Below are 288,358 nucleotides of genomic sequence, written 5' to 3' on the forward strand. Positions count from 1 at the left end.
TGCGAGCAATGCAATAATGCAAAAAAACAACTTAAACACCACCTTGTAGGAGTCTGGAAGATTACTCAAACAGTCGAGCAAAAAGGAATGTTGGCTTTTAATTCTAAATTTCTTTTTAACTCTGACCACCATGAAGTCCAAGCCTCCCACAAAAACACATCCAAGACACCCGGACCTACAGGTAACTTTTTGAGAAGCTTTCAGCTTGTGAAGGATTTAGTCAGTTCGTCACAGGATGATAGTCAAAGTAAATCCATCCTGTGCAACCACTGATAAAGAATGCGTGACTCGATGGAGAGTTCAGACGACCAGGAGAAGCTGAGGTGTCGGGCCCTTCCTCGCGGGGCGCTTCCCGAAATGACAAAATCTGAGAGTGTGAGTCTAATCCGATTTGGGCGTTTTTGCCACGACTGCAGCCAGTCTCCTGACTGCGTCCGTCACCTGACCCGTAACCACATGCGTCCTCTGCGTCCACCCCCCGACAATGGCAGTCATTTTTTATGCCTCGCCAGTTCTCTCCGTCATAATCTTCTTCATATCTGCTGGAAAATCATAACCCCTGCTACTGTCTTTATCTTCCACTGCTGTTATTTAGGAAATCTCATCTAGCGCACACTGCTGAGAGAACAAATTGAGTTGCAATAATACAAAACCGTGCTTCTTTTTTTCCCCCCTCATTTCCCACAGAGGCTACGCCAACACTCATTTATCCCAAACATTAAATGGGGAACGATGCGCCTCATATTCATGTTTGTCGTCTTTCCAAAACACAATCGCGTCTGATCAAACGAGCGTATCGTCTCCACCATCTTCATTAGACATACAGGCGGGGTGGCTCTTATTTGCACCTGACGGTAGAGGCTCAACTTTTTCTGCAATCAGCCAAAGCATCAGACGAGTCCTTCATGGTGGGAGAATCACACCAGCAGTCATCTCATTTGGCCCCCACCTAGCTGGGTTAATAGCCCCTAAACAATATTACTCAAGCGCAGAGCAAGATCTCAGACAGAGCGGCTGTGTTTGGGCTGATAAACCCTCAACACAGGCGGAAGCCGATGCTTGGTTTAGATATGAGAGTCTGCAGGAGATAGCAGGGTCACTGTGCTGCGGAGTGAATTTCGATGCTTCGTCCTGCTCTAAACCTGCAGAGAAAGACAATGTTCATTTGTTTGGCTTTCATAGTTCGGCATAATAAGAACGGAGCGGCAAACACCGGGACCATCAAGGATGCCACTCCGAAATAAAAGTTAGATGACAACGTCAGAAAATATGTCAGCCGTCAGAGCAGAATGACTGCCCAACGGGTGGGAAAAGTGGAAAGCTTTTTAAATTCTGCAGAGTTAGGCGGCTGACGCTGTGTGTCATCATTGATCTGGTTGCTGTTAAGACAGCGTTGACACCTGCACGAATCCATTGGGCACGGAGTCCGAGGGAAGGCAATCTCACTCGGCCAAGACGAGCTCCTCGGTTTTGCCGAGGTGACGACAGTGAGGCCAGGGGGGAGGATGGGTGGTGGAGGGGGGGGTGTAGAAATACAGAATACAGGAGGGAGGGAGGCGCTGGCAGAGGGGTCAAACAGATGATAGATTATCTGGAGGTTGGGATCTGTTTGGGCTCAGGTCGCAGAAATCCCAAAGACGGTGGGCGTCATCCAACACGAGGCTAAATGCGATGACCTTGAGCAAAAGATAAAATGTTTTCCCTTTATGAAAATGGAAATTTCAAACAAAACAAATGATCTAATCACTTTTATTTCAGCAGAAAGCAACAGTTCTGTTATCATTCTTATTGCTGCTAACAGAAAGTATCGATATGAGATGTTATAGTTCCAGTTCAGTTCATAGGTGCTTTATTGATCCCAAACGGAAAATAAATGAGTACGTTTAATCTCTAACATTAATTTATTATTTATATTTTGATACGTAGAATTCGTAAAAATATTTTTTTAAAAAGCACCCGCAGAATTTTGTAGTATTTTTATGCAAAGAATTTTGTATCTTTTCAACATTCTTTTCTGTATACAGTAATACTGAGCATATTAGTCAGGCCACCTGCTCCGGTATCAAGCCTTCAGCAGGATTAGGGTGACTAGCCAACATGCTGCTTGTGGAAACTGTAGCTTTAAAACTGTTACCTCAGGAAGAGTTAACGGCAGCACCCTTTATTTTCCACCTCATTACAGTTCGTGTTTTCCTTAATTGAAACCAAATTTTGTTTCAAGTGTGGGAAAGTGTAGAAAAAATATTTTCTGAAAGCTAAAACAGCAACAGGTTGGGCAGGGACGCACAGTAAAGTCTACTTTCCATGCAACTGAGGAAAACTTTGACTCAATAAACGAACCGTAGACAGTCGTGATGTAGTTTGTTTGTTTTTTTAACATACTGGTGATCATTTGATCAGCGCACAACTACAAAACAGTTTTAATAGATCAAACTGAAGGCAACTTCAATTCAGACCTTCCTTTTTGAAGTTTTAAATCAAAAAATTTGATTTCTGGGTAAACTTTTTTTAATAGGCTACTCAAGGGTATTTTTGAAAACAAACTGTCGGCAACCTAAAAAGGAGCGTTTTCTATGGAAGTACTGAACAGAAAGCGAAAGAAACAAATCATTTCAGTCAATCAAATTTACTTCCAAAACACTACATTTGTTGCTGTCCTGTAAACATTTCAGTCTTCAAAATCCATTCCCCTAATGTGGAGTCGTTTATCCCAGAATGGCACATTAGGCACCCATTTTCTCCCGGTCTGCGTCTTTTTTTTCCTTTCCTCTCTGATAATGGGAAGAGATTATGCACATTCATTACCATTATCATTACAACCATCATCATTATTATGTGTTTAGCATAATAACAGAAGATCCACTTCGGAAGCCTTTCTTCCCTTTCTCTATTCCCGGACCACAGGTTGACACCGGAGCTGCTCCGGGGAGCATCGAGCGGGCTTTTGTTGAAGAGTCTTTGTGTGGTTTAATCTGACGCGCGATAATCCGACAACAGGCTATGAATAAATTGATTCAGGAGTGGCATGGTGATTAGCTCATTGACCTCTGCCGGGGCTGTTTCGGTTAATCCACCCGTCCGTTCAGGAAAATAGGAAAATTCCTAACAGTTTCAAAATTCCCTCTGATCTTATTTGCGTATTTTCTGCGTGTGTGTGCCTAGTATCGGGTGCCTCTCTGTACTTTTCTCATCATGACTTTGTCCCCTGTTAATGAAGTAGTAATCAGGTGCAACGTGCGTACTGTTGATGGTGCCTTTGTTGCCACAGGGACATAAACACACAGTAATGGAAAAAAAAAATCTTCCTCTAGGTAAGAAGGGTTGTTTACAGAACCGCCTCAGAGGTCAGATATCAAAACCATCAAACTGGTGGGAGATAAGGGGGAGAAGAAAAAAATAATCCTGAAGAGACATCTTTAAAGCGATTCTTTCATAAACCCAGGCAAACACCTGTATCTATCCGCACAGGTGAGCTCACCCTCACATGATAGAAAGTTCCCTCCTTACCTGTGGCGGTGACGTAAGGATGTCTCGGAGTCCTCCCTTCTGCAGGCTCTGAGGGGTTTGGTGTCTCGGCTCGTATCCTTAGGCTGAGGGTTTCAACAACTAAACGCGTGCCTCCTCTGAGGCTCCTTATAATGGCACACCCCTTCCCTCCTGGCTCAACCCTCCAGTTCCCTCGCCACCCTCCCCTCTCCTGTACATCACCATTCATATCACAGGAGCACAGAGGGGATGGGGCGGGAAAGAGGTGGATTCCCCCGTTCTGTTACGCAGGAGCACGAGCCAGCGGGCTGCGGTGACGTAAAGAGGCTTTGCCTACGCCACCGGTTTCATCCTCAAGTGAGCCAACTAATGGAGGTGGGGGCTCTAAAAATACACAGCACACACTTGGATTGATCTAGAACATCTCTGTTCAAGCCAAAACCAAACGCCGACCTACTGTTAAGGTCAGGGAGACAATGGCGTTTCCAATCAGTTGCTTGGAAGGTGAGCCGCCGGAGTGAAAGCCAGTGGCCGTGGTCGATTGGGTTGTTTGTGTTGGAAAAGGTTAAAGTATCAAGGTTTTTTTTTGTTGCTTGTAATGATGTCCCACCTTGATGGGAGACAGTATTATCTCTCTAATTGAAACAACGAGTTCTGTAGAGCAGAGAAGTCGATGGAAGGAGGTGGACTGATGACAGGTTAGTCATGCAAGACATTTCAGATCTTAATCATGCTGGATGCTTAATTACTGACTTTACTTAAATAATTATCGTGAAACACAAAGTCTTCAATCATTATTGACCCAAAAGGTCTCCTGTTAACCTGTGACTAGAGGAAAGTGATTGCAAAACACTACATAAGGTGGAGGTTTAATGAAAAATTTCTATTTAAGTGGGGAGTTTTTCTTCTTCTTTTTTTAGGGCTGTGAAAAAGTATTAAAGATTTCTGGGGTTTTTTTTTCTTTTTTGTGTCACATGGATGTTTCAGACCATCAAACTGGTTTCATCATCAGACAATGAGAACCTGATTAAACACGAAACACAATTTTCAACAATGATTTCAAGTTTTCAGGAAAAAAAGGTTATTTACACCAGCATGGCCCTACGTGAAAAAGAATTGACTACCTACCTAAAGCTAGCAAGGCTAAAGCTAACAGCTCTTCACAGGAACACCTGGCACTAAGCATTCTCGCCCGCCCAATCATTTTGGCAGAATTGTCGGCTGCTTTGAAAGGTTTTTGAACACTAACAGAAGGTTAAAGGTCATGCCACGGTACCTCAATCAGATTTAAGCCCAAATTTTGTAAAACACCAGTCCAAAATCTTCAAATGATCTTTTCTTCACACACCTTCTAAAAAGGCATGAGTCACATGACATTTGAGGGGAAAATGTGAAACCTTTGTGTTCCTCTTGGTCAGAGGGCTTCCATGGAGGACATTTTTGCCCGGTCCCCTTCGTGTTGAATCAATACATCTGGTCTTAACTCAATCAAGTGACGCCTGCAGTGCTTCAGACGTCCTTTTCTCTTCTGTGTCCAACGGATGAGCTATCAATGCCCCTCTTGAGGCAATTTTGATAGGCTAGCCTCTGCTAGAAAAGCAGGCCACTAATCTAATTAATCGCAACATATTTTTCTTTCTTAGCCACAATTTGCAAATTACAGACTGAATGCAACCTGTAACTCGTGAAAAACATTTGAGTACGTTGGGGAACTTTTTGGGACAGCTGAGTGTTGCCAAGGAGATGGATACCTGGATGTCCCTCCGCCCTCCATCAATTGAAGTTTATTTCATTAAGGACAGCATAGCAAACAATGCTACATGATAAAAATCAAAGCAGCTGTTGTTTTGTATGAAGGTTTCAGTCTTTAAGCCAAGATGACATATGGTTTAACGAATGTTTAACACAATTGAACCTGATCCTGATAAGTGTTTTGCGACCAAACTTCTGATTCTGGGTTACTGCTATCTGTCCATCTGTTGATGAGAGCATCCTGAAAAAATGAACACCAACCACTTTTACACATTAAATAATAATAATTCAAAGATGTAGGAATCAACCTGTTGATTGCGCTCTCATGGAAACCTTCTCATCTGGGCTGATGCGTTGGGTATGAAGCTATGTTTCCTATCTGCGGCCCGCTTTCACAGATCAGCAGCCAATAGGTGTTACAACAATTACGTCCTCGATAACAACAAAAGCCCTCGCCAAAACCTACTTTCACGGTGTCGAAGTTCAACGCTTCAACTGTTTTCTCATCTTGAGCTGCTGATAGCCTCGGCCCCCTGTGAAGGTGTGAAAGCCCCGCCATGGGAACCTGCGTGAGGTCTGATAGTGATGGATGAATTGGGCCCATGGTGAAGCGGAGATAAGCAGCCCTGAGGCACAAGCGGCCCCAGCTAGGCCTGTCTGTCGTTGATATCGCCGCCGTCCACCAGCTGTCTAGTGTACATAAACGCTCCTCTGGCGGGTCAGCGGCAGTGATTGCCTTGATGAAAGGGACGGTTATGCTTAACTTCACAAAACCTTGACACTGAAGCGTCTGGTGTTAGCATTTGTGCGACTGTTCGATGCAGCTTTTTTTTGAGCATGAAGGAAACACAAATTGAATCAGGAATAGAAACCGGACCGTTGAGTATTTCGTCAAAAAGATTATGGAAATCCCTTTGGAACTTTAGCGCAAATCTGTTACTAGGCGTACAAAAAGTACATTGCAAAAGCATAAGTTTTTTTTCAAGATTTTGTCATTTTACCACCACAAAGATTTGACACTATGATGATGCCAGCACCATGTCTCACGATAACAATGGGAAGTGCCACACTCGGGGTGCTGCTGGTTGGCAAAACACTGAGAGAACCCTTTTGCACGTTTGGCTGAGTCTCCTACTTGGCTTGTGTCAGATGACAATAACAACTTCTAATGGCTTTCTTTCAACTATGTCTTTCTCTTTGCCTCTCAGATTTTTGCAGTTGCCTTTATACTGAGATTAAAGGGGCAGTAATATGTTTTCCAGGCACATAGTGCAAATATATTACCTAATTTATCTTCAGTTGTCATAACACTTCTTTCTCTCTCCTCTTCTCTCCACAAACAGAAATTTTACTTTGCAATTTAACGCCTTGAAATTGGGCCTCTGTCTCTTTAAAAACTCCTGCTCTTTCTGAAACTCCGCCTTCAGGAAGTCATCACAACACGGCTCCTCTATTAACCCTTTCACAACGTTTCACTACCGTTTCATTGATAAGCAGCTCCTATAATGAGGTGAGCAGATTCACAATTCCACCAGCTGTTTGCTAATTACTGCTGGCTAGTCTGAAGGAGCCGAGTGGTGGAGCCGAGGAAGAGGGCTGCTCTATGAGGCGGAAGTTTGGAAGGTGGTGGAAGGTGACGCTAGGTCCACCCAGGCATTTTGCACGTATGAATGGTTGCCACGGGAGATAAGAAATTTCTCAAACAAGCATGAATGAATCAAGGCAACAATCCAGGTATGTTTTTGATGAGGGAATAACTTTATAGCATCACATAAAACTCAGACTAGTTAATTTTACATGATACTGCCCCTTTAAGTAATACAGGTGGATTATTTGACAGCTACACTAGATTTTATTTAGAGGTATCAAAGCAAATTCAGGCTGAATACAACATAACTGAGATTATTTATTTAAAGTGTTTAGTTTGTGTCGATCTGAAAAGCGAAATCCCCATGAAATACATCAACGTGACAAGATGTGGAAAAAGCTGATGGGGTTTGAATATTTTTTCGCAAGCAAACTGTGCGCTTTGCAAATTATTTGCTTCGTGGAGATGAGCTCAGCCCCTTCCAGTAGCAAGGAAAATGACTTTTTGTCATTTAATAACACGAGAGGATTAGAAGCATAAATAGCCCCCAATAGAAATGTGTAATTGCTGCGAGAAGCAGCCTCGTTAAAGCTATGGGAAACAATAAGCATTTGTCGATTTCTAGGAATAAAACGGCACAATTTATCTCTTTCGTGCACAAAAAGGGAAGTCACAATGTTTGCTTTTTTTTTGGTTTTTATTCTCTCTTTTTAAGCATGAAATGACGCATTTCAACATGCTCTTTTACAAAAACACAATAAAAAAAACGATGGGAAAATTTGAGCTTTCACTTCTAAGAAAGAATATAGATTTTTTTTAAAAAACCCTTCTGTTTCATCTGCCCCGAGAGATTTCCCTGTAATGAATTATGTTTTCAATAATGACACATCATCACCTACAAATACTTAAATCAGAACTTAATTGTTCCTATAATTGATGAAGAAACTGAGAAAAAAAAAAAACCCAACTGAATCCTCCCACTGACATTAATGACTTTATGAAAATAAAGAGCAAAGTGAACCAGGGAGTAAGCTTTCTCTGTTGTTGTTTTTCGCGGTGTTGATGGAGGAGCGGGTTAAAAAACGGTCGGCTGACGACTCGTGAGCTTCCTGCCGGCTATTCCTGCAACTCTTAACAGACAGCCGCCTCCGAACGCCCTGCGTTCCCCTCTCCTTTCTCATCCGGCTGATGTGTATTACAGCCCTGCCGCACAATCAAATCCACTGATGTGAAACTCAGCGAGCGATCCATAGTGTGGTTTATGGACCGCCCGGGCTTTCATCTGTCAAGATAAAGCCGATTGTTATTAACAACGGGACAGAAAATGATTTTTTTTTTTTTCTTCTTCCAAGGAAAGGAGGGCCACATTTCCATCCAAGGAAGCCAATTCCACAGAAAAGAAGAATTGCTTCTCGGTTCGGGAAAACTGCAGCGTCAACCAGTCGGCACTTTTATTTCAGAGTGTAAGCAAGACATACTGCAGCGCATCATGTCTGTGTATATGGAGCCTGTTACGTAACCTGCCTTTTAATCCCACCTTTCCACTGGCACCTGTGAAACATTTGAAAACCGGACATTTGGACACTCTGTGTCATAAAATCTTTTTTTTTTCTCCTCGCTGTCTGAACTTTTCCTGTTCAGTCACTTACAGTGATCCTAACTCTAAGTTAGTTAGGATCACCAACTCTTGTCATGTCATTTTACATTTTTATTCTACACTAATGTCTCGTTTTCACAGTTTTTACAATAAAACGGCCCATATGACCCACTCATGGTCCAGATGGTACGGTTATGGTGGAACAACTGGCTTCAGTTCGCACAAAAATAGCTACGTTTCCATCGACCATGTAATTGAGCAATTTGACACTTTGAAAATACATTTGCTTAATAGAAAACATGCACATTTAAAAAAAAAATGTAAATAAATAATTGTTTTTCAGTCAGAAGTTTTGCCGCAAGGTGGTGTTTTTTTTTTTTTTTAGCCGTATCAAAATTGGTGTATTTTTCAAAACTGCAATGGATACACTTTTTTTGTCATAACACGAGTCACGTGATCAACAACCGGATGTTACCCAATGGTGCAAAACACAAAGAAGACGACAGGAAGTGGTTGGAGGATAGTGGCGGCGGCGCCTGAACAAACTTATTCGCATGTGATTTTAATTCTTATTTAATAGAAACATTGTAGCTGCGACATTTTTTTAAAAATTATTTTATTTGAGTGGATTATTGACAAAGTTTTGCAAACATTTGTAATGGAAACCCAACTGCAGTCAGTGCGTCACGTTTGTTGTCGCCATGAAGTTGAATGTAATGGAAAATCTGGTTTGCGTCACATGATCAACAACCAGATGCTGCCACTGGTGCAAACCACGAAGAAGACGACGACAGGAAGTAATTGGAGGACCGTGGGGCGGCAAGTTTTTTAATGACTCATTGCGGGAACAAACGTATTCAAGTATGATTTTAATTGTGTTTCTTATTAAATTGTAATTTGCAATGGAAACACAGCTACAGTCCTGTTTGTTGCGGCGCTAGCATGAAGCTAGTTCACTCTATCTGGTTAATGTTAGGTTGGGTTTTAGCCAAGTTGGATGTGTCTCTATTGGCTGTGTATTCCTCACTACGTGGGCGTGAATATGGACAAGAATGTGGGTGGAGAGGCTGTTGATGTTGACCAAAATGTGTACTTAGACTTCTGACCTTGTGTAGATTAGAGGAAATACACAATTAACCAACAATAATTTACCAGTAATTGGAAGTTTATGCTTTATATCCACCCTAAAAAATATATTAAAAATTTAAGGGCCCAAACTTAATACGAGTATGGAAAGCTTGTCTGTCTAATGGAAATGTGTCTTTCTGAGGAAAACAGTCCCTGTTTTTAAGAGTGTCTGCTGTGGAAGGGAGTGTTTTCACGTCGTTCTGTGAAAAATATTTACTGCCGTTTGCTGTTCGCGTGCCGGGAAGCTCGGGATAGACCTGGGGATTAAACGCGAGGGTTCTGACCTCAATCACGAAAATAATTACTCTTGCCCCTTCCTATTGGCGCGCTACTTGATTAGCATGCAGAGCCCCCACAGAAAGCGCCATTAGTCTGAAAACAGAGATGATTACAACTATAATTCTCATTGAGCTCATCCACAGCTTTTTTTCCCCCAGCACCTGTGAAATCTCTTTTCAGCTAGTTAAATCAAATTTTGACTCTCCTTCCTCATCTCAGTAGCTTTCTGAGCCTTCACCGTAAATCTGCCACCAAAACATAAAGAGAGAGAACGCTTTCAAAGCGAGTGAGATATGATGATAGAGTAAAGCGCATCTGCTTTGAGATAAAAATGCAAAGTGAAGTGTGACTGATTCCATCATCCTCAAGTAATGAAGAGTATTCCTAACCGGCAGTGCTGATAAAAGCCGCGGGTCCCATCAGCGCACTCATCAAAGCTGCTCGCTGAATCACGACGTTTCCTGTTAGGCTCGCGCACGACGCTACGCTACGCTACGTGCTGGTAACTGTCATCGCCCTTGTTGTTCCTTCACCAAATAACAGTCAGTGCCCCAAACAGCAGCTACGTAATGTCTGTGTGTGTGTGTGTGTGTTTTGTTTTGTGACAAAAAAAACTCCAAACAGAACTGAGTCAGAGAGAGTTTTATCCTCCTGGCTGTGTTAGCGAGATATAGCCTACTCTAATCTCCTCAGGTGTTTTTTTTTTTGTATTTCAAAGAAATGGCATCACGCCATGAAAAAGTATCCACAGCCTTTGACTTTTCTTTATGTGTCTTATCATGTTCCAATCATGAATTTAAATGTGTTTTACTGGTATTTTATGGGAAATAATCGACAAATAGGAAGACTTGTGGAAATCCTTTCAATGGTAGGAAAAGCACAAGCTCTAATAATGTGACTTAAAGAAGAAGTATAGTGTTTTCCAGGCACTAGCGATCAACTATGTTACCTGCAGTTGTTAAAGTAACAGAGATGACTTAACATAAATTTGACTTTGTAATTTAATGCTTTGAAATTGGGCCTCTGTCTCTTTAAGAAATGTTAGCTCTTTCTGAAACTCCGCCTCCAGGAAGTCACAACAGCGCTTTGACAACGTTTCAAACAAACATTTCACGGAGAAGAGGTTCCAAAACGGCACAGAAAATCGAAGTCATCGTTCATAACTTCTGCTTCTGTTCGCTGATTGGCCCCTTTGAGATTCTATCAGAAAAATTCACCTTAATGGGAGAAATTTCAGACGGAGAAGTGAAGGGAGATGAGAACTGAGCAGCACTGCATAGAAAGGCAATGGCCAAGCTAGTTAAAAGTAAAATAAATAAATAAAATGTGCAAGTTTGTTAGTTTGGGCCCTCAAAAAATGTCAAATAGACAGAGTATCTGGTGTTTTAACAGGGACATCAAACATGGAAACTTTAATAAAAAGTAAGGAATTTACAGCATATTCTTAAAGTACAAAAAGCAAACAGAAAGGAGAAAAGTGCTAAACGATAAATGTAAAAAGAAAAAACAAATATATCGTAAAACATCAGGAGTTCCTGGTTGAAGTGGGTTTACTACAGTTAGGCAACATGGTACGGATGCTTTTCAGCTCCAGAAGAAAGTTCAACAAAAGAAATCTTGAATTTTACCAAATGATTCATTTGCATCTAAATTCAAAATCAAAGCAAGTGTTTTATATTAATTAAAGCTAGACTTAAATAGGAAATTCTCCATACGTTACTATTCCGAACTGTGATGTGGGACTGTTGTCGCTGTGCTTTGTCGCAGCTTCTCTGGCGTCCCGACTGGCTGAGTTCTTGTGATGCACAGACGTTGCAAATGAAAACCAACTTCCTTCATCAATCAGGCCCCAACGCTCTCGTTGAACAGCCGAGGGGCCCGCTCTGCAGGACGGAGTCTTGTCTGGGCCAATTTTTATTTCAGTTCCCGCCATAAATTCTCAGCTGGATTAAGATCTGGACTCGTTGCCGGTCTCGTTATGAAGTTGATGGAAATGTTTCAGTGCCTTGTTGGTGGCAAAGTCAAAGTGTTGAGAAACAACTTCCTCCCCAATGTTTTCTTCAGGCTGACATCTTTCTTTGTTTCATCTCATTGAAACTATCTCTTTTTTTTCCCAGGGGGTCACAAATTACATTTCCTTCAGCCGATTTCTTACACTTTGACCCAGATCTGTCCATTTGCGTCCCGGTTCTTGTGTTGCATGTCCTGCTTTGTGCTTCCCAGACTTTGTTTCTCGTGATCTACTTGGAAGTTTCCGTGTTCCATTTTGTTTGTACATTCTTCAAACTTTTGGCCACAGCTGAGTCGACTGGAAACAACAAATATCTCTGGCACACTTGAAGGTTGATTTGCCATTTAATAATTTCTTCCATTGTTCTATTGCTCTCATGTTAGGGCATTGCCCCCCTGCCAATCAGCCATGCAGGTGCAGCAGCTCGTTAGGGTTTGCAGGCACCCTCTTCATCAAGCAAAAAGAAAAAAAAGAAGAGAAAAGGATCCATAATCAAAAGTTTTCTGGTCTGCTAGACTTTCGTTTTGCAGTGTAAAATGACTAAACGTCAAACATCTGTCTCCCGATACAGCAAAGTTATAAATCACAGTTCTGTTGGATTTTAAAAGCCAGCGCACTACCCAGAGTCAGGCAACAACATTCTACTTAAAAAAAATGTTCAGTTGGCTTAAGGTTGTATTATGTAAGGAAATGTCAGCAGAGAGCTACGCTGATGGTCTAAGCAACACCAAAGGCTATGAAACACTTTGATTTCAGAATATAGATCTTCTGATGAGGCTTCGGTGTGTGCCATCAAACTGGCACGCCGTAAAAAAAAAGAAATAGAATATTGTTAAAATGTTTCATTTTTTTTGTCATTTATTTCTGAAATGAAACTCGAGTATAATGAAATCTATTAATGTATCGGAACCGCAGCAATCTCTCCGGAAACGGTTGAGTTTATTTGAGGACGCGCCGGAAGTGAACATTTAAAGGTAAACGGGTCTTTGTGCTTGAAACCTGCGTTACATTCAACCGTATTCATTCTATGTATCACCACTTCATAACTACGTAATGTGTTTGAATATGTTTTTGTAATGTACTAATAGACATATCTGAGACTGCAAAGTCTTTTATTGTGTTGCATCTTCATGTGTTTACAGACAGAAGCAGCCTGTGACCAATAGGATCGCGGTGTATATGCGATCTGCAGAATTCGAATGATAGCCAATCAGAACTCACGAGCTGAGTTAAGCAGCCAATCACAGTAGGCGTTGAAGCAAGGCGGGACGTTCTGAATGAGAACTCGGAAGTTTTTCTTGTTTGTTTCTTCAGTTTGTTTTTTCCAGCTTCATTTCGGTTGATTATTGAGGATTAAAGCCAAACTAACGCGGATTAATGTTACTTTGGACGCCCTGTAACTTTTCTCGGCTACGTTTTTGGAGTTTCTAAGACCAACTGCGGCCGTGTGGGTAAGTCGGAAATGATAAAAAAAAAAAAAAGAAGGTAGAAACGCTTCCCGTTTTGACAGCTGCTGTGTCAAAACACGTCAGAAAGTTGAACTTAAGTGTTTAAATCAGTGTTTGTACTTTCAAAAAACTTTTTAAAAAAAGTTTAAAGAGATTTGTTTTAGTTTTCACCTTAGCGTAATGTCATAGTTTGAGGTTATTTTAGATGTTTGGTCGCTCTTTATGTCGTTTCAGGTGTGCTTTCACAGCTAAATAAAGTTTCACAAAAAAGGTGGTTAAGTCGTTTCTTGTCATTCTAACATGTTGTTCTGTTTCTTCTTGATGTCAGGCTGCTTGATGAAACATGGAGGAGTTGTACACCTTGGACAGGGAGGTGGGTAGGGGCAGCTATGGTGTTGTGTTTGAGGGCCACATGGCCAAAACGGGACACAGGGTGGCTATTAAACGGCTGCCCTGCAGCAACCCAGAATGCATTGAGCTCTACCTGCAGGAGCTGTGGGCCATGAGAGCCACCGCCAAGAACCACGTCAACGTTATCGCTCTGCACAGCTGCCTCCTTCAGACCGGATCCAGGAGCCTGAAGCCCCTCAAGCCTGGAAAACTCCCCCTGCGGCTTGTGGAGACCGTGCTCAAGGGGAGCGTGGTGAACCCGCAGAAAGGTCGAAGAAGCAAGAGCTCGTCGAACACCCCGAGGAGGACCAACTCTGCTTTCAGACTTCAGGACAAGACCAACACGGCGCTAGGTAGAACCAAATCTGAGGAGGGGAGGAAATCGACTGGTTCTGATTCCTTGACCCCGCAGCGACCTCCAAGCCGAGCCATGAAGAGGTCAGCCCAGAGGGAGTTGGAGGAGGAGGAAGCGGAGCAGGCTGGATCTCTGCGCTGCCTGGCCCTGTGGCTGGTCATGGAGTACTGTGATGGAGGAGACCTGACCCAGTACCTGCTCTCTAGAGCCCCGGACACCGACCGCAACCACAGCGTGGTGCTGCAGCTCTGCAGCGCCGTGGCCTTCCTGCACGCCTTGGGCATCACCCACCGAGACCTGAAGCCGGACAATGTCCTGGTCTGCGTGACGCCCAAAGGCCCCATTATCAAGGTAAGGCCAATCAATTTGGGGTCCATTGTGATCATACATTTCCAGAAATTACTGCGATGCACGAAAATATGTTTGTTCTTTTAATTCAAAAGTACTTTATTGATCCCAAGGGGAAAATTAATTGTTGCTGTAACTCAAATTATTCAATGTTCTTCAAAGAGTTTTAGATGGTGATGGCTGTGGGCAGGAAGCATCTCCTGTAGAGGTCTGTGTTACAGCAACTTTGAAGAAGCTTCTGACTGGATGAGTTTGAGACAATTTTCTAGTAATAGTGATAATGGTATGACAATACCAGTTTGTACTCCAGTTTGAGATCATTAAACTTTAATTTTGTAAGAAACACTTAACACTGGAACTGGAAGATATTTAAATATCTAAGATAAGTAAATAAAACGACCACAAACAATAAATAAAACCAGGTTGTCCGCTCATCCTTAAAAAGTCTTAATTTCATGTATATAAAATTAAGGCCTAGACTGAATTAAAAAGCATGAAGGTGGGCCTTAAATACATGTGAGTCACCGGCCAAAATAATAATAAGTAAAACCAAAATGTTCAGACGTCCTTAAAGTCTTGAATTCATCCATCTAAAATTAAAGCCTTAAAATATCTTAAATTAATTTTAAAAAAAGAAAAAAATTAATAAAAAAAATGTTTTAAGGCCAAAATGTTTGGCCTTAAATACATTAATCACAGGTCTTAAATTTAATCCAGGCAGGACTATTTAGCTTTAAAGCTAACTGTTAATTGTATTTTAACTGCTAGCTTTAAAGCCTTAAAACTAGCTTTTTTTTTTGCTAGCAAAAATGTCAGTTAGCAAAAAAGAAAGGCTAGCTTTTTGGTGTCAATCACGGGTCTAGTGCAAATCTATTGCCTGTTGACTGGACAACGTTCGTAAGCAAATTTGCTTAGGATAATCCTCATCCTAATTGTAAATTATGGAGCTCATTTTATTCTATCATGCAATTAATTCAGTTATTATATATTATATACAGACTTAGTCATTACAATGTCTTCTCAAAATCTAGTAGGTTTTATAAAATGCAACACTGTTCAAATTTGATGTTTAACTCAGGTTATGTTAATGTGATGGAGTGTCTTTAAACATCAACTCTGCTACAGATTCTCAGTTTTGAGTCGGGACTTTGACTGGTCCATGTTAGCACGTTGATATGTTTTGATGTGAGGCGTTCCCCTGCAGCCCACAGATTACCGTGGGGATTGTTCAGGTTGATGTGGCGGATTAGTTTTCCACCACGTACAGCTTGAGGTCGGGGGGGTTTGAGCAGTTCTCAACCCCCCCACAGTTCTCTGAGCTGCTTCTCAGATTAAAGCATTAAAATGAAATGTGAAAAGGTTCTATAGGTAAAGATACACAATTGGTCCAATTGCTTGAAATGAATAGGAAGTACTGAAAAAAATACTGAGCCTAACGCTCAGAAAGATAATAATAATAATAATAAAAGAAAACTCCTTAATTAATCAGCTACAAAAACATTCTTTCTTGAGCAAACCATCGTCTCAGACATCCGTCTTGAAAAGGCCACTCTGTGTGTTCTTGTCGGGTTTAGCACTCTGGGTAAGAGCCGCCATTAACAGGTTGTCTTGATTATGATTATCCTGCCACTCCTCGACTAATCGCTTGATCTGTAAACCATCAGGGCCAGAGAAAAATGTCCTTCAGTGTTTCCCCGAGGCGAGGCTCCATCATCAGTCATCAAAGCCAGAGATACTCAATAAAACCTATTAAGAGTAATGAAGCATTTGAGTTGAAACGTCGGCACGTTTGGCGTTGAGTGAGAAAAACGGACGAGCAAACTCCTGGAGAATCGACGCATTGATTCTCCAGGAGGAATGACGATGTTAAAAAAAAAAAAAAAAAGTTGAAGTAAAACTGTTATCCACATTTAACCACACCACTTTGTAAAAGTGAAAAAAGTTCATGCCCCTTACTTTTTTTTATTTTTATCACATTACAAACACAAATTTGAACTTTTTTTTTTTTCTTTTTTCTCCGAAGAGTTTTTGCGGTGCTAGTGGCTCGTATTTTTTCGACAGTAGGCAGACAGGAAAGAGGGTGAGGAGAGGGGGGGAAGACATGCGGCAAAGGTCGTCGGGACCGGGAGTCGAACCCACGACCTCCGCGTCGAGGACCAAGGCCTCCAAACGTGGGGCGTGCTAACCCCCTGCACCACCACAGCACGCCCCCAAATTTGAACTTTTGTGGAAGAACTTTTTTTTTCCCCCTCTACATTTAAGTCAGCGTGGTAGAAAACTCACACCGTATTTCACCCTGAACACACCATCCAAACTGTAACACATGGTGGTGGCAGCAGCATGCTGTGGGGATGCTTTTCTTTAGCAGAGACCAAAGTTGGTCATGGAGGCAGAATCCAATTTCAGACGCATCATTTTCTATCGCATAATATGACCTGTAGTTGCAGTTAGGGATTTTTAATGGTAGATAATTAAGAAAGTTTAGGAAATATGTACACTTTTTTGGTAAGGATATTATAGAGTATTCAAATGTTTTCAATCCCTCCTAAATACTTAATTTTATCATGTAGACTTGTCTCATTTTCTCTCCAATCCTTTGCATTTCTACACCACCTGCTCTAAAATAAGTAAACAAATAAAAGCCAGACTCTTTAGGAGCAAACTGTAAGAGATGAACTCAATCTTAAAGTGTGTTTTCTGTGTTAATCAGAGAAAAACAAAACCACATAACTGATGCAGGATATGAGAAATCCATCACCCTTGAGTTCATAATCACGACTTTAACAGCTGAATAATTAATAGATTTAGACGGAAGAGCAAACAAATCGTAGAATTAGTTTGTTAGGAGGGGAGAATCTGTGTCAGACCTACAGAAAGCTTGATGTTAGACATTTACTCCAAGCAACTTTGAAAATGTCTCGACTCAGTGAAGCAGAAAGAAATGGAGTCTTGAATGAAGAGTTTTGCGGGTTTTTTTGGCTCAGTGATTTGCTGAACTGAATTAATTGAACCCAGAGAACTTTTGGGGGGGGGGGGTTAGTCTGAAATATTGACCAGCGATTACCAGCAGGCTTCACAGGTGGTTTGCTGTGACTTGTCGTTTATGTTTTGATTGTTGGTATTGATCGTGCCCCCTCCCATGGGCGTCACTGCATGTACCGCTCTCCTCCAGTCACACACAAATCCCAGCTTTAAAGGGGCAGTACCATGTAAAATCCACTTTTTGGAGCTTTACATCACGTTATAAAGTTGTTCCTTCATTAAAAACATACCTGGAGATTTGCTTTGATTCTTTTCATGCATGTTAAAGGAATCCTTTAATCTCCCATGGCAACCATTAAGCTGTGCAAAACATTTGGGTGGACCTAGTTCCACCTTTCAGGTGTAGCTCCTCCTCTTAGCTGCAGTTTCCAAGCCTCTGCCTCACAGAGCAGCCCTCCCCCGTGACTCCCCCACGCAGCTCCTTCAGACTAGCCAGCTGCAATTAGTAAACACCTGGTGGAACTGAGCTGAGCTCATTATGCAAGATACTTCTCAGTGCAACGCTGGTAAGAAAAAAAGAAAAACTTTGTTAAAGAGTTAATAGAGCAGCCATATTGTGATGACTTCCTGAAGGTGGAGCTTCAGAAAGAGCAGGAGCTTCTTAAAGAGACAGAGACCCAATTTCTAGGCTTTAAATCAGGAAGTAAAATTGATTTTAAATCATATTTTATATATATACATGTATAGCATTTTTATAACAACTGAAGTTGACATAGTTAATTGATAGTGCCATTTTTATAACACACGTTGCCTGGAAAATACATGATAGTGCCCCTTTAAACTTTACTGTTTCTGTGGCAACCAATGTGGCAGAAAACAAGGCATCAGTTCAAACATGACTCCTCTCATTGCACTTCCTGCAGAACTCATCTCAAATGTCAACGCATGTTTCCCCCCCCCCCCCCCCCCCCCTTTTCTTTATTTTTTTTTTCTTTTTTCACATCTGTCTGCATCAAATCTCATCAAGGTGGCGGATTTCGGCCTGAGCAAAATGAGCGGCGCCGTGGCGAACGGCGAGCGGCGCCGGCAGCACTTCTCGTCCACGTGCGGCTCCGACTTCTACATGGCCCCCGAGGTGTGGGGCGGGCTGAGCTACACGGCGCAGGCGGACATCTTCTCCCTGGGTGTGATGTTCTGGGCCGTCCTGGAGAGGATCACCTTCGTGGAGGAGGGGACGACGCAGGAGCAGCTGGGTGAGTGTCTGGGGTCGGTGACGCATTACCCCGAATCAGGTTTGATTAAACAAACTGCCGCATATTAAAAATGTCAGGCGCTATACATCAGACCTTCATCATCCGTGGAAAGGTGCAGTCCCATCTAAATGGCAAAGAGATGAATGATGATTTCTACTATCTACTTGTTGATATGGATTATAGCAGCCGGAGTTCATAACACAAGCCGGCAGCTCCTGCTCCAGCCGTCCGTCCTACAGACTGCATGTACGGGGCGGTGCCATGTGTTTTCCAGGCACATAGTGCCATTTCATAACACAATCAAGGAACTGTTTTAACTTCAGTTGTAAAAATATACATATATTAAATATGAGTTTTGAAATTTTACTTTGTAATTTAACGCCTTGACATTGGGCTTCTGTTTCTTTAAGAAACTCTGCTTTCAGGGGGTCATCTCTACATTGCTCCTTTATTAATGTAGACGACAGTGTCAGCCTACATTAGTGAGCTAAATCTTTTTCATTTTTAGTTCAGTTGTTCCCCATGTAGACAATTCTGTTGTTAGAGGCATGAAAAGTCTTAGAATCAGGGCTTGGCGATTATTTTATTTTTAACCTTCCCGCGGTCTTAATAGACAGGGTTCATTTGACTCCGCGAGCTTGAACACTGTACTCAGTTTGGCGGGGTCACACTGAACCCGTGTGTGCTTTTTTGTTATGTGTGTGTGTGTGTGTGTGTGTGGGCGTGTGCGTGTGTGTGTGTGTGTTTGTGTGTTGTCCGACAGGACATCCCATATCCCCCGCGCTTTCCCCTTCCCCCGCTGTGCGACCGTGACATCTGCTGCACGCTCCTCCTGAGCGCCGCACTAAGACCGCGGAACAAGCAGCTACAAAGTACAGTGGCCAAACATGAAACTACTGCTGTGCAAGTTACTCACCAAATTGTTGCCAGGTTACCAATGAGTGAGTTAAAGTGATGCACCTAGAACTCGCTGTAAAGAGATTTCATCTCAAGTGATTTCCTCTTCATTTTTATTTTATAATTTTTATTTTTTTGTGAGAAAATTTCTTTGAAATATCAGTTTTGTCTAAAATTAAGTTGATGATTCAACAAAAGGAAAATGCCCTCATTGGGTCCTTCAGCACAATAATGACTCAAAAGAAATGGCGACGGCGCTAGGCTACACGCTTCTTTCAATTATGTTCTGAGAAACTGGAGTGCAAGTCTCTTTTTTTATTTTTTGTACACTCCTGGTTTATTTATTTCTTGTCAAAATGATTAAAAGTTCCCGCTCTTGAAAACGACGCACTACTTTCATGGTATTACCATCATAAAACTGTCACAAAGTCACATTAGCTGTCAGTTATTTGGATGTTATATCTTACAAACAAAACTTTTCATGGCTTTTCTCAGCCGCCGCATTCTGCTCCCCAAATCTCAGACAGGTTCCTCATGAGCGAAATCTCCTCCGTATATCTTCTGTGTGCCGCTGAGATTTCAAACCGCCTCCCTCGGTCCCGTCGTGCTGTCGGAACCCGGCGCGGGCGCGATGCGCCTCGGCGCCCCAGCGCGCCGGGCTCGGCTCTGCCTCCGCTCTCCACTGTCACGTTGTAATGAAATGGCCGTAATACGAATGTCTCATTTTATTTTCAAAAAACGACTACAGCCGGGGAGGGCGGGGGGGGAATGTGGAACCATTACGCCGGAGTTTAGTGCCTGCGGACCTCCTTGAGTCACTGATACTTCATTTAGCTGAGTGAAAAGGGGTTGGTGTCGCAGGAAGAAACGGATCTCAATAGACGCTTTAAAACGGCCAAGTGGAATTATCCCCTGGAGCCATACTGTCAGTGAGGCGATGCAGAGAAGCAGCATGACAGAGATGTGACTGCTTTTTTAAAATTTCTGGATCAGACATTTGACATTCTTTGGTCATAGTAAATCTTAAATTAGTTTGGTATTGGTAACCCTGATTCCCTCAACCCGAAGCCCGTCACTGTAAGCAATAAATAAATTGAATGATAAATTAAAATGATTGCAATCCTTTTCATTAAAGTGATGCTGTAAAAATAGTTTAAAATCTGGCTGCAAACGTTTGACACGAGTCAGTTTTTCCTGTCTAAGCTACCGAGACTTTATATTCCTTTTTAATTATTGTGGTTTCCTTTGTTTTATTTATTTTGGCTTCTAAAAATGTTTCCCAGTTCCAGTGTTAAATATTCTTTAGAGATTCAAATTTATTTATTTTTTTGAGTGAGTATACTTGCATTAATAAGCCATTTGTATGACTATATTAATTGAATATGGTCTCAAAATGAATGATCATTTATCGCAATAATTTCTGGGACAATTTACCATCCAGCGAAATTTGTTGTTGCGACAGACGACCCAACATGGACACAACTTCAGCCTTCAAAATAAAAGCAAACATGACTGGATAAACATTCACAAGTTCTTATGAGCTTAAGTTAGATTCAAAAGAAGAAAATCAAAGTTTTCCTCTTCAATCCCTAAACGGCACAAAAGTCCAAAGACAAAGTTTTATTTTTAGCCTCAGTAGAAACACTAATACAGGCTTTCGAGCACAGAAAGAGTGGCCATTTTTATGGCCTTTGTTTCTTTTTTTTTTTTTTTAAGGACCCTAATGGTCACATAAAAGGGTCCATTAACGTCGCTTAATTCTTTCTCTAAATGCACAATTTATTTGACGACACACTAGTGGGGGGAACCTGCTTAAGTTCAAAACAACCTCAGGTTTTTTTCTTCCCTTAAACTTCAATTAATTAAATAACTGTAACTTTACACAGAGAACCAGAACACTTCACACCCGCCGTCTGGCTTTGGATTCATTTTTTGGTGATTAAAAACCAGTTGAACGACTGGAACCAACTGTACAGCTCAGGAGTGCTGACCCTGTGATGAAGCACCAGTTGATGCCTTCTTAATTACCCTCATGGATAATCTACCTTCATTTTCAAAACGGGTATGTTTTGGCGATGTAAATAGCGCTTGTTTTAATCTTCATTAATCTACAGATTTTTGTCATTTAATCAACGTTGTCCAGACAAACTCCATGACAAATGAGCAATTCAAGTTATTAGTCTTATCTTATCTACTGCTAAGAGCAAGAAGTCTGTTTTGCTTTATACAGGGAAAAAATTAAAAAGAGGGAGTTTGCTCAAGTTCTTCTAGCGGATTAACAAAAGTAGAGTATTTCTTCCCTTCAAGTTCTATTTTATGGGTTTTGTCTCTTGGCCTCTGGCTGTGCTTCCAATACAAAAAGTGCGCGAAACTTTGTCGAGATTCCGCTACTGTTGAAAAAACACAATTTTGCGATTGTTGCGTTTCCATTCAATCCGAAACGTAACTGCAGTCACACGCGAATACGTTTGGTCACGCCATAAATCGTTAAAACGCATCGCGCCATCATCCTCTGACCACTTCCTGTCATCGACTTCTTCGTCTTTTCCGCTTGCAGCAACGTCTGGTTGTTGATCATGTGACTCGTGCGATGCGAACAAAGTGTTTCCGTGGCAGCTGTCTAATTTCCATACGACCGAAAGAACCCGTCTCATCCTAGTGCAAAAAACTTTTTATCAAAGAAACTTGGAATTTCAAAAACATATTTGCTCAATGGAAACGCGTCAAATTCTTAAAAAATGATTTGTAAATGGAAAAGCAGCTATTTTCTTGTTCCATTGGGGGGAAAAAGCAACAACAACAAAAAAACAACTTAAAGAACAAATCTTAAAATGAAAAACAAAGCAAGGTTTATCGTTCTCTAACTTAACTGCATTAAACTTCTCCACATCTTCAACTTTACGATGCTGAGCTGTTTGGCTATAATGGGACAAAATGGGAAAAACTTCAGTGTGAGTTCCAGTGACCCAGATCTCAGACACCCGCTGTGTAAAGTCACATGTGATCACAGTAAAGTATGATTGAGTCATATTGACATAACTGTGAAATGAATCCTATTGATTTTTGTAAGTACAAGACCAAATATGATTGGATATTGACAAAGAACTGCCTTCCTGCTGCCAGAAACATTTCTTTTTTTTGGTGTTATTTATAATGAAACACCTTTTGGCTCTTTGGTAAATGCTTCTCTGCTCTGTTTGAACATGAAAATATTACAATTAAAAAAAAAACCAAAAAGTCTTTTCTTGTTACACTTCAGTCTTTTTCTATGTTACTATGGCTGTAGTCTTGGGAAATCTAAAATGGACCGCCTGGATTTTGGTGTTTTCATCAGTTTATCAGGTCTGTCTGGAAACGACACAATCCGATGTAAAGACAGCATTTCTGCTTAAAGTCTTTGAAATCTTAACTTTAGACTTGAAATTTAAATTGGTTAAGTCTTCAGTGCTAATGATGGCTCATTTGAGGGCTTTTTATTTGTTTTGTTTTGCTTTAACAATGCATTGGCAGCATCTGTTTATTTGGGAATTTTGGCTAAGACATTGGGTGTATTTAAACTGTCAAAAAAAAGAAAGTAGACTCCTCATAATGCAGGGCAGCAGTTTTCTGAAAAAGGCATGTCTATAGAGGCTTTGCCTTGAAAACAGACTTCAGCTGGTGGCTAAAAGAATATATATATATATATATATATATATATATATATATATATAAAACAAATGCTTTGATCACCATTCATTCATGATAAACAAAAAGTGTCAAATATCTAAGGGGGTGAATACTTTGTAAAGTCACTACTTACAAGAAATGAAGGGGGGGAAACAGCAAACACAGCAGAGTTGAGACTTAGTGAGTTGTTTTTTTTTTGGGACCAGTGATGATTATGAATTCTTCCAGCTTTGAAAGGAAGGATCTACGATAAACGCTCCTTTGTGCACTAAGGAGGCAGCAGTCTGTCATTTAAGGAGACATTCCTTGTATTTATCAGAATTCCTTTATTGTCATTGTGCAAGAAAGCACAACAAAATAATATATATATATATATATAATTAGCCACTGCTAGCTCTCTCTAGCGTCTAAGCTGACTTTCCTGAATGTGTTGTCATGCAGGTGCCTACGTGTGTAAGGGCCGGTGGCTCATGCCCCTGGGGGAGGCTCTGTGGGAGAACGCCGACCTCCAGCTGTGCATCCCTATGAAGTTTAAGAGGGCGCCGCCGCTGCCACCCCCGCCCGGCCCAGCCGTGTGTGCCCTGCTTTTGGACATGCTGGCCTTGAACCCGGACGCTCGGCCCTCGGCGGACCAGCTGGAGGCCAGGGTGTGCTCCGCTCTGAGAGACGACTCCCACTGACGGACCCTAGAGACTGGAACGGCTCGGCGAAACCAAATGTGGCGCGTTCCGACTGCAGCTGTTCCTGTACTAGAACCAGAACTTTTGAGGACTATGCTAAGGGAACGTGATACTAAAACACTCTGTGGTGTGTTGGTCCTCTGCTTCATTTAAGGTCTTAGTGAGTTTTCATGTTGGGTGACGATAAAACAAATGTTTCACCTATTAAAAAAAAAAAAAAAGTAGCTGAATTTTTTTTTTTCTTAATGTTTTTGCTGTCATATTTCCATTGCACTTCAATGTAGCATTCCTTGTTAAATATGCTAATGAAATTTGTATTTTTAACTTGTAAAAGGGTATATATGTAAATAAGCTGGGCATGTTTTGCTGATTATTTTCTTTAGTTTTAAAAGTTAAGAAAAGTTAGAGACTAGAGAAGCACCGTTGTCAGTCCGGAACAGATGTAAACCAGACAACTTTTTAAATAATAAAAAAACTTTCTTCCCTCACTGCCTCTGTTGAACCAGAAGTGCAACACTACTATGAATAAATTTGTAATTAAATAAATGCATATTTGTGCTACGATTTAGAATAAAACAATTCAGATCCACCTTGAAGCAGATTATAAATTGTTTAACCTCTAACGTATTCCTGGGTGGTGAGGTCTGATTTACCTAAACTTACTGTTAGTACGAGTCCAGCTCTAAAAACCAAAGTGAGCCGTTATTAATCAGACTTCATCTCTACAGCAGTTTGATTTAGCGGTGCATGTTGCTGGGTGACTCTGTTTCAGAGCGATATCGCCCGTCAGCACAGCAGCTGAACTGCAGACCAATCGGTTGGTCGCTTAATTTCAAATAAACGTTCAAAATAAATTTGACATATTTAAGATAATCAATTCATCTGATTAACTTATTCACCATATAATTTAAATAGTCACATGTAATATACTTAAAAATGTACTAGATTGTGGCACTTCTGGTCTTCCGTAGGCAGGTGAAACACTTACATTTTTGTAACTTCCCCTCCCCCCCATGTTTAAAAAAGAAAAACATGCATCACATTCTGAACTACCACCATTTCTGCTGTCTTAAGAGATTTGAAGTAATTTTAATAAAAAAAACAATTTGAAGTTCTTGATCATTTTTGTTTTGTTATACAAAAGTTAAATTGTCACACTCCAAGGCCTGACTGGTGCGTCCCTATTTAATAAAAAATAATAATTTTAAGGTGTTCACAGAGTAAATGGCTAAGATACATATTTAAGCGTTTTGCTATTTAAAATATTGCTTGAATGGTTTTAACGTGTTTGTGTGACGGGGAGGATTTTTAAAAGTGGTCTCCTTCTTGTACAGTGTGAGTATTTTTGTGTATGTGATTAAAAAGTCAAAGAGCAAGTAGCATGAGGCTCAGTGATGTCACTGATAAACTGTCCTGCTGCAAACAGGAAATTAAAACCCGGGTCCAGGATTGGTCCTGATCCGATCGGCCCGACACCCACAGCATTTATTACGGGTCATCAGTCTCAGTCCTTCAATGTAAACCTTTATTTTCTTTCTTCAAAGCCTGAAACGACTTGTGTTTTTAAATGAAATGTAATTTAAATAAAGATTAATATTATCTTTGCTAGTATTATTTACAGTGCACACCCCCATTTTTTTTGTTTTTTATTTTTTATAGCTCAACATTCCAGCATTACAAACTCCTCAAACTGAAAGATTTTCTCAAATCTTCACTGAGCTGCGTGGAGGGATTCCATTAGAGGGGAACGCAGAGCTGAAAAGAACGTCTGTAGGACGCGCCAACTTAATTTGACTAATCTGTGCTTGCCAAAGGCTCTTATGCCCCATTACTCAAAATTGAAATTGCATTAGGAAGGCATCAATTTACAGCTGGCCAGTCTGGACAGCGAGAGAGATTACAGCCAGAAACTCGTCCGGTGCACCATCAGTGTAGAAACTTCCCCCCGGTGAAGAAACTCAGCAAAGTTTAATCTTTTTTTTTTTTTTTCTTCTTCTTTAAGCGGGTTTCTGTTGAGACATTATGACCGGTCAGTATCTTACATGTGTTGTTTCAGCAACATAATAGTCATCCATATTTATTTAATCTTTTAAACGCATAATTTAAAGTCAAATTTGTGAAAATCTTCAATGATTGATGCTGGTCACTGAATTATTCCATGTTTTTACTGCTGCGGTACATTGTTAAATAATTTAAACCTTCACAAAACACTTTAGCTCGTAACGTAGATGCTAAGACCTGATTGGCTGACGTCCAGAGCAAGTCTATTTCTGCCCAATGTTGTTGAAGAGCAAAGTGAAGCCCCACCCTCTGACTTTGGCAGGTAAAGTTATTCCTGATGCACGGCAGCAAGGGAGCATTAACATCTCATTAAAACAGTAAAATAATTGTTTAGTAAATTATTCATGTCCACGGTAATTTGACGTAGTTACTGACTCATGAATTGTGGCAGTTTTTTTGTGACGGGGATAAATGGGACCAGGAGGAATCAGCTCTGACTTTAACGCAGAGTGGAAAATGATAAATGGTTTTCATTTCTGTTTTTTTTTTTTTTTTTTTTATGCCAAAACGTGTACGCTGCGTTTGTACTTTCCTCCATCCACATTTTGAACGGCCATTTTTAACAGCAGTCAGAGCTGCAGGCCTGTTGGCGTCGGTCTCAACTGCAGTCCATCCCTCTCTGCAAAACAACAAGTTCAGTCAGGTTGGATGGATCTATTTTTGTATCTTTCCCACAGATTCTCTGTTGGATTAAAGCTGCAGTATGTAATATTAATAAGTTGTTTTTACAAATTTGTTAAAACGGAAACAATCAGTCGGGACAAGTTATTGTACTCGCTGCTCAATGTGCTAATGACGGAGAAACGACTCGTCCTCACAGGAAAACTGTTTATGTGCAATAATCTGAGGCCATGCTAACTAGCCTTAGCATCGACGACATGTTCCGCTGTGGAGCACTCGCTATAGCGTTAGCAGAGAGCAAGGGTGAAGATGTGAGCAGCACATACACAAGCATGATTAGCAGCACAAAGACCCTCCTCCTAGCTCTGATTGGTTGTTTCTGGCCGGGGGCCGTGTGTTTCTGCAGATGGCACTAGGACCACATGTAGGCGGCAGAGGAACTTTTTTTTTAATAGATCATTTGTCTCATGCTGTCTTGACATAGTGATGGGTTAGCAAATATATCAAAAACATGGATTGCAAAAGTTACATACTGCAGCTTTAAGATGTGAAGTTGGCTGGACGAGCAACACACAAACTCTAACCCAAACCCTCCTGCTACACCTCTGGCTGCTGTCGGATTATTTGCAGCCTATACACTGTTTGGCCAGGGGCGGTGTCAGAACATTCAAAAGGTTACATTCTGACCAGAGCACCCTGTTTCACATAATTGCTGTATCCCCTTTATGGTTTGTGGGGGAAAAAAGCAGCTACTTTTTCCTCCAACTATTTATGTCTTTTTGCCACCTTTTCTGTGACGTCCCATTGGCTCAGAGCGCAACTGCCACAGATTGTCCTGAGCGTTATTCAGTACAGGTGGACATCAAAGGTGGGGGAAGTTTAGAAATTCTAATCTAATTTTAACGCAATGCGACTGTTGACGCAGGGAGATATTTTTTCTGATTGCATAACTTTGTCCACTGGAGATTTCTGACAGCCGCACTAAACAATTGAGCAGAATTTCACACCGGCAGAATGTGAGCTCCTAACTACCCAACCAGGCTGGAGGAACAATTACATAGATAGAATCTATCTGCAGTGAGCTGCTAATATTAAAGGGGAATCTATTTAGTGCAAACAGAGCCGGATGCTTTTCCTCCTGGTACCTCTGCAATCTCTGCAGATAAATCCTGCAACCTTCAGCTCGGCGGAGTTTTAGGAGCCACACCGCACACACACACACACACATTTGTGCTCCCGTTGCAATGACGATTAAAGCAAACTCTGGCCAAAGCAGCTCCGCACAGAGCCGGAGCGGGGAGTCCTTTCAGATTTCACAGCTGGTAGCGGAGGGGAGAGGAGAGCAGAGGAGAGGAAGCCCGAATGCGGCCTGTTCCTCAACGCCGACAGCGGCAATGAGAGCGCGGTCCCGGTGTGATAGATTAACTGGTGGCGGCATCTGGGAGAGACAGATGTTTCTGTGGGCGTGGCTTTATTTTTTAGAACCCCTTTACCGAACCAGGAAGTAAACATTGCAATAAGCTTAAAGAACTTTTCTTCTTTATTGTTGATATTTTTTCTCGTAATTTAACTAAACATCTTTATTCTTTTCATCAAGTGACCCTAATACTCGACCATAAGAGACAACGCTGAAAAAAACAATTGTCTTGTATACTTTTACATCAGAAACGGGTTAAAATCTTCACTCAAACCAGTGAGTCCAGGTTTGCTTCTTAAAGCGCGAAGAGTCCGTTAGATCAGAATCAATAACAGGTTGGATTATTGCACTTCTGTCGGCCGATATAGTTTAGTGGATAAAACGGCGCTCTCAGAACTCAAGTTCAGTTAGAGATGTCGTCTAATTAACATTTTGGACCCGTTTATTTTATTGTCTAAAGAAATCTTTTTCACTTGCTGCCAACGTTTCGGTTTAAATATGTTTAACAGGTTTGCCAGGCAAACTTTTAGCTGTAAGGATATTGTGAAATGACTAAATTGCACAGCTTTGCGTCCGGAGCCCAGTTAAGGTGCAAACGAAATAATGTGGCTTCCATCAAATGAGCAAGAAATTAGTTTGCGTGATATCAGAACTGATTACATTTATTGACATGTTTGCAGAACATGTCAGCCAATATAAGGCCGAGAAGATGTGAAATAATCGTCATTACTCTAACAATGCTGGGTACAAATTCTAACAGTTTAGCACAGTCTCCTCCTGAAGTGTGGTATATTTTGGTTATATTTCAATATATTCTTGAATATTCCTTCACATACAAAGAATTATTATTGTTTTGAAGGGATCATAGAGAAAGAGACATTTTCTAATCAGTTACCTTACCCATGACGGAGGCAAAAAAGCTACGAAGCTACGTAGTTTTAACCCTGTCGTTATTGGTAGCTCTTTATATACTTAAAAAAATATATATAAGCAGCTACTTACTGATAGCTGCAACTGCCTAACGTCTCAAAACACAATGAACACGACAAAAGCTTTTGCCTGACAGAAAAGTTCCGCGAGAATTTTTTAAAAACTATATAGAATATTCGAGATTAAATAGTTCTGCCACGACGAAATTCAAGACCTGTGTCAATTTAAAGAATTTAAAGAAGGAAATAGCATATTTTGAGATGCTCTCTTAACCACCGTAATGCCAAGCTTTTTCAGGCAGAATGCTCCCAGCCTCATACCTAAAAGTATGAAGTGAGCTAATGGCAAAGACGACGGTTGTCCAGCCTATCGGCAATCAATTTTCACTTACTCATCACAGATGCAAAAAATGCTAGCCAGGTTTGTACCCTTGCTATGTAGCAAGAGCATGTTAGCATAGTTACTGGTAGCCACATCTGCACACGACTCAAAACTTTTAACTGACAGAAAAGTTTTGAGGATTTCTTTAAACTATATAGAATATTCTGGATTAAATAGGTCTGCCACAACAACATTTAAGATATGTGAATAAAATATTTAAAGCCAATTATATTTTAAAAAGAATTTAAGATATTTTAGTCAAGTTTACCTGTAAAAGACTTTATTCCTTAAAGTGTTTCCCTACGATGTTTCCAGAATGCATGACGAAACAAAAAAAAACCCCACAAAAACAAAACAGGATTATGGAGAGGGCTTTAAAAAGCAATTTATGTAACGCTAAGACTTATTTCCTGCCCCATAATTTGAAATTGTTCAATTACACAACCGCTGGCCGGTGAGGATTTCCCAGCCATCCCCCGGCAGCCAACCGTTTCTCTTTCACACGATTGCAACAGAAACACGATTAACTCGAACCGTGACGTTAATCCCAGACAAACACGTAACAGAAATCAGAACTCCCCTCTGTAGGTTTGTTGTTTTACATTAAAGGCATGTCAGGGCCTTCAAACAGTTGAAACGCCAGGCGTTAGCGCCACCATCTGGAGTGAAGAGTCTCCAACCAAACGAGGCTGGCTTCGTCCTCCCCACCCCCACAAATAGCTGTACTTTCTCCCCCCCGTGTCTACTCACACGTCTCCTTATCTAAATAAAGCAGAGCGAATGCAGCAGCTTCAGATAATGGGAGATGAATGGCCTGTGGAAACAACCTCAGCATTATCTCCTTTCTGTGCTGCTGGAAGAGTTTCTCTGCAAACATTGCAGGAATTGTTTCCCAGGACTATTGTTTTGATTTAAAAAACAAAAGAAAAATCATAATAATTTGTATGCGTCTGTGGTTCTGTTTGCACCATCCAGATAAGGGAAACCATCAGGTCAGTCCAGTCGTGCACCGTAGAGCTGCTTCACCATGTACGGCCCCTGCAGCTCGTAGCCCATCTTCCTGTAGTAGTTTCTGGTTCCTACACCTGCAGAAGAAGACGGTGAAAGCAAGGTGATGTTCTCACAGCGAAAAACAAAACAAAAAAAAATAACCAGGATAACTACGGACATTTAGTCAATTTCACCAACCCGTTCATTCCTCCAGCCACCGGGGGGCGCTGTTATAACAGTGCTCACTCTGCATGGCTGGAACGGAGCTGTTTAGATCAGCTTTTAGTATCCCAAAACTCAATGAAAACTTTACAGCTACCAAATTCGGCGGAGCTGCTTGACATTCGGGTTGTTTGGATTATTTTGTCGAGGGTCGTTAATTTTAGCTGGCATCTGCTTTTAGGCCTCGTTTTGCATGTTTTACCACTTCAGCCTTACAAGAACAGAACTCCACTGTGGAGTTTTGTTATTTTTGAGCCGGTGTATATTGTGACTGGTGTTCCATCCTGAAATGGACGACTGATTATATTTGGTTAATGTCTTCAGGGTCCTGACCAATTCAGCTAAACTACCGTCGACCCAATTATTTATTTTTCGGGGGTTTTTGACATCTTTACAAATGCTAATGCTTATGGCATTGTTGGTGAAAGCCCGGGTTTATTTTTGATTTATTCTAACAGAGTATTAAATATATTTTTAATAAATGACTTGATGTCATTTATTACATCAAGTAATAAATGATTACTTGATTACCGAACACCGAATGAATGTTCGGTTATTCATTGGCTAATGAATAACCGAACATGCCAATTTGTGATTAATGTAAAACTTGATTATTAATAGGATGTCCGGGTGGAATTTTGAAATGTTACAAGTAACTATGTATTTAATTTGTTAACTGCTGATTGCTAATTGCACTTTTTGTTGACTTTATTTATAGGTCAAGTTTTTTTTTTAACCCCACAACATGTTAAGGGTGGTGAGTTGGTAGGACAGTTTTATCTCTGGACCTCGGACGTTCCCATTTTGGATAAATATTTTATAAAAGAATTTTTTTAACTACTCCCATTTAGTGGTGGAGGACTTTTCTCTGGCTCGCCAACCGTAATATAAAACAACACATTCAGACAATCACAGCATGAACACTTTATGCATAAAATAGAGATATGTAAGCCTCCATATGAATACATTTTGTGCTACTTCTCGTACTTCTCGTTGTTAAAAATGATTTTGTTTCAGGTATGAAAAATGAAAAGGCTCAATCATTATAAATCCAAAATAAATGTGACATTCATGCCGATTCTGACTGCATGAGAGCTCGTAAACGTTCAGCTTGTTACTACCTGAGATGACAGCCAGTTTGTGCGAGCCGTGTTCCCCTCTGGCTATTCTCTCAGCCTCCTCCATCAGCATCATGCCGAAGCCCTGCAGGATCATTAAAACACCACGAGGAGGCTCGTCTTAATTGTAATTGGCTTTGCAGACGGGCTCCGCAGAGAGCTGAGGACGTGATGTAGCTCTTTCACCTGGTGCTGGAACTTGCTGGGGTCGCGGCTGCTCACTGGGACCACGCTGCCGTAGACGTGCAGCTCGCGGACGATGGACACGCCTCCTTTCAGCTCGGGTCGGAAGGACTGGGGCGAGCAGCGGCGCAGGCGCAGGAGACCAATCAGGATGTCCTGCTCCGGGTCCTCGTAGGACAGGAAGGTCTCCCAGCCGCCGTTGGCCACGTAGTCCCTCCTGACCAGCTCCACCTGCGCTCAGAGCGGAGTGAGGAAACGGCTGGTCGTGATGTTTCGATGAATGTTTTCGGTCTGTGGGAGGTTTACCTGGTAAGGCCTGACTTTGTGGTGGATTTCCTGAATGCCAACTTCTCGGGTCCGTACGTCTCGGCACTGAAAAGAGCATCACATCTCCGGGTAACAAAATGGATTGTTTTGGTTTATTCCATTTTTTTTTTCTTTCAAATACATCATTATGCTGTCCTGGAACTGGATCACCCTGAGCCAGTGGTGGACACAATTCTGCTAATGTGCTAACGGCAGAGCTAATTTCTGGTTCAGCTCTTTAGCGTTTTTGCTAGCTTTAAAACATTTAGCGTCCTCTAGAATTTATCTGGAAAAATAAATTCAAAGTGCTAATTTATTTGTCTGTTTTGTAAACTTTCAGTTGAATAGAGTTCAACTGAGGGCAATGTAACACGCTGACACTCGGTGGGTGTCATGTATCAACCATGTTGATTTAGCGTTAGCTTCCGCTAAATACTGTGTTGGTGTAGCGCGTTAGCGGAATGAATGTTTATGATTAGTGCTTCATGGTTAGCAAGCTAAGTTTTTAGCTAGCTGTATCCTGAACTCTGGATTTTTTTTGGTGCCATTTGCTGTTAGCGTAGCAGTTTATCTACTGTTAAGAAACTTAAGTAGCTAGATGTTTATATTCATGCTCTTATTTTGAAAAAGACTGCTTACACAGCAGTTCTGTTTTGTCTTCTCACGTTCTCCATCTCTGTGTCCACCTTTGTGTATTTTTACACAATTAGTCATTAAAACCAAAACTTTAGTGTCTCAGACGGAAGTCATAGGCTTATGGCTCTTGCTGTATTGATAAAGGAGTATTATGGGTTAAACTAACAAGTGCCTGTCAATGTTTGCTGTTGCCATGACAACCCCTCATGTCCATCCAGGTCAGTACTCTTACACGCCATAACATTAAAGGCGTCTTGATTCATGGTCACTTTCTAGAGAGCCTAGACTTCACAGGAAAGAAGAAACCTTGTAGATTTATTTTTAAGTCGGAGAGGAGAACTTTCCTCGCTGCCTGGATGGCAACAGATACGCTCACATAAAAGCTCCGAAGCAAGGCGGAAACCGCTAAAACGTAAGGAAAGAGGCAGACGGAAATTAGGTCAGACTCGGGGATAATTTCCGCTCCGCATCACAACAGGTTTGTGGAGATACGCGGCGCAGGGACGTCAAACGCAACACGCCTCCTGCCACTCCGTATTCAAATGAAGCCTGGGCAGAAAAAAGACAAGTAGGGGATAGATGCTGAAGTACAAAGTGAAGAAAGAAGAGAACTTGCAGTTTTTTTTTGTTTCTTTTAAAACTCTTCTTGTTTTTAACAGAAGCGTTCCCAGCCCCGTGGCTTTTATCTAAGGGTGGATTTTGCCGAGCGCATCTGATGAAAGCTGAGGGGTTTCCTGCCTCCCGTCACCGCAGCTGTAATCTACTTCCCACTTAGACATGAAGGAGGGATGGAGGGAGGGGAGTCTTCCTGCGCTCAGCTGTACCAGAGAGGCTTTCTGGGTCTATCATCTCGGCCTGCCATGAATGAAAGTGACTCCTGTTATCTGCCGGTGGCCGCTGCCGGCCCCTTTAATGGTTCGCCGCCGGACTGGAAAAGCCCGTTAGCTCAAAAATAAGCCGACGCGTGATCTTTAAGGCTCCTACTGTCTCACCTCAGTGCCCATGTCCTTCATCCGAGCCAGAGCCAGCTCCCTCAGGTTGCCGTGCTCCACGCCAGAGCTCACCAGTGGCATGGGGATGTCCCTGATGGGGCAGAGCAGAAACCATTAGCAGTAACCACATCTGTTACTGGTTCAGTGCCGTACTAAGCTAGAACTTTCCCCCCTACTTTAACCACCAAATTTAAAGTATTTCAAATGATTGACCAACATTAGCACATGATTGGCAAAACAAAAACAATACACTCTGAAAGTGTGTATTGTGTATTGTACCTTGATTAGAAGGGCCGTACTTTGACTAGACCATTCCAGCACATTACTTTAATAGCTACCAAGGGTGTAAGAATCTTTCACTTTGGGCCAGATAAAGATCATGAATGTGAGCCAGGTGTGGCAGAATGTATTAAAAAAACCCAGCTAAATAAAATTAAGAACAATAACAAATAATCATTGTGTATTTGAAAAGTACTAATTTTAAAATTAAATACTGAACGTCTTTTCACATTGATGTAATTTGGAATGTACAGATGAAAAATTGCTTTGATTTGATTGATAAAATATTTAAAACACACAACTGTTATTGGAAAATTCTCTCTAGAGTCTAATGGGCTACAGAAAAAGTCACGGCACCCTGGATTTTATTGATTAGGTTGTCTTAAATAGTCTTAGATTCATGCATGTAAATTTAAGTGCTTAAAATGTCTTAAATTAATTTCTTTTAGAAAAAGGAAGCTGGCCTCCAAGATGTTAATCACAGATCTGGAATTTTGCCTTCAAAAGACAATTCAATCTGGTCCGTTCTATTTACTTTCTCGCTGCCGATATACCCTGGCTGGTTTGCTAGCTTTTTTGCATCCATCATGGGTAAGTGCAAACTTATCAACGTTCGTACATTTCTGTCATGATACAGGTCTTAAATTTCATTCGTCGTGGTATTAAAAAGTCTTAAATTTGATTTGGTGAAACTTGTAGAAACTTTGTAATAGGACGGTACAAATGAAAATGTCTTGACACATTTGCAATTGTGTCACACTAAACTTCCTCCCTGACCTGCCAGTTATGTTTCTTTTTCAATAGATTACATTCAAGTGGGCTTTTGGGGTTTACTGATAACATGACTTTGAAGTCATATATGTGTGAGTCCGATTGCTCCGACCTTCCAGTTCGCTCACCTCTGGACGCGGTACACCCGTGTCCAGGGCGGCACCAGGGCCAGAATGCGGGCCACCAGGTCCACCAGGGCGCTGGGCGTGTAGCTCTTGTAGCGGCCCGTCTTCCACAGCTCGTACAGACCCGTGCCTCGGATCACCAGCGTCGGGTAGAGCTTCAGACCATCGGGCCTGAACGCCGGATTCTCAAAAAACTCCTGCGACAAACATGGACACCTCATTTCAGAACAGGATGTGGGACATGTCAGCAGCTACAGCAGGTTTCCATCCAATTGTCATGTGAATTTTGCCGCGTTTCCTGATTTGGAGGGAATCAACCAGGCTACGCAAAAGCATACTGCCTAATAAATGATTGCTGTAACAAACACTATAATGTTCGTTATGTCTGGACTTATTTAGCAAATGTGTTTTCATCTCCCCTTTGTGCATTAACACTTTTTCGGAAAAACCAAAAACCCCTTCAAGTGTAGTTGCGTTTCCATTGACCTTCAATTTTCGCAAATTGGAATTACATACCTACATGTGCTTAATAGAAATATGCTAATTTCGAAGCAACATTGTTTGTGATAGGATGAGGTGATTTTTCAGATGAACTGAAACTAGTGCATTTTGCAAAACTGTGATTAAAACAATTTTTTCGCATCACAAAAGTGATTCCCAAGCCGATGTTACTACTGGCAAAAACAACAAAGAGCAAGTGGAAGGAGGATGACGGCGCAGCATGATTTTGAATGATGATAGCTTGAATAAATTTATTTATCCTGGTGTGATTTTGGCATTTGTTATGCGATTTTTCAATTATCTTTTTTACATTAGCGGCATATCAACAACGGTTTGCAGACATTTATAATATATATATAATATATAATGGAAACATAGCTATAGGGGAGAATATTTAAAATTTTGCTGTTTCCGTTAACCTTTTCCAAAGCAATACTTCAAAATGTGCATTAAAAAAAAGTTGATGGAAAAAATGCTTCTGTTTTATCAGCTAAATCGGAAATAACCTCAGCTCTGTAACGAACCATGAACAATGACCTAGTTAACTTTAGATGCAAAGCTAGTTTAAGCAGAGGAAGGGCGGACAAGATGATTTTATCTGTTTTCTAGATGGAACGGATCAATTAAGTTCATTGACATGAAAGCAGCTAACAACTGCAGCTCTTCAGCTCACTGGAAGAGGGGGCGAGGGGATCCGTTGTAATTTCCAGTCATCCTCCTCCCCTCTGCACCAGCTATCACGACCGTGAAGATCTGGATTCTGGAATCGAGGAAAGTTACCAGAAATAAGCCGCGTTATCGTCTCCTTATCGTCTCTGCTGCTAATCACACGAAGACGTGTTCCACACGGGCCTGCGGTGAACCCACAGGGAGGAGAGGCGGCTAATCAGACGAATAACAACCCGTCTATAGGGACTGTCCTCAAGATCCTGCACCTGCTGCCGTTTTCAATTGTGCCTCCTGTCTGCCAGGAGAGAGGAGCGGCGTTGCGAAGGCCGGACCTGGGCGCCGTGATAAGAGAGCGAGAGAGAGACAAAGAGAGAGGAGGGCCTCGGGTTGGCAGGGGGAAATCGAAAGCCATTACAGGGACACGAGGAGGATGCGGGATTCTCCTGCTGCTGCCGTCCGCAGGACGTGGTGGACACCTGTCTGTCCGAGCCGGTGTTGCATCATATTAGGTGACCACCACTGTGGCCGGTGTTACACCAAGTTCTGTGACCACTGTATATTGTGACCAAAGGAGGCTTTAGAACGAGGTTGGGATGCAAAATGAAAAGTAAATGAAAATCTGAAGCATGAAAAGCAAAATACTAAACTCTACTACTCAAGAATTTAATATTTTTCTGTAAGTTACAGTTTGGTCACAGTATCTGATAAGACCTATTATATTCTGTGACTGTTTATATTCCCTTAATAGTCATATTATTAGTGGTCAGATGCTACTTTTTATTCTTTCCTCTGCTTTTTATTTATTTTTCCGTTTGCGTTTGTTCCTCCGCCCTCCGAAAACCGTTGGGTTTTTGGTGTAGGCGTAGCAAAGTGTTAAAATGCAACAGCGCCTCCTACGGCCACAATAACCAGTGGTCACAGAATATGGTGCAAAGGCCAAAACCGTCCGAGCGAATCTGGTCCAAAAAGACAAGAAACGCTAAGTTGGAAGCAAACAAACAGCTCTCTGGTAATCTCAGCTGCTGTTTACATCATGAAGGCAACATTTACTTCCCATTAAAATCAAATTAGACACTGCTAACAAACAGCGGCTTTGATGGGTTTTCTTTTTTTAAAAGAATACGTGCATGCATTATTTGTTTCTGCCTAATCCTTTTAATATAAGCTGCGGTTCTACATGGTGCAGGACGGCGGGGGGAAGATCTGACGAAAATTAACGGCCCCGATCTTCCTCAATGTCGAGGGAACACATATCGACTCTATGTCGTCTGCAGCATTTTAAGTGGATTTCGATGCTGTTGGTTATGGTTGGGTGGTTTCAAGGAACGGCTTGTTGAGAGACCTAGAGGAGAAAACGAGGAGGTGATACAATATTCTGAAATGTATATTCAACCATGTGGAAGAGCTCACGTGTTTATCAAGAAGATAAAATTAAGTAGGAGAGTTAAATAAGTGGAAAAAATTCTCGAAACTGTCTAAAAGAAAATAGATGAAAGCAAGAAAACTTGAAGGTTTTGGGGAAGTTTAAAGTTCTATTCAGGGTTGGAACTTTACCATGCTAATTTAAATTAATTAGATTTATTTTAATGCCTGAATACAAAAGGTTCCCAGCGGAATCTTTGTATTTTGTGTGTTTCCGGTATACCCGTAAATCCAATGCACAAGCAACATCCAAATAACCGCAACGGAAGACAAAGTCACTTCTCTTGGTTAATATTTGCTTCAAAAAACAATCTGATGGGAGGATTGTTGTGTTTAAGTTGTGCTAAAAGACGTTAGCCCATCAGTGAAGCTGATAGCATCTTAATGCTAAACACGTTAGCAACGCTAACGCCCCCAACGCTAATGTCAGCATCCAGAGTTCACATTTCTAAAGAAGGATTTGTTCAAAGAAGCTCCATGAATGATTTTCTGAAACACTGGAAAGATGAATGGGTAGAAAAGCACACTGCACCAATCTGATGGTAGAATAATGGAAATAAGAGATTAAAAACAATACATATTTTTGGAAGCAGAAAAGGGTTTTGAATTGAAAATGTTGCTTTTCTTGAGTCTGTAGGCAGTTTTAGATTAAAATATGATTAACTACAACAAATTAATTACATTTAAAATTTTAATCAAGTTCCACCACTAATTTTATTACATTATGGCAAAAAAAAAAAGGGTTTGTATATTTAGCGCGTATGTTTCGAGACTGTCTATGCTTAGCCACAACTGACGAAATGTAGCAACGTTGGTTTGTTGATCTGAGAAGTCTTTTAAATGCAAAGATTTATAGGAGTTGCCAGAATGTGTTACCTGTAAAGAATTTGTGGCGTTTTCCAGAAGAAAACCCTTCATTTAGCTCTGGAATTTGAATAAGTACACGTCTTAATTGTATCAAATACCTTGTTCTAAAAAGCAAGGTATCAGTTCCAAATGCTAAAATTTGCTAAAATTAACCACGAAAAAACCCATCTGTTTGACCAGATGTTATCTTTTCATAACGACTTCTACCAACCTTCCTTCCATAAGATGTCTGACTACAACAGGAAAGGAAACTATTTCTGATGACGTTACGGAGCATCACCTTAAAATAACCAAACTGTCTATTAAAGTTGCAGAAACAAAAGAAAATCTAACTTTCTAAATTCCTACTATTTGAACTCAATGTTTTGACATTGTGTGTGTGTGCGTGTGTTTAAATTTGCCCTGTGTGTAATTTATCACCTAAATATAGTCATTATTCTACATCATTATTTCCCCTTTCCTCTGCATCATTTTGACATCAGTGGCAAGAACCTGGAAATCTTAGCGCATGGGCTAATTTGGTTCCCCTGACAACCTGTCAGCTACCCCTGTTTCCCTCCCCCCCACCTCCCCGTGTGTAATGGCGGGGAGCGAAATTTTACGACACGGACTCAAAAATCCCACGTCGCTTCGCTTCGGAGCCGTGAATTTCTCCTCATTCCTGATGGCAGACAGCGTGCCACGGAGGATTAGATATGGCGAAGGGGAGAAAAGTGGGAGTCACACACACACAACTTGTATAATCTAAGTGTCATTGTGATAAGAAAAGAGAGGGGAAGAGCCGCAGAGAGGAAGGCAATGCGATCAGAGGAGGAGGACAAAGGGACGAGAGCGGGGAGATTGATGAAACGGGGTGGAAGGGAAAACTTACAACTGGAAGGGAGGGGGAGAGAGGAGGATAAAAAAACTCTACAAACAGACAGGAGACAGGAAATACAGAGAGTTGGAGGAGGAAGATAAGTCCAGAGGACGAGTGGTGGAGGAAATGCTGCAGGAGAGGAAAGGAAGAGGGTCAAGAAGAGATTTAATCTGCTTCCCTGCAACACGCCGACCCGCAGCTGCCCTTCATATTACTATTACACACACACTGACTGACGCAAGAGGTTCACACAACACACACACATATACTTCCAAACACAGGTAATCCAAGAAATATGCGAGAAGGCACAAACTTTCAAGTAGCCTCATTAAGGAAGTGGACTGGTGACGCCACAATAAGCTGATATTCATCCTGCATGAACAAGTCTGGAATTCACAAACTAATTTGTTTGTTTTTGCTATAGGCTCCTGGTGTTTGTCTTCAAATGCATCAGGAGGCAGTGTGGGAGGATTATTGTCCTATAGCATTGAGATGAAAGGCTGATATGCACCAATGTGGGGGATGACGGGGAGTAATTACTGATTAATTACTTAATTAATTGCCATTAATGGCAATCAGTCGGCTAATTAGATTGATAAAAATGATTCCAGATTAAGTTAGCCAACTGCTCCTTATTAGAGACACTGAAAATGTTTTCCGAGTCAGTAAAACTTTTATGCAAACTAATGAAATAATTCACGAGATCAATCTGAATAACATGCCAAACACATAGGCTTTAGCTCAGCCTTTACCTCGCTAAAGGCTGAGCTAGAATCGTGTTTTTACAGGTTCACGTTGACCACGCGAGCCGAGCTAGAGGTGTGGTGTTTATATTTGGCATGGAAGGCGCAGATAAATACTTTCCAAGTTGTGTGCAGATGCATTCTAGCAACCCTAGTGGATTTTTAATGCACAAACAACTAGAGATAATTATTCTGCCATCGTTTTGGCGCCCCCGTTAGCATGGAGCCCCTATACGTTGCCTATGGTGCATACCCACTGTTTGCACCACTTCTTGGGACGTGCGTTGGTGTAGTCTGGTAAAAACCAGGCACTTGTTCTATGGTTTGCTTCGTACAGAGTTTCTGGACCCTGGGCGACAGGAATGCGCAATGTTTTAACTATAAACCTAGCGTTAGCCCTAGAAATACCACGAGAATTATTGGTAGTCTAGCTCCAATGCGGGAGAAAAGAGGACCCTGATTTTGTTGACCTGCCACTGTAAAAAATATTTTCTCAATATGCAATCTTTGACATTTCCCTGCTGGAACTGAGACTGTATGTGAGAACTGAACTAATTAATGCTCAAATAAATTGGCAACAGAGAAGAAAACACATCATCCTTACTTAAACTAAGTATTTTTTTCATATAAATATATTTAAACTGCTGCATTAAGTACAACACATTCAAGGTCTCTATGTTAGTGATACATTTGTTGATGCTTTCTGTCCATACCATTAAAAGGTCATCCAAAAACTAAAATGAAACTGTATCTTTGCCAAAACAGCAGGGCTAATCCATTATACAACTTTTTCAATAAAACCTTATCGTTGTTGTCGACATGCAGATTTTTTGTGGGAAGTTTTTCTTTTTTCCTGCAGCCGGACAGACTACTCAATATCTGGGATCATCAGAGATCTCCTTTCAAATACTCTGTGAACTTTCTGACCTGCTGCCATCAAAAGCAGAATCACCAGGTAATAAAATACTGAACATCTGGAAAGCATACTGCACTTATCTCAGGTTTTTAAATCCATTTAAACGCTGTTTAAGATCTACAGTGGCTTTTGATGTAAGCCATTAGACCAGTGGTTCTTAACCTGGGTTCGATCGAACCAGGTTCGATCGAACCTGGTTCGAACCCCCCTGAGTCCCCAGGGGGGTTCGGTGAGTCGGTCTCAGGGGTTCGGCGGAGCCTCTGCCGCGGAGGTAAAGACACACTTGTGTAAAGTCGTGATGACACGCCCCGCTTGGCCATCGCTTGCTGCAGAGGATCATGTTACATTGCTCGGCCAATCAGTGCTGCGGGGAATTTAGTGCACGCAGTGTCAGCGGCTGTCGTAGTTGTACGTCGCGTGGTTTCTTTCTTAATATTTTAATCCATACTAAATATGTCGAGCAAAAAAAGAAGAAAATGAACAGACTTTGGCTCTGAAGATGCACTTGCCAAGGTGAAGCCACGCCTCTCTGAACTGGTCTCCCAAAAACAACAGCAGAAGTCACACTGATTTGCAGGTATGTCATTTGTGCAATACTTTATTCTGGCCCCCCAAAAAAGTATTTTGTGGATTCAAAACGACAAAAAACAAACTAAATTTAAAATAAAAAAAATTAAGTTATTAAAAAATTTGTCATTCTTTGAAAAAATCCAAATTTATTTTTAAATTAGTAAAAAAAATATTTTGGGGGCTGAAATTCTTTTATGGGGCCAAAATATTTTTGGGGGGCCAGAATAAAGTAACACTGTAACTTGCTGTGAGTTCATACCTATGTCTTGAATTTGAAAAAAAAAAAATAAATTATTTATCACTAAAGAAGGGTTCGGTGAATGCGCATATGAAACTAATGGGTTCGGTACCTCAAAAAAGGTTATGAACCACAGCATTAGACGTACAATAAATAACAAAAAATAAATAAATAAAAATAATCTGATGTGTGTTACTAACATCATTTTTGACCATGGTTGTTCAAGAAACAACAGAGATTCAAACAAATCAACAAAGTCATGTTTCTAGACTGAAATTGAGTTTTCTTTTAATGTTTCTTAAATCAGTCGTTAATTAAACATGAAAGTCTCAACTTTTAAACTTCAGGAATCTGTTACCTCCTGATTTCTACCAGTTGGAATCACAACTATTTATATTTTGAAAAATTGTTTAATTAACATAAAACCTATTCAAATGAGAAAATGACTGACATTTTCAGTCTAAAATCTCACCAGTACCATTTACAAAAAACAAAACAAAACTATTTCCCACTCATTCTACTTTTAATTACTTGATTTTATTAGTAAAAACAAACCCCCAAATGAGGCGGAAGCGCCTGCGGCTGGAAAGCCAGCCTTCATTTACATCCTACAGTCAGGCGTTCTGCCTGACTCTGCACATTCACGTCGAAGCTGCCTCTAATCAGAGCAGGGAAAGCCAGCCTGCTGGTGAGAGACATCTGACGGGATGCTGCGTCGCGTCGCAGTTCGGCCCGTGATGCCGCTCTCGCAGCTTTTGGCTCTGCTATTTTCAGATGCCACATGTAGCACTCACTTGTTGCCATGTCGCTGTGAGCCGAGTGACGGTGACACACTCGGATGCCGACTAAAGGAACGAGGTACGATTACGGATGTCACAAACAATAAACTTAATTATCTACTTGATGCGGAGCTTTCCTGCTATTGTTCTGTAATTTTGTTGTGTGCAAGTTGTGCCAAAAAAAAAAAAAAGGAGTCAACGTAAAATAGCACCTCAAAGATAAACATGCTGCTGCAGCATCGCTAATGTCGGCGTCCGCAAAACATATTTCTAAAGATTAAAAACAAGAAATAAATTTGTTGTTGAGCTCGTGTGTCTATATTTTTCAATAATTTAGCAGCAAAAAGCATTTCTAAATAGAGAATGTTGCACATTTTGTCAATATGTTTCTCGATTAAAAATGCAATTAATTGAGACAGATACTGCAATTAAGTTGATTAAAAATTTGAATCAAGTCCCAAAACTAATCTAAACAAATTAAAATCAACACAAAGTTTCTTCACAAGGCTCAAAATCAATCTTCCTCCACAGTGGCACCCACAACAAACAGTGGGTTTGTTTGTGCCCTTACATAAATCTACAAGGTTTCTACAAACCCACTGTTTGTAAGGGCACATAACAGTTATATATAATAATATAGATATATCTCATATCTATCTATCTATCTATCTATCTATCTATATATATATATATATACAGTAGATATATATGATATATATATATATATAGATAGATATCTATGTACATGTCTACATATCTACGTTGATATCTACCTTTATATAGATATGTAGATTGAAACATATAGATATCTATATATAGATTTATATATATATTTAGAGAGACATATATATATATATATATGTATATGTATTAGATAAATATATCTATATCTCTATAGATATCTATGTACATGTCTACATATCTACATCTATATATCAATATCTATCTTTATAGATAGATATATAGCTATATATATAGATATCTATATATAGATTTATATATATGTATAGAGAGACAGATATATATGTGTATATATATATCACATACATATATATGTATGTGATATATATATATCTTTTTTATATAGATTTATATATATATAAATATGTGTGTGTATATATATCACATATATATATACAGTATATATATATATTCATATGTGTGTGTGTATATATCATATATATATGTATGTGTATATATATATATATATATGTATGTATATGTATTAGATAAATATATCTATATCTCTATAGATATCTATGTACATGTCTACATATCTACATCTATATATCAATATCTATCTTTATAGATAGATATATAGATATATATAGATATCTATATATAGATTTATATATATGTATAGAGAGAGACAGATATATATGTGTATATATATATCACATACATATATATGTATGTGATATATATACATATATATGTGATATATATATGTATATATCACATACATATATATGTATGTGATATATATATATATATCTTTTTTATATAGATTTATATATATATAAATATGTGTGTGTATATATATCACATATATATATACAGTATATATATATATTCATATGTGTGTGTGTATATATCATATATATATGTATGTGTATATATATATATATGTATGTATATGTATTAGATAAATATATCTATATCTCTATAGATATCTATGTACATGTCTACATATCTACATCTATATATCAATATCTATCTTTATAGATAGATATATAGATATATATAGATATCTATATATAGATTTATATATATGTATAGAGAGAGACAGATATATATGTGTATATATATATCACATACATATATATGTATGTGATATATATACATATATATGTGATATATATATGTATATATCACATACATATATATGTATGTGATATATATATATAATTATCTGTTTTATATAGATTTATATATATATAAATATGTGTGTGTATATATATCACATATATATATACAGTATATATATATATTCATATGTGTGTGTGTATATATCATATATATATATATATATATATATATATATATATATATAAATACAGTACAGACTAAAAGTTTGGACACACAGTTGTGTCCAAACTTTTGGTCTGTACTGTATGTGTGTGTGTATATATCACATATATATATATATATATATGTGTGTGTGTGTGTGTGTATATATAGATCTAGAGATAGATCCATAGATAGATAGAGATAAATTTAGATAAAGATATATCTTGCCCAGAAAGAATAATAGCTTTCAAAAATTTCCCCAATTTGTATAGGTTTAAACTTCTAAAAGCCTCTTTTTGTTCCACGTTGTTTACATTTTCTTTTTCTAAATCTCCCTCTAATTAATAAATGTGGTTTTCTTATTTTCTCTTTAGAATTAGAAATAAAAATTTTACAATGGATGAACATGAGTACTGATGTCCCTCTTTTTAATATTATCTAAAATGTCCAATTAACAACAGTAGCTCTTTTTCCAATTCCCACCAATCACTCAACCCACCCGTGGCCCCACCCCGTCGACTTCCTGTCTTGTCTTTGCTCAGACAGTACTTTCCTCAACAGATCGTTCTGGTATTTAAGTTTAGCACTTAGTTTACGATTTATGTCAAACATCTCATCCAGCTGTCTCATTAAGTATTTCTGTAGTTCGATATTTCCCAATTCAGGTTCCTTAGATTTGGCCTGACACGTACACTTTGCTTGACTTGTGGAAATCACAGTGTCCTTGGAATAACACTGCTTTTCCAAGTAAGCTACCTGTTCACCGTCTTTTGCTGGAACTGAAACAGCTTGCCCTTCGATATGTTCAGCAAAGAAATTTAGTTCAATGAGAGGTTCTGATTCAGGGAACACTTTCCAAAATGTCTTCTTTCCGCTGCTGGGCAAAGCTGCCTGATAGCTTGGTTTCTTTGGCAGAGGACCGTTATTGATGTCACTATTTTCTGTCAAAAACGTTAGATCTATGCAAGCATCTGAATCGGGGAAAGATTTCCATAATAGTGGCGTCTTCTTGATGCGCTTCGTCTTTGATGTCTGTTTCTCCCCTTTTTGATCATTCTTCTGTGATTTGGAGATGGATTTCTTTTTGGTGACCAGCTGTGTTTTAGAAGGTTCTTCTGTGAAAGACTCCTTTTTCAAGGAATCTTTCTGATCACCTTCTTCTTCAGGCCGAGAAGTGTCCTGCTTATTTTCAGTGCAAGACTTAAAGGACTGTTCCTTCTCTGGTGTCTCCTGCAGTACGGAGATCGATTCCTCTTTGGTAACAATTGAAGTGTCTTGTGATCCAGTACTTTCAGCTGGAATTCTTAGATCAGCAGGGGCATGTTTCTCCAACCAGATTTCAAATGGTATCTTTTTCTTCTTATTGTGCCTGGTCTTTGTCGGCTGTTCCTCCTTTTGCTGATCCAGTGTCTCCTGTGTTTTGGAGATGAAATCCTGATCAGTGACCAGTGGTGTTTCCTCGGCGCAAATCTCCTTTTTGAAGGAATCTGCCTGATCACCTTCTTCTTCAGGCAGAGAAGTGTCTTGCTCATTAACATTTTCAGCACAAGACTTAAAGGAATCTGCCTTCTCTGCTAGATCAATTGTCTCCTGCAGTACGGAGATCAATGCTGTTTCGGTAACTGGTGAAACGTCTTCTGTTCCAGTTCTTTCAGCTGAAATCCTTAGATCAGCAGGGGCATGTTTCTCCAACCAGATTTGAAATGGTATCTTTTTCTTCTTGTTGTGCCTGGTCTTTGTTGGCTGTTCCTCCTTTTGCTGATCCAGTGTCTCCTGTGTTTTGGAGATGAAATCCTGATCAGTGACCCGTGGTGTTTCCTCGGCGCAAATGTCCTTTTTGAAGGAATCTGCTTGATCACCTTTTTCTTCAGGCTGAGAAGTGTCCTGCTTATTAACATTTTCAGTGCAAGACTTAAAGGACTGTTCCTTCTCTGGTGTCTCCTGCAGTACAGAGATCGATTCCTCTTTGGTAACAATTGAAGTGTCTTGCGGTCCAGTAGTTTCAGCTGGAATTCTTAGATCAGCAGGGGCATGTTTCTCCAACCAGATTTCAAATGGTATCTTTTTCTTCTTGTTGTGCCTGGTCTTTGTGGGCTGTTCCTCCTTTTGCTGATCCAGTGTCTCCTGTGTTTTGGAGATAAAATCCTGATCAGTGACCAGTGGTGTTTCCTCGGCGCAAATCTCCTTTTTGAAGGAATCTGCTTGATCACCTTCTTCATCAGGCAGAAAAGTGTCTTGCTCGTTAACATTTTCAGCACAAGACTTAAAGGAATCTGCCTTCTCTGCTAGATCAATTGTCTCCTGCAGTACGGAGATCAATGCTGTTTCGGTAACTGGTGAAACGTCTTCTGTTCCAGTACTTTCAGCTGAAATCCTTAGATCAGCAGGGGCATGTTTCTCCAACCAGATATGAAATGGTATCTTTTTCTTCTTGTTGCGCCTGGTCGTTGGTGGCTGTTCCTTCTCTGCTATATCGACTGTCTCCTGCACTCCAGCGATGGACTCTTCTTCACTGACCTGTGAATCGTTCTGCTTATCAATATTTCCTGCAGAAACTTGGTCAACGGGGACGTGTTCCTCCGACCAGGTTTTGAATGGTACCTGGTTCTTCTCATTGGACTCACTCTCAGGTGTCGGTCTGTCCCCTTTTTGATCCACTGTCTCCTGTGCTTTGGCAATCGATTTATCTTCAATCACCAGAGAAGCGTCCTGCTGTTCAATATTTTGAGCAGAAATCTTTTGCTCCTCAGGTGCGTGCAGCTCCCACCAGACTGCAAATGACACCTTCTTCTTCTTGTGCTTGGGTGGCTTGGGTGGCTGGAATTCCCTTTCAACAATGTTGTCGGAATAAACCTCTTCGACTCTAGGCTGGTTGGACTGCATTGTAACCTTTGCTTGTCTCAGGTTCTAAGATAAATCAGTTCTCTAGAAACTCAGTAAAGATTTCAAGTTAAGTTTGATGTCAATCTCCAAAAGAAATGTTCACCAAACAAAGTTGAAAATGTTACTGTAAACTGCTAAATAAATTCTCAAGAGAAAGTATCAACAACGGCTGCTAAAGGGTTGTGATGAAAGTAGATCGATGTGAGGAACTTATATAATCGCTGGTGATGTCAGAATTCTGCTTTTGGAGTTATATTGTGATGCCACATTGTGATGTCACAGTTTTGTTTAATATTCAGAGAGGGCTTGTCTGATGGATTTTTTATTAACATGGCGGATATGCGTGCGCAACCTGACTGCAGAAAGCATCAGTGGGCTTTTAAACTGTCACTGGTTGCCATAGTTACCCACCATTAACTTGTTGTTTTGATGTTGGTTAGCATGTTGTCAGCGTAGCTAGCCTAGGCTACTATAACTGTTCAAAACTGAGTGATAAAATAAGTTATGCTACCCCGGGACGCCTGGGGCAGGGGGGCAAGTTATGACAATTCCAAGGGCCACTGACCAACAGGGGGCCCTCCACAATTTTTTATTTTTTTTTCATAGAAATTAAATAAAATATGGCTCTGTCAATTACAAAATTAATCATATTGTTTTCTAAAATTGTTCAGTAAAAATTAAATGTTACCACTCCCAGACCAAAAAGCACACCCATATTTCCACTGTACCCTCCCCCTGGATCTGTGAGTTTTAGTGCTGTCAATCACAATCTCATGTGGCTGCTCATCCTCCCTCCCCTTGCTCTGTGCTATGCTGTAGCTAGCGCAGCCTGTTGTGATGCTCTGTCTGGTTAGCATAGCTATCAATGATGGCAGATAAACGGTTTTCCTGTAACAATAAGTTGTTTCTCCCCCCATAAGCATATTTAGCAGTGAGTGAATGAGGTTGACTGACAGCGCTACTGGTTCTGATTGGTAGATTTGAGTGGAAAGTTGCATTACTTTAGCTAGCAATAATAGTTCAGGGAAGAGGTAGAGGAGATTGATTGTTTTCACAGATTGTCTGTCTCATAACAAACTGGCACAACATGGTGACAGCTTTAACAAAAGTGGAGAAAACCTACTTTTTATTAAAGTTATATACTGCAGCTTGAATAAAGAGCAACTACATAGCACTTTTTGAGAAGTCTGGATTGCTTCATGTTTATTTTGCACGTTGCCTATGACTGTTGCTTGTGAGGAGAGACATTTCAGTAATAGAAAAAATGTAAGCAACCTACTTGCATAATGTATGTGAACTGTTGTATGTAAATTCATGAGCAGTAAATATTGTCCTAGTATCAGTATTGGACCAAAGAAAGCAAGGCAGTTGCAAGCCTTCAAAATTGTGACGCTTTTCGTGGGTCAAATAGACAAAAAAAAATTGTAACAGCAGCTGTGCGGAGGGGGCCCAATCTAATTTTTTGTCATGGCGCCCAAGATTCCTGGCGGCACCCCTGCCCAGACATAAACCCTTCTGCAAACCTGGATCATCAGACGTTGTTTAAAGAGGAATTATGTACACTAAGTTATAGGAAGCTGAAAGCATGGGAGCCAACGAGCGTGGGAACTGACAAAGTCGTCAAAAATTGTGTTTTTACATCAATTTGTTCTCCAGCTAAATAAAAACATGCCTATTTTTTTTTTTACCAGAGGTGGGAGTAACAGTGATCCCAGCAGCGGACGAACAGCCTGTCCTCAGCTTCTCACCGCCACATATCATCATATTCACAACCTTTATTGGTTTCAATAGAAAAGCACTAGAAAAAAAAACTAACTATTCACAACCTTCTTAGAACATATTAGTCATTGCTGGATATAAGGTGCATTAAGACCAGTAAGCCAGAGTTCATTAGTGGATTTTAGTCCAACATGCAGTAAGGTATATACTGTCAGACAGTTTATACCTGTCTGCTCTCCTTTATGTCCTTGTTACTGCCAGAACGGTTCCATCACTAAATCTGACTTCTGTAGTTTGAAAGGACGTCCAACACATTCATTTATGAAAAAGCAACCAAGCTCTATACAGAATTGCTTGAGTAGTCTCCAGTGGCAACATGATATTAACCGGGATCGTAAAAACAACTACAACAAAAGAAATTTAGATTTTCTTTGTGTGTAATACTGCCACAAAAATACAGCCCTATTCTTCTTCTTCTTTACACATTTCAGTGTTTGGAACTTATCAGCACTAAGATTTATAAGGATAATTATCTCATTCTCTAACCCTCAATAACATCTTTTTCTGTTTATTGTTGTCAAATAAAATTTTTTGCTCTCACTGACCAAGTTGAATCAAGAACACAATTCTCACCCACTGCTTTGATTGACGGTTTTGAATTTTAACCATTAAAGCCAACTCCAGTCAACTCCTGAATACACCATCTCTCCATGAAACACAGTAGTGGTAGCTTCATGCTGTGGGGTGTGTATCTTGAAAAAGAGTTAATGGGAAGATGCATGGAGCTAAACATAGGGCCATCCGAAAAACTCTTTTTTGGGGGATAAAAAGCCTGGAGCATGGAAACTGCAGCTCTGAGGAGGAGCGTTGTCCTCGAAGGCGGAGCTAGGTTCATCCAGGCATTTTGCACAGCTGAATGGTTGCCATGGAGTAAAGGATTTCTCAAACATGCATTACATAATCAAAGCAACACTCCAGGTATGTTTTTGATGAGGGAATACTATTATAACATGATGTGCAGCTCAAAAAATGCTGTTGCATAAAACTGCCCCTTTAAAATGAATAGGTGCTTACTATAAACTGCTCCACGTCCCTCTCCATGCCAATATTGGGCAGGTCTGGCATCATGTGTGCAACGACCTTAAACCCAGCATCCTTTGACAGCTGGAAAGACTCACACACAGCTCGCACTGTGTGGCCTCTGGAAAAAAAAATATGGAAAAGGTCAAATGTAGAGACGGGACTGGGATAATTTTACCAAAATAAAAACAAATGTTCTGACGTGTTTTCCCTGGCAGACATACTAACCTGTTGGTGTCTCTGGCCACATCTTCGTAAACACTCTGCACGCCGATCTCCAGCCGGGTGCAGCCGTAGCTCAGCATGTCGCTGAGGTGGCGCTTCAGGCAGTAGTCCGGCCGCGTCTCTATGGTGATTCCCACGCACTTGGTGTTGCTGCGCTCCGAGTACCTGCAGCGAGAGAGGGGCCGCCGTGGGAGTCAACCCGGGTTGGGTTCGGTTCTCCCGCGGTGCGTCTTGGGATTATTTTGCTAAACGTCTCTCTTCCTGTAATGACTTTTTAATTTGTCCATTTGGTGCCAATGAGAATAAATATTTGAGGGTCGGAAGAGAGCAGAGGATATATTGGAGGCATCATTTAGCAACATCAATTTGCGTGCTGTAAATTGAAACGGCTCATCACCCAGATAGTTAACACTAACCTCACATTAAAGACACATTAATGCTAGAAAGATGAAAGACCCAACTTTAAAAGCTACACAGGACATCGTTTCCAGTGTTGTTACTAAAAAACTTTACTGTGTGCGGATATTTTTGACAAATACCGCAAGTTGTTAATCAATTTATAGTCGAAAAACCAATGGTATTTTCAATGAACCATGATGCCGACAGTTTTACACAGTTTGCCCTGTAGTCCAAGGCCCCTTCTCCATTGTCTAGTCTCACTCCAGCCAGTTAATGTTTTTGCTTGGTTCTAGCAAAGTTTTCCACCAATGTGTTCTTCACTCTGCCGGCGCACAAGAGTTATGGCTGATGCTAAAATGATGTCATTTTGAACGTGGACTCCTTGGTGGCCAGTTTCATGGAAATCCTTTAGTGTATTTCTTCACTATGGATTGCCCCTTTCAGATGAAGATGTACGCACTCTTCCACCCAAGTGTGGCGCACTACAACTGCACACAATGGATCTTTTTATCTTCAATAAGATAAAAACCTCAAGATTTAACCACAAAATTATCCATTTCCAGTTCGCAATCTTCTATGGTCTGGTAGCAGATTGAAAATTGTGGTTGAGATGTTGTTAGAGGAGTTTGAAAGTACCGCCTTCACTCAGATTGTAAGGTAAATCCAAGGCACAATCAATCTGTTGCTAATAAAATCACTTGCACAAAAGACCCGGTTTTTACCACTCCTGAGGTAGTTCCAAAAAATTTGAAGGAACTGCGCAGGATTTGCAAACAAAAACGAACATGGGCGGGGCTGACTGAGGAAGAACCAGTTAAAGCCACGCCCTTTTTCACGGGATTCCCAATGGAGTACTAGGCACAAGTTATCTTCTGTCTGATGCTGGTTCTCTCCAATTGAATTTGGGATTGTCTCGTCTTTGGGTTCCTGAGCGTCTTCTACTGAATCAATAAAAAGTCTATTATCTCGGGCGATTATCTCCAGTTTCCTCTGTGTTTCCAGTTTGCCCGATAAAAACTTGTGTGTACACACCATCGCTGAACATAAATCTTTTGCTGATGAATAAAATCAGAACTTTTCAGACACCGGGTGGAAATGAAAATGAAACGGCTTGTTTCGCTGTCCTTTTTAAAATGTAATCTGAAGACCCATGTCGTCTCAGCTTCATTTAGCCTGAATCTGACTGGTGTTCCACTTTCGGAGTTATTACACTCACTGATCAAAATCACCAAAACAACAAGAGCTGCGTCAATTCAGCACACGAGCCAGATGTCATTTTCTCCACTTCAGCTGCTTCAATGACCATTAGCTCCCCTCACACAGCGCCTATTCTCCCGGATTTTGGATCTACTGGCAGTAAATGTCCATCTTCTACAGTCTGCTGGCTGATTTACTCTAATTACAAGAGTTTATGCTCCACAGAGGATGATCAGATTGTGGGAGATGAATCAATAAAAAGTCTATTATCTCGGGCGATTATCTCCAGGTACCTCACCGCTTCTATCAGCTCAAGAGGCGGCGTGCCCGCGGCACAAGTGTGAGTGGCGGCCACGCGGTTCTTCGATACACAAACATTGCAATTATCACACATCAGCAGCCGAAAGCGCGAGCGATTTTCAGCCGAGCCCAGTCTTATCCAAACCTAGCAAGCGCTCTCCACAATTACGGCAATCATAGTGTCTTAACAAAGCGTGACGACAGTGGACTGGGGCGAATTAAGGCACACACCTGTGAGATTGCTCACACACTCGATGACAGACGCAACGAAAGACGCTCGTGTAAACCAGGCTTCTTAGTCTTATTAGGCTTTAGGAAAGGAAACGTCTCCTTTTGACAAACCAGTTAGTAAAAGGCCAGTCACTTGAATTAAACACCACTTGAAAGTTGCAGTCCGTCCATACTGAGCAGAAGCGTGTCTGATTTCACTCGAAGCTCTCCCCTGACTCAGCTAGAGAGGAATCGATTGAACAAAGGGAAGAGTGGCTTCACTTATCTCCCCCTACTGTATTCTCAATGGCTTCATTCAAGAGGTAGACTCCTTTTGGGCTCTTCCAGGATCAACCATGGTGCGTTGAATCAAACAGAGGTATGATTCAATGGTATACGGTGCAACTGCCAGAAGTTACACTATAAAGTTATGCGCCCAAACAAAACAAATGATACAATGAGGTCCAACTCATTTTGGTTCTCATACATTGTCATAAACAAATTCTGCTTTTATTGTCTTTACAAAATTGTGACCAGATGTAGCCCACACTTCAGCTGTTAGCCAGACGGCCTGATGTTTGACACCAAAATATGTCGGCTCAATTACTGGAAGGTAGCGGTGGGCATTTATCATATCGTTTATCATTTATCGTGATACACTTCTTATGATAATAATTGGAGTTTATTGTTCTCAAAATAAATTTTATTTAACGATGTTTAAAATCCCCCCCCGAAACTATCTGTATTGTTGGGATTGCTAAGTTTATAATTTGCTCCACTGTTTTTTCAGCGAGAGTATCAATAAGTAGCTATAAATGTGAAAATATGATTAAATGCAGATACTGCGAGCAGTTTAGTGATTCTTTATGTGCCTGGTGTCCAAATAAAGCGTATTACAACTTTTTTCAGAGCAGTATTTGTATTTGTGAAGCTATGAGATTACTGAGTCATTCAATCATAGGTATCGGTCCGATAAGTGAAACTAGGGTGGTAAATATCTGGAATAGCAGCCAGAACAGCAGCGATCAGGTATGGATATCGGCCCAAATTTTCAAACTGGGACCTGCCTAATTTCAAGCCTTTATTTCTTGTCATTTTGATAATTGTGGCTTGCAGAAAATGAAAAGCCAAAAAAGAACCTTCTGATTTTTCCTCCCCAAATTCTTCATGTTAAAGCATGGGACGCTTTAACTTAGGGATGAATAGATCTTCAAAGCCACTATTTTGAAGATTGGCGTACATATTCAATGTTTTCCGCTTGTGCACATCTTCTCTCTATGTAAAGCAAGATAATGCATTTGTACACAGATGTCTAAACTCATTGCTGATTTCTTTCATTCTTGATATTGTGTACCAGCAGAAAAATTATTATATTCAGATTACATGCAAGTTATTTTCTATATTTTTTTGTAAAATCAAAATTAAGCTGTAACACCCAGCCAGACGAGGTGCTTCTACGTTGTAGAGAATAATGTGTAGTAAAACAGCACCCTCTAGTGGCCCAGTTGTTACATACAGACACTCTTCATAAACTGTCAAGAAAATAGTGACTGAATAATTCACCCTATACTTAAAGTAGAAAAGAAAGAACTCTAAAAGGAGAATTTAAGGCACCCCTGTATTTTACTGTAAGATATTTATGCAGGTTATTATCACACATTTTAAAAAGCTGCATTTGTAAGCATAAGATGAGAGACAAATGCACACAGTAGGGAACATTTGTGTTCTATGTAGTACTACATGTTGCCATAAAGCTAATGGTTGGTTAATAAGTGTTAGTAGATCTATCTCAATTGGATCTTTGTGAAACAGTTGTGCACATCCTCAGATATTAATAAAACATATGTATGAAGAGGCTGATTTTTTTTCAGTAATGCTAAACTCTAATTGCTAATATACATGTTAAAGGGAGCTTACAATGTCCACTATGTGATAACTTTGTTCTAAATTAGAACAACCTTGTTTTACAGTTATTCCTCCTCAGAAGGAAAAACCCACATTGTTTTTTATTCATATATTTCTTGTATTAAAGACCTTTAGAAGAACAGTACTAATCATTTTCCACAAGCAAAGTGCCATTTTATAGCACAATCAACTAACTATGCTAACCACAGTTGTTATAAAAATGCTGTATATATCAAATATGACTTAAAGGAAATTTTACTTTGTAATTTAAATGTCATGAAATTGGGCCTTTGTCTCTTTCTGAAACTCTGCCTTCAGGAAGTCATCACAACATGGCTCCTCTATTAAGCCTTTAACAACGTTTTTACCAGCGTTGCACTAAGAAGTATCTCCTATAAAGAGCTCAGCAGATGCTCAGTTCTAGTAGGTGTTGTCTAATTGCTGCTGGCTAGTCTGAAGGAGCAGAGCGGGTGAGTTGCAGGGGAGAACTGCTCTGTGAGGCGGAAGCTCAGGAACTGGAGGCTCCGCCTTCGAGACGCAGCTCAGAGGAGGAGCTGCGTCTCGAAGGCGGAGCTAGGTCCAACGAGGCGTTTTGCTCAGCTGAATGGTTTCCATGGAGACTAAAGGATTTCTCAAACATATGTGATAGAATCAAGGCAACACTCCAGGCATATTTTTAATGAGAGTATAACATTACGACATGACGTAAAGCTCAAAAAACTCTATTTGACATCGTCCTGCCCCCTTTATAGAGAAGTCTAGAAGACAGATAAAATGCTGAGGCGCTGAGGAGCAGTTTGTACCTGACGGCCTCCGCCACGTTGTTGGAGGTGTGACCTGACAGGGCGTCATGGAGGTTCCTGATGAAGTAGTCTCTGTACTCCTCAGGCAGGGCCATGAAGGTGCCACCCATCACGATGAACTCCACCTTGTCCACACTGTGGCCCAGCTGCTTCAGCTGCAGACAGCAAGCAATGAAATCAGTTGCAGCAAGGGTGAGAAATAAAATAAACTTTAACCCAAAAAAACTGTTGTCCTTCAAGTTTTCAAAAGGCAGTTACAGCAATGAACCGATTCATATTAATTTAATATTTTTTCTGCTATGTTTGTTTTAGAAGATCAACATAATTTCATAATTTTCCCGCTTTGTGAGTTTCAAAAATCATTTTACTCTGTTTTAAACTGATCATTTGTTTGTGTGATGATGACTCAGCTGAAAGCCCTAAATCTGACTGAATATTTTAGATTTGGTAAAAACTGTGGACTTAGCCATCAGATTAGCTGGATTATACAAGTTTTGAGCATTATAAAGTTAAAGCAGTCATTTGTGTAATAGGTTTGTAATATGTGAAAATCAAATAAATATGTGCTTTCTAAAGCATTTGTTAAAAACAATCAAGTTTTAACAAAAGAAAATGTATATATTTTGCCCTCAACAGTGACAGTTGGTAAACAGTAGGGTGCACTGATTGCAGTTTTCCGGCTGGTCACCAATTTTTAAATTACAATTTTTTTTATCTGAAAAATTGCTAAATATAGCAACAGTCGCTAAACTGGCAACAAGTGGATGACTGTTAACTGCGCTAGACGCGACCTGCGTGATCCCACAGGATTGCTGGAAAAGATTGGTTTTACATTCAAGCTTCATCCGATCTTCCAAAATTAAGGAAATGTTCACATCAGAAAAGACGTGAAATCAAAACTTGAAACCCAGCCCACATGGAGTTAAAAGCCGTACAAGCGATTTGAGTTCACATAAGAGCAGCATCAGTAGATCATCAGCAAAAAACGAATCGTTCTGCTCTGATGCACAAGAGAAATTGGGACCATTCGTTTATACATTCCCGTGATTGAGGTCTTGCAGGGGCGACAGAAGTTGTGACCCTCAATTACCGTCTGCAAAATCTATCATCAATGACCAGATGTGTTAATGTCCCTGCTGAGGTGGATTTGTTCCAGCTGCTGGTTCTACAGTTCAGTTATTTAGGGATATCAGAAGAAAGAAAACCATCTTTCATCCCCTCTGTTTTCCTTCTACTTTACTACTTTGTGTGTAAAAACCCAATAAGATACATTAAAATTCGTAGTTATGACATGAGGAATTCAAAGGGCGTAAATATTTATGAAATACTATTTGTATAGAGAGCTGGGAGTCTCTGACCTGCTCCACTCGATGTCTGGTCTGTAGAAAGGGGTCATAGCGAGCTCGGATCGCCCTCATGGACGTTGGCTTTTAAAAGAGAAAGACATTTAAATATTTGGTTTTTTTTTCACTTATTAAATCATAGAATCAGTGGGAAAACAGATGGACTATAAGAGCCTCACCTCGTAGCCGGTGTACGATTGTGTGGAGTATTCGAAATCAGAGTCCGGTCCACCTGGACAGTAGCTGCCGAAGATAAAAAAAAAAAACATAAAATAGGAGGAAATGTAACATTAGGACACTGAATAACAGGCAAAAAGCCCTTCAAGACACCTGAAGCTTTCTAAAAGTCTGTTTTATTGTTTTACAATAACATGAATTCTAAAACAGAGAATTTATTCTGTAAAAATTAAGAGTAATACTTACACACAGATGTTTCCTGTAAAGCTGATGTGAGGACATCTATGTGGTTTGCACATCACAGCCACAACCGCAATCTGCGACAGAGACAGAAGTGCTGAAGATTTAGCTTCTTTTTTGTTTTTCAATTAACAAAGAAGCTTTAGATGCTAATATTAGCCCACAGTTTCTGTGCACAAGTCTTCTGGTGAGGTTCTGGGTTTTTGCTGAGGTCAATGTAACTTTTCTCTGGGGTTCTTCATGTTGTAATAGTATGGTAGTTATCTGAATGACACCATCTGACCTCTTTTATTGCATTCAGAAAGCTAATTCTATGTATTTAGTTGGAATTCATGAGGACACTTAGAGAAATCTACCCGGAGCTAAAGGGAGAGATGAGGAGAAAGTTGGGGTTACTCACCCCGCTGGCGGTTCGGATGGGTTTGGCTTTCAGCTTGGGCACCAGAACCCGGCGGTACTGTGGCGGAACAGCCGCGATGATGTCAACCAGCCGTGGCTGGGCTTCGAGTCCGTACTTCGCTGAGGTCTTCGTCTTCACTCTGAGAGAGAAAGAGGTGAGTAGGTACATCTTAAAATAAGGTAATGGCCAATGCATTCCAAAAAATTCAGCCTAATTTATAATAGTTTTTTTTATGACACTTTTAAAAAAAAGTTTTTATTAATACTTTTCTTACGCACCAACTATGGATGCTTTAAACTGTTATATTATAGAGTAGAGTCACTGATTAATTTTGGAAAAAAAACCCAACAGTTTTTCTTTTCTTTTTTGAATCCACAAATGTTGGGTTTGGACCCGAACCGGATGCAGCCGCTTCTCATTCATTTCGTGTTTCTCGAAAAAAACATTCGTGTCGTGTCGTTTTAAGAATCCTCACTTGTTGAGGTTGATGTCTTTGCCCTGCTCGTGCGCTTCAACCAGCTGCTTGATGACGTCGGCGATGGTCATCATCATCAGCTCAGCTCGGCTGATGTCACCTGGAAACCAGCAAAGATGCTTTAATTTACATTAACTAATGTATTATTTTTCTTATAATAACTCGGTGTTTACATAAGAGTTGTTGACGGAGAAAGTCCCATTTACTACATAAAGTAGAGATGAGTGTCGTTTTGTGTTATTTAGTTTACTACGAAGGCAACCCTTTGGAGAACGTTGGATAATATAAGTTAAAGCAACATTTAATCTCCCATTGGAGTCAATAAAGAATTCCTAAATTGAATGGTATTGGTTAGCATTAGCAACAAGCTACAACTATTCTGGCTAATTTAAAAGTAATTTAAAATATTTAACACATTTCACAGCAAACTCACTCTTTTTCTTTGGTTTCCCCATATCCTTCCGCGGACACTCTGTCAAATTTTAAACAAGTTGCTGTCTGTTAAAGGGTAAAACGTTGGTCTGTCAACTCGAGAGAATAGTAATAAACAACTCCACGTTACGAGCATACTGAAAATGCCGCACCGTAACAGAAACTGTCGCAAAATGACGTAAACTACTGTATGGAATTGAAATGCCGAATAAACTGCTTTTCTACTGTTTTTGAATTATTATTATTATTATTATTGTTATTATTAAATCATTAGGATGGAGTTACAGGTGTGTCTTAGTTAAATAAAAAGCCCTGACAGGGGTTCATATTTTAAAGAAAATGTCTTAATCTCACTTGCACACAGGAGTGCGGTGGGAAAGGCTTGTATATTCGATGAACATCCACGGGGTGGCGTTAAATCCCATCTTAAGCCGTGTTTGTGAATGTGTCCAGAGTGCAGCTGAAGGCTCACTGACTTAAATCTCACAGCAAATCCCTTTAGTCGCGAGTTGACATGGCCCGACTGATCTCTGCGGGAAGTTTCAGGAAATGCAACAGGTGGACGAGCTGCAGGGAATGAAGCGTGGACTACCGTGAGTGTTTCCAGACTCTGGAGCAGACAGCAAAACTTCCCCACTGTGAGCGGATTTTCTGGGGTGGGCAAGACAGGCAGGTAGAGCAAGTCAGCGGTGGCTGTCATACAGTGTTTGACCCTGTGTGTGTGTTTGCTGCTCATATCCAGACCTCTTTAGCGTCCCAGGCTAGTAGCTGCTGCTGCTGCTGTTCCTCCTGGGTGTCGGACTCGGGGGGGAAAAACTGCGCACTCCTTCACTCGGTTAGTTCCCTTCTCCGTCATTTTTTTTTTTCGTCACTCCTTGCCTCGTTCTGCGCTATTCCGAAGTTATTTGAACAAAGTTGCAAATGTCAATTCGAAACGAAGCTTTAATTCTGGGAAAATGTATATTTTCGGACCGTGCTTTGTGTGTGTGTGTGTGTGTGTGTACAAAGTCCAAACAGAGTCTAACTGGTTTTACTGGTGTCCACTGATTAAATTGCCGCAGGTCAGGTGCCACAATGGATGACAACAGCCTGAGTGACTCCAACGTAAAGGTCGCTGTGCGCGTGCGACCCATGAACAGGAGAGGTGAGCCATGTAACACTTTTTAAAGCCAAACTTTAAAAAATGTTCGGTTGAAACAAAGAAAATGAGTTAACATGTAGTTTAATAGAACATCATAAGTTTTTTATTTTTTTTTTTGTATGTTATAAATCATTTTTAATTAAGATGAGATCTACCCTCCCCGAAACAAACTTCTGCTCACGCGTGCCTCTGGTGACGTCACAAAAGGCACAACTGATCAGGGTCAGGGAACCTCTAGAAAATACTGTAGGGCCCACATCAAAACCATTTAGTTAGAGACTTTGCTGGGGTGGAACTTTTAATTTACAGTGAATCATGGTCAACAAAATTTGGCTTTTTTTTTTTTTTTTGCCAACAACCCTCCCCCTCCACCCACCCACCCAAAAACTCTTAAATGATAAGCTGAAAATAGATTTCTACAAAAGGATGACAATGAATAGGTCAAAACATCAAAAGGCTTGTATACTGTTTATAGACACTGTATACCAAATCATAGTCCTTATTATGGTACCAACCTGTGCAAAATCCCAATTACAAAGGGTTTCTTGGATACAATATATTTGGTAATATACTGGAATTCAAGTCTTATTCATTCACCAGCTGTATATTAGGAATAATAATAGAAATATGTAATAATAATATTAATAATATGCCCTAACTACTATTGATAATACCCACATATGTGAATTTTTGGTAATTTTTGGTGAATTTTCAACATTCATGTTGCCTTGGTTGGACATTTAATTTTCTTAACCCCTTAAAAATTGTTGTGCATGATTTTTGAGATACTTTTAATTCTGATATGTAAATTAAACATGATATAATTAGAGGGCAGAGCTAGGGGTCGATGACAGGTAAAGGCACACAATAAAGGGGGACAAAATTAATGAATGAATCGATGAATTAGTAGCTCATCGAAGTTTTTCTTCTTTTTTTCTTCAGTTCTTGAATAAAAAGTTTTAGGGGTGTTATTAATTTAAATTGGCTTCACACTGTAGAAATAGGAAGAGTTTGCTTCAACGTTGAAGCCACTCACCTGCCGTAATACCTCCAAACCTCATCTGATGAGCCAATTTCACGTGCTTCTTGTGATGTCATCAACCCAAATCCGAACAAAACAGATTCTTTTTTCCCCTTCAGTAGTTTTTTTTTAAAATGTGTTTTGTGAAAATCCAGATTTCATTGCCTACGTCTGCTTGACCTGTCAGTGAACGTTGGTGTGGGGGGGACACACCACTGGATTGTATCTTTAACATAAATATGTCTGACTTCCATTTTCTTCCCTCCTTTTCTTATCATTGGCCTGTGAGACATTTTCAGGAAATCCCACACCCACTCCCAAGTGAGAATAACCAACCGTGTGGACCTTCATGTGTGTGTTACGCTAGTTTCTTTAGATCAGTCAGGGTTGGAGCATTTATTTCTGACCATTTTGTGTTTTGGAAAGGTTCCCCCCCCCCCCCCCCCCCCCCCTCTGGAAAGCAACAACAAGATGTAGTTCTGCTGATGTTTTGAAGCGGGCTGGCAGGAAGCCTGCAGTCTGAAAGCAATAAAAATATAATGACGTGCTGCATGTTTAATGCACTTTTAATAAATTCCCAGAACAACAGCGTAGCAGAACTTTTATGTTTGGACCCGAGAACACAAAGGTTTGTGTTTCTGTTTCCAGTCATGTTCCAGTTGTTGTCCACTTCATGAAATCTAACACAATGTGTGGCCTAAATTGCGCGGGGACAGGATGTCCAAACGCTGACTCCGCCCCCTGGTTCAGGTGGGAATGAGGAAGAGAAGGTGTGACTTGGCTCTTCTTTACTGGCTGCCTGGCTAGTAGTGAACTCGCCGTAATGTTTGCACAGGCAGGTCCTGGATGATGAATCATCAGCAATGCAGCCATTTCCTGTTAGTCCTCGTCAACCTGTTTGTGTTGTGATTACGAGGAACTGGCACACGCCCTCACCCACCTGTCACTCTGCAGTGACAACCAGCCGGTAGCTGCCTTTAGTGGTGGGCAGGATGAACGTCGGATCATGTGGACGACTTCTCGAAGCACAGTGAACGGAGGTAGAAATGGGATAAAACCCATAATAGAGGAAACCTGTTGGAGGTTTACCCGAAGCTCCAGTGGCACATTGGGGGGCCAGTGTAGTCAGACGTGGACATTTCTGAGTTTTAAGTCGAAAATGTGGCACAAAAAAATGAAACTTTTGAGGGAGAAAATCTTCAGGAAATGTTCTGAATTTCAAAAGTTGAGCGCTCTCAATTTCTCAAAGTCAGAAATTTCCCAATTTTTATTTCTAGAAAATTTCAGATTATTTTATTCTAGTAAATTTGTCACTTTTCAAGCTCAGAATTCTGCGCGTTTTTATAGAAGCTTTCTGAGTTTCCTTTTTAGCAAATTTAAAATTTCTGAAGTTGAAAGACTGCAGAGGAACAAAAAAAGTGGCAATTTCAGAGTGTCAGAAGTCAAAGATTTTCGACTTTTCAGATTCAGGAATATCCAAGTTTTTTTTCTTTTTTTCTAGAAAATTTCAGATTTTTTTGTCTAGCAAATTTGTGACTTTTTGCGGGGGGAGTTTTCTAGAAAAATTTAGATTTGTTTGGAGGAAAATTGTTGCTATAATTAACTTTTTGCATCTACAATGACCCTAATACGCTGCTGTGTGAAACATACAGAAAGAAGTTATAATAGAATCCTTTAATACTCCAGAACCAATAATTACAAAAAAAAAAAACTAACTTTAAAAAGTGTGTTCACACACAGCCAGTTTTTACCCAGGTTTTTCATTTTCAAGGAATCCACATCATATTGTTTTTGGGTAAATATATATATTGTTATTTTTTCTAAATCTAGAAAAAGACCTGAAAACCAGATGTGTGGTGGAGATGGAGGGAAGCCAGACCTTCCTGCATCCAGCCATCACTAACGTAAACAAAGGAGACCCCAGGTAAGATGTGAGATGTAAATATGTAAACACTTTAGTTTATATAGTTTATACCATCAGTACAATAGAATGAGTCAAGATAAACAGCCTGGATGATTACTTCCTCTTAATAATGTGGAAACGTCTGTGTGAGTACAGAAAAATATTACTTTTTTTTTTTTTAAATCAAATTTTTAACAGCGTTTTATCATAAATTCCACGAAAGAACAGAACATTTTCTGGCCCCTAACAAACTTTTTTTTTTTTCTTTTTCTTCGGCCTGAGTGTCTGGTGTGATCCTAGTGCCAGAGCCTCCGGGTCAGAGCAGATCTGAGGCTGTTTTCTGCATCAGTGTTGTGAATGTTGCACAGGCGGCTAATGTTCCACATTTCAACATGGATATTGATTCCCACCTAAAAGCTTCTGTGTGTGTGTGAGACGGGTCTATATTCATTGGCTGGTCCTCTTCCTCTATTGCATTGCCGCTATGGGAGCTGTTGACTTTTATTTTTTAATGGAAAAAAAAAAACAGAGTAGGTTTACACTAATTTAATGAACAAAAAGAAACAAGTGATTTCATTTAAAAATGTTATTTGCTTTTATTAACATACCTAATTACAGCAGTTGGAATCTCAACAGTGGTAATCATTTTGATGGAGAAGATGATGACAAAACCATTGGCATGGTGGTGAAACACAGTTCTCGCATGTACGTGTTAATAAAAATGACACATTTTTGAGCTTAGAGAAGTCTCGCATCACATGATATGACATCACTGTTCGTTAACGACACACTCATCAGTTTCTTAAGACAAGGCGTGCTTTTTGTAACAAAATCCTAAACAACACAACAGCTGTTGGCTTAGAGGAGAAACTCTGTTTTCTTAATGCCCTGAGAAAATATCCACACCCACCTTCACATCACGGCCACAAAATGTGTTTTATCATGACTGTCTGACAGACAAACATGCAGTAAGTATTGTAATTGGTGTGACAGGGACAAAAAATGACAAGCTGTGGTACGTATTTTTACTGATCATATCCCAGACAACAATCTGCTTTTGTCAAATCTGGCATTTTTAGTGGAAAACCTGAATGCCGAAGGCCGTTTATTACGGTAATTAAAAAAAGTCATGAGAAGTCCTGTTTTCATTTTTGCTGTGGCTCAGAGATGGATTGTAGCAAAACACCAAACATCCAGCCACAGCTGCAATGGGATGAATTCGATCAAAGCTTACTCGTGAGCTGGAACGGTCCAGTCAAAGTAAAGACCTAAACCCAACTAAGTATTTTCAGCTATACTTCAAAATTGATGTTCAAACACGCTCGTCATCCCATTTGAGTTTGAGTTCTTTGCAAAGACAAATGAACTTGAATTCATTTACTGGAGCTGCACCGATCCGATATTAATATCTGTATCGGTGCAGATATTAAAAACACTTCTAGATCGGTCATCGGAGACAATGTGCCCAACCCATAAGAACACATCTATTCAATCTAGTACTATGCTTTGCGTTCTGAGCGCCGTCTTGCTTTATTTATTTTACATGTTTACCAACCTGTTCTGTTTATTTTACATTGGCTGTTCTACTCCCAGTTGGACCGACTGAACAGATGAAAGTTATGTTGTTCTTACACGTATGACCAAGCTTGTGAAGTCACTGGTGTATTTAAGTGTGCTGTACTGGTGCAGAGATAGCAAATATATAATTCGGTTCATTTTGTTTCAAAAAAATAAAAAGAAACAAGTCAGTTCAACTGTTTATCTGTATCGGATCGGTATCGGCCCGATGCTAAATCTCAGGTATCGGTATCAACAGTGATAAAAGTTGACCGATGCGTTCCTCTGGACGTGTAAAGCTGGTGGAGACGTAACCCAAAAAAACCCTGCAGTCACACTTTTTTTCAGACTTTTATTAGCACAAAAAATGGCTTTCACTTCAGTTTCACTAGTTTGTGTTTATCTATCACATAAAACACATTGAGGTTCATCGTGAAGTAACGAAACATGTCAAATTTAAGAAGGCGTGAATACTTTTGTAAGACTTTTTCTTTTTTTTATTTTAAAGGGGAACTGGTTCATGTTTATAGTTCCTTTTTTTTGCAAATCACAACAAAAAGTGAGTGATTTAATCCATCTGTTCACTTAAACAGGGCAGCTGTTTGTAGAGTGAGGAATCCTCTAATCCTGCTGCTGATTGGTGGATCTGAGCTATAGCACATGTATGTAGCTGAAGCTTTTTTTTTTTTTTTTTACCCCCACCCAGTCGTTTGGAAGACGTTCGGATTGAATCATCACTCCACCTCTCCTGCTTGGATATCTCCTTTTTTCCTCCTCCCTTCTTTTGCATTCTCTTTACAGAAGGTGTGTCTGTTACTCAGCCACTTAACCCTGCGGTAAAGGAGTAGACGATGGTGCAGGAAGCCAGATTTATGTCGGATGACCGTGCTTAATAGTTATCCGAGTCGATAATGTGCATAAATTGTGCTGATCTTAATATATAAGCCCATAAAACGTGCTCTTCCTGAAGCTTGGGGTCTTTAGGTAGATATGTCCCTGAAGGCTTTCAGCCGGTTTCGGTCTTCCTTACTTACTCGGTATTTCCCTTGGGGCTATCCCCACTGCAAACACGAGGGCGTGAATCTGTTTTTGTCCTGAGATAAAAGCCTTTGATTTCATAATTACCTTCTGCATTTTTTTTTCTTTGTTTTTTTTTTTTTTGCTCTGCGAGTGTCAGTGCGTTTTTATCTGCCTCGACATGCTCCAGCGGCGGCATGCTTCCCCTTCGGAGGTTTGACGTGAACAAGTTCTGCAGGCTCAGCGCAACACCAGCAGCTACTTTTGCGCTTGTAGTTTTAAAGCTCAAAGGTCGAAGGGAATGAAAAACCGAGGGAGGCGAGATTAGATTCGTCGTCACCTGATAAATATTCAGGAAACTGGCTGAGCAGCCAGATGTGAACAGTTTGTGCTGAGTCAGCTCGCTGCTGGTTGACGTTGGGGTGAATTAGTGTTTTCTGTTGGGGGTGTTAATATGTTACAGAACCTCTGGAGGACAGCAGGGGGCTGCCAGGCTCTAGAGGCAGCAGGGATTAATGCGGGCAAATATTCACTTCTTGCTGCAGTCTCCTTTAACAGATTAGCTTTAAACAGAAAATCTTTCTACGCATCCATAAGCTAGTATGTACACAGGGTCTGCGCATCCAGTGTTTTAAATTTGTGTGTCTGATATTAAGACTTTAGGATGTCTTAATTTGCTTTATTAAAAAATGTAAGTTGCATTAGGGTGCATTCACACCAGCCCTGTGTGTCCTCTTCCTTCGAGGATGTCTCCAGCTGGCACTCACTGAAAGCGTCTGTAATCAGAACTGTGACTGTAATAATAATAATAGTAATAATAATAGTAAAAATAATGGAGGAAGTGGGTTGTGGACTAAGAGAGAAATTCAAATGATTGACTCAATTTTGTTTGTCTACAAGATCCAGTTTGATTCTGGAGGTGTGAACGCGCAATTGAACTCTGATGAGGGTCAAAAAAGTGAGCTCTGGTCCACTTAAAAACCTCGTTCTCTGCTTGGTTCAGATCTATATGAGAACGCCAAGCGGGCCGGAGACCGCTCCAAAAGCAGGAAGTGGACTATTTTGCAGGGCACTGTGGGTAAATACAACCAAAACAAATGCGCTAGTCTAATGCTAGTGCGAGAAATGACTTGTAGTCTCTTACCAATGATGGAAGAGAAATCCTACAGCTGCTAAAATCTGATGCCACTCCATCTTTAGAGGTTTTTATGTTGTTTCCATCAGTGGTTCTTGGTGCAGCGCCACCATAGACGTGGTGGTGAAGAAGATTTTCAGTGAGAGAAAGCTGAAAATGTAACAAACGCTGGAATTTTGGTCCAAAATTAAACAGTCTACCAGACTATCAGTGTGATTAAAGGGGGTTGAGGCTACTGCTAACTAGCTGCTAATATACCCTTGCTAACTAGCTAGCTAGCTTTTTTAGGTCTATCATGGGTTAGTGCAACTTTACCACTGGTGATGACTTTTGTTTTTGCCACTGGCTGACTAATTTTGCCAACCAATAGGATTCTAGGTACAACAACACATTTAAGCTAGGCACTATGAGGGTTAACAGGCCATATGCAGAGTGAGAAGCACAAAGCCGGCTTCAGAGTTTCCCTATATTATTCATCTTCAATCTTAAATTTCATTCAAGATGGCTTTTTAAAAACAGGTCTTAAGAAGTCTCAAATTTGACTTGCTGAAACATGCGAATACCCTGATGTAGATTATTTAGAATGGGATCCAGATTAGCCGCTTGGGCCTGCATGCTGGTGGTCAGGGACTTGGTGACCTGCTCTGCTCTTCCTCCTCCTCCTCCTCCTCCTCCTGAAGTGACTCCTCGGTGATCCGAGGCCCTGCCAGTTATCTCAGGAATGTCCTCACAAACCCAGGAGAAGGGAGACTTAATGTTGCTCTTTCATGGAGCAGCCAGCACTCACATAGAGGCCTTGTTTCAGTACAGCTCCTCCATTTGTGCGGCCAGAACAAAATTTGCAGCTTTTTTTTCTTTTCTTTTTTTTAAGGCCCCATAATTTCTGCCTGAGTGAAGGTAATGTTCTGATTCCTGCTTTGCACTTCTACTAAAGCGAGGCTCCACACATATAGCTACAAAAATGTGTTGTTTTTCTGCACTCAAACTTGTGGTTGTTGGTCAGTGTTTCCATATTAACTATATAGGTTGGTTTTGCTCTGTAGATAATGGAGCACAGATAACTCCAAACTCAGCCTCTCTCTCATAAACTCTTGTAAATTTTGCCAACTATGGAATACAAGTTTTTTTTGTTTTTATTTTTTTCACAACTGGATATGTAAGCAAAAACTAGAGGAACACATCCATCCATCCATCCATCCATCCATCCATCCATCCATCCATCCATCCATCCATCCATCCATCCATCCATCCATCCATCCATCCATCCATCCATCCATCCATCCATCCATCCATCCATCCATCTCCCCATCCCGTATCCAGCCGCCGTCCCTCTATCGTTCAATCTCTTCTCATTTCATGTATCCTTTATCCATACATTTTTGCTTATTAACTCACCAGCATATTTCTCCATTCATTTATATTCATACTTTCAAAATGAGCTGAAAAAAACACTAAGACCTTTAAAATGCTGAGTCTAAAAAAGGTGGAAGCCTGTGAACCTTTAAGAACCGATAAAGGAATGTTCTCCAACCATCCATCCTACGGGGAGAAACAGAGAAAAGATGTAACCAGCAGTATTGACCACAGCTCATTTATGGCCTTCCTGTTTCTCAGCTATGGGTGATGTAATTAATGCCCAGAGCTGCACTGGTGACAGGAGTGATATCATGACAGGAGCTCAGGGTATGTTGGATAATTGAATTTGACATAAACTTGCTGGAATGCAGCTAGGTGTGGGCTCTAGGCAGCCGCGGCATGTCGGGAAAACCAGCAGCAGAGTACTGTTCAACATTCCTCCAGTGGGTCACCAGCAACATAAGAGGATTAGTAACCTGGGCAGATTTTGGAGCTCTGCTCTGATTAAAACACCTTTGACTCCATATCTCTGAAGGCCTGCTATATTTCTGCTCATGTCTGGGTCGTTTACAGTCCCTGCCTCTCATGTGCTGACAAACATAGGCAGAGGTGGATCATTCTACATCCACCAGAGTCCGTTTTTGTTGCAACGGATTTGATCGTCGTTTTATTAGGAAGTTTTTAAACTTCCCAACTCTGAAGCTGCTTCTTTAAAAAAAAACAAAATGTAAAAAATCTTAGACAAAGTTGAAATCAACCAGTTACATCAAAACTGAACTTTATTATTTACTTACATTTAATCTCTGATATTAAAGGGTCCGTATTGTGTAGACTCATTTTTTTTTTTTTACCTTTACATCATGTTATAATCTTACGTCCTCATCAAAAACTTACCTGGAGTGTTGCCTTGATTCTTTCATGCATGTTTAAGAAATCCTTTAATCTCCATGGCAACCATTCAGCTGGTCAAAATGCCTGGGTGGACATGGCTCCGCCTTCGAAACTCCTCCCCTGAGCTGCAGTTTCCAAGCTTCCCAGCGTCCGCCTCACATAGCAGCCTTCCCCCACTCGGCTCTTTCAGACTAGCCAGCAGCAATTAGCAAATACCTGGTTGAACTGCTCATCTGCTGACCTCATTATAGGAGCTGCTTCTGAGAGCAACACTGGAAAAAACTTTGTTAAAGGGTTAATGGACATTTTTGTGATGACTTCCTGCATGCGGAGTTTCGGAAAGAGCAGGAGCTTAAGGGACAGAGGCCCAATTTCAAAGTGCTAGTGAAATAAAATGTCCTTTAAGCCATTTTTGTGTAACAACTGAAGGTGACATAATTACTTTTGTATAGTATAAAATTGAAGTAAATATAAGTTTGTTGGGGAACAAATACTTTTTCATTATTTTGTAACTAAGTAAATTTTTACACTAGTACATTCTCCATTCAATTCAGTAGACCATAAAGGACAAATGTATTTAGTTTTATTAATCTCTAAATGCCAATAATTAATCACTCTTTCATTTTTATTTTCCCTCTAATCCCAGGAACCAGCCTAAGGTAACTATTAAAATAAACTTTGCTTTAAGTATTTTATCGTGGCCCTTGCATTTCAAATTCCTCTAATATCTCCAATGTTTTCCCTCAGGCGTTTGCCTATGACTACTGCTTCTGGTCCATGGACGAATCCCAACAGGACAAGTTTGCAGGTTGGTTGGTGGGTTTTCCTCTGTCCATGTGATTTCTGCGCCGCTGGCTGGTGAGTCATCCCTTCAGCCTGTCTTCCTGACACAATGTTTCCTGATATACGGGTCTATTTCTGGAGCTGAGGAACGGGCACCGTTAGGGGAGCGGATGGAAGACGGTAGCACTCTGCTCGTCTGTAGTATTAATATTGTAAAAGAGCAGGCGTGCAGGCCTCGATTTCTTCATACCAGTGCGGTCAGACGCATTGATTCTGCACGTAATACTCACCCCGTCTAGCGTCTGCTCGGGAGCTTTCCAACAACTGTCCATATCTGCTCCTGCTGTCCGTATCATTTACCTTAGACTCTGAATTTAAAATTTGATTTCAGTTTGTCGCAGTGAGACTACTGCTATATTTTATTTTTTTTATTCCTGCAGGTCAGGATGTGGTGTTCCAGTGCCTTGGGGAAAGCCTGCTGGACAACGCTTTCATGGGCTACAACGCCTGCATCTTTGCTTATGGACAGACAGGTAACATGATCATCATTGTTGCTTGCTTACATTCGAACTGTGAAGTGGCAGCGTCATGTTGTGCAGCTTTTCTTTTTTTTTTTGCTGCAGGAGGGACTGGTGCGCTATACTAAATATGAGAAATACATCACAAGAAAAGAACATTATCTGGAATTATTGAGGCAATATTGCCATAAAGTTAAAGTTTGGGCAGAAATTGGTCTTCGAAATGATTGTAGCTATGCTGCTATGTCATTAACAAAAGACTATAAAGTCAATGTTTCAAGGTGGCACCAAAACCAAGAAATTGTAGGAAGAGTTTAAACAGTGTGTGTTGGGGGGGGGGGTTGTGTGTGTGGGTGTGAGAGAGAGCATAGCAGTCTATAAACCCAGCCCAGTTGCACTATTTCTGTTTGGAATGGGCTTCAAGAAATTCCAGCAAACTGCTGTTGTGAGAAGCAATTCCACCAAATATTAAAGGGAGGTAAAGGTCAAAATGTGAAAAAAAAAACAGTTTATCAAAATAGATTATTTAGCTTTTTGCAAACAGAAGGAATTTGAATAACCCTAACTGACCTGAAATGTGATATGTTTAGTTTGAAAGTCAGACACTGAGGCAATAATTAGTTGTTTCTTTGTACTGTGACTACAAATATCTGGTTCAAACTGTATTTAGATCATTGGATACTTGTGTTTTTGTTGTTTGTCCTGCGTCATGTTTTTCGGGGGTTTATAAACTGTCTCCAGGTTCTGGGAAGTCGTACACCATGATGGGCTCAGCGGAGCAGCCTGGTCTGATTCCTCGTCTCTGCAGCTCGCTCTTCAGCAGGACGGTGCAGGAGGCCCGAGAGGGAGAGACCTTCACCGTGGAGGTCTCCTACATGGAGATTTATAACGAGAAGGTCCGAGACCTGCTCGACCCCAAAGGGTGAGAGGTCCACGTTTCACCGTTAGCTGTTATGACGTTGTTTAGATTTGTCTTGGCTTGTCATTCGTCATTCAAACCTACAGGAACGCTGAAAGAGTCAGGATTGTTTTTTTTCTTGCTTCTGCAGGAGTCGCCAAGCGCTGAGAGTGAGGGAGCACAATGTTTTTGGTCCCTATGTTGACGGACTGTCCCGCCTGGCCGTGGCCAGCTACAAGGTAGCACAGCCATGCCAAAATGAGCTCTGTGTTCCTCCATAAAGGAAAAACCGTAACATGTTAGTGACATATGTTTTCATCAGGACATCGAGTCTCTGATGTCAGAGGGGAATAAATCTCGCACCGTGGCGGCCACAAATATGAACGAAGAGAGCAGCAGGTCCCACGCTGTGTTCAACATCATCCTTACACACACACTCATGGACCTGCAGTCTGGGGTAAGAAATACACTGCTGGATGAAAACCTGAACACCGTTTATGTAAATGAAAGCAGGGTGTTCACACATCCTTAAAGTCTTAAACTCATTGGCCAAAAATTAAGGCCTTAAAATGTCTCAAGTTAATAAAAGATCCTGATTTTAGTCCTGGCAGGAATATTTAAGATGGACTTTTTTTTCCTTTCTGGCCTTTTCAGTCAGGCAAATGTTTGAGTCAAGCGCAAACATCTTCATTTTGTTCTGTCACTCAAGGCAGTGCCGACTTCCGGCAACTATAGCCAGCTTCTTGCGTCTATCGTGGATAAGTGCAAATTTCTCAGCAGTTGTCTGGACAACATTCATTTTCACCACTGGCTGACTTCTACTGAAAACTCAGAGAAGATCAGGTGCAAAAAAAAATGTTGCTAATAAACATTTGCTAGCTAGCTAGCTTTTTTGTGCCTATCATAGGGTTAGTGCAAATTTGTCAGCAGTCCGTTTATTTTTGCCGCTGGCTGATTTCTGCTGTCAGCCCATACCAGGCTAGGAACAAAAAATCTTTTGCTAATTTACTCTTGCTAGCTAGGTAGCTAGTTTTTTCACAGTTTTTGCTGTGCTTGATTGTAGTGCAGCAAGTTTCCCCAACCATCATCTATATTTATACTTCTTTCAGTCTCAAATTTCATTCAAGCTGGCATAAAGGTCTTACATTTGACTTGCTGATGCAGAAGTTGTTCTAGTGTTTAGAGTTTCAGCTTTTTAAGAAGGAAAGTACCTGAACTAATACTGTGTGTGCGTGTGTGTGTGTTTGGTTCAGACGAGTGGAGAGAAGGTGAGCAAGCTCAGCCTGGTGGACCTCGCTGGAAGTGAGCGAGCAGCCAAAACTGGAGCAGCCGGCGAACGGCTGAAAGAAGGCAGCAACATCAACAAGTATGCAAACAGATGAAAAGGAGTCCCACTCAGCAATCTGAATAGTTTAAATAAGCTGATAATCACTTGTGCAAATAATGAACTTTGTGCAGTTGAGCAAATTCTGATGATTTGTTAACGTTCCTCTCCCCTGAAACACCGCCTCCCCTCAGGTCTCTCAGCACTTTGGGTTTAGTTATCTCGGCCTTGGCTGATCACGGAGCCGGAAAGAACAAGAGCAAGTTTGTTCCCTACAGAGACTCTGTGCTCACCTGGCTGCTCAAGGTACAAACACAAAGATCCCCGCACCCCAACAGGCCCGCCTGTGTTTCCCCCACCCCCACCCACCATGCTGGACAGGCACAATAAGCCTATTTTTAATCCAAAGAAAGTCTCTAAGTAATTAACTTTCTGTTACTTGCTGTGCTTTGGAGAGTTTCAAAGCTCTGCTGAATCGAGAAAAGGTATGTTTCCTCCACTGTAAGTCTTCAATGTTAGCATTTTGAATTGGCTTTAATTTGGTCATAGATTGTATTAAAATTGCTTACCTTTAAAAACTCAACTCTTACTCTGGCCAAGTTAGTTAGCACCCCTTGTAAAGTTGCGTAAAATCTATAAACTATCTTGATTTTTCTTTTTTCCATCTGAAAATGAAATGATATTAAGCATTTCTCTGTAATGTGTTTAGTGGAGAGAAGCCTTGCTTAAAAAAAAGCCTTAACTTAATGACCACAGGGAAACGAATGACCTTTTTTTCTGCTTGATTTTGTCAAGTTACTTAGTTTCTAGGAACGTTTAATTAAAAATCCTTTACTTTTTGTTCACCTATGAATTTGGTGTAACAAACTGAGACAGCTTTTCATCAACAAACACTCAATGTTGTTATGGTCATTTGTAGTACAGTGGAGGGTCTGTTATGCTGTGGGTTTGATTTTCCTCCAAAAGGCCTCGGATTCCTTGTCAACATAGTCCTTTCTGAAGTATATTGATACATTGGAAACCAACAATTGTACCTGAGGTGATATTTTAACAAAATACTTCAGAAACAAATGAAGCCCATATGTGTAACTTAAACCTTTTCCACAACAAAATGATGTTTCTTTTTTCCAAGTTGTCATGTCCTTCTGCCTCTAAACCAGGGACGTCCAACATTTTCGTCATATGGGCCAAAAAAAAGTTCTTTGGTAAAAAAAATTATAATAATAAAAAAAAATTAAGATTACCAAAAATGTTGTTTTTTTCTTTTCATCTGCTCAACAATAGACGAAGCGCAAACTATTTTATTTTAAAAAATTATCCTTTTTATTGTAGTTTGGGGATTGTTGATCCAAAACTTCAAATGGTTTTTGCTTTTTTTCTCCCTGTTAGATGAAAGGCATCCAGGTGAATTGTTAATTTGGGCTCAGTTGAAGAAAATGTGTTCACTCCCGTTTTTTCTCAGCAACAAAAACAAGATCTGGGTCAGTGTTCATTTGAAAACACTTGCTGTATTTAGCCAAGTTTTAATACATGAATTAAAAACAGATTTGGGTGCACGAAGGTGTCCTTTAGAGTAGATGTGCTCCTCGTCACCATGACAATAGAAGGACAGCAGAAAGGTTGGAAAAGATAATCGCTTTGTGTTGCATCAAACATTTTTGTAAGTAGATTTTAATTTAAAAGTTGCAGTTAATTTACAGGCTGCCGCAAATGAACACCAGACTCTGGACACCCTCGCTGTAAACGCTGAGATGTGTTTTGACTCTGCGCCTGCAGGACAGCCTCGGAGGGAACAGCCGGACCGCCATGGTGGCCACAGTCAGCCCGGCGGCGGACAACTACGACGAGACGCTGTCCACCTTGCGCTACGCCGACAGGGCCAAGAGCATCGTCAACCACGCCGTGGTGAACGAAGACCCCAACGCCAGGATCATCCGCGAGCTCCGAGAGGAAGTGGACAAGCTGAGGGAGCAGCTGACTGAGGCGGAGGTGCGTCTCAATGCGGAAATCATAAGCACTGCAAAAACAAAAAAGGCACTTCTTAAAATAAGAATATAGATAACGAGACGTTTGGAAGTGAAAGTGAAGAAATCTGCCAATGGAAGCAGAACTTTTCATCAATATTCATGAATAATGGATTTAATACAAGGTCCTGTATCGTGTAAGTTAGTTTTGTCTTATTTCAAGTGCACTAAGATGTTTGCACTAGAAATAAGACTGTAAGTACTTGATAGGATTTGTGTTTTTGCAGTGTTAATATGTGGAACTTTTCCTTCCAGTCTATGAAGGCTCCAGAGCTGAAGGAGCGACTGGAAGAGTCCGAGAAGTTGATCCAAGAGATGACCGTCAGCTGGGAAGAGAAACTCCGCAAGACCGAAGCAATCGCACAGGTACAACGCTCACTAATCTGACAATCTTCAAAATGTAGAAATTGTTGGGAATTTTTTCTTAACCTCACTACAAACGACCTTTTTTTCCCCTCTGAAACTATCAGTGTGCGAATGACCTGTCCAGTACTAACCAGATCATTAGCACCAAAATACATTAAAGGTTTCTTATCATTTCAGCCTCCCAACCACTCAGGTCTTCTGGTTCTGCTCTACTCTCCGTCACCAGAATCAGAACCAAACGTGGAGAAGCAGCATTCAGTTTTTATGCTCATCTAATCTGGAAGAAACATTCAGAAAACTGCAAAATTGCTAAAACGCTGGTTTCCTTTAAATCGAGGCTAAGAATTGCCTTTGATTTATAATAACTGGAACATTAATCAACATATTTTATGTGTGTTTGCTTGATGATGGCATTTGACAAAATGTAATGTTCATTGGTTGTTTCATAATAGTTTGACGGTTTTACAACGTGAAGCACTTTGAGCTGCCTTGTTGCTGAAATATGCCATACAAACAAACAAACGTATAAAATGTGTGTTTCCTGTAGGAGCGTCAGAAGCAGTTGGAAAGCCTGGGTATCTCCCTTCAGTCCTCCGGCATCAGAGTGGTGGATGACAAGTGTTTCCTGGTCAACCTCAATGCTGACCCCGCCCTCAACGAGCTGCTGGTCTACTACCTCAAAGTACTGCACACAAACATACAACTCAGCTGCTTGTATATAAAGACTTAGAGTGTTAATTCCCTCCAACTGTTTTATTTTTTCTCTTTGCGTTTGCTCAGGACCACACGCGCGTCGGCTCGGCCGACTCGCAGGATATCCAGCTGTGTGGGATGGCCATCCAGGCGGAGCATTGCGTCATCAACAGAACGGAGAGCAGCGGCGTGGTGCTGACTCCTCACCGCGGGGCCCGGTACAGAATTCACATCCTCCACTTTTATTTCCAAATCCACCATGTTCCACAACAGAGAGACGGAAGCTGAAAGGGGCAGTATTATGTAAAATTAGCTTTTTTCTTAGCTATACCTCATGTTATAATGTTATTAAGCTACACTCCTCCTCTTGGCTCTTTCAGACTAGCCAGCTTCAATTAGGAAACACCTGGCAGAACTGCACATCAGCTGAGCTCGTTAGAGGAGCTACTTCTCAGAGCAACGTTGGTAAAGGGTTAACAGAGGAGCCATGTTGTGATGACTTCTTGGAGGCGGAGTTTCAGAAAGAGCAGGAGTTTCTTAAAGAGACAGAGGCCCAATTTCAAGGCATCATATTCAAGTCATTTTTGATATGTACAGCATTTTTACAACTGAAGTTAACGTAATTAATTAATTGTGCTTTAAAATGGCATCGTATGCCTGGAAAATACATAATACTGCCCCTTTAAAGGACCAAAACAAAGCAACTGTGCTGTAACAAGTCTGCCTTCCTGTTATCTCTTCAAAGTTTCATTCTCTTGCAGTGTGAATGCATCAATCATGATTTAATATGAATTTAGTTCCTTATATCTCCGACTTTAAATAGCTAAATAGCTCCCTTTTCACTCTCCATCTCTCAGTATCCGCATCCACTCCAAAAACCGTGATGGCGGAGGCGTCATCAGATTGATCATTTTATGACCGGCTGATCACCAATCAGTGCTGAAAAAGCCGACAGTCGTCCGATGTGACTTTTCTACATGCGTAACTGTAAAACGTTTGCTCCTCTCCATGCAGAACGTGTGTGAACGGCGCCGCAGTCACCAGTCCAGTGCCGCTGCATCACGGTGACAGAATCCTGTGGGGAAACAACCACTACTTCAGGTCTGGTTTGGCAGGCATCTGATTTTCTCGTGTCTTTGGAAAACAGTCCTGTTTCGATAGTAGAAGTCCAGTCAGGTTTATTTGTATCGCACATCTGCAGTTAAAAGTGCCTCTCATCATGAAAAAAATGAGTCTGAGGTTTGGTTTCAGACCGCTGCATTTAGTATTTCTGTTTTATTTTTGTAAATTTCCTTTCAGTGATCCAGACGGGTGTTGTCCCGTTTCATACTGCCGGGGAATCAGACGTATTCAGAAGGAAGACGGGTGTAAATCTAATGTCAGACCGCGGAGTCATATAGTGATGATAGCTCTGGGGATTCAGAGCCAGGTGGTTTTGGATTTGGAGCACTAGGAAGTGAAGTCATTTTATACGTGAAACGCGCCAATTTCTCACTAAAGTTCAGAAACACCAGTTCAGGCGACGAGGCCGCTGATCCAGGAGGTGCAGAAGGAGTAGGGAGGGGTGTGGACACTGAGCTCTCCAGTTGGTGTGCCGGGAGGCCAGGGCTACAATAAGCAGTCTTGTCTCCCACTAGTATGGGGAATGGAACCCTCACCTTCTTAGTTCCCGTCTGAAACGTCTGTTTCAGTCTATATGAGTCCAGTCTGCGCCTGCTGGCTCTGTGCTTGTCCTTCTACAATTCTTGCTGGGACAGGGATCTCGTTCTTTACATTGTCCTGTGTTGGAGGCATTGCTTTAACAGCGTTGAAGAGATTAGCAGTGAAAAAGGGTTTCCCAGCTTGATGAAGAGCGACTCCGTGCCTGTCCGAAAAGATGATAGCACTCCCAGAAAATGTTGTGGTTGTAAATGCAGGTCACTGACCTGGCAGAGCGTTCTTTGATTTGTTGATCATTTGTTGATCTTGAGCTGTCTGCTGTAGTTCTCATCTCCATGTCCAGCTCTCCGATCAACATTCTTGTTTTCAATTATCCTTATAATATACCAAAAGTCATTTCTCTGAATTTTTGATTTCTGCTTGGCCGGATCATTAGCACCAATGTGTACAATTTGATCCTCAATGTTTGAATGGTCAGTGGTTAATGGGAGTATTTCCAGGCAACCTTTGTTTTCGCGCTGCAAAATCTGTCACCTGCAATAGGAACTTTTTTCATAAATATTGTTTTTTGTGTCACGTTGGGAGGCTGTTTGGGTAAATTTCGTCTCTTACCTCTTGTTGATGTTTGTGGACGACGTGACGGTTGTAGGCGCCTGCTGAAGAGCAACAAACCTGTTTTAGAACAGACCAACTCTTCCCATTTTAAAACTTCCTCTTTCTGTCACTCGCACTGTGTCTCTCAACCAACCTGCACGCAGGATCAACCTGCCCAGACACAGAGGGCGAGCGGCGGGCGAGGACGAGGGCGGTGGAGCCGCCATGAAGAAGTGTCTGAGCGCCGACCACCTGGAGGTGGACACGGACGCGCTCAGTGACGTCTCCAGCGAGCTGAGCTTCGGATACGAGTTTGCTCAGACGGAGGTCATGATGAAGGGGATGGGCACAAACGGTGAGTAACGCCAATCAACAAAGGCCCTGCAGCAGGAAACGTCTTTTCTCTGTCCTTTCTGGCTCGTTTAAATGATATCTGTCCTGGAATGAGGCACTGAAAATCCTCAAGGAAGCGAGAGAGTAAATATTTAGAGCCCAAACAGTTCCAGAATGGACGGCAGATTCAACACAATACCGACCCATACCTGTTTTAAGCTTCCGGTAGCTGTGTTGTGTGTGAAGAACGCTGTGAAATATTAGACCTGGAGCCTTTTAGGATGATCGCCCAGCTGAGAGTAGGGTCACTGTTAGATAAATGAGCAGGTGATCCTGGTGGATCACCAGGCTTTACTGCATTCACTTGGATAAATAACAACAAATCACAGCCAGCAAAACAAAACATGTTACTAAAGAAAACGGATGGCTTTAGGAAAACACAAGGAAACTTGGTACAGAGTTTCTAAAGGGGCGATAGTGCATCCCAGCCCAGGTTCTTGTGTTAAATGTTAAAAGTTACAAAAAATCTGAGGCGCATGAGCAGGCATCATAATTTAGAAATAATGGTACGTGAGGCCGACAGGCAGGTATGGCGCAACTAGCGTGCACCCTTTCATGTCCAGTTCAATGCGTCAACTATCAACCTAGCTTAATCCGTCTTTACAGGCACTGGTGTATAAAAATCCTACTTAAAATAAACAAATGACACCTAGTCTGGTGGGGCTGGCTAGTAAAGCCTGGTAGCCCGCCAGGCTTATAATATACTGGGGAAAACCCTGAAATACATCCCAGAATTTTTTTTACCTAAGAATATTTAGTAAAACATACAAAGATGTTTACTCATCATTGTTCATTAAGTCATATTTTGTTTTTCATTTTTAAATGTGACTGGCATTACGTAACTTGTTTTAGGATCCACTGGCTGATGACTCAAAATGTAACTGAAGTGCAAAAATTTATACTTGTATTTTTTTTATTTAAGTATTGTCAATAATGTCTTCCATTAGCATATAATTATCTAGTCATATTTTTACGTTTCCCGTCAACTTAAAAAAAATGTTTTTAACATAAAACCACAGTGGGCACACTGTGGTGGTCTACTAGAGCGCCCCCTACCACCAGGATTAGTTTTCTTGAGGAATTGAAACTGCATCAATTCAGTTTCTGCATCTGAATTGATGCAGAAAGTTTTTGCTTTTGCTGTCAGTCTTTCTCATTTTTCTTCTGATCTGGCTGATGCGACTCGTCCTGCTCCTTCTGCTCCTCCTCTCCAGACCCCTTGCAGTCGGTGCTGCAGACCCTGGAGAGGCAGCACGAGGAGGAGAAGCGCTGCGCTCTGGAGCGCCAGAGGCTGATGTACGAGCAGGAGCTGCAACAGCTCCGCCAGCGGCTCACGCCGGAGAGACCCTCCCACTTCTCGGACGCGTCGTCCCTCACGGTCGGCGTCACCGCCACCGGGACGTCATCGGGACCTCACAAACGAATGCGGCGATGGAGCGAGGACAGGTGACACGCGAGTCAAATCGTAGCTCGGACGGATGGACTGCCCGGACGATCCGTTGAACTCGTTGGTGTTTGTGGTGCAGAGAAGCGATGATGACCCGCAGCCTGCGGCGCCTCAGGGAGCAGATAGTTCGGGCCAAGCTGTTGGCTCAGGAGGCCAGCTTCATCGCTGAAGAGCTCAACAAGAGGACAGAGTACCTGGTGACTCTGCAGATCCCTGCCGCCAACCTGGACGCTAACAGGAAGGTAACCTGTTTGTTTCTGAGAGCGACAACCAGCAGGTTTCTGGTTATCTGGGTTAGATTAGTGGGAAAAAAAAATCTCCTGGTCATCATTTCTGGTCAGATTTAATGCAAAACGGCTAGCGGAAACGACCAACCGCTTGCTAGGGCTGCCACGTGTTACCATGGAAACCGAACTCAGGGTGGTGGACATCCTTTGCCGAGTTTTTTAGTAGCTCCATCTGCTGGTTGAGTCCAGATTAATCCTCCATCTGAACAAAGATGCAGGATCACATCCAAACAGGAAAAACTTGGGTTGAAATGATCAATCAGATTAATTGCAATGAATCGATTATTGAATAATTGTTAACTGGTTTAGTAATTAAATACTCATTAATGGAAATATACAGACTCAAAAAAAGGCCACTTGCTGAAAGAAAAACTTACCCAGACCAATAATTAAACCAAAACTGGACTAAAAATGTATGCATTTTGCATTTAAGATATAAAAATACACTTTGTCTGTAAATCTGTTTTACACAGAATTACTGAAGTGACATTTTGCTTCACCTGGTCCAAATTCTGTTTAAAACAAAGCAACTTCTGCTATCCAGTTATTAACTAAATTGAAAAAATAATCAACACATCGGCCCTACACTGAATTGATAAGTCGAGCAGAAAGGCCTGAGAGTTTCACGTTGTTAGGATGATTTTTTTTTTAGCTGAAGATGAATTGTGATGACCTAGCGTTCACTAAAGGAATGCTTTTACTGCATTGAGGCGAGTAAATGTTTCTTATTTTAAAAAGTAACTGAATTATTTGTTTATTTGCATCCTTTGATGTATTTCTAGCATTGTGTAAGAAAAGCTTAAATGAAAAATTGTCAGAATGTGGCAATTTTCTTCTCTGATTAACAGTTCGAATAATCGATAGATTAATCGATACCTAAAATAATCGTTAATTGCAGCCATCGGAGAAACACGATTATTTTTCAGATATTTTTTCCAACATATATAAATGAGAATAAATATTCCATCAGTGAGTGTGGTTCCTGTCCCTGTGCAGCGGGACGCGGTGCTGAGCGAGCCGGCCATCCAGGTCCGCAGGAAGGCCAAAGGGAAGCAGATCTGGGCTCTGGAGAAGCTGGAGAACCGGCTGGTGGACATGAGGGACCTCTACCAGGAGTGGAAGGGACTCGACGAGGACAGTCCTGTGAGTACAGGACGGAGGAATGAAAACATTAGCGCGTGTCCTCATCATGTCCTAACCTCGTCTCTCTGGTTCAGATGATGCACTACTTTAAGCGCACCGACCCGTTCTTTGACGAGCAGGAGAACCACAGTCTGATCGGGGTGGCCAACGTTTTTCTGGCCTGCTTGTTCCATGACGTCAAGCTGCAGTACGCAGTGCCCATCATCAACCAGAAAGGAGAGGTATTCAAGGTTCATGGTCTTTCAAAATGAGGCTCTACAAACTCAAATACTTCATGCTGTTGGTTTTTGTTCCTTTTAACTTTTTCAAAATTGGTATCAGACAGTTGATTACTCTGGGTTTATCACAATGAGGAATGTTTGTAAATGAAGACATTCTGCTGTTTCCACAAAATTTTGCGGTTCAAGTTTTACTCAGTAAATGCAGATAGTTTTGCATTGTATCAAATGGTAAAAGCAGATAATATGTACAGGATATCGTACCACTGGGGTTAACACCAAAACAGAACAGGTCTATACTATGCTCTCTGAACAGAGTAATCATAGGAATTAACTAAACAAGATGGAAAAGGTCTATTTGTGTCACTCATTCCTGAGACTGCCTCCTAGTGGTAAAAATATGGTAGTGCACCTGTGCAAGGAGAATAAAGAACAAAGACTAAGCTGCTTGGAAACAACTTTAGTATCAACCAACTGGATTTTCCTCAGTTTTTTTCTTCTTCTGGTGAACTTAAAAACAACCCTCCTACAATATCGACAGGATTCCACCTCCCAATACAGATGGTCGTGTTGAATTTTCTTGTTAAAAAATAAAGTATTTATCGAAAAACTTCATATGTAAATGTACTAATGGAGATGTAAGATGAACTATAGTCAGCTGCTATGTGTGCATCTGTGTTTGTGAGGTGGCTGGGCGTCTGCATGTGGAAGTGAGGCGAGGTACAGAGAGCTCTGAGGACAGCAGCGCGGGACATCCTGACACCGAGCAGAACGGGGAGCTTCAGGAGCGCAAACTGGACTGTGTGGTGAGACGAAGGCAAATTTACACCTCGTACTGTGTCACTTTGACCGGCGGAGGCTCTGCGTTTCAAGAAGGAAGTGAGGCAACAAATGTCTTTGAGGTGGATTTATTTGGGAGCTCCAAATCTTCATTACACCAGCACCCTTTTTTCTAGTGAAACGAAGAAGCTGACATTTATACCTGAGGCAAGTTCCAACACTTACACCAGGTAAAGGGGTGATCCAAAAAGAAAAGACAAACAAACACTACTTACACAAACCTAACAATAAATGATCCAACAAATATTTACATGCATGCAAATTATTAAAATTAAACTAATCTAAAGTCAATCAAAAGTAAATATAACTAAATATAAATCCTCAGAGTATTCCCCCTCTTAATGGAAGTTGGTATGCTCCAGGAGCATTCGTCTCCCTCTCTGATCCACCTTGCTGAGACCCAGAAAGGCAAATACTCAATTAACTCAAATTGAACTAATCTAAATCAAAACGAACTGACATCCCCCCCCCCCCCCCCCCCCCATTCTCCGAACAGGAAAGATGGCCAGTCTCCCCACCCACAAAGAATGTTCACCAAATGTCACAATATAACTAAACAAAGAACTAATACAAACACATTTGAACTGAAAACAACATAATATCAATAATCCACATGGGATGGAACCCGTGGTCTCCATCACATACTGGCTTCCTGTTTATTCACTTCTATACTAACAGATTAGTACAATCCATTATTGTTAGGACTGTAACACATATTAATGTTAAATTCATCCATCCATCCATTTTCTTACTCCCTTGTCCATAGATTTTTAACCTATTAAGAATTGTAACAGAATCCCTTTTTTTTCACATACAAAGATTCTGGCTGGAACCTTTATATTCACTTGTTTCCGGTACACCCATAAATCTGGGGCACAAGCAACATTTGCTCACAGCAATGGATGACGAAGTCGCTTCTTTTGGCCCACTGGGGGTAACTGTTAGTTTCAAAGACCGATCTGATTGGATGCCGGAAAAGGCTATTGTTGTGTTCAAGCTGTGCTAGAAGGCCTTAGCCTAGCAGAGAAGCTAATCAAGCCTAAAATAGCATCTCAAGGCTAAATATGTATCAGTCATCAATGTCATCTTGCCGCATTGGGGACAGCAAAATACTTTAGTTTTTGAGCTCAGAACTTATTCAATAATTTAGCAGCAAAAAAGGGGATTTTAATTGAAAATGTAGCTTATTCTGTCTATTTGTTTTCTTTGTTAAATGCAATTAATTGATAACAGACCCTGCATTTAACTTAATTTAAGGTTTTAATTGCGTCCCATCACTCGTTAGTTCATACATCCGTATATGAAGCTCTGTCAGACTGATGTGTTGTGTCTTCCTCTACGTAATGAGTCGTGTCTCTCTCAGGTGAAAATCCTCCAGGCCACCGGTCTCCCTCGCCACCTGTCCAACTTCGTCTTTTGCCACTATCACTTCTGGGGGCTGGAGGAGCCGGTGTTCACCGCTCCAGAGGTGGGGTCATCCGGCTCGTTGTCCGCTTCCAAAGACCCGCAGTGCACCGTGGTCTTTGACAGCACCAAGGTGATGAACGATGCAGAAAATGGAGAAATTGAGACGGAGAGAGCAGTAGCTAAGAGGAAAAAACACGGCGACCGTTTTGTTGTTCTGCGTTCAGGAGTTATCTGTTCCAGCGTCTGAGGACTTGCTGGAGTTCCTGGCTGACGGCGCGGTGGCCATTGAGGTTTATGGCCACAAGCAGGCCAACCACCGCAGGAACCTGGCGCTGTGGGACCTGGGAGTGATTCAAGCCAAGACCAGATCCCTCAGAGAGAGGTTGTAACACACAAACTGCCTACACACCCCACCCTAAAATGGCAGAAATGGAGAATATACTTGTTTGAGCTATGTACCAAACCTCAAGTTCCAGTAGAGTGTTTCCCCTAATATCTCCTCACATCTGTCAGAATCAGAACAATGTCAAGCAGTGCCCTGATGACCTGCTGTACCGTAGGTGGAGCGAGGTGACCCGGCGGCTGGAGCTGTGGGTGCAGCTGATGGAGCTGAACGAGGCGGGAGACTTCACCGCCGTAGAGGTTCTTCCTGCCAAGGACGTCCGCACCGGCGGAGTCTTCCAGCTCAAACAGGTGATGCAGTGTAGCAGTTCAATGTTAGATTAGACAGTTTGTTCTCTTTGCATTAACTGTGGAGTTTAGAGTAGCTGTCTTGTTGACTCTCCCCTACTACGTATCAATTTGTTTGAATCCAAACTCGTCCACCAATTGGTGAATGAGTGTGTTTTTTTTTGTGAGCACAATTGTTCATGGTGGCGTCATGTTGCCGTAGCTTTGTTACATTAGCTCTTATTGGTTCACACCAGCCCAGTTTAGTGCGCTTTAATCCGTCTCCAGTCCGTTTGCCTAGAAAGTCTGGTTCGTTTGGGGAGGTGTGAATCAGTCGAACGCTGATGCCGACCAAAAATAAAGTCTGGTCCGCCCATAAACCTCGGTCTCTGTTCAGTTGTAGTGAACTCCTGTGTAGTTTGAATCCTTATGTGAATGCCAAACGGATCAGAGACCGCTCTAAAAGCAGGAAGTGGACTATAGCACAGGGCATTTTGGGTAAAAACAACCAAAACAAACCTGTGAGTCTAGCACTATTTACCAAAGACAAAAGAGAAATCCTCCATCCACTAAAATCTGACGCCATTCCAATTTTGCTTACATTTCTTGAAGAAGGAAGTTGTGCTCAGTGTCTTCTTCACAGGTTTTCATGTTGTTTTCTTCAGTGATTCTTGGTGCAGCGCCCCCACAGGCAAAGAAGGGAACATAATTTTCAAAGGCTTTGGTTCGTTTGACACAGTGTAGTGTGAAAACAAACCACACCAGCTGAAAATAGAACAAATGTTCAATTTTGGTCTATTGGATGTGAAAACACACTTAGTGGAATTTTGTTCATCATTCTTTCGGTTGAGGCGTTAGAAGTTTGGACAATTATCCGCTCTGGTTTTGGATGCTGCTAAGCTGGAAGGATGTCTGCTGCTACTGCTTTTATTTTCAACCAGTTGTTAGGATGCATGACCATGTCAACAAGGCATGGTTTTCACAACTGAAATCAGCTGATTAGCATCTGCAAAGCTCAAATAATCCCCGAACCACGACCTCAAACCCAAGGGAAGTTGAAAAGGAAGCTTCATGGATGAAGAGGAGGACAAAATCGCAGAAAGAGAAGGAGGAAGTTCAAACCATCATATCCCCGTCTTCAACCTCTTTCTGTGTGGCTTTCTAACAATGCAGCAAGACAGAAATTTAAAGAGGAGCAAAAAGCAAATGAGGCGATTTAGCAGTGCTTGCCAGCAACTGAGTCTATCATCCAGGACGTGTTGATGTGGGATATAATCCATAATGACTGTTTGAAGATACTTGAATGATGTGAGTTACATCAACCTTTAATCACGTTCTCACTGTAGTCTGTAAACGTTCTCCGCCTTCAGGGTCAGTCTCACCGGGTCCGGGTGGAGGTGCGGCCGGTGCCGGACTCGGGCACCATGCCTCTCATCGTGGCCTCCATCGTTTCTGTGTCACTCGGGGACGTCAAAGTTCGCCAGATCTCCAAGAACAACCCCCATCCGGTGAGAACCCCACCCTAAACCCTCACTAGTTACCTCTGAACAGTAATATTTACACCCCGGTTTGTCGCTAACATTTCTCTTTAAACACCATTAAATCTTCAGGACGGAGGCGAAGACATGGACAGCTATCACGTGAGTGCTTATCTGTCAGAACAGGTGGAAAACGTGTTTCCTTCCGGCTGATGCGTGTGTCCGTGTGTGCAGGAGGTGGACCTGGAGAGGATGAGGGAGCAGTGGCTGATCACACTCACCGAGAGGCAGGAGTGCCTGGACCAGCAGCTGCAGAAGATCGTCACTAAACCAGGTAGAAGCAGCCGCAGGCGACCGCAGACTGACGAGACGATCAGAATTTTTCTCTCGACTTGACTCCATTTTGATCAAAACTTGTGGTGGGACTCCGTTAAAATGTTTACATGAGTTCATTTCTGGGTCTGTAATTTATTAGTCGCATTTTTAATCAAATTATACATTGACAAAATGAGCACGACTTTCAATTTAAAAATCCTTTTTGCTGCTAAATTGTAAAGTAAATAGACCTGAGCTCAACGGCAAAGATATTTATTGTTTTGAATCTGTTGTTCAACCATCAGTTTGGGTATAATAGCACTTTGCATCATTCAGGTTTCCAGTGCTTCATGGACTTTGGATGCTGATGTTAGCTTTCAGGACATCTGTGCTGTTGCTATGTATTTAGCATTCAGATGCTATTTGAATAGCTTCACCATTTTTACCAAAGGGTCAGTTTTAATGAATCTTGTTTTTCTATTTCTTTCATAAAATATGGTATGAAACACTGCCCCCTAGTGGCCTGGAAGGTGCCTCATTCACCAGTTTCTCAGCTTGTGAGATCAGGAAGCGGCGTCCTCTGTTTGTCTATAAGTGTCTCCTTCTGCCTCTGTCTGTCCCTGCAGACAAGTCAGAGGACGACGTGGAGAGGGAGTCCCAGCTGCTGGAGTGTCGTCTGACCCTCACAGAGGAACGCAACGCCGTGCTGGTCCCATCGGCTGGCAGCGGCATCCCAGGAGCGCCGGTGGAGAGGTAGCTGCTCTGTCGCTCACATGACTTTATTTTCACAACAGAAGAAAACAACACAAAATGTGGATGTGCTCCTCAGGGTTCCTGTCCCCGGGATGGAAACCCACATTCCCGTTCTGTTCCTGGACCTCAGCGGTAACGTTGTTCTGTCAAATATTTCAGACCAATCCGTTACCTCTAGGGACAATAAAACCCACTCATTTCCTGTTGTTCCTCCTTCCAGCTGATGACTTCCAGTCCAGTCTGTCGGCCCCCCTGGCCGGGGGTCTCGACGCGCTGCTGAGCGGTGAAGACGAGGACGACTTCTTTGAACTTCAAATTGTTAAAAACTTCGAACCGGAGGTAAAGACACCCCCTCCTCTTTTGTTTTTTTATTTTATTTTTATTTTAAATTTGACATCTTCCCTCCCGTTTCCGACTAACTTGTCCTCCTGACTGGTCCAGGTGAAGCTGGAGGCGTCCTGGGACTCCACCGTCCACGAGTGTCCCCAGCTCAGCCGAGCGGCGTCCCCGGAGCAGAGGGTCTACCTGACGCTGCGCTCCGTGGTGCAGCTGAGCCACCCGGCCCACATGCAGCTGGTCCTCAGGAAGCGCATATGCGTCAACGTCACGGGGAAGCAGGTGGGGGAACTGACCCGCCGACATGCTGGGTAGTGCTGCTTCAGCCGAGAGATGAATGATGAGAGACGTGTTTTTTATGGCAGGGCTTCGCTCAAAGCTTCCTGAAGAGAATGTCTCAGCGCAGCACCATTCCTGGCTGCGGAGTCACCTTCGAAATAGTCTCCAACATCCCAGGAGTGAGTAACGAAAACTGCAAAAATCCAGCGGAAACTAGCTGAAACGCGCTAACTTTACTGTAGATTCAATAAATGAAAGTGTAATAGTTCAGCTTTCTGCTGATGATACACAGAACTCAGGTCTACATAAAATAATGATGATGAAAAAGATGAGGAAACGGGTACAACATGGCCAGAGTTCCTTTAGATCTGACTGAACAAGCCCCTCACAACTAGGGCTGAAATGATTAATTGTGATTAATCGATTAATGAAATAATCAACTAATTTAGTAATCCATTAATCTTTAACTGGAGCATGGGGACCCCAAAGAAAGGCAGTCAGCTGAAACAAAAACAGCAATCATAGCAGTAGGGGAGCCTGTAATCTATATAGGATATGTACAGTATATGTACATTTTGCAGTTAAGATAAAAACCATAATTAGATTTTTCTGTAAATATGTTTTACCCAAAACTCCTCAAGTGACCTAGCGTTAGCCTCACTTGGTTCAAATGAACTGAAGGAATTTATGGGATTTTTTCATGTGAAAAATATCTTGTCATAAGTGAAATAATCTGCCAGTTATTTTTCATCAATATTAATGAATTGTTGACTGAAAAGTTACTTGTAGTTTTGTCTAATTTCAAATGTTCCAAGATATTTGCACGGGAGACTAGAGCAAAAATACTTGGTTAGATTTAGTGTTTTCGCAGCGTGGTGGTTTTAGACAGTAGTGACTGAATGCTGATGACGGTCCGGTCCCGGTTCTGTCAGGACATCCACGGTCCGGAGGACAGGGAGATGCTGGCCCGGCTGGCCACCAGCGGCGAGGACGAGACGTCCGCCGACAGCGAGGCAGCCATAGAGAAGTACCTGCGCAGCGTTCTGGCCGTGGAGAACATCCTGACTCTGGATCGCCTCAGACAGGTCCGGCAGAACCGCTTCAGAGCCAATGCTTAGTCTGTGTTCTGGAATGAACCAGAACTCCCTGTGTCTGTGTGCGTGTGACTGTGAGCAGGAGGTCGCTGTGAAGGAACAGCTGGCGGTCAGAGGGAAAGCCGCCAGACGCTGCCTGAGCTCGCCAAACGTAAACCGGGTAAGACGGACCCGACTCACTCTGCCTGCGTTTACACCGACAGAAACTGTGTTAGCAGAGAAATACGCTGTTTCACCAACAGTCTGGCTTTGGTTCTGTTCTGCTCTTAAAAAAAAAAACAAACAAAAAAAAAACACGAGGAGCTCTATGGAAGAATATCAGTGCCACTGGGAAAAAAAAAAATTCTGACTTTAACCTCAATTCTTTCTTTTTTTTCTGACATTTTTCAAAAAGTTCTGAATTTTTTTTCAGTATTCTGATTTTTGTGTAAATATTCTCACTTGCCAGAATTCTGACAGTGTTAGAATTGTCACTCTTCTTCTCTTCTCAGAATTCAGACATTTTTTTCTCAGAATTTGGACTCTTTTTTTTTTTTTTTTTTTTCCTTAGAATTCTGACTGGAAAAAGTCCGAATTCAAATTCCAAGAGGAAAACAAAGTCAGAAATGTTATTATTTTTCAGTGGCCGTAACCGTCCTCAGCTCAGCTCTGTTGTCTCGGTCCAGATCTGCTCACCAACATTAAACATAAACTGACCTTTGGGCTCTTTTACTTCCCGTATCTCTGTTGTTTCTCTGGAACCTCCTCGTCACTAACTCCTAACGTCCATCATTCTAACCGTCTGACCAGCTGTCCGCCAGCAGTCTGGACCTCTCCTCCTCCACTCAGAGGCTCACTTACTTCAAGGTGAGATTCTCATTTCTACTAACGCCGTCGGTTATTTCCTTCATTAAGTTAAAAGTCTGAAAAGAAAAGAAAAACGTCATATGATCCCAATCTGAAAACATGGGGATGTACAGAAAGTGACTCTGGCTGACCGGTTCAGAGCGCATGAGTGTTGCCAACTCTTAAAAGTCACAAACACACAGATGCAGCAGAAAAACGCTGCAAACTAAAAAAATGCTGCAATCACAGAAACTGGAGGCAAAAATCTACAAACAACCAAACAGAATCAAAAGTTTTACCTTGTGATTGTGTTTATTTGATCTGAGCTGAGTTAAAATGTGAAATTAAAGCTCATCGCAAAATATAGATGGCTAAATATTAAGATATTCTTGACTTCAGTTTTTTATCTTTTTTTGTTTAATTTCAAACTTCATTATTTTCATATTTTATGTGACATTATTCATAAATTAATGTCCAAATCTTTTTTTTTTAACTAAAGGTGATTTTTTTTTAAAATCACTACCTCTTTCTGTTTTTTAAAAATGTTTTGGCCGAAAAAAAAAAACACAACAAAAACAACTTTTGTCCTTGACAAAGGCCATTATTTTAGGAATCTGATACAATACTATACTGTGTGTTTGGCTGAGTTCCTGTCACTGGTAAAGAAAAGCTGCAAAGTGTTGTCTGCAAGTGGTAGCACTCCATTTTATTTCCGGGTATCAGAATGTAAGAGGCTGACTACAAATGTACGTCAAACTTTACATGAAAATGGAATAAAAATCATGGAACTTTTCTTTAATTTTCAGGTCAGTGGTAATAATCTTTTTATGCGTCTGCTGGCTGTAAGAGACTGTTCTAAGATCTGGGCAGCTGAACCTTCCTTCTCATGACCTTTGTTTGACCTTTGTTTGACCCCCTGCAGGGCTGGGAGAGCCACCAGGACCTCTCAGTGGACCCCCCTCCGTCCAGACGCTCTCTGGCTGACGCCGTGTCCCAGAACCTGAACGCAGAGTCGGGTACGTCTGCTAAGCGCTTCTTCATCTCAAACCGCTCCGTCTGCAGCTCTGAGGCGTCTCCTCCTGCTTCGCTGCCTCTGTGTGTCGGTGGCGACTTCATTTTTTGTCCGTAGCTCAGGATCTCAGCTTGGCTCTGCATCAAAAAGCTTATCTCTTTCACTCTCGCTCCTCTCTCCCCTCCCACCTCCCTTCTTCTTCTTCTTCTCCTCCTCTCCACGTCTGCTCCTGCGACCTCTCCATCCTCACCCTCAGCGCATTCAGGCTTCGCTGCGTCTTATCTCTCTCCAGTGAAGGCCGTCCCCAAGCTGCTGAAGTCCCTGCTGCCTGCGGGGAGGGAGGAGCGGGAGCCGGCGGCCGGCCCGCAGCAGGTACTCTCCTCAGATTACGGCCCAGACCCTACACATCTCCCCGTCTAATCAGCAGCCAGTTTCATTTGTTCGGTTGCTATGGAAACAGTACTTATGTAGATGAAAGCATAATTGTTTCAACAAAAATTGTATTGATGCCTCAAAGTCTCTGGAGCCTGAGGTGGATCTGTGTCAGACTCCCTGCCTGTATTAGGGCTGTAACAGACGATTATTCTGACGATTAATCAGTTATTCTGACGATTAATCGGTTATTCTGACGATTAATCGGTTATTCTGACGATCGGATAAAAAATTGCCCCTTTCTGCAGATTTCCCATTTAACTACTTAAGCCTTTTTGTACAATATATAAAAAATGCAGATAAAGAATTTGATTCTCTTTTTTAAAAGACTTTATGGCCTAAATTGCAATAACGCAGCATTCTTTTTGTAAACGCTCGATCATTTGTAGCAAGGGAAGCATCTTCAGCTGAAAATATACTTTTAACGTCAACATGTGAAAATCTCAGGCCTTTCTGTTTACCTTTAATAAAGTGTAGGGATGAGCAGTTTATTTTTATTTTTTTAATGAACTAATAATCGGATAACAAAAGGTTCTTAATAGGATTTTTTTATTTTTACAGAATTTGACCCAGGTGACGCTGAAGCTATTCCACCTGGGAATTCTGAGTTGAACAGATTTACAGACAAACAAGGTTTTTCATCTGAAATACAAAATGCATTTATTGTTTGCATAGTTTTGGATTAATTACTGCTCTGGATATTTAGTTCTTTCAGTAAATCAATTAATAAATGAGTTAACCACCATTTAAATAATCAATTAATCACATTTAACCCAAATAATCATGTCCTACCTTACATATAGCAGTCACAGAACGACAGCGTCTAATTGGGTCAACGTTTCAGCTTCCTGATCTATGCTGGACAATACACAGGTCATCACCGAGTTATGGCTGGACTGATGGTCTCAACCTGACTCCGCCTTTATTGACCAAATATTCCAACCAATCAGGAGGATCCATCAGAGACATTACAGCTGTCTTCTGCTTGTCCTTCCTGCAGAATCCCAGTCTGTCCCTGATGCCGTCTTCTCATAAATCTCTTTAGTCCAGTAGAGCATCCAAAACCAGAGGGAATGACTGTTCCAAAAATAATAATAATAACAACGAACAAAAGTCTACAAAAATAATAATAAATCAGAACTAACATAACAGAGCTGCTCCAGCATGCTGTTCCAGAGCATCCAACCGTCCCGGTGAGCCTGACCTCTGCGTTGCGTTGCAGGTTTCTCGTCCCGAGTCGCCGACGGGCAGGATAGACGTTTTTGACCTGCTGTCTGACGTAAACGCCGGCTATCGGCTCCGAACAAAAAAAAAAACAAAACAGCTTTTAATCTGAATCAAACCGCGGACGGAGCATGCGGCGCGGCGACCAGGGCGGACCAATCCGCCTTACTCTGATTCTCTACCTGTCTGCTGAACTCCCAGTTGGGCCTCTGATTTATTAGCCTGAAATTACAACCAGATATTAAAAAATATATATAATTATGGTTTTTATTCTAGGGGGGAAACAGTTGGAGAGCAAAGCAGCGGAGATTTAATCAGTGCACAAATGATAAGAGTTGCATGTAGCATGAATGCTAAAATGAGACAAATGAACACAAACACAATTATCATTAGGAGGCAATTATCTCGACTGATTCTCCAGTTTATCGTGATTATCAGTGATTTACGGAGCAAATATCCTAATTGCACTTTGAATATCTTACATCAACATCCCACCTGCTGATCACTGGAACAAATGAAATATTCAACCACTTATTTTTCTGTTGATGTAGGAGGGCTATTAGATTGGAGAACATGACGGTGTGTTCGCTCGTCTCTTAGCAGATAATCACTTTTATTTGATGGGTAACAAAAAAAAAACAATGCAGCAGATTTTCTGTGGACAGACATGAACATGTTGACGTTGTTTCGGCCGCAGAGTCTTCCCCGCATCGTGGTTCAGTCGGCCAGCGTCGAAGAGGACATGTGCAAACATCAACAGCCGGTGAGTCGGCCAGGAAGGCACTTCCTGGATTCCTGCATTCCATAGGTGGTTTATGGGAAGCCATGTGGCGTCCAGTTGACCGTTTCTGTCTAATCGCTCAAATTTAATTGAACAGGACTTTTTACTTTTTGTGTGTTAAAACATTTATGCTGCATTTGCCCCCCTCTGGACTTTGTTTTTTCTTGTTGTTGCTCTTAAGCGGTTCAGATAAGCTGAGTAAAAAATAACAAGCGGTTTTCAAATTATGATTTCCATTGTTATGGGGGGGAAAAAAGTCATCAGGCGTTGGTGATAACTGGCAGTGGGCTTTGTACAACACTCTGGTGTTTTGGGCCTCTATTCTCTGACGGATCATTTTAATTTAGGCGTGTGTGAGGCTTTTCAATCTTAAAGCCGCAGTATGCAACTTTTATTTATATATTTTGTTGTTTGTTTCTTGCTTACATTTGTTAAAAACTCTCACCGTCTTTTGACGGCACACCACGCGACAAATAACGTGATAAAAATCGAGCTCCTCTGCCTCCTCTTTGTGGGCTTACTGCCATCCGCAGAAGCGCACCGCTCGGTCAGAAACAACCAATCAGAGCCCGGAGGAGGGTCTTGGTGCTGTCAATCAGGCGCGGGTACGTGCAGCTCACACCCTCCCTCTTGCCGTTAATGCTCAGGTTAGTTAGAATAGTCTTTTCCTGAAATGCTTTTAGTTTTTGGCCAGGAGTAAATCTCCCTAATGGTTCCATTTTTGTTTCTACAGAATATTTGGTAACACTTTATTTGTCGGGATGTGCATAAGACTGACACGACACCGTCATCAACATAACACCTGTCATGAAGAAGGAGTCTTCGTGAATGTTTACGACTTTTGTCATGAACTGTCATTTGGTAAATAATGACACTTTTAATGCAAAGTTGACTCTTTTAATGGACTTTTAATACGAGCTTAATGCGACTTTGTCATTATTTATGGTATGACAACAGTCGTAAACGTTCATGAAGAGACTCCATGTCATAAACGTGACAGGTGTCATGTCATGTTCATGACAGCGTCATGTCAGTCTTGTGCACACCCCTTCAAATAAAGTTTTACAGAATATTTTTCTAAAATCCTTGGGAATTATCACGAGGTCCTTTTGGTGAAGGCGAGACTATCGTTTTTGGACAGCTGTGTTATTTTTTTCTTCTCTCGTTTTTGAGTCATGGATCCTGACCTTAACAGAGGAGAGGGAGTCCTGCGGAGCTTTAGAGGTTGCTGTTCTGTGACTTCTTTGTCTCGTTGTTTGGTTCTTGGAGTCATTTAGTTGATTCCTTGGAGAAGACATCAAGGTCGAGACAGAGTTTAACCATCACCAACGGAAGGGGGGAGTGTTGACCTGGGTGACACGGAAGAGAGGTCTAAGTCTTGACCAATAACTTCTCATGCCTTTTATTGATGACCGGTGACAGTTTTGAGTTTAAGTGCAACAAAATTTGAAAGATGCCTGATTTCCAAATGCACATTACACTGTGCCTGAAACTATCATGAGGTTGTGTTTTCATTCAGGTTCCCGCTGAGGAAACGCCTCCCGCTGATGTCCAAACGGCGGTCCCCAGATCAGTCCCCCTCCCACCTCCAATCATCCCAAGGAGCGACGACTTCAGCTCTGGCTCAGCTAGCGACATGTCCAGCGGGTACGTGTTGTCCAACATGTCCTCCTCGAGGCTTTCAGACGTCTACACGCTGAGCTGGGACCTGCCCAGTTTGTTAGCAGACGAAGGGGAGGAAGATGACGAGGCGAGGGAGGAGTTCTCGCCTGAAAAGCTGGGTTTAACCAAAGAGCCGGCCGCCTCGAGTACTGGCCAAACTCAGCCAGAGTCAGATCTCTGTGAACAAGAGACAAATCCATCTCTGTCCATTGATTCAAAGAGTCTGGAAGAAGCTGCTGCAAGTACAGAAACACGATCAGAAAACCAGGCTGAACAAAACCAAGTTCCGACTACTGAACTAGAGCAATCAAAAAGTTCAGAGAATCACACTGATTCGCTGGGAGAACGACACGACGAACAGGAAGAATCGCAACTAACGGATCCTTCTGAAGGTTCTCCAACAAAACATCCAGACATCGTTTCTATAAATGAGGATAACCGCGATCAGTTACTCGCGAGTAAAACGCAAGCAGATGAAAATCTGGTAGAATCGATCGCTACACAGCACCAGGAACAAGACCAGGCAGCTTCTGACGGTGTTCAAGATCCAGCTCCAGATGTAAACCAGACTCCTGCTGCTCAGCCTATGGAAGACTCTAACCCTAAAGATTCACCCCAACAAGAATTACCGCCTGAACCCTCCGGTACAAACGGCACCCCCATCCAACCCTCAGACACAGTTAAGGGCAGTCCAAAACCACTTTCTGAGTCTTCCACCAAAGCTGCTACCGGTGCCGCCCAACCCTCCAAGTCCAATTCGTCGGCAGTCAACCCCTTCAAGATTCAGAAAGTCAAGTCTTCAGACCTCAAGTCTTTCCAGCAGATTGTGGGTGAAGAAGGCGGTAAACCGGCACATATGGGGCGGGGAGGCAGCCTAGGGGCAGGACTCAACCTCTCAGTGCCGGCAGAGAGCCTGGAAAGCATCTCGGACTTAGAGGAGGGAGACGAAGTCGCTTCGGACGTTCTTCCTGACTGGTTGAAGGAAGGGGAGTTTGTGTCTGTGGGGACCAATAAGAGTGGGACGGTGCGGTACGTTGGGCCCACGGATTTTGCCGAGGGGACCTGGGTCGGAGTTGAACTGGAGGTCCCGGCAGGTGAGAAACGCAACTCTCGTTACTGTTCAGATTTTTCTCATCACCCCTTACGGATCTCTGTTGGTCCGTCTGCAGGAAAGAACGACGGCTCTGTAGGCGGGAAGCACTACTTCCACTGTAACCCGGGCTACGGAGTGCTTGTGAGGCCTGACAGGATTACCCGGGGGGGTGCCAAACGCCGGCGCCAGCAGCAAAAGCGTCGTAGTGCCAACCTGTCCGGGTCCAGTCCAAACTTGGCAGCTCTTACCGCCCTGGCGAAAGGTGAGACGGGATCGGCCGGCCGCAGCAAAGGGGAGAACCGTAAATCGTGGAACACTTGAAATGTGGCGTACTTGTGGAAGTTTAATCTAGGATTCAGAATCTGGCCCTTCACTGTGAGAGTTGCTGTGTGAACGGCTGGTATCACTTCACTGACAAATGCATCAATATTAAATGTTTTAAGTAGAGATTTGCAGAAAAGTATTTATTTTAGAGACATTGAAAACCACAGAAGCACATTCTGCAGTGTTGTGCAGAAGTCCAGCAGCCTTCGAAAGCCTACATGAATCATGACTCAGCTGTTTAGAAGCTTCACATAAAAAAGGTTTCCTGCGTTAACAAGTACTGTAGATGAGAACTGTATAACAACTTCTCTGAATTTTTAATAATGCGGAATGAGCTCACTAGATGACACTAATTCCAACTTGAATGCAATTTTTTTTTAAAACATATTTCCTTTTCTTGTCTTTTAACATTATTACGCTGTTTGCGGATGATATTTGTGTATTTGGAGCATGTGAGCGGACTACTGTGCCTTAACTACTGCTCAACACGAGTGCCTTGATCATGTCCAGCCAAAATGTTTCCTGCTGGAACTCTGAGAAGTGTTGATCAATGAGATCGAACTGGTTCTAGAATGAATGTTTCTACTTTTACACAAACTTGCACTCTTGATTACTACAGTAATAATAATATCTACTCTAAATAGGTTGTCTTCCTGCCGAGCATGTGTGTCGATTGTTTTAGGAATTTTTTTGTGTGTGAAAATACTTGGAGAGGGAAAATTAAGAGTAATTTCTGATTCATAAAGTTTTTTATATATATATATTTACACACATGTGCATTTAGGCAGATCAATTTGACTGCTTTGGTTGCTTATTTATTTGAAAATAAAGACAAGATATTGATTATTTGATGTTTCTCTTCTCTTCGGACTGGATGAAAGACAAGATGGGTAACGTCATTGATATAGCTTTATTCTCTTGTACATTTTATATATATATATATATATATCATACTAAAATAAACACAAGTTAAAAAATGGACAAAGAAACTGTACAAAAAATGCTTATATACTACATCTTAATTACAGAACAGTCTACTGTCCAAAAAAGGCACTAAATTCTGAAATGGGCAATACAGTAATTTTGAACTTAACTATATTTGAGATTGATAAAACAGCATTCAGTCCTTGTTCCTAAGTGATGGTGGGATGAACCGGGTGGCATTTCACTTGAAGACATTGACCGACACGTAGCCACACCGTAAGAGGACGGCTCCGTTCTGGTAAGCGTCCACCACGCATGCACACACACCCACGCACACACACACACTCACAAACCAGTAGTTTGACAGATCATGGCATGTCAAAGTTAAAGGCAGACATCTGAATACGAGTTATTGAGAGAAAAATCTCTGAACGCACTTCTGCAGCGTTCCACCCTTCATTAACCTGAACCGATCTGGTTGGTGTGTAGACACACTGACATCCATCACAGATGGGACACGATGTGTGACGTGTTAATGCTACACCAGCCCCACCGTGTGTATAACTGTATTGTAGTACACTGGTGGAGGTTACAGTTCAAGCTTACTCATCAATACTTTTCATAAGGTGCATCTTTGTTGGCCTATTCATGAAACTGTTGCTCAGTCGGACAATGGAGGACAGCCAAATGCTAAAACGATAATAGAAAAATAAGTTTGGTAAAATGAAAAAAAAAGCATTAATTTAACTATAAAGCATGTTTCATTTCAAAGCATATCATTCGTCTTTGTACATTACCATAAAAAAAAATTAGCATAAATACATACTTTTTTTTTTTTTTTTTTTTTTTAACCACTTCCTTTAAAAACCAGTTTTGTTTTTTTAAGCTTCTTACAAGCGGAAGCTGTTGATTAGCTTTTCTAGACCAGAACCCAGCATGGGGAGTTATGAGCATGGAAAAAAAAAAAAAAAAACTCAAGTTAAACACTTTCAGTGTTGTAACATGTAACCTGGTTCATCACAAACATCAAATCATTTTAGATATGAAGAATCACAAGATATGTTTTCCTGCCATGAGGTGTGGTTTTTTTTTTCTCAGTTCTCCAAAACCATTGGACAGTCTTGCATGTACCCGGTGGCCTAAAAATTTTATTCACTTATTTATTTATGTTTTTTGGTAAAAAAGTATTAGCATGAGTATGCTTAACATGAAGGTAGAATGGTAGCATAAAGGCAGGGGGAAACGCACAGCTAGCCTGACTTTGTCCAAAAATAGCTCCTCACTTTGCATCTTGAATCTTGAGTGAGCTCATTTTTTTCATACAGAAAATATTAGCTGTATAATAGCCATACAAAAAATAAACAAGATTTTTAGATCACAAACATATCCAAAGCAATATAAACTAACAGAAAACACTGAGTTTTTAAATCTTTTGATGTTTGATCTAGCCTAGCATAGCCTCACCTTTCTCAAGATCTCTAACTGTGTTCTGCTAAATTCAGTGCCATCAGCCATAGTTGATGGCACTAAAGGAGTGCCATAGTTGCCACTCTTAAGTTAACAGTTTAACACCTATAATTGTCAACTGGCCTAGCTACCTCAGCAGATAGCCCAACTAATTACCCAGCTAATGTTAGGTTGTTAGTCTTTTGTAAATCTAAAGAGCAAAACAGCAAAAAGCTAGAATATTCTGAATACGAAATTTTAAATAAAAACTAAATTTAGTTTTAGTTGCGTTTGTATATTTTTACTTAGGTTTCTGTATCAAAGTCATAAATGTTAAACATTAGAAAACAGTTTAAAGCAGCTGTATGTGCTTCTCTGTATTGAATAAAAGCAATTAGCTCATCTCTACAAGTTAATTAAAATGTTGTTGTATATGCCATCATACAATATGGTCCCACATCAGAAACGCAGACTACTTAAAACTGCTATCAGGAATAGTGAGCGTCTTTTTTTTCCTGAAAAATATTCCATCCTCTTCATCTCCAGTATTAAAGTCTGAGAACAAGATGACTACAAAAACAAGAGCGGCGAATATTAGCTTAGCAGCGGTTAGCAAGTGGTTTTAGTTTAGAGCCCATTACAGGCTTAGATCTGCTGCTTCAACTATTTCAATACTGGATCAAATGTCGCCATTAAGACATTATCTTGTGTTTCCTTTAGCGTTGCAGCTCATGGGAAACGGTGGATGCCGCCACAGCCCCTACATGCCTGAGGCTATCAGAGCAATTACAAGTTTTCAATGAGCCATGGCTGACCAACCTGGATGAGAAGCTGGATAGTTCCAATGATGCGTTGAAGTCTAATGTAATCCTACAAATGGAGCTACTGACACCAGTTTGATTCTATGGGAGGATTCTGAATGGGTCCTCTATTTAAAAACGTGTTCACTTTTCCTTGACCCAACTAAAAAAATAAAAAATAAAATACATATACTGAACAAAAATATAAACACCCCATGTCAAATATTGTTGCCATGTAGAGTTAAGCACTATAAATGAGCATTATCTGACATTTTATTGCACAAATGTAATATTTTTCTCTTGATTTGTGTATAATTTTTACTCCAACTTGCTGTCAGTGAGCATTACTCTGCGAGTTGTTTTTTTTTTACCCAGGCCAATGGGTAAATGTAGGAAAAACAAAAGGAGAGAGTTGGCAACCAACACTAGAATAAGGGAACTATTTAGGGTTACATTGGCTTAACTTATTACCAGATTACTGGGTTCAGCTTTACATACAATCCATAGTTTCGCTGTATTCCAGTTACCGCAGACGTAACCGAGTCGGTTTTGACGTCAGACCTGAAATTTCTAAGCTTTACTTTCCATAAGCAAACACTGCTTTTCATTCGTTCAGATTATAGTCATGGGCGCCACACGTGGCAGCAATATTTCAATTCACAGTCAACCTTATAAGTGGTAACTTTGGGTAGCTGGAGTTGCTCCCACTTTCCCAGTGGAAAATCTGACTTCAGAGGAGAGTTGCAGTCGCCCCTCTGGCCCCCCAACCAGGAAATAGGAATTTAACCAACTCCATTTGAACCCCAAGATGGCGCTGTGGTGCAGTGAATGATGCAGGCTAAACCCTAGTATAGAGACTCAAACCGTCAATCATGGGAACTTTTGCACCACTTCCTGTCCTTTGGACAACCCAACCATTTATCAACACTAAAAGCAATTTTTGGGCAATGCTAGGCTAGCGGTTTTCCCTGACTTCTTGCCACAATATAATGCAGTAGAGAGGAAGCTAGGCTCATCTACACCCAGGGTTTTGGAGAACTTTCATCGAGGACGACAAGAATCCAAGACACTTGAAGTGACTGGTTCCCTTCAACGCTTCCCTTTGAGGTTATTTATAGGTGAAATAGAAAAAATAAAATAAACAGAAGTTTGTAGAGTTCTTTGATATTTATCTCCAGTGTGGATTCAGTCTAATTCAATATTTGCTGTATAAAAAGAAAAGCACATAGCTTACATTATTATCATTATAAAGAGGCAGCGTCACAGAAGTAGTAAATAGCTTAGGGGTATAATGTAAGTGCCCGCCAATACCTACCAGTCCAGACACGGGCCTGCTGTAGTGTCCAGCCTACTGCAGCTGGAGAGGCTTCACTGAACACTGAGGAGGAATCGACACCAAAGGAGTTAGAGGTCACTTTGGGTTCACTCAGTACAGAGCCACTTCCTTTGGCATGGATGGCATGGAAAACAAAAGCAACTGTCCCCTTACTGGACATCTTGGGGAAGTTGATTCATCCTCAGCGACTCCGAGGGGAGTTTAACATAAGAGATTAGAAATAAAAAAATAAATAAAAACCCTGCTGCAGCTGCTGTTGGGTAGAAACTCGAACTGTGGAGATTTTGTTTGTGCGCTTTGGAACTGTGGGATGTGAACAACCAGCTGTGGGGAGGTAAGGCTACTTCTTAACAGACATTTTGCAAAGTTGGTTTGGTGTCAATCGAATGTAGCAGCGCGACTGTGAGGGAAAGGAAAGCAGAACTTCGGTAGAGGCTGACCGGACCCGCGCCGGGGTCAAACGATCCCCGCCGGAGAAGAAGAGGAGGAAGAGCTCTTCATCAGCGGATGGCTCCTCTTCTGATACACTGCACTGCGAAGAGGTGAATCTGAGGGTGTAGGTAGTATGTCATGAGGTGAGGGTGACTGAGAACCTTTAGAAGTCCGTTATATATACACAGTGCGTCGTTTGTTTGTTTTTTCTGAGGTTGAGGTGAGACTGAGGTTCGGCTCAGTTGACCAGGCTGCTGAGGGAAGGAAGAGGAGAGAAAAACTGAAGAAGAGGTATCCTGTTTTGGGAAGGGAGAGGAGTTCCTGGGAGACCCGGTCCCAGAGAGGAGCCACCGTTAGGCGGCAGGTTCACAACTGGCGGCTGCTTCTTCTGTCACAAAGCCTACAGTAGCAATGTCCGCCAGCTGGGTCAGTATAGTGAGTAAAATAGGTTGCGGAGGGGGGAGGAGAGTTGGGGGTAATCACTGTTTTACATGGAAGTTCTGGGAGGAGCGGAGACAATTTTACTAAGTAGGATTATTGTGGTCTTTTTTTTTTTTTTTCTTTTTGCCTTTTTAAACGCTCCCTGTCGTCCCCCGTCTCGACTGGGCTTTGTTCCCTCGCTCCGTCCCGTTTCCTGAGCGCTTCATTCATCCTCCAGGGACTCGGTCTTGATGTCGTTGGGCACGCCTCCGGTTCTGGACAGCGCCAAGATGGTGTGGTTGACGGCGGCCATCTCCACGGCCAGAGAGATGGGGTCCTGATGCTCGTTGTGAGCTGCACCGTCGTCCTAACGGGGGAAAATTAAAAACAGGATGTCTGATGATCAACTCTTCATAAGCTGCAGCTGAAGACCTGAGTCAATCCTTTATCAGCTTTATCAGCTTTCTTTCTACAGTTTGTCACATAATAATGCATCTTTTTGGAATTTAAGGCGATGGAAAACAAATCAGAGCATATTTCTGAGGTAGAAGGAAAAGATACATTGTGTATTAAATGTTTCTTTTAAATAATTCAAAAACTGTAGCTTAAGGTATTTTCATGTAAAAACTAAAAAATTCACCCCATGTCTCAAACTCAGTCAGTAGAACTGTGTTTATCCCCATAATCCACTTGTGTGTTATAATATAATTAGGTGATTTGTGCAGGTAATCAATGGTACATGGTTTAATTTAGGGATATCAGATTTAATGATAAATTAATAGTGACAACGCTCCTCAGTGTCACTTTGGGTAGACTTTTCCAAAATTTGTTTGGGACGGGTTTATGCTTTCTCATAGTGGGTTTAGTTAAAGCTTAAATAAGCAAAGTTTTTTTTCCCCCCTTTTCTTTTTCAAAGCAGTCTTCAAAACTCAAACTGCATACTATTGCAACCCTGATGTAGATTAGAGCGTTTTAGGCCCATTTTATTCCAAATTTTACCTTAAAAATCAGTGTGTTTCATGTACATTTCTCTTTGAGCCAATCAGGTTTCAGCATTCGTTCCCCCCGCCCCCTTCAAGCCCCTGTCATGAGGGCACCAGTGAATCCAGCCCTCATTACATTCTCCTCCCAGTTACCTGTGTAGGTGAGGTGGGCTCCAGGCGGTAAAGGCCAAACGGTCGGCTGAGAGGTCTCTTGTCGAAGTAGGGCAGGTCGCAGGCCTGAGAGGGGGGAACAAGCAGAGACGGCTCACTGCCTTACTTCTGCTTCCATTTGTTCCAACAACAGGAAGGCTTGTTAATGAGGGCAATGCATCAGAGTGAAGCAAGTGTACTTTTTCTATATTTAGTGAAAGCTGACTACAGAGTTTCGTGAGGTAAGCAGCAGTTGAAACGCCGCAGCTCGTCTTTTTATGTTCAGGTTTTATGCCAAGCACACAGGCTGCTGCGTAGTTCTGTGTGTGTGTGCGTGGGGGTGTGTGTGTGTGTGTGTGGCCGTGTGTGTGTGTGCATGCCACTCTACCTGCTCTGCAAAGTCATTCCCATCGATGTCGTCGCTGTTGGAGTGTCCACCTGGACTCTGAACGTCTATCCCATGACTCTCCAGGATTGTTGCTTCTTGGAGGAAGAGGATGGATTATCGGTTTTACGGCGAACAGTCAGTTCATCAACTATTAAATATTAAATGTTCGTTAGAACACAAAGTGCTCTGCTAAGCAAGTGGCGCCCTCGTTACCAATATTAGCTCGTCTCTTGATCTCCTTGCGCCGGTTAGCGAACCAGTTGTAGACTTTCAGGGAGGTCACCCTCTCCAGATCAGACAGCTTCTTCCCTATGGAGTAAACACACAAAGCAGTCTTGCTTTAACACGCCTCTTAATTAATGGAAATAGTTTTCAGAATGTTTAGATTCACAGAAACGTCGCTGGCGGCATTTGAGATTCCTTCAGTCACGATTTCTGACGCACTGAAGTCTGAAAACAAAACGCTGCAGTACATTTTACGCCCTTTACCTCTGTGTGACCCACAGAAACAGCTACATTCCTTGGCACTACAGGTAGAGACAGACGTTCACACAGTGTTCAAGCCAGTTAAAGCTGAAACATTGAGAGAAAAAAAAATCTCCAATTAATGTTAAGGAATCAATTTGGGTACCAAGAAACAGAGTACCTCTTGTTTCTTCCCTTAGAAACAAGAAAAGGAAGTAAAGCATTTTAAGTTGAACTTCACTTCAAATAGAACATAGTTTCTGGGTGTTTATGATTCGCAATCTTTTAGCCACTTTTTAAGACCATTATGAATAGAATTTAGGAACTGTATTGTGACAAATGTAAAAAAAAAAAAAAAAAAATACAAATAAAGTTTTCCGGTTGGCAACAAGAGCGAACCAAAGGAGAAGACAAACCAACCATCCAGCCAACCAGTGATAAATTTGCTCTTATCCATGATGGAGGTTAAAAAAAAAAAAAAAAAAGCTAGTATGCTAGCTAGCACCTAGTTACCGCTAGCTGCTACCTTAAGTTACAGAATGCAGTGAAGACATTTGTATACGACTCAAACTTTGAGTAAAGTCCTGTGAGAAAACGGAAAACTGAACAGAATATGCAAAATTAAATAGTCCTGATATGACAAAACTTAAAACATGTGATTAATATATTTAAGGGCAAATTAGTTTCACTTCTGATTGAATTGAAGACTTCTTAAGGATGTGAAGACACGCCCCGTTTTCAGTCAATTGCTAACCTTTCAAAATGAAAGGAAATAGTAAAGTGCTAGCATAACTTTGCAGGTTAGGACAAGTTTAGTACAGGACAAACGTCACCACCAAGGCTGAACTGGAGCACAGCCAAAAACAGAATATGACTTATGGGAAATAAAAGTTGATTTACTCTTTAGTGAGGAGTTGTTAGTGTCGCTTACCTGGTTTCTGAATAACAGCATTGCAGGCGTTGGCTATCTCCTCTCTTTTGGCTTCATCTGGGTACTGGTTGTCATTGAAGTAGCTGGAAATAATAATCACACAGATTCATTTAATTTCACAACAACGAAGGACAATATCAACAATATTGTTGGGCTGATGTTTGATATTGCAGACACTGGAAGTCATTTCATTGTCCAGACTGCCTTTTACTCCTATAGGAAATAACCGCGGCGTTATGAAGCCGTCTCCTCCACCCTCACCTCTCCATCACAGCCAGGCACTCCTTCCTCCAGGTGAAGCGGCTTCCCCGACGCAGCCGGAAGGTTCCGGGGGCGGTGGCGAGGGGCGGCGGGGTTTGCCTCCACTCCATCTCCTCCAGAGGCAGCGGCGCTGGCCGCATGTTCAGAGTGGCACCTGGAGCAGCAGCAGAACCGGCGATCGGTTACAACGGGACGCGCTGCACAGAGAGCGAAGCCGCTCGTCTGGGTGCAGGTGGGTTCGTGGTCAGGAGACGCAAACTGAAATACAGTGGTTTGGGTAACCAGAGTGGTAAATGGGGAGCACATGTTCTCCCACGGGAAAGAACCAGAACTGCAGAGCCACTAGTAGAAACACAGTGCGTTGCTGTATCAGTAGTCCCATAATGTCTTCTTTTATTCCTTATTATGGAATAAAAGAAGATCTATACGGGTCAATACACTACCAGCGCCTCCAAGTGGTCAATAATAGAATGGTAGAATTATTCAAGTTAATATTCTCTGCCGCTGGAGCTTCCTCAAGCATTCGGCATCTGGAAGTGAGTCAGACTTCATCAATGCAGATAGAACACCGGCATAGCATAGCATGACATTAAAATACGCAAGTAGCTGCGTTTCCATTCAACACAAAACTTTGCAATTTGAAATTCTGAAAATTAATATGGAAATACCAATTTTGAAAAAAGTGACGTTTTCTGATAAAACGTTTTCGCGCTACGATAAGGTGTTTTTTCAGCCGCATCGAACTTTGTGTATTTCGCAAAACCGCAATGGAAACACCGTTTTCACATCACACCACTTCGTATACCTCCTTGGATTATGTAAACATGCACAGCTGACTCCAGAACTGGTCATTTTGAAGTGTTGAATATGGAGCTCTTATGTAAAAATCGCCAACAACAATTTCCCAAAAATGCTGCACATGCAGCCGCTCCCAGGTATTTTTGGTTCCATTAAATATTTCTAAATGATATTGTATAGTTTATCCTAAACTGCAGCCATCATGATATCCCCTCATGTTCTCTTTGGGGAGAATATGAGGGGATATCATATTGTAAATATTTTGATCTTGACATGTATGGGCTGTTGTTTTCTAAAATTGTAAAAACGTGTTCAGGTGTGTGCGCTAACATTTAAGATGTCTCATCTTGTAGAGGTGAGATCAGCGTTCATCTCCGCATTGCTGACTCCTCCAGCTCATCTTATTACACACTGTAATGAGAAACTGCATCCGCTCAGGAGACTAACATTTCCACGCTAATGCTTCCTAAGAAAAGACTGAGAAGAGCTCCACTTCCACCATGACGTCACATTTCCTCGTCTAAAAATCTGAAAATCTGCCCCGGGGTTCTTTTGAACCCTCCGCGTTACCTGGCGTGGTTTTCTCCAGGATGTACCAGCGGTAGAAAGCCCTCTTCTTCTGCTCGCTCAGGTCGGAGCCGTGCTGCAGCAGCCAATGGGAGATCCTGCTCTGGCTGATGCCTGGAAAGCAAAAGGCAGCCGTGTGTCCAATCACAGCGCCGGAACAACGCGCAGATAATTAGAAAGCAGAGACCAAAGGAGCATAGAGGAGAAGATGAGTGAGGGTGAAGTGTTTTTCTCCCATCTTGGCTTTGATTTCACCTCCTCCTCCAATCACAGCTGGCAATCACTGAAATGCACCTCGACGTCTTCGGTAATTTACAAACAATGCCTCTTATTTAGCTTCCACGTCTGATTCTGCTCTTGGTTTAATTATAGATGAACGCTATATGAGCCGTAGATGGGAGTTTTAGATAAGGCTTTAGAGTAATGCGTGACGGATGAGACCGTTTTCCTTTAGGCAAAGTCAAAGAATGCATTTTTTCCCCCTTTGGTTGATAACATCTTTGTTCATTACTGCAACTCAAATCCTGACATGCAACAATCTGACAGTTAAACAGCAACTAGTAGGTCTTAACCAAACCAGGGCGCCATGTGGGGTCTGCATGCGTTCTACACACATGGTGCTCTGGTCTCCTCAGATACAGAGATACTGTTGGAAGCATTTTATTTCTATTTTTAGGTGTTAAAATGAAATTTTTTTTTAAAAAGGCAAAAAACTGAGGACTCAGCAGGTTTAGAGTGCAGATGGACGGAAAGTCACATTTTATACTTTCGTGAACTATTGGGACAATATAAAAGCGATGAGGGAAGATTATTTGGATTTTAGTTATATTATCAAGGTTTTCTCCTCTTCAGTTTAATTCAACCTTTACAATCCAAAGAGCCATTTTGTCCTCAGTCCAGAAACAAATAAGCTGCTTAGAGCCAGAAAACAACTTAATATTTTTAGTAAATAGCTACCAAATAAAATTTGCCAACTTTTTTTTTTTTTCCCCCCAAAGAACCAGCATTTTATTTCTATTTTCGGTGTTAAAATGAAAGGAACAAAAATCAAACTTTAACAAATATGGGTGCAAAATTAAGTAGAAAATATTAGCTTTTTAGTTGTTGTTTTTAATTAATCAAAACAATTATTACTGGGGCTTTTGTTGAAGAAATTAAACAAAAATTATTCTATATAAAATAAATAAATAAAAACATTTATTACTACACCTGTATTTAACGTAGTGGTGCACAGATTGCAGAGCTTTAAAAAGACTGACCTGGCGATTACGATTTTGGCCGTTACAGATTTTCTTTTTGTCGGAAATGTTGCCAAATATAGTAAGAAAGTCGCTGAGTTGGCAGCAGAGTGGATTCATGTGCTACTAACCGGTCACTTGAGCCACGACAGCCTGAGAAATCCTCCGGTTCCCCAGGAAAGCTTTGATCTCTTCTTTGACCAGACTGCTGTCCCGTCTGCAAACAGAAACACAGCAGCACTATTAAAAAGTAGACCGGGATACAAGCAGCAGGAACGGAAAACGGCAATAACAGCCTGAGGTGGAATAAGTGTCTGAAGCTTATGCTAAATTAAAGATGTCGTTTTTGCACTTTTAAAGTTTAGAGCGGAGTTTGGTTCTAAAACAACATCCTGAGATTCGATCATCTCCCAGAGCTCGGTTCAATCCATCGTCTGAACAGAGAGGGTAAGAAACCAACATCTGCTGCAATCAATCGGCATGGCAACCAGAGCATTAATTAGATAAGCAACCAAGGTAACACTGAAGGAGCTGCAGAAATGAAAGAATCTGTTAGACAGAGCAGTTTTGTTTTCACACCTGATACTCCATTAGGCTGGGTTTGATCGAGGATCAAAATTGCAACATTTTTATGTTTTCATACATTGTGTCAAACGAACCAAACACTTTGAAAAGCCTGTTTCCCTCCTCGCCTGTGGTGGCGCTGCACAAAGAACCACTGAAGGAAACGACATGAAAATCTCTGAAGACGACACTGAGCTCAAACTCCTGAAATGTAATCAAAAATGTAACGGCGTCAGATTTCAGCAGTTGTAGGATTTCTTTTTTCTTCGGTATGAGAGCCAGACACATTTCTCCCGCTAGCGATAGGCTAGTGCATTTGTTTTGGTTGCACTTACCCAGAGTGCCCTGCGCTGTAGTCCGTTTCCTGTTTGTGGAGCTGTCTCCAGTCCTCTTGGCGTTCACATATGCATTCAAACTGCACCGAAGTTCACTTCAACCAAATAGAGAACCAGGTTTGTCTGCAAACCAGAGTTCGATTTTTTTTTAGTCTACCCACCATTTCTACAGTGAAACCCAGTTCAGGCTTTCAGAGTGTTGGAGGTTCACATTCCAGTCGGATCTACAGTCAGAGCTCTAATTGAACAGCTCAGATCAAAGTCCAGACCCGAATCCAAATGAAAATGAGGAACAGACGTCCACAGATCCATCCTGTCTGAGCTTGGGTCTACTACATAAAACCACTCAAACATGATTATAGTTTCAAAATCCTCCAAGGGTATGAATACTTTTCCCCAGACGTCACAGCTGTCATTCACGAGCCAATAATTAAGTCCTCCCGTTTTATTCGGGCCTCCATTTTGACAGCTTCGCCGCGTTTTTGTTCCTTTATGCATAATGAGCGCCGCGTTCCACGGGAACACAAAGGCAGCCGCTCTATAAATGGAGACGCAATCAACGTGTTTTCAAAATGTCTTCAAGGCGACATTTCCACCGACTTAATAGGGAGGAGGGGGAAAAACATAAAATAAAATAAAAACATGCAGAGACTTGCAGGAGAGTGCAGTCACACAGTGTACCCACCCTGCCTTCTGGCATCCAGTCAGCCCCTCTCCTCCACTTTTCCTTCTACATATATACATTTACACATTCGCAGGCGTAGGACCGCCGTGGCCCCCCGACTCGCCTCAGGGGACGGAATGTGTTCAACGTTTGCTGCGTTTATCCATAACAACACATAGAAAAGTTGATGTCTCCCACAGGAAGGCCCCGACCCCCCCCCCCGCCCCGCCCAGCTCCAGGCGGGCTCAGTCGCAACGCAGCGCGCCCAAGAATCCTCGACCCGAGAGCGCGTCACGACTCTCGACGTCGATATATACATCCTCCACGTTGTGCTCTTGTGGCGCGGCTAAAATTAGAGCCTGGAGAAGAAGAAGAAGAAAAAAAAAAAAAGCTGCTTGTATTGACACCAGCGAATCAATGTAGCAAGAGCTGCTGTACAAGACAGAGGAGGAGGAGGAGGATGGGGGTGCCAACATAAAGGCCCGACCTCTGCAGAGGAGGAAATATGCAGTTTAAAAGAGGAATGAGAAGGGCAGCCGGGTTTTGTTGACAAGTTAACAAAAATCAAACTGAATCGGCGTCAAAGCAAAGGTGTTTGATGTAGACTTATCTTTTAAAAATTAGTGTCCATCTTCTTTAGTTCTGTTTTAATTTAAAAAAAGGAAACTTTTTGTATTTAATTAGGGCAAAATGAACAAAGTAAAATCTTCATGAATTAGGCCATTCATGATGAATTTTACTTGGTGACAAAACGACAATATTGTTTTGTCATTTAAGTGATATAAAGCTAACGGCATGACGGTATGAATTCACCTTCTTTCAATTCTGATGAACACTGAAACCAGAAGACATTTTAAAAATCCAGAACAAACAAAAGCAACAGAAACGACAAAATCAATTGGAAAGTCTAAAAATGTATAACATTTTAAAATAGGGTTAATAGACCAATTCACCAGACTGGAGACCAGTTTTGATAGAAACGAGAAAAAGAAAAATGGATAATGAAAATTGAAATTTAAGTTTTAATTTATCACACAATCAATTGATTTATTGTTTACTGCAACAAGTAGAACAAGATATTTAATACAATACCAATTATTGTCGCTTTGCATTCCATGTCTATCCAGGAACTTTTACTCAAAAACAAGCTGACTTGCCTTCACCTAAATGTGCTTTTAATTAACTTATTAAATGTGTCTAATTACAGCAAGCATCTTCAAAGGAAAAGGTTACTATATTTTGATTTTATTGGTCAGAAATGACTACATTGGTTCCAGTTTTTTTCCTAATGGATACCAAGAGAATGTGCAAGATTTCTCACTTTGATTTCTGCAAAACTCTTTTAAAGTTTTGTATAATTTACACATCCCTTTCCAACAACAACAGCAGCAGCAACAAAAAGCCTACCTTGAGTATTGTTGAGTAGGTATAACAAAGCCGTCTCCTGCTCTACATAATGTGCAGTCTAAAGCAGAATGAGTGACGGGCCGGGCGGAGCGGCGCCCAGGACCCGATCGTACGGCCGTGTGATAATCAGGATGTAGTGTGAAGCGCTCTGAAGGAAGCAGGAAATGACTAACACGTGTACCGTGATAGATGAGGAACACTGAACCTTTCAGGGCTAATGGGCCTAATTAACTCCTCGCCATGTCATATGATAAGTGGAGTTTCGTTCTCTGTTCCCAGCTAGGTGCGGGGCAGAATCCTGCCTTATCCAAAACCAAACAGCTGCGTTTGTTTTATTTGTTTTGGGTTTTTTTTTGTGTGTCTTAAATCATCTCCTCTCTGAAGTTGAAACCGTTTCAAAATGCGTCCCAACTTGCTTCACTAATATTTAATCAGCGCTCGTGCTTCAAGGCTGTACTTGCACCCAGCAGAGCTTTCTCATTTGTCAAAATGTAACTACGTGACCTACATAGGCCTCGCAGGAACTACGGATGATCTGCGTGATCCGTTTTAATGACGCTCGCACATTAACCCCCCCCCCCCCCCCCCCCCCCACCCCCCCACCCCCCACGAACGGCTGCGGCTACTGGAACCGTTTCTGCTGACAGAAATCGTCTCCAGAGAAGATGGATTCCATAATGCAGCCGGACTGGCGTGGCTTAAAGAGCAGCACCTCTTCACACGCCTAAAGGTTCAACTCACTACACTGGATCCACCGCAAACGTTTACATGCTTTTTAACATGCTGTCATCTTTAACAGTTTACACTGGAAGGGTTTATATCGAAGCATATTCTTGTGTTCTGGGCTGTTCAAACAAATTTAGTTAAATAACAGCAAACAATATATACTTTGTTCTCAAATAACAAGGTTGGGTTTAAAATTAGTGGAGAGATTGTGTAGCTGCAAATTCAATTTAAGAGAGCTTTAACAGGGCCAATAATTTTATAAGTGGTAGTATGTCTGCCATCATCAAGTGGATATAATTAAAGCAAGGGAGAAGAAGAAGAAAAAAAGGGCCTCTAGAATGGGAAGTTATTACAAAAACTAAAGTGACTTTTTACATCTTAAATGGGGCGGTACTATGTGTTTTCCAGACACAATGACATTTTATGATAATAATTTAACCATGTCACCTTCAGTTATTATAAAATATGACTTACAGAAATATTACTTAATGATTTAGCACCTTGAAATTGGGTCTCTGTCTCTTTAAAAACTCCTGCTCTTTCTGAAACTCCGCTTTCTGGAAGTCATGACAACATGGCTCCTCCATTAACCCTTCAACAATGTTTTTACCAGCGAAGCACTGAGAAGTTAGCCGACATGAGCTCAGCAGATGTGCTGTTCCACCAGGTGTTTGCTAATTGCTGCTGGCTAGTCTGAAGGAGCTGAGTTGGTGCTGCCCTGTGAGGCAGAAGCTCAGAAACGGCAGCTAATAGGAGGAGCTTAGTCCTCCAAGGCAGAACTCGCTCCACCTGGGCGTTTAGCACAGCTGAGTGGTTGCCATGGAGATTTAAAACATTCATGAAAGAATCAAGGCAACACTGCATGTGTCTTTTTAATTATGTGGAGCTCAAACAAGGTTTACTTTACATAATACTGCCCCTTTTAACTCAGAGGAGCAGTAAGAAGGTCTGGCAGATGTTCATTTAAGCTCTGAGAACCGACAGAATGTCATTTCACATTTTTGCTGTTTTGTTATATAATCAACTTCTTCCATTTATGAGAAGAAAAAAGGCATGATTCATAATGATATCGCATAGTCAAATAACATACTCAAAGTAAAAAAAAAAAAAAAATTAATAATAATCATATTGGGACATACCTAATAAGAAGGCCTCTCTTTCAGAGACTGTGCCGTCTGATGCACAGCGTCTCTTGTAGGAAGGACAAAAATAAATGCTTCTATAATTCTAGAAAAAAAAAACTGAGCTAAGCCTCTGATTGCAGCGTCTCTATGCCTCTCCTCCAGACAGAACTGGTGTGATGCTGAAGCGACGTTTTACTGAACACGTTGTCTTGGCTTTGAAAAGAAATAATGGTGCTCCAACACCAGCTGCACTTCAGCAACCCTGAAAGAAAATGTGCTTCTCTCGTTTTTCATCATGAACCTTCGAGCTTAGAAAAAAAAAGAGCCATCAATTCCACGCTATTCATGATGAAAATGCACCGAGAGTAAAAGCAAAAATAATGAAAAAAACAACAAAAAGGCCTTTAAAGCTGCTCTCAGAAGCACTTTATGTGTTCATCTGGCTTATTCTGTCAAGGAGTGAGAGAGAAAGTAAACAGAGACCAAATCCCACCACCCCCACATCCAGCTGCCACTACCACTCACCTCAGCAGCTCCTCCACCTTGTCGTCCACGTCCAGGTCTTCTTCTGCGGCTTCGAAGCCAAACGCCCTGGACGCCGCCGCGCTGTTCACAGGGTAGCGAGGCGGGGACAGCTTCCCGTTGGGCGTGGCGGCCAGGCTGTCCCGTCCGTTCTGCGACAGCACCACCAGCGCCACGGGCGATGGCAGCACAGCCGAGGGCGGTGGCGGCCCGGGGGGCGGGGACGTGTCGTAGCTGTTGCTGGGCGACGGGGACAGCCCTCCGCCGCTGTTGTTGAACTGCGTTTGCGTGGCCGTGGAGATCTTGGAGGTGGTGGACGAGGCGACGGCGGCGGCCACGACGACGAGGGAGGAGGAGGAGTGGTCGCCGCCTTCGCCGCCGTTGCACGTCGCCGAAGAGGAAGAGGTGGTGGTGGTTGTTGTTGCCGAGGCAGTGGCGTTATTGTTGAAGGATGTGGCGGTTGTTTTGGCAGCGGAGCTGTTGGCCCCGCCTACGAGGTAGGTGGACGAGGAGGAAGAGGAGGAAGAGGTGCGGCGGCCGAACTTGTCGCCGTGCTCCCGGTCCAGCCGGTCCAGAGTGTCGAGCGCGTGCAGGATCTCCTGCTTCGTCATGCCGGTGCGACGCAGCCTCTGCAGCAGGTCTATCTGCTCGATGGTGAAGCGCGGCTCCTCGCTGAAGTCGGACATCCTGCTGCTGCTGCTGGGCAGGAAGAGACAAACAGGAAGCACAGGCGGGAAGTTCAGGAAACTCACAGGCCGACAACGTGGGAGCGCACAGGATGTCGGAGGACAAGAAACAGTCGCATCAGGGGGAGAAAAAAATGAAAAATGATGGGAGGAGTTTAAGGAATGATATGTAAAAAGGAAAAACACAAGGAGGAAAAAAAACAAAAAACAGCAGGAGTTGATAAGAAGAGAAGAGAGCAAGATAAAGAAGTGTGAAAGAAAGAGAAAAGGGAGGGGCAAGGCAGAGGAAAAAAAATAATAAATCAGCTATTTTTGGGAAGCGGCAGGCAACACGCGCAGCCTGCCAGAGTCACCTTGACAGCTGATGCTATCTTAACATTCAGACTGTCGTTCTTTAAGAGCTGCTCCATAATCCCCGCGCTGCACCGCCACCCACGCTGGATGCTTTTCATAAGCAATTTGCTGGACTCCAAATCAATGTCTCTGGAAACAGACTGCGGCAGATTTTTTTTTTATGTTTTTTTTTTTTTTTGCCGTTTTCGGCTGCGGCCCAGCCTGCGTTGACATGACGACTGCTTTAAAAAATAAAAAATGGGGGTGACCGGCTCCTCGCTACAGTTCTGTTACTGTTCAGAGTGGGAAAGCGACGGGAATATGTTGTTAGTCATCTTGGAGGTCACAAATAAAAGAAGGGTGCAGTTAAAGTATTCACACCCGTTTTTTTGTTGGAATTGGATGTTACAAACCAGAACCAAGTTCTGCACACTTAGAAAGTGGAAGGAAAAGAAATCCATTGTTCCTTATTCTTTACTTCTTAAATCCGGATATGATTTAAGGGTTTCAATTCCACCCCCTTTACTCTGATACCTTAGAAAAAGGTTCCCACCAAGACAACCTAAACCAACAAGCCTAGAGAGTAGAGCATCAATCCTAAATCTGATTTTTTTTTTTTTTTGGCTAATATTCGACCCACAGCAAACTTTTTGACAGCAATTTGAACAGCCCAACTCCAAACTTTTCACCCAACAAAAAAGACCAGATAAATAAAATCAGATTGTTGCCATTTTATACAGCGCTTACAGTCTTTAATATTCCTTTATTTAATCAGGTAAACCCCGTTGAGATCTAGATCTCACTTTCAAGAGGGACCTGAAACAAACTTCACTCCCCGTCGGGGAATCGAACCCCGGTCTCCCGCGTGACAGGCGGGGATACTCACCACTGTACTAACGAGGAGACTCTTTAACAATTATGTTGCATTTATTCTCACGTAAACGACTTTGGCGTCATTTTAGGTGGATGCGCGTCCTAATCCTGCACCAGAAGAAACCAGACGCGGCAAATCGGGATGCAAACCACAGATGAAAAGAATAACTGTGTCTAGGCCTGTCACAATGAGCAGCAACATTAATCACATAATAAATTAAAAATAAGCTCAATCATTTTTATTGGCATGTTTTATCATTTTTCTCTTTTTACCAAAAACCGGTTGACAAAAGTCTTCACTCTGGTTCTTTGGTCTCGACTCGTCATTTTTGTTTACATAAACTTCATAATTTTAGTTGTTTAATCCGTTTTGTTTATTTTTGGATATTTAAATTGTCTTCCTATTCCAGTGTTAAATGTTTATTAGAATGTCAAATTGATTGATTTTTGAGAATATGTTCTTGCTTTATTACTCCATTAGCATCACGTGATTAGAAAATGGTCTCAAAACAGCAATATTATCGTTTATAACATTAACTTCTGGCACATTTCATCATCCAACAAAATTTGCTATTGTGACAGGCCTAACTCTGAACTTATGAAGTCCGTCAGTGAAGTGCATCACATCACAATCCCACCACCAATCAGATTTCCCTACTATAGTTGCAGTCAAAGCTCCATAAAAGGCCCGTTGCTATTGGTTGTGCTTTCTTGTTTTGTCTCTTGATCTTGTGCCAATCCTGTCAACTCGGATTGCTGAATAAACTCTAAAATGGATCCCATATGTGTCGCTGCGTGACGTCAACGTTCTTCTGCGCATGCAAGTCGGTTGGGCTGCAGAGCGCCACGGCTCAGGTGGAATAACATGTCGACGGGACCACAAGGTGCTTCCTCTTTCAACTTGAAGTTTCAGAATTCCCGGATGGAAAAAACAACAAAAAATAATTGATAAAAATAAACACCTCTTCCAACTGTGAAACTAGCCTCAAAGTTGTTCACTGCATAAATGATAAGCAGTGAACGTCTCGGGGATAAATCATGAATGGAGGACTCCTTACAGTATATAGCTCATTAAACTGATTTCCCATATAGTTCTCTGTTGAGTATTATATGGAAAATCACCTTTTAGTGAAAGTTCATTTAATGCTTGAATGAAGAATATGAACAGAAATTGATTTTCTGGTGGGTTTGCATTGCAAACACTGGTTAGCAAGAGCTTCCATGCAAACACAGAACACAATGGAATGGTCTAGATCAAGGCATAAAACATCCTTTTCTTTAGCTGAGAAATCAAGCGCTTTGTTGTTTGAGGGATTCGGTTCTGCTAAATAAATTCACAAAGGTGTCCCACAAACAAACCTGAGGATTTTGAATAAATGTGCGCTCTGATTAAGCATTACCCAAGTTAAGCATTCACTGGTTTTGCTAGTCAAAAAGATGTCCTGTAGAAGAAAAAAAAAAAAAAACAAGAAAGGAAAGTCAGATTGGACCCTGTTAAGAATGCAAGGTTCAATCTTTTTTCTTTTAAAATAAATCGTCCACTTCTGTTCCACTGTAGGAGATTTAAATGTATGACTCTGATAAATAACATCTGCAAACAGGAGATCCCTCAGAGTATTTGGTTTGATCATGAGTCAGGTCACTGAAACACGGATCAAGACATCAATCAATAGAACCAGGCAGCAATTTGAGTCTTCATTAACTGATCAATAATGAAATTATAGGAGTGATTCATGCATTTTTATGATTAGCCATCTTCAGAATTCAATAATAATGCCAAGCAATCTCGATAAATAAATTGGTACAAACTGAGTACATGGGTACAAAAATGGCTCTTTTGGAAAATCCTAAATCTCAAACACGCATTGGAGAGCTGAAAAAGTTATTTTTAATTTTCATTTAGTTTTCCCAGACATTTATTTTTACACGTTTTTCTGTCAATGATGAGTGGACATCTCCACTGCATAAAAATATGTCTAAAGATAATATTTCTATTAATATATACATTATATTGAAGTTATAATTATATCTTCATGTTATTATATGATAATATAAGCTCCTTAGACATTTCTTTTTAGCAAAAATGTTGGTTCACTTTGAGATATTTCTTTTAAGCTCTCATTTATTCATTTAATTGTTTTTATCCATTGTAAATGCTCATTTTGTTTTGGCATCCCTTAGATAAGCATATAAAAAGGGCATTATAAATAAAATCCATTATTATTCTAAATATGTTAAGCTGCTTTCCGACTTGTAAACTTCTGATTCGGTGCTCTCACAGTTAAGAAAACATGGCCGCATTTCCTAATTTTAACTCAAAAATCCAAAAACTGGTAAACGTCAGCTGGTTTCCGCTGAATGATTCCACAGTGGGATTTTTTTTTTATTTTATTTGTGGAAGGACAAAAAAATAACTTCTGGTGTTTTTCCAAGAATTGGGATCACTTTAAATTGTTAAGTAGCATTTATTATTATTAATTATTATTATTATTATTTTTAAATTAACAACTGGTCACATAAGATTTTCTTTTTTATAATGTTCCACTTTTGAGTATCTGTACCTACACTGAACAGCAACATAAAGGAAAAAGTAAAGTAGTTCCAATTATGGCTTTTGGATCATCAACCCAAAACCAGTGGGCACCATTTGAACTCCTTACCCCTCTTCCTAAACTTCCTACATACGCCCCTGTTAGTGGTGGATAATAATGCCAACTTCAGCGAAAAATAAATCAGAGGTTCAGGTTTCTGACACATAACATACACGCTCAGTTATACGCTCCTCGTCTCCCTCCGGTTCTGTCCGAACCGACCTCCTCGGTTCGTGGTGCCTGTTCCATCCATGTGTTTTTGTTTTGCTGACTATGTGGCCCGCAGTGACAGCGCCAATGTGTCGCTCTGAACGGCGGGGCTGCAGGCACGCCGCCCCGGGCGTTGATGCCAGTTTTCACGCCCTTTGCCCAAAAAGCCAACGACGAGGGAATGTTTTCGCACCAAAATGAGCCACGAGCAGCACAAACATCATATCACACACATTGCGACACGTTTTGCACGTCCGACTTTACTTCATTAATGCGGTCCCGTTTCTGAATTGGTCCTGACAAACAGTCCGCTGGCACCACAGAAGCCGCCAGCCAGCCAACTCAACCCGGGTTATTTCGGTCGCAGCGAGCCTTTGAAGTGATTAGCATAATGTGCTAGCCGTGCCAAAGCCGCTCCTAGCTGCCTTTAGTTAGCCGCCGTTGCTGGCTAGCGAGCGTTTCATATTAATAACATCACTTTCAGTGTTGGAGACAGTAAAGTACATGACTTACCTCGGTTCAAATAGTCCACTTCACCATTTAACTTCAAAAGTAAACCACAAGCCAAGCGGTGTCTTTGACTGCTGCCGAATTATAACGCAGTTTGATGGCAGTGCCCTGCACGACCCTTTTCCAAGGATTTCTAATCAGAGGCGAATTATTTGCCTCTCCGCTTTGTCTGTCTGACAACAGCCATATTGACAACTAACACCTTCGAGGAGCGCAGAGGGAACTGTAGTTTTACTCCCACAAAGGCCTTTACGACGCGCGGCGGCGTTCTCCAGGCGAAAGACTACAAATCCCGGGAAGGAGAGCGAGGTGGAGCTGAGCTACAGCTGTCACATCAGAAACAGACCAGCAGCAGGGCACCGAGCAGCGCCAGGCAGCCAGGAGGAAAGCTTCATATGCTCCACAAAAAATGTAGGAATGTCTTCCTGTCAGTACATTAAAAAAAAAAAGGTAAATTACACTTAATATTTTAGTGAAGTGGTATGAAATTAAAGTTTGCTATAAAAAGAGAAGACATAGTAACACAAACTAATTAGAGATGAGGTGAAAGCATACAACCACTGAGCACCCCTGTAATGTCAGAGTTTGATACAGGCCTTATGAAAGCGTATTAGTGATTTTATTCAGAAAACAAATCACTGCTTTTATGCACTAAACCGCCACCGGGAGCTAAAATAAATAGCTATAAAATATGTTTTTATATTTGATCCAAAAGAATGTTTCATTATTTGATTATGTTCTGGTCACTCCCTCTGCTATTTTATATGGAAAAATGTGGAAGAGGATTACTGTGATTAGGGGTGATTTTTTTGTTTTTTTTATCTCAGAACTCTGACTAATATTTTTCTAATTCTAGATTTAATTTTGAAATTGAAAAGAAAAGGTGTGGCCTTAACCTCTTCTATAGTTTTATGAGAACTGATAGAGCAACATAAAGTGGAGACCATGTTTTCATAACATTCTGGACAAGACAGATAATGATGACGACTGCAAAACGTACTTGTATAATATTTCAGAATGCTAATTTGTTGTTTTCTAAGGTGTTTGCATTGTAAATAAACCAGAAAGGGAGTAGAAGGTTTCAGAGAAAGCAGGAACACAAAAGAAAGCTCTGAGGCGGAGCTGCATCTCGAAGGCGGGGCTAGGTCCACCAAGGTGTTTTACACAGCTGAATGGTTGCCATGGAGGCTAGAGGATTTCTCAGACATGCATGAAAGAATCAAAGAAACTCTCCAGATGTGTTTGCTATGAGGAAATAATATTATAACGTTATGTAAAAATTAAAAAAAAATCTTTTTTCATAATACTGCCTTTAAATAATCTAATGTTTAGGGGATTGCCTTACATCTGGGGGACAATCGTCTAAACTTTAAACAGATCTGAACTAAATGGAGAATTTTCAAACCAATAAAGAAACTGAATCCAAAACTAGCTTAAATGAAAGTAATGGTAATGATGCCATGAATGTTTGTCACCATGGGTTCTTTACCCATGGGGACTCGATAACTAATATCTACCAATCAGAGATTAGTTATTGATTGTTAGCGATTGTTGGACTCTAACAATCAAAATGCCTCAAAATGCCTTAAGTGCCATTTTGAGGCATTTTGCTTAATGCCTCAAAATGGCATTAAGAAAGTTTCAGTTCTGAATTATTTTTTATTTACAAGCAGTCCTATTGAAGTTCAGGTTAGCTAAAAGCTATGCAATTTGGATGTTTTGAAACATATATTTTAGTTTTGTTATGGATGTGCAAACACCAGGTTGTTGACCCAGCTGTCCAGCAGTTAAAGGGATGAAATTAAATGAGGTTTAATCGTACAGAAACCAGGTGGCTAACTTAGTATGCAAATAAGTCGGACGCTTCAGCTGAAAAACAGAGGTCACTCGTGTTAACCATTAATATTTTTCAGTCTGCACCCGTTTTGCATTTGCAGAGCTGGTGCAGTTGCATTTTATTGTTCAGTTTTCTGCCCTGCGGACACGCAAGCTTTAACTCCATTTGGCTTTCTCATTTAGCTCTCAGTTACCAAGTTCTATCAAAGATCATCAGAAACATTTGATTTGAAAACAGGCATCTACTTAACCACAAGAACACATGCATGGAAATCTAAAGAAATGTAATGTCCCTGCTTGATGTAAACATATAGCTAGTTATCACTAACACTTAAAGAAAGTTTATAAGGTCAAATACTTTCTCCACATGGAGCCAGGGTGGTTTGAATAGCTTTTCCCCTTTCGTAATAAAACATTTTTTTGAAAGCTGTTTTTGTTTTTATTTATTTACTTTGTGTATTGACCTTAAAATGTGCTTGATCGTGTTTTGTAAATGTGAGGTATGACAAAAAAACAAAGAATAAATCTTCCCCCATAACAACTCTCGACACTGAATTTTGTTCATGTTAATAATTTGGAATAAAAATCCGAGCAGTCTTGTGGTTATACCGCCCCCATGTGTCCACAAACAGAAATACACTGCTCTGCCACCAGGCTTGTACGCTATCTTCTATGTGACCTCTTAAATTACTAGTTTACAGACTTTACATGAAACATGGTCATTCAAAACAGTAACAGACATTTACATCAAAATGCGAATTGAAAAATAAAGCAATTTGTCTTTGAGCTAAGACATATTTACCTCTAAAGTAAAAGTACGCTCTCTAAAATCTGGCTAAAATAAATTGCTCAAAACTAGACAGACAGGGTTATTTTTTCAAAATTAAATTAGTCATTTTTATTCACTTCCATCCATTTACAGTTATTTATTTATTTATTTATTTTCTGGTTTTCAGTGAATACGGCGTGAAAGATTGGCTCGAGATCTATTCCAGGACAACCACGTCTTGCGCGTGCTCTATCAACTAACCGTTTCCATTTTTAAATGAATAATTACATCGCCAAAAATGAAATACTGCTACAAATTGATCACTTTTCTGATCTCCAGGAAGCAATAAGGTAAACTACCCCCTTTTTAGTGCCCTTCCCAGTTCCCTACAGCCCTCCCTGGGCTGCACAGACCTCAGTGCGCAGCTGCCCACCCAACATGGTTTGATGATTGAACTTAGGCATCCGGCATTAACTCCATCTGGACGACCAGGAATACTTTTCCCTAACCCAGTCCTGGCACCGTCCCTGCGTTCGGCTTTCGGAGCCCGTGGCAACCCTTGTGAGTAAGTAGCTCGACGGTGAAAGGAGCCGCTGTTGTTCAGCCAGCAGCCAGCTGTTTTGGTCAGCGGTTAGCTGGCTAGCAGCGTCACTCAGCTAACATAACCGTAGCTAGCGAGCCGGGGGGTGAACTCCAGCTCCATGTTGTTGTTGTTGTTGCTTTTTTTTAAGCTGAAATGGCACTAATATTCAGAGCTGGGTGATAGGAATGCTTCTGAATGTTGTTCCAGGTTCCTGTGAGCTTCAGAGGAAACGAGCCAGGCTAGCTTCGACTGGGTCAGCTGTGATTTGACATAAGGCCGAAGCTACTTTGATAAAATCATAACTGGCTCAAATGGATGGAAAACAATACTGCAGGCTAAAAAAAATAGCCAACTTCCTGAACCTAAAACCTACATATGTACTTTTTAATTTTTTTTTTTTATCAGGTACTGAGTTAACTTTTAATTTTAAGAATGATACTCGTTCACAAGGCGTATTAAATGTTCACTTTAAGGCTAAAGCCACATATAAACGATACTGTATGAGGCTCATTGTGTGTTCAAACATCTGGCTGTGGCAGCAGGTTATTTCCTAAAAAAAACCAACTAAGTTTATCACCTGGATTTACCACAACTCTTTTAATTTATGTTCACTTTCTGAATCTTAACTATTTTAACTGGATTTTTTTAAAATCATTTAGTTTTTGTGATAAGTTTGTAGTGAACTTATCCTCATCATATAGCTCTCCAGCCACAATTAAGAAAACTTGGAAGTGAAAAACAAAGTAAGTTGTTTATATGTCCTAATATTTTTTTGGTGGGTTATTCAAACTGAGTTAGATGGTCTTATTATAAGAATCTGGAGACATTTCCAAGTTTAGTTGAGCCTGTGAGAAGGGATGTTCGAATCAGAGTTTCTGGGTTATTTCCCAACTTTCTGATTTTTCTTTGTAACCTGATATGCTAACTCTAATTTTCAGAAGAAGCAAAATGCTTGAAATGGTAACATACGAGGATACGTGCTGCAGGTTCTTTTACTCCTGTCGCAATAATTAATCGCACGATCAATTAAAATGCGCTCAATCATTTCCATTTTGATGATTAATATTTCTTGATGGGAGATTTTGTTTACAGAGACTTCATAATCCATTTTGTTTATTGTTTCGACTGTGTGTGGGTTTTTATTTTCGTTCTATTTACTGTTTTTGCTCGCTGTGTTTTATTTTGGACATTTAAAACAGTTCTTTATAAAAATTAAAGTTTATTGGTCTCTGACAGGGTGGATTTGCTTTGTTAGGCCTTTTATCAATGCTTGAAAATAGTCTCTAAACAACAGTATTATTGTTTATTGCAACAATTACTGGGGCAACTTATTGTACAGCAAAATTTTTAATAATGACATAGAAATATATTCATGCGTCAAAGCATAGACTCCCTTAATTTTGTAATAAATCAAAGTAGGTGCTTGCATTTATAGATCTAAACTGTTGGAATGCTAAGTGTTTATTATTTAATAAATAGAGGAAATGCATTCCTGTTTTTCCAGTATCTGATCAAAAGAAAACTGTCTAGACGATTGATTGGTACATGTCTAACTCAACCTTTTGTTTTTGCGTTTGCTTTTCTCTCATCAGGATTCCTCAGAAGCTGCCAGGTGAACTCATCCTATTGCCACAGGACCAAAAAAAACAAACAACCCCCCCACAGATCCTTCCAAGAATTCACAGTAAGTAAACAAAAACACGCCCCGATTGTTAATTTCACACTTATACTCACAGTGTGAACATGCAATGAACGAGAAGGAGAAGAGACTCTCCAACAATAGCCTGGAGGTACGCTTTTACTCCGTCTCACGCTTGTGCGTTTCAGAAGAGAAGCCACTAGAGGCCGCTCTCACGCCTGGTATTCCCTCGGCTCAACTGGGTATTCCTTGTGTTGCTTTTAAACCAAACAATGCCCATCAACAAGTACACATCATCTACAGGGCTGGAAATCATTTACTGATGATGTCAGTAAAGAGACTTCTGTTTCAACACTAGAATTATGCGGTTGTGCGTGCGTGTGTGTGTCTGTGTGTGTGTGGTCTTTAAGTTGTTGTGGAAGTGTTCTGTCTCCCAAAACAGTACATCTGCAGTATGTTTAGCCTAATTTCTTTCTGCGGTGATTGTTCAAAAGCGGTTTTGTTTTGAGCGGTCTGTGATTTAGAAAAGGAAGCGTTATCTTGAAGAGAGCCAGGTCTGTCCCGTTCTGAGATGCAGTTCCCTCCCTCCCCCCTCAAACAACTGGCCGGGACAGCTGCCTGTAACAGCTGCTTGATTTCTGGTTCTGGCTCCTGTCCACATCTGGCCAACGTTCCTCTGTGACCCCCTGTTCATCTGCAGGGCAAATCTTTCTGCTCCTAAAATTGGTCTCGATGCTATTTTTGATGCCATTTCGGATTGTGCACCTAATCTAGCGTGTGCATGCATGCGTGCGTGCTTTTCTTTCTCTTTTTTTTTTATTTTTGATGTTCGGGATAAAACCCTGCCGTTAGCTTTTAGCTCACAACTCTGGTATTTGTCCTCATTGTCACAAAATTCATCCCACATGTCTTCTGAATTTTAATAGCCTGGTCTGAGCGCGTATTTATCTGCTGCTCTGATAATACGCAGCATTTTTTCCAGATGCTTCATCCTGGCTTGTAGTTTGAAGGAAGATGATGCCTTCTCGTTTGTGACGGAAACGGAAAGTTGGGGAAGAGGTTGGAAAAAGTTAGTAAATTGCGCGCCGATCTCTAAAGAGTAATGCGTCAAATCAAATGTAGCTTTTCGTCATTTTCTTTGAACAGCAAAACAGTGCTTCTTTTCTGAGATTTGTTACCGATTAGTGTGAACAATCCTGCAAATTAGAGATTCTACATATAACGTCAAAATAAATAGTAAAGCATGACGTCGCTGCTGTATAATTATAGCACGTTTTAAGCAACAAGGCAATCAAGAGTGCTTCACATGAATTAGAAGGAAATGCAAACAAATCAATAAACCAAAAGAAAAAACTGAAAAAGAACCAAAAAAAAAGTAGGCATAAAACTAAATGTTGGTTCTCCATGTTTGGTTCTATGAAGTACATGGTGCTAAATGTTGATCTAAAGTATATAAACTAAATGCTCAGAATTAGACAGAGGAGATCTGCCCTTATGGACTGGGGACCCAATCTATAATTTTTTTCAACATTGGGACCGATACAGATATTAATATCGGATCGGTGCATCTCTACGTAAGAAGCTGAAAGTTCGTCATTGACAAAACGGCCAATGGCTAGAAGCAACTTTGTAAATGCAACCTTGAACTTGACCTGGAAATAACGAGTAATCATTTTTTAGGGTCTATTTTTGCATCATGTCCATCATTTTCTGGTTGTGCCATGCTGTTTGACTGTAACATGGTTGAAGGAAGGTTCATTTTCACGTGCACACCAGCAATCTGGCAGGGGTTAACCCCGTCGCGTTTTTTTTTTTTTTTTTTCTTTACTGTACGTTTCCACACTCCGGAGTCACGGTGGACGGATTGAGCTGTCGAAAAGCAGCCCACCTCTCTTTCCGTCGTTGACGTCTTGGTTGTTGGTTTTGTAATTTATCCTGGCCCGCTCTTGGCGGCACAGGGGTTAATCGTGTTGGGATTCGGGTGCCACAAGGAGCATGACCGCACACTTGGTGTCTATAATTCAAACGTTCTTTGATGTGGAGCCAAAGGACGGAGACACCGGTGGATCCCGCGGACCCCTGTGGCACCAGCATTACTAATCTCTGTCTGTCTTTGTGGAGACAAGAAACTGCTACAAAGCGTGGATTTGTGTCGTCCGGTGCTGACAGCTTGGCTGGACGGATCGCCGAACTGGGAAGGGGTGGGGGGAGACTGTCTCTGGACCTCGGGAGACAAAGCCCCTCGCTATCAAGCCTGTCGAGTGCTGGGATTTAGACTTATAGGAGACAAATATTTTTGCTTTCATTAAGGATGAAACGCTATCCAGGATTTAAATTTCAAAGTTTCAGTCTTAACCTGAGAATAGCAGACTGGCCTCTTTGTCAAGAGCATAACAATCTGTATCAGCTAGAAAAATATGCAATATATTTCTTCTTAGAGATCAGAAATGTAAGAATGCCAATAAGTAGAAAGTGTACCAAACGACAATGAAGAAAATCCTCCCACTGCCATGTCGCTAATTTCTTCTTAACTAGCCTCCCTTTGTGCCCTGTGTGATGTTATGGCAATATTATTGTTATGGATTCAAAAGAGATTTGTTTTAAGTAATTTTGCTTTTTTTTGTTCTCCCAAATAACCTTCCCTGATTTATTTTTACACCTATTTCAGTAAACAAAATAGGTATTTACTGAAATCAAGCATAACTAGCTAAAGTTAGCTGGTTATTTGTAAAGTTAGCAAAGCTAGCTAACTTTGCCCTCTTTTTTTATAGTTTAAACTGCCTGTTGCTGAATTGTGTCATACAAATAAACTTGATTTGACTTTTTCGTCCTGTTTTTACCAGAAAATTCTGATTTTGTTTTGGTCTGGGCTCCTTTTTTATAGACTGTACCTTTCTGACTGCGTCTTGACTAATCCTAGATGACACCAGACTCACCTAAGCAGACAGAGTCATGGATCCTACCACGGAGCATCCGTCAGATCAGCCCCTAACTCAGCGTTTTTATGGCGCTCGTAATGGAAAAGCAGGCAGACTGATAGGCTCTTTTTTTCCATCCAGTCCCTGGGCTTGAGATTAAAGAAATCGATTGGTGCTCCCAGAATACCAGATGTGAAATATTACTGGCTCTGGACACTGTGCCTTTTTTTTTTTTTTTTTTTTTTGACTTCCAGAGGGCCCCATGAGGGAAGAAGTGCTCTGAAAAATGCACCACCACTTATCTGCGTTTTACATCGGCCCCGGCGAAGAACTGTGCCGTATCACTGCTGGCACCGCAGCTGTCACTGTTCATATGTGAGATATACTGACGGAAACCAAAAAGGAACAGGTGTTGCGTATTAGTGCCACTGCTTTCCTCTGACCCCCTCTGGCATAGGGGAGGTGTAAAAAAATAAAAAAGAGTTGTGGTCAATAGAGTTGTCAGAATGGATCATTGTAATGTATGTCTTTTTTTCTTCTTTTTTTTGCCCTGAAGAGAAATAATGGGCACAGAAAGGGAAGCGGGATTGTGTGGTGGGGGCGGATAATGTGGTTCAGGTGGAATAAGCCAAGAGGCAGATCAGAAACATGGGAATCTCTTTAAACGTTGACATTTTCTGCCCTGTTGTCTCTTCTCTGCAAGTTCTGCTGGACTTTAGTGTTTCTGTGAATATCAACCACAGATGGAAACTTGGAACTGATTTTGTCATTCTCGTTTTCTTGACGCAAAAAGATGAGCCGCAGTCATTGTTTTGAGTTTTTCCTTGACATAGACAGTCTTTTGTCTTTATTGCAACGCTCAACATTTCAATATGAAACTGAAACTATAATTGAAGCAACATTGCTTTTGGGGTCTGCTTGCGGTTTTCAATCTTCTCTGCCAGTAGCTTAACCAGACATGCAACCCTGTTAATGAGTTAATCTTTAAAGTTGATTGATCTTATCTATTCATTCATGAGCAACTGTGGTTGCTGTTAAAGGAATATTAAAACTTGGCTCCAAGGTTGTTGATTGTTTATATTTCAAAACAAAACCGGATACGGTGTATTTTGCATCCCACACTGGACTTTGTTTGTATCGTTCCACTTTTCAGTTCTGGTATGGTTCCGCCATCTTTATTTCTGTATCAACTAATTCTGCTTAAGGATGATCAGCAGCGCCTGCTGCTGGATGGCAACCAAACTACTTGGGACTCATTATAAATGACGTCTTTTGCACCATAAAATGCTGACTTCAGATTTTTAAATTGGGCTGATTTTATTTATTTATTTTACAACCCTAAAACACGGTCTAAGTAGTTTTTTATTTAGAATGGTTATCTTAATTCTTTAATATGATCCCCCTAAATCAAGCCAGATGTAGCTATGATGATCAATAAAGAAGAAGAATTAAAGGATGAATCAGATTAATTGTGATGAATCAATTATTGAAATAATCAACTTCTTTAGTAATCGGTTAATTAACTGGAGTTTTCAGACTTCAAAAAGGGCATTTTCTGATGAAACACCATATTCACTGCAGTAAGTAAACCTAAATTTTACTATATATATATACATATATATATATATATATATATATATATATATATGTATATATATATATATTAGTGACATTTTCTTATATTCCCCTTATATTCTCTTAGTGATTCAAATTCACTAAAAGAATGCTACGTTATTGCAAATAGGCAACAAAATGTTTCTTTTCTTGTTTAAGGGGATTTAATTGATTTGGTTATTTGCATTTTTTTAATGTATTTACAATATTGTATAAAAAGTCATAAGTGGTTAATTGAAAAACCTACAAAATGTGACAAATCTTTTATCCGATTAATCATCAGAATACTCGGTAAGTAAAATAATCTTAAATTGCTGCCCTAACTACAACAGACTTTTCAGATTATTAAATGTGTAATTTTGCTTTCCATTCACAAGTCTACACTGCTTTGTGTTGCTCTTTCTATTTTTACCAACTAAAACACATTAAAGTTCACGTCAGTGCTGTATGCTGCTATAACCGTGTCCTTGCATTGTTTTTTGCTGTTTTTTTTTTTGGTACATTAGCGTAGTTAAAAAGGTGCGTTGCATCACTGCATCTGTCCTTAGTTGTGCGGCTCTTCAAAACAAATCCCCAGAGACGGCGCTGGTTCTCCCCCGCGGAGCGCAGCCTCATTAGGGTTTGTTGCCCAAACTGGAGAATTCATTCTGGCTGAAGGAACAGCTCAGCCCTCTCTCCCAGAGACACATGTTTCTAACTGAGGCCTGACCCTGCAGCTTTGGGCCTTGTCAAATCAGATTTGGCTCAAGTGACTTCCAGTCATGGGCTCAGTTACCTCTGAACTAGACTCACTGAGGCAGCCATGCAAAAGAAATAAAAATAAAAATGGACTCACGGTTATGATAAATCAAGAGCTTATTGAAATGTTGCCATCACAAGGATTCCTGATAAATGTGAGGCCAATGCTTGGAGAGCTGAGGTTGTTTTTTTTTCTTTTGCTACAGGGTAACAATCTTGAACACATCTCCATTAAAATGGATCTAAAAGAAAGAGAATCTGCATGTTGCAATGGTCCAGACCTCAGCTTGATTGAGTTTCAGCAGTGGAACCTGAAGAGAAAACGGTGGATGAACTACTGCCAGCAAATCCTCAGTGAACTTAAGACGTGCTGTGAAGAAGAGCAGGCCAAAATTCCTTCACATTCCTCCGCCGGAGATTGATGAGGTCAAACAGAAGATGATTACTTTAAGTTATCTCTGTTGACGGTGCTTCTGGAGGCTCTGCAAATACGACCTGGTCTTCCTTTTTCACTTGCTGACATGAAATGGGATTTGGCTTTACTCTATGTTTACAGGTTAACTCAGGTATTCTCTCCAAATCCAGTAACTCTTTGGTAATGAAACTCAAGATATTCTAGTGGCTCAGTCGGTTACTGGAATCCACTTTTCTTGAGTAGCGTGTCCACAAGTCAAATGTGGATGGAGAAATTAGATGTTTTATTATAAAGGCAGTGATGAATTTCAGTCATGCATATGAAAAATATTGGACTACTGTAATTGCTTAATTTCAGTTTTTTGTCCCTAGAGTGCTTTTGCATTGATGATTTTGGCCCACTTGACAAAAAATTTGGACACATATGCTGATGAGGATGCTGGTCTCTCCTCTCTTTTTTTTCAACAGAGACCGAAACTTAAATTTTTTTGTCTTTGTCCTTGTTTTGCCCAATATCTCTTGTCTCTCTATCACAGCTGATGTGAACAGAAGCACGCCGTGCAACCGCAATAACAGTCCACTTTGAACCACACGACCGTTGAACAGTATAAAGTAATATTTAATTACACAAAGAATTGGGGCAAAAGCTTTTGCCTAGAGGATTTTCTTTTTTTTACTTTTATTGAAGCTTACAAGAAGTCGCTCCACCCCTAGTCAGAATCATCCAAATCAGCATCTTGACGCATCGAGAAATAGATTTTATCTCCCCTTCCTAACATACACATTAGTTATGGCATGGTTGTGTTGTTTTGAGGCATACGTTGACATAAAACTGTAACGGTTTCAAAACCACACCATTGGCACAGGTCAAACCCAGGTAAATATGTCAGAGAACCAAATTTCCTTCAGATATGTAGAGAAGTCACTTAACACTAACTCCCTGACCTTGTCCCTCCCTCTGTTTTCCTTTAAATTTTGAGGAAAAAGACGCAGCATTGAGTTAATTCAATCCGTCAGATAAACCAGCTCAGCCTGCCTCACTGAGGGCGTTCTGCCATTGTCAACTGGATGCCATGGCATCATCATTCATGTATGGGATTGCTTTTCATTAAAAGAAGGGTTGGTAAGTGCAATGTCTGACCAGACTATCAATGTCACCTTGAATATTGTTATTGTAAGCTAGCTTAAAGAAAATGCTCACATCCCTCTCAATAGACGACAGCCGTACATCGGGAATGTGAGTTTTTTTTTCCAGGAATACACAGTGGTAATAGATGGCCTGTATGTTGCTTTCACTCACCCATGAATACAGTGATTACCCTGAGTACAAAGAGTCCTCAGAAAGCCTCGTACCCTTACAGAACTGCTGTTATTGCTGAAAAGTCTTTGCTTTGTTCCCTCTGTGTAGAAGGTGCTCCATTAAGAAGTCCACTCCCTTCTGATTTTCAGCTTTGAAATCCCAACTCCACTCTGTGCATGTATGAACTACAGCAACACCAGATCCAGTCCAAACAGAAAGATCTGTCTGTTCTTTTCTAGGTTTGAATTTATTTTGGCACGTGACGCGGATTGTGACGCAGCTCCCGGTTGCGGGGATCTTTTAACGGAAGCAGGGAGGCAATGTAAGTGGTGTGGTCTTTTTATCATGCTGTCCACAGGGTAGGGAAATATTGTATTCCATCCAAAAATATCACTTATCAGCTATGAGACCAATAGAATTGTGGTAAAAAATAGATTCTGTAAAGAATCGCAGTTCCAAGTCCTGGGACTTCTGAATAGATTCAAAATGCTCCAAAATTGATTTTAAAATAATAAGGTTGTATGTCTTCGCTTGCTCCAATTTTGAAGTATACTTGAATATGGTCGACTCACTGAATATATTTTAAATAATTCTTTGATATTTTGTTATTTAAGAAAAAGCCAGGCAGCTATGCTAACCTAGTACTGGTAATTTAAGTTACAGAAGTTTATGCACAAACCTATTTTGTAAATATTTGCCACTCAAGCCAAAACTCATTTCATTCCATGTAACCAGGTTATTCAAACTGGTCTTCATTGCTGTTTTTAATCACGTGGTTCCAGACAACAAGATTTGTTGCGTAATGTCATGGTCTCCGCTGTTTTCGAGTTACAAAATGTTTGAAGTTGGCGGTAAGTTTGAAAATATCACTGGGTAATTTTGTTATTGGAAGACGTTATTAATACCTAAACAAGAGGTCTGGCACGTCAAAATCCACGCTTGACATTTTTCAACATTAAAAGCTTTTCTTTCCTAAAAATAAATGTGGGATCTCTATCGGCTGTCGCGAAACTGCCGGTTAGTCATCGTTTTCTCACACAATGTCTGCATTTAGTGCCCGGACCTTTTGCACAGCCTCCATAGAGATCCATAATGCCTCAGTGTGCGCCGCCTGAGAAAGAGGAAAGTGGCAGCATTGTTGGAAATGTGGACCGTAATGATCGCAGCTGGAAAGCCGGTTTATTCTGATGATCTTTTTCCTCCTCTGCATCACTGCCAGGAGGAAAGAGACGTGTGCAGTTTGCCTGAGTCTGGAGGCCTTTGGGGGCGGGAGGAGTGTGAGCTGAGCAGGAAGTAGGAAGGACATGCAGGAAGAGAGGCTGCACGCTCTGATAAGAACATCAATACGCTCCCTTATCGCCACACATCAGCTCCTTGTTTGCTGCTCTCTTAAAGGAGCTGCTTAAAACACAATACGTCTCTGCTTTCAATTGTTTCTGGTGTCCGTTCCAAAAAATACCGATTGTTATATTATTTTTCTTAGATTCTTAGATTCAGATGTTTGTCAGATACACTTGCAGTTGGGCTGCAGTTGCCACTAAATACTTCCTGTACTACCTCATACTGTGCACTTTTCAATAATGATATGCATATGACAAGTAGACCAGTCACAATAAATCAATAAATCGCATGATAAATTAAAAAGAGCTAAAAAAAAAATCCATTTGCATAATTTATAGTTTTTTCTCTTTCTGTCTTTCTACCAATAATTGGATGACAGAGGTTTTCAGTCTGGTGCCTTGCTCTCAACTAGCCCTTTTATTAAGGACAGTTTTGTTTACGGAGACTTCAGTTTCCATTTTATTTGTTGTTTCTGTTGCTTTGTTTATTTATTTTGGATATTAAAAATGTCTTCCAGTTCCAGAGTTAAATATTCATCAGAATTTAAAGTTTAATGTGCTCTTGCGTTATTATGCCATTACCATTATATTATTTGAAAATGGCCTCGAAACAACAATATCATCATTTATTGCATTGACTTCTTGGACAGTTAATCGTCCAGCAAAGGTTGTCGTGGTGACAGCCCTAATGCGTATGTTTGTTGTTGTGGTTTCTCTGTTTTCTTTTCTGTCTTTCTGCAGGTTTGGAGGCAGATTTCAACAGTGTTCTCTCTGTGCTTTTTTTTTCTTTCCTCTCCTACCTCCTTTACCTTTAAACCTTTCCTCATCTTTCTCTCTTTATTTTCTCATTTCTTTTTCATCTTTGTGTCCATTACATTTGAAATAATCCCAAAGAAATGTCTAACAAAGTTTTACACCTATACTAAGTATATCATCAGTGAAAGCTGTAGCGCTCCGCTTCTAAATTAAATTTGTTGGGCCTCGCCTCGAAACTCGGAGAGCAATTTTCAGTGCCACACTGCCGGACAGAACACTTAAAAAAAAACAACAAACAAGTAATAAAAAAAACCCACTTTATTCTTCTCTGCTTTTGAATGTTTCTGTTGTCCGGACTCTTTGCTTGGGAGATTAAGTACTGACCACTTTTATCTTTCTGATGCATCAAAATGTAACTTTTTAATGCAAGTAAATAATACACGCAAGTCATAGAAAATTCTCCTGAACAACAAATGTGAATTCTAACTCGGAATACTTTTCCTACTGGAATAGATAAAGCTGCGGAGCAAAAAAAAAGCAACTTTCTGTGAGCCAATCAAACAACAGTTTTCTCTTTCTTCTCAAAAATGTCTTCCTCCCTCTGCCAGGACCGATGTGTGCCAAAAGGGATCCAAGTGTGGTCAGGGCAAAGTTTATATTATGAAGAAGTTAGGACTCGATTATCTACACAGAAAATCTGAAAGCCTCAGTGGAAGTTGCACTAAAATCGGAGGAGATGCTCCCAACAGAGTGTAAACATCTGAAATAATGCTAAGGTTGACGAGGTCGGCGTGTTGAAAACCTTATCGTTTGGCTAAGTGTTTTTGATCAAATGCAACAAACCTTTTTCGCTATATTCAGTTTAGGAATGAATTGATTAAGCATTTTGTTGATATTTTCTCCACTTTATCCCCCCCCCCCCCCCCCTCCCCTCCCCGAATGGCGTCTACGAGACTGAAGCCTCAATAAAATACAAGGGGGAAAAAAAGTGCAAATGTAAGGCATATTTAAGATTCTCTGGACTGAAACGTATTTCACAGATATATTTAAACTGCCTTCTCTCTCTCCCCCCTCACAATCCATAGACTGTAAATACTTATGGATTTTAGCTAGGTATACTTTTAATTACCAGTTAGGTCATTAGAATGACAGAAAACAAACATAATCTCTGAGGACGGCAAGGTGTTCCTAGTAGTGCTTAAAAAAATGCAATTTTACAACATTCACATCTTAACCACGTATTCATTTCATTTGAACTTTTTCATATATTTTCACATTATAACCACAATTTCAATGTTTTATTGTTTTTTTCTGATGGACCAAAACAAAATGATGCATGGTTGTGAAGTGGAAGGAAAGTTTCAACTATTTCAGTGCTGACCAGTCAATACTAGCAATTACAGCTGGAAGATGTTTGTTTTGGAGGCGATGTCTCTGCCAGTTTTCAACATCATTTTTGCTTATTCAGTGCAGCAAAGCTCAAGCTCATCCAGATTGGATGTAGAGACATTTGGGCATTTATTTTTAACCCTTGCCACAGATTATCATTTAGATTGAGGTCTGGACTTTGACTGGGCCATTAGGTGTTGCTGGAAGGTGGATCATTCTCGACAGTGTTGAACAGGCTTCCTTCCAGAAACATCCTGTCTTTAGTTCCAACTTGTTTTCCATCAGCTCTGACCAGCTTCCCTTCCCTTTTTTTTGCATTATAGGAGCTACAGTACTTCTCAGTGCAAAACATTTTTAAAGTGTTAATAGAGGAGATATGTTGTGGTGATGTCCTGAGGGCAGAGTTTCAGAAAGAGCAGGAGTTTCTTAAAGTGGCAGAGCCCAATTTCAAGGTGTTAAATTACATAGACAAATTTCTTTTAAGCCATATCTGACATATATACATGCAACATTTTCATAACAACTGAAGTTAACATAGTAACTTCTTTGTGCTATAAGATGGCAATGTGTTTAAACTTCTTCGCAAACTCATCCCTGACCCACCGGCAGTGTTCCTTGGTCTTCATGTTGCTCTGCACACTTCCAAAGCTGATTGGTTGCTTTTGATTTTGATTATTTTCCTTCAACTGCATAACTCTGCTACTTTGTGTTGGTCTATTAATTCAAACACAGTTCATTGAGCTTTGTGGATGTATTAAGATAAAACATGAAAACGTTCTAGGAGTGAGAACTTCTGGTTTTCATCTTGCTCCTCTGTGTCTGACCCCTTTTCTCAGTGGCCCCTGTCGTCTCTTCAGGCAGACTCCTTACAAGACGTGACAGTATGTCATTTCTTCCTTCGTCCGGAGCGGTCTTGTATCGTAATCTCTTTGTCCGTCTATCGTTTCTTATTCCGAGCTCTAAATCAGTTCCGTGTAACAGTTTGACAGACATTTTTGTCGCACAATTAGTTTTAATCACGCTCTAATCCTATCTAATCTCATTAGCATGAAGTTTTCTCTCAGTGTTTGCTTAGCTCTCCGCTGAAGTTCTGGATTCTCCTTTCTCTCTCTCTGTGCTGGGGAGTTTCCTGTCCTCCATGGGGGATTAAAGTTGACAAAAAGCACGTTCGGGTTGATGAAGTTGTTCAGACACACCTGTGTTCGAACAATCCCATATGGTGCAGCTATGCATGTAGGCGCAGGCATGGCCGTACATAACAGCACGAGTGAACTACAGCAACATTTGGCTTGCATTTCCGCAGCAGCTTCTTCTGTAGACGGTAGGGAGGGGATGAAATTGCGACGGAGCACATTAAAGTTCTTTGTCTCAAGTAGTTTTTCCTTAATACTTTATTTTGTTTTTGATTCCTGTTGGACCTTGACATTTAGAAGCCCAGGGTACTAACAGTTCCCTGCCTCCTTTCTTTGCTCAACTTGCTGGTTGTTGGCACCTCGTTGGTCCCTGCTGGATGGTTTCGTTGGTCCCTGCTGGATAACAACGTTGAGTAAAAGCAGGATGTACTAGCTGCTTTAGATACAAGCCCTTGCTTTTTGTTGCAGTTTTATTGCACAATCCACTTCTCCACACTATTTCTGTCCTTTTAGTATTTCACTGAAGGATTTTAGCTTATGTTGCACGTTTACTGCCCACAATGGTAAGTACATCCTGTTAAATCTGCGTCTAAACTGCCTTAATTGTTAATGGCATAGATTCATCATTGTTTAAGAAACATTCCTCAGATATTTTGGTCTATTTTAACAGGCTATCTGTGAGGCCATTGGAGGTAGAGTGAACTCATGTTCAAGAAACCAGTTTGAGATGGTCTGAACTTTTCAGATACAATTCTCTGTCCTGTATGGGGGCTGCCATCTTAAGGGTGTTTTTACAGATTATAGTCCGGTAGATTCAGCTCGATTGGGGACCAAAATGGCAATACTTGTTACATTTTCAGGTGGTGGGGTTCACTTTCACAGTGTGCCATGTCAAACAATTCAAACACTTTGAAAAACCAGTTTACCACCCTCACCTGTGGTGGCGCTGCACCAAGAAACACTGAAGGAAATGGCACAAAAACCTCTCAAGAAGACACTGAGCCAGCCCAACTGTAGGAACCCATATGAACTGATTAGATCCCAGTTGTTGCCCTTTGGTGGTTGTTATAGAAATGCCAGGTTTTGCTCTTAAAGAGGCAGTATTATGTAAAACTTTTTCAGCATTATTTGTTATTCCCTCATTAGAAACATACCTGGAGTTTTGCCTTGATTCTTTCTCATTCTCATGCATGTTTGAGAAATCTTTTAATCTCCCATGTCAACCACTCATCCGTGCAAACGACTGGGTGGAACCTCGCAGTGGCTTCCAGGTGCAGCTCATCCTCAGAGCTGCAGTTTACAACCTTCACAGCTTCCACCTCTCACACCAGCCCTTCCCCAACAACCGCCCTCTCAGCTCCTTCAGACTAGCCAGCAACAATTAGCAAACACCTGATAGAACAGCGCATCTACTGTGCTCATTATAAGAGGTCCTTCTCAGTGCAACACTGGTAAAAATGTTGCACAGGAGCCATGCTGTGATGACTTTCTGATGGCGGAGTTTGTTAAAGAACAGGAGTTTCTTAAAGAGACAGTGGCCCAACTTCAAGATGTTAAATTACAAAGTCAAATTTCTTATATAGTGATTTTTGATATATGTTGCATTTTTTTATAACAACTGAAGTCAACATAGTTACTTGATTGTGCTATAAAATAGCACTATGTGCCTGGAAAACACATAATTCTGTCCCTTTAAATATTCTCTTTCTCAACACATTGTACTGTGATTGCTAAAATATAATAGTTTTCTCCCATGTCAGAATTTACTTTTGTAAGCTGTTCAGATGTTACGTAATCAGGATATTGTGACAATGCTGTGAATTATGGTTGCACATTGTTAGGAAAACATGTTGTGCATCCATTGTGCAGGCTGATTTTTAATATTGCTTTATTACTTTTAAAAAATGTTTTAAATCTGCAATAAAACTTTCAATAATATACGAAGGAAGCAGGAAAGGCTTCTCCGATGCCAATGTGAACAATAAAGTCTGGAAGACGCACGTCTCAGTAGAAAATCCTACAAAGCAAACAATGTGACATCATGGGGTCTGAACGCTAAACAAAAGCAAACAGACAGACTTGTCAACCGTCTGACTGAGCAGCAGGATAAAACGGAGAGCTGTCCCAGAAATAGAGGCTACAAGCGTCCCACAGTCTACTAGACCCAAAATAACAGTAAACAAGCCCTACCTCGAGCAGAACATGACGCATGGAAAGTAATTAAGCGAATCCTCAAAGTCCACACTCCCTCGCCTGGTTTAGACTTCTCTTTTTATGGATAGAGTAATGCTCGTAGGGCAACAAACAGGTGATTGAAACGTGTAAAATGACTTGTTTATAACACTGTACAATGTAGACTTTTGGAGGAAACGCATAAACAGAGCTTTAGCTGTTTACTGCATAAGGCGGGTAAACATGTCAGTCTTGTTCCTTGTGGAGAAAATAAGTCACTTTACTGAACAACCTAACTACGACGGCGCATCAGGGCCACGCAAAGAAAAAAAAAAAAACGGTCATAAAATTCCGAGAAAAGTCATTTTATTACGACTATCCTCGTAATATGACTTTTTTGTTTTATTTTGACTTTAACCTCACAGAACTTTATTCTCATAATATTGTTACTCTTGCAATATTGCAACTTTTTTCTCGGGATATTATGACTATTCTTGTTTGATTTCGACTTCACGTAGTTTTACTTTATTCTCAAAATGTTACAATTTTATTCTCATTATTTTGACTTTATTCTCGTACGACCTTACTCTTGTAATATTATGTCTTTATTCTCATTTTATTTTGACTTCTCATAATTTTATGACTTTATTCATATAATTTTAACTTCCATCTCATATGACTACTCGTAATATTAGGACTTTATTCTTATTTTATTTTGCCCTTATTCTGATTTTATTTTGACTTTATATTGACTTTATTCTCTTAATTGCGACTTTATTATGCTTCAACTTTATTATTGTATGCCTTTATTCTCATAATTTTACACTTTTGCTTTTTTAGTGTGGCTCTAATACTCCGCTATAAAAAACTACTTTTTCTTGAGTGCATGTTATGTTTTGGTAGTACTGGTACATTCAGCTGCATTTCCTGCATTCTGACTTAGCAGTCCCCATGGTTTCAGTAGGTGGCGCACAAATAATGACCTCTCCTGCTGATGTGAGCTCTTTCGACCTTCTTAGGACCGGATAGCTTCCTCTCTGAAAACATCAGCACTTGCGTATAGATGCAGACAAGCCTCGGTGAGCTCGTCCAAGTCTTACATCAGCCCGTTGGACCGGACTCATGATTGCCCCCGGCTGCCAAGCGCAGACGTGAGCCTTCTCACACAACGTGTCCGCAGCTGTCAAGATCAGCGTGAAAGCTCTTTCCTGCACAATCTTTGACTAGAGAAATGTGTGTGTCCATATAATTGTGGGCTTTGGTTTGTTGGAGGGAAAGCAGCTTGCTTTGATAGTACAGCACCTGCTTCTTTATTCCTTAAAGGGGCAGTACTACGTAAAGTCGGGTTTTTTACTACTCATCAAATGCATACCTAGAGTGCTGCCTCAATTCTTTCATGCATATTTGATAAATTCTTAAGTCTCCATGGCAACCATTCAGCTGTGCAAGATGCCTGGGTGGACCTAGCTCCACCTTCGAGATGCAGCTTATCCTCTTAGTTGCAGTTTCCAAGCTTCAAATCTTCCACCTCACAGGGAGCTGCCCTCCCCTGTGACTCTCTTAATAAGCTCCTTCAGACTAGCTAGCAGCAATTAGCAAACACCTGGTGAACTCATCATGCAAACTACTATTACATAATTCACAGTTCGAAACGGGATCATGGAAATTCATTGTTATGAAGGCGTGCTGGAGGCGGGTGTCGGAAAGGGTAGGAGGTTCTTAAAGAGACAGCGACACAATTTCTAAACGTCAGATGATGCATGGTCATATTATGTAAGTTATTTTTTATATATTCAGCATTTTCATTAGAACTGAAGGTAACATAGTTACTTAATTTGCAATAAAATGATGCAGTTTGTGGAAAATGCACAATACTTCTACTTTCCACGATCAAACGCTACTTTGAATCTGTTCAGTTTAGAACTGCAGGAGCTACATGTAACATTGACTGTAGACACACTCTTATAAGTGTAAAAAATAAGCATTTCACATCACAAGTTACTATTGATGCAAGAAGCTGCCATATCTGGTCTCAAAGTCAGTGATTAAAAAACCCTCAGGCTTTTCAAACAGGAAGTCCAACTTTGCGTTCCAGTTGATTTCTCCAACTCTGAAGTCGGATTTTCTGAGTTCCGACAACAAATGCAACACAGCATAAAAAGAGAAGCAAAGAGCTTCACAGAAAAGAGGAGCTGCAGAGCTGTACAAGTCAGGTGGGAGATTCTTTTGACAGGACAATGGTGAGTAGGACTCCTCAAATCTGGCCTTTATGAAACATGTGGAAGAATGTGCTCTGGTCAGATGAGACCACGGAGTCAGAGCTGCAATAGAATGATTCAAATCAGGAGTGTCAAATTCCTCTCCTCTTTGGTTGGGCCTCTGCTGCTTTTAGATTTGTCTCCACTTCAACACACCTACAGCAAATAGCTAGCAGGACTCCGAAGAATCTCACTGCCTGCTGAGGAGGAGATTCAGCCATTTGATTCAGGTGTATGGTTTAGGAGAGTATAACAGTTTTGCATCAAAAACTGGAGTATGCACAGCTGACAGAAGAATAACCCAACGGACTTGCATCTTAAAGGGGCAGTATGTGTTTTCCAGGCACATAGTGACATTTTATGGCATAACAATGTTAATTTAACTTGGTATGAAAATGCAAGTTAAGTCAAATATGATAAAATACAGTTTACTAACTAAATTGGACTTCTGTCTCTTTAAACAAACTGCTGCTCTTTCTGAAACTCCGCCTTCGGGAAGTCATCACAACGCTCCTCTATTTACTCTTTAACACCATTTTTACCTGTTTTCCACTGAGAATTAGCTCCTGCAATGAGCTCAGCAGATGTGCAGTTGGACCAGGTGTTTGCTAATTGCTACTGAAGGAGCTGAGTGGGAGAGGTGTGGTGGAGTGCTACTCTCTGAGGCGGAAGCTTGGAAGCTTAGAAATTGCAGTTTTGGGGAGGAGCTTTGTCATCGAAGGCGGAGCTAGGTCCACCCAGGTGTTTTTCACAGCTAATGGTTGCCATGGGAGGCTAAAGAATTTCTCAGACATGCAGGAAAGAATTAAAGCAACACTTCAAGTATGTTTTTGATGAGGGAATAACATTATAACATGATGCAAATCCCAAAAAAGTCGATTGTACATAAGACTTAATAACCATGTTCCATCTACTTCACAACTGTACATTACTTTTTCTCTCATCACATGGAATCCAAATAAAAAAGTTGCAGTTTGTGGTTTTAACATGACAAAATGTCAAAACAACTTAAAAAGATCCAGAGATACTAATACCAGGCATGGCACTGTTGGTGGAAATGTCTACTGTAAAAGGTTTAAAGACACCTGCTGCTTTACTACTCCCCCCTGCTTTTAAATGTGTAATCATAAGGAAAGAATAATTGCCGCAAAATGTTCTTCACCAAGCTCTTTGAGTAGCAGTAATAGTTGTCATTAATAACGAAGTGTAATTTAATAGACAGACTGTATGCAGGAATCCCGTACAGTTTACTCCAACATGAGTTCCTGTTGGAGAGCACCGCAGCCTGGTCTCTGTCAGCTGTCAGCGGTCCTCGTACAGACCCGGCCTGCGCTGTGCCATCGGCTCTCTCACCGCAATCACAGCATGTTTATGGACCTCTGGAGACTCCGCTCTACAGCCTGGACTGCTGTATTATTTTGTGGACCTAATTATGATTTGTGTACTTGATGCTTTTGGGGTCAGCCGCATTCTTTTTTTCTTTTTTTCTTTATTGACCAGCTCTTGGTGGGGTTAATGCCGTCGTTATTCTGGCTACGGTGGATGTTTCCGTGACGTTGTCTTGAGCTGTTTGAGACCTTCTCCCGTCGTCCCCGTCACCTTTGGAAGACGGTGTCCGGTGGAAGACAATTTATAAATCGATAAACAGTTCAGTGCTCCTTTTGATTTAAGAGTAAAGTTGGATGAGATGAGCTAGAAGTTTGAAAATGATCTCTATAAAAACATTGGCCTTGCTCCTATAATAACATCTGGATCTGGTTTTGGTCAGTACCCTTCCCAGAATACTAAAGCACAGTGGACTACCTCTTAGCTGAAGGTTGCCTAACGACTTAATAATTGAGTTATTCCTCCTGACTCCCACAAATTCTTCAAAAGAATGGATTACTATTAGAAAACTACTGATTTCTGCTTCCCTTACCCGTCTCTTGTGCCCATCCTCCCAACATCCTCTCTTGTTAGGGAAACAGAGAGCGCTTTGTTTTTCCAATTATCACTTGGGCCAAAACCATGTTTCTGAAGACCAAAGGTCGCAACAACTTACCCTTTGGGGTTCTGTTTAAGTGCCACTTAAGACCGCTACTGTAGCTAATCACAAGGATTTATGAAGTGTATCACCAAGAGACCAGCGGACCGGAGAGCGGTTGCTGGCACCCTGCTAAGGTGTTACAAACCCTCTTTTCTTTTGTCTCGACTTTCTTTTCCATCTTCTGTTAAAGCTTCCGATTGATGGCAGCTGGTGAAACGTTCTTTGTTCTCCATTTGTTGACTCTGAAAGAAGGTCCGTTCCACTGCCGGCACAAGCCTTTTCTTCCTCCTGCCGGTGCCAGTCATTCCTTAAACAGTCCTGCACAGAAAGCTTTAGATTGATCTTGAGGGGGCCCTTTACGACTCCCTGATGCATCCAATCACATTCCAGTGTGTTTCTTGTGAAGGCTTGGTGTGTTTTGCATAATTCCAGGTTCATGTCCAACCATTAGCGCATCCAATGTTTCCGATAATTGGGAGTTTTCACCAGTTCTTACTGGTGAGAGGTGTAGATTGGGGTTTGGAGAATAAAGAAAAAAAAAACTGAGTAGAAGAATGCAAGTGAACAGTGTTCTTGGTGAACTTCAGAGGCATGTACTACAAGATCCAGATGTTACCCCCCCCCTACTCAACACAGACACATTCACACACACCCAACCATCTTCACAGTTACCATCACAAACCTGAATGTATTTTTAGGAGGAACTTTATGTGATTTTCAATAACCTCTACAAGTAACATTTTGAAACACGTTACAGAGCATTCTCACAGCATGTTATTGCCAACACCAATGTTTCACTTTGGGTATTTTGCAGAACCACTGAATAAATTAGAGTATTATTGAAAAGTCAAATTATTTCACGTCTACACAATGTGAAACACATTGTACAGATGTGTTTCATTGTACAGATGTGAAACACATCGTATAGATTAATGCACACAAACGGATGATTGAAAACCTTTAAAACCTTAATGAAAAATATGTTTAATACCTGTTTGAATGTTGTCCATTTTCAAGTGCTTTTAATGTGACAAATGAACCTCATTCGAACATACAGTCTAATTCATTGAATAACCACCTTTTTATGTTAAGGTGTAAAATATCAATGTCATTTTGAAGTCCATATCACCCATCCTCATTTTTTTCTGTTTTAGGCTGTAGTGGCCTTTATTGAACAGATAGTTTATTTAGCCATAAACACACTCAAAAATATTACGTTTTAAATTTTATTTTCTTAATATTCCCCTTTTTAAAGATGAAAACAGGAACTCCTCATTAGCTCCTTGCCTAATACATCCGTCCCTTTGCTCCTCCTTCTTTTGTTAGCCTCTTTAAATCTCTACCCGATAATGCCTTTGGTCTGGTTTGAGTGAACACAACAACAGGTCAGAGCTAATGAGCTCTCTGTGAGGAATGCAATGTACAGGCACCCCTCCACACACACACACACACACACTCTTCCCCCTCCACCCTGTGGCAAATGCCATACGCTTGGATACCTACAGCTGGGGGGTAGAGGGGACACACTTCCCATTAGATTCCTTAAAGAGGCCTGATTGGTTGGGAAAATGCCAAAGAGAAGTAAAAATCGCTTCAGATTCTGCCTCGCACAGCTGTGTGAATGCAGAAAGCAACGGTACCGACACTGATGAAGAGGTTAAGTCAGATTGGGGGACTGCGGTGGGGGGGTGGAATCAAGACTGCAATTAGTTTTACCATTTGTTCACCTTCCTCACTACTTTTCTCCTAATAATCTCCCACCGTCCCCCTTATCCATAAGTGACCTTTGCCATGGGAGGTCGATATTGCGTTCCTGCAGGATGACCTTCGGTAATGAGAAGGTAGGTTAATGGGCGACCTGGAAGCACTTTGTCCCCATCTCCTGGGAACTCAAACAGTGAGCATACAAAGGCACACAGCAACAGCTGCTCCATCCCTTGCTCTTGTCTGGAAATAACAGGAACATAAACACCAACCACATCCCCATGAGTGATTCGCTTGAGGTGTCATGGACGTCTACAGCAAAGAAGAGCTTCCCCACAGCACTAAACATTTCGCGTGTGGGATAGAAAGTTCAAAGGTGGTCTCATCTGATTGTAGCCCCTGCTTCCATGTGTGTGCTCTGTCCTTTACATGACTCCAACATGATAAAATGACTGCAACCGAGACATTTTATCTCTTTGATTCTGAACAGTTTACCACATGGGTCACATTTAGGGGTGAGCAATATGGACTTCAAGTTTTATCATGATATTTTGTAGTACTATGGTGATAACAATAAAAGTGACAATGAAAACTATTTTCATACAGCCATACAGTTGCCTTATTTTTTAGGCAACTGTATGGCTGTTTGACTACATGACACAAAAACAAAGATGCAGTTCACACACTCTTTTGTAATATGCTTCTTTTGGACGCCAATCACGTGTAGGCGTGCTGCACCAATCCACTTTTTTCGCTTCTGACACTAAATCTCAGATATGATAGAAATATGACATCTGTATCATATCGACTGACACCGATCCGATAAAGAAAAACAGTGCTGAATTGACTTCAAGCGTTTCTATTTTTAAACTCAAACATACATGTATTCAATTACAAATTTATTTTATAACTCTGCACCAGTACAGCACACTTAAATACATCAATAACGTGACAACCTTGGTCAAACTTGTAAAAACAACTCGAAATTATTTTGTCAGTGCCTTTATGAGTCTAGCAGCTAATGTAAAATAAGCAAATAAAACAATAGGTTGACTACCTTGGTCAAATGTGTAAAAAAACAAGCTGCAAACAAATAAACCTCCTTTTAGATGGTTAAAGTGCAATTCTAAATATGATGTAAAATAAATAAAGTATAATATTCCTCAGAGCGTAAAGAATAGAATTAATTTGAATAGATCTGCCCTATAGGCATATTGATTCAATACCCAATGTAGAATTTTTCTTCAGCATCAGGACCGATACAGATATTGATATCGGATTGGTGCATCTCCAGTCACATGACAGTGTGATTTATATCACTAAATTGCTCATAGTAACTGCTTTTAATCATATTTTCAAATGTATTGATATTTATTGAAATTCTCATTTAACAAACAGTGGAGAAAATATCAAAACTAACAGTCCCACAACAGTACAATACATTTTTATAAGTGCCCACCCCAGTCACATTTGTTGAGTTCACAGCTAGCGGAGACAGGTCATATTCTCCCAGCATTTTGGTCAGGATTGTCTGTATTTTTCAGAAGAATCCTTCTTTGCACAATCATCTCCAGAGTAGACCTTTTAGCAGAGCCTGCCTTCTTTATCAGCCTGTCGAGCGTTTCATCAGAGTCTCTGGCTCTGATGAAACTGCTAGCCCAACACATGATGGCAGAACAGATTACACTCTCCACAACAGGCTTATAGAAGATCTGTAACATAGTACTCCAAGAACGTCATAATCTCCCCAAAATGTACAGTCTGTTCTGCCCCTGCTTTTAACTTCTCCACAGGGTAAACGGGGCAGCACAGAAATGCACAGCACACCTCAGAGACACAGCTTCTTTTTTTCCAAATGCATCTTCTGAAACTCTTGGCTGCAGATAAAGCATGGATAAAATATTTTTGTTGACCATGACCTCTTGCATTTTCCATGCTTACTCCTTGGTTTATCGGCGTAACATATTGGAGTAAGTCAGCAGACCGGTGTATTGGGTTGATGTATGTATGTCCTTTATCCTGAGCAAGAAAGTTTGTTAGAAAGTAGGTTAAATCAGGCAGCTCCAACATTTAAAATTATTATCAAAACTAAATTGTGATATGATTCTAAACCAACCTCTCCTCTCATCATGAACCTATTTAGTTTAGTCACCATGGCCTGTTTTGGTTTGCCCTTGCCTTTTTGGAGTCTCTCCCTGCACTGCTGCTTTCATCGCTGTAGATCTTTCATGCCGATATGCACATGTAATTTGATACAGGCTTAATCTCCCCACCCCTCTTCTTTTAAAATCCGACTTGTCCCATTGCAATTCACGTGTCTAGCAAGAAATCACACAGCTGAAAAAAGACACAAGTGGAGACAGGAGTGGGTAGAGGTTTCTTGGCTGACATTCATGTTTTACAAAGACGGCTAATCTACCTCTGTAGCGGGCCCTGCAATTCTTTTCTTTAACTTGAGAACACGAGGAAAAAAAGACTCCCTGCCCTTTTTACACGCAAATTTATCACATATTGTATACCAGGGCAAAATATCACGACGGGCCAAGTGCACACCAAAATATCTCCTCAAAAGTATTGATGTCATCTGTGGGTCCAAAAATTGTATAGTGAAAGCGGACTAGTTGAAGTGCAATATCAACATTGTTGTCCCAATGCACTAAGGCATAAAACACACCCACAAACTTCTGACCAGTCACACAACTCATCGCACAAAGTTGTGTGATGAGTAAAAACAGCCTCCCTGCTAACAAGATGTAGCTATTTTAGTGTATCGAGAGACAATTTTTGTCGCTATGGATGAAGCATGGGGGAGCCTTGGCCTGGTTAAAAACCAGCCCCTTGTTTTATGCTTTGCTTCTTACAGAGAGTCTGGACCCTTGGCTATTGACGAATGATTCCTGAGGAAGTCCAGCTCAATGGGAGAAATCCCAGATGGAACACTGAAGAGAGATCAGAATTGAGTGGAATTGCAAAGAAGGCAACGGCCAGGCCAAGAGAGCCTTAGCTCATTATAGAAAGTTCTCTGTTCTCTAATCATACTTTTTTTTTATTGGTATGTATATATAAAAAATCACTCATAGAGCCAGAAGTAGGGCTTGTTCAGACTCCTTTGCTCCAAAACAATTTTTATTATCTCATCTGCTAATAATTGCAAAGCATTTGAGACAACAAATTATTAGCTCCTTATTAATCTAATGGCATGTACAAGTTACTTATACCCTTAAAGGTCCCACTCCTTTTTCGGGGCGTAAAATATACAGCACTAACAAAATACACACACAGAGTGGTGAAAATGAAAGCAAGCGGGGCGTGTTGAAAATTCATGTGACTAAAATATCAGATCTAATGGATAGTGGAGTGATGGAAACCACTGATGGTTTCACGTCTTTAGGATGTAGCTCCCCTTAGGGCCTGGATACAAGCAGCTGTTGTGTTCCCTCCTACGGCAGGATGGCCCACAGCTGTTATTACTGGTCCTCAAGATCCGGCAGATCGACACTGGGGTGGATTTCAACACCAACCTGATTCCACTCATGCTGAGTTGGGAAAAGACAGCGGGGTTTATTTGGCTATGGGTGGACCTCAAACCGATGCAGGAAGTTCAAAAACCCACATTGTAACATATCACTTCTATGCATGGGTGTGATGCTCACCTTTGGGAATGCAGAAAAGAGATATCTTGCGAAAAATTATACAAGGGTGAGTGTCTGAGGCTGACGACCTGAGCCTAACTTTACAACATCAATGCAGGTTCTCTGTTACACTGCGTAACCTGCGAACGGGGCAGGAATAAACCAGATTTCAGAGCTGTCTTGCCTGTCTAGAAGTGGCTTTCACTCAGAGGAAATGAGTCTACAATACACAGGCATTGCTCAAATTCCTCCCCTTGTCATCGCTGCTAAAGCAAATAATGGCTTAGGGGGAAGATTCCGCCACTGAATCAACAGATTGTTTGTATCTTCACAGGCTCAAAGGGAACATTTTCAGAGTTTTGAAAAGGTTAGAGCTTTTTTCTCTTCAAATGAGGTAATTGCTTGCCTCACATCTCAGTTTGAGGAGAAGTAAGGATTTCACCTCTCGGGATTGGAGCGACTCATTTAAAAGACACTGGACATTGGATAATTTGCTGCAAACCTGCCTGCCTAGGACTACCAGCAATGTGACTTCCACTCAGACTGAATATCAGCATGGGAGCATTATTGTTTGTTTTTTTTACAGTGACATGGTTACATGTTCATTGTAAGCCACTCCAATTTGAGACAGGAGGTCAACAGGAGTAGAACATTATTTAGAACATTAGGGTTTCATTTTTTAAAGGAAACCATTTTTGGACAATTATGGGTTCAAGATTTAAAACCAGACCACCATGCTTTAGAGTGAACTCTAACACACTAGCTTAACAAAATAGGTTCCTTGAGACTGGTTCTATGTTTCCAATGTTACATATCAACATATTTTTAAATTATTTTCTCTTAAAGCATCTATCTGAATCTGTCTCTAGATTTCCAGCCTTTTGTCTTTTCTGGTTTGGATAACCTTTCCTCAGACTGGGAGGACTGGTTGAAATTTAAGCCCTGTTTCTTGGTAAAGAAACTACCTTTGACCTGAGGTCATTCCTCTGAATTGGGTAAAAGTTCCGCTTTTTTCCCCCTCCTGTCCATATTGAATTCTTAAACTGTGGCTAGCTCTCTCTTCTCCACATCGACACACCTCAGTAATTGGTGATGTGGACCATATGTTTGGCTTGAATGGCCTTCTGTTCTGTAAAGCCATTAGACATAGTCAAAGATATATTATAAGCTTGTTATTGGGCTACCTGTCGCTGGCTTGGTAGCCATCACGGTTAGAGGGATTAAGCCGTCCAGTCCTGTTTCCGTTTTTCTGGCCTTCTCATATGGTGGATCTGTCAAATCAAACATATTACTTCAAGACACAATGGATATAGATTTGTCATTGTGGGTAATCTTCATAGTTAAATGACCTGCTTGGAACTTTTTAGCAAAGCAGGGGTATGAGGTGGGTGTATGACCTTTCAGCTGGATGGGGTTGGGTGCAAAACGCTTGCATTTTTTGGGAACTTGTGTTTTATGGGGTCAGAGTTTAGGTTGTTGACTTGCCATCCGGCGCTGGTCTTTTCGCTCCTTTACCATTGGGTGCCTTGGTGGTCTCGGTCATGTCACACGGTGTAAAATTGAGAAGTTCACTATTTAAGTTCAGCAATTTTATTTTGCTCCTAGTAATGGTCTTTCATGTTTTGTTGGACTAAGTTGACCCAAATGGGGTTCAAACATCATGGTAGGGAGGCATGATGTAAAGACTTTGAAATAGATTTATAAAGTCAAATTATAATGAGACTTTAGCATTTGAGTTATCTCTATAGTTAATGCTAACTGACTATTTTGAAAAACCAACTCAAACAGTCCCTCCAGTTTTTCGCAGTTCCACGATCGTAGAAATTCACAAAGCTAATATAGCTGTGAGTTGCTATTGCTGATTTCCCACAAAAATGTTCAAAAACATTGGGTTTTTGTGACAAGTCACTCTCACCTGCTGGTTGCAGTATTTTTTATTCTACTACACTGCTGCCTCAACCTTACTTGATGTCAAGTTATAGACTGTGATGGATATGGTGAGAAACAAAAGTCACATTTACCGTCATACATTTGTGCAAAAGTTGGAGCATGGTTATGGGTTATGTCCAAGTCTGCTGATATTGATGTATTTAAGTTTTTTTATGGTTTTATTGGCTCTGGTAGCCTTTGTTTGAGAGTGGTTAGACAGCAAAGTAGGTCATGAGAGAGGGGGAAGACATGTGGCAAAGGTCATGAGGTGAGGAATCAAACCTGTGACGGCTGCGTCAAGGACTAAGGCCTCCTTATGTGTGTTGTGCTTTACGCCTGTGCCACCACAGCAGCCCGGATTCAAGTTTTATAAAGAATTAAAATGTTTGTGTGTCCAATCTGACTGATCTTTATTGGTGCTTATTTTCTCCGCTTATGTAGTGGATGCATTTTCCTCTTGGTAAGACCCAGGCTCTCTGCTTTTTAACTACTATGGATTGACGTTATAACCTGCAGAGTATAAATAGTAACACTTCAGCCTTGATCAAATTATGAATACCTGTATTAAAAAAAAGAAAAGAGACAGAATATTCTCTTTGTTTTTCCACAGTTCCAGATGTGAAAGCCTCAGCTGGTCTGAACACATGAATGGATGCAGAGCACGTTCCAGTGTCATGTTGCAGGTAAGACACGCTGATCCAAAACAAAATCCCTTTCACCAGACATGTACCAGATAGGTCAATAAATATATGCAGTTATTACATTTTTTGATCACAATCTGGAGAATGGCCTTCATTTTTTCCCTTGATTTCAGAACATTATCACAATAATAAACATCTTTATATTGATCTGAATCAATTCATCTGTTCTATGTAAACAGTATTAGCTAAGTGAATATTTGTATGCAGTGTGTGAAAAGGGGTTGTTTATGACTCTTTTCTATCAAAAACTCTCTTGCTTCAGGAAATTGACCATATCTCTTGGGCATGCGGCAACATTTTCCATTTCCTATCTAAAAATATCAACAGTCTTGATGTTCTTATTGCTCATAGTTTTGCCTCTCTACAAAGTCTGGGCGTCTGCGAGTCACAGTTTGAGATTACGATGGTGGCAATTAATCTTTGGCTATTATTGTCGGCATTGCAGCATCCTTAGCAACAATAATATTGAAAACTGTGGCGCACGCTCGTTATGATAACTGCCTGCCTAAATGGTTGCCACATGACCAAAAAATAAATCAGTGGCTCCTGAGCAATACTCGGCTGTTTCTTGTATTTTTTGCTGGCAGTCTCTGTTTAAAATGAGAGTCAGCAGTTTCATGTACTGATGCAGATGACTGACATACATTTTTTTAAAGCCAAATTTATTTTGACAAATTCAGTAAGTAAATACAGTCGTTGTGTGGAGTATTGTAATATCTTGTTTCTTTGTTCTTTATAGGGTAAAACTTTGAGTCTGTTACGTTAACATTAGCAGGTTAATTAGCCAGCCTGCAGTCTGCTGCTTAACAGACATGCCACTCATAATACTATTATGACTAAATTACTTAAAAATGTTCACAAAAACAAACCACTGCTGTTACTGGTCTCTAGTAACAGTAATTACTAGAGACTGAACATTCAGCTCTACTGCTGAATGTATAGCAGTAGAGCTGAACATTCCAATTTTTAGGTTCAGTGAAACGACCTAAAAATGTTTTCGTAAGGCAAATGACAGAAAACCAAATGCATAAAAACAAGGCCATCGATTGTTATCATCATAACAACCTTTCATGCACCGTTGCCAACATAAAACCAAGAAGAGAACAAATAGTATTTTTGATTTATTTTGTTCAATTAAAAGAAACCAAAAAAATATATTAGAGTGGAAGGTCACACCACTGAAGAAGGAGCAGAAGCAGAGCTGACTGGATATTGTAGTACAAACGCTGTCTTTGAACTAGATCCACAATCAATTTGAAAAACACATATTTTAATAGGCTTTCGCATTCACCGCATATTCATTCTGACAGGCTTGTCTTGACTTCATATTGTGAATAGCCCTTTAAAAGCCCGTTATTATGAACCTGACGTAAAATCCGCCCACCTCCTCTTTATGTGCTGGAAAAGTCAGACCCCTTTCATCAATGCCCCTTAATCACAAGCAGCCTAATAAAGAAAACATGCAAGGAGTCAAGAGTCGCTGCAGGCCTTCCCCCTTTCACCATGCCTTTGTCTGGCAAGTCCAGACAAGCATGCTGTAACCAAAAAAAAAAAGCTGAAGATGTTTATTCTTCACCTGGCAACAGCTGGGTCACTGAGCCAGGTAGCGATATTTACCTCCAGCTCTGTCTGAACAGACTATCCAAAGCTGGAAGAAAAAAATCATTTTTCAGTTAGCTTCTGGCAGCACTGATGTGTAAATTGTGGGCAATCCTCCTCTGAAAACATGTTAGATGATGTGTGATTACAGCGGCGTCAGGGTTGTGTGGTCATTCACAAATTTTCTGTAGCAAGGAAAATAATACAGAATCCAGGGTGATCTGGATCTTATTGCTTTTGTTTTTAACATTTGATTTCATTATGTGGCAGAAGTCTGACGTTCAGGAAGCAATAGAGAATTGGACGCTCAGGGAAACACCAGCACAAACGCACACAGATATACACTTTTCTCCCAAAATCTTTCTTCCTTAGCTTTTTGTGACACACAAACAAAATGGTTACTTGTATCTAACTGACAACTTTGTGTTCCATTCATTTTAGTAAGTGTATTTATGCCTAACCCACACATTTTCCCTAACCCATACCAGCATATTCTTAGTACCTCTAAACTGAACAACTGTGTACTGTATCTCTAAACCTAACTAGTGGAGCTTATGAAATCCAATTCTTTTTCTTGTGTGTGTTGTCGATCACATTTCCAAATATATGTGATATGTATGTGATCTCCTGTGTAAGAAATGCAAGCAACCTAAAAATGCCCCGCATTCGCAGTAGAGGGCGCAATGACATCGCATGTAGCGAGTGTGCTCAGCGTTTGCGGAAGTAAACATGGATGATAAAGGTGGAGAGATTTTAAAATTATTATCCAACAAGCACATGGACATTAACAGTTTAATCTGTATTACTGGTTGCTGTTTTCTTCACGCTTCCACGTATCAGGACGCAGAATAGTGACGTCTGTTGAGTAGGCACTACATATCCAAGTGGCCCGGGTCGCGTTTGTGAAAATCCGATCTGTGCTGTTCAAACTGACATGAAAAGATCAGACACAGATCGCATAAGGCCAAAAATTTTTTATTCGGGTCACTTCAGCCTGCAATGTGAACATAGTCCAAATCTCGGACTTAAATTTGGTCGGATTTCAAGATAGCCAGTAAAGTAACTCTCACACAAAGTGAAATTTGTTTTAAAAAAAAAATAAAAATCACGAGAAATGAGAACATGTAGCAACTCAAGGCATCCAGGGTAGGGGTTTAACCATTATTACTGATGACACTCGGTCTCGCTGAAACATTTGGGTCTGTAACTAATGGCTGATTCACCCTCCCCGCTCCTCCCTGGCAGCTGTGTTGACCGTCTCGTGCATGGGAACCCTTGATTACGTGGCTGACTGTACTTTTTGGGCCGAGTCTGGCAGCCAGTTCACTGCTCTTCCCGCCATCGGCACGCACGCAGCACCCAGTCCTCTGCTTTGATCATGGCTCGCTGTAAACGACCGCTGCTCCATCGCCCCATGCCTCAGGTCATCCACCGGGCTTTATTGGCCTAATGAATGCCTCGGCGATGTTTATCTGTGCTGTAACGGGTCTGACTGAAAACGCCTCCGGCAGCCAGTTCGTGTCCAACAAGCTCACACTTTGGCAGACAGTTGTGCGGCGTGCGCTTCATTAGAAGCCTCAGCTGCGATGGCCGCAGATCATTTCTTCATTAAAGTTTATGATTTGTTGATTTTAATAATCTGTTGTGTGATTGTTTGGAGAGCATTAGAAAACCAGCGCTCCTTCGGTTAATAGGATACAGGTGTTCTAAAATGACATCAGTGTTTGAGCTCAGTTGGAAGTGGTTGTATTGCTGAAATATAATTATATATATACTTTTTTTACTTTTGAAAAAACATCCAGATGTGATTTATAATTAACCTTTCTCTGAGTAATGAATAAAATATATTAACATATGATGAAAAACTGCAAATGTTTTGGACTATGTAAATAATATGTCTTTGAGTGATCAATAACAGATGCTTGAATTGGATGCATTATGGGCATCAGAGTTTAATAAATACTGGAGTTGGCATTGAGCCTCTCAGCCTGTTTAAATATTGACAAGATGTTTGGCTGTGTTTTGCATTAGGTCTTTGTCTGTGATCAGCAGGTTAGCTGTAAGAATTGGAAATTGTGTAGCTTCAGGAGTTGCGTGTTGTTTCCCCAAAAGAAAATGACCAAACCCTCATCATCAGCGCTCTATTACAGGCATATCTGAGCATTTCCTGACTGTTTTATAATAAAGCAAAATATGTCAAGAGTAATCCTCCAGACTTTAGCCTCATAATAGTACAAGAGGAAAATTATGCAGTGTGCATGTTGACCGGTTCCTTTTTAATGAAGCAGAGGAAGTCATTGTGCTTGTGCCAGATGTGGTGTCAGGTTAAGTTTGGGAGACATATCATGGAAAGTAAAAAAAAAAAAAAAAAAAAATTCTTCCTATGTCAGTTGGCGCAAGGTATTAAAACAAACTTAAGACCAAATGTCTTCTTTCCAATTGTGGCCCGGCAATAGACGAGGCGTCTTGATGGAGAACAAGACTTGTAACATGAACAAAATAAGGCGGAGGAAGAAGAATGAGAATGTAAGAAAAGGGACAGGAAGGATCACAGACTTTTCTTTCCCTTCTGATTCTTCTTCATCCTTCATTGTCACCTCTTCTTCTTCTTCTACTCTTTGAATCCACATCACACCAATTCCCACACTGGCTGTCACTGGTGTTTCAATGGCACATCTTTGTAGGCCATTAAAACACAAGGCTGATGTAATAGTTTAATACTGTTATAAGCGATATAGCGCCACTGGTTAAAACCAATGGCGCTATGAAATATTAAAACCCAACATTTCAGACTGTTATTGGTATATGCACTTCCTGGCCAAAAACACCACCACAATCTGGATTTAACTTAGTAAATAGGTACGAGCCTCCTATTGGATAATTACTGCATCCATTGTCTTTCAGCTGACAACAAGTTCTTTAGCCCCAAGAAGCTTCTCATGTTTGACAGACGCACCTGGTGTATCTTGGAAATGAGGTTAGTTTGTTTAGCAATGATCAAATCATTTGCATTAAGCACAGAAACATCTAAGGAGATTGTAGAAACTATGTAAAAAATTGGATAAAGAATTGTCCAAGACATTATCAAAAACTGGAAGAAAAGTGGGAATATGTGGTGGATTGTGACTGGTGATCACTTACACGTTTGGTAAAATCAAATTGAAGAATAAACACAGTAGAGCTCAGGGCTATGTTTTACAGTGAAAGTAGGAGCATTTCCACACGCACAATGTGAAGGGAACTCAAGGGGTTGGGACTGAACAGCTGTGGAACCATAAGAAAACCACTAATCAGCGAGGCTAACCAGAGAAAATAAGCTACAATTTGCAAGGGAGCATAAAGATTGGTCTCTAGAGCAATGGAAGAGGTCATGTGGACTCAGGAGTCCAGAGTGATGAGTGCTTGAGAGTAAGAAGAGAGGCAGATGAAGTGATGCACCCATCATTCCTAATGTCTACTGTGGAAGCCTGTGGGGGCAGCTGTATGATCTGGGGACGCTGCAGTTGTTCAGGTCTAGGCTCAGCAACATTATAAGCTGACCAACGGCTGAATGGCCAGGTTATTTCATCAATGGACTTTTTTGTACAGTTATGGCATAGTCATATATTAAGATGACAAGGCCAGGATTCATCAAGATCAGATTGTCAAAGAGTAGTTCACACATGGATCGGTCTCCACTCTGACAGACCTTAAAAAACACAATTTCGCAATTGGGGTGTTTCCATGAAATAAAAATCTCAATGAAAATTCCACTAAAGGAAAATCCCATCACATGAACAAGGAAGTTTGTTCGTACGGTGGATTCATTAAAAAAAACACGCTGCACCAATATCCTCCCACCACTTCCTGTTGACTTCGCCTTTTTCACCAGAAGTACAAATGTAACAAACATCCATTTTCTTGGGAGACATTTTCGGTACACCCTTGTCCCTAGTGGGGTTGGGAGGGGTGCTGGTGCCTATCTCCAGCGAGACATTTCGAGAGAGAGAGGCAGGGTTCACCCGGTACAGGTCGCCAGTCCATTGCAGGGCAACTCAGAGACAGACAGGACAAACAACCATGCACACAAACACTCAAACCTAGGGAGAATTTTTTATATTTTTTTTACCCCTCCAGGGGGTCTTTTGTGGGCTCTAGTGTCCCTTATATGACAGTAGGCTGACAGGAAACGGGGGAGGAGACGGGGGAAGACATGCGGCAAATATCGTCGAACCCGCGACGGCCGCGTCGTGGACTCAAGGCCTCCAAATATGGGTCGCGGCTAACCCCTACTCCACCACGGCACACCCAAACCTAGGGAGAATTTACCGAACAGTCTTGACTGCTGGAGGAAGCCGGAGTACCCCGAGAGAACCCACGTATGCACGGGGAACATGCACACTCTATGCAGAAAAACCGTAGGCCGGGAATCGAACCCAGGACCTTCTTGCTGCAAGGCAACAGTGCTACCAACTGCACCATTGTGCAGCCTTATCGATAAACGTGTCTTTTCAAAATTGCAGTGTTTTTGTTAAGCAAATGTATTTTTCGGAATTCCAATTTGTGCAAATTTGAGGCCAGACAGTGTGTTTAACTTCCGGTTGGTTTAGGTTGAGGTGACTGATTTGGGGCTTGGTTTCTGATTTTGCACTTGGCTCTTCTAAGTCTTTGATAATTTGCATGAGACTTTTGTATCTACATGGATTCACTCAGTCGCCTGCTACGTGTTTTCTGTCAAAATGTCAAAATCTGGTATTTTGACATGTCAGTACCTGGCACTATCTGTTGGCACAGTCAAAATTTCCCTCATCATAAAAACACTGTTGAAGTTCATAATATTTAAAATAAACCCTAAGAGAAAGATGAATTGAAACATCACAGTTCTAACTTGTGACATTTAATATTCTTTTGAGTTCAATCTTCAGTTTGCAGAGCATGCAGACTCTTATCATGGCTCCGTTTGATCTTGTTTGACCAAGTTCTTTGGCTCGTAGATCAATGAGGTGTAGTTTCACCAGTGTCATGTAGTATTCAGCCCGTAGTCTGAGAAATGTTTGCTTTGAATTCGCGACAGGTTAAGTTCCGATCCTCTTTTTTTTTTTTGAGAGAGAGAGAGAAAGCGTATCCCACACACTGAAAGGGGGGGGGGCTGCAAATGAAGGAATGGCACAGTTGTTGTTTTAGCAACTGAGATTTTTTTTTTCATACAATTTGCTTTGATCCCTCTGGTTGGAAGCTTGACCCATACGTCTGTGTCTGACACTTGGCCGACCTGCCTCGTGTGTGTGCGTACGTGGATGCTTATTTTCACTGTAACGCGTATCCAGGCTGTTTCTCCTTCTGAGAAGTTACAGAGAGAGAGAGGTCGTGTGTGGATGGAGCAGCTGAAGGATGAAGCTTTTAACCCGGCGGTTCAGATGGTCGCATTTTAATGATTTGGATTTCCTGCTCACATCTCTCAATATGAATTTTATTTTCTTATTTTCTAACCTTTTTATGTATTTTATTGGGCTTTTATGTGATGAGACCAACACAAAGCACGACGTGGCTCTGAATCTGAACAAAGATGCCAAAGGCTTTTCAAATTATGGAATAAAGAAGTCTGAAAAGTTAGCATTTCTAATTTCTCCCCTTTGATGTTACTCCTAAAAGAAAATATTTCCTACAAACCAATAAATTACTAAACAGAATCCACCTATGTGTAAATTAACCGCAGTATAAAAGCAGATGTTCAAGGCCTCAGAGGTTTTTAGAGAGCAATGGCAATATTGCAATTTCTTACTATTCTAATATAGTACATCCCCACAACAGTCTTACAGACAAGGCCCTTCTGTTCTTCTGAACTAGCCAGAGAGAGCGAGCATTTATCAGAGATGAAGTCAAGAGGTTCATGGCAACTCTGGAGGAGCTACAGAGATCCACCGCTCAAGTGGGAGGACGATGACTAGCAGTGCACTCTACAAATCTGGCCTTTGTGGCAAGAAGAAAGATAGATAGACCAATAGAAGTCTGATTTAAAATTTGCTACATGTCATGTTAACAAGGACAGAAAATTTGAGTCTGAGATGGAAGTTCACCTTCTATCAGGACAAGAACTCTAAACATACAAGGGGTACAAGGAAATGGTTTTCTTTTTCTAAGAATCTGTTGAGAAAAAATTTAAATTGATGTTCACAGTGTTCTATGATGTTAAGAGCTTAAGGTAATTTATCAAAGAAGTATAGGCAAATATGCGAGTCTCTAGCTATGCAAAGTGTATGAATACTTTGGCAAGGCAATTCGGTTAATTTCGGCTTCTTTGGTTGCGTCTAGAAACTAATGTCTTATGTGTGCTTAGAAAATGCCTATTGGGTTCCTTTTGTGTTGAATTGGATTAGTTGGGAGATGTAGCCCAAAGGGACGTGTATTTGTGACACCAGTGCGTCTTTCTTTTAGGCGGCATTGTCTGATGTAGAGGATGGTCTTTGGACCATTGTCCTGCTAGTTCCGCTGGTGGTCCCCAGCGTAAACGGCTCTCGAGGAGAAATCCTTTTCTAACATGCTCTCTCCTTCCTCCAGGCCTGCGTCTTTCTGCGGTCGACCTCTTGACTGTCTGCGCGTTTCTCCGCCTTTCATGCTGCCCCTCTTTGTCACACGCCCACATTCGCGCACACAGGCTGAGCTCTGTCCCAGTGCAGAGCTAATCGCATATTGGGATTTTTAGGTGTCTGTGGGGAAAGGAAGGACCCTGCTGGCTTGTCAGCGTCTCTGACCTCTCTGTCACAATGGGTTGCTCGCTCTCCTCCCACTCGTTTCCCTGCCAAGCTGGGAAGAGTAAATATTTATCAGCCCCCCATGACAATGAGGCAGCTTGGGAGAGAGAACCTCTGACTGGAGCTCAAGTAGGAGTCCCTAACTCCTGTGAATAACGTGAGCTATTGGCACAAGACCTCGCAATACTAAAAGACCACAATATTTCTTGTCAAAAGAAAATCACCATCACAAACCCTCATATTGTTTCTGTCAGTATGACAAAATGTCTATACTGTTTTGAAGAGCCCTGGATGCAAAAGTCATTTTGAGACTCTGATTTTCAATTCAAATCCAAAAATACTTTATTAATCCCAAAGGAATTTTTGAAATATGAAGGGAAAAGACTTTGATTTGTAGATTTATAGGCACTGTAAGAATTGCACAATGGGTAACTACAATTGATGCTAATGTTAGAATTAGCCTCGGAACCTTCCAGTTGGCATTAAGCTAAAGGGCTAGTTCACTATTATGTATACTTATAATTTCACTCATCACATCCTCCCCTTTAACTGAAAACCAACAGGCTGCTGCTCAGCATTCTGCCTCATGTTATTCACTGGGCTGCCCTCAAGATTATACTGTACACTCCTTTTATGCTTTTATCCAGTGCATACTTTTTCACATTCACGATCCCAGAGAAATGCTAGCTCGTTTTCTTGTGCACAATGAAATGTCAATCTGATTTGAGGAAGGAAAACTGCCTAGAACCAAACGTCCAATAATATGTCAAGTAGGCCTGATAAGCTTTTTGCATGTACTTACAGTGCAACGGGGAAGCAGCATTGCTGCAGCTTTACTGTGATGAAGCACAGACACAGAGTGCGCTAAACGATAAAGGAAGCACCTGTCCCAATGATTGAAACACGGCGAATTACAAGCAGGTGCTTCCATGCAGGTTCATTTGGTAGGATTTCTCAGCAGTTAAGCACTTCCTGTACTTTCACTTAGAAGTGCTGGATTTGCAGGAGGCAGCTGAAGTAAGAATACTTTGAAGCCAAAAAACAGACAAACAAAAAAGTCCAAACAGATTTAAGAACGTATTAAAATTGTTTTGTTTAGCTTAGCCCTGCACTTTGAACACAGATTAGGAAAAAAAAAATAAAAAAAGTTCACGTTTTTGGACTTGTCTATCTCCCGGCCTTTTTTTTTTCTTTGCTGAGAAGAGCACACAGCCACTGAGTCAGCACATATTCCTGAGGCAGCAACCAAATCAAATCATTGTCAATTTGCTTGCTGCTGCGCTGTTGTTCTCCGCAGGCATGTTAATTGGCCCAATAAGATTTGTTTTGGCGGAGCTCCACAGTGAAGTTCTAATATGTCAGATATGGTGTGAAAAAGCAGGGGGTAAAGGCCTGGCAGGGATAGGATCCATGTGTGCCAGAGAACTCAGAGTTTATGAGACACTTGACTAACAGACTCATAATTTTAAGATCTCTTTGGTTCTTGTTTGTTTGAGCACATTGTGAATATAAATGGACTCATTCCAGTAAAAGCAAACTAATACTTTTCTCCTTAGATAGTTCTTGCCAGAAGTTGCGCAGACTTACCATTCTCACAAATCTTGTGTGAATTTTTGGCTTTTATTGGTGAACTTCTATTGTTTCCTCTTCCAAGGATAACGCAACGTCCAACTTCGCTGTTTTGTGTTTTTGTAAAGACAAGAATGACCCGCCAAATTGTAAACTATCCACACAAAACGATACATAAAAGCCCAAATACATCGTTGGTTAACTGTTCCGTAGCAAGTAGATTTCAATAATCTCCTGCCATACTTCTATGTATAGCTGAGGCCACAGCTTTGTGTTTCGTTGGGCGTTTGTGAACATTGTCCAGTTGGAATCCTCAATTGAACCCAAGTTTCAACCATCTTCATGTTAATTTTGATTTATTATTCCAAATATTAAGTACAACTCACCAAAACCTCTAGCAATGAGACATAACCGCCACATGACGCTGCCAACACCGAGCTTGACTGTTACTGCAGTGTTGTTTGCCCTTAAAGCCCCTCCTTGACTGAAAAAGATAAATCTTTGTGTAGTTTGACTTAAAATTGTCTTTCCGGACATATCAAGCATCAGGCTTAAGTCGATCAAAAGACCAACTTGTGTATTTTTTTATGCTCATTATTATCCAGGAAGTAATTACTGGAAAAAATATATGGTACAATCTGGGTCAGAATCAGCCAAACTTAAGCATCCCATCAAAACATATATGACTAGTGTTATGTCTGTGTCTGAATTATTATGTAATATTGATTGTAATTCTGCTCTAGGACAGTCCACCAGCAGACCAACGCGTTTTTGTGAAAAATAGACTTGTATATAAAAAAGATGAAAGGAAATTTTAAAAAAGGACTTGGTAATTATTGGAAGACATTGTTGACAAAACTTAAACACCTAACTACAGAGTCCTAAATATGTCAAATACAACAAAAACAAAAAACGAATACAATTAAAATAAATATACATTTTTTTGTACTTCAGTTAAATTTTTTGAACAAGCTAATTAATGCTGGTCACGTTCAGAGCTGACCCAAGACATAAATGAACCAAGCAGCTGCTTGGCATTTGGGGGCCCCATAAATGCATATATTTTTTTTTTTAATAAGAATGACATTGCTATTAAATTGCTCCTTCTAAAGGGTACAGCATAGATAAATAAAAATAAATGATACATTATCATTTAAATTTAAGACTTTTTAGGAGCTGTCTAGGTTACTTTGTAAAAGTGCAAAAAACATCATGTTATATACTGGTAGTTTGTTGTGTTACCATAGCTACAATCTGATGCTATGAGTTTAATTTTTGTGATTGAGCTCTGGGGGGCTGCTTAGCTCCACATGCACACTCTGTTGTACCCTCCCCTTGTGCCTGTTCTCTGTCTCCCCCAGTCAGATAGCAATATAAGCCTGTCTGTCTGTTTTAAACGCACCAAAACAATGGAGTAGAAACCAATACATTTTCAAAGAACTCTACCAGGGTAGAGTTGTACAGCAAGTCAAACCCCTTAGAACTAGCATCTGCTCATTAAAATGACGTGTTTGGGAGTGACTAATTATCACATTCCCACATAACTTTAATCGGCTTTTCCCTTTTGTTATTTGATTTATCTTTGAATATGACCAAAGTGCAGCTTTCACTTTCTTGCTAGAGTTAGAGGGGGTAAACAGCAGACAGTAGAAATCCAGCCAAATCTTCTAGTATTTATGTTTTCTGTTAGCTTGGTTTGTAAGGGACAGGATTATACATGTTAAGCGCAATCTTAACCAAACGTGGCATACATTAGTGTAATGTTCTTGGCCTGCGTTAACAATATGTGCAGGTAAATGTGGAAATCATTAAGCGAAGCAGCCTGAGCAGATGAGTCAGATTCAGCGGTTGTGTTTCAGTCCAAGGGTCCTGGAAGTGTTATAATAGCTCTGTGTATTCAGTGTGGAAATCTTTTATTCAGCGTTAAACCTGCGTATGAGCATCCTGTTGTGACACTATGTGCAGAAGGAGCATCTCTGGAACATTACATTTTTTGTCCAGTGGCCTGATTCCAATACATTAGCTTAAGTCCCAAACCCTTCCCCTTGTATTTTGTACGTTTGGTTTCGCCATACGCCCAACTGTGAGACTTATTGCATAGCTCCACAGCAATCCCAACACTTACAGACATGACTGTGGTACCTCTTGTCCTCCCATTATTATGACTTTTGGGGCCCGTTGACCCAACGCATGATGTAATTCCATAAGCCTGTCACCACTAATTTCCTCTTCATTTTTAATGACTCTAAGATTAATACCAGACCAACGCTGAGCCTCCGACATTTACAGGGCGTGGATTTTTTTTATTTTTTTTTACTCCTCCCTCCCCCCACTAATTTGCTGTTAGAACAATTTTTCACTGTTTATAACTATTTATGGACATACAGAGACTGTTAATAAAGTCCACACAGGTGGAAGGAAACTGTACGAGTTTTTTCCCCTTCTTTTCACCATTATTGGTTCTGTGTGGAGCCAAAAAAGCTGAACCCACCATTAAACATGCTATAATAACGACTTGTTTTCACACATAAGGGAGAAAGGATGGGGGAGGGGGAAAGACTCACAGGTAAACGTACCCTGATTTGTCTGTGGATCATTTCTGCTCTGCATGTGCGGACAAACACACACCTGCACACGCCCACAACTGTATACACACACACACACACACACACACACCCCGACACGCAAAGAACCACCTGTTGGCCCTTTCTTTCCCCCTATGATACTGTATCAGTTTGTTTTTGGTCGTCAAGGCTTAGAGGCTGCAGAGGGGGGTCAGATGTTGTGTAAAGTGGATGAGCTGTCAAAAGGAGAAAGGGGCACCTCTATTGTTTCAGTAGTCTGCTCCCCCCCCATCTTAAAGCTGGCACCTTTGATCAGAAGAATTTCCCCCAGCAGAGCAGAGGGATGGAGAAAACTCCCGCTACCTTCGTACCTTCTTCACTCGCCCTCATTTTGCAGTCTCGCAGTCCGTCCGCTGCGCTGGACCAAACACAATGTGCGTCTTTGTGTGTCCGGAAGAGGCAGCGGCGCATTCATGGGGAGTATTTCTGGGATCCATTTATCAGAGCCTGCATTCATCATGGAGCCCCACTGTTGTCAGACCTGCTGCTTTCCCACCACGTCTCTATTACAGGCTGCTGGTACTCTAACAGACACTCAACACCAGGCCTGACACAAACAGTCTGACGTACGCACTCTTGTCAGGAACGTGCACGCGCACAATTCTGAGCGCTACTGTATGCCGTATGTTACACGTCTCAGCTGTATTGAAACAGTTGTAACAATTGATGTTTGTTTATTTTTGTCTCTGCTTCTCCTTTCTTCCGAGTGGGAAGCCTGTAAACAAGAACAGCTTTAGCGAACGAAGAACGACCGCCGTCTTCTTCCCCAAACTCTGTCTCTTTTATTACAAATAGTCAAAATCATGAAATCATGCAATCATACATTGAACATTCCTTTGTGCATTCATGTCCATGTGTCCTTCCGTTGCTCCAAAACAACCATATTCCATCTACTTCAATAAACAACATCAGCCCCCACCAGCTGTGACAGCATCCATGGGCCAAATCAAAACAATTCAACAATCAATTTAAATCTTACAGATTTACATAAAAAGAAAACTATTTCTCAAGTGCAGTGAAATTTTAAGGCTACTAATTTCTTTGAATTGTAATAACTCTGAAAAATGTAATCATATTATTAGTTCTATAATTTAATATGGACATATTTAGATGACTAGATCTAGCTTAAGCTACTACAGTAGAATCAATTACAGGGTAGTAGGGGAAAAGTGGTAATGTCTATATGTGGTAATTTCATGATGTTCTCATCATGAAACTGATGAGAACTGATTTCCGGTACATGTAACAGAGTAACTTTAACACTTCCTATCAAAAGATAACGCAACACGTCAGGATACCACTGTAACCTTAATAAGGTTGGGTCGGGGAGTGGATCGAAGTTTAGATCCATGTAGCAAACTCTCTATAACGGCTGTTTTACGACCGTTATAGCTAAAAACCGTAATTATGAAACAAAATCACTCTTTTTCCCTTGAACGTCTAAGCACGTCTAGCATGCAATTACGAAATCAGCACCAAATGAACTTGTAAATTTACATTTTAGTGGGGACAGTTTCCACCAGCTTCACACTACTAACCTGTAAACAAGAACAGCTTTAGCGAACGAAGAACGACCGCCGTCTTCTTCCCCAAACTCTGTCTGAGGCGCGAGGGGCCGGGGCTCCTCACTCTAGGTCTCCTGGTGAAACGCTGTCTATAATTTGGTTCCTTTTTTTTTTCTTTAATTTGACGTGGTATTTTGGTCAATTTCACCCTAAAAAAACATATATAGTGCATCGTAATACTAATAATTTATGTGGTGGCTTATACCCTTAAATTTTCTTGACTATATAAACAAATGATTATTACAATCTCCCACTTTATGGTGTATCACACGTACACTGACACAAAAGATGAATGAATACAAGAAAGTGATCCTGAGAGAGGCAGGAAGCCCAGCTCTACCTAGAGATGTTGGATTTAGGTAGCTGCTTGAATGTATTGGGGCACCGATACATCGGTCACGTTTTGTTTTGATTTGGGAGCTCAGCTATCGGCCGACACTTGCGTGACAAACCGATCTTGTCCACAGATCTTGTCTACAAGGTGTAGGCAATTATCGTGGCATTTTTCATTCATCTTGATAAGTTTCATATCATAAGATTTTTGATTTATTGTTGCCACAATAAGTTCCAGTTCATGATTTTTAAAAAAGGGACTAGAATATAACTTTTCTATTTTCTTCACTGTTTTTTTCCACAAGAGCATCAGTAAATATCAGTAAATTCGAATAATTTAAATGAAGTGTCCATATGCGGCTTAGTGATATAAATTACTCGTCTTAAAGTGTATGATGTCCTGAAGAAGCGTATTTCAAACGGGGAGAGTTTTTCCAAGAGCAACATTGGGTTTGTGGAGCTATGAATTCTGTGTTGTGCCGTCACCTAAAAAAAAAACACAGTTTCTTTCTAAGTCTATATTGCCCACCCCTATTATCCAGCTTGACAAAGGTCTGAAAATCAGTCCTTTCTGATTTCTCTATACCAGGAGAGAGAGTTGACTGACAGGTCATGTCTGCACATGCGCGGTTACCAATAGTCACCCCACTGGTTCCAACTTAGGGACATTGTCACTATATTTAGTGACTTTTCAGATGAAAAAAAAAAATCTCTACCAGCCAAATTTGGAGTCGGCAGATAGGTGCTGACTCTTGATTGTTCTCTTCAGGTCCAAAGATTAAAACTTCAGTTATGTTTCTGTTTAGCTGGAGAAAGTTATAGCTCACTCACACTTTTTTTGTTGTTGTTCTATGCGTCTGTTTAGCACATGGATGGATAACCTGGTGACATCATAATGTAGAGCTATGTTTTATCTGCGTAGTTATGGTGGATAATTTAATATTGAAATGCTTGCGGGAGCTTGTTAATATTAAATAGGAGGGGTTCCAGGTGTGAACCTTGGGGTACTCCACATGTGACTTCTGTCAGACAGAAGTACTAGACCTCCTGTATCCCCGAACGTTGCCACCTTAGAAACACCAACTTCCATGGATTTTATTGAGATTTTACACGATAGAACACAAAGTAGTGCACAATCGTGTAAAATCAATCCATATTTTCAACGTGTCTTTCTGTGTCGTGACTTGCGTTGTAAACTTGCACATCTTAAGTCTGTGACTGCTCACACATTATTTTTATGATTTGATTTGATTTTTTTCTTGGGGTCGTCTCATTAGCTCGGACCATGAAAATTCAAGACGCAAGACGGGATACTCTCCGAGAGAGACTTGAAACGAGTACCGTGATAAACTGTCAAGTGTGCATGTGTGTTGGAGGGCGAGACACGGAGAGAAGAAAGCAGCTGCAGAGGCCCTGGCTCTCGTCCCTCTGGCGCAGACCTCTCCACGGGGAGCAGGAAGGGCTCCAAGTGCCCTGAGCTCAACGCTCCCCGGAAACAGAGACATCCCATCTCCTGCACACAGGCACGCACATGCATAACCCAGATTTCATGGATTAATGCATTATACGCAATTGATCATATTAGAAGCTTATCTCCTATTTTCTTTTAACTTTATTTAGACCAATTAGGTCATTTAGTTTATCAGTACTAACTGCGTAGTGGCTATGCTATAGATAAATTGTAAAGCATGTTTTCTGAGAACTTTTTTGTTTCTTCTTCTTTTTTCACCCTTCTTGTACCCGTCATATTGATGGGAACCAGGACAACTCTTTTAGTTTTACCCAGGCCTGCCACCCTCTCAGCCCCCCCACAGGGACCCTCCAAAGAGCCCACTTGTCCTTCAGTGAGATGACACAGGATGAAGTCACTGTGTTTGCCTTGGCGCCAGCAGCTTTATCTTCCAGCGGCGCGCCAGTTTGCCAAGGCCCTTGTTCTCACAGCGGAGCGCTGTGCCCACTGCTCAGTGAGAGGAACCAGGCTGTAAAACAAAGAGGTTCAACAACGTAGGCAAGCTGAAAGAGCAGATCGGTTTTTCATTATTATTGTTTTTGCCATTATTTATTAGCTACAAGTCTTCTGCTTTGCATAGTGTTACTAAATCAATTTAGTTTTCTTTTTTTTGAAATTTTGACAGAAATCTTCATCTTCTTTAGCTGAACATGCATCTGACTAGAGAGCCGTATTCAGATGTATCTTTAGTACATTGAAAAGAATTCAATTCACTTCATAAATTAAGCTCAAAACATCCAAGTATCTTCAAAGAGTCATAGGGGATGATTATGGTGTAGGCGTCTCATGATTGTCATGACATGTTAACAGCTCAATTTCCGAGTAGCACTGACAAAATAGTGACCAAATGGAACTTTGCGCCTATAACGTTGAACTGTTTTGTGAAATGAGATATAGTCTTTAAAAGATTGCTAAGTGACCCTGTAATTAACCAGAAACCTGTGCTGTTCTGCAGATATCTAGCCTGACCATTGTCTTCCTGTGCAATTCTACTTGATACTAATCTCACTTCACAGCTCTGTCTGGGCTTTTTGTCCCATTGATTTTTCCAGTAGAGTTCCTACGAACAATAACGTCAACTTTCTGCAAAGTTTTAGAATTGTAGTCAGTCAGTCCGTAGTTTTAGCAGTGGCAGCAGAGGAAGCAAACAAAACTGTTCAGTCCATGTTGGCCATGCTTCCAAATATTGAATTAACATTGACAGCCACTTTTCTCTTCACAGTACGAGATGGTTATTTACAGCACAGATCTGGTAAGCTGCGAATCGTTGGACTGGTGCATTACTTATGTCACGGCCAAATGTTAGCGATTGGGTAAAACCCCAACATTGCCCAATCCTCCAAGAAGCAATCGTTTCTCAACAGCCGAGGGTCCAGGCGCTCTGTACGAAGCAAAGCGTAGTCTGGTTGCTACCAGGTTAGCAGACATCTGAAATTAGCATTATTATATACTATTACTATTTATATACTATTGCATGTTAACAGATAATAAATCAGCCAATTAGTAGCCATGAATTCAGCTTGCAAAGCGTGTCGAATTCATAGCGTATAGCTGAAATGACGATTGCAGAGGTGTGCGCGTTTATCCCACATAATCGTCTTTAGTTTTTGGTGTGCTTGCATCTGGGCCAAATAAGACACCAGCAGGAATGAAAGCAGATGGTTGATATTAGAAATGTGTGTTGCAGTGCAGTTCTGTGATGCTTTAGGGATGAGACAAAGCTAATAACCACGCTGAAGTCCCTCCTGTTGACAAAAAATGAGGGTTTGATGGAAAACAGAGAAATGAACACATTGGAGCATTGTATTTAGTCAAAATGAGTTTCATCTGTGGATTTAAGTCTGGATCGTGACGATCCTCTGAGACGGCGTTAAGTACTACAGAGGGGCCTGAGTGTGAAGGAAGTTTGTTGATGGGCTGCTTACTTTGGCGACACTTAAGTGACACTTCCATCTACAGAGCCCTGAGTTTGCATTTCTAGAATCACAGAGGTTTTTCTTTTCTTTTTTTCCCTCCCTCCTCCTCCCCATACCCTCATCCATCCTTCTTTCTGTCACCGTCACCCCATCTTTCCCCCTCCACATCTGTACTTTTGACAGCCAAAACGTTTTAGGCACAGAGATGTTATCTCACACCTCCACTAATTTCAGCCACGGAAAAGAGAGGAGAAAAAAAAGTCCAGATTTCCCTCCGAGACTCCTCCTGGAGAAATTTGACACACGGTTGCTATCTTCCAGGTTTGATCACAGTTTTCGTTCAGCATCATGTTAACCTGTATTTGCATTAGCTCTCTCCTGTTAGGTGTTCAACATTAAACTTTGCTTTCCTGCCTGTAAAGTTGAAAGCACCCTCACTTTAGATGACTGCACAGCTCACTAGTATTCTGCGAGTAACTGAAAGATTTTAAGCTGCATCCCGATCTTTGGAGGAAGATGTTTGCAAACACTTTCATGTACATGGTGTGTTAGGAACGGCCTTTGAAGGGGAGCCATTCCTTAAAGGCTGCTCTCTTCCTGAAGAGCAAATGTTAACTTTGCTCCTCTCTCTTCAGATATTTCACACGCACAAAACATCTGTCTGTGAAATTCCTCCTACAGCGACCTTCAAGTCAATTCTCGGCCCCGCTTTTTTTCCCTCTTTCAGATCAAACCAAGAGTCTTTTGTAGCACCTTAAGATGTCCTTGTTCCGTTCTGAAGACCCTCCTCATTTACAGGCCTCTGCTTCCCTTCTACCACAGAAGAACTCTGTTCACTTCACTTAAATTGTTACTTTCTCGGTCCCCACCCCAGTCCTTGCCTTCAGACTTAAGAGTTTCGATCGAACTTTGTCGTTTTCCAGGCAAGGAAGTTCCTCTGCTTTTGGAAATGAGAGAAGAGTGAGAGATGGAGAGGATTTGGGGGATAAAGGCAGAGGGTGTCCTACGTTAAAGGAGGACAAACGAGCCTCTAAATCTTCTAACATCATGTGGAAACCTGAAGAAAAACAGACGTAATTAAAAGACTAAACCGAGCCATGAGTGTACATATTTTAATGCGCTAAAGCAACACTAGTGAAACAGCTGGCCGGTGTTTCTAATTTCCAAATGCTGGTTTGTTCATGTGCCAAGAAGGTTTTTTTTTTTTCTTTTTTCTTTTTTTTTGCAAGTATTGATTCTGCATGCATTTGCAAAACCCTGTGGGGCTCTCAGTCTGGCTATAAAATAAGGTTTACAGTTTTTTTTAATTACTATATGCCTTGAATTATAAATCACAGATGGTCAATTTTAAACAAAGCGTTAGTGGGTTGTTCTGGCCAGTGGAGTTGTCTACAGTGGGGGTTCTTGGATGAATGCTGGCCTTGGTGGGGCCCCTCTTTCTGTGCCTGGTCTGTAGTACACAAAATTGGGCTAATAGCAAGGAGAAAGGATGAGAAGTGACGGAAAAGGATTAATTATTTTTCTTTAAAAAGTAAAAGTCTCCTCTTTGTTACAAATAGATTAACTGCTCAGTAGGAAACCGTGTCCACATGGAACTGTTTTGTGTTCGACACCAAACTAATACGGTTGAGAGTTTGCGCCATCTTGTGAACAAAATGGACTCAAATTTTGAAGAGCATCTGAGACGGGACTTGATAATATTGAAACTTGTATAATATATCAATGAGGGAAAATAAGAACTTTAAAAAAAATGGCTAAGGTACTGTGTTGAGCTATGTGAAAATACGGATTTGTCAAGGCAAGGAAGAAAAAGATGATGAGAGATGTCCTTGACTATGAAATCTCGACAGTACACGGAGTCTCACAAAATACACTCAGTACATCCAGATGTCTGGGAGCCTTCAGTCTTCTTGAAATGCCACACTATGGCAGTCTTTCAGCAACACAGTGCCTATAACAGACACTGTTGGTACTGCTGTGGACTACCGGTGTTGTGTTCAAGTCCTCACTAGGCTAGCCTCGGGTTTTTCCCCAAATAAATGTGTTTGACTCGAATGTCAGCCGTAGCTCAGTTGATCTGCCAGATCCGGAGGTCCATTTACAGAACATGTGGGCTGAATGGTGGTAGGAGGGGTATAACAGCTGTATAACTGCATCGCTAGTGATAAGCAGGAACCAAATCTGTTTGACGTTGAACCAGCGTCGATCCCTGGTACCATTAACTCTGTTACCAACAGTCCAGCACCACCGGTTTCATTTAATTTCCGCCTCTTCATCTGGGTACAGTAAGAGGAAGAGAAAATTAAGCGAGATACAGGAAGCAGGGGAAATTTCTCTTCAACATACAGTGCTGTACTTTAAGCTCATTGCTTTGTGTTTTTCCAGTGTTTGCATGGGTATCTTCATTGAGCTGGCGAGCTTCTATGTCATCTGTAACAGTCACAGAGCTTCGGAGCATTTCGAGACATAGCACTGACGAATAAAAACAGAAGATACATGAAACAAGTGAAAGTAACTGACCTGAACTAAAACAGATCGTCAGGGAATCTTAGCGTCACCCTCCTCTCGACATTCTTCTTCCAGGTGTTGACTGACAGCTCAGAACATGCGTGTTTGGTTGACAGGTGAAAACCTTAGGCAAGAATGTGTGGAATTGCACATGGCTTTATTTTTGGCTAGCGTAATAAAACGAAGAAAAGCAAAACCCAGGGGAAATGGGGATAAACCAATAGAGTTAAAAACACCTTTTAAACTGGTCTGCTCTGGCTGAGACATAGATGTCTCCTCGGATTAGGTTCGAGAGGTTGCTAAGACAAGTTTTGCAGTCATTTAGTAAAGCACAACACACATGTATGGACATCTATCACAGCTCTTGACACCCAAGCACCAGAGGCAACTTCCTACAGGGGGTCATACATCAGCAGCACCAAATATGCATCAAAACCTATGCCCCTATTATTTCCTGTCAAACAACCCACTGCCAGATTCTGGCTGCCATTGGAGCCAACAAAGGATGCCCCCCCAGTGATCCTGTTCGAACCTTTACTGTTCAGAAACATGATGTTCCTGATTTAAAAACTCCCTTTAGCCTAATGTCTCTAATGTGTGATTAAAAATAGGTGTCGATTGGGGAAGGGAATTACTTTTAGGAATATTTTTACTATACTACATTTTTTGTTTATGTTTTTTTGGAGCGAAAGTCTAGAGGGAGTTTGTTCAAGAGTCGAGTTGCTCCCACTGAAAAGGTCCAGTCACCCAAATGCTTCAGTCTTGTCCTTGGGACATCTAATAAATCAATAGATAAACAAATAAACTTATATCAAGATGTCAAGTTCACAGCTCCAACTTGAACTTATCCTCATGCATACATGGTCTACATTGGGGTTACATCTCTATGTATTTCTATCTTATAAGTTCTAATCTGTTTTATTCTTTTATTTCAGAGGCACGCCATCAGTAGCAGCAAAAGCTAAAGCCAAAATGACTGAACTGAGAGTTACACATGGAGGTAAAATCTAAATAACTTGTTCTTAAAGGGGCGGTATTATGTAAAATCAACTTTTTTGAACTTTACATCTTGTTATGATGTTATTCCCTCATCAAACTCTTACCTGGATTTATTCATGCATGTTTCAGAAATGCTTTAATCTCCCTGGCAACCAGTCAGCTGTGCAAAACACCTGGGTGGACATAGCCCCGCCTTTGAGGACGAAGCAACTCCTTGGAACTACAGTTTCCAAGCTTCCAAACCTCACAGAGGCCATGTTACTGACATGTTGTGGTGACTTTCTCAAGACAGAGTTTCAGAAAGAGCAGGAGTTTTTTTTAAAGAGACAGAGGCCCAATTTCAGGAAGTTAAATTGCAAAGTCAAATTTGTTTTAAGTCATATTTGATAGAACATAGTTACTTGATTGTGCTCTAAAATGGCACTGTGGGCTTTGAAAATACATAATACTGCCCCTTTAAGATCTTCGTTTTGTGTCTTCTTATTTGATCATAACAAATAATTAAAGCATGTATTTTATCAGAGGAATGATGAAAGCTGAGAGGAAACCAGACGTCGGACTGAGGTCAGACTGGACTCCAGCGCGACTCTGAAGGTACAAACCAAGATAAGACTTTAAACTAAAACACCTGCATGTAGCCACTTTAAAGGGCAACACAGATAACCTTCAAAGAACGTCTTTATCTAAAGAGGCAGACTATACTCGCATGCATGTCGAACCGGAGCGCCGGGCGTCATTTGGACGCATTCCAAAGAAAATTCAAGCTTCCCAGGAAGATCACCTGTCAGCTAACCCAGAACATGTACAGATGTATGAGCCAGATGGTTGTGGTGCTAAATTAGGGCTTCCCCTCTGCATTTTATATGCAGTGAAACATTAACCTCGGCAGCATATAGGAAAGAGGAGAGGATTAAATGAAGCAGAGCCTAATGTCGCGGCTGGTAGCGAGAGTTTAGCAGGCATCAGCTCCCGCTCGGCTTTCAGTCACTCCTCGGGCTCTTTGGCTCCTTCCGGACATGGTCAGGGGCCCGCAGCGCTAATCAGGTGAGAGATATCCATCCTCACAGCCGAGGTGTCGACGGGATTGGGTTTCAGAAACTCAGACACTCGGAAGCCAGTGCGAAGTGAGACATTCATGCTTGGTCTCTTTTTTTTCTTCCTCACTTAAACGCCTTCTTTTTTTATCGATACACCACTTTAACCTTTTCAATATTCCTTCCATTACTTTCATTCTTATAATAACCAGATATTATTGCATTAGGGGTAGCTGCAATGCTCAAGGGGCTTCCAGGATTACCCACCCCCTTTCTTCATATACTGTATGCCTGTGCACATTAAGGCCCAGCATCTTAATGCTCTATTAGCTCTTTGCTCATGTTTTTGCAAATCACACAAGTCAGATCATGTCTAACCTAACAGAACAAAACCTTCCAGAGGGTTTTACATTTTTTTCATTATTACTATTCCTCTCCCATTTTTCTTTCTTCTCGCAGCTGTTTGAGGTTTTACGGCCTTTTCTTTTCTCCTCTTTCCTCATTGAAAACAACAAGTTATCAGTTTTGGGGGTGCAAGCCTGCTCCGCGTTCTTCAGTTCAAAGACCGACAGTGAAAAGGAATTGATTGTTATTGTGAGGCGGAGCGGGGGTGAAATGATCTGAAAGCAAAATTGGAAAGCCGTTAGATTATTTCTGACATCTCCTGCCAGAGCCTTAAACGGTTCAGAGGCATTCTGTCCTCCTCTGCCCTCTCTCCCTCCCTTAAACCCTTGTCTTTTGCTCCTTTTTTTTCTTCTTCTTTTCTGTCCACTAAACCTGTCACTTTGATGAGTTGTGTGCAATCTTTTCGGGGGGCCGTTCTGCTTTCACCAGGGCCTCCATCCTTCCTGGTACAGTGCGCGTCCTTTGATGTAGTCCCTCCTTTAGTTCCATGTGGGTAACCCTCGGCCCTGCTCCACTGAAGTTGAGCTTCTGTAGTACTTTTTTTTTTTTTTTTTAACGCCGTGTTTAACCGTAGAGGATAAATAGCTAGACGCTGGCGTTGCAGCTTAAATGCGTTTGTGTTTTATCTGCCGTCAGATGAAATGGAGGCGCAGTCCAACACCCTGAACCCTGTACAACCTATTACTACCAGGTTATTATTACTCCAGTCAACTACAAAGCGCTGCGTGGCTTAGGCTTTAACTGGCCTCGGGGCCAGCTGTGAACAAGCGCTTCACTACTGCAGATGATTACACTTGCTATATGAACTGTGTCCTAATCGTGGCGGACAGCTAAAATTAAAGCCAGGTACTGGCCTCCCGTCTTCCCAGCATTCCCTGAGATAAACCCAACTCCCCCGCTGAGCACAACCTGAATGCATTTTTAAACTTTGGCTCAACTGTTTTTTTGTTGTTGTTGGTTTGTTTTGTTTTTTTGGTATCGGAAGCCTTTGATGAACTGTAAAGATTATAATCCTGCGATTCTATGTGATAAGACACAAAGCAGTGGACGGATGTGAGGTAAAATGACACATTAAAGGGGCAGCATTATGGAAAACCGACTTACTTTTTTGAGCTTTTCATCATGTTTCTGGCGACCTGTCCAGGAATGTACCCAGCCACTCGCCCGGAAATGTCTCGCTGGACAAATGGGACATACATTTGTATTCAGCCTCCTTGAGTCTGTACTTTGTTGAGCCACGTCTTACTGCAGTTGCAGCAGCAAGTATTTTGTCTTTTACAAGCTCTGCACATGTGGAGAATACAGCTGATGCTAAATTTACTAAGACTTGGGTCCATTAGGGTTTGGGAACAAGCAGGTTTTCGTCCTGGATCGTCGTTCATGTGGCTTCATCCGTCATCCAGTCAACTCTGATCATCTTTCCTTTTCCTCCTGAAGATATGCGGTAGAGAGCATTAAAGTAGCTATTAAACTGAACTGAGAAGAAGCCAACATATCCAGTCAGTCATGTGTAATTACAGTAAGCTGATGTGTCAAGCCTGGGTGCGTCCCTTTCAAAGAGTTATGTGGTTGAGTGTCAGATAATTAAAGGCTGTTAACTGTCTCTTCAAGAAAGGTTAATGAAAGCCATTATTTGTCTTTTAAAAGTACTATATATAGCTGATGTTATTCTTGCTACTTAATATTTAGCAATGTAATCACTAATGGTCCTTAGTCTTAAATGTGCCTCAAATGTAGTTAGTATACTTTTTGTAATACAGTGGGCACCCAGAATTCGACGAATAACTAAATTCCATGAATACTTAACACCCTCTCTAAAAACATTTATAACTGAATATTTTAATAGTTCACATACCGAATATGCGTTAGAAACCATCTTAGCATGCCCTACCATGGGAGGTAACATCTACAGCAGGGGTGCCCAAACTTTTTGAGACCAAGATCTACTTTTTCTCTCACCAGTTGGCTGAGATCCACCACATGACACGAAGACATAAAAATTGTAAATTAAACTGTATTGACTTATTTTATATGCGAATATACATCAGTTATAGCAGAAATAATAAAGTGATAGAAAACCTAATGCAGTTTCTTCCTCAGTGAGATTCTGACACTCGGAGGAGGTTACTGGTTTCTCAGTCACAAGCTGGTTGCAAACCTGAGGCCAGCAGGTGTCAGTCAGTTATGGTAGATCTGAACTTTGGTTTGATGACGTCAATATGAGAAGCTACAGACTGACAGGAGGAACCAAAGAGCTCTGTAAAGGTAAAGGCAGAAGTTGGGATATTATTAATTTAATTTCACATAATTATCGCGGTAGAAGCCATTTGTTTGTTAAAACTTAATGAAATACATTTGTCCTACTTGATGTTTGTTGTGAATGACGTATACTCACAAACAGACGAGAGAATCAGTCCAAGTTTGTCGTTTATTGAACGTTCAGAAACTACAGCGGCTGTAATGAGCCACAGCAAAGGTAAACAAAGGTAAAATAACCTGAACAGGTGATCAACTCAAAACCACTCTTATCTTTTTACTCTCTCTCTCTGTTGTTTAAGTACACCCGTTGCCGTGGCAACCGCCTGCGCCCCTCAAACCGAGCAGAGATTACGTTAAAAACATAACATTCAGTCCGTTACGATACCAGGTTTCCAGGCTTGATATTTATTTCTCGATTATTAATCAGCCTCTCATGAACACAGCGGTGGTTGAGTAGGTAATTTAAATCCTTGCTCTGCTAGTCAGTCGGTCTTTGACTCGCCTTTTTTTTGTTAATGGAGCCGAAACGCGCTGAATTGCGCAACACCTAGTTGAACAATAATTACTGAGATTATTAATTGTAACACGTTTTGTTGCGCAGTACTCCGATGTTGTTTTGTTACTCATTCTGCTGTAAATTGGCTCAATTTTGACGCGCAAGACGTAACCGGTAAAATCCGGTTTAGGATTTTCAAAATAAAACATCCAGAAGTAGTTCGTTATTTCTTGCGCGGCCCGGTACCAATTGGTCCGCGAACCGGCCCGGTGGTTGGGGACCACTGATTTAGTGTGTGCGTGTGTATCTTATTTAGCAAAGATGCTGTCAGTAACTGGGAGTTCTTGAATCCAAGACCAGGTTTTTGCAACGTTTGTCATGCCTGTCAGATTTGGCTAAGCAGGTCTAATTTTTGGCGTATAAGTAATGTAAAGGTATAAAAGCAAGTTGGGAAAAGTTAAGTTGTAATAAATCTTTGGCCAGACTTCTGCAGGCCGTTTGGACGTAATTTCATAAAAAAAAAAAAAAAAAGATATTTACTTAAATGTTAGCATTTTTAATTATTAATCTGTTCCTCGTTAGCTATATGGCGATTAATCCTTGTACTCTACTAGAGTTGCTTATATTCCGGTATTTTCGGTGACGCTACCGCTGGTTCAAGTCACATCCAAGTTGTCTTGAATGTGTGTGACGAGGCGCGTGAGCGTTTTGTATGTCGGCTCGTGCCGCCGCCGTGGCATTGAGCGGGTTAAAACAGACGGTGCGACCGTCCTATCAGTGCTGCTCGGAGCAGTCCCAGCCTCCGCCTTCTCCTCTTCTCCCCTTCTTCCCCTCCGCACGGAGGGGAGAAGCAGAGCACAGAGCCGGGGTCTGCGTGTGTGTGGCTGTTTGTCATTCTGGCAGGACACACTTCAATGAGAAACAGCCCCTCTCTGCTCGGGACTTGTTGCTGCCGTGTCGGGTTGTGTTGTTTGTTTAACTGCGCTCGCGGACATTTTAAATCAACCGGGCGTCTTTTTCCCCCCCCTTCCTCTTCTTCTTGTTTTTATTTCTGGTGTTTGCGAAGCGACGCCTGCTACGGAGCCCACAGGAGATAAGCAACGCAACGCCCCGGGAGGCACGAAAACACGGTAGGATACGAGAAACCCTGGCCACTCATTACTATTTGCATTCGGTTTCTTCAGACTTCTGTGTTTCCTCCAGAGGAACACTGAACCAAAAATGTGCTCAGTTTGGTCCCTTTTGGGACCTTGGGTCTCCCTCATTGAGCGTCACTAGCAGTACATAAAAAAATAGCTAAACGTCTCACTATATTTTCTTTTCACACCATACTGCTAGATTTCCTTTAGCTCTCACGAGTTATTGAAATTGCCCTTGATCTCTGATCTTATCCATCGGAGAATAATCCAACCTTACTGTAAATTTAGTTTGACTTACTTTGCACAAACTTAACAAACTATACTCACTCGACCATACACAGACACTCCTATTAATGACTTGCGCGGATTTTGAGCTTGTCAGCTAAAATAAAAATATCAGTAATTGGGCAAAAAACTAAGCTAAATCCGAACATTTTACATTGATTTGTAATCAGCTAATCGCTTTAAACATTTGCCTTTGTTAAATTCATAAAAACCGGCTGTTTAACTCTGAGACTCAGCTCGTAGCCTTGAGCCAGCCGCTCCACTTGGTATGTTTAACAACCCAGCTGTGAGTAAGGGCCCTGAGGGGATCATATATGACTAAAAACCACTCCTGACAAACAGAAAGCTGTCAGAGAAAGCTGTATCTGAAAGCCATGCACAGCGGCTGTTCATGGAGGTGAGGGGGGCAAGTGCCTCCTGTTGATGTTATTATTGTGAGGAGCAATGTTGTTATTAACAGTCTCTTGACTGATACCTGGTAATTGCTGCCTATTAGTTTTAATTAAAGGGAAGTGGGATGCTTTGCTTTGCCTTTATGCTGCTGCCCTAGGTCTCAGCATCTCTCTCACACACCCCGTAATCATAAAGTTGACATGAAAGACGGCAGAAGGAGCACTTTATCACCTTCGTTGTTCCAAACCAACTTGCACCGGGAATAATGTTACAAATTGGTGTTTTGGGCTTGTTTAATGTAGTGAAATAATTCCTCTGACTGTGTGTTTTTATTCAAGAAATGGCTGGTTTATGGAAAAAGCGGGGGCAATCAATACTTTGATATAGTAGTATATATCAATAACATTAATAATCTTTATTGTCATTATAGAAAGATTATTATCATTATAAAATCTGATCCCCATGTAAACAACCTCATTTTGGGATTGGTTTATGTGGTTCATTTTATCTTTTTTTTCAAATCATAAAAACATGCTAGTAAGTTATATTTTCATGGATTTTAGCACAATAAATCTGGAAATCTGATGTTTTGTGGTCCGTTTCTGGTTATCCGTTTTGTAAATTATTTTACCTGCTCATTATCTCTAAGAGCTAGAAAATAACGACATTCAATATATATTTTCAAATATTCTTTATGTTATAGTATTCACAAAATGTTTATAGTGTTATAAAATACTAGAACTCAAATACTTCTAACCTCTAGTCTTCTTCCTGCAGTATTAACTTCCACACCAACGAGTGTTTGCAGTGCAAGTCATCGGTGCTTTGATATGTTGCATCCGCTGTGTGGGAAATAGATGGGATTTTTACTTGCTGACCAGTCACAAATGTTTTGTCAACTTGTAATATTTCTAGACTCTTGGTGAAGACAACAAATCTCTTTCATAATGCAATTAAAAAAAAATCCTCAAGTGCCATTTTTGAAGCCCAACCTCGAGTTGCTTTTGTTCTGGTTTGACTGGGCTCAAAAAAGCTTGTCTTTTTAGACACAAGACTGATTCTATCCAGAGTCAGTCCAAGATGTCTCACCTGCCTGTTAACGCCTCTACTGGCATTTACAAAGATCCGAGGCCGAGAAAGCAGACTTTGTTACAATGTTATCAAAATATGCATACTCTTTTTATACCTTAAGCATCTTATGTATTCAGTGGCAATTCAATTCTTGAGCATCAGGCTAGCTTTTAAAATCGGTCCAAGCTTTTGACATCAACAGAACCAAAGTGAATGACTTCATCTGGGTTTCCCTCGGTGTATTTGTGGCTCTCCGGGCTCCCAAGTTATTCCCTGTCTCCGCCTCTTTTCCAAAACCTCGCCCTCCAAGCCCACCTCTGACCCCACCAGACTCCCGTTCTCATATTTCGCCACTCGCTCACATTGAGGTGTCACAGAGCTCATAGCTCGCATGCGTCGCGTGTCGGACGGGAACGGCGGACGTTATGTGACGTATCGTTTGCCGCTCCAATGCAAGCGCGTCTATTTTATCGCATAAAAATATTCCTGGAGGTCAAGGTCCTGGTGGAAATCATTAGATGATTAACGTAAGTGTAGCTTTACGGACTTACCGGAAAATGTATTTCATATCATCCCGGTCTCAACAAATGGGTGGCGGAGCGCATCGTGACGCCACGTAGCTGGTAGATGTTTCTGTGTATGACGAACGAAGGTGTCAAATCACGTCGCTAACATGAACACAAAAGCAAAAAAGTCTGGGCAAGGTGAGAGTTCATCTATTAAATTGACTAAAGATGAATACATAAACCAAAAGCTGGAGTATAGACATTTTTTTGTATAAGCATGTTTGTGAGCCTGCCTCTTTATTATTGAATTGAATATAATTTCAGATGTTTGTATAGCTTTTCTTCAGGTTAACTTGGAAATTGAGCTATTATTGTGACAGGTAAATTTTCTAAACATAGAAAAGTTATTGTTAGGGATGCTCAACTGTGAAAAATTTTACTGATGTTGATATGTGATAACACTGCTGTTATGTTAGATTTACCAATGTTTTACTTTATCTTTTTTTTACCCGATTACTCAATTAATCGCAAGGATAATCGATAGATTACTCGATTACTAAAATATTCATTTACAACAGCCCTAAAGTGTTCCCCTGTTTTTTTTTTACGCATGAAGAGCTTCTCAAATCACGCCATGATGTAAATTTGGACATAAAATGCTGAAGTTACTTCTCTGTGGAATTGAAATCAGGTGTGCTTTTAACCACACAAGCCAACACAGCTGCTTTCTTCTATTCTTAGTCTAAACAGCTTCACAAATTGAATTAGTTTTTTTTGTATCTGTTTGTAACCCTCTTGTAAAAAACCATATAGAAATGTAAATTCTAAATGAATGAAAACATAAGTCATAGAAAGAGCACTGTTGTTCTCTCCTAGGACTTTTGAAGTCATTTTTTAAGATACATTTTCTAATATTTAAGGAGAAAGTAGGAAAGTAATCATCTTAAAGTTTTCCACTCTGGAAATAAATAAAAAAAAGTAAGAAAGGTGTTTTATAAAGGCATATGTAAAAAAATAAACGTGTATACATGTTTAGCTAACATGTGTATACATGCTTAGCATGTAAACACATGTTTAGCTAAAGTAAACCAGAAATAATTGGGATATTTTAGTTATAACTAGTACAGATGCCATCTGGCAGCAATGGTATAAAATGCTACAGCTTCAGTTCAATGTAGTTACCTCAAATTCAACATATTTGGGCCCAGCATGACTGACAGTACAATCTATATGTGGTAATTTATAAACCATTATGGTTATTCGTCATCCAGTCAGCTGTGGTGAGACCAGATGTGCTCCAGACTTGGCAATTTGTAGAGCAAATCAAGTCCAAATGCCAAGTCACCACCAATCAACAGAGCAAAGACGCAGCAAATGGAAAGTCAGAGACAACGGCCACATTTCTGCTCAATAAGATACGGCTGGCTAAGCTCAATGTAACGAAGCGGAGTTGTAAGGCACATGAAATGTCACATCGCAGCAGCTTGATCAGTGTGGTCTCAAAATTTTCAAAAGACTGTCTGATAACGCATACATAGCTTGTTATACATGATCTACTTGTTGATGGTTACAATAAAACCCCGTGGGGTGTTTATTTTGTTTAAATGCTCTTCCACTGCTTCTTAAAATGTGGGGAAAAAACTCCAATTTGTAAGGGTATTACATTACAAATTACTTTTGAAGTTGGTTTTAAATAACAGACTTAGGCATGTAAAAAACAATAACCAGATCACTGTTTATATAAATGGTGGTGTTCCACATACCTCGGTATTGGTTTTCAAGTTAATTGTAATTCTTTAAAACGTTATTTTTTTCCAAGGATTTTTTCCCCCTGAAAATATTATTTATTTTATTTATTTTTTGTTATTCCAGATAGTAGCTGCTTTTTGCCAAGAAATGAACAAGCACACAAATACTATATATGTATATGTACGGTACATATCACACTCAGGGTTTCCCCTACATATAATTGATCGTAACACAGCACCACAGAACAATAAAATTCACACCTTCAGAATTAAGTTTTATTCATTTATAGCCTACATTTGCACACTTGTACTAAACATAATAAGAGTTTGAAATTTCAAATATGATGAAACATTAAAATTCACTTTAGTTTAAAACCCAACACCTCCGGCTCCTGTCTGTCTAGCTGCCGGATAGACAGACTACTGGCTGCACTCAGGAGTGAAGAAAAACTAGAGATGACAGTGCAAAGTAGAGGGAGAGAAAAGGTGAAAGAAAGGTACTTTAGAGGGTTAAGTAGAATGCATTTTTAGTTCAAACCTGACAAAATGACCCTAATGTTTACATACGTTGCATTTGAACAACAAATACAATATATAGTTTGGCCATCATGCATAATGTCTGAGATATTAGGCTCCCTAGTTATGCTAGTTACTTAGTAGCGTTCTTGTCTCACAGACCACCATCAGTGTTTTAACAAATCCTAGAGGAAACCCTGATACATATCCATTGTTTGCCATGGTTCTACTTATTTTTTTGCTTTTAAAATTGAAGTTTGTGTCATAAATGTGTTCCCTGTGGTCTCAGAGGAGTGACGGTGTTGGTCCCAGACCTGCGGGGAAAAGATCATGGCCCTGACTGACTCCAGTGGAGACCCGCTGTTGCTCAGCAACGGTGGACACCATCCTTTCAGCGCCAGTGGAAATGCTCCTTCAGCTACCAGTACAGAAAACCGCAGCCACCTGGACCCCCTCTCTGCTGCTTGCAGCTGCGACCTCCTCCCAGCTGAGAGAGACGGAGACATGGTGGTTAGGAACGGAGCCGTGAAGCTGCAGCAGGGAGCCCACGTCCAGAGAGCCAGCAGGCCCGTCCAGAACGGTGGGCTGGTCAAACTCAACGGCTCGTTGAGGAATCTCCCGCCATCAGCGGCTGCGTCTCCGTCTTCTGCCGTCACAGACTCCCAGAAGCCAAACAGACTCCACGTGGCCTCCACCCTGTCACCGCCAGCGCCGTCTGCTCTCTGCTGCCCCCACTGCCACTTTCACTCCACCCTGTGCTGCCCCTGCGGACAGCCGGACTGCCCGCTTGTCCGGAGCCCTGCCGCCAGCCCTGGGCCATGCGCCAGTCCACAGCCAGGTAGCACCTCCTCCTGCCCCTGCTGCCTCTCCACCTGCACATACTCTCACCATCTTCCTCATCACCAAGCCTCCCCTATGTCTCTGCATCACCAACGCTGGCAAGAGCACCTGCAGAGCCAGATACATCCTCCTGGGATCAGGTTGGTGCTCTGTCTGTTTGTCTTGAATGAATGCTGCTTACGCATCCTGGAGATGGCTGATGTGTCTTTCCAAGGTCTAAAGACATATTTTGGAGGGAAAAAAATGAAATATATATTTCTTGCAAAAATAATGTTTGGGAAAAAAAAGACTTAACCTATTATTTCATATATGTATATTAGATACATTTCCCTACCGTTTGGATATGGTGGGGGGAAAAAACAACCATGCAACTGCTCTGCTTCAGTTAAGCATCCTGTGGTCCTCATAGCATCACTATAATTAATATAGAACCATAAATGGCAACAGGATGGGAATTGACTTTGGTTGGCACAGTTTTACTTATTGGACTGATATGTTAAAAAATAAGTAACATCAACCAATGTCAATATATCATTCATTCTTTGTTTTATCCATTATCTATTCACCTATCTGTCCTTTTGTCTGTCCGATATCTATTCATCCAGCCATCTGTCCAGATTGCGTGTTGAAGCCCTGATCACTCTAGAATTGTACACAGCATATTCAAAGGGAACTTTCTGGATCTGGGTTGAAATTTAAAAAAAAAAACTGGATTAGAAATAGTAGAGATTTGATTAGTTGACACGACAAAGTTGTTGTAGCAACAATAATGACCAACTAAGCATATAAAAGACAGGCCTGGGAAATATTGATACTTAAACACCTCCGGTTGTCCATGTTCCTTTATAACGTATCACACACACGCATCCTTTCAGTCAGGAATTACAGTAGGAAGTTGTGATTAGGAACCAATCTTTCGAGGCAATGGAGGAGAATACAAACAGAACCTTATCATGTTTTGTCACAGCTAACTGCTCCTAACACTTCCAGTTCAGCTGATGAAAATGTCATGATTTCCTCACCTTGAACTCAGCCCTTCTTAAACACCATCAGCGATTCACATGTAAGCATTTTTGGCTTATTTGGCTACAGCGATCATGAAGGAGTTTTTTTGAGCGATACCAAGCTTGTGTGTTGAAAATGTTAAGATGCAAAGAGAAACAACAAACAGTTAGCTCATTCTTGTTAACTAAATGGAAGCTGAGAGCAAACTCCCACATGAGCTGTGTGTAAACATGTGGTAACTATGTCTTTTCTGTCTGAGGTGGAGTTCTGGACACATTTTTTGGTAAACCTCTGCTCTTCTGATCCCTTTTTTTTTTTTAGTGCATCGGTTCTTTCGATTTGCTGTCTGAACCACAGCCTCTCCTATCATCCTATTTTAACCCTCTTTAATGCCTTTTCTGATCACTTGTATAATTCCTGAACAGTTTGAGTGTTTACTCATGTCACACTGCTTTTCATTCCTGCGGGGGGACACTGACTTTCCTGAGAACGTTCTCCACACCCCAAACCATACGTTTCATTAAAGAGAGTGGCATTATGGGTGGTGCTAAAAGATGAGGTTTGTGTAGCTGCTGCGGGCACATGCCCCAGAAGCTGGTTGCTGCCTGGGTGGGCAGATGGAAGCAACACTGGATGGTGTTGCTTCCATTCAGATGCGTCTATTGACCTTTGTGGGGGTTTTCCACTCTCTACCTTCCTACCATCACGTTTTCTTCCACTCTATTAACACTCACTCAATCTTTGTTTACTACTACGTCAGAATGGAGAGCAGATGTAGGATTGGACGATTCTGTCTTGAATCTTCAACCTTTTTCTCATTTATCAGATGAGGCTTTTATGACCCAGCCTGGGTCTGTTTTAAAACTGCACCATGTCCTATAGAGAGGTATTTGCTGGGTGTGTGTCAGATGAGGAGGTGTGTAGGTATTCACACTAGTTGGGACGTTCACGTTTTTCCACATAACTACAAACTTCACCTCATTTTATTGGGATTTGACATGAAATGCTAAAGCGAAGTAATGGAATAATTGTAAAGTTGAACAAAAAGATGCACTCTTTTAAAAATGAGCTGAAATGGAAATTTGGGCTGATATTGATTAAAGGGGATTAAAGTGACTTTTTTGAGCTTTACATCATGTCAACTCCTAGCAAGCAGCAATTAGCAAACATCCGGTGGTGTATGATTGACTTCTCAGAGCAACGCTTGTAAAAACATTGTTAAAGGGATAATAGAGGAGCCAAGTTCTGATGACTTCCTGAAGGCAGACTTTCATAAAGAGCAGGAGTTTCTTAAAAAGACAAAGGCCCAATTTCATGACATTAAATTACAAAGTCAAAATTCTTTTATGTCATATTTGACATATACAGCATTTTTATAACAACTGAAGGCGACATAATTACTTCATTGTGCTTTAAAATTAATTTATGTGACTAAAAATCACATAAATTAATATAGCATAATAAGCATAATATTGCGGTTATGACCGATAACTGATATTTACCAGCATATATTACATATATTTTACTGCCCTTTCAAAACCTTGAAAAAAATCAACCATACTGCTTCTGTGCTTCAGCTAAACTCCCCACAATCCTTTGGTGCATCACTATCACTATTATATGACCAAACAAGCACCACGTGACCAACCTCTTCTCCTCCTGAAGCAAAATATTGGATGTTTCTATCAGCTCAGTTTTATTTATTGGACCAACATATCAAGAAATTACTAATATCAACCAATACCAATCTTAGTGCCGATTATATCGTGCATCTCTAAAAATTTGTGTGAAGCAATCAGGGTGGGAATCAGCACTTCTAAATCAGAGACCATGGTCTTTAGCTGAAAAATGGTAGAGCGTATTCTTTTGGTCAGGGATGCGATTCTGCCTCAAGTCTAGGAGTTTAGGTATCTCAGGGTCTTGTTCACGTATGAGGAAAAAATGGAGCAGGAGATTGATAAACAAATTGGTCCTGCAGTGATGCGGGCTTTACTGGTCTGTCATGGTGAAGAGAGATCGGAGCCAAAACTTGATTTACTGGTCAATCTACGTTCCCACCATCACCTTTGGTATTGAGCGTTGGGTAGTTGCCAAAAGAACAAGATTGGTCATGACCCAACCTTGTTCTCACTGCAGCTCCAATGAGTTTCCAGTCCATGACGAATGGATGTTTTGCTCCCACATAAAATCCAAATAAAATGCCATGAAGACTATGGAGTGACAAAATGTGGAACAATGTCAGGGATATGAATACTTTTACAAGACTGTCTGCGTTGGCCTTTTTCTGTCACTTTAAGACCATATCTCTGTTTTACTTCAGTTCTCCACCCCTTCATTTATATCCTTAAAGAGCTTTGTAGAGGTGAAACATATCTTACACACACATAAACCGGGACTGCATACTTTTATTCCACTCTTGGTCATTTTGGGAGTGAACGGTCATAGTAGATGGCATCAGGTATCAGCCTGAGCTGCCTCAGAGCTGTGATCTGCCAGATTAGTCCAGGGATTACGTCTATGATCACAGCTCTCCTGTTCCTTTCTTACACCCTGAGAGTGATACGTTGAAACATTAGCTGTCTAGGGATTAATCTGTGTTACGTTTCAGACCTGGTGGGGGATTTTTACGCCCCGGTTCCCGCCTCACAAAATGGTAATCCATTCCATTTAACGAGATTATCCTATGCTTGGTTTCCTAATGTTTCTATTTTGAGAGCGATCAAAGACTTGTGGCATAACCCAAATTTATAAAAAAAGTTTAATCACCACTCTTCCCCGACCCCCTCCTCTGATTCCAGATATGTGTTGAAAACATTAGGAGCAAGTTTTTTTGAATTGTGGGACAATCTATTACAGGCATTTTCTGTAGACAGTGTTATTAATGTACCAGCAGGTTTAGAGATTTTAGCCAGAGTAGTAGAGAAATGGGTGAAATCCCAGTTTCACCTCTCTGTTTTAGCTGAGCAGCTCTTGAGCCAAATGACTAAATACCAAAGGTTGGTATTTAGCACCTTATTATTGGTCAATGAGAATGAGCTTTTGTAAGACAATTACTCATTTGCTGCAGATAAATGCCCAAAGGTTGCAGTGCGAGTGTTAACCTGGAGTAAAGAATGCAACCGTCTGCTGCAGCTACAGCTGTGTCGCGCACACAGATAGGAACAGCAGTCCAGAGCCAGAGCTTTGTAACCAGAGACCAAGAATAAAACAAATTATGTGGCGCCTCAGGGCACCTGAAGTTAAGCCAACCTGCTTCTACCTGCACTGTTGACCCTGTTGGAGTTGCCATGGCGCTCCCTGACACTCAGGCATCCAGGGTCACGTTGAGTATTTAACCTCTCCCTTTCAGTCTCTGCTCTCCTGGAGGTAAATGTTTATGTCTTGTTCCCCAATGCCTCCCACAACAGCCCCTGTTGTTTATGGCAACCATGGGTTTTAGTTTAACTCCATGCCTTCTCAAAATACTAAATAATAATAATTTTTTTTAAAAAATGGTCTTACTCCCTTGCTGGCGCCTTCTCAGGAAACATCAGTTTTCTTAAGTGGAATGTGTTTGAATATTGAATATGTTTTTTTTCCGTTCTGGTTGCTATGATGTTACTAAGCTGCATCAAATCAACACACCCATGTTGCAATTATTTGACAGTTATTTGAGGAACCGTTTATTAAATAAAGCCATTTGGCATGTATGAGCTGTTCTGTAATAAAAAGTAAAATCAGATTTCTGCGATGCAAGAAGATATTGGAACAGCTTTGAAATGTTTTCTCTCTTCTTATTTCTGTGAACGGTCATTAATTCATCATATTAGGAGCAAGGCTCATATCACGCCATATTCAGTTGGGAGAGCGTCTTTCACATCATACAAGATGGCCACTGAGCTCATCGCCTTGTGAGCTTTCAGCATATATTACTCTCATAGTGGAATCACATTTATCTCGGATCATAATAAACATAAAGGCCATGGAAGTAATAATGATCGGAAGGAGTCTGTTGGTTTTTTTCTATCATTTTAAAGCCCCTCATTTTGCTGTGTTTCCATTGACCATAAAATTGCGCAAATTGGAATCACGAAAATAACTACACTTAATGGAAACACAGCTAATTTTTTTCTCGCTAAAACATTTTGTGCTAAGATGAGGTGGTTTTTCAGCCATAAAGAAATTTGTGTATTTAGTAAAACTGCAGTGGAAGCACTTTTTTGCATCAGAATACAAGGAGCTTGTTGCTCCAAAACCATCACACCAGTATGCAAACAGCCGCAACACGTAGCTGGCGCCACCAGAGGTCTCACGGCATCGCACAGTTCATCAAAAGTTGAGTTTGTCATTCGAAAGTGTTGAATCCACAGTTCTTCTGTAAAAACATCAACTACAAATTCCCAAAAATGCCACATACATACCCACTTCCAAATACAAGGAGAATTGTATTTGTATACAATTGTATTGTATTGTAAACTCACATCTTTTTCACACCTGAAAAAGATGTGAGTTTAATTCAATTTCTTATTTAATGGAACCACTGCAATTGGTAAATTGTGTTTTTCCAACATTAACAGAATATTGAAAAAGGTTGACGCACATTTGCAAGGAAAAAACAGCAAATGAAATTGGTATGAATTGCTAACTTTGAGTCTTCTCTCAGTAACAGCCAGAGGTGTGACCAAGTCACTGTGTTGCAAGTCTCAAGTAAGTCTCAAGTCTCTGTCCTCAAGTCCGAGTCAAGTCTCAAGTAAAAACAGGCAAAAGTCGAGTCATGTCTCAAGTCAGGAACCTTTAATTTCAAGTCATTTCGAGTCGTTTTTTTTTTTTTTTTTTAATAATTTGCAATTATACATAAAATTCAAATATTAGACCATTTGTTCTTTTTAAAATATGTATTTGAGGTTCATTTGTGATCCTCTTATACATCTGGTATTCTTCAAATCTGTCAGAAGTAAACAGATGTCAGAAAATAAATTACAGCCTTTCATGAATTACATTTGACTTCAGTTTACTCCTTCTATTCATAAATAAACATCAACACTACAACAATCATAGTTTTCAAAAAATAAAATAAGTATAAATGAAGTTATCACAAGTAAACTCAGGAAGGTCTGGTGCATTTATTTTTCTGCTTTTATTTCTAAGTATGTTAGTTTCAGTCCTCCGTAAATATGGGACAGATATTCTAAACACAAAATTTATTTGGGACAGTCACTGTATTTGGTCTTTTTTTTTTTTTTTCCCAGCAAAGCTATACTACTTGGAAATGGGTTCTGTGCGACATGTGACAGTCACGCCGGTCAGTGCATTAAGTCAAAAACAGTTGACTTAATGCACTGACTGCAGTAAACAATATATTGTCAATATAATTTCCCAACGTAGATGTCTTCAAATACACCAACCATCCTTAGATGATACTAGACCCGGCTCATCATCATGATGGGACAGAGAGACTCTGTTCCCTGTGTTCAGGTCCAGAATCTGCTTTCTGTTCCGGAGCCCCGCTCACTATCCACCGGCTTCCTGAGCTAACACGGTGCACATTATTTGTGGAGGCATTTGAAGGACCGGATTTATGGTAAATCATCACCAATTTAACCCGGAGTACACATGCTAACACGAAGTTAGCTAAAGTCAACTATCTTACAGCAAAAGAAAAGTGCCACCTACCGATCTTTGTGAAGCTTCAAATGCCGGACAAAGTTGGACGTCGTGGCATCTCCATCCGATATTCTCTTCTTGCATGTTTTACAAGTTGCAGTTCGTTTTTTAGTCGAAAGTTCATAACCTACGTAGCCAAAAGAAATTACTCGCGGAAGCATATTCGAGCGGTTATTTCGTTCCCTGAGATCTGTAGCTTTGCCGCGTTTTTTTAAACGTCCAAATCCTGTTAATTTGATTGGTTGTGCTGCAGCTACGTACACATACATACATAAGGAGAGAGGAAAAACATAGTGACGGTCTGCGCATATTGATACGGAATGAGTGAAATTAATTAATGACGCCACTTTATAAATAATGTGTTTTAAATTTTAAGACTTTGAGTAAAAAATATCAAGTCTTTTCAAGTAAACAGCTTCAAGTCGAGTCAAGTCCCAAGTCAATGGCATGAAAGTCAAAGTCAAGTCCGAGTCTTTGAGCATTTTTTCAAGTCAAGTCTCAAGTCGTGATTTTAACGACTCGAGTCTGACTCGAGTCCAAGTCATGTGACTCGAGTCCCCACCTCTGGTAACAGCATCCACACTTCTGGTAGGCTGACCAAACAGCCAGAACTTCTTAGCATCGCCTGTTCATTAAGTAGAAACAAAAGTCTTTTTTTTACCCTGAACATTGTCTGATTTCCTTCACCAGTCATTTTGTTGCCGTTTTTCTTAAGTTCAATTTAAAAAGATCTATTAAGTTCTACTTCCTTACCTGTTTCAATTGCTTCTTTTCACAAGGCAAGGTTTTATTGCCTGACTCGCATGTTGTAAAAGTCAGCTGAAATGAGACGACTCCATCTGAAAAAGGCGTTGTGTGTGTATTTATGTGCATGTCTTGAGACTCCAGGGGCAAGTGGAAGGCCTCTGTGAAGGATAGGGAGGAGATTTACAGACATCCTGCAGGTCTCCTCCTCCCATCCTCTTTGCACCGTAGGAGGAGAAGCACAAGGTTAGCCAGGGATACATGTGAAGCCATCTTCATTCCAACAAGATAATGGATAGTTTTGTTGGGTTTGTCAAAGGAAGAACAAATTTTCTCCCTTTGCTTTAAAAATATGATTTTCTGGGGTCTACAATAAGCCCTGCACATTCTTGAGTTGTTGTGCACAGGGACTTTTATATCCTTTTATCAAACTTAGCCGCCATTAGTCTGAGATAAGGGAACTTATTCATCTCTTTCAGACTGGTGGACAAGTTCTGCTTTCAGTGCTGCTCATCAAATGGCTTGATCTTGTGATCATTAGTAAATGTGAGGACCTTCATAAAATGTCATTTGATCATAATGCGTTCTATCTTGGTCAGCATGTAAAGGAAAACTAGCTATTAAATGTTACAACATGCAAAGCAAAGCATTTCATCTAGAAAGCAATAGAACGTTTTCTCTGTTTGGTTCTCAGTTTACAGTTAACTCCCTGAAATATGTTATCAGCAAAATATGAGTGAATGAGTCATTAAATCAGAATGAATTTGCTCGTTTTAGTCTAAATCAAACCAAACTTTAGTTAAACTAAAGACCATGGCTGTGTGCATCAACTTGGATATATGTTTAGAAACTTAAGGCAGTTCTGCAAAAATGTTTCTCTCACTGAAAACCCATACTGTATCATTGGTGAGTAGGTTAATAGTGATTAAATATTTGTTAGTTGTACTTTAGAGCTTCTGAGATTTCATGACCGCACATGGCTTGATCTGAGCTAAATATTGGAGGGAGTCTACATCAGCAAATGACTGATTGACACAAGAAACAAGAAGTTCTGATGAGAACATCCCAGACAGAACCAGTCTAACAATGGCTGTGGTGTCCTTCTTGCACAAATACCTCTTGCTTTATGCAGATGCTGCAGGATGCAGTGTGTAACCATATGCGTTCACCTGAAGCTGTCCTGGCGTCACAATGACTTTCAGTTTTTTCACTCCTTAAATTAGGTCATAAATTAACAGAAAGATGAAGTTCCGGCATACGTTAATTGAGTCAGACTCTTCTATGTCCGCATCTCACTGCGATTTTGTCTCCCACACCTGTTGGTTCACTTTTGCTTTTTGAAATGGTTTGGGCTTTGAAAGGGGGAATTTACAGAGAAGTAAAAATGGTTCTAAATGCAGCATGAATCAACAACCTTTGTTTTTGAGGGTGTGGGGTGCTATTATATAATACAACTCTTTGGTGCAAGTTTATTTAATAGTGACCTTGTTTGTTCATGAACAAATGAGCTGTAGAAATGAACAGGACGTGAAAGAAGGCAACACTAAACCCCCAATGCCTCCACCTCTGCAAGTCTTCTGCACCCACCTTCTACTTTTTAGACAGTTCCTCATACAGACCAGTGATTTCATCTGGAAGTCTTATCTACATGTTGACTTTTAGTGACATTACTTCCCTAGCACAGGATTTACCCAGGCACAGTTTGTAGAATGCCTTTCAAATGTATTCCGACTCCTTGAGCTTTTGCCTATTTTAATCACATTCAAACCGCAAAGAAATGAAGTCTGGTCCGCCTAAATATATCCAAAATATAGTTCTTATTGTATCTATACACCTGTTACACTTAATAATGTAATGCTGACAAAATAGTGCACCATTTTCAATCCTATTTTTGTTGCTTTCAGTAAAAGAAAAAAGTTAAATCAAAAGTGAAACAAACACAACCGCCATCACATCTCAGCTCACCAAAGTCAACACAAAAAGACCTCAGCCGAAATAAATACACCAATATCCATAACCAAAAAAAAAGCACCTTCAGTTGGACAAAATCTCTAAGTTTGAAAAATAGGAAAGAAAACATTGCCATTTTTTGTAAAACCTTTGTGCACATCCTTGTAAAATGTATTTAATTTTCTCTAGCATGCACTATTTTTTTGATGCTCTATCATTTAAAACCCCCCCAAAAATCCGTTGACTTTTGTGGTTGCAACGTACCAAACATGGAGTAGTTTGCTTTAAAACTTCAAATTTGTCCGTGAAGCCACGGTTTTTGGTTTAAATCCAAGACTGAGAGGTAAGAGGCGGAAAGCGGGCCAGATGAAGATGTCACACAGAATGACAGCTTGCAACCATTGGCTTGCAGCCCTCAAATCCTGACTGTCTGCTTGGAATTTGTGCACGCCCGTATTTCACCTCGAGGAATTCAAGGAAGTGACAGGTGCAGACAGAAAAGGCCGTGCTCACCAGTGGCTTCAGTCATCCCAGAGAACTCCAGAAACACACACACTTTAGCATGAACACATGTTGCTGTGAAAAAAACCCCAGTCCACAAGCATCCTCATTCCAAACACGTTCCCTTAATTTTTCTTCACTTGGTCCATGTTCACATTATTTATTGACTGTATCGAAGAATATCAAATATATTTTGCATTTAACTGAAGATATGACATAATACAATATATAATATACAATAAAATACAATGACTTAAATCTTATTGTATGGGTCATCAAATCAGCCTGTCAACCACGTTGCCTGTAGGGATTTTTTATGTCCAGCAGGTGTCAGTATTCAGTGACACAGTATCGACACAGTATCAATACAGTTTTGCTATGGGTCGAAACGATACATGAACTCCTCATTTACCTCTCACTACTCCACACAGTTTTGTAACTGTCTGGTGTTGTCCTGGCTAGATAGGAGGATATCGGGAGAGGTGTTGAGCACTGTGGTTTTCTGCCAGAGGCCCAGGGTTGTCCATAGATTTTCCACTGGAATACAGTGAAGTGGACATGTTAAATCACTGTGTCCACGCAGTGAAAGTGATGTGACATAAGGGTGAGGGCTAACTGTGAGCAGCAGGGTGCTTTTAAAGGCTTAAAGATAAAAGTATTAAAATTAAGGCCTTATGCTGTCTTAAATTTATTAAGACAATAAAGTCTGAGTAGCACGCAAACATCGAGTTGTGTGGCTCGAAGCGTTGAAGCTAATGGCAACTAGCTGCTAATATACCTTTTCTAGCTAGCTAGCTTTGTTCCCTCTGTCATGGGCATAAAGCTGGATTCAAGCTTCAGTTCCCCCAATCATCCCCTACATTTACAGTTTTCTTGGTCTTAAATTTCACTCAAGGCAGCAATTAAAAAGGTATTAAGTTTTAAATTTGACTTGCAGATGCCTTGCACACACAACATCCTTCAGATCAGCCTGGACATAATGGAGTGTCCTGGTCATGTAACACTAAAACAGAGTATTTTAAGTTAAAATATCAATATTATTGTTGTTATTTGACACGATGTCAGTATGCCTAAGTGCAGCACAGGATCATAGAGCTGAGCATCGTCAGGCACCAGCTCTCATTTGCTCCTCTTTCTTCTCCCCTCTGTCAGCACAGTGCTGAGTGAGCGACTAGTGGTCGGTGTTTACCTTATTAATTAGCCCAGTGATCCAGAAACACACTGCTCCTGGTAAGTAGACTGACGGCTAAAGGAGAGCAAGAGAAAGTTGGTACGGAGGGGCAGAGCGCAGACGAGTGGCGATTAAGGGAGATCGGAGTGTCTCAGAGGAAAACCGACACGGCGGCTTGTTGGCTGATAGATTTTACAGCCTCGTCAATCAACACCATCCTCCTCCATTACCTTCCTTCCACCTTCTTTTTTCCGCATTTCTTTGTTTTCTGTACAATACTGTATGTTTTGCTTTCTCACACATCACTCCACAAACTTCAGATATATTCAAATGCAGCCAATTCCTGTTGCCCCAATGGATTCTTAATCAACCTTATCTTTTGTTCACCCGTCCTCAAGTATTCTGTGCGTCTTTCCAGTTGGCTGCAGCAAATTCCCATTGGAAGTGTTGCACAGCGAAATTCAAGCCAGACCTATAGCAGACAAATAGATAGGCTTGACAGCAGCGCTCTGAATCCATTCCAAGTGTTTTGTTCCCCTCTCCTCCATGTTGGGCCATAACTTTGTCCTGAGGTCTGCAGTTCAAGGCCATACAAGGAAAGTTAACCGACTGCACAATGAAAAGACTTGCATTCCCAACACACTTCTTCCTTGGCCATCAGTTCAAAGGCAACCAAGGCAATATTGAACTTATTTAGTTCATAAGTTAACTGACAGGAAATCAGAATCAGACATGTTTTTCTAGCTCACCTCTGACCTGTAGAGAAAAATCTGATTCATTTTTTTCCCCCTTCACAAGCATGTATTGTGATGTACTATTTTTTGTCATGAGGTTAGTGGCTGTTTGATGCAAAAATGGGCAAGGTCTATTAATTTGTTTTCTGCACTATTGAGGATTCTGCTGCTGTGAGTGATATGGACTTAAAATTTTATCATAATATTCTAGGACTATAGTGATAACTATAATAGTGGTGATTTAAAAAATCACTTCTCAGTCCTTTTTTAGGGAATTGTATGGTTGAGAGTGCATTGCACAGCAGTTATACCACAATAAACACAAATGCTGCTCTTGAAGAAGATTTTAAAGGAGAACAGTTTCATAAAGAGCAGTTTTATTACTAAAATGCACACAGTAATTGCATTTAATGTTTAAATATTGTTGCAATTTACTGATATTTATTAATGCTTTCATGGAACCAACAGTCGAGAAAATAAAAAGAAATCTGACAAAACTCTGAGTTTTTGGGTTTTTCAATGTCATTCACTGGAGTTTAAATGAAATCATGATAAATCAAAATTCTTACAATAAATTTTTCTAACAAAACAAGAAAACCTAACCCAAAGTTGTTATATTCTAGGTGAAATTTTCAGAATGATTTCACCGCTTATATTCCTCTGTTTGGTTTTGATTTATACTATCTCCAACTATCACATCTCAGATATTCCAGTTTAATGACAAATTTGGCTGCTTTTAGCTGTTAATCCAGACACAATCTGCTCCATTGATTGAACTAAAGTTTGATGACCTAAAAGTTCTCAAGGGACTTGAACAGAGAGGTTTTTGTCTCGCTCCTCCCTCTGCCGTTTCTCCCTCAGACATTTTTCCCTCTTCTGTCAACCATTTTATCCCAGATCCCATATCTCCTGGTGCCCCGCTGTGATCAGGTGGTCATATCTGATTTTCCTACTTCCTCTAGCACACACACACACACACACACACACGCACACCCTCTTCCACTTTTGCTGTTAGCATACCGGACGCACAAACACCAACGCCCGCTCCCCATCTCACACACACACGCCCACACCAACACACACACACACACACATATCTCCCGCTGCTCTCTGGAGGAGTTGAAGAGAAGTCTAGATAAATCTTTCACAGCTAAAAGCCTTCTGTGTTTGTGTGTGTGTGCATTCTGGGGTCAATACCACAATGTCACGAAGGACTATTAGAGACAGTAGTAGATAACATTTCACTAACACTGTGCATTGGGAGTATGGGCTCTGTTGCTTTTCAGATGGTTTATAGGACCTTAACTACCAGATATGCATGATTGACAAGCAAAAGGAAAATGTTTCCAAAATATTTTACCAATGAAAATCAGATGTGAATTCCAGCATCTCTACTTTTATTTTCCAAAGTAAAATCCGTTGCAACCAATTGCCTTTAGAGGTCTATTTAGTAAATCTAATCCATCCGCTTGACAATTGTCTCAGAATGACAAATGTAGAAGCGGATTTTCTGCGGTTCTACCTGCCAATCTCCTAGGGTAAGTTTCCACCAGTTCTGCAGATGTAGAGACTGACAGTTTTCCTTAACCTTCTGTGTGAAATAGATCAAACTTGAATGAAGTCTGTCGATGAAAGTGGGTTTTTTTCTTTTCTTTTTTTTATGTCTTGCCCCAGATTTCCATTAGGATTTAGTACTGAGCTTTGACTGAGCCATTCCAGCACATGAATGTGCAGGGTTTCCACCAGAAAACCTGCTAAGCCCGGTGGTAGGGAGACTAGAGCAATCCATCAGTATCACACTGTGTTCTTGTGCTGAAAAATGTTAAAAGTTTTGAAATCTTAGAGGTTCATGAGGAGGAATCATAATTTGGAAACAACAGTGAGGCCAACAGGCAGGTGCAATTCAATTCATCAACTATAAATCTAGCTTAATCTGTCTTTACTGTCACTGTGTAAAAAACCCTATTTAAAATAAACAACACTTAGCCTGGTGGGGCTGGTAAGTAAAGCCTGGTGGCCCGCCAGACTTGTAATACACCTGGGAAACTCTGATATGCTTTATGCAAAACCTTTCACTGTGGTTAATGTTCTGTATTTAGCTTCAATGACTTTCTTTTCCCTATAGTACATATGCCTCCCCACTGCATGACGTTGCCACCACCATGTTTTAGGGTGTTGACGGGAAGTGCAGGGCCATGTGTAGTTTTAGCTTTCACCATTTTAAGCATTTTGCTGTTGACCAATTGTGATCTCATCTCACCAGAAAACCTTCTTCTTACACGTTTGCTGGCCCAATTAATAGTTTTGGGAAAATTGTAGATTTTGCAGTTTATATGAGGTTGTGGTGAATATTGGTGAATGCATCCAGTTTGAGGTTCAGAGCAGATTCACAAAAGTATATTAAGAACTTAGAGATTCATTTTTTTAGGTCTGTATTAAATATTTGGACTCATGAGAGATTTATGTTTAAAGTATTTCTTCTGACTGGAAGTATTATCAACATTTTAAAGGTGCCCAGTTAGAGTTTTGACTTGACAGTCTGTGGAGGGAGCTAAAGATTAGGGTGATGGCAAGGAGCCCTTCAGACATGGAACTTTGTCATGCAAGATAAATGGTAAAAAATAAAATAAACAGTGGGAGATTTTTCATTTAAGCCTTTTAATACCACATTAGAAATATATAAAAAGATGCATAGAAAAAAATAATTAAATTCCTTTTAAAGAAAGGAAATTTATATATTTATATATATATATGTATTTTTTTTATTGCCTAAAATGCAATAACCTTTAATAACCTTTAATGAAAACTTGATCATTTGTAGCATTTGTTTCTACAGCTAAAAAATATTTCTGTATTTCTAACAATACTTCTTAGTTCCATTATTTATTAGTTTTTGGATTACCAATGAATAACTAGATATAATGTTTTACAGAATTTGAGCTAGGTGAAACCAAATTGGCAGTTTTTAAAATTCTTCTTTACTCAAATGCAAAATGTATAGTTTTTTTATACAGTTTTGGCTTAATTACTGCTCTGAGAACTTTGTTCTTTAAGCAAATGGCTTTTTTTGAGTCTGTGTACTGTAGTTAACAATTAATCAATTACTAAGTTAGTTGTTGATTATTTCAAGAATCAATTCCTCATCATTAATCCAAGGAATTGTTTCAGCTCTGCACTGATTAAAGACAGAAACTGCAATGTAAATCTGCAGGCGTGCTTGAAGGGGCTTTTGATTAATCCTGATCTTAACTGTCTGTCCATTCATAGAGTTAATGTCCGTACTTTGGGTGTCTGTATATTAGTAACACCAGCTGAACACTGCAGCAAAGTCTGGTGACAAGTTAGCTAGAAATGACTTTTGACAGCAGTGGTCCAGGACCCACGCTGGAACAGACCTCTGCTGCTGAGGACAGGCTGTCCACTCTTTCTCTAAAGTCTCCACAGGTCTGTTTTTGATTGGCTGTTGCTTTGACTCCAGGATGTAAACTTGATTTATCTCCTCCTTTCTTTTTTTCAGCCCTGCAAGGCCCTTTCGAGTCCCCAAAAGGTAAGACCTGCCAAAAACTGTTTCTTCTCTGTCAATGTTCTGGTTTTTGCGAAACTCTCCTCCTCCCCTCTTCTCCTTTGGTCCTGTCATCCATCCATCACTGCTCTTCTGGAGCCATCATTCCTCAGCAATGACTCATGAGAGTTGGAGGAGGGAGTTGTATTTCTCCCTGTACCTGGCCTCCAGTAACCAGCAGTGTGGATCACCTCATCTGTCCATTCTTCTGCAGCCTAACGTATAGCAGGAAGAGCGTTTCCGAGAAAAGACTCATGTTTTACCGGCTGTCCATAGGGATGGGGGGGGTGGGTCTTCCCAAAAGTCTGGATGTAAAGTAGGCTGATTGGATTTCTGTCATGTTTCCAGCTATTCTGAGCTGATAGCTGATTGGCCAGTGGTTGTGCTGGGAGTGTGTACGGTGCTCATCGTGATTTGCGCGCTGGTGGGAGTCCTGGTGCCTGACCTGCCAGATTTCTCCGACCCGCTCCTGGTGAGTACAGACACATTGCGTTCTCCTTTTATAATGGTGTTAAAGGTTTCTTGCCAAACAAAGGAGGTTTTACATACCTTCTATCTCCTCATCTTCAGTGGACTGTAGTTGCATTTCCATTACAAATGTTAATGGTCAACTGTGTTAATGTTCCACTAATGTTGGAAAAAAAACAACATAATTTCGCAACTATGGTGTCTCCATTAAATAAGAAATGCAATTAAAATCACAGATGAATATGTGGTTTTGGTGAATATGTGATTTTGCATGCAACCCCATCATTCTCCTACCACTTCCTGTCATCTTTTCAGCCAGTACTAACATCCGGTTGTTCATCACATGACTCGTATGATGCGAAAAGTGTTGCGAAATACACAAATTTTGATACAGCGGAAAATCCCTCATCCTTGCTCAAAAACATGTTTTTTCGAAATTGGCATATTTTCATTAAGTCAATTTATTTTCGAAATTCCAATTTGCACGACCATATGGTCAATGTAAACACAGCTAATGACACGATGAGTTGTTTTTCTGCACTGCTGTCGAAAGCATTTGAATATTTAACCCCTTTGGGTGGCATCAGCATTTTTTCACTTTCAAAAAATTTTTTGCTAAGTCTTTTTTTTTTTCTGAAAGGGGTTTGAGCCTCGGGGAACTGCCATTGGCCAGCGGCTGGTCACATGGAACAACATGGTGAAGAATACAGGCTACAAAGCCACACTGGCCAACTACCCCTTCAAATATGCAGACGAGCAAGCCAAAAGGTAACCCTTTACACATCTTGAGTACATCATATCTATGAACTGCCCAATCATGCTGACAGTAACACTCTTTAGTGTGGAGGTTGTCATTGAAGAAAGAAGACTCAAAGTTAGCTTCTTTTAGTATCGATGAGGGCTTTAGAATGAAATCAGAGGAAGTGCAGCTGTTTCAAAAGAAACTACTGAGACATGTATTTAGTTCGTTTTTGATGGGAGAGAGCGAACGGAACAATGCCGCTGGTGACCATGGGGGCAGTGATGCTGTATCGCTCGCATGAGATCAGCAAAAGAAACACAGAAAATGACAGCAGCATGACCTCTTCAGCCACATGCTGCCATTTATTTAAAGCCCACCACCATCCACTATGCGCCTTTTTTGTGATGTTTTACCAGGTTCACAATATTTCTGGCACATTGCGATGTTCGCTGTTTTTTAAGCATATCTCTGAACTCAGAAGTTAATTCAGCTAACCTGCCCTCTAGTGTCTACATTGCCGAACAACAATGTCATCTTGATTGCACACATTAAAACATGCTAATTGGCCTCTAAGTTTAGGATCTGTAATGTTTAGGACATAGATAGAAGCCTGCTGTTTTTTTCCTTTGTGCTTCAGTGTCCACTATAACTGTTAACACAAAATGCTGAAGCCATTTTAAAATATCAACTCTATAAATATTTAGTTTGGTTTAAAATAAACCCTGTTTTACAGCAACTGCTCCCTCAAACAGACTTTATCTCTGTTCCTAGTATGAATAATTAATCAATGATCATAGCAAAGAAGCAGAGAAAATCTAAAGTCAACAGACCATGCTGTTTTTGCTCAAAGCACATACAGTATATTCACAATAGATGCATAGTCTCAAATACACTTCTAGTCCCACCTCACTCAGGATAGTTATTCTGATTATAATGATTGCAGTGTTCTGTTCTTGATTGCTGACTTCAACTTCTACCCTCCTTCACTTTTCACATTGCTGAAGTTTCCAGGTGTACTCATAAGTATTTCTATATTTAAACAGGATGATGAGCCTCTGGCAAAAATGGAACATTTCAACTTTGTAATTTTAGTGTTCAACTAAAAAAAAAAAAACGAAAGAGAGGAAAATATCTGGACAAGGTTCAGATATTTTCTGAACAGCTTAGCTCATTACCTGAGTTGACAGAAACATTTAGTGAAACTAAGAAAATGATCTTTTTTGCGTAAATCCCATCTTTTTCAGCTTAGTATATCAGTTTTCCGTTGAATTTAGTCCAAATTTAAACACAAATGGATGGAGGACTACCTTACATTTTTTTCTCTTCTCATTTCTAAAATTGACCAGAACTTTGCTCAGCACCTGAATCTAACAGAGTGAATCTCCTGCCACTGTTTTCCAGTCACCAGGAACCTCGGTGGTCAGATGACCACTTTGAAAGAGACAAGCGGGAGGTTGAGTGGGATTTCAGCAAAGAGTTCTTCTGTGACATACCAGGTAAGATTAGATATACAGATAAGAGAGCACTAAAACATCTGGCACAGTGCTGTGCTAAAGTTTTTGCACTTTATTCATTAAACTTCAATGTCCTTGTTTTTTAGCTATGTAATAGAACCACACAAAGTAATGGATAGTTTTGTAGTGATGGGATAACTATGAATGTGTTTAATGTATGATATAAATTTTTATTCAAAACTTATTTCTCAGCTTCTCCTAAATATTCCTTCCACTTCACTATTACTCCCCACTTTGTATTTAGTAAAACCCCAACAAAATATTTTTAAGTTTGTACCTGGAGATGCGCCAATCTGATTAATATTTGTATTGGTAGAATATTGAAAGAAATTCTACACTGAGTATTGTTGAAAATGTGCTCGACTCATAAGGACAGATCTATTCAGTCTAATTTTATGCTTTGCTCTCTGAGCGATGTCATTCTTTATTTATGTTACATTGACTTTAATTATTTTATCTAGAATTAATTGGACTTTCTGAACCATTTGAAAGAAAGTCCTTTGCAGTTTATTTTTCCATGTTGGACCGAGGTAGTCAACCTGTTGTTTTGGTCAGTTTATTTATTTTACATTGCACTTTTATTTGCACTGACTGAACAAATTGAAGTTATATTGGTTTTACATGTTTGACTATACTTGTGAAGGTATGGGTGTATTTAAGTGTTCTATACTAGTGCAGAAGTATCATATATATTTGTAATTCAGTACAATTATTTCTGTGTTTATAAAAACAACATTTTATGTCAATTCAGCTCTTTTTCTTGTACCAGCATCAGAAGTGAAAAAAGCGGATTGGTGCTTCCCTATTCGTAATGTGACAAAGTATAAAAAAAAGCACACCCATCCTCCTCAGACTAAAAGATGACTGGATGATCTTCAACGAATTTAGTACATGTTGTGTTCATACTAGTTCTGTGAAAGGCAGTTGAGAGCATGAGCCTTGAATTATTTTTGTCTTTCAGATGGTTTCCTCTTAGAGTTAAGATGATTTTTCTAACTTTCTGCAGGTGACAGTTATTCCAGACTGGTGTTTGCGTCGGCTGAAGGGAAAAGTCTGTGGACTATTCAGGCCATCAAATCAATGTGCAGCCAGGACAACACAAGAGTAAGTCCACTAAACAGTGGAACCCTTCACTGTTATCTCCATGCTGTGTTAGTGTTACTTCTTTTGTCTATGTGTTTACTTTTCGTGTGCTTCCCAGGTGCGCTCCCACCGTGATTACCTGAATCTCTGTCAGCGCACCAATAATGTCTCCTGTTGTCCAAGCTGGACACTGGGCAACTACATAGCTGTCCTCACTAACAAGTCGTCCTGCCAGAAGATCACAGAGCGGGACGTGTCCCACACTCTCAAGATCTTGCGATCGTGCGCCAAGTACTACCATAATGGCACGCTTGGACCCGATTGCTGGGACATGGCGCTACGTCGCAAAGATCAGCTGAAATGTGCCAGCGTTCCACGGAAGTGCACCAAGTACAACGCGGTGTACCAGATCCTTCACTTCCTGGTGGACAAAGACTTCCTGAGCCCAAAGAGTGTGGAGCATCCTCCAGTGCTCAAGTACAGCATGTTGTTCTCTCCTACAGAGAAAGGAGAGTCCATGATGAACATCTATCTGGACAACTTTGAGAACTGGAACTCCTCCGACGGCATCACCACCGTCACAGGAATTGAGTTCGGAATCAAACACGACCTCTTCCAGGACTACCTCCTCACTGACACTTTGTACCCCGCTATCGCCATAGTCATAGTCCTGCTGGTCATGTGCGTGTACACACGCTCGGTTTTCATCACTCTAATGACAATAATCGCCATCATCAGTTCGCTGATCGTCTCCTACTTTCTTTACCGAATGGTCTTTAACTTTGAGTTCTTCCCTTTCATGAACCTCACTGCCCTCATCATCTTGGTAGGGATCGGGGCCGACGACGCGTTTGTTCTTTGCGACGTGTGGAACTACACCAAGTTTGACAAACCACACGCCGAGTTGTCGGAGACGGTAAGCGTGACCCTGCACCACGCCGCCCTCTCAATGTTTGTCACCAGCTTCACCACCGCTGCCGCGTTTTATGCCAACTACGTCAGCAACATCACCGCCATACGCTGCTTCGGGGTCTACGCCGGGACTGCCATCTTAGTCAACTACATTCTGATGGTGACGTGGCTCCCTGCTGTCGTGGTGCTGCATGAGCGCTACCTGCCCAACCTGTTCATCTGTTCCAAGCCCCCTCAGCAGCAGCAGGGAAACTGCTTCACGCAGGTCTTCTGGGCCTCCGTTTGCCACAAGATCCACAAATGCCTGTTCACCCTCTCTGAGGGATCACGGATCTTCTTTGAGAAGGTGCTGCCCTGCGTTGTCATCAAACTGCGCTACCTCTGGCTCTTCTGGTTCCTCGCCATCACGGTCGGCGGAGCTTACGTGGTCTGCGTGAACCCCAAGATGAAACTGCCGTCCTTGGAGCTGGCCGAGTTCCAGGTGTTCCGGTCCTCTCACCCTTTCGAGCGCTATGACGCTGAGTACAAAAAGCTCTTCATGTTCGAGAGAGTTAACCACGGCGAGGACCTCCACATGCCCATCACAATCATCTGGGGGGTTACGCCGGAGGATAACGGAGATCCCCTGAACCCCAAAAACAAGGGGAAGCTGATGCTGGACAGCAGCTTTAACATAGCCAGTCCAGCATCTCAACTGTGGATCCTTAACTTCTGCCAGAAGCTTAGGAACCAAAGCTTTGTCTTTCAGTCAGAAGATCAGGACTTCACTAGCTGCTTCATCGAGACGTTCAAACAGGTTGGTACCTCTTCACCTACACAGTGCTGTGGATTTTGTCCTTTTTCACTACTTCAATGTGTTTTATTTGGTAATAAGCCAACAAAAAAGTTCATGATTGTGGAGTGAATTGAAAGTCACACTTTTCCAATTTGTATAGAGAGAAAACTATGAAATGTTATAAAATAAAAAATCCGCTTCTTTTACTCTTAACAGCTCTGAATAAAATCCTACACAACCTGTCACCTTCTGAAGTCACCTAATGACTAAATATTTTTGTGTAATTTACTGTCAGTATAAATCCAGCTGATCTGTGAAGAGGTTTGCTAGAGAACAATCAGCGTCATGAAAACCAAGGAACACAGCAGACAGGAGAAGTTTAGAGCAGGGTTAGGTTCTACAACAAACTCTGAAGATCTAACAGAGATCTGTACAGTCCATCATCTGTAAATGAAATGAAGATGGCACAGCTGCAAACCTAGCAAGACATGGCCTCCCACCTAAACTGACAACACCATGGTGATTTTGGGGGAGCTACAGAGATTGGCAGCTCAGGTCAAGCAATCTTTCATCAGGCCAATTGTTAGTTATTCACTCAACAAATCTAGCCTTCATGGAAGAGTGGCGAGAACAATCCACTATTGAAGGAAGACGGTAAGAAATCCTGTTTGGAGAAGAAGAAGGTCCTCTGGTCAGATGACATAGAAGATGGAGGGAGTTAAATACAGAACAATTTTGGAAGAAAAGTTTCACATGACTTGAGACTGGAGCACAATTTCTGCTTCACAATTATGTACAACTTTGTTTTGGTCTTATCACTTAAAAATCTAATAAAATCCAGTTTGTTCTTGCAATCCTTATGGATATTTTAAGGCATATGACTTCTTGTCAGACACTGCGTGTACAGACGCATCGTTGAAGAGATACCTTATAGCAGTGGTCCCCAACCTTTTTATCACCGCGGACTGGTCAAGACTTGGCTATTTCACTGCGGCCCAGGGGTGGGGGGATCGTCAGATAAGGATTCTGCATGTTGGTGTGTAAACTAATGCCTAGTTCACATGGCACAATTTTAAATTTTTTGCCCTGGTTTCCCTAACTGGGAGCAAGAACGCAACCTGTTTAATGTTGAATGTGACAAGTAGCCAATCAGAAAACACTGTGACGTAAGCGCGGAGGGAAATCCCAAACAGCTGACGTGGCGCAACCGAGAGTCTGGTGGACATCGGAGATATGTGGAAACTATCATCTGCTTAATAAACATGGATGTTTATTCAGTTAAAACAACTATGAAAAAAAATAACTCGCCTCCAAATCATAGTGCAGCAAATAAAGCGGCTGCTCCCGCCATCTTTTATCCAACGCCTTTTCTTTTTGTTTTGTCTTTTTTCGCTTAAAATGAGCCACAAACTATCACTGCTGCTTCTACATAGTCATCCATGTCTGTTTATTCTAAATTCACGTTTGGTATGTTGGGGTTTTACGGGATTTCCTTCTGGAATCGGGATGTTGGTGAGTGGAATCGGTTTGTGTGTGGTGTGTTGCTCCTGCCGTGTGGCTGGACACACGAACCGATCGAACCTCTTGTACTTTCGTGCCGTGTGAACCAGACCTAAAACTCACAAGCTCTACTTCTCTCCTCTCGACCACTGTCCTAACGCTCTCCGACTCTGGTCGCTATAGTAACATTTAAACATTCCTTCAAAATAAGATACAGATGCTCAACAAAAACAAACATTTTACTTTTGTGAAAATCTTTACTCACGATAACGACAAATTAATGGCAGCCCTGAGCTTGTTTCTCTGCAACGAGACAGTCCCATCTGGGAGACAATGACACCCAAAGTGTTTTTAAGCACAGATTGCTTGGTCTCTATGTGGCGAAGCAGTTTGAAGCTTCATTGCCTCATCAGCGAGCTGGTCATCGCATATTATTTAGAGCGGACTTGGTATGTGGGAATCACCTATCGGTCCGGGATAAATCCATTCTCCTGTCTCTTCTCTGGGCCTTTTCCCCTTCACAAAGAAACTTTCCAAAGAATCTGATCTGTTTCTTACTCATTTTGCTGCTTGTGGGCTCAATGTTGGCTCAAGACGTGACCCAGAGAATCTGGTTAAAGGATTTTCAAAATAAAAGATCCTCCAGACTCAACTAATACATAAAACGGAAATATTTGTTTCTTGTGCGGCCCGGTACCAATTGGTCCACGGTCCGGTACCTGTCCGCGGCCCGGGGGTTGGGGACCACTGCCTTATAGTATGTGTTCTACTCTAATAGTGGATGGAGAACCAAGACTGTGAAGAGACCTCTGTCTACCCTTGCTGCAGTCAGTCTACCTTTCCCTATAAGAAGGATGTGTTTCAGTTGTGCATCAAGAGAGCCATTATGGAGCTGGATCGAAGCACAAGCTACCATCTGGACAGCAAGACCCCCGGACCTCGATTTGACATCAACGACACCATCAGAGCCATCGTTTTGGAGTTTCAGAGTACCTACCTCTTCACTCTGGCTTATGAGAAGATGTACCACTTCTATCGTGAGGTAGTGCTCGTTCAAATAATTTCATAATTAATTTGTGTGAGAGTACTTTATACTCAGATTAAGTTTTTGCCTCTGGTATCATATTTATGTTTTAGGTGGATGCCTGGATCACAGAGGAGCTCCGCTTCGCCCCAGAGGGTCTCAGCCATGGCTGGTTTATCAGCAACCTGGAATTCTATGACCTCCAAGACAGTCTGTCTGGTGGCACTCTGGTTGCCATGGCGCTATCTGTGGCAGTGGCTTTCAGCGTCATGCTGCTAACCACCTGGAATGTCATCATCAGCCTGTACGCCATCTTGTCTATCGCCGGGACCATATTTGTCACAGTGGGCTCCCTGGTGTTGTTGGGCTGGGAGCTGAACGTCCTTGAGTCCGTCACCATCTCGGTTGCCGTGGGGTTGTCCGTGGACTTCGCCGTCCACTATGGCGTTGCTTACAGGCTCGCTCCAGAACCTGGCCGGGAAGGGAAAGTGATCTTCTCCCTCAGCCGGATGGGCTCTGCAATCGCCATGGCGGCAGTGACCACCTTTGTTGCCGGAGCGATGATGATGCCATCAACGGTCCTGGCCTACACCCAGCTGGGCACATTCATGATGCTCATCATGTGCATAAGTTGGGCTTTTGCTACCTTCTTCTTTCAGTGCATGTGCTGCTGCCTCGGACCCCAGGGCACCTGCGGTCAGATTCCCCTGCCCAAGAAGCTGCAGTGCCAGGCCTTCAGTGAAGACGCACCCTCGAGCCCCTCTCCTGAGGGGAAGTATCAGCTGGACAGCAGGGGCGGAGAGGCAGAGCACTACGAGCTGGAGCCGTTGGCCTCCTATCAGAAAACTGGAGTTAAACCAGAAGAGAAGGAGGAGGCGGAGGAAGAGCTGGGCACTCGACTCTGTAATGGAGCCCCTTCTCATACTAACCACACCATGTCTATACCACACATTCACAGCAATGATACAGACAGAAAAACACAGCCAGAAAATGGGCTAGTAACCTCACTCACTACGCCATCCAGGTGCCACTACACTCCCAACAACTGCACATGTATAGACTCCCCATCCCAGCTTCTACAGCAGAGGGCCCCGCATTCCTGTACTTTGCCTCCCCAGGACTCCCCTTCCTGCTCCCCCACCCCTCAGCTTCTCCATCTCGCAGGTAATTCCAGGACCAAGCAGAACGCAGCCCTGTTGCCTCCAAACGTGGACGCGGTCTATTCACACATGGACTGCTGTGTTCACTATGTCCACTGCCCCCTCACCCATTTCCATCACTGCTCACAGGGCAGAGCAGTGGGCCACAGGCAGGGACCTGCCCATACCTGCCATCTCAGGAAGTACTGCGTCCAACCAGCCTCAAACCAGGACATTGGCCAAGCTTCACCATCTATTCCACAGACTCCAGACAAAGAGACAAAGCATTTAAGTCCTGGCAGTACCCAGAATGGGAACTCCCAAGTCCCAACCCGACCCAATGGCCAGTGTCCCAGCCCCACTGCACTAACAGCTCATCGTGAAAACCAGAGGACGAAGGAACGCGAACACTGCTGTGACAAAAACCCTGCGTCCGCCATTAATACAGACTCAATCACAGACATCGATGATTGTCGTAAAATCCCTGGTAACCAGGAGAGGCCTGAAAGTTATCCCGTCACACGGGAGCAAAGTGTGAAAAAGTGCAAACGGAACTCAAAAAGAGTTCAGGCGTCCTCCGCCTCCCCAAAGAGACTCTACTCTTTTAACGGGACGTTGAAAGTGAAATGCAATTCAGCTTCAGAGTTTAACTTGCCAAAAAGCGAAGCCAGAGTGCCTCCTGTTGCAGTGAACACTCAGCCGTCCTCTGAAAGCTTATGCTGATTCATGGGTAAAATCGGCAAAATATCAATAACCCAAAAATGACTCACACATTTCTGTGCAATCATATTAGATGCTGGGTCTGTGTTTTCACCAAATCCCAGCTGAACTATGAAAGATTTTTTTATTGTTTCCTACTTACCACATTTTCACATGCCAGATTATGTACTTCATTTTTCCAGTGGAACATACTAATAATCCGGTGTCATGTAAAAGAATGATCATCTCTTTACACAGAAACCATGCATCTAGCAGCCATTTGTACCACCCCTACACCCCACTGTAGTGTCTGAACTGTGGTGTCTTGCAAAACTGTTCAAACCCCTGGATCTTTTCCACATGGAGTCACATGACATCCACAAACCTGAATGTACTTTATTGGGAATTTGTGTGATAGATCATCTCTAAGTAGTGTATGATTATAAATTGGGGGGAAATAATAAATTGTTTAATATTTTCTGCCAATAATTTTGGGGGAATCCATCTTTGCAAAATTGCTCAAGCTCAGGTTGGAAATTGCATCTATTAACATGCATTTTCAAGTCTTGCCATAGATTTTTAATTGAATTAAGCCAGAGTTTTGATTGGGCCATTATAAAGGTAAAGGCAATTCCTGCTCTGTTTATGGTCGTTGTCTGTACCTTTTCCATGTTTCAGATGATGAACTGAACCGTTTTATCCCACTTCACAACTAGGCTGTACTTGCTAGCTGCGTTTCCATTAGAAATATGTGGCAATATTTGTCGATATTCTGCTGATGCCGGAGAAACACAATTGTAAATCACATGTGAATATGCTTGTTCATTTGATAAGTCATTAAAAATCATGGCAGCGACGGATGTAAACAGTTACATGAAATAAATTCATAGTTAAGCCATGGTGCTAGCGCTCTTCATCCATCAGCCATCAGAGGAGACGTTGGCGTGTTTTTCACGCGTTGGAGCGACAAGCGCCATATACGTGGTAGCAGCTACGTATGCAACGTTTGGCCATTTCACAGAAGAGCTGTGGATTCAACATGTTGAAATGACGCACAACATTTTATAAACCGAGATGCTACGAGAGCTCTGGTGGAGCATTGTCTAAAAGAAACCCCAAACAAACCATCATTCTTCTGGTACTTTCTGTCGTCGTCTTTGTCTTTTCTGCCAGTAGTAACATCCGGTTGTTGATCACGTCACCTGTGTGATGCAAAAAAAGTTTTGCAAAATATATCGATTTTGTTTATGGCCAAAAATAACACCTCATCCTACCGCAAAAACATTTGATCAAAAAGCGTGAGTTTTTTCAAAATTGGCATGTTTCCATTGAGAAAATTTACTTTTGTATTTTCAATTCACGCAATTCTATGATTAATGGAGATACAGCTACTGTTAGTCCATTACATAAATCCCAGTAAAATACTTTAGTGTTTGTGGTTGGAAAATGACAATAACATAAAAAAAATTCAGGAGAATGAATTCTTTTGCAAGGCATCGGATGTGCACTTATCGCATTCGTTCAATGATCATGCCAACCGTACCATTGTACCATGTTTCACAAGCTGCTTAAGGTGGTTTATGTGTCACCTTCTGTATTTCTGAGAACTCCGGTTTTGCTCAAGTCTTCACACGTCTCGCATAAAAGCTGCGGTGTGTGATTAAAAGGCTTTCTCTTACCCCCATTGTCCTGTTACTGTTTGTATTCCCAGAAGGTATCATCCCCAAGGTAAAGAGTCAGGATGAATAACAGCTGTACACCTGTTTCATTGTCTAATAAAGGCTGGTGCCTTTCAGCCTCTTCGTGTACAACCTGGGATTTCTTCTTGTGTAGACCTGTCGTAAGTCGTCACAGCAATGAAGTTTTTCATAAGCATTTATGTGATCCTGGAGTCCAAATCCGTGTACAGTTTTATTCACAAAGCCAGTATTTGAAGATCTGCTGAGACCTACAACACAGAGACGCATCAATAGATGGATGAGAACAACATCCCTGTGCTGAGAGTCTCATTACATTACATCATGACGTCTACTGACAGAAACGCTCTGCACTTACAGGCCGGCTGCAGCAGACAGCTTTAATTACGTGGAGACAACGCTCTGGCATAGAACACATAGAAACCGAGAAGCTGGTTGCCGTCACTGGTGGTTTGCTACTCAAAACAAATTCATATTTCAAATGAGTTATGCTTTTTAGATTTGGGGAAAAAGCTGGAACAAAATCTGCTGTTTGCCTCTGATCTCGTTTGAAAGAACTTTATATGACCATGCTTTGTTTCTTTCTTGTTCTTTCGAGGACATAAAATGTCTTCGAAAGATGTTAACCTCAGGAGTCTGCGGCCTTGCAAAGATGCGTCGACCCACTGTTGAACCTTAGATTCAGGGGAGTGTGGTATGGCTTTCGTCCAGGCCATTGAACACAGGACCAGTAACGTATTGCTGTTCTTGTGAGCCAGCTTACAATTGTTACAATTATTACAGGCATTTTGTACAGTCATGGCCAAATGTTTTGAGAATGATTCAAATGTTAATATTTACAAAGTCTACTGCTTCAGTTTTTATAACGGCAATTTGCATATACTCCAGAATGTTATAAAGAGTGATCAGCGTAACAGCAATTAATTGCAAAGTCAATATTTGCCTAGAAAATGAACTTTATCCCCCAAAACACATTTCAACTTCATTGCAGCCCTGCCTTAAAAGGACCAGCTAACATCGTTTCAGTGATTGCTCCATTAACACAGGTGTGGGTGGTGATGAGGACAGGGCTGGAGATCAATCTGTCATGATTAAGTAAGAATGACACCACTGGACACTTTAAAAAGAGGCTGGTGCTTGGCATCATTGTTTCTCTTCTGTGAACCATGGTTATCTTGAAAGAAACACGTGCAGTCATCATTGCACTGCACAAAAATGGCCTAACAGGAAAGAAAATCGCAGCTAGAAAGATTGCACCTCAGTCAGCAATCTATCGCATCATCAAGAACTTCAAGGAGAGAGGTTCCATTGTTGCCAAAAAGGCTCCAGGGCGCCCAAGAAAGACCAGCAAGCGCCAGGACCGTCTCTTAAAAGTGTTTCAGCTGCGGGATCGGGCTACCAGCAGTGCAGAGTTTGCTCAGGAATGGCAGCAGGCAGGTGTGAGTGCATCTGCACGCACTGTGAGGCGGAGACTCTTGGAGCAAGGCCTGGTCTCAAGGAGGGCAGCAAAGAAGCCACTTCTCTCCAGGAAAAACATCAGGGACAGACTGATATTCTGCAAAAGGTACAGGGAGTGGACTGCTGAGGACTGGGGTAAAGTCATTTTCTCTGATGAATCCCCTTTCCGATTGTTTGGGACATCTGGAAAACAGCTTGTTCAGAGAAGACAAGGTGAGCGCTACCACCAGTCTTGTCTCATGCCAACTGTAAAGCATCCTGAAACCATTCATGTGTGGGGTTGCTTCTCAGCCAAGGGAGTCGGCTCTCTCACAGTCTTACCTAAAAACACAGCCATGAATAAAGAATGGTACCAGAATGTCCTCCGAGAGCAACTTCTCCCAACAGTCCAAGAGCAGTTTGGTGATGAACAATGCCTTTTCCAGCATGATGGAGCACCTTGCCATAAAGCAAAGGTGATATCTAACTGGCTCAGGGAACAAAACATAGAGATTTTGGGTCCATGGCCTGGAAACTCCCCTGATCTTAATCCCATTGAAAACTTGTGGTCAATCATCAAGAGACGGGTGGACAAACGAAAACCTAGGAATTCTGACAAAATGCAAGCATTGATTGTGCAAGAATGGACTGCTATCAGTCAGGATTTGGTCCAGAAATTGATTGAGAGCATGCCAGGGAGAATTGCAGAGGTCCTGAAGAAGAGGGGTCAACACTGCAAATATTGACTTGCTGCATTAACTCATTCTAACTGTCATTAAAAGCTTTTGTTACTCATAATATGATTGCAATTGTATTTCTGTATGTGATGACAACATCTGACATACACACATGAAAACCAGAGGGCAGCAGATCATGTGAAAATATAATATTTGTGTCATTCTCAATACTTTTGGCCATGACTGTAGGCATTGCTGCAGGAGTCTGGGGTGCTAACAATAGTTTTAAAGGCATCCCATCCTTGTACACCCATAAACAGAGCTGTGTTGACATTCCACAAACTGAAGCTCTTACTCTAGGGTTGCCCTCGTCATTGATCTGGTTTGAGGTATTCATGAACCGGACCTCAAGGCATAAAGAACTTTAAGGTCTCATCTTTGTTTTTAACAAATGTGATTTTGGTGCCGTCTTCTAGCCATGACCTTAAGCATTTCACAACCAAGTGTAAAGCAGCCACCGAATAGTCAGCTCCTCTAAATGTGAGGTCGTCCTTTTTGACTGGATGAAGACGGACTCCTCCCTTCGGTCAGGGTTCAGTATTTGCCTGAAGCTAAAGATTTACAGTATCTTGGTGTCTTCTTGTGTGTTAGAGTCAAACCGATTGGATATGGAGTGCACTGTTGCAGGAACTAATCAAAATCAATATTCTGAATCCATGAACTTGCTTTAGGCTTTCAATCAGGACACCTCCTGGGTGTGTCACTGGAGGCTTTCTGTACACGTCCCACTGGGAATACCTAGCCTTCCTATGCAATTCTGCTTGATTCTCATTACCCTTGGGTGCTCTATCTGAGATTCCTCATGTTGAAGTAGATTTTTCCAGGCCAATCAGCCAGCAGAAGGAGAAATTGTGAACAATGATGTTGGTTTTCTGCACCGTTTTAGGATTGTAGTCTCCCTGTAGTTTTAGCAATGGAAGTAAAGAAAGCCATCCAGTCTGTGTTGGCCATGCTTTATTGAATTAACATCGACATCCCCCTCGTTCAGGTCAGCACTTATCTCTTCACATTGGGGGATACTTGTTTACAGCGCAGGCAATTTCCGGTAACATTCTTAGCGTCAAATTGGCGCATTATGTACATCACGGCCAAACGTTTGTGATTGGGTAAAGTTCAAGATTTCAATGGAGTCCACGCCTCCAGGAAACAATCGTTTATCAATACCCAAGAGCCCAGACTCTCTTTACGAAGCAAAGTGTAGAACAAGCGGCTGGTTTACCAGGCTACATTGGGAAGAGGGACTGTACATTCCTTCTGGCCTAAGAACACCTTGCTAACTCTGATAATGAGCTGGAAATAGAGATGTTTTGGTTTCCATTTTGGACTTGCTACTTTTGTAATTGGTGGTGTTTTATATCAGCATTTAAAAACTGGGTGTGGTTGTAGAAATGCTCCTCAATCCTGAAGTCCTTCCTGTTTAACAGTCACTCTGTGAAGGAAAAGTAGCACTGTGCTTTTGCTACCGTTTCGCTCTGATCCGCCATCACTCCCTCAACCCCAAAACAAACTTACACATTCAAACAGGTCCTAGAAAACACATTACATAAGTTAACACCCACACTGGGATTGCTTGATGCCTCTTGAAGGAAACATCTAATTTGGGCTCAGACAGCTCAGTCTCTAATCCACTGCACCCCCACCATTGCTGGGCTTCTTTCTCCTCAGGAGCTCAATCGCTCCTGTGAAGATGAGTCCACTTCCCCAGAGATTCCCTGTAATTATATTTGCCTAAACAGAGGTCAAATATTAGCTGTGGCCGTGGAGTGGGGTTCATGACGTTACCCCGTGAGGGAGGATCTCTCTCTCCAGCATGTGGATCTGGTCTGACTAGGACCCACAGGCCTGAAATAGCTGTGAGCTCGAGAGCTTGTTTACAGGGTAAACATTTGCTTCCAATTTTCAAATTACGTGCTGGTGGAGCTGCTGGGCTGCTCCAGATTTATGATCAGAACAGCATTTAATTTTCAGGACACTTGAGCGGTGTAGTAATTAATTGGCGTTGTACAGATCGTTTTAGATCGACTCCCTACCCCCGTTTTGGGCTGACAGAGGCTAATCATCAATCATGTAAATTATGGAGACTTAGAGTGAAAGTTTTACATTTAAATAGAGCAAAAAAATATATAGATGATTGACATCTATATTCTCTATTGTCATTTGATCTGTGAAAGCCTCAGAAACTGAGGCTTTCATAGTGTATAAAGGTGCATAAATATCTGCAGCAGAATGTGGATAATTGGCCTGTAGACAGTGCTAATGCCACTGTTGGAGTGCATGTTTTTAATCTGCTCTCTAATATTAGAAGTTACCTTAAGATGCTTCTATGTGTCCTTTTAGCACTAACTAATGCCTACCAGACATACAGACAATCTGGAAATTCTAGGACTTGCGGCTCAAACAAAGGAGGCGGTTTGAATCAGGAGGACATTTAGGACGCCACACTTTAATCACCACATTGATCAGGCTGAAGTAGAGAGGAGCAACAGTAGCTGTGCTGCCATTGGTCCTGAATATAAATTTTGGGAAACATTTCCTTACTGGGACACAATGCTGGCCTTCACAACCCCCTGGAACAGAAGTCAAAAAGTCTGTTGGTTCTTGTTGCTTCAGCTGACTGAGAAACAAACTTTGTGGTTCAGATTTAATTTTCTGGTCTCGCAACAGATGCAACATTTTTACTGTATAATTTTTTATTGCCTCTTGATAAATGCAAGTATTCTTATCTTTAAATGACCAGAAACTATTGTGCTATATCAGCAGGCTGGGCAGATGTCTGGGTTCGAATGTGTTCACATTAATGGACTGTCCTCAGTGTATAAGTAGTCCAACTCTGCAGACTCACCCTATTAATGTTCCGAGCAGCTGGCTCATAAAAGCTGAGAGGATACAGGCGGCCGGGGCCAAAGGGCCGGAAGCTTCCCACTGCCCAGTAGCTTCCTGTTTTCAGATGGATATGGAATGGAAGGAAACTGGCTGACCCCTTCAGCTTCAGCCAGTCCAACTGAGCAGAGCTCTGGAATTATGGTAAGGATTTAACAGGGTCGTTATTACATGAAGCAGATTAAATATCTTGATCAGAAAGCTCTAAGAACAAACAAAAAGGTAGGATTCACTGAAATCCCACAAGGACCGAGTAAAGATGCAGCTACCGCCATCTAGTGGTTAAAACACGGAGGACAAATTACACAGGCTGCACTTTTTTCAGCTTTTACCACTTCTGGTTTTATAGTGACAGTTTGCGTTGCGTCAAGATTATTATGAAGAATACGAAGGTTGATAAAAATGAAATCACAAAAATCTAATTTGTACAGTTTTTGTCCTAAGCTCAGAACTACCAAACACTGTAAAGAGGTCCAAATGTGCCCGAATCTATAAAAACGAACCATTTTTACTTAGTCACATTTGAAGTACGTACAATTAGAAACAAATACGTAAATTATTTAATACATGCATGAATAAATTTTTAATAAAAAGCATATAAGTTAAATCCTGCTGCAGCTCAGATTTTGTTTCATCTATCCATATTTTTAATCACAATCAATGGGCAGGGTTATATCTATTGTCGTCAATCAATCAAATTTTATTTGTATAGCACATTTCAGCAGCAAGGCATTTCAATGTTCTTTACATCATTACAAACACAGAATCACAATGCAATATAGAATCAACAATCAAAACACGACATTAAGTCAAGTTCCATCAATAAATTTGTAATTTATTACATTTCAAATACAATCCTAAACAAGTGGGTTTTTAGTCGAGATTTAAAGGAAGTCAGTGTTTCAGCTATTTTACAGTTTTCTGGAAGTTTGTTCCAAATTTGTGGTGCATAGATGCTGAAAGCTGCTTCTCGTCGTTTGGTTCTGGTTCTGGGGATGCAGAGCAGAACCAGAACCAGAAGACCTGAGAGGTCTGGAAGGTTGATACAACAACAGCAGATCTTTAATGTATTGTGGTGCTAAGCCGTTCAGTGATTTATAAACTAACAACAGTATTTTAAAGTCTATTCTTTGAGCTACAGGGAGCCAGTGGAGGGACTTTAGAACTGGTGTTATGTGCTCTATCTTCCTGGTTTTAGTGAGAACGCGAGCAGCAGCATTCTGGATCAGCTGCAGCTGTTTGATTAATTTGTTGGACAGACCTGTGAAGACGCTGTTGCAATAATCAATACGACTGAAGATGAACGCATGAATGAGTTTCTCTAGATCTGGCTGAGACATTAGTCCTTTAATCCTGGAAATGTTCTTCAGGTGATAGAAGGCCGACTTTGTGACTGTCTTTATGTGGCTCTGGAGGTTCAGGTCAGAGTCCATCACTATTCCCAGGTTTCGGGCTGATCACTGGTTTTTAGTTGTAATAACTGAAGCTGTGCATTGACTCTAGATCTATAACTCTAGATCTATAACTCTAGATCGTTTCTCTTTAGTCCAAAAATAATAACTTCAATTTTGTTTCTGTTCATCTGGAGAAAGTTTTGGCACATCCACACATTTACCTGTTCTAAGCATCTGTTCAGTGATTGGATGGGCTCTGAGTCACCTGGTGACATCATAATGTAGAGCTGTGTGTCATCTGCATAGTTATGGTAGCTAATATTATTTCCTGTTATAACCTGAGCTAGTGGGAGAATATAAATATTGAATAAAAGGGGTCAATATAGTTAGTCTAAAGGGAACTTTGTAATCCAACTGACCATTCAGATTTTAGCATCTGGTTCTGTTGGCCACAGGACAGTACCAATGATTATACGGAGAACTGCAGTACAGGAACTTTAGAATAATTTGTTAATTGCTTTAGTAATTCTAGGATTTTAAGACTTACAGTGACGAAAGCTAGTTTAGCACATCTTCTAAAAGAAAGGCCTGTTCTATAAGTATTGAATCTTTGCTAAAACATGATGTGATTTTTATTAAAAGCTTTTGAAACAGATGAAATGTTTATTATGTGACTTTATTTTGCCAGCTGCCATTTAAAAACCATTTCCATACTTTTTTTTTTTTACTGCAGCCTGAATGCAACACCATCTGCTAAGCAGCTTGTAATCACTGCCCCTAATTTTTTCATTCATTCATTCATTTTTCAGTGTTTTCTAAAAAAAAATAAAAAATTTAATAAAATTTTAAACATTCGGTTAAATCAAACTAAATTATCATTTATTCACAGAACATTTGATTCTGATGAAAGCTCCATCACACAACACAGAAAATCAAACTCCAGTGATTTACAAAAATTCCCCCCAAAATCAGTAGCATTTACATCCCAATGGTACCAGTAGTGCTGACTTACCAAAACAAAAAAGGAAGAACTACATCTTCCAACAAATTTATGTATATATGTATAACATTGCTACTGATCACTGGTAATGAACTCCTCAGCACTACAGACAACTCCTTACAACTCCACCACCAAGTTAAACACCGAACACACGCATCTTCTCTCCGCAGGTCACATTCTGATTGAACGTTTTGACTAAAAACTAGTGTAGGCAGCACTCAACAAGAAACCTGCACCACATTGTTCACAGTATTACACTCAATGTCCCCGATTATGGACTGGTGACTATAACTTGTGCAGAGTGAGTAGAGTCTGCCTTCGTTGGCTCATAAAGGCCTTCTTCCTGTAGGAAGAAAGGCAAACGAAACTAAAGTCAGTTTTAAAGACTTGTTTGAAGGCAGGGGTATTTCATTTAAGGCTGTTTAAGTTTGACAAAGACTGAGGTCTTCTTAAATGTAAAGAACTTACCTTCACATTAATGAAGGTAAGTTCATTAACATCGTTGCCAACATCGGAGTTGGCAACGACTCCGATGTTCTCAAGTGGAATCTTGTCTTTAGCAGGAGGTTGACAATCTGGCTTCACAAACTCAGGCTTGTCCTCAGCAAACTTCTTCACCTTGGTGTCTCTGAGGATCAGCGAGACAAGCCGCTCATAGAACCACTCCAGGTCCTGAGGGTCCTCAGGCCAGGTGAGGTACTCTCTCCTCTGGACAAAAGCTCTGACTGCATTGCACTTCATCAGCTGGTAGTGAGCAACCTTTGGGTTTGTAACGAGCAGATGGTTAAGATGGAGGGCGGCATTTCCACGCAAACATTTCACAGCAGGAAACACGGGCGTAAAATGAAATAACAGAACAAGGGTGTACATATTAAAGTACATAGTCATTTCACAGGGCGATTTATTTCAAGTGTTTGTTAATTTAGCTGGTAAAGACTTACAGCTAAATATGATAGTTTTTGAAACTTTTGTTTCAAAAGCTTCAATTACACCTCAGCAGGACCACAATATGATTGGCTTCATGCTGCATTGATGCAGTAGTTCATGCCTAAGTTCTGTATGAAATACTTTTACATTGGCTGTATACAATAATGTAATTTTTTTGAGGAAAGTAATTTTGTGTTTAGCTGTAAGCCAGAATCATCAATATTAACAGACTCTTGAAATAATAAATTAAGTAACAGCCATAAATCACCTTTTAATAATATTCTAATATATGGCGAGTCACAGGTATGTTGTGTACCAGTCGTTTGTACTAACCCAGTGTCAGCAGCATAGGCATATACACACCTTCCCTACCACCAGCATAACCAGAACGTTGGTCAGCTCCTCTAACATGCGGCCCTGGGCTAAAGTGAACGCCTCCAAACACCAGCCATCTGTAGGGAGGCAGAAACGTAGTCATTCATATGAACGGAAACAAAGACAGCAGCAAAACAACGGCCCGGCTGTGGTAGCTAACAAGCTACTGTCAGAAAGATGACACAGCTGTAGGGGGCTTTGTTACTTGAAAGGACAAAACAATAAATCTCTTGGTTTCATACTTTCTGAGATCAAATAAAGTTCACCAAGAAATTATTGAAGGATTTCTTGGATGCGTCTTCTTGGATACAGGCTTTCAATACTGCCACATTGGAAATTACTCTTAGTTCTTTTTACTTTAAGATACGCCACCTGGATTTCTATTTGCATATATGAGGCTAACAGGATGCTAATTTGGCATTAGAATGAGGGAATGGGAACCCCTATGACCATCTACCAAAAGTGAGAACATAGAACTTCAAAGAAGGATCTTTGTGAATACAACTGCTTGTATCTTATCTCAGAAGTTACAATTTTACACCTCATTTGGGAGTGATGTTGAAAAAGCAGTTAGAGATTTGTTTTCTTCTCATTATGTGCTCATAGGTGCTAAAGATAGATTGACAGGGTTCAAGGTGTAATCAGAAAACAAATGTAGTCAATTTCCCTCCAAACCTCGGTGTACACAAAGCCACACCTTTGAGGAACTCCTTGGAGACGATGCACAAGGTCTTCCTGCTTCCCCAAATAGCATCCCTGATGTTTGACAGATGATCCTCCCCAGGTAGAAAGTCTCTAGCTTCAAAGCAACAGTGGAACAAGTTCTCTTCTGCAAACTGGTTGTCTAGCTTCTTCAGCAAGGCGGCCTCCACCCACCTGTAGTCGCTGTTGGTGAAGCACAGGAAGGCATCGTATTGCCAGTTGTTCTCTTGGGCAGGCGGTTTGGGGCCCTCAAGAACCCTGTTGACGATCTTTTTGTAGATGATGAATATTTGCCCTCGTAGGCGGGCGTAAATAATCCCGCCGAGTACAAGGCTGAAGACGAGAATGGCGGAGCAGATGAAAAGAGCCAACTGAAAAGCCTGAACGTCTTCTTCCTCATCTTCACATGACTCCATGATGGTGGGAAACTCCACTAGGGGAAGATTGTGGACAGAAGCTGGGAACTCGCATCTGTATTCCTGAGCCGGGCTCAGGAAAGTCACATTGGTCGTGTTCATCCACTTCAGGAAGCCCTCCAGAGCGCAATCACACTGGAACCGATTTCCCAAGAGGTTGAGGGTGCTGAGTGAGTGGAAAGTTATCGGATCGGGAGAGACTAGGAAGTTGTTTGAGAGGTCGAGCGATTTTAGGCTGGCTGGGAAAACACTGGCCTCCAGATAGGTCAGGGCATTGGACGAAAGGTCGATATTTCTAATCGAGGTGAGACCACTGAATATCCCATGAGGAAGGGTCATCAGGGAATTGAGGCTGATATTTAAACCAATCAGATTCTGCAAATTATCAAATATGTCCAGGCAATGCCCCTGTGCCCAAGAGATCTGGAGGGAACTGCCATGAAGGTCCAACACAGCCAAACTATTACCAGGAGGCATGGAGACCCCTGGATTTATAGTGCACCACAAAATGGTGTTGCCCCCGTAAAAAAAGTACAGCAGACGCTTGAAATGAGTTAAAACGACATAAAGGTCCTCCAGGTTTGTGAATCTGTTTTCTGAAATATCTAAATAGACACTGCTGTTCCACAAGCTAATGATGCTGCTGATGGAATGCAACTTATTGTCTTTTAGGAGGAGGAACTCTAAATTCGGTAGCAGCGCAGGAGATGCCAGCTGTCGCAGAGAGTTTCCTGTCAGATATAAATGATGTAACTGGGGAAGACCACTGAACGCCTTGTCTCCAAGAACACCAATGTGGTTGTTAGACAAGTCCAAAATGAGAAGGTTCATCAGATTGGTGAAGGTGTTGGAGCGAATCTCTCCTAACAGATTGGATGACAGGTTGAGTTGTAGTAGATTCTGCTGACCATTGAAGGCGTTTGTCTCTATAAAGTTTATCTTATTCCGGGAGACATCAATCCTCTTTGTGTCTTTCAGAGCCCTGAAGACTCCAGTCTTTAAAGCAAAAATCCTGTTTCCTGATAAATCTAAATCAACAACTGAACTCGCCTCGAGGCCTTGAAAAGTGTCTTTGTCTGGATCAGGCATGTTGTTATAGGAAAAGTCTTTTCCAAGACTTCCAGAACATTTAAGATGAGCAATTGGAGTCCCTCTGATTGCTCTGAAAAACAATTTTAATGTCTCCAAATTCATTCCACTTCCTGAGATATCAAGGGTGTTGAAGGCCATTCCTTTGAAAGGGTTTCCGCAGTCCTTCCAGTCGACGTCAGATCTGAAGAAGCTGTTCGACCGCAAGTCCAGGAGGTGAAAAAATTTCCCCTGGAAGCCAACTAAGTCTTTCTCACATATTTTCTCAAGGTGATTCAGCTCAAGAATTAACTGTGAGAACTTTGTGAGATTCCAAAAGAACTGACCCGGATTGAGTATCACTATGTTGTTCCCGTAGAGGTTGAGCCTTTCCAACGACAGAAGTGGCTCCAGGTAGTTTTCTGCCAGTATGGAGTCGGTCAAAGAGCAGTGATCCAGCCAGAGGTCTCTCAACCTGACCAGCCCGGCGAACGCCCGCGGCTCCAGCTTAAGGCCGACATTGTCGCCGAGAACCAGTGTGGTCAACTTTCTCTGCCTGAGGAAAGAGTCGTTCCTGATGGTGAGGACTACTTTCTGGCTTCCCAGGTCTAATTCCTGGAGTTCCTCGAAGTCTCTGAGAGAAGTCCTGTTGATCTCATGGATGAAGTTTATATCCAAATATAAATGGGTGATGTTGGGGGGCAGAACAGGGACCCAGGTGAAGTTCCGGGCGGTGCAGTATGCTTTCTGTCCCCACAACTGGCATGATGGGTGACATGTTGCTGGCTGCAGGGAGAAAAGATGGATTCATTAAGAGTTCAGGACTAAGTAATTATACATTCAAGTTTTTCAGATTGCTCATAAATATGAAGATGGATTAGGGTTGTTTGCCTTATCTCTTTATAATAACACATTAAGGTATATTAATGTGTGAAATTTTTGGCTTTGCCACAATGTAAAAACAAACAAAAAAAAACTTCTCTAATTTACAATGAAATTACGGCAGCTGTGGTTGCCAGTATTTTACTATAAATTCGAGATATTTTTTCATAAAATTGCTCGAATTTATAGTGAAATTGTGGCGATTTTACCGTATAAACACCAAATTTATTGTGTAAGTGTTGCAATTTCTGTATTTATTCAGTAAAATGACCAGATCTGACGTGTAGAATTACAGTGATTCTGATAACCAGCTGTTTCTTCTTTGATTATGATAAAAGAAACACAACATATTTCAGAAAAAGATAATGAACACAATATGTGAACATATTGTCAAGTAAAAAAATAGACATTTTTCATTATGATTTCATGTTTGGGGTGTGTGTGTGTGTGTGTGTGTAGGTGTGTGTGTGTGTGTGTGTAGGTGTGTGTGTATTATATGTACATAAACACAGCTGCCCTTTGCTCAGTCAAATGATATGTTATTGCAATTGATATATACAGTATATGTTATATATATATACCATTTATTCACCTATTGGAGAATATTGGACCAATATCAATGTCCATCACATATTAATAATTCTGCTACGGCCGATGGTTGATATTTATCTGTGTATTACCCCAACCTTTCACCACTGACATTGCTTCAAATAGAATAGAAAGTAACTGTTCCTTCCCTTCAGTGGGAAAGTTGATGAGTAAAGCTAAAAGTATTAATATAACTGTACACTGTCAAGAAAATCCGAGCTCATCCCACTTCCCCATGCTGGAGATTTTAGTTTAACAGTAATAATAAATAAAGTTATCTTTAAAATGAATCACTCAAGTGACATCAAGGCCCAACAGTAGACTTAGGTGTCAATAAAATAAATCTGGTTGTGTGTGTTGTTTTGTCTCATGCAAACTTTGCTTTAATTCTACTTTTTTCTATCTAATCATAAGAAATCATAGTCAGTCAGAGAGAGTCATTAAACAGGAAAAGCAGGTTTCCTGGAAAAAGAGAAAGTAAGTTTCCAGCCTGTAGATTTATAAAAATAGCTGAGACTATTCCTTATTTTAAAGCATGAAAGTTTAAAGAATGAAATCTAAACATTTTGAGTAATTTGATAAGATTCAAAGTAAAATACTTATATTAATATTGGTTTACTTGTAATAATATTTACACGTATATTTGTGGGAACACTTACAAGAAAAACAAGTAACTGTAACTTTGGTATCAAATAATTAGAATCATGGATTATTCTTGGTTTCATTTTAGAAAACATCTGTAATAACTCACATTAGGATTATAATAAGAGTAATTAATAAGTTATAAAATTATAAATGAATGATAAATCAGAGAAGCTAAAGAAAATAAATGTGATAAATGTGATTTTGACATTGAACTTGAAATGGTGTAAAAGGTGTAACTGCAATTAAAACATCACTGATATGTTGGAGGTAGATAGTAGGTGAAAGGTGAACGGTTAAGGGAAAAAGGGGAACTAACAGGAGAGCAGAGATGACCAACGCCTTATTTAGAGAAAAGGTCGTGCAGACAACGGACATAGGAGGTTGAGCAACCCTGAGACATTAGCACAGACATCAGGACATAATGTCTGAAGGACAGTGATGGATGTGAGGTCATCTGTCTAAGCAGACAGCCAATGAAAACGCACCAAAAGGGTGGATAAACCCTATAAAAGGTAGGTGCAAAAGAGGAACCTTTCGTTGGATCCTCCGGGCAGCTTCGAGCCAAGAGATGGACAAAGAACTCTGCAGCTGAAGAAGAGCCGGGGCCACGGAGCCGAAGACTGACCTTCTCATGGAGACCAACCCGTCAGGCCCACAACCTGTGGCTTCGAATCGCACTTCTCTCATCAGCTGGGTTCAGACCCCAAAGACAAAGATGAAGACAAAGGCAAAGACAAAGAAGAAGAACTGGTGCCTTTTTTCCTGCCAGCACCAAGTCCTGTGTGACCTCACCATCCATGCGGAGAAGAAGCTCATCAGACCTACAGAGATCCCTGCCTTCGCTGATCAACATCTTCCTCCTGCTGCAACATCTTCTTCATCATCAGGCCAGGTCTGGGGTTCGAAACACCAAACTCCGTCCGTCTCTCTCAAAGGTTCCCTTTTTTAGTTCTCAGTGTCAGCAGTAGGGAAAGATAGACTAGATGACTGATTTTACTTATTTGATTATTTCTGCTACTGAATTAAGCTGTACTGACCCTTGCAAAAATGCCTTACTAATAAAATATTTAGCATAAAGAAAATCTAAAAGATGTTGTGGACATTCAGTTAATGAGTCACCTTAAAGTTCTTTGATGGTTGTAAAATAGCTATGATGTTTGATTCTGGAGAGGAAGAAGTGGAAAATGTTTTTAGGTTGCTGGTAGCCCAAATTTAAAACGTCATCCTTGGGACTCGCCCGAGTCACTAAAACCTACCTGGTTCAATAACAAATGCAAGTTGTAAAATAGAGAACGAGCGACCGTTAACGGGTGTGCTCTGTGAAACTAGTTGGCTGTAGGCTGCTCAGTCTGGCTAATTCACAGGGGGAAGAAGGGTGGGACACCTGGATGTAGGCCGTCAGAAAACCAGGCGAATCGTTTCTCGAAACCAGCTTAAACAGAGTTTACTTCAGTTCTGGACAGGGTAAATCCCGGCAGATTTAGGAAACTCAATTAACCCGTTAGAAGGAGAGCTGGTAGCACATCTCCCCTCTCAGAAGAGGAAGCAGAGAGTGAGAGAGCAGAGACAGAAAGGAGGGGGGGGGGGTGTTGCGCAACAACAACACTCAGTAGGTTAAATCTCTAGAAAATGTGAGCTAAGGTCAATGTTAGACACCAACCTGTAGATAGAAGGCAGCGCAGATCAGCTGTAGGGCCAGCAGCCACATACTGTCCGGGACCTACGGAGGACAAACCGTCCCATTGTTTACTTTGGTTCACCCGAGCAGCTCGTGTTATTACTACACTGTCCACAGAGTTGTGCAATCCTTGATTTGTTTGCCCCGAGCGGATATGAAAGTGGAAACGTGTACAGATTATTAGAGCTGTGTCGGAAAAATGGTTGTTTCAGACTAGCAACTCTGAGTCCAAATGTCCTAAACTGCTTTTCCACTTCGGTTGTTTACTATTGATATAATATTTCATTTTATGTGACAATATGGAGTTCAGAAGACAAAACAGGATTTCGTTGTTTCTGATTTAAAAAAACAAAACAAAACAAAAAACATTTCTTTAAAATATAAACAGAAAATCAAACCAAATACAAAAACAGCTCTACACACGCTGTTTTTGTATATTTTATAGTGTAAAATGAGAATCAAATACCTGCTTCTTATATATAACTAGCAAAAATAAGAGAAAAATGGGCCAGTCTTCAAATATTACTAGATCAGATGTGTATCTCCAGGTAACTGGATATTTTTTCATTAGAAAAGACAGACGATTTCTTTGATTTCATATTTTAAACATTATAAATATATATTTTTTTTAAAAAAACGTTTTGCACGACTAAAAAAGACATTAAGCATATGTTTATCATTCTGAATTTCTTTAAATAGAAGATAACAAGAAAATAGGAAACAAGAATGAAATTTTCCTTTTTGCTACAAAATTAAACGGCTCAAATTTGGATGTTACATTTTTAGAGCAAAATCTAATAATTCTTTTTTTTTTTTTTTTTTTTTTTTTTTTTTTTTTTTTTTTAGTTTTTTATCCTCTGATGAGAAAATCCGGATCCGATTTGCACCGATCTGTCAACAGTTGTTGCATTCGGTCCTGCTGTCAGTGACGGAGGAGTGCAATTTCAATTTTGTTTGATTTTTTGTTGTTGTTGTTTTAAATGTTTAAATAAGAAAAGCAACGTAAGAAACAAAAATGCAGTGAGTATTTTCTGTTCTTAAACTGCCACCTGCGCCTGTGACAGTAGGAGGCGCTGTTTCTCCTTTAGACTCCAGAACAGACACAAGACCGTATGAACAGGACAAATTTGAATGTGTGATGTTCTTTAATACTATATACTATGTAAGCTCTACCTGTCATTTAAGGTGAAGGGACTCTGCGTGACGTCACGGAGTGAAGCACGTCAGAATATGGCAACTGACCGCTTTTCTTTTTCAGCTTAAACCCTAATTAATTTATGCTCATCTTTTTTTCTTTCTTTTTTTTTTTAACTACACCTAAAAAGATCGACTGTTTGCTTTTATTTCTGATGAGCAGCTCCACCTCCTCCACCCTCTCTACCTGCGCAGTGAGCCGCAGGTGCAGTTCAGGTTTGGCTTCACAGCAGATTTACATGTATTGCGTAATTCGGGCTTCTCTGAATCAGTGAGTGATCAACAGACTCCACTGATTTTGAAGACTTTTTTTTTTTAAAAAAGCTGCGAAGTGACACGGTCACGTGCAAAAGCCTCCGCTCGGACTTGGAGTGGGACACCTGGGGGGAAACGTCTTACCTCTGCTGCTGAGTGAGACGGTGACAGGAATCCCTCACTGGTGGACAAATTCGCTTCAACGCGTCTTCCGAGCGTCCAAGTTGCTCCGTATATTCTTTCTGTCTCTCTGTGTGTGTTTGTGTTTAGAAAGCCCGATTCTCTGTTCTTTCATAAACGCACACAACTCGCAATTTCCTTCGTGACCATACAGGCTTCACCTTCCTCTTTCTGGCCGGTGGCCATGTTCCGTTCCTGCAGCTTTCCCTTTTCTCCGCGGCTCCGTGTTGGCTGATGGGATCCACTTCCTCTCCGCTCCCGGAGCCTCCTCCGCAGGCAGGCACTCCGACACACCCGGGAGCAGAACCAGGATGAGCCCGCAGGCAGGCAGGCAGTTAGAACAGATAGCACACAACGGGTTAACATATCAGGGGCCAGCAGCAGGAAAACTAATAATAACTTGGCCCTTCACCGGCTGTTTGCGCAAAGTTTGTTTCTCTAGGGTTGCGTGTGTGCAAAATTCAATGACTGGAGACTATTCCTAAATAGGCAATATCAAACATTTCTTCTAACCCTCTATTATTATTATTATTATTATTATTATTATTATTATTTGAAGGAAAACTAGTATTCATTTTTCAGAATAAAAGTACCTAACTTATGCTCAATATTTACAGCTTAATGAAATATGCTTTAAATATTAAACGTGCATTTTCCTAAGGCCACATTCCTAAATACATTTTTTTTAAGGGTGGAAAAAAAGAAACAGGTTTGATGTAATATTCTAATCTTAAATGTCGTTTTTTTTTAAAAAAATTAGCTGTAAGCAGGAAAACAGAAGTAAAGCTTCATCAGACTGTGTTTGACTCTAATGGAGAAACTGAAATAAATGAACGTTTCGGTCATATTGTAGTTTGTTGAATGGGTCTATAAACAAATACTAGCAATTGTTATTTGAATCAAGATTTAAATACTTTGTACAATAAAATACAAAATGATGTTTCAGGCAAGTTCATTGTTTAACAATGTTTGTTTTAGCTTATTTTTGTTCGTCTTGTACGAGTGCAAATTGTTAATAATAATAATAATAATAATAATAAGAAGAAGAAGAATAGAAAAAAATATTGTGTAATAATAAGGTTATTATAAGTTGAACCTACTGAAAACAGTAGCAGATAAGTCCGTTATTTTCCCTTTATTTCTTGTTCAGTAACAGACGTGGTCATCGTGGTCATGTTGATGAAAACAGAGTTGCTGTGAAGGGTTTTGCAAACTGTCCATGTCGTCACCACTGATTGCTGAAACGCTGCATGATTACAGAGGATGTCTTGCCGTTCACCGTGATTCCTGTTCCTCTGCATCCGTTTTTTCATCTCATGTAAAAATAAAAAAATAAAACCAAACGCAGAAAAACGAGACACGGTTCGTCTCCTGCAGATGTTTAGAGTTTGAGTTGTTGTAAAAGTCGGAACCTTTATCTGGAGTCAGGACTGATTCTTTGATCTCTTCTCACTGATCTGAAAACAATATTTGTATTTTCTCTTCCCCGTCACCTTTTCTCAGGTTGTAAATGTGTCCTTACTGTTACTCTTATATTTTTTTTTTTTACCTTTGTATGAAAATGCATGCAGGTGCATTCAGGTGTCACCTGAATTCCCCTCAATCTGAGACAACGAAGGTCACTGCTGTTCTAACACGATATGATCCATCTGATGGCCTAATTCGTTCAGAACTGTGCAATCATGTGGTCACTTCCAATAATTACACTGATCATTTTGATAATGAACAATAAATAAACATCTGTGATCGACAAAACAAGCGACCCGCTAAAAAATATATACATTTTAAAATATTTGTTTTCATTTCATAGAGTATTTATTGATTTGATTTTGACTGAGAGCCACCAGATTCACTGCATCTGAGCAGATATGGGCTGAGCAACAGGTCCGTTGCAAATCAATGTATTTCCACCAGATGGCGCACCAGTCTACCGCTGGAGACGAGTTAACAGTTAGGACTCGTTAAAAAAAAAATCAACAAGTCATTCTAATCATTTACTTGTTCATATTACATTTTAATACCAAAGTTTTTTTTCTGTTTAAAAACTGTCAACAGTTCTTTTGTCGCTTCATTCCATGTCGGAGGCTGCGTGTGAGTTGGGCAGTAAATACAAACACGAACTGATGTTTTTTGTAAACCGTTTGCTGCTTCATTTAGTTTTCTGCCTGAGCTGCATCCTGCCAGACTTCTTCCTCAAAGTGAGAGATTTTTTTTGTTTTGTTTTTTTTGAGTCTGTGCTTCTTGGAGGCTCGGCTCCTACATTCATTCCTCTCGTCCAAAAGCGTCTCTCTCCTTACACCACTTTGTCCCTGCCGCTGTCGCTCGGCCTCTCCGGGCCGCGCGTGTCCTCCTCGGTCTCTCCGTTCGCGCTCGCGGCGCCCTCCTCCTTCCTCCCTCTGCGCAGGAGCAGCACGTGCGCCGCGAAAACGGCCAGCACGACGACGAAGACCGTGCTCACTATGATCCCCACGAGACCCCCGGCCGTCACCGCGGAGGGCCGCTCGGTCGGGTCTGTGGGTGACGTGGGGATGGAGCTGAAGATGGAGCTGTCCACGTCTGTGGTCTCGCCGTCCCCGTCGCTGACTTCTCTGCACTGGTATTCACCCACTAACTTGAAACCGGGGTAGCAGGAGCACACGTACCCGCCGTACGTGTTTCGGCACTTCTGTTCGCAGTAATGAGATTCGCACTCGTCAATGTCTATGCAGAAGACAGAGCCCCCCCTTTCACTTGACACGTAGCCGTCCGGGCAGAAGCACAGGAGGTTGTAGTTGGGGTCGCACTCCGCGGGGCACTCCGGCTTCCCGCAGTGCCGCCTGCATTTGTGCGGATCCTTCTCGTCCACCCGGTACCCCTTGAAGCACGAGCACACGTAGCTTCCGGGCGTGTTGGCGCAGTCGTGCTCGCATGGCGCGAGCTTGCACTCGTCCGTGTCCACACACGCGCCGCCGACCAACCTGTAGCCGCTCTCGCAGCCGCACTGATGCCGGCCCCCGGCCTCGTAGCAGGTCTGCTGGCAGCGCAGCGCCGCGCAGGGGTCGTCCGGGCCCTCCGCCTGGCACGAGACTCCGTTGGCCGGGCTCACGCTCTCGCCCGGCGGGCAGTAGCAGACGGGGCTGCTGCTGGGGTCCACTTTGCACTTGTATTCACACCCGCCTTCGTTTATCTCGCAGCTCCATGGAGCCTGCAGCCACTTGGTGGAGGTGCCGCAGATGTATTTGGTCTTGGACGGGAAAAGGGTGGCGATGCTTCCACGCGGCAGCGTGGCGGACCGAACATCCTCCACCTCGAACCCGTAGGGAGTCCAGTAGAGCACAGACTGCTGCGCTGTGTGCGGCAGGTTAGTGCAGGGGTCGGTGAAGACGGTCTCGCAGAGGAAGCCCGCCGCGGGCCGGTCGCACGGGGTCTGGCTCCATTTAAAGTTTTCCTCTCCGTTCACGGACACGCAGCAGGCGGCCGAGCAGCTGTCGTCGGGGTCCGGCTGCCAGTTGACGAAGTCGCTCTTGGCGTCCTCGGTTACCCACTGGAAGCCTCGGAGCTCCTCCGACGGGTCCGGACAGCCGCTCAGGCGGTGCAAGCCGATCCAGAAGCTTCCGGTCAGGTTTCCCAGCAGGACGGAGAGCACGTCGCTGGACACAGAGGTCCGCACCGTCATCAGGTGGCTGTTCTGGTCTCTGCAGAGCCGCTGCGCTGAGCTGAACGTGCCGGGGTCCCGGAACAGAGTGAAGCACGAGTTCCCGATGCAGTAGCCGCTGTTCCGCTCTGCTCCCGCATCTTTTCCCAGGAGGAAAACGAGCGTCGGCACAAACAGCCCCGCTGCGACGTTCATGTTTGGATCTCAGCTGTGCCCCCTTTAGGTTCTTGCGCGATCCGGCAACCCTTTGACTTGATTGTTTGGAGAACAATTTAGGTGGTATTTATAAGCCCCAAGCTCCATATTAGGACCCGGCCGAGGAAGGAAGGCGCTCTGAGTAACGAGCTGCCGGAGAGCTCGCTGCCCATCCACTCCACATCCACAGTTACGCACGGCTTTTACGGTCTTACGCATAACTGTTTTTTCCCCCTAAAGACCCTTATATGTCCTCGTAGCCCCTCCCAACTCTCCCCCGGCCAGCGTGACTCTCCAGTATGGCAAACAGTTTGTGTAAATATTAGATATTCTGTAGAAACTGTCAGCTATGGCCTTCTTACCCACATGGTTTGTGACTAAACCTTACTAGATAGATATATGCTCTCATTATTTCATTATTAAATATTTTAAGCACCACAAGTCCCAAACTAGAAGGCTTCTTCACATACTATAGTCAATATGTTCTACTAGTGAGTTGTTGACCTAACATGTTAACTAGTCCACATATTTCACTCACCAACTTACAAGTATTTCTTAAAGTTGTGGTTGGTGTGACCCAGCAGTTCAGCTGAATGACTAGTCAACCCTACAATGCATATTAAGTCAACTTTATTGCCTTTACAGGAGAAATTGCTCATCAGAACGTTAACTAGCAGTCAGTTCTGATGTTGGTTTCTTCACTAGTTGACCAGTTTTGCAAATCTGGCAAGAAGTTGGACTAAAATACTCAACATCCAGCTGATGTCAACACCAGCCATCAGTTTTAGCCGAGCCGTTTGCTACTACTCTGCACTACTACAACATTTACTCACGCTAGTACAATGTTTTCCTGCACTAGCAAAAAAAAACAACAACAACAAAAAGACTTCCACATTTTTTGGTAACTAGTCACACTCTTTTTCTACTAGTCAGAGTAAAAATCTCGTTAGAAAACCAAAACATACTTGAGCGGTGGCAGAAACGTCCATCTTAGTGGCATTTTTGACACACTTGTCAATGACCAGACCCCACTGGTCAGTGGTTTGGCTTTAAAACCTTACATATTAACTAGCCATTACAGACTTGGCCCAAACAATTTCCAAGTGACCATTACATGTCTGCACTTGTTGACTCTAGTTAACTACCATTCAAAACACAATTTTGTCTGTAAGGCTAACTAGCTCGCTAAACGCTTTAATATGTCAACTAGTTGAATTTGCAGCTCACAGTGAACTAGTTCACACATTTAAGGGTTACTACTCAATAAGTACATCAGTTGTTTGGTATTGTTAACAATAAAAGCCCACTTGTTGAGACACTTGTGCCGCTAATGCAGCACTTTTGCTAGTTGGACGTTTAGCTGCTAGGCTAAAGTGCCAGCAGTCCGTGAAACGAGTTGCTGAGAAGAGTTTCTTTGTATTGAACCAGTTTGAGCAAAAGTGAAAGTATTCTAGTTTAGTCGTGACCAGAACGGAGGGGCTGATGCAGAGGTTATTGAATATTTCCATAACTGCTTGCCATACACCAATTAATCCGTTAATTTGTGTTTCAACCGCATTATTTCATTATGAGAAGTAAATACGATCTGTTGGATATATAGTGTAAAAGGCTGGAGTCACTTTATTTCCTTTATATGTTTATTTCAAATATAACTGAATTGTTGAAAGTATGCTGGTCGAATAATTAGTCGACTAGTTGAATTGGCGATCGAACCTAATTTGAGTCATTTTTCCCCCTATTTAAATTGAGAACTGTTTTCTTTTTTACGGTCCTGTAATGCGGGCTTGAATCATTTTATCTTAAAAAAACAAAATAAAATAAAATAAAGTTGTTTTTTAAATACAAAATAAAACATTGTCTTTAGCTTTTTTCATTAAACCACGAAAGAAAAGAGAAAATGACCAACAACGATCAACTGTCAGGTCTCTGTTGGTTTCATTTCCCTGTTTTGTAAAAACATACTTTTCATCTGCTGCAGGTTTTTTATTTATTTATTTATTTTTTCATCTTTTGTCGTTTTGAAGAGACACATATATTCTTCTGTGAACTTTGCATCTTTATTCCCTTTTTATTTATTGATTTACAAACAATTTTAGTGGTAAAAAAAAAAACTCATACTGAAAATGTTGAGTTCAATAAATCATCTAAGAACAAGTCAGAAAATAAGCTTAAGGACGACCTTCAAACAGGAAAACATCCATGGTGCCGAACGCGATGAGACTTTTTTCTATGGAAGTAAAAATGACTAATTAAGGTAAAAAAAAAAATAATAATCATAAGAATTACTGGGGAATTTTTTATTTATTTTTTTGCTGTCGTCCAAATATTCGTTTGGACGACAGCAAACTATGAACTGGTCTGCTTTGGCATAATAACCTAGAAAACAAATACACAGTAAACCATAATTTTATACAAGAAGGCTTGTCGTACAGATGTATACAACTGTAATACATGTAATAGCAGCACAGTTTTTACATTCATATGAAGCTGACCGGTGAGAATCAGCCTGGTACAGTGAGGTTATGAGTAGCAGTGTACAAACCATGCTAACGCTAACGCTAAGTGGTTTAGTCAGTGACAGTCATTTCACAGTTCGTTCGTCACACAGTCTTTTTTTTATTTTTTTACACAATTCAGGTCATTAAAAACCTGAAGTCCAGCTTTCATTTAACTGTTAACATAAATACCACTTTATATTTAAGACTCGCCAGTCATCAGTCCGCCCGATTTCCACGCTGCGTTTCTCTCCCAATGAGAAGATCTGCGGTGTCAGAGGTCCATAAATCAGGCAGCTCTTTTTTTTTCTTTCTTTTTCAGTCACATCCAGTCTCGATCTGGTTTTAGCTTTACATTAGATGTAACTTCGTCAGACAATTAAAGCAGAATAAACTAGAGAAATGCAGCAAATACATGCACAGAATGTTGCATGTTCAGGAAATGTTGGAAACTGTATAGTACCTGACTAAACTGATCTAATTTAAGATTTTTTTTTTTGTAATAGGACAGAATTAGTTTTAGTTCTGTTTAAAAAACCAAATACAGAAATCTTAAAGCTGTTTTCATTTCTCACTTAAATTTTGATTTAAATTTTTTTAAACATAATGTGGCCTCAGGATATTTTCCATCTCCAAGGACAAACCTGGATGCACCGATCAAAACACACTGATTTTCTCTAATTAATAATAGGCTGCAATTCTTAGCATTAAATGCTTCGCAGCTCAAAAAATAACCAAAAATCATCATTTTGGTCCATAAACATATGATGTCTTCTTTTACATTTTTATAAAAAATAAAAATAAAAAAAATCGGGTTTTGTGCCTTGGAGTTTTGTAATTCCTTCATCTGAAGCACAGTTGGGTTTTATGTTTTGAGAGAAAAATCGAAACATCGAACAAATCGGACATCGGTATGGGCATCTGATCGGCTCATCGCCGCTCAGACTCATTGCGAGTCGTTCTTAAACTGCTTATCGAACGATAATCTCTTGTAGGTCTCCGTTGAGACCTGCTGCAGGTAGAAAATATCGATGTCCGGGTGTTTTAAGGAGTTCAGGTTCAGCGACACGCAGCGTCTGGACGCGTGTTTCACCACGCACGCCAGCAGCGCCGCGCACAGCACCAGGAACACGGCGATGCCCAGGACGCTGCCGGCCTTGATGTAAGACGGCACGGCGGCCGGTTGGAGGCTGACCGGCGTGCTGGCAAGATCAGGAGGCGACCCCGATGCGCTCTCCTCCTCCTCTTCCTCCCCTCCCTGCTGCAGACGAACACACTTGTCAGTCCCCTGCAGCCGGTAGCCTTTCCTGCACACACACCTGAACCCACCGGGCAGGTTCTCACACTCGTGGTCGCAGAGCGCCTGTGATTCGCACTCGTCGATGTCGTAGCAGGTGGCGGAGCCCTCGAGGTCCACGATGTAGCCCTGGGGGCAGTAGCACTGCTGCATGTCCTTCTTCTCCGGCGCCGTATTGCTGCTGCAGATCGCAGGGCACTCCCTCTGGCTGCAGACCTGCTCGCACTCGGTGGGGTTTTTGGGGGACACCCGGTACCCCTCCTTGCACGCGCATTGGTACACCCCGCTGACCTTGTCGCACTTCATGTGCTCGCACAAGATGCAGATCGACGTGTTGACGCAGCCGCCGTCCTCCTCCACGAAGTCGTCCCCGCACCTGCACTCGTACTTCCCGTCCAGGTTGACGCACTGCTCTCCCTCGTTCGCGCAGAGATCCAGCGCCTCCGCGCACTCATTCACGTCCTCGCAGCGTCCGCCGTCCGCCGCCGGCTTGTAGCCCTCGGGGCAGCGCGGGGTCTCAGGCGGGGGTCTGGCAGCTGTGGGCTCCGTGCAGGAGAAGTTGTTGCGATGGAGAGAGCGCGCGACCGGACACGTGCAGGTGTTGGAGGTTTTGTTGCAGCTGTAATCGCAGCCGCCCTGGAAGACCTCGCAGGGCCACGGAGACTGCAACCACGTGGACTCGCACAGGTGCTTGGAGTCCGGGTACTGATCGCCGAGCCGTCCCACCAGGGCCAGGGTCCCCGGGGGAAACGTCTCAGACTCCAACACGTCAAAGCCCGTCAGTGTTCTGTACGTAACCGACGTGCCTCCGCCACTCCGAACGGCTCCGCAGACCGAAGAGGATTCGTACAGACACAAGAATCCGTCCAGGGTGTTTCGGCACGGCTCTAGCCCCAGCGAGACTCCGGTCCCGCTCCCCGCGGAGACGGCGGTGCAGTTCGTACCACCGCGCAACCAGAACCTCCCCGTGAACGTTCTCACCAGACGCTCCAACGCGCCCATCTGCTCGTCAGAAACGGACCGGATCAACTGTCCGCTCGACTCTTCGCAGGCTTTCGCCGCGGCTTCAAAGTCTGCCGAGTGCTGGAAGCAGCAGAGACCCGCGGAGCAGCTGGCGCGCCGGGAGGCGGCAGCTTCCTGCAGGAGCAGCGCGCAGAAAATCAGAGCCGGAGTCGCGAGATTCATGTCGGCGGAGTGAGGGTGACTTCTAACTGTGACCTCCGGGTGTATCGAACGGCTCCAATCGATGATCCGAAGCCGAAACAGAGTTGCGCATTTATACATTCCTCGCGGTGTTTGTTTTCGCGCTGGTCCAAGTCAGGAAGGAAGTTCCGTTCAGCCCAGAGAGAGAGAGAGAGAGAGAGGAGTCGTGGTCAGATTGCTCAACCCCTATCCTGTCCTTATCTCGAAGGAAAGTTGGCCATCACGACCACCACACACACAAACACACACATACACAAACTCATAAGGCGACACATTTTCTCAAGACCACATGAACGCACACGGACATTTAATGAGATGACATATAATTAGACCAGAACCGTCCTCCAGCTGCGACCTGCGCCGAGACCAAAAGTTGAAGTCTCATGGGAGGAGAATCACCCAGAAGTACCAGATTATTAGTTCTTCGGAATTTGGGAAATGTCCCACTCTGATTCCGATTAATAGGAAAACACGATCCAGACCTCGGAGGCTGAATCAGGTCAGTGTCTCTGAGCACCTGGAGGCTGAAGAAGACTTGAGTCTGGATCTGATCAGAAGGAGATGAAGTGAATAATAACTCAAAGCCCCATGTTTCTGAAAGTTCCCAATTATTCGCGTAGAGTATGAAAAATAACCAAAAAGCTTTGCGTGTCTACTCACTAAATGAAACGAGTTCTCAGTTTACATGTTTATAATTTGACATTTTATTGAATATTTGACAGGACAGATCAAATATGTCTCAATTAAAAAAAAAAAAAAAAATTGACCCTAACATCAAACTTTATATTTTGTAGTTTGACGGAGACCGGAGTGTATTTTTTGTTTGCAGGCGTGTCTGTTGGTGTCATGTTGTCCAGGTTCCGAGCAAAGCAGCTTCATCTCATCTCAGCCTCCATGTTGGATTGTTGGAATCATGTTCAAAATGTTTTGGACGTTTTATGCTCCACGAAACAGGACATGGAGCCGCCTCCAATGTTTTAATTTTGTTTTTCCAGTCCACAGAACATTTTCCCCAACAGTCTTTGGACTCGGTTTTTGACATTTGAACTCTTCTATGGATGCCATTGTTGCCCAGTGTCTTTGTTGTTGATTCATTTGCGCCACTTTTTTTTTTTTTCTACAGAAATGTATAAAGCTTAGGCACAGTTTCATGCTATTGCACATTGTTTTCTGAACACTTTGTAATCCTTCGTGGTTGAAATGAGTTTGGCTGCGAGTCAACAATCTAGATGTCATTAATTAGACTCATAAAACCAGATTTCTTTACTTTGAGACTATGAGTAAAACATAGATAAGCACTATACCTATCGGTTGTCAGAGTGGGTGACAATTGTTCCTCCCCTGTGAAATTGTTGCGTGGTCGGCGCAAAACAGCTTAAAAAAAATCGGGCACAAAACGGCAAAAGACTGAAATGACCAGCGACTGATGTTCTTTGTCCAAGGATGACCTCTGTTGGAAACTGGCTGTAAACAAGCCTGAGTTGCATTCCACTCTAATCCCCAAACACAGACGATAAAATTACTGATTTAGGTCCAACTCGCATTGACGCCTAATGATCCCAGCAGCTGTTTTTCAGTAAAAAAATAAAAATAAATCTTCTAAATGTTGTATTTTCTGTCTCTAACTGTTAGGTTAGAAACCGTATCTTGTCTCTAATCTAAGGGACTTGCTCGTCATTTTCCTATTTTCAACATTTGCGGTTTTTGTCATTTGATATCCAGTATCTGTGTACAACTGTACCAGTTGACATTAAGTTGCTGCTTTGACAACCAGCAACTTAAAGGGTCAGGACAGTTTTTTGCGTGAAGAAGTTTTACAAAGTTATTATAAATGATAGGTCCCTATGGATGCGACGTTGTGGAGAGCTGGATGAAAATGTAAAAACCTCTCCTGCGTGATGAAAGCTAACCAAGCTAGTCAGATGGAGACTGACTGTGTTGAAGAGCAAAAGTAAAATGAAGTAACTCATCCTGAAAGTGTTCATATCTGTGGACTCCAATACTCTATCAGACATTAGCAGTCTACTACTTCACAAGAAACCACTGCTATCAATGGGGCTATTTTTGTTCTGCCAGTCAATGTTCCTGTCACTACGTGGAGTTACTTTGACTAGACCTTCGGTCTGCATCAGAACACGTCATCAGCTGATTTTTTGCGGTGACCGTGAGTCCGCCAGGATGCTTTTAAAACTATTCTGAGACGTGGAAATCGATGAAACGCATCGTCTTCAGTGCCGCTCCACAACTGACCGTCAGACGTCTACATATTGAACTCTTCACACTTCCTCTGAGTAACCGCTAAGGCAGCTAATTATGGCTTTGGAAGAATATGATGGCAGGCATTTATGATACCTGTATAATGATAGAAACATCCGTTACAATAAATGCAGCAAAATCTAGTTCCAGGAGAGACCCTGACTCAGACGGACAAACATCCTAATATGCTCCTAGAATAGCTACTGAAGTAGGTACAACAGGCATATTTATAGTCTGTATAAATCAGTAATTACTCGTAAAGCATTCATCATATTAGTCTTTTTCCTAGGGTGGGGGGGAAGCGCTAAGGCTCCAAGGAGGAAGTTTGGAACCAGGAGTTTGAATAGATTTCCTTCACTCCTCCCCTACTACCCCCCACACACACAGGATGTAGAAACCTGCCATGACAACCTTCCATAAACATGTCAGTAAACTACATTTCCATTGCTCCGTTTCAGGCGATGGATCGGTCGAACAACCTGCAATCGGACCTCATAGATTTCCTCTCAGAGCGACTCAGAGATGGATGAACTCCGTCCGCACAAGGACAGGACGAAGCACAACGAGGCTGTGATTTGTTGTACGCCCACGAAGCTGCGTTATCACTTCAATATCAACGAATTGCGGTAGAGAAAGGAGGTGGTTCCCCCGCAGAGGTGTTGGAGGATGTGGTGAGGTGGAAGAGGAGGGAAGGGAGTGGAAGGGGCGTAAGGAAGGACATTCTTTGTTCACGCTGTTCAAACAAGAAATAATCAAGGTTTTTATAATGAGCAATTGACATTCACGCTTTTGTCAGGATTACTGTATTGTGGGTGGGGACATTACGTCTAACAAAGAGAGAAACATTTTTGGTAGATTGGTAATAAAGTCCAAGAAAGCCCGTCGCCATCAGTGTTTCCTTATTGAGGGTGACTGTGAGTCAGCAGCACTAGTAAGGTACTGTATGTTTCCTTTAAATCAAAGTCTGCTCCTTCGTTCTTCCTTCCAGTTTTTCTTTTTGTTATACCAATCCAACAGGAAAAGAAAAGTTTCAGGTTTTTCATTAAAGCTCTGCTCTGGTTGAAACTGCTGAGGGGGGCCTCTCTGCTTTCCTGCTCCTTTCTGTGGAGCGTAGAGGCTGCCGAGCGGCTCCTGGCTCTGGGTGACCACCTCATCCTGTTGGCAGTGAGCAGGAAAAGAGCACAATAACGCTGGAAAACCGCTGAGCGAGCTCAGCATTATGCAAACACCTTTGTACTCCTCTGTTTCCTCTCATCCACTGACTTGTTCCTGGAGAGACATTTCATAGCGGCACCATAATCACTTTGTGTGTCTGCTGCCTACAGAGCCTGCAAGGCCTGAACTCGTATACCTACAACCTTTGATAATGATTGTTAGATTAAGTTTTGTTCATTTAGCCCCAGAAGTCTATTCTTTGTTTTTTCTCATGTTTGCCTGCAACACTTCCCGTACATCTGTGTGGATTATTGTCGTTTCATCCGATTTGACTTCAGTCTCCATGTGCTTATGTTGAATAAATAATATAGCAGTTTGTCATAAACTGTATTTCTCCTTACAAAGGCGGAGGCCTAAAAGCGTACAAAAGATTCTTACCGGTTTTAATTTGTGTACCTGGTGGGCTACATGACGGAGTACTATCTCCATGGTTACTTATGATTGGATGCGTACCTTCTACATATGCAAAATCGGATTCCATGTTACTCGCTTCCGAGGTGTTTTGATGTTAATCTTACCTTGTAAAAAGTGTTTGCTGCAAATCTGCGAATACGCCAAGGACGGCCAGTTCTTACAATTGACTCGTTACTAAAATAAAATGTTACCAGCATCATTGCAGAGTTCATGTGCGCCTTCTTCCTGAAGGTTGAACATTTCTGATAGCCTTTGGGTTGGCTCAGGCTACTGCAGGAGTTTTCATCTTCTTTACAGCATGGCCCTCCGGTCCTCAGGGTTTGGTGTTTGTATGTATTCCTCTTCTAATGTCCCTGAACTAACCTCTCAACAGATCTCTGTTCCAGAAATCCTCCTTTATTGGTCTCCACTAACACGGTGGACCACAAAAGGACATTGCTATGGTAGCCGGCCGTTCCAGGGATCCAAGCATATTTATGGACGTTTAGTGGAAGGAAAGCGGTGAACTAAGCCACGGTGATGACTGCAGCCACAAGAGTGAAACAAAGTCCACTCAAGAGTTTGGGGGAGAATAGCAAGATGTGGACTGGAGTCGGATTTTGCGGCTGATGCCAAAAAAAAGTACCAATACAGGTATTCCTGTGCCTGACCTGAACGCCACGGAAAATCTATAAGGTGTCAAGGAGTATTGACAAAGTATTGACCACATGTAACGTGCAGTACATGGACATACTTTTTAGTTGACTCACATTTCTGGATGAAAACTCATTTTGTCGCTGATCTGAATGTAATATTCTTATTTTCGGAGGAACAGAATTTGGGGTTTCCATCAAGTCTAAGCCAAAATCCTCAAAACGACAATGTTGTAATTTACTGACGTTGACCCATAGATGTTGGTTTTCCGTGTCCAGACCCGTTTGTGTCTCCATTCGTCTCTCACTGTGGCGCCGCCTTCCTTCAGACGTTTCAAGGTTCACTGAGTTTTCTTCACTAGACTACCTTCTGACCTTCATTGTCCTTCACTTGGGTTTTATTACAGTGGAATGAAATGAGAGTCGGGGTTTCCATTTTTAGACGCTCTTTATCTTCTATTCTAAAACCAGGGTCAGCTTGGCAAACTCACGGCAGGGTTGGCTTTTGTCCTCAGAAAACCTTTTTACTGTTTTTCAGTTTGACGTCGGTCGTCTGCTGACGTGGAGCCGGCCCTCAGTGTGCTGCACCGAGTCAAATGGCTTTCATCAGTAGAGCAGGAAAAGTCGGGCGTTTCCATGCCAGCAGGGACAGCTCATGTGTGACCTCACATGTGACCTCGCGCACCTACACCCATCTCAGACCCTTTTCGGTTTATCTTCCATAGGAAGTGATTAGTCTCTATGTAAACACCCAGAGCGACACGAAGAGACGCGCGGGCAAAGAATGACAAAAAACATTGCTAATACTTTCACTTCTAATATATTCAGAAACGTACCTCAACTTGTGTCATGTAGTTTCTAAATAGAATGAATGTACTTTTAAAAAAATGTTTTTAAATGAAAAACAATTTTATTTGTCTGAATTACACTGATAACGGGATTAAACTCATTTCAGCTGTGATTGTACACTAACAGGGAGATTATTAAAAGAAAAAGCAAAAAGGCAAACATTATGTCCAGGGCTCTTATAAATGAGTATTTTAGTATGTATCGATCATTCTGATGATAAATTTAGTAATGGAATGAAAAATCACCCTGTTCTGCAGATTCTTTTACTTAAGCTGGTAAAAAAAATCAATACATTGTGGTGGAACCGGCCCTTTAAGAGCTTCCATGATCTTGATTTGCCCCAAAATGAAAATGAGTTTGAAACTCCCGGCATAAGGGAACAGTGACTGATTTATAGAACTTTGTAGGTAGATGTGGTCAGTGGGCAGGTTCTGTTCCACAAACACGTTCCTGTTGGCTGTGCGCTAAAGAGTAAAACAGAATTTAACTGCAGTGAGTCTCTAGGCAGATAATTTGCCTCGAGGAATTTAAGAGTGGAGGTTGTTGGATTATTCGGTGAATCGTTACAGCCCTCGTTATGTCTAAGGATAGAGCGCTGCTTGGCTTACATGTAGAAGTTATCTACAGCAGCAAAAAATACAAAAAAAAAGCTTTGTAAAGAGAAGGAAATAAGGAACAAATTCTATTTGAAAATCAAGATTAAAATCGTCACAATAAAAAAGGTGCTTATTGTGTTCAAGGGCAACTCCAGTTCATTCCGTGAGTTGATTTTAATCTGTTTAGTTCATGGAACATCAGTTTACACCAAATGCAATCTCAAACCACTTCAGTACAACTTCCAAATGATCCAATGAATTCCAGAACAACCCAATCAGACTCAGATCCAGTTGGTGATCTAATGCGGTCCTAATCACGTCCGTCGACCGTTTCGGGTTCTCGAGTCAAAGAGCTGCAAAGACTTTGTTTGGGAAGAAAAACATAGAAAGAAAGAATATATTTTTTTAAAAAGCTAAAGGTTAAAAGAAGCAGTTCACGAGAAAAGCAAAACGGCAAAGTGTCACTGACAATTTTAAACACATCAGTGCCTTGAAGGGAATTAGTGAATTGTGAAATGGGCCCCACCTCCCTCTGGCAGCGATGCCTCCTGCCGTCCTTCTGGTTGACCTGTGAGGTTCTCTTGTTCCACTGAGACAGATAACAGCTCTGCTCTTGTCCTGAGCCGAGGTACACAGGGGGGGAAAAGGTAGCGCCAAACGCTCAATGGCAGGAAACACCCTCCCTACAGGACGTTTGTGTGAAGCTTTCAGGTTAAACAAGCAAAAAAAAAAAAAAAAGTCTTAATCTAAAACCTTTATCCATGTAAACATGGAGCTTCTTTGTTACTGGTCTGCTCTGCTTGTGCTGGAGACACATTAGAAGAGAAATCAAGTGTAAACTTCATTAACAACACAGTTTTGAGAGATGTAAAACACAAAACTGTTAGGAATAAAATTCTCCTTCCTCTGACATTGAACCTTCTGAGATATTTCCAAAAAACACGAATAAACAAAGGATATTTATGAACAGAAATATTTTTGGTGTTAAAAGACTGGAATCAAGCGGCGACCTGTTCTGGAACATCAAAGATATGGGATTGCCTTTTAAAAGTTAGCTGTCAAAACATTTCAACAATTAACCTTTCCTTATGAAGTCAGATGAATTATTCATGCAAGTGTGAGAAATCCTTTAGTCTCCCATGGCAACCATTCAGCTGTGCAAAACGCCTGGACGGACCTAGCTCCGCCTTTGAGGGCAGAGCTCCTCCTCAGAGCTGCCGTTTCCGAGCTTCGTTACAGAGCAGCTCTCCTCTGTGACTCGGCTCCTTCAGACTAGCCAGCAGCAATTAGCAAACACCTGGTGGAGGAGCTACTTCTCAGTGCAACACTGGTAAATATGTTGTTAAAGAGAGGAGTCATGTTGTGATGACTTCCTCAAGGCGGAGCTTCAGAGAGAACATGACTTTCTTAAAGAGACAAAGGGCCGATTTCAAGGCATTAAAATTACAAAGTCATATTTCATATATTATGCATTTTTATAACAACTGAATGTAAGATATTTACTTGACTGTGTTCTAAAATCGTACCATGTGCCCAGAGACACATCTGATAACTAAAACTGGTCAGATATTAATGTTTATTTCCATAGTGTTGCTGTTTGTGCTTCTATTGGGTTTTGGTCATGTAACAGTGATGGAGTGCAGGAATACTGGGAATACTGGGTGTTTATCTAAAGCAGAGAAACAATGTCAGCTGTGTGTTTTTTCAAGGAATACAAATTGTAACTAAACATCCATCCGTCCGTCCGTCCGTCCGTCCATCGTCTTTACACCCAAGAGTAACTAAATATATATAATGTATATAGTAACTTTGATAATTATGAGTTACCGGTCATAACACCAGTATTTATATCAGATAACAATATCGGTCATTTTGGTTCAGCCCTAGTTTAAAGTAATCTTTTCATTTCATCACGTTTCAGAAGCGGTGTTAGTTCTTTAGATCTTCGTGGCCAAACATGCGTCACCATTACGCTCTAGTTTGTGTTGGTCTATCACTAAAGAAATGTTTACAACGTGTCTTTTGCAGACACTTTCTAAAATATAAAATCGAGCTCGTTATGTAAAGACAAGCTCACTTCTGTTCATCACAGAACAGATCAAACATGGAGGACAGCGCCTGGATGAAGCCTGTGTCAGCGCGCGACTCGCTCTGTTTCCTGCAGGCCTGCAGCCAGTCTGCTTCATTCCACAGTTAATTTGCTGGAATCTCCTGATCCGAACGGGCCTGCTCTCGCAAACAGAGCCAGATTCTCCTCGGCTCGTTTTTCACACCCGGCCGAGTCGAGCCAAACAGAAGAGCCTCAGTGTCCGGGGTCCGATCGCCGCATCGGTTCAGCTGCGTTTCGTTGGGCGTTTTGATTTGTTGCCAGGTCAACTGTGGGCCTGGCAACGGTGGATTTATTAGCACATGTCACCATTGGCTGCATTTCCTTCTATTGTCCTTTATGTAATAAGGAAGCAAGGTAAACAGGAGGCTGAATACTGCAGTGAAACACTCAACACTTCATGTTGTCACCTGCATGAGGTGATGAGAGATGGATGGCTGTGCCAAGGATACAGCCGTCCCTGCAGCCATTGTGTGAGATTGACTTAAAAATAGCGGAAAGTTTCAAAATGCTCTGAACATTCAGTCTTATAATATATTTACATGCACAATATTGCCTTCTACTTGTACCACAAGCTGCGTTTCCACTACAAATGCACGCAAAACTTAATTGATGTTTCGCTAATGTCGAGAAAACACAATTTTGCAATTGAAGCGTTTACATTAAATAAAAAAACACAATGAAAATCATATGAATAGGTTTGTTCACAGGATAGGTCTCTAAAAATGATTATCCCATCATCCTCTTGTCTTCTTCTTCGTAGTTTGCGCCAGTGGCAACGTCCGTTTGCTGATCATGTGACTCATATGATGCGAAAAAAGTATTTCCATTGCAGTTATGAAAAATAAACCAATGTTGATGCGTCCAAAAAAAAAAACAAACCTGCAATGTAGGGTTCTAGTGCCCTCCATTGCAGGGAATATGTCCCTAGAATATTTCACTAGGGTTGTGCATCAACCCTGCACAACACTAGTGCCAAAACTAGGAGCTAGTTTTGGCACGAGTGCTAGTGCCAAACCATTTGCACTCTTTTATGCAGTCTTTTATCCTAGTGCCAAAACATTTTTATCAAAAAAATAAGTTTTTTTTTTAAATTATTTTTTTTAATTGCTGTGTTTCCATTGAACGCATTCATTTGGAAGGACAAACCAAAAGAGAACTAGCCTGGGATAAAACTAAGCACTTCAGCAACAACAAACAAAAAGCAGAAAACAAGGCAACAAGGAAACTAAAAGAAACAAACTGATCTGGCAACAGAATGCAATAAACATTATTTAATGAACGGAATATGTTCAGAGTAAAAAAACATAAATGAAAAACAAAAATCAAAACCTAAACACCCAGGAATATGACATGATTCTAAAGGTTGCACTGAAAGGTTATTTTATCTGTATACTATTATTTATAGTAACTTGTGGCTGAACAAAATCGTAACAATCATTTTTCCTTGACCTCCCAAAAGTTGTCATCTTGGCTCATCGACAGGACGGAATCGTGTTGGACGCGCCGCCGCTGCTCCACACGGTTTCCCTCTCAGGTTTCCTCCCTGCTCGTTCCGGTCCCACCTGCACCGCCGCTGATCAGCAAGACGGAAAGCACAGGAACGCCGTTTGTGCGTTCCCTCCTGCTGAAACGGCTCCGCCGCGGAGCGCAGGCCAACTTGGCACACATGCAGAACTTTTCTGAACTTCCCCCCGACCTCAAGAGCAACAATGCTCTCCCCTGGACGCTTGAAAAATGGCTGCCGGTCCTCGTCCACGCACTAATTGATTTCTTTTTCCTCTCCAGTTGTTCGTGTTCTTCACCGAGTCCTGCCCGTGTTTAGGGTGTGTAATTTTTTTTGCGCAGCAGGAAAGCAGAAGTCAGTGCAGCTCTGATAAGATTAGGTCAGGTAATTGTTCTAAGATATTGTTAAAACGACAATATTAGCGAGAAGTCTGCAGTTCAGGAAGATGAAAAAAAACAAAGATTTGAACAGAAAATAAACCCAAGACAATGTTTTATCTTGTTTTTGCAGGAGTGCTCTGTAATTCTTGGGGCAGTGCATCCATTTCCCACTTCCACCGCTTATTACTTATGCTGTTTTTTGTTTGGTTTGTTATTTTTTATTCTTGTTGCCATCCCTCCCTGGCCTATAGCTATGTTTGGGAAGCCGTTCTATTCCCTTCAAGCCCCCAACATCTACATGCCTGGATAGAAGGACTGGAAGCGACATGGATGAATTTAAACTCTGACGGTCTTCATGTGATCCGTGTGTTTTCCACCCTGCAGGGCATCCAGAGATGTTGGATGTAGGGGCGTGGGGTCAAGAGAACGATTCCCACACATCCTGCACGTCTCTCTGAAGCCGTGCTCTACAGCTATAGAGACGGATGAGGACCTTGGTGAGGGAGGACATCTTAACTGATGATCCTGGATGGAAAATGTCCCTGCTGTATGGAACCGCCAGGCATTGAACTCCCTGAAGTAATAGCAGCAGAATGTCATTCTGTGGGAACATCTTCTCTTTCTCCAAACTTAGCTTCTCGTCCTGCCAGAAGCTGCTTTCTGGCAGACCCTCACTCTCACGCTATAGATTTGAGTCACACTCCCGTTTTCCCACACAGTGAGACAATGTTTTACATCACGGAGGGCTGGAACTTTTCTCCAGGTTCTCCAGAGTTCAAAAACAGAACCCAACAACATTTAATCGATGTTGCCAACTTAGAAACCTTGGGCCTACGTAACGAGTATTCAGACCCCTTAAAGCAACTGTTTTTAATAAACTGACTTACAGCAAATATTATATTGTTTTATGTTTTACTAGAGTCTTCCAGAGCCTGACATAACATACAGATAAACGTAGGCAAAACTTCAGCAGATGTCTACCCAGTTTATAACCTTGCACTGTGAAAACTTCTCCCCTCGCAAACCTGCTAGAAAATAGCTAGCTAGTTTTCTTGAGTTAGCAGAGCAAGATTTTAAGTAAATGTTTATTGTGTAGCTAATGGCACAAAACCATCCAACCGAAAAACTTCCACACTGTGAGATTTTAAACAAACATGTAGCTACTTTTCCCAAGATAACTGCACCTTGATCTCTCAATGTTTGAAAGTGTTCACCCACTGAGACCTGCTAGCAAATGTGAAGCTAGTTTTGTGTCACAGGATTTTGTATCTAGCTAGCTTTGTAGATCTGAAGGACTTGGAAATGTAAAAACTACTCTACAGCGAGGTTTCTCTCAGACGAAGCTAATACCGGAGCGCTCACTCTGACTAATGTTGCGTTCCCGTTAGTCAGAATTTGGAAATCCTGACTTCCTACATCACCGCTTGAAATCAGCCGTAGCACTGGGAAGTATTAGTTTCTTTAGCTTTATTTTGAGTAGAAATTCGATGGACGGAGTCATGACTGGGTTTCTGTCCTTGACCTGCTGCCTCCCGAAATCAAGTTTGGATACGTTTATGAGAAGTAAAAGGGGAAGTTCAACTTCAGGTTTGAAGTTGAACTTCCCAGGAGGCAGTAGGCTAATTGCCTTCTGAAATTACCGTCAGAAGGCAGAGCAGCTTGAGAAAAATCCTTCTGTTGGCATGAAGAAACATTTCTTTTAGTTCGTCCAAGGAAACTTAATCAGTAGTTATTCTCCATCCTACTTGGAAATCAGATTTGGCCCTTTGAACATGAAGTGTGAGACTGTATAAAAAAATAGAAATTCAAGAATGTTTAGTTTAAAAAATAAAAAAAACATTGATAGAACTTCAATGAACAGAACTGACATGGTGGGACAAGAGGCCGGTTCATGAAGGGAGCTAAAAGAAGAATTAAATGTTTTTTTAATAAAATGTGAGTATTTGTTTTAACAGTCCTTTGTTTTATATTTATATTCACAATACATATTTTTGTTTAACTTACAGGCTGATGAACTTTTTTCTGGCAGAGTTGTTCATACTAGGATGAACCACTGTTCCTGTTTTCCCATAAGAACAAGGGACAGAAACATCAACACAACTGGGCCTGTAGTTGAACAGTTTTTGAACTCCCAAGGAAACCTTTAATCTTCAGGGTCTCCAGCTCATTTTCATCCAGCGTACCCTCGGGAAACCTGCCTCTTGTTTACACAGCGCCCCAAACCTTTCTGATTCCTAAACGGCACATTAACCAACACGAGTGGAAACTCGCTCTTCACCTTCTTTTCCCGGACCAACGCCTGTCGGCCGCTGATAAAATGGGCGTATTTGAACAATGACAGACCGCCAGGTTCAAGGGTGGCAGCAACAATATTTGGCGAGGATAACGAAGTGGAAACCTTGCGCAATAACTCTGGCTTTGTTGTAACGGGAATGAAGAAAAGTGGAATCAAAACTGGCTGATGTCACATGGGAGGAATGTTGAAGTCGTGTTGGACATGGAGGGATTTCTGCTTTTCACCAAAGAACAAACATCTTGTAACGATATAATAGACGATTTATGAAGAACAGAGCTAATCAGAGCTCATTGTTGCTCCAATATATTTTTAACAGAACTTTTTGAGATTTAGCCAATTTGGAATTAAATTCCATGTTTAGGTTTAAAATGTTTTTCTCTTCATATATAATATACAGTTGAAGCCACATTCATATCCCAAATAAGACAAAAACACTTTTTTCCTCACTATCTGAAGTCAAATCAGACCAAACTTTTCTTGTTTTAGCTTAGTAAGAATTACCAAAAATAATTTCTACTTGCTAAATGTCAGTAAACATAACAAAAAATAAAATTCTTTTAGAATTTGTTTTTCTTTGTAACTTTCATCAAATTCAAAAGCCTACATACATTTGGTCAGTACCTGTCAGGATCTGTTCCGTATCTGTGTTTATTTTGAGTTTCTGTCTCTCTGAGTCTCCGTATTGTATTGTCTCCCCTTGATTGTTCCCAGGTGTTTCTTGTCTCCTTGATTACCCTCTGTGTATTTAACCCCACCTATGTTCTTTGTTCCTCGTCTCTTGTCGCGTCGTGTTTGTCTAGTCTGCCAGTTGTGAGGATTTGCTCTGCGCTCCTTTTGTGCTACCTGGTCTTTTGGACTTTGTATGTTTTTTGGATTTTTGGACTACTTTCGTTATTAAACCATCTTATTCATCTTACCCTGGGTCTGCTGCCTCTGCCTCACCACCCAGTCATGACAGTACCAAGGACAACTGTTTTCTAAAATGTATGACTTGGATCAAACCTAAGCCAGAACAAAAAACTTTGGTCTGATTTACTTTCAGACAGTGAGAAAACCATCCTGTTTCCTCCCCCATGTTTGACAGACGGTATCAAGGACTCGACTAGTGTCTTTTCGTTTGTTCTGCATCTCATAAATGTTCTTCTTTGGGGTCCAAACACCTCACACTTAGATCCAAGTCTCCACGACACCCTTTTCCAATCTTCCTCTGTTCTGTGTGCTCTTTTGCCCATCTTAATCTTTTCATTTGGTTACCTGGCCTCACATGTGGCTCTAACTGCGAAATCAGTCAACGTTCAAGTGGGTCCAGCCTTTGTTCTCAGGTTGTCATTTCCCTGCGAGCGCCGAAGGCCAGGACAGAGCTGGGAAAGAAAGCTCCTCATTGCAGAAGGACGTACGGATTGAGCAGCTGGTTTCCTCCGGCTGATGTCATTACGTCTTGTTGGTTTGTGGTTATCTTGTTTTCCTTCATTCTAGCCATTTAGATTTTTCAACTTCAGTTATTATTATTTTTTTATCCGGAATAAAATAAAAAAAGCTAAAGTGAATCCCTTAATCTGACCAGCAGTCCCATCCCAGTCAGCAGCTGTGCTAATATTAGGTGTTTCTGGCTGACAGCTCCAGTAAAATGTGGAGCTCTAAGTGTTGAACGTACTTGGCCAACTCTCCGCTCTTCTTCCTGATCGTATTTTATCCTGTTTATAGTTTTCTACTTATCAGGAGGCTACAGAGGAATTGTTGTGAAAAGAGGACGTGCCAAGAGAGCACGCTCGTATATTCATTAGTTATGTCGAAGGAAAGGATGCATGTCTTTGTCATAATATTTTCAAGAGCTGCTGCCAAAGTTGAGATGTATTTTCATATTCACTTGAAATATGGAGCTGAACCAAAGTCTTATTTTATAGTGGAAGGTAAACTCAAATGTTTGGAATGTCTGGATGGAGTCGGATGGATAAATAAAACCATATTTAGCGTCATTTCAGCTGAAGTAAAAAATCTGCGCGTGAACGGCACAGATTGACCTTCCTCTTGTAGGATCGGGATCGGTCGGGTTTTGAGGGAGTGAATCTGAAGTTCAGATTTCTGCTGCGGTCATCATTTTGTTGTGCTGCAGAGACAAGAGGTAAAAGTCAAACATGTTATAACTTGAACTGTAAACAGAAGTAGAGACAGATCTGTGATGGTTTTGGTTCCTGAAAAGAATCCTTGGGAGACTCGGCGGCTTTGTCTTAAAATAGCAAAACCTGTCGTCATGAAAAATGGAGAAGGGAGTTAAGATCAAAAGAAGGGATTTCATTCTTAAAACAATAAAAACTTTATTACAAAAGTGTTGGGCAACTTCCCCTTTTGCGGCTACAGCCATTTGAATTCTTCTGAGAAGGTTTTCCACAGAGCGTTTGGCAAGCCGGGCACTGTTGGATGTGAAAACCTGGCTTACAGTCTTCACTCTAATTCATCCCAAAGGTGTTCTATTAGGCTGAATTCAGGTCTCCACACCAGTTCCTTCACACCCAGCTTGCACATCCATGTTTTTATGGACCTTTGTGCCAAATGATGTTGGAAAAGAAATGGGCTAAACTGTTTCCATGAAGTTGGGAGCATGGAAGTGTCCAAAATGTCTGTATGAAACAAACACGCCGAGCTCCCTGCACCAATCCTTGACACGTTGCAAGTCCTGTTTCACCAGGATCTCCCAAACCCCAGGCCCCAAACCCCAGGCCCCTACCCCCGAGCCCCTACATGTCCATTTGGTTGCCAGGCAGAGAGAGACATGGTCTGCGTAACACTACTGCATCTGAAACTTAGCAATGATGTCAAAATGCTGAAACACAATCTGTACTTCATTTGGCTCAGACATTGAGAGAAAACAATAACATAATACATACATATGGATTCTACCGTCACAAGGCACTTAAAAAGCAGAAACAAATTACTTACTAGCCTTCCACATGATAAATGCATTAGAGCGGTCTTATTTGTAATATGAGACAGTCTTGATAAACATTTACTGACGTTGGTTTCTCAGAGAACCACAAGGCATCTAAATGGATGGTAGTGACGTGGGTTTGCTTCGTTAGAAAAAATATGACTCCCCTGGTGAAAATCAGTGCAAATATCGACAACAGGAAGTGACAAAAAGGGTGCTCCATTACAAGATTAATGGCACAAATTACTAGAAAATTGACTCAAGATGACTGTCTCCCTCTAGCCAGGAACTTGCCTCATGGAGTATTAAACACATCTGAACTTTGCCAGTGATCATCTGGATGAGCCAGAGGAGACATGGGAGAAGGTCATGTGGTCAGATGAAACTAGAACAGAACGTTTTGGTGTAATTTCCACTTGCCGTGTTTGGAGGAAGAAGAAGGATGAGCACAATCCCTAAAACACCATCCCAAACATAAAACATGGGGTTGGAAGCATGATTATCTTTGGGTGCAAAGGTGACAGGACGACTGTATGTGGATGGACGGGGTAATGTATCGCAGGATTTTAGGCAACAACCTCCTTTGCTCAGTATGAACCAGGGGGTCTCCAAGTCCAGTCCTCAAGAGGAGTCCACCCCATTTTTCTCCATGTTAGATTGCTGCTGCCCTGCAACTGTTAGATAGACCCTGTTCCAACACAACTGAATCCGATGACTGAATTAATTCTTCAGCATGCCATCAAGTTGGGCAAAGAGCTATTCATTTGATCTAGGTGTGGCAGATCTAGGATGCTTCGAAAAGTTGCAGAGCAGAAGCTCTAGAGGACCGGACCTGGTGAACTCCTGCTATAAGCACTGAAGACGGGTCATAGCTGGATGAAAATGACCCGAAGCACACAACCAGGGCAACTCCATAGTGGCTCCGTAAGAAGTGGCGAATGCAGCTAGCCACAGGTAGGTAACCAGCTTGGCTAGTGGCCTAGTTGGTCTCCAGACTTGAACCCAATAGAAAGTCTTTGGAGGGAGCTCAATCTCCATGTTACCTAGCGACAGCCCCAAAACCTGAACAATCTGGAGAAGAGCTTTACAGAGTAAAGGGCCAAACTCTCTGCTGCAGTGTCTGCAAACCGGAACAATAATGACAGGAAATGTCTGAACTGTGTGATTGTAAACAAAAGCTTCTGGATTATTGGCACATGTGACTCTCCTAGTGATTTTACTACCCCAGACTGTCTCTCACAATTGAGGTATACCTACAATGAATATTACAGGCCTCTTCATTTTTCTCAAGAGAGAAAACTCAGAAAAAATCAACGACATATCAAATACTTATTGCACAGTGTTCTTCCTGTAACACTGCAAACCTTCTCCAAGTCAAAAACCAGGTTGAAATTGTTATAAATCTCTAATATCGTGAATAAAATACGTAAAACCGTAAAAATATGATTTATGTTCTTGAAATTGTTGTTCAAATGTGGATAACTGTTGTCTTGTATATTTATGGGCATTACAGGGCCAACGGATTGTTTGCCTAAAAAACCAGAACTGTGGAACTTGGACCAACTACCATCAGCACCTTTTCCACGTCCTGTTCTTTTCAGCCTGTGTCCTCCTGGACGGTGAGTACTGTTTGAGTTGGCAGCCACTCCGGGCCTCCTCTTCATGATCGCAGCGGGGAAAATGTCAAAGTGAAGCAATCTGGGAGAGGAGAAAGTCCCCTGGTCGGAGCATCACAGGCTGGGCCTTGGTGTCATCTGTGACCCGTCGCTTCCGTCTGGACCAGGAATCACAGCTTAGTGTGAGTGTGTGTCACTGACTTCTGGTTCGAGTTTGACTGGAGAGGGCACGAACACTCAAAGTGACTAAGAAAGAAAATGAAAAGTGACAACAAATTATCAGTAATTCGCGCAAGCAAAAGACTTGACGTCACGACCTGCACAATGATTTCCATGAACGTATTTTCCTTTTTACTCACTGGACACTCCTCCCACAGGCAGAGGACTTCAAGAGCTTCCAGCCGGTCAATCAGTTCATACCACATCTTCCTATTCAGAAAAGATGACAAAACGCAGCTTAGAAGCAGAACATTGACCTCAAGAGTTATTTGTTGACCACAGTGGGAAACCCAGGAGTAGGAAATCTGTGTTTAGCGTCACAGAACGCATTCACACCGACTCCCTGGATTTTATCGGTGGATTACCCACTTATTTGGTTTGACTCATAATCCTGTTTTGAATCAAACGTAGATTATTCTACGACGTCTGAACGACAGTTCAGTGCAATGTAGAATTTCACAAAAGCTAATCTATCAATTTGCTGCAACGGCAGTCATGTAGTCCACAAATCCAGACAAATCCGGCTTTTATGAAAGAGTCAGAAGAAGAAAGACATTTGTGAGCAAAAGCTTTGAGCGTTCGGTCTAAAGTTTGCTGCCAGTTGCTCTGGGAACGCTGGAAACGTGTGGAAGAAGGGCGTCGGGCAGACAAGAAAACAACAGAGGATTTTGGCCTTTAAGCAAAACTCTGGGCCGAGCAGAGCATTAACCCTGAACACACCGTCCCTGTGGAAAGACTCTGCACTGGCAGTATCATATGAAGCTAAACTGGGGCCATAAAGTTTGTTCAACAGGAAAACAAATGAACCTGAAAACCAGTTAAAACTGAAAGAAAGATGTGCAACTGAAAGAAATGTTCAAAGCCACGTTTCAGAGTCGAGGTTTTCTTTTCCAGTTTCAATTTTATTTCTTTTGAACAAACTTCATGGTGCCAGTTTAGCTGCTTTTCCAGCAGGTCACAGAGGAAGAGCTTAGAGTGAGTGGAAAGATAAGTGGAGATGAATAAAAGCGATACTGAAAGAAAACCGGTTAGAGGCAGGCAACCACCCTAAAACACACAGACAGATCAAAAGTGCACATGTGTTAAAATGGCCCAGTTAAAGTTCATAAGTAAATTCTGGAAGATAAATGCAAACCTATGTCACAATTTTCTGGTTTTTACTTTGTTGGAAATTTGTTGAAAACCATGTGGGTCCTTCCATTTGTTAATCTTGAATCTTGAACACAGATGTCAGACTCCAGCCCTCGAGAGCTGGAGTCCTTCAACTCCTAGATGTCGCTCTGTCAACACAGTCGACTCTCACAATTAGGTTATGCTTGAGTGCATGAGGAAGTAATTCAGTACTTTGATTCTGGTTGGTTGGACGTAGATCAACCAACCAGGGCTGGAGTCCTCGAGGGCTGAAGACCACATAGCAATGTGAGGGTTGGGAATACTTTTGTAAAGCTTGTAAAGCGCTGTACTGTACAGTGAGGTTGGGAGATTCGACAAATTTATCGACCGGCGACGGTAGCTTGAGTCCCTCACTGGTCGTTTTTTTAAAGAAATCTATATTTTGGAGGGTTACTTTCCTAATTAAGAACATTGCTTGATTGAAGGCAAAAGACGCAGTCCACTGAAAAAATAACAACTATTGCCATTTTTGACGGTGCACACAAACTCCTTCCAGCTGCAAGCAAAGCGAAAACTTTGTGTATTTTGACGACTGATTGATACGTTTTTAGACTTTTGGGTTCCAAGTTGACAAGTCTGACCGGTGATGTTTACATTGTTCCACCCACAAACAAAAAGTCCAATCGTACGGCCCATGGTCATTCATCGGACTGACTAATATTGGCTGGATAAACGTTAAATCTTTCTCCATAGTCCTGTCCTACTGCCATTTCCAGAGGGATTCCTTTGGTTATTATTCTGTTTCCTTTTTTGCCTTGTTTATTTGATGGCGTTCCCTGGGGTGCTCCTGCTTCCCCACACTATTTAAAATTTTCATGTTAGGTTAATTAGTGACTTTAAGTAGTCTGTAATTGGCCGCATATGTTCCTCATTGCATTTCTCGGCGTCGGCCTCGTAACCTCGCTGACCTCCCCACCGGGGCCTGCTCCGGTGACCCTGAACATAAATACGCCTAAAACGTGACCTTTTGGTGGAAACCCTGTGGTAAAATCTGAGATAACATCAAACTCACCTCTCCGCTGGAAACTACAACCTGGATGTTTGAAAAATACCTGTCAGACATGAGCTTGTGCTGCTGGAGAAATGACAGATTTTTGTCAACACCTTTTGTTTTGAGGTCAAGGAGTGAAGTCGCCTAAAAGGTCACAGAAATATTCCTCAGTGATCCTGATGTGACCCCGAACAGCTGCCAGGCGTTCAAGTCCAACATTTACAAGAGAAAGGAGCGCCTCCATCTTGCCATATATCATCTCTTTGTGTTCTTTGAATGGGTTTCTTGAGATGTCAAGAAACCCATTCAGCACCGGAGAGAACGGCCTTCTGGGTATTTTTAGTGGCCAGGGTCCCACCCTGTGAGACGCTGGCTCTTACAGATGTGGCCTTGATCACGGCTCCGAGTACGTGTGCCAGTTCTAGTTAAACAAAAAGCGACAATCATTTTTCAACGCTTGTTAGTCAACATATCCAAGGTCTTAGGAAACTTCACCATATTGGCCGAGGCGCCGGATTCTCTCAGCCACCTCAGTTTTATTAGCTGCTGACTTTGGAGGAAAATGTGTCTTTTGTCTACACATCCCTTTTGGCAAGTGAGTTGTTTGTGTCACCGCAGCTCCCATTAAATGTCATTGGCTGAGGTATTATAATAAAATCCGTCAGTAATATGCCAAGTCATAAATCTTTAGCAGCCCAGCTTTAGTCTTATACAAATCTGGAGTCGCTCCGGTCATACTGAGCTGAGGTCTTGCTGTCAAAGCGGCCTCAAACCCCAAAGGCAAGAGACCGAGATTACTTCAAAAGACATTCATGGAAATATGAACCACAGAAATGGGGATCTCTGAGGTTAGTTTGCCACTGTTCCAGCTTGGTCTGTGTTGCTCAACACAATGTTCCTCAGAGGTTCCTGGACACTTGGCTGACTGATTCCTTAACTTGTAGAGAGCTGTGATAAGTCCTTGTTTCTTCATTCGATGTCCGTTCCTGATTGTACCTTTAGAGTTTGGGGGTGGCAGTAATTTTGCTTATGGCAGGATACACCTTGGACAGGTAACTAATCCATCACTAGGCAATACAGAGACAAACCATGCACACACACACACACACACACACACACACACACTTAAGAAGACCTTCTTGCTCCAAGGTAACAGTGCTACCAACTGCGCCTCCATGTAATATATTCAGATCATTTCCACAAAGGATGACACTAATGGCATAAAGAATATTAATTTTCACAAAGTGAATTTTTTGGTCAGCAGCTTACAAACTGTTTTTTTCCATCACTGACCCTGAAGAAAATATGAAAATGTACTGAACCTAAAAAAAGAAGAAAAAAAATAAATAAAATAAATAATAATAATAACAATAATAATAAAATAATGTTTTAGGTGTGAAGATATTCAACCATTAAAATCCTTTTTCAGGAAAAAACATTTTGAACTTTAAATAATTAGCCTCTGTTTATGGTAGGAAGATTATTTAAAATAAACATCAGTCTGGATCATGTTTCTTACAAGTCTGCTTAAAGAAAGTTCTTGTTGTGTTATCTGGTATTGTTGCAGCTGCAGCTGCAGAGTTAGAGTAGCTAGATTTTGGAGTATCATTTATAGTGAACTTCAAATAAGCAATTCTCATTACATCTCTGTGTGCTGCGTAATCCCTGACTGAACTTATGAAACAAATGGATATCCGGACAGGCTGGAAGCATGGAGGCTTATTAGAAATGTTGTTGTTGCGTTCCCATAAAACCCGACCATAACTTCTGGTGGGTTGGATGAGCTTCTGGTCAGTCAGCCAGAACCAAAATGAAGGAATGCTCTGACCGCTTACAGAGGGATTCATTAAAGCCCCATGAATAATTCTGGTCAACGCTCTGAAACCGAAACAGGGAGAGAAACCGTAAGTTACTCAGACCAACATCGCTGGTTAGCCTTATTTATTTTTTCTTTTTTTTTTTTACAGTTTTATTCAGAGACAGGCATTCAGAAATTTTAAAAGTAATCAAAAATCTTTAATTTTCAGTGTGTTCTACCAATTTTCTCTTTTGCAATAACATAATAAAATCTGATAAGTAATTGAGTGGAAAACGTTTCTTTCCTGCTCTCTGTAGGTTTCCTCCTTCTGGGTCAGGCAGGACTTTCAAAGTTAAACAATTTAAACTGTGGATTGATGTAACTTTAGTTTAATTCTAAGTTTCACCTCAGCAAAAACTACAAACTACTTCGCTTATGCCAGTAGGTCGAGCTTCAAACTACAACTTTCAAACTTTCTAGCACAAATGTTTTAAGTTTGATTCTATGGAACAAATTACCTTTCCAAATTAGATCTGCCCAGAGCCTGGATCATTTTAAATCTCTTCTCAAAGCTCATTTTTATTCTTTAGCATTTATTTGAAGTAGTGTTTTGATACTCTGTTTTTATCCATTTGTGTTATTGTCGTTCTTGTGCAGTTTTACACCTGTTTTTAAAGTGCCATATAAATAAATTTGACATTGACGTCGGATTGGACTGAAATATGAATCTATGCTGAAATTCAGAGATCTACGAGTTTTGCAATCAAACTCCAGAGTCCAGCAGGAGAGAAGGAACGAAAACAAGAAGAGGAACACGACTTCCAAGGGACTACAGCCGCTCTTCTCTCTCAACTGTTCGGCCCGCCGCTTCTCTCCCTCGGACGTTGTGCCAGAGTTTGAGCAACAGCTGCTGTTAATGTCACGCTGCCATTAAAAGTTCACTTTCCAGATCTACTTAATCATTGGAGACAGACAAACATGGGAATCAAAGGGGGATAATTTTTAGACTTTCACTGGAAAATCTAAAAAAAAAGAAAAAAAACAGTTTTCAGTCCAACATGAGGAAGACTACTTCCCCTCACACCAAAACACACACACACACACACACCCCAACACACACACACACAGTGACCCGGCTGCTGACCACGGTTCAGCTGGGGTCTTTCCGGTCCTATTCTTTACATTAACCTTTGAGTTCATGCACTTGACTGATCTTGCCTTTAGGCTAAAGGCTGATATGAGATTCTCATAACATATTAACTTTGAGCCACGACATGCCTGTGTTTACACAAACAAGCAAAAATGTACAGCAAGCGCTAATAGCTTCTAAAATAATATGTTAATTATTACAGCTATAATAATGTACTCTATAAACATTTATTTATCGCCACTTTGACCAGAATGTTAAGTATCTCTGCTCTGTATAGAGTAGAATAAGTTGCATTTCAAAAACACAAAATCTGACTACATTTATTTTTTCTTTTTTGGTTTAATTTCTAGTCCAAATCACTAAGTGCACCTAACATAAGACAAAACTCCCTTCCAAGTAACTTTTCAGCAAGATAAAGCAGCTTGTTTTAAGTCAGTAATTCCTGAATATTGATGAAGACGTACTACTAAATAATCACTGACAGATTATTTCACTTTTAACATGGGGAAAATGAGTAAAATAATCTACCAGTGGAACTTGTACTTTTTCATCCATATTAAGGAATTGATTGACAGCGCTGAGCCCCTCCTACTGGCCTGTGATTGGTTGTTTCTGACAGAACATTGGATTTCTGCAGTTAGCAATGGCAGAAGAGAGGAGCTTGATTTATATTTTTTCACAGAATATTTGTTTCATACTGTCATGACAGTACTAAATATGTAGAAAAATGTTTGGGTTTTTTTAAAATAAAAGTTAGATACTGCAGCTTTAAAGGCGTCTACTTGCACAAACTTGCAGAAAAGAAAGTCAAACTTCAGTTCGGTTTCTGACGCTGTGGGTCTGCATTTGTATTTTCCGAAGTTTATTGAATATTAAAAATAAAAAATAATAATGACAGCAAAACGATAAATAATAAATGTTCAAAGGAGCGGGAAGTAGCATAAACTTATTAAAACGCCTCTTATTCAGCAACATCACAATTATGATCTCTTCCTATTTATAAGTATTAAAGTAATAAACCTTCATTCTGCTCTCAGATTCTGATTTAAATCAATACATTCAGTGATGTGCTTACAATATTAGTATTGCTAATAGTATCTCTAATAGTATCAATCACAATAATAATGATAATATTGATGCTAACAACACTACCATAAGAACAATAATATATCAAGGTAGTTTCTCATTTAATTTAGGCCATTTTCCGATAATAAAGTTTCACTTAATTCCACAGTTAAATCGTTTATTACACTGCATCTATTTTCTTAAAATATCCTTTATTCATATAATTTCCTCTGTCTGCTTCTAGTTAAATATGGCTAATAAAAAACATTTTTAATAGAAAGTCAGATGGCCCCAGGACCCCCACCTGGCTCTGCCCTCCATGGTATTTCCTCTCTAAGCCTCTGCCTGCCTGCTCAGTCTGTGGGAAGATGTTCCTCTGAAAACGTTGGCACACTGGAAATCCCCCGAATGTCGGCAGACAGGAGCTTTTAGTCATGCCAGCGGGGAATGAAGTTGCCTGCTGACGGAGCGCGGCAACAAAATGAACGTTTAGACGACCACAGACGTCTTAAACCGGTTCTGACACACACAAAGAAAGAGCCGGTCAGACGCATCGGGGTAAATTTAGAACAACTGCAGCATCAAAATAAATCAATAAATACATGTCTTGGGTTTTCTATGAGTTTTTGGGAGCTTTGTGAGGATACATCTGAAGACATTCAACCCGGCAGAGCAGCCGTATTGTTTCCCACTTCCTGCGTGTGTGTTAGATTTCTCTGCAGTTTTTTTTAATGGTTATTGACAGTTCAATAGTCGACAGCGGAACAGCTCTGTCTGCAGATCTGTCTGGGTTGTGCTTCGTTTTTAGAAAACACATTACTTCCCAATAAATGCTCGACCAAAGCAGTTACTGCTCCGTTTCTCTCTTTTTTGCGTCTCTAATCATTTCTGTTTAAAGCTGTTATGATCATCTTCTTAAAACTTCAGCATAAACAGGACTGAAAGGAAAAGACGCACCCAGTAACAATTTTTAGTAGAAAATATGTTCAGCCCCAAAATTGCTGTATGATAGCATTATTGCTCCTCTGGGTAAAAAAAAAAAAAAAATCACGAGTTGTCTGCAGGTCTAGTTAAAGCATTTCATTTATTTTGAACTGGGAGTAACTAGTTTGTGTCTGAAAATAATTACAACAACTGTTGCAACAGTTTGGATGGAAATGCTACAAAATTCACATTATCTTTCTGTCTGCTTTGCTTTCACATTACACAACATAACAATGTCACACATTTACTAGACGTTGTTCACATGAAGCAAAACGAAGCTCTGAAGATTTCCACTTCGCTAGTTAAAAAAAAAAGGTTTCTCTCCCTTTGTGAGCTCACACACACACACACACACACACACACACACACGTGCGCGCGCACACACACACACACACACCCTGCTGGCCAAAAGAAGGGGCTGGTGGTCATCATGTTATGCCTGAATAAAATCTAATTATTGTACCCACAAATAGACAAGCTTTTCTACAAGGGAGCTGATTGCTTATGAATATATATGTTCCTCAAATAGGGACCAAGTTCTATCACCTGTTTGGATCAGTCAAGCAGGTGATAGAACTTTGGTGTGGATCCTCCTGTGGTGTGGACGAGGTGGCCCAGTTCCTCCTACAGCCACTGGAGTGCGCTGTTTGAACCTAAATGTTTGACTTGGCAGATTTGATGAACTGCTCTTTTACTCTGCAGGTGGTCAGTCCAAATACCAAACCAAATAAACCTGGAATACTAATGTCGGAGTAAGGCAACGGGCGAGGTAAGGCAAGCAAGCGAAGGTCAATCCCCAGTAAAGGAGCAGCAGGTCAGCCGGGTGGATCTGAAGAACCGAGAGCCTGGCAGTGCATGGTGTTCATTTAGGGCATGTTTGTCTGAACATCTGACTGGGATTAGGAACACTGTCAGGCCTTGGCAAGAGCGTCATTACAAGGAACAAGAATGGTCAGCAAAGCAACAGAACTTGCCCAAAAATCTGGCACCGCGGCAACTGTGACGAACAAAGCTGCTTTTCCTTCTTGCTCTAAAGAAGAGTTCACAACCCAGCTCTGAGATCTACCACCACTGTTTACAAAACCTTCCTTGCGTCTGTCCTAGCACCATGAATCACTCTCTGTTTTTTTGTTGTTGTTTTTTTTCCCAATGTCCCTCCCCTCCGTGGTTCTCGGCTCTGTGTTCAGCACTTGGACTGGAGCGCGTTGGAAGCAGCGAAGACCTTCTCAGCGCCGGGGGCCCAAGTCGACAGGCCCCATCCAGGAGGGATTAAAACCAGATGTGGAGCTTCCGTTCACAGTGTCCCGGCCCGTCCACGTGGAACCTCGCCTGTGCCAACAAACACAGGACGGAGCAACTGTAGGTTAGAACAACTGTAGCATCAAAATAAATCATGGGTTTTCTATTAGTTTTTGGGAGCTATATAGTATTGTATAGTTGCCGCGGCGCCAGATTTTTATGCCCTATAGAGTATTTCAGTATATACTCAAATATACTGAGCGTCTCGAAGCTCAGCTTGCTGCCCAACACAAAGATGGGGAACATATTTTATAATCTGGAGTTTTCATACATTGAAACAATTTGACTCTGAACCACAACGTAGAAACGTGGCGAGGTTCTTCACAGCACTTTGATTGAAATCAGAATTAAGAGTGGCGTTCATTTAACAGAACATGCCTTCTCAACGTCTGAGCCGACTTTCTAATTGCATCCAACGTGCTTCTATTGCTGTCTCTGTTGGCGTGGCTGCAGCAGAAGGGCACTGTTACTTCTCCAAAGTCTTTCACTTCTTCCTGTCTTCTTTGGTTCTAATGGACCAAAACCTCCAAGTGGTTTCAGGTGCATTTACATCCAGTGAGTTGTTGATATCACAGGTTAATGATCTATTCATAGTGGATCTCTTGGGATTGGAGTTCACTTTCGCTAAATTCAGTTGATTGAACATGATTTGGAATTCAACACATAACAGAGGGATTGTCATGTTACATCAGCACCTGTCACCTGCAGGAAGAATACCAGGATACATTATTTCAGTTATTTAAACTAAAGGTTAATAAGATTATTTACAACCTGCAGATGTCGGAGGTTTTATTTTCAGTACTTTATCTTGACCTGTACCGTCCAGCCTGCTGTACTTTTGATTTCTGATGGTTTAGTTTGCCACCTGCCTTGATGGCTGCAGCTCAGGGGCCGTAAAGGGAGGAAAAGTTAGGACAATCCTAAGGGGCCCCTGACCGACAGGGGGCCCTCCACAAAATAGTTTTGGTTTTTTTTCTTCATAGAAATAATTTTTTTAAAAAACGGGGCCTTGTCAATTGCAAAATTTATTTTATTGTGTTTTTTAAAATTGTTTTCATCAGCAAAAAATAAATAAATGTTAGCACTCCCAGACCAAAACGCACACATTCAAATTTACACTGAACCCCCCTTGAACCTGCATGAAAAGGTTCCTTCCTGCTTAGCGGCGACGGTGTTCAGCAGCAGTCAGTAGGAGACCAGAACGACTGTGGCAGTTATGATGTCGCCAAGAAAAATGATAAAGTCAGGTTTTCAAAGCGCTGCCAATCACAATCTTTAGCCATCAGTACTGTAGGTCAGGGACGAGGTGGAGGAGATTCATCTCTTCACAGATTGTCTGTCTCATAACAAACTGTCAAGACAAGAAAGCAAGGCAGCTGCATGCCTTTAAAGTTGTGCCGCTTTTTATGGGTCAAATATACTCAAGAAATTGGAACAGCAGGGGGCCCCAATTACATTTTTTGTCATGGGGCCCAAGCTTTGTGGCGGCGCCCCTGCTGCAGCTACATGCTCATTTTTCACTCCAAGAGGTTTCAGTCGCTCCTAGTGTCTGAAACACTTAGAGCGACTTGGAGGTTCTAGCATGGATGCAGAACCTCCATGCTAGGTTCCTCCATGCTAGGTTCCTCCATGCTAGGTTCTGCATCCCCAGAACCTAGCATGGAGAAGCGGCATTCAGCTTCTATACACCACAAATCTGGAACAAACTTCCAGAAAACTGCAAAATAGCCAAAACTCTGAGTTCATTTAAAACTAGACTAAAAGCTGCCCTGTGTAGATTTGCTTTTGAAACATAATCATTGAAACATTGACATTCTGATGTGTGACGACGGCACTCGGCAACTGTTGACCAACTTCTACAACTTTGTGTTTTTTGTGGGTGTTTTTACGACGTAAAGCACTTTGAGCTGCCTTGTTGCTGAAATGGTGCTACACAAATAAACTTGATTGACTGATGTAGCTCCATATTTTATTTACCCAGTGGATTTTGTGGCATGTGTGAACGCGTTTTGCTGCATTTGAGTCTTTGGTGAATGACTGGGGAAGATTTGTCCCGACAAATCTGGATTTGTATTCCCACAGCGGGGAGCAGGAGAGTCTAAACTGAGGTGAACTAAAACAATGTCTTTGTTGTGAGCTTCGCATGAGAAGCTTGCACGTTGAGTTCTCATCCTGGTACTCTTGACTTCTTCCCACACCCAGGTTAGGTTGATGACTCAAATACTTTTTTTTTTTTTTTTTGCCTTTATGGAAAACACGCAACGCTGACTGTACATGATGAATGTGCACAGACCAGAAATCGTGTGTATGTTTTATGTTCAAACTGCTCACAAAGAGGAAAGTCTGTGTTTAAATACCACAACTGGGCAAAAGAGGGCTTCGGTTTTCTCACCTCCAAATGAGGAGGCCTGCAGGGAAAATCTGACCTCGTATTTACGTATATTTATGTACGTGGCGAGGAACAAAGAGTGACGGATTGCGAAGGACCTGTGCCGTTCTGGTGGCAGCGAAGGGAAGGAAACAAGCACGGCTGGGTGGAGGCGACTTGTCTCCTCCTGGTTGCTTTTCTCCCCTGGCAGAGCTGGAAGTCAGAACATTGGAGGCAAACACTGCTGCGGTTAATTAGCCCTGTTTAGCCTCTTTCAGAAACTGCGTTTGCCTACTGAACGTAGGGAGAAACAGATTTGCTACGTTTAGATCATCAGCTTGATTTACAAAGTGTGCCCAAATCTTTGTCGATATTCTGCCGATGGAAGAAGAAGAAGAAGAAAAAAAATCACAATTTAGCAATTGCGGTGTCTCGATTAAAGAAGGGATGGAATTAAAATCGCTTTCTTACTTTTGTTGCCAGTGTAACCATGGCAACGACCATGTTAGTGGGAGCAATTAACAAGGACACAATGCATCCCCCGCATTCAGAACTGCCTGAACATCTCAGATAACAACCCTGTTTCCTGAACATATAGATCTATAGAGCTGAGAAGCTCTTGGACATTTGGATATTTTTAACGTTTGGCAATGGAGAATTTTTTTATACCTCGTTTTCTTTCAGGCAGGCTTGGTACAAAAAAAACAAAACAAAAAAGCTCCACATTTGTTTCCATTTATTTGAGAAATGGAGAAACCCAAGGAGGAGCATGTGAGGTAGTTTGTTATTTTTAACAAAAAGCATTTCACGCATTTTTGAGTAAGAGGATCACACGCGTACAGGAACGTGTGATATGGGCTGAAGAACGATGTAGAGAAACGATGACGACTCACATCTCCGTACCTGATAAGAGAGAAATCCCCTCCGGTAATCCCATCACACACTCCCCCACTCACACCGCCCCGTTGCCCCCCCTTCGTTTTTCCTGGCACTGCAGATATGCTGAAGTGTCTAACAGAGGCGTTCTTTGCATGTGAGCCTGCCCTCATCTGCTTTCACTTACTCACGCCCTCTCCAGGTCACGACCCCTGCATGCGGCACGGCATGTTCCACCCCAGCAGAGCATAAAGTCAAACCTTCTTCCCGTACTTTTAACACATTCTATATTTCCTCATTTATCCACCCAGCTGCATTTTCTCAACCCATCATAAGCTTCTTTGTGTTTTGCTGTTACTGACACATATACAGGGGGAAAATAAAATGTGCCTTTAGAAGGCTCTTATCTTTGCTTTTTACATTATTATTTTACCACACTTAAATGTTTCAGATAAACACTTTTTTTTTCTTCTCTCCCCTCCAGGGGAGTGGGCTCTAGTGTCTAGTGGCTCTAGTGTCCCTTATATGAAAGTAGGCTGTCAGGAAAGGGGGGAAGACATGCGGCAAATGTCGCCAGGTCTGGGAATAGAACCCGGGACGGCCGCGTCGAGGACTCAAGGCCCTCCGTGGGTCGCGCTATTCCCTACGCCACCACAGCACGTCCATTCAGATAAACACATTTTATCATCAAGGTATTTGAGCCTGTTTGAGGTCATTTCACATCATCATGATGTATGTCAGGACTTTGACTGTGCCACTCTAAAATCTACATTTTTAAATACTATATGCTTTCCAGTAGGCTTCTGACCATTGTCCATACTGGATGACCCAACATAGTCATGACATTAATTTCATAAACTGATTGATGGACATTTTCCACATATATATATATATATATATATATATATATATATATATATATATATATATATATATATATATATATTTATATATTTATATATACACTGTGCTCCAAATTATTATGCAAATTGGATTTAAGTGTCATAAAGATAAAAATTTTTGTTGTGCCATTACATTTATAGATGGTATTGTGTGTCAGGACTCTGAATCACTATAATTAATTTCAGAGAGCTGGTTGATTAGTTTGTCTGATGAGCTCAATCAAAGGACATCTACTTAAGAAGGATGTTCCATATTATTAAACAGGCCACAGGTTTCAAGCAATATGGGAAAGAGAAAGGATCTCTCTGATGAAAATCATCAGATAGTGTAGTGCCGTATGACAAGATATGAAAACATTAGATATTTAACGAAAACTGAAGCATTATCGTACTGTGAAGAGATTTATGGCTGATTCAGAACAAAGATGGGTTTGTACAGATAAAGGCAAAATGAGGAAGGTTTCTGTTAGACAAATTCATCGGATTAAGAGAGCAGCTGTTAAAATGCCCTTACAAAGCAGCAAACAGTTATTTGAAGCTGCTGGAGCCTCTGGAAGCTCAAGGTGGAGGATCCTCCAGAGGCTTGTGGTGCATGAACCTACTATTGGGCCCCTAACCAGAGCTCACAAGCAGAATCGGTCGCAGTGGGCCCAGCCGTACATGAAGATTAATTTTCAAACAGACTTGTTCACTGATGACCGCTGTGCAACCCTGAATGGTCCAGATGGACGCAGTAGTGGATTGGTGGTGGATGGCCACCACATCCCAACACGGCTGTGACGTCAGCAAGGAGGTGGTGGAGTCATGCTTTGGGCTAAAATCATGGGGAGAGAATCATTGGTCGGCCCCTTCAGAGTCCATGAAGGTGTGAAAATGACCTCAGCAAAGTATATGGACTTTCTGACTGATCACTTTCTTTCATGGTTCAAAAAGAAGAGCCGAACCTTCAGTAGCAAAATCACCTTCATGCATGACAATGCACCATCTCATGCTACAAGGAATACCACTGTGTCATTGGCTGCTATGAGAAACTCATGGTGTGGTCATCATCCTCCTCTGACCTCTGACCTCAACCCTATTGAGAACCTTTGGAGTTTCCTCAAGCAGAAGATCTGAGGGTGGAATGCAGTTCATATCAAACCAGCAGCTCTAGGAAGGTTTTCTGACATCCTGCAAAGAAATTCAAGCAGAAACTTTCCACAAACTCACAAGTTCAATGGATCAAGAATTGTGCTGTGATATCAAAGAAGGTCCTATGTTAACATGTAACTCGGTCTGTTAAGATGTTTTTGATTGAAATAGCTTTTGATTTTAGTACATGTGACCATTTAATGCTGCACATTCAAAGAATGACCGTTTGCAGTTCTTTATAATCCATAAAATGTTAAGAAAATCTGCTGTGCAGAATTATTTGGAACAGTGAATTTTGAGTTTTTTATTTTTGAAAAAAATATACTGTTCTCATCTTCAGTAAAATTTGATTTATACTGTAACAGTTCATGACTTGAAAATTATACTGACCATCATTTGCACTGACCATTTAAGAAAATCTGAGAAAATATCACTTGAACCATTATATATATTTATATGTAATAAATGTGCATTTATTACATATAAGAATTTGCAGATAACTTTTTGTTTTTGTCTGAATACATCATTTTTACAAGACTGAATCAGATGTTATGATCAGTTACTCACTACTTGAGTAGCTGTTTTTTTACTCTGACTTTAGTCATTTTCTTGGACTTCTACCTTTTACTTTAATTTGAGTTTGGGTTAAAGTATTGCGACTCTTAATTGAGTAGAACTTTTGGATCCTCTACCAAACTCTGGGTAAACTGCAAAAGCAGAATATTTTTAATGGAATGAAATCATGAGTTTCTTTTTATTTTTAATATCCTTCATAGCTTCAGCTAAGTTTGCTTGGACAAAATCCCTCTCTTGGTGAGGTACACTGTTTAACAATGACAGAAAATATGGTATATGACCTCCAAAGAGCCTTGGCTATGTTCCAAATGAACAAACATGTCTTGTTTTGTAATGTGATCTCGAGCCACAGTGGAAATTAAACAGTAAGCCCATTCTGTATGTGGTTTGGTGTCACAAGTGTTCTCCAAGGGAACTAGAACAGGACCCAGCAGGGCTGAACTTCACTGCTGTGGTTTTCAGCAAAGTGAAGTCACTTATTTTATCATCGGACGAACACGCGAGATGTTTTCTGTAATTTGTACAGAAACATCTGTCAGCCAGCAGGACAGTATTATTCTGTTAAAGACGCTTTTACGCCCTAAATCGCATATAAATCCCGCAAGAGGAGAATTGCTGATAAAAGTACCATAATGACGTTTTATTTGAAGGGTATAAATGTGGGGAAAAAACGCATAAATTATTAAAAGGAGAACTTAATGTATGCTAGATCTTTATGAAGGTGTTTAGAGCCACTGGCTTGTAAATACTCTATGTGGTCACCACCCCATTTTCATCGTGTTAATGATCACTTTGAGCGATTTATGGGCTAGTTGTAAACATACAGGGACGGTAAGAAGAACATTCGGCCTCAGTTCTGCTGCTTTACTGGTCAGGATTTCATTTAAAACATCAGGTTATATTTAAAGGGTTGTAAAGTGAGGTTAGCACGTCAGTTTAACTAGCTCTGTAACAATTCCTGGGTTGACGAAAAATGCCTAAGGATAAAACGTGGACTTTATTTTATGTAGGTGCATACTGTTCAGTAATCACCTGTTTCATGGCAACAGTTACAGCAGCTGTAAAAGGTTCTTTTGTTTAGATTTAGCATAATAAAGAAAGACAGGAGACAATGAGAAAAAAAACCTGGAAAAAAAAATGACCAGGAATGCCATAAATTTAGGACTACATGAAACAAAATGAAGAGAATCCTTCTCCACAGTAAACTGGATTAGCTTACCTTAGCTTAATTTAGCTTAGCACATAAGCACCTACTATATAATTTATATAGCTGTATGCACCTGATTCATGGTAACAGTTATAGTAGTCATACTAGAAAATTCCTGAAGAAATTTAACCGGGGCCTGCCAAAGTGTGCTGGTCGGTTTAGACACAGCGTTCTGATGCAAAAAATTAGCATCAATGCTAAGCTAAGCTAAAAAATTACACAGTAGCATGTGGAGAATCACAAGAATGTTGACTAACATGGACTTGCACCATTGAGTATGTTAAAGTAAGTGTATCAGTTGAAATTAGCCAAAATGCTAATGTTAGCATGCATGATGTGAGTAGCATGTGGGGTATCACTAGCATGTTGTCTTACATTCACTTCCTCCATTGAGTATACTAAACATAGCTAATGTATAAGAAATGGCTAAAATGCTTATGTTAGGGAAAAGGATCATAGTGGAAGGAAGTGAAATGCTAATATTTGTGCTAATGCTAATGCATTGCCTTGCTGTGCAAGGCAGCGCACTAACCTGACAGGTAAAGATAATACAGGCTAATATTATTGCACCGCCATAGGCGGTGCAATAATCTGAGAGGAATATTGAGGCTTTTATTTTGAAATTTTCAGTAAGCTTCATTTTAAATGGCAACACTAATCCCATGTGTAACAGTGGTTGGGTTAAATCAGTTCTATAATGCCCAAAACATTCTGCAGTGTCTGTAGACATAGATCTATGTCATAGATCAAAGAACATCTAGGGTTATAAATGCTTCCATCTCAAAACATCAGGTATTTCACAAGCAGCTCTTGGTCTCTTAGCACGGTGTTTTTCAACGATCTTAATATGGAACAAGTCTTAGCTACCTTTTTTTTCCCCCTGACTTTTGCCACTGGATATATGATCACCACTGGAGTGAGGAAAGATTTCAACCAGCTGCTTCCAGGTATTGAATTTGACACCAGTAGCTACCAGGACGAGAGCACAGAGTATGATGAGTTCGATGAGTATCTTTTCAAACCGTCTCCGGCTGGAGAAGGTTTCTGTGAGAAAAACTTAAACCATCAGAACGAGTACACCGTCTCTGACGCGTTTGATGATTATCTTTTCAATCCTCCAGCTGGGAAACCAGAGAAGGATTCCATGGATTCTCTGGCCAGAGAAAATGCAGCAGAAATTTGCGTTGAGATTTGAGAGGAGTGCTCTGTAGAAGAGAAAGAATCATCGAGTCTCTCTGAAGAGCAAACAGTTGAGCCCAAAAACTCAACTGTCTCCTGTTCAGAGCAAACGTCTGCGGCTGCGAACGTTTGCTCTGAAAAGGAGACAGTTGAGCCCAAACTGTCTCCTTCAACTTTTGCTGAAGTGGCATTAAAAGACCGGACCAAGGAAAAAAGATCGGTCCGAGGGGACGATTTTAGCAAACGTCACGAGTATCCAAAGGTACCAAGACCGCCAATATTACCAGGTTGCGACGTTTGCAATGAAGAGAGAAGACTTCTTGCTGCAATGAGTGAAAGTCAACGCAGACGTTATACTAAAAAACCTTGTTGCCCCATATTTTAATTCACATAATATTCCTCTGTCATGCTCCTCCTGATTTTAGTATGGCAGGTTTGAATCTTCTCCGTGTGCATGAATGGGTTCTCTCTGGGTACTCCGGCTTCCTCCCACAGTAAAAAAAGATTTTGTGCACATTAGATAATAGCTGGATAATAGAATTTTTTTTTTTACTCGTTTCTAATAATAATTGTTATTATTCTTAGTAATAATAATAGCAATTATAATATGAATACTATAAAATTCCTGAAGAAATTTAACCGGGGCCTGCCAAAGTGTGCCCGTCGGTTTGGACCCAGCGCTCTGATGCTGAAATATAGCATCAATGCTAAAGAGAGCTGCAATGTAATCAATAGCATGTGAAGAGTAGCAAGCATGTTGACGAACCTGGACTTGCACCATTCAGTATGTTAAAATACTGAATGGTACATTAGCATTTGGCTAAAATTAGCCAAATGCTAATGTAAGACTAAATGCTGTCAGTAGCATGTGGGGTATCATTAGAATGTTGTCTTAGATTGACTTCCTACATTCAGTGTCGTAAACATGGCTAATATGTAAGAAAAATAGCTAAAAGCTTATTTTAGGGAAACGGCTAATGCTAATGCATTTTCACTGCGCAAGACAGAATTCTAATAGTTTGATGTAGTTAGTTTTTCTGAAAGACCTGAGAGGAATATTCAGGCTTTTATTTTGAAATTTTCAGTAAGCTTCATTTTAAATGTCCAAACTAATCCCATGAGTAACAGTGATTGGGTTAAATCAGTTATATAATGCCCGAAAGAGCAATTACCTAATGTAAAAACTGTCAAGGCTTTTATTTTGAAATTTGTATTAAAATTAATTTAAAATTGCCACACTAACCCTGTGTGTAACAATGGTTGGTTAAAATCAGTTATAAAATGCCCAAAACACAAGCAATTCTAAAGGCAGGCTCATGGACCTTACCAAGCTCCGCCCACAACCGACCCACGTGACCGCAAGTCTCACAAGCAAAGCCTCGCGGCGCGTTGTTTCTATGTAAACATGACTGGATTAGTGCATCATTTCTACCGGATTTTCACAATATATCAGCTACTAAATGGACAGAGGAACTAACAAGTTCATGTCATCATCTGGGAGGAGGTTACTGGTTTCTCAGTCACAAGCTGGTTGCCAACCTGAGGCCATTAGGTGTCAGTCAGTTATGGTAGATCTGAACTTTGGTTTGATGACGTCAATATGAGAAGCTACAGACTGATAGGAGGAACCAAAGAGCTATGGCAAGCCGTTTTAACATAAATTCGGTTTCGTCTGACTATCCGTAATTACGTTCCAGATATCTAAAATTGCATTTTGACTAGACCAAACTACATTCTGACTATCCAGAATGGTAATTTAAGATATCTCTATTTACATTCTGACTAGGAAGAATAATAATTCAAGATATCTTCAATTACATTTTGACTAGTCAAAATTCCTTTCAAGATATCTCAAATGACGTCACCGGATTCGTCATCGGAAGGGTCATACATCCGTAATTATAATTTAAGATATCTCGAACGTAATTATGACTAGTCAGAATTACAGTTTTAGATATCTGAAGTAAGAAATTGCGTGTAAGCCCCTCTTTGGCTGTACTGAGCTGTCCAAACAATTGCATGAACATTCAATGGCGCTGGCAGTTTTGGACAAAATTGTAAGAAAATGCCACAATATAGAAAGAGCTCTTCAGTATGGGATATGCGGAGAGCGCGAAAATCGTGTACTTGAAGAATGCTTAAGAAATTTGCAAAGAATTTCTGATTTACTTTCTGCCGACACACACAATGCACTGAAAAACGGCTTAGGGGAGCTGAAAGTGCTACTATCGACCCATGTCCAAGCTGGAAGTGGGGAATATTCTGCAGCCCGGGCCAGTTCAGGTAATAACCAGATGTAGTTTTTATATTGTGGTAAAGCTATCTGCCTCTTCGGAAATGATAGTAAACCCAGCCAGCTCTTGATTTTGACATGCTAGACGACACAAGGCATTACAGCTCCCTCCTTTAGCTCCTCTGAAAATAAAAAGCGCAGCCCCGGTTCATGTCTGATTCACACTTTAAGTTGCTTTCCAGCGTCTATAAAAGTTTAAAGCTTTGTGTTCATGCATTTGCAACAGGAAATTATGTATATCAAAATAAATTTATACATTATGTGAAGTGCATAGTGTCACCCTTAGGAGACACAGGGACACCTGTAGAGGATAGACAGATATAGACAGACAGAGAAAAACAGATGTATAAAGTAAACATTATGCTGATGCATTTGAATATGATTCTATTTTAGGTGGTCGAGGTAGACCAGCAATTCATATTACAAAAGAGCAGATCAACTTTCTTTTGGCCCAAGGACACACGGTCAAGAGGATGGCAAACATCTTTGGATGCTCAACATCATTTCTTTATAAGAAGTCCAAAGCACTTGGGGTACCAATCAGGGGAAGGTTGGCTGCAGTGACTGATGAAGACCTTGAAACTAATATCAGACAACTTCAATCCCTGTATCCAAATTCTGGGACTGAGGTATGGAATCTAAATATATTACTTCTGAACAAGTAATATGTTCAACAGTGGTGGTGCAGAATACTAATTATTTAATGTTAAGTGTCACAAATAATGATAAAAAAAAAAATCATTTATTTTATGACCAGATGTGAAATCTGAAACCTATATTTTGTAAAAGATTACTTTCAAAATGTAAAATTGTGTGATGGTTCGAAATAGTAAGACCACATGTCCTTCATTGAACCAGATGATGCGAGGCTTGTTGCATGCACGAGGACTAGTGGTTCCACGGCGTAAGGTCCGTGAGATGATGGCTCGAATCAACCCAATGGCAACTGCAAGGAGGTGGAGCAGTGCAGTGTCTCGACGTGTCTATCATGTGCCGTATCCCAACAGTTTATGGCATATTGATGGCAACATGCGTCTCATAAGGTATCTGAAAATATCAAGGATGTATTTCAGAGTAGATGTCTTAGAACTAAATTCACTATACACATTTGCATACATTATTCCTTATACATTTTTTGTATTTCCATTTAGGTGGGGCTTTGTGGTCCATGGTGGCATCGATGGATGTTCTCGCTTAATCACTTACTTGAACTGCAGCACAGACAATCGCGCCTCAACAGTGCTATTTCATTTTCTCAAGGCAACAGGCCTCTATGGCTTACCTTCTAGAGTGAGGTCAGACCATGGTGGAGAGAATGTGCAAGTGGCACTGGTGATGAACCTCCTTCAGGGCATTGAACGTCGGAGTCATCTAACTGGGGAATCCATCCATAATCAGAGAATTGAGCGTCTTTGGAGGGATGTGTTTTTACATGTTCTGGAACCATTTTATAATCTTGAAGATTCAGCCCTCTTGGATCCCAGCAATGATGTGCACAAACTTTCTCTTCACATAGTTTTTCTTCCTGAGATTCAAAGCCGACTAGAACAATTCAGAAAGGCATGGAACCACCATTCCTTGCGTACAGAAAATAATAAAACACCAACACAAATCTGGACTGAACGGATGTTGGCAAACATGGGTGCCAACAGCACAGCAACTAACAACGTGTTTGGGGAAAATTCCAACGCACCAGAGACTCTTGAAGAACTTCTGCAACAGCATGGCCTCTGGCCACTACCAACCACTGATGCTGAAGAGGTTCCTAGTGTAGTTGTAGAACCAACCCAAACCAGGCTCAGTCAGCAGCAACTTCAGTCAGTTAATCTTGCAGTCAATCATATTTCAGATCTGAAGGAGAAATACCAGGCCTGTTGTGCAGAAATAGCAAATGCTTTATTGATTTAAGTACATGTCACTGTTTGCGGAGTGACAAACATCAAGAACATTTGATCAAATGCATTGTTCTAAAGATACAATTACTACAAATAAAACTCAGAACTGATATGAGTATGTAACCTTACAAATTTAATTATAAAATGTTAAGGTGTTTAAATACATGACAAATTAAATATACATTCTGGAGAGGGAAAGAACAATAAAAATTCTACTTTTGAAAATGTTCATGTAGAAATAACAAGTATATCCCAACCCCCTTTTCAAATGCATCTTTTGGAACCTATGAGCATCTTTAGAATTGGATTTTGTTTTTAATCCAAATGAGCCGTTTTCATTACATGAACTAGAACAATCATTACAAAAGATTAAACTACAATGCCCATTTACACAGAAAAAAACAAACAAAAAAAATCTTACCTAAGATTTTCCAGTGCAAAAATCACTTCAAATAAGATATAAGTAACTTTTCATCAAGATATGAGCTTGTTTTAAGTCATTTTTTCCTTAATATTGATGAAGAAGAACTTATTACATTGTCAGATTAGTTCATTTATGGCAAGGGAAAGATGTCCAGTTATAAGTGAAATTAATATGCCAATGTAACTATTTTTTCAACAATGCTAAATAATTAGACTTAAAACAAGCTCATATCTTGATGAAAAGTTACATGTATATTAGTTTTATCTCTAGTGTACTAAGAAATTTGCACTAGAAAGTAGTCCAAAACTACTTGATAAGACCTTTTGTTTTTGCAGTGTGGCTCAAACATCCACCTTTAAATTATGAAACCAAAAAGTGGTTAATAAGACATCTATTCTTTGCAAGAAAAAAAAAGAAGCAATTACATTACATTTCAATATTTTCCAAGTTTGGCCATTACATTACCCTTACTATAACTTGCTTTAAAACACTTAACTTTTCAAAACGTTCCAACTCTTTTTTAAAAGAACTGCTTATTACACTTAGCTGATTATGCAACACCAAAGGTAGGTGCCTGCAGCACCCCGTCTGTCATGTACTTTGTGAAAGACTCATAGTCTGGGTGTACAGGAAGGCGGAGTACTACAAGGCAAGTATTTGCTTCTGGGAAGACTCTGTTAGCCTCATGGAGGAATTCAATTTGTGGACGATGGGGAAAGCCCAGTGGAGGTACCGTGGATGCTCCGGAAGCGAACTCCAGTATCATTTCAAGGGTAATGGAACTGCATTCTCCTTCTGAAAGACAAAATGTTGAAATTATTACTTTTGTTATAAGGTATCCAGTGTGTACGTACTCTTAAAGACATGGAAGAAAATGTGTTAAATATCTGTCCTTGTTCCTCCTCAATCTTGTTATATTGGTGGTGACAATGCATTTCTTGTTAGTAAATATAAATCAATAAACATTTTGAAGATGAAAAATGACTAAGCATGATCATTGTAAATAGTATGTAAAAGTATGCATTTATGCAACAAATTACCCAATATATATATATTCACTGGTAAATGACAGACAATTTCTATGGCAGCTTAACAAAAAGACTTTCCAGGAAATAGATTTTTCTAGTAATTTAACTGTTTTTGGTCCTGTCACTAGTCATTTAGAAAGTCTGCCTCTGTACTCAAACTATGATTACTTCTTTTTGGACAGTGGTGATATATCGGTCATAAAATGTAATTGATACAGATTGTGTTTACAGTATCACAATAATTGTACCTTCAATATCCACCAACCAGTCTCTCCAGTAGCATATGGTTTGATTTTCTATCCTCCTTTTATTGCTGCCTTGCACAGAAAAACACACTTGGAAAAGTGTGTACAGGTCCCGTGCCAAGAGTGGTTTCTCCTCACAGACAAACAATTCATGAAAGACTTCAGGGTTTTTCTGAATCTCGTCTAGCACATTAAGAGTCTTCAAACCTTCCATAAACCTTTAAGAAATGAGAATATGGTCTTACTTTTAGAATACAAGATTTCTAATAGAAAAAATTAGGATCTTGCTTACTGTTGCAATGAAGTGCACACTCGGCCATTTACAAAGAAGTCTGCAGCAGATTGCACAAGGGAGTCCCTCTCTTCCAGAGTAGTTACACGCCTTAATGCTCCAACAATGCTCAGGGTATCTGCTGCCTGCATAATGGCTTCGTTTGCCTCCACGATTGTGTTTGTATCCTGAATCTTAAAAGAAAAAAAAGATGTGAAACTGAATTTAAGCTTATGATCAATAAACAAAATTCTTAAAATTGCTACTAACTTTGATCAACTGCTGTCTGAATGAATGGTTAACAACTTCCTCAACCAGGGTAGGTTGAGACAATGTGCCACAAATCTGGTCATACAGCCTTTGAGAGAAGAAATGTGGTCCAATGCCTCCATGCACCAAACAGACTGATATCATTTTTCCAATACAGTTGTACATTTTTGACTCCAGCGCTAAAGAAAAAAAAAAATGTTAGTTGACAATTTTCCATCCTTAAGAATTGGGAAGAAAAAAATGGAAAGAATACTGACCACTAGTGTCCAAAGCTAGATGGCGGTCATTCTCATGCCCCTCAAACACATTAGATTGATGAATGGCCCTCATTAACAGTCTTAGATACTCCCGTGTGGGACCACCTTCATCAACTGCCCCTTCAGCGTTGTCCTCTTCATCCACAAAAATAACATCCAGTTTTGCTGCTGGATCAAAACGGCGTCTTCTGAAGGCATGCAGGCTACATTCTAAAATCCTGTCTCTGCACACATTTATTTGGTTGCTTGTAGGAGAGAAAGTCATATCAACCTTGCTGTATAGTTTTGCTAATATAGTCTGAAGATCTGTTCTGTAAAAAGAAAATACATTTTATTGTGTATTGTTGGAGTAAACAATGGTTTGCAACTGTCAAAATTAATTTCATAAGACACTGCCAGAATATGCAATTTTGACTCACTCATCCAAAGGCAACTCTGGTGGATGTTGTGGAGACTCAGGTGGCTCTTCTTGGTCTTCCAGGAGAATTACAGGTTGCTCAGTAAATGGAGAAGCTGATGCCTGGTCCTCAATGGTCATCACCTGTGGAGTCAGATTAGAGTTGTAGGAGAGGGGCAGCCTTGAGGTTGCAACCAAAGAAACTTCAGAAGACGGCAAAGTTGGTTGTACTTGAGTGGAGGGCTGGGACACAGTTGCCTGGGAGGAGAACGAAGTTGATGTTTCTGGGGAGTTGAGCATGGTCGACAGCACTTGAGGAGATGCTGGGGCCAGTGGTGACTGGGCTGACAAAGATGTCAGTGCTTGGTCAGAAAGCGATGTCTGTAGACTTTGGACCGAAGACAGTGACTGCTCCAGCACTACATTCGCCTGAACTGGACACCTTTCCTAAACAAAATAAAACAAAAACCTAATCATGTCAATTTTATTTATGAAGCACTTTCAAAACAGATATTAATTCCACCAAAGGTCTGTACAGTATTCATGCAGCACAGACAAAAATACATAAGAATAAAACACAAATTAAAACAGACAAGTAAATTACAATGTCAGGCCTTAGAAATAGCCAAAGAATAAAAATGAGTTTTAAGGAGCGATATGAAGTGTCTGGTGCAAGGAATATGTAAGAGCAATTTATTATTTGACCGAAGTGTTCTAGCACTGGAATGGTCGTGAAGAATGTCTTGAAGATAAGCTGGAGCTAGGCCATGTAAAGTTTTAAAAACCAATAAAAGACTTAAAATCAATCCGATAACAAACTGGTAACCAATGCAGAGAAGCCAATACTGGTGTTAAATGCTCTCGTTTCTGGGATCCAGTAAAAAGTCTAGTTGCAGCATTCTGAAACATTTTGGGGAAAAAAATAAAAAATACTGAGACGACACTGTATGGAATTTGGACTTAATTACTTTACCTGAATATCTAGAGTTGAAATCCAAAGCACGTACAGAGTTGCAGATGTTGTTATGCCATGATCCATAAGTGAGCCTGATGAGGTACTCTCAATTGGTTTGGATGATGTTGCTTGTTGAACACTGAATATTTCACTTGCCATTTCATCTTGTCCGACAAAGTCAAACAAGACCTTTAAAAAAGGGTAATGCAATTTCAGTTACTTGAAAATAAATAAGATACATTCTCTGAATGAACACATTACCTGAATTGGGTCCGACACATTGAAAGTTCTCTTTCTGATAAATCCATTCGGATATTTGAACTTCAACAGCAGTCCACTTGACGGTTCCTCATATGCCGCCAGTCGTTGCTGGCGTTCTTCAATTGACTAAAACATGAGCACTAAAGCCTTTAGGTAATCCATAAACCACTATCATCCTAAAAATGTAATAGTTCTTACTTTTATGCGTCTTTCCTCCCAGGCCTTGTAACACTGTCTTCTCCTTTCCTGGTAGAAAAAAAATTGTGAGTAGCAACAACAACAGCAACACCAAGTGATAACAAAAATGGTAAGTCACTTTTTCTTGGTCTGCTAACAAAGACTCTTCATACTCTTCGTCTTGCTGGGACCGCAGAGATCGCCAATCTAGCAGTGTCTATTGTGAATACAGCACAAAGATTGTTAAAGTCAACATCAGAAATAAGATATAAAACTAAAATGCATATATTGTTCTTGAAATTAATGACCTGCTCTTCCCCCAAATGTTGTGTGTTGGTACTCTCCACCTCTAGAGAGACATCCTGTACTACTGGTGCAGTTGAGGGTTCTGGAAACAAACTGCTGGACATTGCTGAGGTTGAGTAGGTTACCTAGACATGGCCAAGACATTTCAAATTATAGTGGAAGATATTACTCTGGATTTACCATACTACATAAAATTATTTTTGTGTACAAAACAATCATACCTGTGACACATCTGCTCGTGGTAGAATGTAGAGTCTGCTTTTGCCAACCTTTTCCTTCAGCTCCCTCACAGAATTCACTTGTAATTTTTTTACCTTTCGTCCTTTTCCAGCTCTTGCCAGTTCAAAGCCAACCAGATTTAGGCTGATGTGTGGGTAGCTTTGACACACAAAGTTGTTCAGTTCAGACAAGCTCCAATTCAGGTTAATTTTGGAGCTCTTGGTTTCGGTCCCCTCATGCACAGGGTTGCCTGAATAATCAACAGTGACAAAGCAATGTAAAACACAATAACAAAGAACAAGTCATTTAAGTTTAAACTCATCAGCCCGCTAGATGACTCTGGTGAAAGAGTAAAATTATCATGAAGTGGTGAATTAAAACCCAAATGGAGATGGTAAAAGCAAAAGTACCTCCTTCTGTCACATTATGCGGGTGTATGAAATGATGTATTTTTTGAAAAAATATGCCCACCTAATCCATGGTTCTTCAGTCTTTGTACATCCGAGGGAGAAGGGAGAACGTCAACATTAGGGCCAGAAAGCAAGAAAATATTTGTCTTCCATACAGGGCTCGGCAGCCTCCCAACAGAGCCTGCAATGAACACAACAGAATCACACCATTGATTCTGCTGTGTCAATGGTGTACACATGGAGTGTGTATACCATGGAATACACACTCCATGGTATTCTATAACATGGAGTGTGCTAACTGGGGTTGCCACCTTTCATAAGTTTCAATAAGGAACGCCCACCACCGCTTCTCATGTAGATTATGAAAATTGTGAAATTAAAATGTGAAAGCCAATAATTTAATTTCTCATAATGAACAATGACTGCGATGGACTGGCTACCTGTCCAGGTGTACCCCGCCTCTCGCCCGCTGCTGGTGCGAGATGAGAACAAATCAAATACACAACAAATCGCTTCCCATATCGCTTCGGGACGTAAAATTTATTTGCCAAAATACTGGACTATTCTTTATTTTATAGACAATTCCATATTTTATAGGGCGGATGGCAACTCCAGTGCTAACTAAATAGGCTACTTAAATTTTCCCAATTAATATTTCTTTATTCCACTAGCACGAAGCTAACGTAGCCTGGAAAGCTACAGTTATATGAACCGACATCTGAACACCCACTTACCTTGACTTCTCTGTACTTGACGTCGAAAAAGTCTTCTTGTTGCAGAGAATAAATTATCTGTATTTCTTAGTTCGTGTCGAGCACGAGCTGCAGCGCTGAATATTGTGTTGAAAACACGAGCATTTGAGCTGGACTGACCTGACATTGTGGACCACGGACTAGCACAATATAGTAGCCTAAGGCTAGAATGCCTGCCCGCCAAAATGCTACGTAAATCTGTGACGTTTTGACTAGACAGAATGCTAATTCAAGATATCAATAATGTCATTTTGACTAGTCAGAATGTCAATTTAAGATATCTTAAATGGAAAAGCTGAATAATTCAAGATATCTCTAATTCATTTAGAGATATCTTAAAAGGAATTTTGACTAGTCAAAATTACAATTCAAGATATCTTTAATTTAGTTTTGTCTAGTCATTATGTGCTTTTAAGATATCTATAATTTACTTTTCACTAGTCAAAACTACATTTCTCCTATCCAAAAATACATTTAAGATATCTTGAATTATGTTGTCATTTAAGATATCTTTAATTAGAATTATGACTAGTCAAAACTAAAATCGAGATATCTTGAATTTACTTTATGACTAGTCATAATTTAATTGTAGATATCTGAAATGTGTATTTCAGATAGTCAATAATTCATTGTAGATATCTTGAATTGACGTCTCCATACAACTCAATGGTAAATCTGACGTCATTTCGACTAGTCAGAATGTAATTAGAGATATCTTAAATAGGTATTATGACTAGTCAGAATGTAATTAGAGATATCTTAAATCGCTAAAACGTCTAGTCATAAGACAGTTTAAGATATCTGGAATGTAAGGGCGGCAAAACCGAATTTATGTTAAAACGGCTTGCCATAAAGAGCTCTGTAAAGGTAAAGGCAAATCTTCTGAAGCTGGGATATAATTAATTTAATTTCACATAATTACCGCGGTAGAAGCATTTGTTAAAATTTTATGAAATATATTTGTTCTATTTGATGTTTGTTGTGAATGATGTAAACTCACAAACGAACGAGGTAATTAGTCCAACGTTCAGAAACTACAGCGGCTGTAATGCGCCACAGCAAAGGGAAACAAAGGTAAAATAACCTGAACAGGTGATCAACTCAAAACCACTCCTACCTTTTTACTCTCTCTCTCTTTGTAGTTTAAGCACACCTGTTACCGTGGCAACCGCCTGCGCCCCGCAAGACGAGCAGAGATTACGTTAAAAACATAACATTCAGTCCGTTACGATATCAAGTTTCCAGGCTTGATATTTATTTCTCGATTATTAATCAGCAGAGGTGTGACCAAGTCACTGTGTTGCAAGTCTCAAGTAAGTCTCAAGTCTCTGTCCTCAAGTCCGAGTCAAGTCTCAAGTAAAGACAGGCAAAAGTTGAGTCAAGTCTCAAGTCAGGAACCTTTAATTTCAAGTCATTTCGAGTCGTTTTTATTTATTTATTTTTAATAATTTGCAATTATACATAAAATTCAAATATTAGACCATTTGTTCTTTTTAAAATATGTATTTGAGGTTCATTTGTGATCCTCTTATACATCTGGTGTTCTTCAAATCTGTCAGAAGTAAACAGATGTCAGAAAATAAATTACAGCCTTTCATGAATTACATTTGACTTTAGTTTACTCCTTCTATTCATAAATAAACATCAACACTACAACAATCATAGTTTTCAAAAAATGAAATAAGTATAAATGAAGTTATCACAAGTAAACTCAGGAAGGTCTGGTGCATTTATTTTTCTGCTTTTATTTCTAAGTATGTTAGTTTCAGTCCTCCGTAAATATGGGACAGATATTCTAAACACAAAATTTATTTGGGACAGTCACTGTATTTGGTCTTTTTTTTTTTCCCAGCAAAGCTATACTACTTGGAAATGGGTTCTGTGCGACATGTGACAGTCACGCCGGTCAGTGCATTAAGTCAAAAACAGTTGACTTAATGCACTGACTGCAGTAAACAATATATTGTCAATATAATTTCCCAACGTAGATGTCTTCAAATCAAGGGCGTAGGTTTGGTCTACGTTTTGGTGGGACCTTACAACTTACTAAACTAATCAATGTAGATTTTCGTTTATTTATTTTGTTTTTGTTAAAGAATACATATGTTGTTTTTTTTTTTAATTAATATGGCAAAAATTGGTCGGGACTATTTTATATCCCTTGAATATTGGTCGTGACATGTCACGACCGTCCATACCCAAACCTACGCCCATGCTTCAAATACACCAACCATCCTTAGATGATACTAGACCCGGCTCATCATCATGATGGGACAGAGAGACTCTGTTCCCTGTGTTCAGGTCCAGAATCTGCTTTCTGTTCCGGAGCCCCGCTCACTATCCACCGGCTTCCTGAGCTAACACGGTGCACATTATTTGTGGAGGCATTTGAAGGACCGGATTTATGGTAAATCATCACCAATTTAACCCGGAGTACACATGCTAACACGAAGTTAGCTAAAGTCAACTATCTTACAGCAAAAGAAAAGTGCCACCTACCGATCTTTGTGAAGCTTCAAATGCCGGACAAAGTTGGACGTCGTGGCATCTCCATCCGATATTCTCTTCTTGCATGTTTTACAAGTTGCAGTTCGTTTTTTAGTCGAAAGTTCATAACCTACGTAGCCAAAAGAAATTACTCGCGGAAGCATATTCGAGCGGTTATTTCGTATTTCGTTCCCTGAGCTCTGTAGCTTTGCCGCGTTTTTTTAAACGTCCAAATCCTGTTAATTTGATTGGTTGTCCTGCAGCTACGTACACATACATACATAAGGAGAGAGGAAAAACATAGTGACGGTCTGCGCATATTGATACGGAATGAGTGAAATTAATTAATGACGCCACTTTATAAATAATGTGTTTTAAATTTTAAGACTTTGAGTAAAAAATATCAAGTCTTTTCAAGTAAACAGCTTCAAGTCGAGTCAAGTCCCAAGTCAATGGCATGAAAGTCAAAGTCAAGTCCGAGTCTTTGAGCATTTTTTCAAGTCAAGTCTCAAGTCGTGATTTTAACGACTCGAGTCTGACTCGAGTCCAAGTCATGTAACTCGAGTCCCCACCTCTGTTAATCAGCGCTTCCCTGAACACAGCGATGGTTGATTGACTAGCTGTACTTGGTGCTAACGTGGCTAACACGAGTAGCAGTTTAGTCCAAAGCCTTTTCTGCTAAAATAAAATCTTTAGTGTATGTCAGATACAGACACATTACATATTGATCTGTTTAGCTAACGTAAGACTGTGTAGCAGACAGGCTTCAAGGTGTAGAAGTTGTATCAGTGCTGCCATTATGCTGTACTTAGCTAACGGAACGGTGTTTGTGAGACGGCCTGGCACGTGACCATGTAGAATGGGCATCAGCCAATGAAAAGCGGCCCCTCTGGTAAGGTCCATAGGTGCCTGACATGTAATGCATAGGGAGAGCAGTGACTGGCTTCACAAGTCAGTCACTGCTCTCCTTATGCATTGCTATGGGCAGGCCCCAAAAACGTTCCTCTTTATGTGTAATAAAAAGGACAAGAGATAATGAGAAAAAAATCATCATGAATGCCATAAATCTGTAACTAATATTAAACAAAACATAGAGAATACTTCTCTACAGTAAACTGGATTAGCTTAGTTTAGCCCATGTTAAGGAGAAAAGTTATTATGTTAGCTTAAATTTTGGAAAAAGCATGGCTCTCCTTTTCCTCCTGTTAGCCGGGTCGCGAGCGGATGTCATCACGGCTGCAAAAGTACGGCGAAACAGAATGACGTCACAGATCACAGAGTTTAATTCATACAGAGCAATCGACAACAAAGCTGCAGAGATAGAGATATGCATTTTCTCATGAAAATAAAAACACACAAGGGAAGACAAACGAACACAGAGACAGACAAAGGCGCCCACGTGGAGAAAAGATGAAAAAACTCTCAGAGACTCTCCGGTGCTGCCCCTGGAATTTTACTAAAGAGGCGTTTCCCTATTTAATATATGCAAAGAAGGCGTTCTGCTCTTCAACCAATCAGAGACCTGTTTCGGCCCCCCAAAGAAAGTTAGGACTCCCTGATTTACGGCAAAGATGTCTGGTTTTTGTCTAAGTACACGGTCGGACCACCTCGTGTTCATCTTTGCCTGATACGGGGAGATTCCTGGCGCCAAAGAGTCTCCTGCTCTATCGGAATGCAAATTTTATTGCTCTCTGTGTGTCAGTGGGGGAGGAAAAGGCCCTGCTTTATCTGCTATTGTCAGTTCCCACATGTTCCACAGAAAACTGTTCCAAAGTATTGGCTATACCTTTACACATGTCATATATTAGCTGTATTAAACACCAAAAATAATCATTTTCCTTTACACCCACCAACAGTTGTAGTTGTCATAAAAGGTTCTTCAGTCTACATTAAATAAAAAAGACGAAATATTCAGACACAAATGTAAAAAAAAAAATGAGCAGGAATACCATCAATATAGGGCTAGTGTGATGGATTGAAATGTGATTATTTCAGAGGCTGGCTAGTCTGATTTGGCTGAAGCAGTGGTCAAATCCAACCAGCAGGGGGAGTCTAGCGCTTGCGCTAGCTATAGTGAAGAGCACCGGAACTTCCTCCTTAGTTAATAATAACCGTTGGAGCAGAAGCACCGTGTCCAGCTCTTTTATTAAAACACTCCCCTTCTTCAGGTATGAGTATATATATATACACACCTGTATATTGTAAATTAGTTTATTGACTTTCAGAAAGCTGTGAGTTCTTTTGGCACTCCGAATGTTAAATTCTGTTGTTAGCTCCGTTGTTAGCGCTGTTGCTAACATACTGCTGTTAAATCGAGTTAATAATAACCGTTGGAGCAGAAGCACCGTGTCCAGCTCTTTTATTAAAACACTCCCCTTCTTCAGGGCATTTACATTTGGAGGCACCGCTCGGATGTTGATGGTGAGGCGCTGGAATCCTACAGCAGAGGAGAACGCCCCATATCAACCATCCCATTATCAAAACCCAGGTAGTGGAGAGTGCAGCTACAACAAGGTGACGCCCAGCCAAGAGGACTGTGTATTCTGAGGTGCAGAAAAGCTACTAGGAAACAACAGTTCTGCGGTAACTGGCAAACACTATTCTTCAGCACACTTTACCACTGACGTAGAAGAAGAAAAAATATATATACATATATGAAAAAAATGGATTCAGAAATGGACAATCTACAGTTTGAGATTAAAGGAGCCCTCTTCCAACTTACCAGTGACCAGCTGAGCGAAATATGTGATTTCCTGGGAATTTCAGGAACAAGCAAAGACAATATTACAGGCAAAAGTCGTAATATTCTTGTTTCAATGATCAGCAAGTATATTGAAAGTGACGAACTGAGACAATTAGAGGATGAAGGAATGTCAGCTTTGCTGAGTTTAATGGACATGATAAAATCAGTGCAGACAGTTGTCAAAAACAGCGCAGCAGAAAAAGAAAATGAGGAGGAGGAGAAATTAAGCAGAGAACTGGAACAACTAAAACTCATAGTTCAACAGAAAGAAACTGAAATGAAAACCCTGGCAAACAAAAATACAAAGGACATTAGAACAGCGTTTGCCCAGGCTTCCCCTGCCCATGAAAACAACCTCCCATGGAGAAAAGAATTTAAGATCTCAGGTCAAATTGGCGACCCTGGACAAAAGGACAGGTTAACATTTTCCAGTTTGGCCCGCCAAATAGACAATGGTCTTAGCAAAGGTTACCCTGAACCAGAGATAGTGGATGCTGTCATTAGGGCAATAGTACCTGGCCTACAACTGCGCAGCTACTTAGAAGGAAAGAGTGACCTGTCCCTTCCCACTCTTAGGAGAATCCTTCGTTCACATTATCAAGAGAGAAGTGCAACTGAGTTATATAAACAACTTACCACAGAAGTGCAGAGCAGCAGAGAGACAGCACAGAATTTTGTGATCAGAGCAATGGACTTGCGCCAAAAAATATTGTTTGCTTCACAAGAGGCTGAGTCTGGCCTTAAGTACGATCCTGCATTAGTGCAAAGCATGTTCATGCACACGGTTCTCACAGGCCTTCAGAGTGATAACATAAAGACTGATCTCCAACCTCACTTGTTGAAATCAAGTACTTCAGATGAGCTGCTCTTAGAGGTTCTCAATACTGCCTCTGCTAATGACAAAGAGAGACAGGATAAGAAGAGAAACACCACACAAAGGTCCACCGGTGTGCACGCAGTTCAGTCTAATGATACAAATAATGAAAGGAGACATGGGGGACACCAAAATGTTGCTGCACTTCCCCCAGATGTGCTGTCTGATCTGAAAGAAATCAAAGCAGATATGGTTTTGCTCAAAGATCTCAAAACTGAAGTTGCACAAATCAGAGAATCCATTTACAACAAAGAAGATAAAACTAAATTACAACCTGATGTGTGTCCAGAAGCAGAATATGGTTTTCCCCACCACAGGGCTTATGCTACTCCACAGCTTGCTCCCTGGAGCACCGAGGGAGCAGCTGCTCATCATCAAAGAGGACCTCTGCAGGAATATCAAGGAACCTATGATCCGAGGTCAATTAGAGGAACTACTCAATTTCAACAGAGATTTGCACCACAAAGATACCCAGTGCCACGCCCCAGACCAAGGTGCCTTGCATGTCAGCAGCAGGGAGAAAATTTCTGCCAGCACTGCTACAGGTGTGGAAGCAGCGAACATTTCCAGGCTGGATGTAGAGGATATCAACGCACGCCCTCCACTGCAAGAGAACACCCTTTAAACGAAGGAAGGTTGCCCCCGAGGGACAGGGAGTAACCATGTGCACCAAAACGTCCCAAAAATGTGCCAATTGTGGAAGAATGGAAGGATCCCAAACGTTTGGACAATGTTCAGTGTGCAAAAGAGTACTTTACTGTTCCAAGGAGTGCCAGGAGAGTCATTGGCCAGAACATAAAGAGTGTAAGCCACCCACAAACACTGAAACAACTGCTGAAAACATACATCTATGCACAACTATGACAGGTAAAAAGAAAAACACACTGTCACAGAAAGACTCTACGTTAGTTGACCTTGTTGGGAAGAAGTGTCTTGTTAGCTGCTATCTACAGCAGAAGAAAACACAGGCGCTCTGGGATACTGGTTCGCAGGTTTCTGCAATTGATGAAGCCTGGAAAGCGGAGAACATCCCAGATGCGAAACTTCGAGATATAGCAGAAATTGTTAACTCAGATGATCCCCTACAACTTGAGGCTGCTAATGGCACAGAAATGCCATACATAGGATGGGTAGAAGTAATGTTTAAACTAGCAGCTGGTCTTGAAGGGTTCTATGTTCCAATGCTTGTTATGAGAGGCAGCCATCTTCCCCGTCCCATAATAGGCTTTAATGTTATTGAACGTATTATTATTAACAGACAGAAACAAATGAACTATGAAGAGACAGAGGAACTTTTAAAAACAGTGAACATGGCTTTCCCAAAACTAAAAAAAGGAAATGAAAAAGCTTTCATTAAAGCAGTGAGTGTGGAGCGAACAAGTGAGTACCTAGTTAACACAGCATGTCAGAGAATGACTGTACCAAGCCGTAGTACCGTCCAAGTAAAATGCAGAATAAATGTCCGACCTTTCAAAGAGGACACAACTCTAGTGTTTGAGCCAGATGAAAACCCACTGTGGCCAGAGGGACTTCAGTTTTGTGACACACTATTTCGAATACACAGAGGTGCACAGCCCAATGTTATCCTTAGTGTACAAAACCCCACTGATCGTGACATTACACTAACAAAAAGAACAGTTATAGGCACAGCACAGTCAGTTACATCTGTGTATCCATTCAGCCTAAACGACGATTCACATTTGTCTGCTTCTGTAAATCAGATTCAGACCCACCATACCAAAGATGACGCTTCCACAGAACCCTGGGATCCACCGATTGATCTCAGTCACCTGAATGAGACTCAAAGACAGATCGTACGTGAGATGTTAAGGGAGGAGTCAGATTCTTTCTCCCTATCAGACAGTGATATTGGCTGTATAGAGAAACTACAGTTAAAAATTAAACTGAAAGATTCTGAACCGGTTGCTCGTACCTACATGTCTGTTCCTAAACCATTGTACGATGAAATGAAGAACCACCTAACTGATTTGATTGTGCAAGGATGGATTGAGAAATCTCACTCATCCTATGCTTCCCCCATTGTTTGTGTCAGGAAAAAGTGTGGTTCGTTGCGTTTGTGCATCGACTACAGAGAACTAAATCGGAAAACTTACCCTGATCGACAGCCAATCCCCAGAGTTCAGGATATTATGGATGGACTTGGTGGAAACACCATGTTCTCACTGCTTGACCAGGGAAAGGCGTACCACCAGGGGTTCATGGCGAAAGACAGTAAGGAGTTGACAGCTTTTGTCACGCCCTGGGGCTTATATCAGTGGGCTAGGATTCCATTTGGGCTTATGAATGCCCCAGCAGCCTTCCAACGCTGCATGGAAGAGTGCCTAGAAGGGCTGCGTGACAAAATATGTGTACCATATTTAGATGATACACTAGTTTTTAGTAAAACATTTGAAAGTCATGTTAATGATGTTCGAAACGTTTTGCAAAGACTCAGACAACATGGGATAAAACTAAAACCCAGCAAATGTGAGCTGTTTAAGAATGAAGTCCGTTACCTCGGGAGGATTGTATCAGCCGAGGGAAATAAGATAGATCCTTCTGACACTGCAGCTGTCCAGGTTTTAAAAGACAAAGAACCAAAAACAGTCGGTGAGTTGAGGCAAATTTTGGGACTGTTAAGTTACTACCGTCAGTATATCAAAGATTTCTCCCGCATTGCTGCCCCTCTGTATGATCTAACTAAGGGGCCAGTTAAAGATCAGAACCAGTCGTGCTGTAAGGAGAGGAAGTCACAAAACTGCAGGAATGCAAAAGTAGTGCCATCCCACACTCCAATTGAGTGGACAGACAGTCACCAACAAGTTCTTGAGCAACTGATAAATTGTCTGACTCAGCCACCCATATTGGCATTTCCAGATTTTTCTCTCCCATTCGTTCTTCATACAGACGCATCCAGTAAAGGCCTTGGAGCCGTACTGTATCAAAAACAAAACGGAAAGTTGCGCGTCATTGCATATGGATCGCGAACACTGTCAGCACCAGAAAAAAATTATAATCTTCATTCAGGCAAATTAGAATTTCTTGCTCTTAAATGGGCTATCACAGAGAAATTTCGCGATTATTTATACTATGCCCCCTTTTTCACCGTTTACAGTGACAACAACCCCCTAACTTATGTGTTATCAACTGCAAAGCTGAATGCCACAGGGAGTAGATGGGTTGCAGAGCTCGCCGACTTTAATTTCACAGTTAAATATCGTCCGGGCAAAGAAAACATTGATGCTGATAGCTTGTCTCGGATGCCACTGGATGTAGAGAACTTGATGGCTGAGTGCACAGAGGAGATGTCTTATGATGCTGTAGGAGCGACTGTAATGGCAGTAGAGACACAGTTCGAGCCAAATGCCTCCTGGTCAATGCCTACCTCTATTTGCAGTATGCTAGACACTCAGGGGAACTCTGTTTCATTAGCCCCAGCAGCTATACAACAAGACCAAAAAGATGATTTACTTATTGGGGTGGTGTTGCAGTCCAAATTGTCTGGAGTGAGACCCCCACGACATGAGCTAAACAGGCTTGGGCCACAGGGTCGGTGTTTAGTAAGGGAATGGGATAAATTGGAGTTGGATGAATCTGGGGTGCTTTGGAGAAAGACTGCCCACAGGAAGCAATTGGTTCTTCCAGAACAACACAAAGCAAGGGTCCTAAATGACCTACATGATCAGATGGGCCATCAGGGCACTGATAGGACAGTATCATTGATCAGGGATCGTTTTTTTTGGCCCTACATGCGGCGCGAAATAGAACAGTATGTAATGAGATGTACCTGTCTGAAACAGAAAAGACCTAGCCGTGAGACAAGGGCTCCCCTTGTAAACATAGTCACCACACAGCCCTTTGAACTTGTGTCAGTGGACTTTCTCCATCTAGATAGGTGTAAAGGTGGCTATGAATACATATTAGTGATTGTGGACCATTTCACACGATTCGCACAGGCATACCCTACAACATCAAAATCTGGAAAGACAGTAGCTGACAAAATATTCAATGATTATGCACTGAGATTTGGGTTCCCAGCACGGATCCACCATGACCAAGGTGGCGAGTTTGAAAACCAACTTTTCTCTCAGCTCTCCAAATATTGCAGTATGGCAGGATCAAAGACTTCCCCATACCACCCTCAGGGAAATGGTCAAGTCGAACGCTTTAATCGGACACTGATTCAGATGCTCAAAACCCTCACAGACAGGGACAAGACAAACTGGAAAGACTCTCTGAATAAACTTGTCTTTGCCTACAACTGCACACGCACAGAGGTGACAGGATTCTCACCATTTTATCTGTTATATGGCCGCTCCCCAAAACTACCCATTGACTTGTTGTTCGGTCTACCAGCAGAAACCGGTAACCAGGATCACCATGCTTATGTTGAACAGTGGAAAGAAAGGATGCAGCAGGCGTATGCCATTGCACAAGAAAATGTGCAGAAATCTGCCCAAAGAAACAAAAGAATCTATGATGCAAAAGTAAGGAGCTCAATGTTGTTTCCAGGAGACCGGGTGCTAGTGAGGAATTTGACTCCTCGTGGTGGTCCTGGTAAACTCAGGAATTATTGGGAGGATGTCATACATACCGTTGTTCGCCAAGTGGGAAAAGATGTCCCAGTGTATGAACTAAGACCTGAACATGGGAAAGGAAGATGTAGAACACTTCACAGGAATCACATCTTGCCTTGCGATCACTTACCACTGGAAACTAGGACAAACAGACCTGTAAAGAATAAAAGAAAAGCTACAGCAAAAGAGGACACTAGGGAGGAATGTGAGGAAGAGGACGATGAAGATGATTATTATCCCATGAACTTACTTCATTCATCAATTCAGCCAGCGACATCAGCAAGTGAGGCACCTGTAGCTACACCTGATTCTTCTGAACCAGCACCAATGGAGCGCGCATTGGAAGCTCACCAGCTTGACTTTGATTCTGAACATCAGTCAGGAAAGCAGGTGATTCACACTCAACACTCACCTGATACTGGTGCAGCGACATCCATGACCCCAACTGATCACACTTGTTGCTCTTCTGAATGTGAAATGGACATAAGACCACATCGACCACAAAGACTGCGTCGGCCCCCAAAGACACTAAAATATGATAAAATGGGTTCTCCATCGTGTTACAGTATTGCTGCACTTCCCTCTTATGCAAGACTTCCAACTTGGATACATCCTGTACAGCTATGCAACAACCAGCACCTTTACTTGTATGGACTGTAAAATGAAATATGTGGACTTTTTCCAAATGTGGCACTTAAGAAGTGATAAGGAAAACAGACTGGTTTTGAGGATGCTTAAGGCACCAGAAGTGAGGACATTATAAACTTGCTTATATGATTTGTAAGAAATACTGTGAACTGACTTATGTGGAAATTTAAAATTTCAATGTTCTTTAGCAGTGTTCGTGAAGCTTTTCTAAGTTTTTCGAGTGACAAAATGTGACTCAAAAAAATTGTATGTTTCATAACTCCAGGTTTGTAAGACTCATTGTAGAACCGCCCTTATAAAAGTATTTCATGATGTTGAGGACAACATCTAACTTTGAGGGGGAGTATGTGATGGATTGAAATGTGATTATTTCAGAGGCTGGCTAGTCTGATTTGGCTGAAGCAGTGGTCAAATCCAACCAGCAGGGGGAGTCTAGCGCTTGCGCTAGCTATAGTGAAGAGCACCGGAACTTCCTCCTTAGTTAATAATAACCGTTGGAGCAGAAGCACCGTGTCCAGCTCTTTTATTAAAACACTCCCCTTCTTCAGGTATGAGTATATATATATACACACCTGTATATTGTAAATTAGTTTATTGACTTTCAGAAAGCTGTGAGTTCTTTTGGCACTCCGAATGTTAAATTCTGTTGTTAGCTCCGTTGTTAGCGCTGTTGCTAACATACTGCTGTTAAATCGAGTTAATAATAACCGTTGGAGCAGAAGCACCGTGTCCAGCTCTTTTATTAAAACACTCCCCTTCTTCAGGGCATTTACACTAGCTTCAAACAAAACAGTAAACTGAATTAGTTCAGTTTAGCTCAGCGCAATAGCGTTAGCATGATCAGTACTTTTTCGGATGGATGCATTTCTGGATTATAATTCAGCTTTACCTGTTCACAGAGTAGATTTCTTGCTTCAGAATAAGTCAATGCAGCTTCCAGGACCATCATGCAGAAATTGCCAGTCAGCTTTACCTTATAATTGTTTTTACAAATCCACAAAATTTAGCTTTTTAGCCCAAACATATTTTTTAAACAAAAAATTCCCCCAGTTCTGTCAAAGTGAAAACTAACTCCTACAAAATAATGACAATTAAATACAAATATTTCACATAAGTGATTGCATAAATTACTATTTAGTAGATGCACCTTTGGCTATAGTCACACCATGGAATCAGTTGGTCCGCTGGTCTCAGCCAGGCTAGAATGTCTGGATGCTGCCATTTTTATTCCATTCTTACTGGGAAATTTTGTAGGAAGAATGGCGTGTGTGATGGGTGTTTATGACTACACATATCTTGCAACCACGTGACGACTGTATGAAAGAACCTTTAGTCTTGACTGGTACGTTGATGTAGCTCTCTAAAGAAATAATTCGGGAAAAGAG

General features: G+C 41.1%; 11 protein-coding genes and 1 non-coding gene across 24 annotated transcripts in view; 4 read left to right on the top strand and 8 right to left on the bottom strand.

Moving 5' to 3' along the window:
• pnocb (prepronociceptin b) overlaps positions 1-3,649 on the bottom strand; it is a 25,464-nt gene extending 21,815 nt beyond the window's left edge. Inside the window, exon 1 of the mRNA XM_032586100.1 lies at positions 3,508-3,649. The gene's annotated coding sequence lies outside the window, so the exon portion shown is untranslated. The remainder of the gene's footprint in view (positions 1-3,507) is intronic.
• A 9,054-nt stretch (positions 3,650-12,703) lies between these two features.
• Positions 12,704-24,962, top strand: LOC116734197 (serine/threonine-protein kinase pdik1l). Its single transcript, XM_032585428.1, has 4 exons — positions 12,704-13,292; positions 13,618-14,385; positions 18,392-18,617; positions 23,622-24,962. The coding sequence occupies exons 2-4, from the start codon at positions 13,633-13,635 to the stop codon at positions 23,858-23,860; spliced, it is 1,218 nt and encodes a 405-aa protein (XP_032441319.1). The 5' UTR covers positions 12,704-13,292; positions 13,618-13,632; the 3' UTR covers positions 23,861-24,962.
• A 3,102-nt stretch (positions 24,963-28,064) lies between these two features.
• On the bottom strand, positions 28,065-58,406 carry elp3 (elongator acetyltransferase complex subunit 3). The gene is made up of 15 exons (XM_032585424.1): positions 58,256-58,406; positions 57,823-57,922; positions 57,348-57,486; positions 56,954-57,024; positions 56,710-56,773; positions 56,546-56,614; positions 55,188-55,342; positions 50,377-50,538; positions 50,143-50,269; positions 34,896-35,089; positions 33,718-33,808; positions 32,090-32,155; positions 31,787-32,014; positions 31,604-31,685; positions 28,065-30,355 (listed from the first exon to the last, which is right to left on the bottom strand). Exons 1-15 carry the CDS (start codon positions 58,275-58,277, stop codon positions 30,264-30,266), a joined length of 1,662 nt encoding a protein of 553 aa, XP_032441315.1. The 5' UTR covers positions 58,278-58,406; the 3' UTR covers positions 28,065-30,263.
• A 271-nt stretch (positions 58,407-58,677) lies between these two features.
• LOC116734193 (kinesin-like protein KIF13B) lies at positions 58,678-95,992 on the top strand. 7 transcript variants are annotated; one of them, XM_032585417.1, is made up of 43 exons: positions 58,683-58,910; positions 58,997-59,089; positions 59,316-59,398; positions 62,247-62,340; positions 68,922-68,934; positions 69,023-69,083; positions 69,499-69,591; positions 70,318-70,498; positions 70,626-70,713; positions 70,797-70,931; positions 71,728-71,840; positions 71,993-72,104; positions 73,575-73,787; positions 74,078-74,188; positions 74,736-74,870; positions 74,969-75,099; positions 75,896-75,982; positions 77,299-77,489; positions 78,742-78,973; positions 79,054-79,216; positions 80,258-80,404; positions 80,479-80,625; positions 81,309-81,428; positions 82,826-82,999; positions 83,094-83,251; positions 83,430-83,562; positions 84,909-85,046; positions 85,149-85,178; positions 85,251-85,350; positions 85,958-86,084; positions 86,161-86,216; positions 86,305-86,423; positions 86,526-86,702; positions 86,786-86,878; positions 87,632-87,784; positions 87,876-87,953; positions 88,583-88,639; positions 89,541-89,634; positions 89,896-90,002; positions 91,285-91,341; positions 91,984-92,049; positions 93,587-94,823; positions 94,899-95,992. In XM_032585417.1, the coding sequence occupies exons 3-43, from the start codon at positions 59,329-59,331 to the stop codon at positions 95,141-95,143; spliced, it is 6,036 nt and encodes a 2,011-aa protein (XP_032441308.1). In that variant the 5' UTR covers positions 58,683-58,910; positions 58,997-59,089; positions 59,316-59,328; the 3' UTR covers positions 95,144-95,992. The 7 variants fall into 7 exon arrangements, with proteins under 7 accessions (XP_032441314.1, XP_032441308.1, XP_032441309.1 ...); XM_032585418.1 differs by having other exon boundaries at positions 89,923-90,002; XM_032585419.1 differs by lacking the exon at positions 91,285-91,341 and having other exon boundaries at positions 89,887-90,002.
• Positions 95,993-96,867: 875 nt separating this feature from the next.
• On the bottom strand, positions 96,868-117,045 carry hmbox1b (homeobox containing 1 b). Of its 3 annotated transcripts, none has more exons than XM_032585426.1 (10): positions 116,834-117,045; positions 111,631-112,326; positions 106,417-106,502; positions 105,051-105,161; positions 103,683-103,836; positions 103,422-103,504; positions 102,239-102,334; positions 102,026-102,120; positions 101,641-101,724; positions 96,868-100,871 (listed from the first exon to the last, which is right to left on the bottom strand). In XM_032585426.1, exons 2-10 carry the CDS (start codon positions 112,311-112,313, stop codon positions 100,728-100,730), a joined length of 1,536 nt encoding a protein of 511 aa, XP_032441317.1. In that variant the 5' UTR covers positions 112,314-112,326; positions 116,834-117,045; the 3' UTR covers positions 96,868-100,727. The 3 variants fall into 3 exon arrangements, with proteins under 3 accessions (XP_032441317.1, XP_032441318.1, XP_032441316.1); XM_032585427.1 differs by having other exon boundaries at positions 102,026-102,117; positions 111,631-112,323; positions 116,834-117,044; XM_032585425.1 differs by having other exon boundaries at positions 111,631-112,323; positions 116,834-117,044.
• On the bottom strand, positions 113,478-113,549 carry trnad-guc (transfer RNA aspartic acid (anticodon GUC)). The gene has a single exon. It is a non-coding gene; the product is annotated as a tRNA-Asp (tRNA).
• A 2,772-nt stretch (positions 117,046-119,817) lies between the features above and the next one.
• disp1 (dispatched homolog 1 (Drosophila)) lies at positions 119,818-205,379 on the top strand. 4 transcript variants are annotated; one of them, XM_032584691.1, is made up of 14 exons: positions 119,818-120,000; positions 121,611-121,702; positions 147,591-147,663; positions 168,972-169,036; positions 169,543-169,629; positions 179,177-179,867; positions 194,993-195,022; positions 195,386-195,509; positions 196,146-196,273; positions 197,649-197,743; positions 198,768-198,865; positions 198,963-200,552; positions 202,810-203,073; positions 203,169-205,379. In XM_032584691.1, the coding sequence occupies exons 6-14, from the start codon at positions 179,218-179,220 to the stop codon at positions 204,915-204,917; spliced, it is 4,728 nt and encodes a 1,575-aa protein (XP_032440582.1). In that variant the 5' UTR covers positions 119,818-120,000; positions 121,611-121,702; positions 147,591-147,663; positions 168,972-169,036; positions 169,543-169,629; positions 179,177-179,217; the 3' UTR covers positions 204,918-205,379. The 4 variants fall into 4 exon arrangements, with proteins under 4 accessions (XP_032440582.1, XP_032440580.1, XP_032440581.1 ...); XM_032584689.1 differs by having other exon boundaries at positions 169,558-169,629; XM_032584690.1 differs by having other exon boundaries at positions 119,818-119,996; positions 169,558-169,629.
• Positions 205,380-213,717: 8,338 nt separating this feature from the next.
• Positions 213,718-224,741, bottom strand: tlr5a (toll-like receptor 5a). 2 transcript variants are annotated; one of them, XM_032584696.1, is made up of 6 exons: positions 222,913-224,741; positions 221,302-221,361; positions 216,038-218,312; positions 215,329-215,417; positions 214,507-214,797; positions 213,718-214,381 (listed from the first exon to the last, which is right to left on the bottom strand). In XM_032584696.1, exons 2-6 carry the CDS (start codon positions 221,347-221,349, stop codon positions 214,310-214,312), a joined length of 2,775 nt encoding a protein of 924 aa, XP_032440587.1. In that variant the 5' UTR covers positions 221,350-221,361; positions 222,913-224,741; the 3' UTR covers positions 213,718-214,309. The 2 variants fall into 2 exon arrangements, with proteins under 2 accessions (XP_032440587.1, XP_032440588.1); XM_032584697.1 differs by lacking the exon at positions 222,913-224,741 and having other exon boundaries at positions 221,302-221,910.
• Positions 224,742-224,990: 249 nt separating this feature from the next.
• thbd (thrombomodulin) lies at positions 224,991-226,989 on the bottom strand. Its single transcript, XM_032584701.1, has one exon. The coding sequence runs from the start codon at positions 226,775-226,777 to the stop codon at positions 225,242-225,244; it is 1,536 nt and encodes a 511-aa protein (XP_032440592.1). The 5' UTR covers positions 226,778-226,989; the 3' UTR covers positions 224,991-225,241.
• A 1,826-nt stretch (positions 226,990-228,815) lies between these two features.
• On the bottom strand, positions 228,816-232,346 carry LOC116733831 (thrombomodulin-like). The gene has a single exon (XM_032584700.1). The coding sequence runs from the start codon at positions 231,851-231,853 to the stop codon at positions 230,219-230,221; it is 1,635 nt and encodes a 544-aa protein (XP_032440591.1). The 5' UTR covers positions 231,854-232,346; the 3' UTR covers positions 228,816-230,218.
• A 34,789-nt stretch (positions 232,347-267,135) lies between these two features.
• On the top strand, positions 267,136-270,510 carry LOC116733835 (uncharacterized). The gene is made up of 3 exons (XM_032584705.1): positions 267,136-268,406; positions 268,636-268,820; positions 268,929-270,510. Exons 1-3 carry the CDS (start codon positions 268,251-268,253, stop codon positions 269,683-269,685), a joined length of 1,098 nt encoding a protein of 365 aa, XP_032440596.1. The 5' UTR covers positions 267,136-268,250; the 3' UTR covers positions 269,686-270,510.
• Positions 270,290-273,905, bottom strand: LOC116733836 (G2/M phase-specific E3 ubiquitin-protein ligase-like). The gene is made up of 8 exons (XM_032584706.1): positions 273,781-273,905; positions 273,538-273,708; positions 272,796-273,011; positions 272,587-272,708; positions 272,168-272,478; positions 271,911-272,089; positions 271,662-271,834; positions 270,290-271,587 (listed from the first exon to the last, which is right to left on the bottom strand). The coding sequence occupies exons 2-8, from the start codon at positions 273,676-273,678 to the stop codon at positions 271,350-271,352; spliced, it is 1,380 nt and encodes a 459-aa protein (XP_032440597.1). The 5' UTR covers positions 273,679-273,708; positions 273,781-273,905; the 3' UTR covers positions 270,290-271,349.
• Between the last annotated feature and the right edge of the window lie 14,453 nt (positions 273,906-288,358).

Source organism: Xiphophorus hellerii, chromosome 15, assembly GCF_003331165.1.
Source record: "Xiphophorus hellerii strain 12219 chromosome 15, Xiphophorus_hellerii-4.1, whole genome shotgun sequence".
In the NCBI taxonomy this organism is placed as follows: domain Eukaryota; kingdom Metazoa; phylum Chordata; class Actinopteri; order Cyprinodontiformes; family Poeciliidae; genus Xiphophorus; species Xiphophorus hellerii.

Coding starts and splice junctions, on each gene's coding strand:
- tlr5a (XM_032584696.1), bottom strand. CDS start 221,349: ATGTGGCTGCTGGCCCTACAGCTGATCTGCGCTGCCTTCTATCTACAG. Junction 218,313..221,301: donor GCGCTGCCTTCTATCTACAG/GTTGGTGTCTAA, acceptor TTCTCCCTGCAG/CCAGCAACATGTCACCCATC. Junction 214,382..214,506: donor TTACCTTCATTAATGTGAAG/GTAAGTTCTTTA, acceptor TTCTTCCTACAG/GAAGAAGGCCTTTATGAGCC.
- elp3 (XM_032585424.1), bottom strand. CDS start 58,277: ATGGGGAAACCAAAGAAAAAGA. Junction 57,025..57,347: donor CCATCCGAACCGCCAGCGGG/GTGAGTAACCCC, acceptor TCTCTGTCGCAG/ATTGCGGTTGTGGCTGTGAT. Junction 35,090..50,142: donor GGGACGTGGAGCAGTTTATA/GTAAGCACCTAT, acceptor TGTTTGTCGCAG/GAGTTTTTTGAGAATCCGGC.
- hmbox1b (XM_032585426.1), bottom strand. CDS start 112,313: ATGTCCGACTTCAGCGAGGAGCCGCGCTTCACCATCGAGCAGATAGAC. Junction 106,503..111,630: donor AAGGTGGAGGAGCTGCTGAG/GTGAGTGGTAGT, acceptor TTCTGTTTGCAG/ACGGGACAGCAGTCTGGTCA. Junction 103,505..103,682: donor TGCCTGGCTGTGATGGAGAG/GTGAGGGTGGAG, acceptor TATTATTTCCAG/CTACTTCAATGACAACCAGT.
- LOC116733836 (XM_032584706.1), bottom strand. CDS start 273,678: ATGGCAAGTGAAATATTCAGTGTTCAACAAGCAACATCATCCAAACCA. Junction 272,479..272,586: donor CCAGAGTTGCCTTTGGATGA/GTGAGTCAAAAT, acceptor TTCTTTTTACAG/AACAGATCTTCAGACTATAT. Junction 272,090..272,167: donor TCTAGCTTTGGACACTAGTG/GTCAGTATTCTT, acceptor TTTTTTCTTTAG/CGCTGGAGTCAAAAATGTAC.
- disp1 (XM_032584691.1), top strand. CDS start 179,218: ATGGCCCTGACTGACTCCAGTGGAGACCCGCTGTTGCTCAGCAACGGT. Junction 196,274..197,648: donor GCAGACGAGCAAGCCAAAAG/GTAACCCTTTAC, acceptor ACTGTTTTCCAG/TCACCAGGAACCTCGGTGGT. Junction 203,074..203,168: donor TGTACCACTTCTATCGTGAG/GTAGTGCTCGTT, acceptor TTTATGTTTTAG/GTGGATGCCTGGATCACAGA.
- LOC116733835 (XM_032584705.1), top strand. CDS start 268,251: ATGGCAAACATCTTTGGATGCTCAACATCATTTCTTTATAAGAAGTCC. Junction 268,407..268,635: donor ATCCAAATTCTGGGACTGAG/GTATGGAATCTA, acceptor TCATTGAACCAG/ATGATGCGAGGCTTGTTGCA. Junction 268,821..268,928: donor GGCAACATGCGTCTCATAAG/GTATCTGAAAAT, acceptor ATTTCCATTTAG/GTGGGGCTTTGTGGTCCATG.
- thbd (XM_032584701.1), bottom strand. CDS start 226,777: ATGAACGTCGCAGCGGGGCTGTTTGTGCCGACGCTCGTTTTCCTCCTG.
- LOC116733831 (XM_032584700.1), bottom strand. CDS start 231,853: ATGTATAAATGCGCAACTCTGTTTCGGCTTCGGATCATCGATTGGAGC.
- LOC116734193 (XM_032585417.1), top strand. CDS start 59,329: ATGGATGACAACAGCCTGAGTGACTCCAACGTAAAGGTCGCTGTGCGC. Junction 69,592..70,317: donor CTTTGCTTATGGACAGACAG/GTAACATGATCA, acceptor AACTGTCTCCAG/GTTCTGGGAAGTCGTACACC. Junction 86,217..86,304: donor TCTGTTCCTGGACCTCAGCG/GTAACGTTGTTC, acceptor TCCTCCTTCCAG/CTGATGACTTCCAGTCCAGT.
- LOC116734197 (XM_032585428.1), top strand. CDS start 13,633: ATGGAGGAGTTGTACACCTTGGACAGGGAGGTGGGTAGGGGCAGCTAT. Junction 14,386..18,391: donor CCAAAGGCCCCATTATCAAG/GTAAGGCCAATC, acceptor AATCTCATCAAG/GTGGCGGATTTCGGCCTGAG. Junction 18,618..23,621: donor GACGACGCAGGAGCAGCTGG/GTGAGTGTCTGG, acceptor GTTGTCATGCAG/GTGCCTACGTGTGTAAGGGC.